Source organism: Lonchura striata, chromosome 4 (assembly GCF_050655825.1).
Source record: "Lonchura striata isolate lonStrDom1 chromosome 4, ASM5065582v1, whole genome shotgun sequence".
NCBI classification, from domain to species: domain Eukaryota; kingdom Metazoa; phylum Chordata; class Aves; order Passeriformes; family Estrildidae; genus Lonchura; species Lonchura striata.
The window spans coordinates 59,701,964-59,962,249 of record NC_140706.1 but is presented as its reverse complement, the minus strand read 5'-3'; the positions used below and the strand labels follow the sequence as shown (position 1 = coordinate 59,962,249).

At 40.6% G+C, this 260,286-nt stretch overlaps 3 protein-coding genes across 19 annotated transcripts; 1 reads left to right on the top strand and 2 right to left on the bottom strand.

The window, feature by feature from the left end:
• The first annotated feature begins 27,563 nt into the window (after positions 1-27,563).
• Positions 27,564-40,145, top strand: LOC144246228 (uncharacterized). Of its 4 annotated transcripts, none has more exons than XM_085579190.1 (5): positions 27,564-27,794; positions 30,126-30,290; positions 31,011-31,034; positions 31,651-31,730; positions 32,370-40,145. In XM_085579190.1, exons 1-5 carry the CDS (start codon positions 27,749-27,751, stop codon positions 32,481-32,483), a joined length of 429 nt encoding a protein of 142 aa, XP_085435316.1. In that variant the 5' UTR covers positions 27,564-27,748; the 3' UTR covers positions 32,484-40,145. The 4 variants fall into 4 exon arrangements, with proteins under 4 accessions (XP_085435316.1, XP_085435315.1, XP_085435317.1 ...); XM_085579189.1 differs by having other exon boundaries at positions 27,567-27,794; positions 31,008-31,034; XM_085579191.1 differs by having other exon boundaries at positions 27,582-27,794; positions 30,126-30,236.
• An 18,666-nt stretch (positions 40,146-58,811) lies between these two features.
• Positions 58,812-126,819, bottom strand: AFF1 (ALF transcription elongation factor 1). 2 transcript variants are annotated; one of them, XM_021549218.4, is made up of 21 exons: positions 126,639-126,819; positions 103,761-103,881; positions 102,245-103,240; positions 83,274-83,318; positions 82,166-82,252; positions 81,527-81,563; positions 81,113-81,164; positions 76,979-77,033; positions 76,807-76,850; positions 75,194-75,350; positions 73,031-73,909; positions 71,305-71,402; positions 69,257-69,494; positions 68,380-68,471; positions 67,729-67,792; positions 66,782-66,918; positions 66,476-66,547; positions 65,741-65,834; positions 65,591-65,634; positions 64,562-64,806; positions 58,812-61,977 (listed from the first exon to the last, which is right to left on the bottom strand). In XM_021549218.4, the coding sequence occupies exons 1-21, from the start codon at positions 126,653-126,655 to the stop codon at positions 61,856-61,858; spliced, it is 3,696 nt and encodes a 1,231-aa protein (XP_021404893.3). In that variant the 5' UTR covers positions 126,656-126,819; the 3' UTR covers positions 58,812-61,855. The 2 variants fall into 2 exon arrangements, with proteins under 2 accessions (XP_021404893.3, XP_021404894.3); XM_021549219.4 differs by having other exon boundaries at positions 76,813-76,850.
• Positions 126,820-141,418: 14,599 nt separating this feature from the next.
• On the bottom strand, positions 141,419-253,322 carry PTPN13 (protein tyrosine phosphatase non-receptor type 13). 13 transcript variants are annotated; one of them, XM_085578185.1, is made up of 48 exons: positions 253,206-253,322; positions 228,046-228,165; positions 220,268-220,437; positions 216,588-216,653; positions 213,726-213,911; positions 210,710-210,803; positions 198,882-199,445; positions 189,270-189,365; positions 187,534-187,633; positions 181,067-181,286; positions 180,056-180,130; positions 179,772-179,946; positions 179,408-179,561; positions 179,136-179,274; positions 177,153-177,305; positions 175,597-175,779; positions 174,462-174,624; positions 170,896-171,319; positions 170,631-170,728; positions 168,838-168,894; positions 167,370-167,462; positions 165,970-166,077; positions 165,139-165,270; positions 164,437-164,903; positions 163,315-163,458; positions 161,492-161,585; positions 160,637-160,722; positions 159,944-160,106; positions 158,837-159,051; positions 158,657-158,755; positions 156,682-157,040; positions 156,309-156,483; positions 154,875-155,033; positions 154,460-154,631; positions 154,157-154,367; positions 153,038-153,108; positions 152,349-152,410; positions 151,530-151,686; positions 151,028-151,204; positions 149,637-149,719; positions 148,399-148,454; positions 147,225-147,328; positions 145,988-146,136; positions 145,316-145,406; positions 144,311-144,648; positions 143,576-143,791; positions 142,759-142,821; positions 141,419-141,761 (listed from the first exon to the last, which is right to left on the bottom strand). In XM_085578185.1, exons 2-48 carry the CDS (start codon positions 228,158-228,160, stop codon positions 141,681-141,683), a joined length of 7,557 nt encoding a protein of 2,518 aa, XP_085434311.1. In that variant the 5' UTR covers positions 228,161-228,165; positions 253,206-253,322; the 3' UTR covers positions 141,419-141,680. The 13 variants fall into 13 exon arrangements, with proteins under 13 accessions (XP_085434311.1, XP_085434312.1, XP_085434306.1 ...); XM_085578186.1 differs by having other exon boundaries at positions 253,193-253,320; XM_085578180.1 differs by lacking the exon at positions 253,206-253,322 and adding an exon at positions 252,956-253,091 and having other exon boundaries at positions 151,530-151,678; positions 152,347-152,410.
• Between the last annotated feature and the right edge of the window lie 6,964 nt (positions 253,323-260,286).

Sequence of the window (260,286 nt, the reverse complement as noted above, 5' to 3'; positions counted from 1 at the left end):
CTGAAGTCTTCTGTAAGACTTTCCCCCCTGCCCTTAAGCAGTGCTGGTTTCAACCTGGATAGTATTTTGCCTGTTTGTAAATGTCTGTTGACACTTTCTCTTCCTTTTTTCACTTCCAAATGAAGAACCTTGGGTAACTGTGTCATCTCTCAGATTGCTCAGATTTTGTTTCCCACTGTGAATAACTTTTGTTACAAGAACATGCCACTCTAAGAGGTTTTTCTGCATATCAGAAAATGTTCTCAGAGCAGATTTCACTGAGTCCTTAGGAATGTCTGTAAGCACTTTTTAAACTAATCAAATGAAGTCCTTTTTCTTGTTCTGCTCCCTGGCAAAGGAAGGGACCACCCCTCAAGAAGTTGAAACTGTTTTTTATATTTGGTGCAATGAAATTAAGATTAGATTCCAGACAAAACTGTTTTACTCAACAGAAATAAAACTGTGATCACTATATACAGAGAAGTCTGTATTTGTAACTTGACTGGAAATCAGACTAAAGCGTTGAGTCTTCTTCAACTGGCACTTGAAATACTGTGTATAGCTGAAATCAAATAAGAAAATGAAAGTATTTTTAATATATTTTTGTGGTTTATTGTACCTCTATTGCTCACAGCACTCAGAATTTGGTTGCATTCCCTAATGCTATGGATACTGGAAAACCAGGGCTTTTGATATCTGTTTAAAAAACCGTGCTCCAGAGAATCTCCTTCTCCAAAACATGCAAGACCTTGTGGGAACTTGGTGGTCCATGGCAGCCTTTTCTAACTCTTGCAGGCTGCAGTGGCACTACCTCAGCTGTCGCTGTGCCCTTCCACAACAAGCACAGAACCCTGCCACTCTGAGCAGAAGGCACTGTGAGCAGTGTTTATGCCCTCCATTGGTCTCTGGGGTTTGATGCTGTTATAAAAAAAAAAATAAAGAAGATGCTCACTCTTCTTTCATGGGAAATAAGATGATGAAACTGTAAAAAATCCCACTGTAAATATGTAAATATCCTCACTCCAGAGATAAAAATGAGGAAGAAGTAGTTTCATTCATCCTATATTAACAAGTTCAACTAAGTTAACATATTGTTTTTTCCCTGACTGGCTTCCCGAGTGTATTTACCCTGTAAAATTCATGTCCTGAAAAATTATATGGGTGGTCAAGGAGAGCATCTTTGATAGAATTGTTCCTGTTTATGGATTATGGTAACCATAATATATTTCTCTTAAGCTAGACTTGGTAATTTCCTTTTTCTTCATATATTATTATTTCCTCTGAGATGTAAAGAAATTGCAAGCTTACTTTTCATATATTACAGTGCTCAAGTAAAATGCTTCACAACAAATCACAGCTTTAGAAAGTCTGCACATTTGTAATTTTGTCTCCCCAAATAAACTTCTCATGACTTTACATTTTTCTGCTCTTAAGAAAGTACTTTTTCCCATGGGGAGAATCAGCAGAGTGTGAATCTCAGAGTGAGATTCATGTTTTGTGGTTTCATTTTACTTTTGGGCAAGAGATTAAAACCTTCCTTGAGGACAGATTTTTTAAACTGCCATTTTCACAGAATCATGGTATTATTTAGGTTGGAAAAGACCTCCAAGATCATTGAGTCGAATCTTCAACTGAGCACCACAGCAGCAGCTAAACCACAGCAGTAAGTGCCATGTCTAGTCATTTCTTGAACACATCCGGGGATGATGACTCCACCACCTCCCTGGGCAGCCTGTTCCAGTGCGTAACCATCCTTTCAGTGAAAAAATTCTTTCTAATGTCCAACCTGAACCTTCCTTGACTCAGCTTGAGGCCATTTCCGCTTGTCCTGTTGCTGGTTGCCTGAAAGAAGAGACTGACCTCCACTTGACCACTACCTGCTTTCAGGTAGTTTTAGGGAATGATAATGGCTCTCCTGAGCCTCCTTTTCTCCAGACTCAACACCCCTAGCTGCCTTGGCTGCTCCTAATAGGTCTTTATCTCTAGACACTCCCTCAGCTCCATTGCCCTTCTGTGGACTCGCTCCAGAACCTCAATGACTTTCTTGAAGTAAGGGGCCCAGAACTCTTCTATTCTACTATTCAGGCTTTCAGGAAAGTTTCAGAAAAGCTGTGTAAAGGGGGTAAGACTTAAAAATACAAGTGATTTTTAATTCCTATTCATTGAAGATGGGACATGAACATAATTCTTGTTACATATAGGCACATAAGAATCAAAGCCAAACCTTGAAATCATGCTTAAGGCAGAGCAGTAAAGTGAACTCTGCATTATGTGTTATATCTAGGAGCAGAATTTGCTAGTAAAGAATTACTAAAGATTTCCTTCTAGAATGCTGTAACTGACATTTGTGACAAATGTCATTTTACAGATACAGGAATACATGCCCACACCAAGTGCCCACATACCTTTCCTTGACAGTGAGGAATTTATCAGGATCCCATTTCCATGCTTTCACTTGATCTTTTAAAACTAGACAAGGAAACATACAGAAACATGCCAAGGCATAGCCAGCTTCATGCTCTTCAAGAGGGATAATATGTTAGCAATATAATACAGAGAATCTCTGCCACATGAACCAGGAATTCAGAACACAAACCATCAGGCCCACAGGAGAGGTTTGTTTTATCTGAACTTAGAAGAAATGGGCCTATGGAAACAAACCAATCCAAATGATCAGCTGGAGAGATTCTTCAGCAAAAGACCAGAAACAGATGTTGATGCCTTTTCTCAGCAACTGCAGACCAGTCAGTTCAGTTTCCAGTTTTCTCCCTTTATGATAGAGCTTCAGGTTCTCATGCAGGTCAGGCAAGCCTGAAGTAATTTGACAACCCTTTGGCTTTGGGTTTTGTCCTTCCTGAAGATGCTGAGTTACCAGTCATCTTTATGTGGCATGAATTTACAGTACTTCCAGTAAATTATCTCATAAGGAAATATTTTCTTCCTCTGCAAAAAGAACCTTTCCCCACAGAGATTTGAGAATTGCATTCCATGGAGGGTAACCGTCTCTGGAACAAATGAGTCTTATGGAGGATCTTAATCTGTATGGCATATAATATATTACTTGGGTTTACAATGGAAGACTTTAACTTCCAGACTTCAAACCTCTCAGTTTCTATTACTGTGTTAATGCCCTGGCTTTTCACCTTTTAAAAATTTGGTTAAAACTTATTTCATTGAAAAGTGAAAATGAGTTTAGCAGGCTGGACTGACTCTGGTTTCTCTATTTCACCATGTAGCACAGTGAGCACAACTGGCAAGGCATCAGTGAAAAAAAAAATTTGGAGACTAGAGCAACCTCTTCCCTTCAGAAGATGTGCCAAAAACCACTCCTCAGTATTCAAAAGTGAGAAACAAAGGGAAGAGATACTTCATGCAATTTCAACTGCATGAAGAGCTGAAGTTTTACTAATGTCAGTTCATTGTCTCAATCCTCAGTTCTACAAGTGTATAATCCTTGTTGTGGAACACAGCTTCCAAACAACAAAATGGCTCTTCATAAAAAGCTCTTCAAAAATTGGTCACAATTCTGGTTCTTGATGTTTTGCATAGGAAAAGACTTTCTGTTTTAAAAACTGGTAGGGTAAAAAGACATTCCTTAAATCTTTTACTTGTTGTAATAACTAAGCTTTAGTTTAATGTGCTTCCAGTGAGTATTTTTAAAGCATTGGTGTCCAAAATAAATTTTAAGAAAGAAACTTTTTCCCTGAGAGATACTAGGAGCTCATTAAATTAGTAGGAAATACTGGCATTTTATTCAGTGGTCTGATTCACATGTACTTCTTATGATTCTAATCATAGAGAGAATGGCAGTGGAACAACAAAAATGTTTGTGTTATCATTGTCAGGTTTGAATATTAGCAGAGAAAGAAATGCAGATTTTTATTAGTGTACAAAAATCTACCAAATTCTCGAATTTGTGGTATAAAATGTATGTACCATGAAATACATGGAAAGAAGAATACATTTTCATGTGTAGGTCACTAAATACTCTGAAAAGGCAGGAAGGGACTTTTGGAAACTCCTCCTATGAGGCACAAATAGGGGTAGTTTTCAAAGATCATAGGTGACCATTGGGCATCCAGCAACAAGTCCAGTCCAATACTCAGTGAACTCTTCTGGGAATTTTATTGTAGTGAACATACTGTATTACATTAGCAGGATGCTGCACTGTTCTTTATTTCATCAAAGATGTGCAAAAGTTGCTGTAGTCTAGGAAGAAATATTTTTACTTGCTCTACTTTTGAGTCTGTGTGTGGGCCACTGAGGATCCAGAATTATTTTCAGGTTTTGGGCACATTGCTACAGGAGACATATCTGGTTTTCTGTCTTTATTTTGGTCAAAATCAGTACAGTATCTGTGACAGCTTGTTACGTCTTTAGAATCGTCTTGAAGAGGCAAATGATGAGAAATGTTTTCTGCAAAGTATTTCAGAGATAAATTTGGCCAAGTGATTTTTATTTTGTCTTTAAGGCTTCAAACAAATTAATATTATCAGCATCCTTTAGTTTTCTGTGTTCTCTTTTTAGTATAGAAACATGCTTACTATTTTGATAGAAGGAAAATAAAATTCTTTCAGCATCTTTGGTTTTATCTTCCTCTGTGGTCATTGCTCTGAGTTCAATGGTTTTACTGTCACTCTGTAAGTCTTAATTGCAGCAGATTTTGTCTGAAACAAATGCCTCATCTAGTGTATCGTATTTTGTGGAGTCCTTGATTACATATGCACAGCAAATCAAATATATATTAATGTCCAAGTATGATATTATCATATAAATGAAGGAGGAAGGCAACAATGAAAATCTAGAAATATTAGTTTCCTGTGGAAATGAACAGAAGTCCCCTAAGGCTTTAATTTTTGGAGAAATGCTCTGGAGAAGGCAAAGCTACCCAAGCATCTCTCTGTACAGTTGGATTCATCTGGAGTAGGTTGGAAATGACAGACAGACAGCCTGTAGCTGCATCCCCTGAGCCCTAGAGGAGCACAGAGACACAGACACAGAGAGCTCTGGCAGAACTACTTTGTCTGGTGGGCTAAAATCCAGCCTAGGAGGGAATGAAGAAACTCAACACTGAAAGGAAATTAAGGAAAAGCTGTTATTTCCCAGAACTCATCTGCAAATAGGTCTTCACCAAGTCCCAGCTAGGGACTCCCCCAGAAGAGTTTTGCCAGATGGCACAGGGAATGCAATGACTGACGTTTTTTCTCTCTCTGTTCCCATGTCCTCCCTCAGATATTCCTGGATATTCTGTTTCTGCTTTGCTATCCTCTCTGTCCTAATCACTGGGTCATCTGAGAAAGAGCTGAAAGAAGGGCTGAGATGTTATTTAGTGGGGAGCTTGTCATGGGAAATGTCCTCAGCAGGGAGCTGGTGTGCTTATTTAGGAAGAGTTCAAGATGGGAAGGAGTGTAGGAGAGCAGTAGCACAAGACTGGGATAAATAGCACTTCTCTGTGTCTACCACCAAGCAAATCTCTGGTTTGTCAAGAATTTTGTGCCCAAAGCCAATTTTAATAGAAATTAAAATAGGTATAATGGTTTTTCTAAAGAAATCCATCCTCCCCTGCTTATGACCACTGTTGTTTACTGGACATCTAAAATGAACTGGCTGATAGACTTGTCATCATCTTAGATTAGATTAGATTTCCTGTGCTAGTAGAAAAAAAAATAATGAAAAAATTTCTCAGGTGCTGTGTTTCTCTGCTTCTGTGCTTTTACTCAGCTCAAGTGTCACAAACATGGGTCTTACTCAGCAGATGAGGTTTGCCATTTTATATCTTAGAAATACATTTCTTGATGAAAACTTTTAATTTTGAACATTGCTATAATAGAGTAAACTACTTGATCACTGCAGACCTGACATTGGTCATCTTCAGAACTGAGAATGTCATTCTTATTTTCTGTTCCAATATACCTTATAGATCAGGATGGTTCTTTCCAAGGAGCTGTGGGTGCCCCATGCATGGAAGTGCTCAAAGCCAGGTTGGATGGGGCTCTGAGCATCCTGATCTAGTGAAAGGTGTCCCTGCCCATGGCAGGGAGGTTGGAACTGGAGGATCTTTAAGTTTCCTTTAAACCCAAGCCTTTCTATGATTCTGTGGTTGTATGATTTAAATCACCTATTTAAAGAGTTTAACAATATGAACAATTACCTTATCAGAAGTCACCAGCTGAGGAATATAAATTTATTCATACATTCGTGAAAAATATGTAATTCATGACATTTTGCTGTCATGACTTCTCTTCTGGAAATCCCAAGGGCTGTCTAGTGCCGGCACAAAAAGGTGGAGTTTTGGCTAGCTTTGAAGTAATGCAGTAATTTGTCTGACTATAAACTAGCTGTCATGTTCTGAGACTTATTTTCCAGTGCAAATAGTAAATGGAGATGATAAAAAAATCTGAATTTTTAATTTTATGAATAGAAGATGAATTATATGGGGGGAAAAAAATCTGCTTTCCATAATTCATTCAGGGAAAAAAAAAGTAATATTAAAAATGAATCAGTGGAAATTTTTGGGTAAGTATATTTCCCATTTAGTTGTTTACAATTAGTGATCATGATAATTTCTTAGAATTTTTGTGCTCAGCTTGTTTTAATTAGACTCGAAATGGAAAAAATATTTCATATAAGAATTCTGCCTTCCTGTCTGATTAACTAATACCACACAGTTTCAGAAAATATGAAAAATAGAGGCTGCAATGATACTGGTTTTATGTTTTCTCACAGACAGTGTAGTAGTGAGCCAGCAAATGAAATATTGCATGTCATGCCACTTGATAGGATATAATTCTGTTGTGGAGCTAAGTTTAAATTCATCTTGACAGATCCATTGCTCACACTGTCATAAACCAATCTATTTTTATTCTGTCATTGTGTGAACTAAAATAAAATGTTAAGTTTCAATCTGTGTGTGCTCTACCTCCCCATTAACTTACTGTCTCTAGAACAGTGACCTGCCTTTCAGTCTTTTCTAGCAGCCTATACTCTTATTTCTATATAAAATGTGGGAGTTTCTAGCAAAATAGGAGATTTTAGTAATTTTCCAATGTTATTGCTTATTGAGGCCTCAGAAGTTTCCCTACTAAAAGACTACAAAAAGCCTTGAAAGGTGCCTGCTCTGTGCCAACTGCATTTGCCTTGGCTCTTTCAAATGAGGAGCTGACATTTTCATTCCCATAGGAGGGAATGAGGAGGGGAGAGAGAAAACTTAGAAACCGATGATAATTCCCAACAAGCAATATTAATGCTGTCTGGGAGAGGGATGTCCAGGCTGGTCCTGCTGGCTCCTGCTGTGATGCTTCCTGCCAGAGCCAAGGAAGTCAATAACCAGCTGCCCAGGATTATCCAGTTGTGGCTGGTCAGTCAACATGGTCTGGCATGGAAGATGTGCTTGAGCTTTTGAACAGATAATTCTACTTTATCTTTTTTGGTTTTAACATTTTCCTCTCTCTCTCTCTTTTTTTTTTTTTTTTTTTTTTTTTTTTTATTTCCTGAATTTATTTCTTTGCCATGCATCTCCACATCCCCTCTTCCCACAGTTTTTGGGTTTTTTTCCATGAATGCTCAGCTGCTCCTTCCTGGGTATACTGAACAGTGCATTGGGCTGGTCACATTGCTGCTTGGGTTTTATTTCCTCTGAAATCTCTAGCCTTTTCACTACAAGCAAAATCCTTTGGGACAGAGATTGACTTTTTTATCCCTTGCCTTCAGTAGTTTCTATTCTCTTGCCCTTCAGTAGTTTCTATTCTGTTGTAAGTTGTGAGACAAAACTACTTGCACCTATTCAAAATTAGGATGGATGAAGGATCTGGAAGATGACATATGTGGCAGAACAAAGAGGAGAAAAGATGAGTAACTTGGCCACAGTCACACAGCAAAGTGCTGACAGAGAGAGGAATAGAAACCAGGAATGCTGGTTCTCAAGCCCATGTTCAAAACAGTAAACCATGCAATTTTTCCACAGTGTTATCTAGAAATTTCAAAGACAGAATGACATGCTGTTGTAAAACTGATAATAAAAGACTACCATCAGTGAAGCACTATTTATAAATGGGAGGGTGGGAAGGAGCTCTCTATGCTGAATGCCATAAACAAAGAGCACCAAGGGACTAAGGAGAATATTTTTATGTTGGTGTGCTGTGGTTAGCTTTATTTAAACACAAACATTGTTAATAAACATGGATTTATGTATTTTCTTTGATCAGTGAAGTCTGATATATTTTAAATATCCTGAATATCTCATTTCTGTGTGTCCAAAAAGAGAGGAAGAAAGACTTGGGAGCACATCTGTTTCAGTCTCATTTTTGTACAAGTTTATGCTGGTATTAAATAGACAGATTTTTCAAGGACAATGTGGAACTGCCTTTTCAAACAAAGGGGACCTAAGTTGCTCCAATTAAAATGTGTCTAAGGATGCTTTTTTATATTTACCTCTTTTTATTTGAATTTTTTACATTTATTTCATTTTATTTATCTCTTTCTCAAAAGAGATAAATAAACAGGTACAGAATGAATGTTTGGTTTTACAACTTGATTCAAATCCCATGTAAAAGGTCCCAGCATAAGTGTTAAATGAAAAAAATTCCACCTTGAAGCTATATTTGATATGTGCTAAAATCAAAGTGAATAACTGAAACAAAATTTTTCTCCTACAGTATGTCCTTCTCTCAGTTTATCCACAGAAGCAAAACACAGATGTATTTTATTTTAATAAGTCCCTTAACTTCCTTTTGTATATATTTTTAATGACTCCAGACCAGTGAATATTATATCCCAGGGATGTCGTTACTATTTATTCTCTGACTCTCACTCACAGACCTTTCATTCTTTTGCTTAGTATGCTGCAAATTGCCTGTTCATCTGTGTCCTTCACTGCCTGGATTACTTCATGGTGTTTACATAGCAAAGCAAACTATACAACATCCCAGGGGCCCAATGCTGCTGCCCCGGAATACCGGTGAGTCTAATTGACAACAGGATGTGCCTGTGCTTTATGGCAGGAGAGCCAAGACCTCATCACAGCCAGCCAAGCTGGAGCAATAAAACCCAGACTTCATATTCTCCCACTCCTTGGTTCTTGAGAAGCAGAAATCCCTGGTTAGCAATATGTCAGATTACCTTTAGCATGATTCGTATTGTATAATAATGCAAATTAGTATCAGCATTTATACGTGTTCATTTAAGTCACTGATCCCATTGAAACTATTTTCAACAAGTTTAAGGTTACTTATTAATTTCTAAGGTTTAATGAGAAGGTGTCACCTTATTTTGAAATATTGCATGCTGTGAGTGATTCAAAAGTGCTTTGAATGAAATCCTTGCTTAAGTCGAGTGTTTAAAGCAATTTATAGCTGAATTATTTTATACTGTTCTTGCCATTTCTCGTCCTCTCTGTGGAAGGTGGAGGAGTCTTGTTTGCCACTCTATTGTTAATGAGGGAATCAGAAGATAATGCAACACTAACTAAGCAGGCAAAAGCAGTTTAGCTCTTTCCTTGGAGTTCTATTTCAAGAAAAAATTTTCTCTACTTGGGAAGAATGATCCTCAGGAGCAGCATCTAAAAAGAATATCTAGTTTAAGCCTATGGCTTTTACCTAGCAACAAAAAGGAGCAGTAACAACTGGCTTTCTAGTTTGAGTCGCTTCTGCAGAGGAAGCAGCATTTTATTCCCCCATGAATAGAAAAGGATAAGGACCAGAGTGGGTGCACAGACATGCAGTAGATATCAGACTTCAGGAGACATCCAGAAAAATCTGCATTAGTTGTTTGGAGGAAACCCACACCATCCTTTAGAAGGCAGCATCACAGCCTGACACATAATCCTGCCTGACTGCACCAGGACTGTTTCATTCCCTCCAGTTCTTCCTTTTCTAGCTTTCTGTTCCCTCCCACCCATAAATTTACTCTTCTGCCCAAGAAAGCTGCAAAATTCTGAGATGTGAGATCTGTCTCCCAGAGGGAGGTCAATAATAAATTATAAAAAAGTGACCAAGCAAACCCAGTTCAGCATGCTGTATACCACATAGAGGGGGAACAGGGCAGCATGGAAATATCACTGACTCAATTGTGACAGATTGCTCTAACATGAACTCTGACCTTTTGTATGGAAGAAATCTCCTTTCAGCATTCACAGCTTGTTTCTTTGAAATGAAACAGTGAATTCCATGGACACTGACTGTGTACTCCAACAAAATTGCCATTCACATGTAGGTGATGCAACAATTGCTTGGAATAACCTCAAAATAGCAATATTAATATTAATCTTTCCTTTTAGTGTATTTAATATGAAAAAAAGGCATGAGAAAGTGATGATAGTGGCGTGTTGAATGTGCTCTGTATAAAATACTGCTTTTCTGCTGCTCCCCGGGAAGAACCTTCTCTGAAAGTCAAGTATTTAATCTCATCCTCTCTTTGCAGCACTCAAGGCCAAGCATGTGGTATAATGATAGCACTTTTGCTGTGGAGACTGCCATGATGGGCTGTATAAGACAAACATTTTTGAGGGCAGGAGCAAGTTAACCATGAAAGTAACTTGTGTGTGTTACTATTTACTGGCTATAATGGTGTTGTTAGGTGTAATGATAACACAGGTGGGTGAATTGCCCATAACCTGGGGCCATTTAGTCAAAGTGAGGCTAAAAACTTGCATTTTTCTATTTTGGCAGCAGTACTGACAGAACCCCCTGCTTCCTCCTTCTGCCCTCCAGCCTGGCAAATGACACCATAGCAGCATATATGAACTGTCCAGGGAGAGACAGAAGTAAGGAGAGCTGCTTCATAGCCTAAAGAACACAGCTACTGAATGCGTGACTAAATCCCATGCCTAAGTATTCTAGGTCAAATTTAGAGGCCGTGACAGTTGTGATGACAATCTTGGTATGAATTGTTTCATGGAAGATGTGTTGGATATGTGTTTCATCCGCTCCTTGTGGAAACAAAAAAGGCACAGTGAAATTGTGTAATGCTTCCCATCCTGTTTTTTGGCCTTTGCTGTTTCTTCTGGAGAGTATGAACTTCCAGTGCCTAGGAATGAGCAAGCCCATCTGTTCCACCCTGCTGCTTAATACCCAGTCTAGCTTAGTGAGCCTTGTTTCTAGCAGCTGGTGATTAAACTGTACCAGTCTGAGGTTTTGAGGGATGGTGTCATGATCTCATGCCACATGCATGTTGACATGTTCCTTTTGTCTCCTGATCATCTGTTCTCCTGTTAAGCTATGCCAGTGATGACAGAGGTGTACGTCCACGACGGAAAGGGAGCAATAAAAGTTGGAGTGCAGCAGTTTTTAAAATTTCAGTCCCTTCTGTTCATAGAAACAGAGCTTGTGTATCAAGGTAATGCATCACGCAGTGGCTGGCCAGAGAAATGTCCCATTGGGCTATGACTGAATGGAGAGACTATTGCAATAGTTTTATGTCTTTACTTCACAAAATGAAAAATACAAGTGTACTCTTCGTGCCCTCTTTATTTTGCTTGTTGAGAAAAGCATATTCTGTCAATCAAGAAAAAAGCTTCCAATTGTGTAGCCTGTTAGAATCATTTCATTAATAACATGTGTTTACTACTGGGAGAAGCAGGCTCAGTGTGCTAAGATTTTGTTTGTCAGTCAGTCATTGGAACCCCACTGTTAATCGCATACAATGGTTTGTGGTTATGCCACAATTTAACCCAGGTTTAAAAATACAAACTAGAGCCTTGGTGGTCTGCTGAGAGCAGTGAGTGGAGCAAAGGTATTGGTTGAACCTGCTTTGTGGGCTGCTGGCTTGGAGTACTGTACAAGCTAATCAAATTTATTAACTTGAGCCATGACCAGAATGCGCACACGGGTGAGTGTGGGTGGGTGCACCCAGGTTAGGCTACATTTTGGCTGCATTCTGCAGGGAGAAAGAATAGCAAGGCTTTGGCTTCCCTTCCACAAAGACAAATTGGAACCAGATATCAACTAGATTTTGAGATCTCTGGCAGTCTAATAACGAGAAGGTATTTCTTTTTGTTGTTCTGGGTTTTATTTATTAATGTAGGGAACGGCTTAGAAAAAAACTGAGGGAGTTTCAAAACTGAGTGCCAGTGGCATTTGATGCATGTGTGTATCATTGCTAAATTGCCCCCTGCATGCCACTTTAATGGCAATATGACAGGAACAATCTCTGACTACACAATAACAAGGTCTGAGTGCGATTGCCAGAAAAGGGAGAGGCATTTGGCTACTAAGAAAAAGAATACTGGAGAGGCAGTTGTGGATTTTTATATGAATCTTGACCTTCTGGCAGAGGTAGGAAGAGACAAAGTGACTAAACCATTTTTCTTAACTCCAGCTAGAACATGGGTATGTGAAAATTCCTTTTTGCCACAGCTCTGTAGAAAGTATCATTCATAAACTTCAGGACTTGTAATACTCTGAGAAGAATATATTCCTTTCCAGAGATAATTATATCCATTTCTTCACATTACCCTACAGCCCAAGACATTTTGTAGGAACCTCTTCCAGATTTAAACCAATGTAAGTGTTATTTTTAAATAGCAGTGTTAGGATAAATTCAGTTCCATACACTCTCATTCAAATAAAACAGCATTAGCTTCAACTCCTTTATTCTAAATAAAGATTGCATAGTTTCATTTATTCTCATCACTGAAATTATAACTGGAAAAATTACTATAATTTTGAAATGCTTAAGCGGATTCATTCATGAAGGCAGTGAAAAAATGTATACTTGTTATAAATTTATATAGATTTGGGGTTTTTTTCACATTTCTGATTAACATGCATTAACCCCTCACTGCTAAATTTTCTTACTAAGAAATTAAGTCAAATGGATTGAGATTTGCTGAATGTACTTATACTAGTAAGCTTGAAAATGTCCATAATATTCAGGTCAATACTGGGTTTAACTCTAACTAATAGTGAGTTGAAACCATCAATATTCTACAGAGAATCCTTCCCCTTTGCCCTCCTGCCCCATCTCTACCACTCACAATGTACTCCATAAGATCCTATTTTTCTGGTTCTATGGGAGCTAGAGGGGAGCTTTGGAACTACACAGCATCTGTGACTGCTTAAACTATGGCAAGGAAGCAGAAGACAAGTGCTAATAAGAGGTGAAGAGGTGAAGACTGAAACATCCTTATACCCAACCATAAATCTGCAACTCCTATAACTATTAAAGTCAGTGAGAATATTGTATGTGGTGGCCTTTGGGATAAGACGACCATAAACATCTTCTCCCTCCCAATTACATTGAATTATTGTTTTAAAAATCTGGCTCTTGGAGCTTATTTGCATTTGTCTGCATTACAGCTATCTGAATGTTGTTTCCACAGGTATTTATCTGATTTTTCTGTGTTTTGATGATGATGTTTCCACTTCAGTGGCAATATGCAGGTTTATTTCAGACTTTGAAGTATTTGTGAAGAAAAGTTTTTAGTAACACAGAGAAGAAACTTCTACAGGCTAACTTCTTTCAGAGATTTAATGCTACTTATTTGTTGCACACTAACTTTGGTGTTTAAATGATGGCCTAGCCATGGATGACTGAAACGTGGTAGTGGCAACTCCAAGTTAGAAGTCAATCAAACATTTGCATATTCTGAATGCACAGTGTAGTTTGCAAACAGACTGGCTTGGGCAACATCATAAGTGCAGGGTGATAAGAGGTGACATGCAGAGAAATTCTGTCGCCAGAGTTAGCAGTGGTGCTTAGATATCAGAAGCCTTTATTCATCTGTTCTCAAATAAAAGCCCCATAGTTGAAAACAGATGTCTTGCCAGTGAGCAATGTACAGGATCTCTGGTACCCATTCCACCAGGGTCACTCATTTTTTCCATAACATATGCTGACCATTCCTTTCCTTTTCTTGTAAACAGTATTAAACCAGGAGCGAGGCAGTGGCTTGTAAGCCACTGCAGCTAATATCAAATTTAGGAATTTTTGTATTTTAGACCCTGCGTGCCTCTGTCCAGTCATGGAACTCCCTTTTTAAGGATATAACTTGTGGGTTAGAGCATGTTCTAAGTGAAGAGAGGAGAGAGGTTGACAAAAAGAAAGAAAATAAGGATCATATAGGCTTTGCCAGACTTGGAAAAATGTGGGTATATGAATCACCACAACTTTTGACACTTGAGCTGTATCCATACTGCAGAGAAACACAGTCTTAACTTGGGCTGACTGGCTGAGCTGAACAAAACTGTGAAAATAACAAAACAACAACCAACAAAGACCAAACAAAGCAGGGCAATATTTCAACCAAATGAACAGCTCAAGTTCAGCCCTGATCACTTTATAGGCTCTAAGTTTTTGGCAGTGTGTCTTATGGTCCAAACTCTGAAGTCCATGAGTTTGCATTTGTCAGCAATTTAGGTTTTTCTTTTTTTATGATCACTTTAAAAAAATTCAAAATAATGCTTTGTGACTGCAAATGTCTTTAGTTTGCACATTGTTAACACTTTGGAAATCACACATTCTTGACAATGTGTACCTCTGAAAGATGCAAATGAGAGGCTGCTTAGCCTCAGTTAAGTTGTAGCTGCAGACAAGGTTAAAACATGTTCACTTGCATGGTAGAATGTGTGGTAGGTTGGTGCTCTGTGCATATTGTCGTACTCTGCACATGTAGAGCACACGGGCTCAACTGCACACATTTTTGTCCCCTCTCATTAGGTTTTATTCTAGTCTGCACAAATGTGTCCTTTAGAATGTTTGATAGCAAGGAAACAAGAATGTTTACTAGAAGATATGAAGTGGCTCTGTTGCAGATGATACTTCTGAGGGTGGGGGTTATATTTGAGAAGTTGAACACATCTCCACTGTCTGCCCTCACATGAAATTAATTCTCTTAAGTGTGCATTATATCTTGCCTTTTGATAGTGCTAAATGAAAAAACATAGAGTATGAGTAGAGAGAGACTGTGTTTCCTTCTTTTCACACTGCTGTTGCCCAGAAATCCAAGGAAGACAGGTCTCCACTCGGACATATGTGCATCTTTTAGAGAGGTAACACAGTTCTGACCATCCTTTCTCTCCTGAGAGGTGAAAAGAATTAAAAGTGGTGTAGGGCTCTGGCTATATAACAAGGAGAAGGTTCAAGTCATTGCTTTAGCACCATACTCTATGTGAGAAGTTGCCCAACAAATTTTGGCAAGGAAAAGTTGCCACTAAAGATTTAGCAGTTGTTCAAGTTGCCTTTTAGGCTTGTTTCTATCAACTGCTATAGCAAATACTCCAGAAGAATTGTAAGCTAACCTTGTATAGGTTTGTTTTTTTGTTTTTTTTTTTTTTTAATATACACACACCTACATATATATATAGAAAGCTAAATAGAGAAGTTTTGCATAAATTCCAGGCAGTTAGCAGCTGTCACACACTCTCATTCTAATGTGACTGTGAATAACATAAATGTTTCTAATCTTTCTAATATCATTTGCCAAACACAAAACAAACAACACATTTCAGGTTGCCATGTAAAAGAAAAGAGTGAAGTCCTTTGGCTGAAAGACATATCAAAGCAAATATATTTAGTTGGTTTTTAAATGAAATTTAGTTTGGGGGATGGCAAGTATAGTTCTCTGTGGTGTTACACTCAGTGTTAGTGTAAACAGGAGTTTTGGTTTTGGTTTCTTCCGCCTCCACCCCCCCCCCCCCCATCTAAATCTTTAGATTTGTCCGTTGTTTTGCATAGTGTATTAATTTTGTAATTAGCATTCCTAGGAAAAGAGCAGAATGTACAGAATTTGGATTCTATCACTATAAAAACTATGGGTCAAGAAAGTCATTCTCCCGAAGCTTAAAATTTCTGTTTATGTGGATAAGACAAAAAAAAAAAAAAAAAAACAAAAAAAAAAAACAAACCAAAACAAAACAAAAAGTTTGTCAGAACCAGTCTGATGCAAAAATGGTTACCAATGCTACAGGGACAGATTTTTTCACGTGGCACTAGTACAAAATATACATGTTCCATTTGAAACATCATTCAACTGAAAGTGGCCTAATTTCAGCATATCGAGAGCAGATAACGTGGTCTTTTTCTTTCACATTAGATGACATTTCCCATTCTGTGTTTTAAACTTTGAATTTTGGAGGTAGAGAGGAACACTGGCTAAAAATTCCCAATTCTTAAAAAAATTAACCCATATGGGGTTTACATTATTCATGTATTCTGCATTTCCCCAGAAACATTCTTCTCTAAGTAGCTGCATGCAGAGAGTGGGCAAAGGGGCTCTGAAGCTCAGCCAGGTGTGGAATGACAAAAAAATACAGTGTTGGTATTATTTGAGCCATTTTTGCTGTTTTGAATGTTCTGCAGTTGCAGACTCAGATCTACATCTGTCACAGAATTTAGCACTATATATATTTTTATGTCATTTTACTCATGCTAATTGGATGAAGAAGGAACTTGGAATACCAAGGGAGTGAGGGAATCTGCGACATCTGAGTTGGGTTAGCACAGCAACACATGGATGTACATAAGTGCCTGCCAGCTTTCATTTTCTGGTAATTTCAGCCTATTGTCAGCAACAGAACTTTCCTGACTCAGGATTTATGGCCATGCACCCTTGAAGGGCTCTCCCTCCAAATGCTGCTTTGAGCTCACCTCTAGGGTGGGCATCCTGAATGCCTGGGAAGGGCAGGTTGAAGCACTACTGAAGGACTTGTGCTTTGATTAAAGAGACCACTTACCTCTTTAACCTTTAAATTGCTAATGTGTCCCTGTTCTGTTTAACACAGAGAGAAAACACAAGGCATTTGCCACAGAGATATGGAACTTACCAGAACCTTGAGATGTAAGAAGTTCACTTTTATTGGAGATTTGTAAATGTTCTGTGGACAACACAATGACTAAGATATGTTAGAGTGCATGTCAGGGGGAAATTGCTTACATACCCTTCTGGTTTTGCCCTGACTACTTCTCCCTTCTGTCAAAACAACTTGCCATAGTTAGAAAGGTGGTTCCATGCTGGCCCTATAGCCAGGAGTTTGCACACACAGAGCAATGTTTGACTAATAATTCTAATTTATAAACCATCAACAATCTTAAAAACAGATTAGCCAGTGAGGACTTTTTGTGACAAATACCATGGCACTTTTCCATACCGAACCACATAAAAGGACTCTGGGTCAGAAAAATGCATTCATTTAGGATCAAGTCTAGCAAAAGTCCCACGATTGCCAATGGAACAAGAATAACATCCCTGTTGCCAGACTTTTCCTAGGCAGTGGGTGGCCATGGCTGTCCCTTCCCCCACCAACATAGTCTGTGCGTTACAAGTTGATTTCTGTTGAAGTCCAGCAGCTCCACAGTCCCAGGGTAGCTGGCTACCAGCCTGAGCTTGCATTCCTGCCTGGACTGCAGGGGCTCCGACAGAAAGGTAACCGTGATGGTTAACTTCACTCCTGGTATGGCACAGGCCTCGTGGAAAACCCTGACAGCTTTGGAATTGCACGCTGAGGTTCAAGAACAAAGCACACGGGGAACTCGGAACCGCCTGTGCCACCTCGCTGACACCGCTCTGCGCTCAGATCTCAAGATTAAGCAATTTCTTTGTGCCAGGATTTAGCCTGAGTTATGCAGCAAGCCAGAGATCTTGAGAAACGCGAGCAGCCACGTTCCTGTGAGCCAGCGTGGCAATGGGTGCAGCCTCTTCTCTTTGAGCACAGACCCAGGCCTGGGTGAGGGAAGCCACTTGAAGCTACAGAGAGATCCCCAAATGCCCAAGTGAACTACCTTGTCCTGCAAGGCCACCCCAAAGCAGGTAGAGCAAGGCTGTAAGGACTTGAGAAACACATTGATCTTGTCAAACTAATGAGGGTTTCAACTACTTAGAGAAGAGGATCAGGAAACTGATGCACTTGGTTCAGCTGTTGGGTTCACCAACCTGAACATATAATCTAGAGAATGCTGTTCTCCAGCTGAGCAGAGCTTTCTCACCACGAAGACATTTTTAGGGGTGAAAATCAAAGTGCAAAACAACAAAACAACTGAATAATTGAAATAGAAACATAATTTTGGAAGATGATGAAAGAAAATGGGAAGGGACCAAAGGGATAAAATATTATATTTGCCAGTTGCAATATTTATTTCCTTTAGTTACAGGACTCTATGGTGGGTGGATAAAGGTAAATGAGACTTGTTTATAGTAGATTTATGTAAATACAGGAGAGCTTTTCCAGGACCTACATATATCCACCAAATATGAAAACTGTAATAAATTATTACAGTAAAAATGTCAGAAGCTTCCCTGACATCAGCAAGAAAAATTCCTTGATTCCTCAAACCCAGCTACAAAGGTAGTCTCATGTGCTACTACCCACATCCACAAAGGCATGAGATGAGCTTAGCAGCATATCCTCAATATCAGCACCTCTGGATGATTTACATTAATGGGGAAATTGAAGGCCCACTCTCATGCCAACTTCTGTCTTTTATGTGAATATTCATGAAATACAGGCTGCAGTTCAGTGGTTGACTTTTCAGTCAAGCTAGTTCAGATTTTTGCCAAAAGGGTTGGTCCCACCTGTCCCTTCCTGTGTTTGCTGTCTCGTGCCAGCACTTCCCCAAATAGAGGGTACAGGCAACTGAGAACTGAGCCAGGTGAAAGCTACATCTCTGCAGAGCTGTATCTCATAATCCAGTATCTAAATTTCTTCACTGGTAGCAGCCTTTTCATGAGTGCACTAAGTGGAAAAAAACCCTTTTGTTTAGGTAAGTCCAGTTCAGAGTTACTGGGTAAATCCCGTGAGCAGTAAATCTGACATGTATTGATGCTGTGTTGCACAGATGGGCTGCACAAAAGAAGCCAAAAGCCATTGCCCACTGTGAATTCCCCGTGCAAGCCCAGTTCTCAGCTATTGCTGGTGCTTCGTTCTTCCAGTGTGTGTGAGGGATACCTCGGGCTGGGCACAGGCATGGCAGTACTGTAGGTGTGCCACCTCATGCTCTGCTGACACGCAGCTCACATTTGCTGTGGGCTTCTGAGAGAAGGGGGAGGAGGAGAGAAGGGGAAAACAATCCCATGAGCAGAAGCTGCAGGAGCTCACAAGCAAAGACCCTCCACAAAGTTCTGTGTCCCAGATCTGATGCCTGACTTACAAAGCTTCACAAAACCCCTTGATACTCCTCCCTGCTGAGCTGAGCTGTCTTCCCTGCTTACCTTTGATCATAAGTAGTGCATTAACTTATATATTGCAGTTTTCTGGGTTTGTGTCTTGCTCATACAAGAATCTATAAGATGTGGGCTAGACTCACATATGCTCTCACATTCCTTCCAGAAGGATGTAGAAAAATCAGAATGTAGCCAGTAGTCTCCATCTAGTTTGATTTTTCTTTTCTTTAGCACTATCTAGGAGTTGCTACATGCAGGGTATTATAGGCCAAAGATTATAACACTGCATTTAATTGCACCTTTCACACAGCTTGTAAACCAGATTTCCAATAGCTGTAATTTTAAGTTTCTCTCCTTGGATGCAGTGGAAAATATGACTTTCATGCTTTTCGGTATGTTTACAGCATCATAAATAACACGCGGATCTGAAGTGTTTTAAGTACATCAATATGCTGTTTTAAACAAAGTAGTGACAATATGTAGCATATAGTGTCTAGTTATTTTTATTTCTTTCAAGGCAAAGATTCCTCCTGCCTGCATAGTTTTAAACTTTGCATGGTTCAAGACTTCTTTATGTGCTGCACCTCAAAGTAAATGGAATTCAAAGTCAAATGAAACTTGGGTGAAGAAAGGAAGCATGCAAAAAACCTGTGTGTTATTGCTACTTACTTTAGGTTTTAGGATTTATAGAGTTCCAATAGACTTTTCACCAAAATTTCAATCTGTGATAGGTTTAATATCCAAAATATTTTTAAATCCTTTGACAAAACAATCCTTGGGTTGATATTTGATGCAGTAGTAGCATTCAATGAACCAAGAAGTCTTTCTGTTGGCAGAATTGTTTGATTATAATCAGTTTCCATAACTGCAGCAGTATGTTTATTACACATTATATGCTTATTGCACTGTACCAATACAACACTTTTATTAAATGATTAATACAAAAAAACCCTGCTTCTTATTTAGGATTATATTAGTATTGTGCATTATATAAATAACTGATAGAGTATATAAACTTGGTTGTTAAATTTAGATCAAATAGAAACATTTTAAGCAAATTTTTGTCTTTTAGAGGTTAAAATCAGGATGTATTTTCTATAAAGGAATGGCTGTGCTCAAGCATAGAGTTCTAAGCATTTCTAACCCTCTTCACATGCAAGAGGACTTTGGGGGTTTTTGGTCATGAGCGTCACTCATAGAAATGGAATGCCCTGAATGTATTAAAAGATGGTGTGGTCAAAAAATGCAACTGATGTTCTTGAACGTTCTGCTTCAGTGAACCCCTCACACGCCACACATGGAACCAGTAAAGGAGTACTGTTTCTTCCTTGAAATGGGCCATGCTATTTCGTTTGAAACAACATGTGTTTCTGCTGGGTGTTCTGTGGTTCTGTCTCAACAACATTACTCAGAGCTCAAATACAGCAGGTATCAGCCAAGGAACTCTCAATTATCGGAGGGATGCATAAATCATAATTTCAAGAAACACCCATCCCTTTCAAATAGATACACAGCTATACATCTGAGACATAACTTGCTTGAAAGAAATAGTTTTATCTCACTCTTCCAAAATTCGACTTGCCAAAGGACTTCCAGTAACAACTTAAATGAAAGTCTCAGGAGAGGGATTGAGGCCTCAGTACTACTGGGGACTATAAAAACCAATCCCTTTCCTCGTGTCTGTTCCACTGGTGACCTCTAGTGCCCAAGGACAAGAACAGGTATTCAGAGTTTCTCCAGAGCACTACTTTGAGAGAAAGGGTAATAAAGCAGTGACTTTTTTTCAGTGTTAAAAATTCTGACCTGGGCTTTCAGTTCACAGTATTTTAAGTGCAAAATTATAATATATGAACTTAGTGTATTAGGGGAAGCAAAATATTTATGCAATTATAAGACTAGAAAACTTCTTATTGTAAAAATGGATATTGTGCAAGATTATTCATATTTGGACCGTCTGTTTCAGACATTTGTCTTTTCTTCTGTGAAAAGGAACCAAACCTACATTGGAAATGTTCTTCAGCCAGCACATACTACTGGGCAGATGACCTTCAAGCATGAGGCCTAAATAGGTAACATTGTTATCAACTAACTGGAATTCAGCTGAGAAAATGGGATGCCTAAGTACCCACTCAAAGATCACAATAGTTCAGATCTTGATTTTTTAGTTATTATGGTATTTCTTTTAATATAGCACGCTCTGATATGAGACCAGGCTGTTTTCTATGGAAAGGCATACATTTAGGAAAATAGATCTTGGATATTTCCTTCACAAAAATATTGTTGAATGGAAACTGAACAGACAAGCAGCTCTGAACTTTACTGCTGTCCTGTCAGCTATGGAAGCGATGGGCAATTACAAAGGTCCAGGCATTCCATGTTTCTTGGGCAAAGTGCTTTGGTAGATCTGACTTCCATGGAGTCCATCTCTGCCTGTGACTCAGGCTTAAGGTAATGAGAAACTTTCTTTGGCTAATGTTAACTCAGTGATGTGCAAATAGCAGCCAGATCATGTTTAACAGAGTTAACAGAAGTAGATGAAACTGTGCTCTGAGAGAATACACTAGAGAGAAGTGCTAAAAAATTGTGTATGAAAGAGCTAATAACAGAATGTATTATTAATACTTTGCAGATATGTATTTTAATAGAAACAAGATAAAGCACAGAAATTATGTACAGCAAGGCTGGAATCTCAGACCTCTCCTTCCAAAACTGTCCCCTAACCAATAGCAGGAATCACAGAACCACAGAATATACTGAGTTGGAAGGGACCATCAAGTCCAACTCCTGGCCCTGCACAGAGCACCCCAAGACTCCCACCCTGTGCCTGAGAGCACTGTCCAAATGCTTCTTGAACTCTGCCAGGCTCGGTGCTGTGACCACTTCCCTGGGGAGCCTGTTCCAGTGCCCAAACACCCTCTGGGGGAAGAACCTTTTTCTAATGTCCAACTTAAACTTCCTCTGGGGAGTTTTGCTCTCACATCCTGCCCACCACTCCTAAGTATTTTGATATGCTGTAAATGAGTTTTAAAAGCCTCCCAGTAGTCTCCCAGTTAGTGGTAAAGGACATTGGGAGTGGGAAGTTGAGCCACTCTGGCAGTCAGGCTTGCACAGCCTTAGCTCAGACCAAGACCTCTCTGCAGCTACGCTCCCCAGACTCACATAGACTGGTTCCCTCACCCACCCCAGAGTCTCAGACATCTGGTTCCTTAAAGCAATTTAATCATGGTGCAACAACAAAATAACAGCTCAAGCTGGCACCTCCAAGGAGGGACCCCAAACAAAGGAATCCCTGGGATTTATATTCCTCAACATCATATTGATGAAGGAATTGTATCTCTGGGTGCTCTGAAATGTAATCTCTTACATGACAGATGGGCAGTTGCTCTCTTCTCTGATTATGTTGTAAAACAGAAGGATACTATGATGGATTCTAAATTGAAAGTCTTGGATGAATGAAGGCATTATCCTGCAGCTCTGTGCCAGGAGTCTGTATCACAGGGAGCTCAGCATTGTAGTGCCGTTGCTGCTGCAGAACAAACCTTTGCTGTGATGTGGTAGCACACAGCTCAGCCTGCAGGCTCCCTAGGTTACCTCTCTGACCTGCCTTCATCTCACTCATCACTGCATGGACATCTTCTGCAGACTTCTGATGTTTCCTCCAGACATCAAATGCCTAAAGCTCTTTGCTGTTTCAGTTGTTTATTGGGTCTGTCCTGAGAGGGCTAATGGCCTAGGGTCAAAGAATTCAGCCTTGTAGTTATTGAACAACTCTTGAGTAAAATCATGTGTATGGATGTGTAAGAGACAGAAGAGAGTGTGGGAATGGGAAGAAGAGGAGGTGTGTACAAAAGCTGGTCTTCCCTGTAACATAAACCATGAAAAATCTTCTTACACATAGAGAAATGTGAGTGCAATCTTAAAATCTGTATGTTGGGTGGCAAAGCCGATTACATGACTTCATTCCTGATGTCATTTGATGGCTGTGGGCCGTGAGCAAAAGCCACCTAGCTGCAACCTTTTAAGATTTCTGCAGCTTATATTAGAACTTAACAAGACAGTAAATTGCAATAGCTGACTGCATGCAAAGTAGAGAAAGCTTCAGAATGAGGAGACTTTGTATTTTAATAAAGGTATGGGAAACAGCTGACATTTTAATTCAAACATGAGCAGAATACTCTTAAGGTAAACAATTTTACCCTGTTATCACATTGGCTGTCCAGCAGCTGTCCTCTGGCCAGGATCTGTGAGGTGGTAGTGACCCAAAGTGCTGCACACACTGCCTGAGGAACACAAGCAGCATTAGTACTCAGGTAGTAAAAGTGTCCTGCTCATGTTTAAAAGAAAGCCAAAGCACTGCTGTGCTGGAGGCATCACTGCTCAAGCACCTACAGGTTCTGAGTACCTTTTTGACAACAGCAGCCTCTTCAGAGGATTCAGAGTAGGTCTTTCCTGCCTTTAAGATTGTTTTGGTGGCTGAATCATCATAGTCTGAGCTAGAAAGAGAGTAAAAATCATAAGATGACTCATTGTGCATGTAAGATCTACTACTTCTAGAACCATTCTATGTTTTCATCTGGGATCCAATTTTCTTTCAAGTGCAGTTTGACAAAAGAAAAAAATCAAGTTAAAAAGAGCAACTTTAGGTGGCATAGAAAATTGATCAGTCAGCATTTTCAACTAGCATAAAAACTTTTCTAAGTATGTTCAAACTGTATTTACTTCCATTAAAATGTATAGCTGTCCTCCTACTTGACCAGATATTTGGAGGTATTCAGTTATATCAATTAGCAAGGTAAGATAAACCTTTCAGATAAAATTTCCCGCTTTAAATTTTTAATCTTCATTAAAATTTGTAGTTTAAATCAGGATATAATTCCTGCTTTCCTCCTCTATGGCTCAGAGCAATACAGACCCAGTACTGGTCTCTGAGCACTGGGGTAAGCACACATGAGCAGAATCCTTTCAGGGGGTCTGTCATATTTTATTCCTCCAAATAATAAGGGTACGCCATAATTTGAAACAACTTTCAGGCCATCAGAAACTTTGTAAACTTGCTAAACTTTGGTTTTATTATTCTATCCCACTGATACAATTGGAGGAAAAAAAAAAAAAGTACAACCCTCCAATTGTGAATAGGTTAAATTTAAGAATATTGCACCCATCAGAAAAATGAAATGCTTTACTCTCTAAACATTTCTACTAAACATCTGGGAAATCTTAGCTTAAAAACAGTGCAGCAGGCACAATGGAAAATCCTTGAGAGTGATGACAGCTCTGATTTCACATGTATTTATAATCCTGCACTTCATTTATTTTCCTGGGATTTCAGAATTTGACAGAGACAGATATCTGAAAATAACTGACATGCAAGCTGTCAGCCTGTCCTTAAAATGTGTGGTCAATAGATCAAGAGAACTAAAACACAGGGGGCACAATGTTATTCTCTGTTACAAAACATAGAGAGGATGAAGCATTTTATAGTTCTTGAGTGAAATGCTCATATGGGAAAAAATAAATAGTTGACAGTCTCTCACTTCAGCAAGTTGTATGTGGTGCTGAAGGCAAACTACTACCTGCAGTCTGTGAAGGAAGGACTTTGCTACTGTAACACAAACATGGAAGCACAAAAAAGAGAGTTATTGCTACAGAGGGCAAGCTTTCCCCTGGTTTAGGGGTAAGATTTTCACCAGGAATGTGAAAGGTCATTCCTCAATAAATGGGATCACTTTGTGCAGTAACTTTGAGATAATTCAGTTCAACGTGCAGCTCAATCTCCTTTGCTCCTGTAGGCATTAGGGGTAATCCACAGTTTTGGCAGGAGAGACCTAAATGAAACTAGAGCTGCTTGAGACAGGAATTTTGTGTTATACGTGTCTGCAGCTCCCAGTACAAAGACGACAGTTTCTTCAAATTAAACAACATCCCATGCAGACTGCTGTGACAATGAGTTAATGTGAAAGGCCAATGTGTTACTTTTAATTCAAAAGGCAAAGATAATAAGATTAATTTTGAAATTCTTCAAACATAAGGTGGAAGACAGCAGTGATTGCTTGCTGTCCACAATACTGAAACTTCTTGTGTGGTGTCAGTAGTTCTGCCAAGGTAAGCAGGGAGAGGAATGAACTACTTACCTCCACTTCCTATATCTGCTAGGCGCTGCATAAATTTCAGAGAGAGAACCTACCAGTGAGTGGCTGCAGATCAGACTAGACAAAATTTCTTCCATATGTTACAACCACATTGCTCATTAGCCACAAAGATTCAAGAAATCTGCCCCATTCAGTTATCTCAGTTGTGGGTGATGGCTTTGTGTAACAAGAGGAGTGCACAAAAGGCAGCTAGGGCTGGGAAAACCTGCCAGAGAGGGATCCTGGCAGCTCTTTCCTTAGAGGGACAAGCCCTGCTTTCCCAAGGAAGATTCAGCAGGGATATTCCTGGAGTACCTCCTTGCCTAGAAAAAGAACTGTAAACGTGGGTGTGCATTTATATATGTATGAGGACCAAAAAACAAATGGTAGGCTACAGTGCATATGACTGAATCTGCAGGGGCAATGATTTTGAGTCACTTTAGAGTAAATATCTTGTTACAAAGACCTTTTGGCTTAGAATATATGTCACTTGCTACTTCATAAATAAATAGAATCTCTCTTGCAAGGAGATAATGAAACATAATAGAGCTTTAATGTAATTATTATTATTAATGATTAATTAATCTGTCATAGTTCTCTGTTCATACCACAGCTCCCGACCATGTACAATAGTGTAAGCATGAAAATGAGTGCATGTGACTGTCACATCCCACTCCTAAAAGGAAGGGAACACCCAACTTTCCCAGATGCCAGTGGTGGAAAAGGAACAACAAATTTCAGAGGGGCTGAAAATACTTATCAAGTATTATATTTGCTGTCACTTCAGAAACCCTGCAGTGCCTCTATTTAGATGTGTGAGGACAAGAATAGGACTGCAAATGAGAATATGGAGTTGAGAGAGATTGTAAAAGGGTTCCAGATATTTGGACACCTTCCCTGGGGAGAACCAGGCTGACAAAATCCGAAATTTTGCAGTTTCAGCAATCCTGTTTATAGGTGTCTTTCTAAATTTTCTCTTCTACTTCCACTTTTCTTTATAAATCACTGTTGTTTGTTGTACACCTATTGCTGCTGTGGCACTTTGTAAAATCAGAAGACTGGATTCACTCTGGCATTCTTGCTAGCAATGGCAATGACAGCAGATTTCAGAAATGCAGAATATGGCAACCAGGGCAGGGAATTACAGAGTATTCCATTGAGAATATGGGTTCTTCATAGTTGTCTCTCACATGAATTCTTTTTCTGTGTACACAGAGGATTCATCATGATACTAATTTCTTACTCCAGTGAAAATGTTTGTAAGAAGGCAGAGAAAAAACATACTTGTTACTGGAGATAGTCTTCAAACAAAGTCTGAGATGAAAATGTCTGTTACACAAGCAGTCTTTGGGAGAAAGCCTTTGAAAGGAAAAGGATGCATAATTAAAGTAGTTTCTTATGCTGGTTAGCAATGGACTTGGAAGACAGAAAATATTGTACTGGCATTTCTCACTGCAAAAGTCTGGTGTAGCCTGATAAATGTTATGAATAAAAGATAAGGGTGTGCACTGAAAAAAAGCTGTTAATGACACACGGCTGCAAGCATTATGCTGTCCTGTGGAATGGAGATATTTGCCCAAATGTTTGTTCTTCCTGTTTGCTTGTGACTCCTGGAAGTCCATCTGGTATCTTTTTCATGGGTCCAGGGAGACACAAGTACTACCTGTTGTACTGCTGAATATCTCAAAAGAAATCATCTCAGCAGAGAAAGAGGGTGACATTTTGACGGCAGGATGATATTTTGCCAAGAAAATTCCTTTTTCTTGACAAATTTACTTCTTTTAAATTCAAATTATCAGCAGTTAATTTGACATATTCTATGGCATACCCTCTGATGAAGTTCATATCTTTGTCAACCCATCTAGAGCATTATCAGTTTTGAGATGGACTTGGGAAGCAGCTATGGAAGGATTGTTTCTTTAAATGATCCTAAATATCTATCTATGTGAATAGTCATTACACTTTACAGGTTTGCAGTGCTTTTGCTTTGAATATCTAATTTTATGGTGTGCTAAATATTTGTAAATATGTCATGATCTGTGATCAGTGCCAAAGAAAATGCGTGGCTTTTGTGGGCATTTCACTTCCATGGGTCCAGCTTTTCCATCTGGATGTGTTTTCCATGCTTACCAAGAGCTTTGAGATCTACACAGTCTCTTTGCAGGTGTGACATACAAGAATATCCTCATCGAAACTGGGGTGTTTTAGGAAATGAGCAGTTCAGAACTTTGGCACATATGAATAGGACTTGCTGCTCACCTGTCGGTCTCGTAATTTCTGTGCTCGCTGCACACTTGGTGAAGTGTGAAAATTTGTTTCAGCAGATCCAAAACTGCTGGAGTCACAGAGCCCATTTGGCATCTCAGCCCTTGCAACAGCTGTTTCAGGAGCTGCTCTGACTCAGCCAGTAAGCAGCACAGCAGAATGATAAGCACTGCAGGGGCAGGCTTTTGAGGTCTGTGGCTTTTGGTGGCACTTCTTTGCTGTGAGGACAGCAACCCAGGGATTTTTCCCTGGTGCTTTTGCCCTCTTGCTGACACAAAAAGAAAAAATGAAGATGTTTAAGACAATACCTGTGTTCATTCTGTTGCTTACAGGTGAGTGAACATTTCTTTATATTTTTTCCTCAGCTAATATTTATTCTTCAATACTTGCAATTACTTTTGGAAAATATTCTTAAGTACATTCTGAATGTTCCTTCATATGGCTAGATCTGTAAGTATAATAATTGAAAGTGTTTTGTCTGTGCATTATTATATTGTACTACATGAATGATTAGTTATATCTCTATATTGTACTACATGAATGATTAGTTATATCTCTATCACTAAATTAATGCTTGAAAAGCATACAGTTATGTTGCCATGCAAATATCTGTGGCAATCCTAATAATAGAACCTCAAGAATAATTTAGGCTATATTTTAAAGAAATCCGCTGTAGGTACAGAAATACACATGTGCCAGTATAAGAGGTAAGACTTGTTGCAACATTAGTCATCTTAGGCTCATTAATGAATGACAAAAATAAATGTTAACATCAGTTATGATCAATATTCTAACAAACAAAATAAAACTAGAAAAATGACAACATCAACAGCTCATACCTTTTACTTGTCTGCGCTGGTTATAGGTACAGTGGCAGTATCTCAGTGATGCTGCAAGGAAACAAAAAAAAAATAATTCTTTCAGGCCTTTTAACAATAAGCATCAGGCTTTCCCACCTACTCCACAAAGACTTTATAAATTTTCTGAGTAGAAGTGAGAATGGCTGGGATCTCCCTCTGCAAGTTTCATGAATTTCCCAACTGCACCATTTACACTGCTCAGGACCCCTTGTATCAGTTCTGTCTAATGGAAACATTTATGTTTGATACTCAGAATTTGTGACTGAATGTTGTATTAGAGACCTTACATAATTTTAGTGTAATACTAGACAGTAATGAAAGGGATTTATGCTTGTCTGTTAGAATTTGTGACTAATTGTATCAGTTTCATAAATTTCCACCAGAACACTGTTTCCTTGTGAAAAAGAAAAAGAATAGGCTCCATCTGTTGGGAAGACATAAAGCACTTTCTTTTTTACACCTCTAAAGGCAGCAATAGAGGGAGAATTTAAGAAGGTGAAAAGAGGTGGAGGGGGTTGGATAATGGACCTTCTTATCACGAGGGCACACGTGTTCTGAAGCAAGCCTGGCTGAGAATTTCTGCTGTCCCTCTTCTAAGGAGCCCATGGAAATATGTGTATCATCTCTCTCTGCTGAGCTGTGCTCTGCTTGGCAGAGTCCTCGGAAAGCTTCAGAGTGACAAAGCAAGTTTCTCTCCTAAGCCTGGAGTAACTTCAATGCATTGCTAACAAGAGCTGCAGGTTCTCAGAGAGAGGCAGCGTCGGCCCAGAAGGACTGTTGGGTGCACGTGTTTGCTCTCTTCCAGAGAAGCTGTGGATGGATGTTATGTCTGGAGGGGATGCTATCATTCTAGGAAGGAATTTGTAGATAGCAAATCTCAGGGGAGACCAGAATTAAATGTTTGATGATGCTGATTTTTTTTTTTTAACTTGTGTGCCCAAGAATCTCACAGGGCAGAGTTTTGCCCCGCTGTAATGTTTCAGAGTCTATGTGGAATCTCCTGGAACTTCTGCTTCATTAGGAGAGGTTTTGTTTTGGTTTGTTTTTTATGTCACAACTGTGGCTGTGAAAAGCATCTCCTCAATGCTCCAATAACTTATAAAAGGGTATAGTTCTCCTCTCTTCCTGTCATTAACAAAAAGTTCAGGAAAAGTATCCTTCACCCCTCCCCAATTCTTTTTCATTAATTTGCAATTGAAGGGGAGAATAATATGAAAGAAGGGATGTTAATTATATTTGTTAATTAACGCAAGCAAATGAGTATCATCATCTCCATCAGTGTGGTTGCTTCCCATTTGAGAAGCATATAGGAAAAGAGGAAAAGTGAGAACGAGGATGAATATATCAATAAACATCCCAGTTGAGCTGAGCTGCTCTATCCTATCAACTGCCATAAAAGCAAATGAAAAGGGGCTTGGTAATTTTCACAGAGTGCCCAAATCTAGTAAAGGCTCTGCTACTGTTCTCTTATGGATTTCATTTTCTTACTCCAGAGCAAGGACATAATAGCTGAAAATAATATCTGTGATTTTTTTTTTTATGCTGAGTAAATGGCAGTGAGGGGAGTTTTTCCAAACTTTCTTTGAGAAATATCTTAACAATTTCAACTTAAATGTTTACACAAAGTAAAGGGATGGAGAGAAATGTTCCAAATGTAAAACAGCAAGCAAGATTGTCCAAGTTATGAGCATTTGAATCTTATAACTGTAATTATCAAACAACCTTATTAGTAAAGGATATGGCCTTCTCCAGCAATAATTTATTTAATTATTTAATAATTTATTGAAATGTTTTTAATTTTAGGATACCTTTGTAATGCTGAGGGTGAAGAGACAACAGATATTTCAACTTTAAAGGAACTTGATACACCAAGTCCTACAACAGCCCTTCCACCACGGGATGATTATGCTTCGGGTCTGTTTTTTAAATTGTTGCTTCCTTCAAATCCTGAGTCAGATCTTCCCTCAGGTGTGCACATCTGAGTCTTGGGAATACATTGTTCCCCTTTTGTGCTGTTGTTTTCCAGCCACTGACTGTCCTCAGAATTTCAAGCACAAACCAATTTAGCAGCAATATAACCCTGTGACTGATTTAAACAGGTTTCTGTTTCTGCAGAGGTGGAAGCTGAAGCACAAAGAGTATTTCAGACATCTCAAATAGCACAGCCTAAATAATCATCTGTAAAGGGGCAGGGAATGTATAATTTAATATAAAATGTCATTTTCCATGATCAGTGGAAAAGAACACTAATGAGGAAGATAACAGCAGAAAATATCCCCAGACCTGTGAAGTGTCTCGATTTTTTTCTGTGAGACCTCTCTGTGCAGCACCTGCCTCTGCGTGTGTCTCAAATGCCACGAAATTCCCCCTGGGCTTTTTCAAGCCCAGCTCTGCTCTTAACACCACAGCTACCGCTGCTTGACACTTCCTAGCTCAGGCTCAGAACACGGGTGTTTTCTTAAATCCTACTTTTGTGGGGCTTTGAGGGGTGGGGGTGGTGGTCTCCACAGCAGCTGCTGGGGTGGTGTTAGTAGCTGAAGTGCCAGGGATTTCACCTGCCCTCCCTCTTTCCTCCTCCTGTAGTCTCTCTGCTTCTTATACTGAGGTAGGAAAGCCAGCTTTAGCTTCATTACATGTGGCTGTGCAGTTTTCTCAAGTTTCTAACTTTTATTATTTCCCTTTTAGCAGAAAGAAGTCTGCCAACTTTAGTAGGTAAGTTGACAACTTCAACATATTGTACTTTTGCTTAAATAATTTTTTCTTTACCTAAGTTTTGAATTTTTAACTTCTTTTACTGCAGTTGGTTATAGAATACAAAAGCTATGTATGGACTTGTCATTAGCCTGAAAAACTCTGTTTTCATATAATAGTCTTGAAGACACTCCTTAATTGCAAGTCATGGTATTTCTCTGGGATTTGAGTAATGACAGTATCCCTCAACCAGAATAAATGATAGTTATTTGCTTTCTTATTACTATTAGTTTGGGCCTTTTTCTTTTAATAAAATCTGTAATACAAATATTAATTTTGTGATCAGCAGTAACTGTTTTTCACAAAAAAAAAAAAAAAAAAAAACCCTGGAGATTAATGATAGCACATATTTGCACTGCCAAAAAAAAAAAAAAATACTGTAATGATTTGTGACATGATTGGCTTATTTCTGTATAAACCCAGATCTGAATGAGATTTTTGTTTGTAGGAAAAATCAAGACTTATATTTTAGTGCCACATGTAACTAATTTATGCTGCATAATTACCCACCACAAATGTAGGTATTAATTTTTGCCTTATCTTAAAGTCATGGTTCCCTTTCTTTTTACTCTTCTAGTGGCAGGAGTCAGCATTGCCCTTGTGCTGCTCTGTATTCTTATAGTCACTATTTTTTGGTATGCATGGAAAAAATCACAAGTAAGTCCAATTTTTTTTTTTTTTGTGGGGGGTATTTGTTACTGTGTGCATAATATGTATATATTATAGAACATTAAATTTTAGATTTCCACTTGTCACTCAGATTTCTGATGTTCATTTGCACTGTAGTTGTTTTTCCACTGGGAGGGGATTTTTTGTCACCACTGGATGGCATTCTTAAAATTAGGCAGCTTATAATCAAAATTTAATTTATCTCAGCTGACCTCCCTTCCTGGGTAGGATCTACTCACATTTTTGTAGAAATGGTTTCTGGTTTGCAGGTTTTTTTCATAGAAGATCCTGCATCAGCGATGATAATTGAAATGTTCAAGTGAGTTTTATCTGTCTGAATTATTTTAGATCCTATAATTACTTATAATTTATGCTATAATAACGTATCTCAGTCTTATCTGTGATGAGTTAATATTGATAAAAACTAAAATACCAGGTAACTTTTAATAAGAATAAATGCAGTAACACTATAGAAACAGATACACAAAAATCTTCTGTTACTGAAACAATTTAATAATAAGGAAAAACATGAGGAGAACTAGTATTATATTGACATTACTGGTTTTCCATTTGTGTGGCTCAGGGCCACGCTGCAGCGGTGATGATGCATTTGTGTTTCTTTTGCAGGAAGGTTCGATGGAACTCAATCCTCTCCCCTACGGTGAGGCTGGAGTGTCCTTACGGAGCCTTTCGGTGCCCGAGAGCCAGCAGGAGTGGCCCTCTGAGAGAGCAGGGCAGTGACAGCACGAGAGCTGCTGCATCACCCTCTGCGAGGGAAGGAAAGCCCTCTCGACTGTAGATAGTTGAACAGCACTCTCAAAAGAGCTGTACCTGAAAAAAAAGTTACATTCTTGAAGTTATAAATGTCCTTCTTAGGGAAAATGCCACACTTAGACTATTTTCTAGTAAATTAAACCTGCACAGGAACATGACCACTGTTAAGATTAGCTGGAATGGCCACTGTTTATGCTTGTATACCTGTGAATTTCCTATTGGAAATGGCTCCTGGAAGGTTTTAGCTTCCAAAATCTGGCTTGGGCCACAACTAGTTTACCAGCATAAATGATGCTATTCCAATGCCTAGGAGTTTCCTAGGAATTGTTTTATTTGCTAGTCTAGATATTGTTATAATTTACAGTTTATTTTAAATTACACAGTTGATGCACCCACCCACTCCTAGTCAGGGATTATTCAAAGATGACCACTGCAAACCTTTGTTTGATCATTGTGCTACTCAGTAGAAGAAGTAGTGGAAGCATGACAGTGTCATCCAATAAAATTCAGGGGTTTGGGCTTAACTGATTCTTAAATTTCAAATCAATTTAATAATAATCAAGAGTCATTCTGCCCCTGTTTCTTCCCCTGACTGAGTAGCACTAATATGTGCCAGGTCCCTTCAGCAGCCAGCGAGTGCTGTGGGGCTCTGGCTGAGCAGGAGCTGGGAAATCTGAGGTCCAAAGGGCTACCCTGCAGTAACTTGGGACAGGCAAGAGGAGCAGAGAGGCAAGGGGTTTGTCTGAGCTGGCTCCATCAGAATATTCCTGTGTGAGCTTTGGCAAGTGACCCTTATTCCTGAGACTGAGCTCCTGTCCTGGAGTGCAAGACCAGTAGTATGTCCTTAGCTTGTATTTATCTTCACAGATAAATGTATTTGAAAGCATGCAGTGTGTAAGCCCCACAGCAATGAAGCTACCCTGAGAGCTATAAATAAGCAGGAAGGCACAGATTCTGTTTTTATGTGAATCTTCTCAAACTAGTATCAGTTTACCTAGTAATAGTGAAGAACTCTATGTCAGCTTCCAAATTCAGGTGCCAGCTGACGTTTTCTACAAATAAAGGCAATTTCTTCATGAAATTCAAGAGATTTTCAGATTACTTCTGTGAAATAAAATGTGAAGGAATATTTGGAAGCTCATCCCTTTTTCCATCAGCTTCATAGATAACAATATCCTTTTCATTTCTGTTCATTTACTCTGAGTTTAAGAATGAGGAAATTGTATGAATTTTATGTGTTGCAATATTATTTAGGGTGGGAAAGTTTGGCTAAATCTGCTTCCTGCACAGTGTTTTTTTTTTTTTTTTTAAATGTGCATCATCTGTTTTTATTTCATTTAATAGAAATTTTGTAAGTGCTTAAATGCTTTTTCAGCTATTCGATCAAGAGTGCCCTGAGCAATAAACAGCATTAGTTGAATACAGAGGAAATAAGAATAACAAATATTTGTAAGGAATAATTAATATAAACAATGTTTACAGTGCTTTTTAATTGATGTTTGCAAGCCTCTTTGTGAATAACTTTGCTTTTGAAAACACTTTCAGAGTGGTTGTATTTTTTTTTTCTGAGCTTTTACAGAACTTGTGTGCTTGAAATAATATTTAATATTTGTTATTTGGTGTTCATGTTGGTCATTGTACTTTTGAAGAGGTTTGTGATTGCTGAAAAATTTTCCTCTACCTTGGCTGGCCAGTCCCAGAAGAGTAGATGCTGAGTACTTAGGAGCTGAACTACCTGTGGGCTTCAAATTACTTGTGTCAAGGAAGCCTTAGCAGTACCTGGGCTGACAGAGGGGCTCACAAATTGGGGTTTTTTGGCCCACAGCCCTGCAGTTCCCTGCCTGCCCAGCAAGGGAGCAGCTCCTGGGAACGATGGAGCCGTGGAGGAGAGGGCAGCTTTCCCAGCTTTCTGGGAAACAGGGGAGATGGTATTGCAAAACTTGAGAGACACATGTTGTGGCTCTGATTTGGAAATGAGACCAGAAATAAATGAAAAGGGACAGCTCTGTGGAAATCAGGAAAGTCCTGATGAGCAGAAGCTGTGGGTGTGGAAGTCAGAGCAGCAGCAAATCCTCCCTGTGATTTGATTGTCCTTACACTCAACTGAAAGGTAAGCACGTTTTTAGTTTATTCACACTTCTTTTCCACTATAGGAAAGATGAATAGGAATTGCCTCGATTTGAAGGAAATGAATTTTATATAATTTAGAGATGAGTCTTTTTGAGTGCAAGAAGAGAAAAGCACACTACTCAAAGTGGTGTTGGAGCCTTGCTAACTGGGGATTACTTTTAAAAACAGGTTACCAAAATTACCCTTATTACCAGCACAGTGTGAAAAGTTGCACTGAATAGTCTCTGCAGGTCCCTTCAAGCTCTGAATCTCCAGTCTCCAACAGCTACCACAGCTAGGTAGTTGTGTTTGTAAAACAGCTTGTTTCATTTCTGAATAACTTGCAAAAAAGTTGTAAAGCCTGGCACACTGCAGCCAGCAGCACTAGGAACGGGTGCCTTAGCAAAAAAATAAACACAGGGCTAATGTGGGTGATCTTCCTCACTTTGCATTCAAACCTTTTCAAATTTACTGCCCTTCCAAGCAGTGCAGACTTGACCAGTACAACATGCTGAAGACATTATTTACACTGCTCAAGATCTCTTCTCCCTCCCTTTAAAAAACCTTACAGAGTTCCTCATTCTCCTTTTCATCTTTTTACTATGAGACCAGTGGACCATTCTCTTTTGCTTTCTCCTGTCATTCATAGTACAAAACCTCTGGCACAACTGTTTTGTCTTCCATTGATCTAAAGTTTAGCACTTTAAAAATGAGAAAGCACATCTGGTTTTAATAACTGGAGGCTAAAAATGGAAAGCTAACTGTACTTTCTGGGGTAAAAATGGCAAAATGGCAATTTTTACAATTTCTACAAAATTTTTAAAGCTGATATCTGCATTTACGGTGTGAAACACGAGTTTGAAGGGAAAAGGATGTGTCTGGCTAAAAATCATGGTCAGTATTTTACATAGTCAATGGTATTAGTTATGTACATCCCTGGATTTATACACATTAGCCATCTTGGTCAAAGAAAAAGATTTACTCTTGCTTACCCTAAGGTTCACCACAAGCTGCATTAACCTCTGTCTCATAAACAGAAGAAGAAACAGGAGAAAAATTTTCAATATTATTAAAGCCAGGCTGTAAAAACTTAGATATCTTTAACCCTTAAAACCTTTCTTATACAAAGTCATCCTTCAGGCCTTTAAAATTTTATTTGTATCCAATTGTTTTCTATGCCTCCTCTGCATATGCTAGAAACAAACCCAGCAGCAGCCAGCATGTTTTCCTGCCTGTAGAGGTCTAACTTATAAAAGAAACCAGAAAAGGGGAGCTATGATCCAGGGTGAGAAAGGGTGTTATTAACAATATGTGTCTTTATTTAGGCAGAGAGTAGGTGCAGCCACACCTGCCAGGCCATTTCACAGCACCTCAAACAAGAATGGGCAAGCACCTTGCAGTGAATTGTCAAAACTCTGTAGGACTGCTCCGTTCTTCAGCAGAGCATCCAATAGGCACACAGACCAACAGATGCAACACCTTTCTGTCTCACAAGCCTTCCTGCTAGTGAGCTTTGAGCCAGGCTGGAAGCAATGAGGCTGGACACAAACTGGATGCTTTTTGTTGACAGCACTTTTGATAGAAAGACATCAGTCCATTGGCAGGGAGTTTCCAACCAGCAGATTTCAAAGCACCAAGTCTTGCTGTCAGACACCACTTCATAATCATGTTTTAATAGTAGTCAAATAATTGACCATGGCTTTCTGTTCCCTCCTGTGTGTGCCCAAGCACAGTATGGACGTGTGGCAGATTAAGACATCTGTGCTGTCTGATTTGGGGACTCCAGTCCACATAAAGAGCGGGAGTGGGGTGTATTCTAATGTGTGCCAGTGATAAGGCTTGTGTGAAGTGCCCCTCCCTGGCAACACCCTCTTTTTCACTTCATGCTGGACCTAACTTTCTTTGGGGTTTGTTTGTTTTGTGTAAAAAGGATGTTTGAACAAGAAGCAGCAGAATTTCTTCTGCCATGTTTTTGCCATCACAAGTATACCAGACAAGGAGAACTTTTTACTGCAGTTAGTGAGAGATCATTTTGTGGAGCTGTAGTGTGGCCTTAATAAGTGGAATGCCTGCCTGATTTTAATGGAATTACTTTGTGCATATTTCAGGTATACCTGCCTCCATTTAAGCAAAATTGAAAAAGTCCTTCAGAAATTTCTATTTACTTAAAATTTTTTATCATACTAATTCTTATTTTTTGTAGCAAGCTCCAGCAAAAATTCTCAAAATGCAATAGGACAGACTGGACAGGTAAATATAAAGATGTATAAGTAATGTAGAAAAAATTGTGTTTCACATACTCTGGTTTCACATGCTCTGGTTCTTGAGCATATAGAATCATAGACTGGTTTTAGATGCAAGGAACCTTGAAGATCATATATTTCAAATCCCTTGCCATGAGTAGGGACAACTTTCACTAGGCTGGGTTGTTCACAGTCCAGTCCCACCTTATGCAAACATTTGGTTTTTTCATTATTAAAGACAGTAAAATCAATTCTGAAACAAAGTCCACCAAATGCAGAAGAATTGCTGCTGTTAGCAGAGAGTAAAAATATTCAGAGAAATCAAACCTGTTTAGCCAGTGAGTGACTGTGAGTGACTTTCAGTAACTACTAAGGAGGCTGTTGTTTTCTAGGGGGAAAACTCAATTTCTATGTTGTTTATTCCATCAGCTTTAATAGTTGGTAAAATTGTGATCTTTGCACAAGGAGCCCTTCTTCATCTAGCACAGGTTTTGTAATGTTCTGCAATACTAATGTCCATACAGACAGTTGTTAAGCAACTTTGTGACATTTTGAGAAGTTGGCCATTGTGATTTGTGCTTCTTGGGGCTCAAGCCCAGACCATTCAGGAGGTTTCAGAAGTGTTGCTGATCACTTTTAAACCAAATTAATTTTTGTTGGAACTGTGAGCCAAACTGTGCAAAATTTTCTTACACCAGTAATTTACTGAAGTCATCGAAACCACTCACAGGAGCAATTTACTGAGCTTCATTTCACATGCTCTGTGCTACAGAAACTGTGCTGCTATTCTCTTCTACCATGCCATTTCTTTATAAGAAAAACTCTAGATTCCGATCCCTTTTGTGGTAACAAAGCAATTCCTTTTGCAGTTTCATCAATTTGGGCATATTCTTTTAAGGGCTAGGATTCTACCAGTGCATGTTATTCTGAGCTTGCAAAGTGCCTTTTGACAGTAAAAAGTTGCTCTGGGATTCTAACAGAACCAATGAGCATAGACCTAGTGCCTGCAAGTTATGTCAGAAGGGGAGTGCTGTCTGGATAACAGAAGAGGGAAACAGTCTGGCATTCTTCAGTCCAGATCTGCAGTTTCAGCAGCAGATGGCTCGGATGCTGCAGGGTCTGGGTATATGAATAGGGACATTGTTATTCCTCCCTCAGCCTCATTACACCTAGGAAGTCTGTCTGTGCCCCATTGTCACCCCAGAACAAGCTTTGATCATGATGTATAATCCTAGCATTAAATTTAGTGCATTTTTAAATGGGATTATGGTGAGAATGATTAACAAGTTATGATAAACAAATCCCAAATTCTGATCTTACTGCAATTAGAAGAATTTATTTTTCACCTCTGCATTTTGAATCTTAGCATCTTGAGACATTCTAGCGATTCAGGAGGCTGGAATTTCTTTCTTAATTGTATATTGAATTCCAAGACCAGTCATAGGCCCTGGTGATAGAAAAATACTCTGTAATCATCAGAAAGAGTCTCATTAAAATAATGATGATACAAAACGTTCTTTAAAAGCAAAAAAAGGAAGTATCAACTTCTTGGAAGTGCATAGATTTGGTATTAGAGGAGGAGGTTACAGAACTATGGAATGTGCTGAATTAGAGGGGACTCATCAGGATTATTGAATCCAAATCCTGGCCCTGCACAGCACCATCCCCAAGAGTCACACCCTGTGCCTGAGAGCATTGTCCAAATGCTTCTTGAGCTCTGTCAGGCTTGGTGCTTCCGTGGGGAGCCTGTTCCAGTGTCCAACCATCCTGGGGGTGGAAAACCTTTTTCTGATCTGATGTCCCAATGCCCAGCTTTAATTTAGGAAGAGGACTGAAAGGAAAACAGGGAACATACACGACCAAAATTAGGGCATAGCATGTTTAGGGTTTTCAAAGAAGGTTAAAGATCTATTCCATTCAGGATTTGCCTTTGTTATACCATCAGGAAAGTTCTAGAGTTGGGGGGAGGGTAGGAGAAGCTACCTTTCACAAGGTAAGGTAAAATGCCTGCTACTTTTAGATTTTATTTAACCCCTCAAGTTTCTATTTCAAATATATTTTTAATACTTTTGTTTAAGAAGCTGAATCAATTTCTAGGATTTGTAGTGACTGAAATTTTTAAGGGTTTGCTTTCAGACATGTGTTTTCAGAAACACTCAGTATGGGTAAAAAGTAACAAATCAGGAAAAAGACGAAGACTGAGGGAATTGTTGCCATGACATAAAAGAGAAGGTGACACCAGCTGCAGTAAAACAGGACTGCAGAGTATTTGTATCTGCTGTATTTGATATGAGCCATCACAGAAAGCTAGCTTCCCCTAGAAATCCTAAATGGATTCTTTCTTTGCAGTAAGCTCCTGATCAGCTTGTGCTAGTGGAACTGAGATAAAGAGATTTTGTTCTACATGGTTTACATATTTACATGCTCTACATATTTTATACTAATCAAGCAAAAGAGAAATGTGACTCCTTGTTCACAGGAGTTATTTATCAGGAAAAATAAACATTCTAGAAATGTTGACAGGAATCACAGTATCTTTGGAATACTGGACATTATTTCACACATTTTACTAATTAAATAAAGCATTTTGATTAGTGCCAATAAAGGCCATGTTTTTTCCCTACTGTGCAGGTATTTGCTAGGAAGCCAACTGAGAAAATGAAGCAGATGTGCATGTGCTCATTACAAGTATGATTGGGACCAAAATTGGGTTGTGTGTTAGTGGGGAAAATAGCTGAAAATTTCACTTTGGGTGAAAGTTATTGAGAACACCTCTAGATTGTTTGGCACCTTTTGCCAAACTAAATGGCCTACTGGTTCTTCTCCTCAGTTTGTTTCCATACCAATGCCAGCTAAAGCCACCAGTTTCTCTCTGATGATGAATTAATGACAAACCTGCAGCTTGTGAGCCATGCTGAGCTGTCTGCTCTTCTCTTGTGAAATGGAAATGTACAATAATCCTGTCTTTGGTGCAGCTCTCATTTCATGGGCAAAGAAAGGGCATTCACTTTGAGAGTGCAGGAGGCGAGATGGAAGCATGAGTGGAGCCTAGCAGGAAGGTCTTGGAAAGAAGTAATGAATTCCATGACAATATTATAATCCCTTTCTCTGTTCTTCTGTAAAATATTTGCATTGGATTCAGGGATTCTGATAACTGAACAGATAATGTCTGATCCCAAACTTAATGGACACCATTAATGTTACAATTAATGAGTTCTGTTTATTGCTCTGTTCTGGGCCAAAAAAAAAAAAAAAAAAAAATAGAAGAAAAATAAAACTCACATGAGGGACTTCATCCTTATTCATCAAGGAATACTCTTTCTATCTTCTCCTACTAAAGCCGTTCATTCTCTGCCCACTGGTGCAAATGGGAGGAGAACATTAGGAAGCAGTCCAGGCTCCTCCAAGGCACTGTCTGGTGGCAGGATCTCTCTGAGAATGTATCTGCTTTTCACAGAACCCTCAGCTTCCTGTCTGCAGGATATATTAGGTAGGTTTTAATGACAACTCCAGACTAGTGAAGGCTGGTGCTCAGCATTTTGCAGCCACATAGGTTATGCCAAATCCAAAGAAACCACAAGTCTGGAGCTGAATGGCAGGTTTTAGAGGTAGATGTGGCTGGGCTGATTATTAACCAAAGGAAGTGGGTATAGCAGCAGACCTTTGAATACTAGTGTTAGGTTGGCTTTTACTACACAAAAAATTTTGTTTGGATTCACAGCTAAAAGTGTCATTGTTGTGCACACTCACTTCAGCTCAGAATGAGCTGTCAGTGGAAAATATGATCCTCTAAAAAAAATTCCCTTGTGCTTTTTTGCCGCACAGAATCCTGGAACCCTCAGAGGTGGTGCGGAGGCACGGAACAATGCGGGTTTTATGTAGTCACACAACATGCATGACCAAAATGTCTTCTGCATATAAATAATACAGATACAGATGCCCCCTTTGCGAAGATGTAAGAAATAAAGGAGTGCAGTTCTGATATGCTACAGCAAAATGCTGTATTTTCAATTTGGAATGAGAGCTGGGAGCATGTGACAAATAAATTAAGTGGAGAGATTAAGCAAGAGTATAAGGCTTTAGTGACAATGTCAGATGCCCTAGGGACATGAATGAAGCAAGAACAGAGATCAGGGATGGAAATAGTTTACATCAATTGAAGTAATATATCTAAGAAGTCCAGAAGATTATAAAAGCTAAAATAGCAAAAAGAGTATTGAAAGCCCAATGACTGGAAGAACAGATGGGAATTGAGATCTGAGGGCTGAAAACAGCCAAGATAATAAGCAACCAACAATGATGAAGTCTCTGAAGTGAGGGAAGACAATTGGAGGTGGTGTCTTGGAAGGCTGAAGGTATTGGATAAAAGGAAGTGGAAAGGAAATGCTGAGATTTAGAGAGTGAAATCAAGAAATTCAGTGTTTAACCTTGTGAAACCAAAGATGACTGCAAACCAGAGTCACAACTATTGATTGAGGTGTCAAAACGTGAGGAAGGACCAGAATGATTCAGAATAAGAGGTTGAGTACTGTAATCAACACTATCTTTATAATGGGAAAAAAACCCTGCAGCTTGAAGTAATCCTGAATTCAGAGTGTTTTGGCCCAAATGTTGATGATGAACGTTGATTCTTCTTTTAAAAAAATAGTATTTTGTATCTTCAGCAACTTTGCAAACACAGCTGTTGGGCACAGGCTTTAATTATATTTGTCGCTGTATTGGTACCAGTTTGATGGTTAGATTACCAATTGTTTTCTTTCACTTGAAGACCTTTTAGTTAGCAGAGAAGTCCAAATGAACTGGTATTTCCAGTTCAGACTGAAGTCACCTCAGTAAAACTGTGTCCTTTCAGGTGTTTCTTCACAAGATAGAACATTTTGCAGTCTCTGAATGTTACATAATGGGTAAACAAGGAAAGAGGAGTTTTGTCTGAAGGACTGGATGGTTCTAAATATGAGTTATTTTTCTCCTAGAAGCCCATCCTATGTTAATTCCTACACAGCAGCCCTGCTCTCTGATTGTGTGATCACATAAATGACCAAATGCAATGCAAGTTAAGGATACACACTATAGCCCTAAGGGAAAGGTTAGTAATGATTTTTGTTTCTTCTCTTCAGGAGAATTCTTGCTAGAACTTTGTATTTGGGGGGTTAAGGGGGGAGGTTTTGGTTGCTGTTGGCTTTTTGTGGGTTTTATTCACCGGAAGCCAGCTTCTGTTTCATCACTCATTTCTATGGTAGCCTAACAAAATCCCTCCCAATGAAAAAAGTCAACCTCTAGAATGTGCTCAAATTTTGGGAAGCAGTGTCTGAAACAATTCCAATATGCATGGGGCTTCAAAGGACTGATAAATTCTCTAAAAATTGGAAAATTACCTTTTAAGAGAGATTTGCATTTCACCTGCTGAGAATTCCATTACAGAAGCACCCAAAGAAAAATAGTCTTGAATACTATGACAGTGCATTTTCAACAGCAATTAAATGCTGCTGAAATGGTCTCTTCAGATGACAGTCAGGAAAATTAGCATCTCACTTCAGAAAACCAGTGAAACCAATGGACAGCCAGAAATTTCAGGAAAGTCTTATTTTATATTCCAGTGCATGAAATAGTTACTTACAGGGTATGTGATGGCAGTGGTGAGAATGACATCAAGGTGACATGCTGCTGAGGAAGAATTCAGAAAAACCTGATTAGATGTTTGGGCAAAACACTTTGTTTTTAGCAATTCTTCTAATCAGCCTGGTGTGAACTTCTGAGAAAATTTTCAGAGGCTTTCAGTGACTAAGAAGGATATATTTTTTGCTTGCAATAGGATGTATAAACTATTTCTTTATAAAAAGAAATAAATATCAAAATTATTCCTTGTTTTTTTCAGGGAAAATAGTCTTCCTCTTGACCCTACCCTCCTGCAGCTCTATAATAAGTAGCTCTTGTATCTAGTCTACCTCATCTGTGATGTCTAATTAATGGGGTGAGAACAAAAATGGGACTCTGTTTTGGGGGGCTTCTTCATCTGTGGTCAGATGCCAGTTTCTGCTTTAGTAAAATGAAAGAAGTACTCAGTGTTTCCACTGTTGTTCCAGTCAACTATTGGAATTGTTTCTAATTTGTTCTCTTCTTGGTTTTAGAAGGTGTGGTGAGTACAGCAGTTATTCATAATTGCTCTCCATTTCAGTGTTTGCCCACTAACACTCTGCCTGGAGATGAAGTTTTTCTTATTTCCAAAAGAACTGTAGGCCTCCTGCTAAGGACCCTGACTCCCTTTAGGGATGCTAAGTGAAAAACATTAATAGCAACTAGATAATACTGGGTTTATTTATAAGACTCTTTCCCTCAAAAACAACCCCCTTTGTGTGCTCTGAGACAGCGTCGCCTGTTCTTCTATACCAGTCCATAACCTTTGACAATGTCAGACAAGATTTCAGCATTCCCACTTCTGGTCTGGGAAAGGATAGTGGATAATAAGAGTAAACAAACAACATAAAAAGTTTTAAAATAATGGAAAATAATATCTGAATAAGTTGGGTTTGCTCCATCTTAACCAATTCTTAATTACATTTTATTAATTCAGGTTATTTCACTTGCTAATGTGAGAGATGTCTTGTTTTCTTCTGCTGCTTCCAGCATTTTAACATCACTTTGAGACTTTCTGGTTATACATTAGGGTAAGGAAGTACCTGATGACATGCAAAACCATGCTCTATATGTGCTCTGGAGGATGTCTCCTTTAGAAGATGCAGTGAGGATGAGACAATGCTACATAATTTCAGGTCATTTTTTTAGTTGTCAAGTTTTAGTGTTTTTTCTTAGGCCTATTGTTAGAGTTTTCATAGATTTCATTGGAAGATTACAGACTGGTGCAACAGCTTTTTGATCAAAAATTGTCTTTATTTGGTTGGAATGGAATCCAGGGCTTAAACAGGCTAAAGAAAAACTCAAATTCCAAGACAAGTTCAAAAAATCATGCAATTCTGCAGCTATCACACATTTAAGAGTTTGAAATGATAAAGACCACACAAATAGTTTCATGAAAGATCTTCAATCAAAGCTTAACATTTTTCCCTTTGGAGAACTGGAATTTCTTCATCTTAATGAAATCCTTGTCTATGGCACTGGTCTTTTTCATTTCCTCCCATAAAACAAAAAAATTACCTTTTTTTTTTCTAGCTGTAATCTACTCTGCAAACACAGACAATTGCACATGCTTATTGAACTCCTACCAAAGTTAAAAACCCATCTTCAAGCTGTTGTAACACTGGAATGTGAGGTGAATGCAAGAAGGGAAGACTTTATATCCAAGAAGGCTGCTTGCAACTGTGCTGGAGTTGTCCCGCAAAACAGGGAAAATTATATTTTATTAGCACAAAATATAAAGCCACTCCTTTCAATGTTTGCTTCCATCTGAACTGCTCTAACAGTTGTACAAAATAAAGTTTTGTACATACACCAAAAATTCACATGGGGGCATGGAGCAATTTGGGTTTTTTTTTTTCTATCTGACCTCAGTGATTAACAGGTGGACAACATCTGACTCTCCTATATTTAAAAAAATCTAGAAATGTTTAGTCTATTGGTGTAGAGGCTTAAGAAAAACATCCCCTCATTTTCAAAAATGCATGAAATTTTGATGCTTCTGCATATGTGTTGGTTTGGGGTTAGGCAGAGCAATTTAGCTTAGAGCTGCCAATTGAAACATGAAGTGTTCAGCAAAAAATGTGCATCTCTGGTCTGACATGGTTTTCAGAGAAGTGTCTGCAGTTTGTTTTGTTGTGGTATTTAGATCCATATTCAATGTCTTTCCTCAGCAAGTCCAATTTTTCTTTCACAGTTAAAACTGGCATCTGAGTTAACAATATACTGGTCTGGACAAGAGGCACTACAGGTTAACTTGGGCTGGAGACAGCTGGATCTGAAGAGATGATCATAGAAATGTGTAGGTAAAACCCCTGACCATGGGTAGGATACATATTTTCATTTAGTGAAAAGACCTGAATGTTTCTAAATGTTTTATAAATATTTGGGACTTCTGCTGTATTTTGCAAAACTGTTTGTAGAAATTCTCCACAACAGACACACCCAGATCACCAACCCTGTCTGCTGGACCCAGAGCCAGGAATCCTATGCTTTTCCTGCCCGTGCCCTAGTTTCTGATTAGTTTTAACTTTCTTTTTATTTTCCTTGTAAATCTCCCCAAACCTTTGTATCCTATGTCTTAACTCATTGATAGTTTAGGACATCCTGCCTCACAAAAACAATCCACCAAATGGGGTTAATTTAAAGTAGTTTCTTGATCCTCAGAACTACGGTTGCAACAACTAACACCCAAGTGTGCCCACTTAGCTTTGCTTAGCACGGGAGGAAATGCACCAAGCAGAGTGGCACTGGCTGCAGGGATGTTATTGGGTCCATCACTGCTGCCTCAGTGGGAATCCCTTTTCTCTGTTGTCTCCTTTGGTGTAGAATTGGAGGCTGCTGGTCCTGCCGAGGGTGAGGGGGAAAGCTCCCAGCAGGGCATGGCTGTGGGGAAGGGGTGAGGGCACCACAGAGCCTGGAGGGCTGCCAGGAAAAGGGATGGGGCAGCCAAAGTTGCCCATCAGCTTCAGACAGGGCAGTAGTGTGGTGATGTCCCCTGTGGCACAGAGCAGCAAGGCAGGAGTGGCGGAATGGGAAAGGAGAAGCCTGCAAATCTTTCATGGAAAAATACCCTGTTCTTTCCAGCTAGCTCAATGCCTTCCCTTCATTAACTTCATTAGGATAATTTGTTTCATCCCATGTGATTTTGAAGATGAAGTGCAATACCTGGACTCTAGCTCAGTAAATCTCAAACTTATCTCAGTTAGACTCATGGAAGAAAATAATTTCTATATAAAGCAGAATTTTATGTGCTAACATGAATATGGAAAGCTGGGGAAGGAAAATATGAGTTCTGATATTTGATCTCCTTGAAATCCTACAACTATAGCTGTGGTGTATTTCAAATAACTGCCTTTCTGAGGAAAAATAATGTCTTCTATTATTCAAACCCTTGCTACCTGATTTGAATTTATACTCTCTAAATATGCTCTGTGGCTGAATTACAAGGCTCATGTATATTAAACCTGGTGACTGTGGGAAGTAAGTAACAGTGATATACAAGGTAAAGAATGATCAAACCCAGGAGCTGATGTGACCAGTGGACTGTAATAGATGTAAGTAGTTTGAGTGCTTGTCATCTGTCCACATGATCCCTAATGCTGGCAGCCTGTGGAAAGTGATGCGTGGGAAACTAGTGCAAAGTGCTGATTTATTTTATGCTAATGGGGAGAAGTCCATATTGTTCAAATTAAATCCTAAAGCAGAAACAAATCATCCAGCCAAAGCCCATCCTATGGAGTTTCATTGAAACAGTTAGTGGTCTTTTTCATGACCTCAAAGTAAAAATTAAACAATGTTAGGGGCTGCTGTTTTCAAGTGCTTCTGGCTGCTGAAAGCAGCTGAGATTCTGCTACAGATGGCTATTTAAGTTAAAAGCCAAATGGGGGATCACAGCAATTAGTGTGCATTGGCTTCTAACTGCACCAAAGTGAATAATGTGGGAGAAGGGAGCCAGGACTCTGCCTCGGCCTATGCTTTTTCCCACCAGAGGCTGAGTACCAGCAGTTCTTCTCAATTAAAAAAAAAAAAAAAAAAAAATTAGAGAGTGGGGGGAATTCTTGCTGCTGCTTCACTTGAACAAAATAAAAGAGATTTGGAACAAAATAAAAGAGATTATGCAAAGATGGACTAAAGTGGGAGTGGGAGGAAAGAAAAAAATATTTCAAAGAGAAAAACAGCCCACTTCAGGGCTCTCCAACTGGATCTTTAGTACAATGTTTCTCCTACTTTTGTCATAAACTGCCTACCCAGAGGCTCACTGCAGGGTTGTTGCTCTCCCAGGCTTTTTTTTTTAATGTAGCGTGAGGCCTAGAAAAGTGTAATCGGACTTCAGCATTTTTATTTAAAAAGAACTGAAGGGAGAAGTGATTTATTATCTTGGAGATTTGGAATTTCCTGAGGAAAAAACAGAGGGTCAGAAGGATTTTTTTTTTTTTTTTTTGCTAATTTGTGCAAGAGATACAAAACTATATAATAGTATAAATAGTATAAGAATTTCACTAAATTTCTTACAAGATTCTTCTGTACTTTTACCCTCACTCCTGAACATCCCTGAATTCATTTTTCGTGAAGTTTCTAGCTGTCCATTGGAATGATTTGGAGCAGTGAGATGACGTTGGAAGATACTGATCAGAGAAATGATCTCAGATTTCAAGTCAGAAAATGTCTCTGGAGAATGGTGAAGAACAAAACTAGCATTTTTTCCTTCAGGTCTTTTTTCTTAGGGTGAATGGAAAACAATGGCAACATGTTTGCGTGTCATGGTCTTTGTTGAAGCAGACACTCAGCTTTTGCCTCTCCCTGATGGAGTGATATAAATGTGATTGCCTTATGCTCTTCCCTGGCTTGTCATCACCATCTTGGGACTAGTAATCTGTAAATTAGAATTTATTCTGTTGGTGCTGCAGTGAAGAGGCTTATTGGTGAAAAATTAAAAATGGGGATTGCTTTCTACACTGCTATTATAGCCTCCTTAAAAATGAGGAACGAGGAGCCTGCAGCTAATAAATCCAGAAGAGTGCTCCTAATTTTGTGTGAAGGGTGGCTAGGGGCCAGTGCTCAGTGATCTTTGAGTGGTCGTGGTGCTGGGGTAGATTCCTGAGGACTGGCAGCCAGGACTGATATATGACAAGTCAACCTTCACCAACCCCTCAGCCTTTTCCAGTGTAATGTCTGGCTTGGGGGAGGAGAGCAGAGCAGTGGGTGCTGTTTACCTCAATCATAGCAAGGCTCTTGCCTCTGCTCCCAAACCATCCTCATGGATGAGCTGCTGAAATACAGACTGAGAAAGGGGGTTGAGAACCAGCTGAGGCACCAGCCTCGGGAGGTTGGGATCAGCAGCTCCGGGTCCAGCTGGAAGCCAGGGGGGTACCCCAGGGCTCAGTTCTGGGGCTGTGTTTGTGCAGAATTGAAAAAGGAAATGTGTCCTGTCCCGTGATGGCATCTGACAACTCCATGAACCTACACAAGGGTGGTGCAAGGGGACAGAAACTGAATCAATGCCCAGGGCACAGCCAAGCTACCTCAGGATTAAACAACACAGATCATTTCAAGTCAAGGTTGCTGGGGTCACAGGGGGAAGCAACATTTGTGCAGCAGAAACTCTTAAGCTGATTGTAAACTGAGAGAATAGAATAAATGGATGCCAGCCAGCTGTGGGAGCTGGTGACAAAGACAAGAGGCTGTGGAGCTGACCCTTGACACTGGCAGTCACAGTTGCCTGGCACAAAACCTCCCCTATTGCTGCAGGAGAAAGACTGGGAACAACTACTGGTGCCAGCAGGGGTCTGGGGAGAAGCCAAGCCACATTTCCACCGGAATTTATTTACTCACAGATCAGAGGAGATACAAACCAGGGAGCTCAGCGTGGCAGTGGGCACCAGAGCTCAGGGGTTTGCACCACTTCATGCAGCAGAGGAGATTGGTTGGGACCATGGCTGCTTGTAGGGGCAAGTACAGCCTCGCAAACCAGCTTGTTGTAGTGCTTGGAACCAAGGGGCTCAGTCATTGCTCTCAGGACAGACAAAGGTGCAATCTCAGCCCACCTGTTTGTCCTCTAGATTGGAATGTCAATGAATGAAGGTCCAGTCATCTTCTCTAGTATGTTTTGGTAAACAATTACAGCACCTCGACCTAACCATTTCTTTGAATAATTCTGGGAAGTGCCTTAATTTAGGAAAATATATGCTTTTTTATATTAAAAATATCCCATATGACACAATGTTCACAGAACAGTGCAGTGAAGTGTTTGCCCAAGTTCTGCAAAAAGCAGTCCCTGAGGTGGATAGTTTTGAGACGAATTGTACACATAGATTTTGGACTGGAAATTATCCTCTATAGTGCAAAACACAGAAAGACACACAGACACATGCCCGAGCTCCCCACCCCTTCTTTTTCCTATGAAGTGTAAACTCCAGTGCTTGTTCAATATGTTAATAAATATACAGAGAATATGGGGTTAAATAAACCTTTCTGCAACTTGGTGTTTGAGAGTATTGAGCATCCTCTGTGTCAGCACTGAAGCTCTCTTTTAATGCAATTTGGGATTAAAATTCAGATGAGTGATACAAAAAAGAGAATTCAGTGATAAATTAAAATCAGCCTTAGAAACAACACCAGTTGTTTCTAAATGAGATTGAGGTGTTTGTGTATATACAAGCAGTGTGTTGCCCATGAGATGAGTTGTAGAGAGCTGCTTTGAGGGAATTTTTGATTTGAAATCCTGGTTTTATATATGTATATATATCACATAGACTATCAGAAATCTGCAGGAAGAATAATGAAATAATATTGACTTCCATTATGTCTGTTATAACTGCAGAAAGCAAATCTACAATGTGTTACACATTATGATCCAGTGGCTCTGTAGCACTTTTGAAAAATACTAAATACTGTGACAAGCACACTTCTCTCCCTCTCAGCATTTTTCATAGAGGTGCACAGAGAGAAATGAAAGAGAAAACAATTTCTATTTCTGCTCCTTGTTTTTCTCATTTGGAATGTGTTTGGAGAATTGTTTACCTGGAGTGAGTGCTTGATTGGATTCTGGTGAGGATTGTTTGAGCCTGATGGCCAATCCAATCCAATCCACCTGTGTCTGGACTAGAGCGAGAGAGTCAGTCACAAGTTGTGTTAGAGAAAGTAGTATGTAGTTTTAATCTCTTCCTTTTATATACTATATTAATGTATTTTAGCCATAGTTATGATAAAGAAATCATTCAATCTTCTGAATTGAGTCAGACATTGTCATTTCTTCCCATTGGGTTTGCCTGCATTTACAATAAAATACAACAAAGCAACATAAATTATAGATCCAATAATAACATATTTACACAGTCCTTTTTATTTTTGTAGTAGTACATAGAAAGGAGAGTAACAGCTGATAAACAATAGCTTTTAAATATATTTTCTTAAGATAAAAGCAACATTTATCTTAAGATAAATGAAATCACGGGATGACACATTCAGCAATGCACACCGAATCCCTTTATTAACCCTGAAGAAGGAAACCATCGCAGAAGGAAGTTAACACAGCGCACACTGGAGGGCAGTGTTGGCTGCCAGAATTACTGTCAATTCCTGTTAACCCAGAAGGGTTTATGCAGCCTGGGTTTTGGGAGGGCTGGGTGTCCCGTTAGGGGCTTCTCTGCTTTGGAAAGTCAAATATACAGGCATCTGCCTCACATGCTTAGATATCATGTGTAAAAATTTTTTTTTTTCCCTTTCAGGAGGAACTTTGGTGTGAGTATTGTCATTATCCATGGCAGTATCTGAAATATTTTTGTGAAATGTGGCAAAAGCCACTATCTTGTAGCTTCAGTCATGGACTTCAACCTATGTTTAACACAACTGAGGTATGGAAAAAATAGCTGCCAGATGCAAATTATTTGGAGGAGCACTTTGATACAGATGAAGAATGACAGAGATTGTAACAACACAGGCCCAGGTGAAATGGGTAACCCTTACTTGTTCTAGTTGAAACAAATTCCTCTGCTAAATGTCAAATGTCTGCAAAACAGCTGAAGGTAAATATCTTGGTATAGAACCTCATGTTTAAAGGGAAATGTCAGTGTTTAGAAGAGGAAATAAAAATTCAACAACATAAATGTCTTTATTAGAGAGAAATGTGCAGCTAAGAAGCAAATCAGTTTTTTAAGCAAACATCATTGTTACTAAAAAAAAAAAATAAACCAATAACCAAAGAAACCAAAATGGGACTAAACATCTTGTTCTGTGTCATTATCAGCTGATGACTGGTGGTTGATTTCCTCCTCCCTAGACATGTCACACATGAATTGTACTTCTCAGCCTGCAAGTCAGAGGCAGGTGAAAATCTCTGCTGAACATGTTGTACTTAGATATCTGTCAGAAGCTCTCTTGCCTACCTCTACCAACAAACAGAAATTGGCATTTCCAGGAAATGGGCCAGCATAGCTTTTGCAGTATTTTTATTACTTGTGTAAAGAGGTTGAGAAGGATATTCTCAGTAGCAATAACAATTTTTCCTTCAAACATTTTGCATCACAGTGATACAAGAATACACACATCTACATATCAACATGGCAGCCAGTGCTACTTACACTTTCCTATAGCTGTTGATGGTTCATTTTCACCCTTGGTAGAATTTTGTGAAGGTGTCAGTGCCAATATCAATTTCCCTTAGCAGCAGGATCCTCTGTAAATAGAATCAAGCAGAATCTGTCATAAATCTGGGGGGGTTGGGATTTTTTAGAAACAGTTTGTCAGATCATGACTTTTCTACCCCTTTCCAGTCAGAGTGTTTCGAGACCTGTCAAATAAGCCATGGAAAAATACAGTGAAGGCTTTCTAGGTAGCACTTCATATTCTATTAATACACAGGATTTTTGGTAGTAGTTATCATGATGAAGAGGCCTTTTTTAATAGCTTTTTTTAATATATAACAGAGCTCAAGAGATTACCTTTCATGTCTCCATATTCTTGTTGCTTTTGGTGGGCATTGTAGTGTAAGACCTTAAAGATCTGTGTCCATCAGGAATGGCCAGAGTGCACTGGTAGGTTATTCACTGGTTTAGATGGAGAATCTCTCTTCCCTAAATTTAGAAGTGGTGGTCTCTGTCCTCCATGTACTAAACTACATTTCAGGTGGCTGCTTATGCTCATTTGGAAATCCTTTCTATCACCTTCACACAGACCCTCATCCTAGCCTCAGACTGGACCTCTGATTTCTCTCCTCTCTGATCTTAATTCTTCAAATGCTTTTGCCAATGGAAAGCCCACATTGAATTGTGAATGAATTTCCTTACCAAAAAACTTGTGCTCACAACAGGACCTCACATGTGACTCTCCTTACCAAGTTCATCCTTATCTCAGCACCAGCTCTGCCCCCTTCCCTGGGGCAGAAGGGACAGGTTCTCTTGGTCATGGTGTAACCACAACTCTGCCAACATCTTGCTTATCTCTTTCCCAGGGCCACTGACTCAGGTATAATAGACCTTTGATCCTGGGGTCTGATCAGGAAATACAAACTTCTCTCACTAAATTAGTCCCAAAATAGGTCTGAATTCCTTTAAAACAGGTTAATTGTCTATCAAGTGCCTTAACCTTGTCCTTGTTTTAGTCTTGGCTTTAGTTTATCTGAGTAGATACCCATCCATCAGAAACAGGACTCGCCATTCCTAGTCTGCCACTCCCTCTTGTGTTCTTCCATGTAGGACCCAAATGCCTTTTTCTCATCAATGGACATTCTGGGCTTAGCTGCCTGTATATCCTGCTGCTTTGTGTTGATGCGCCTTTGAAAATAACAAAATATATTAAGGATTGTTAGAAGACTCTTTAGGGGAATTCTTCTCCATTTCTATACACTAAAACACTCACTTTAGATCCTAAGAGCAAGGAAATGTCATTCCAATGGAGTTAATTCAAATGGAGATCTAAGCTGAAAACGTTTTTAAGCTGTTTTACTCTGTTGTGTCTCAGTGGTCCATTTGGATAATTAGGTACAGCTTCCTGAAGGAAATCAGGTGCAGTCATTAATGGCAATCTGGGTGTCTGCTGATTTCCAGAACAGGTGTAAAACAGTAAGAATAAACTGAAGTTTTCAGTAAAGAGAGAACTTTGTTTTTAGATGAAATCAAGCTTTCTGGCTTGTATATACAGAAGTTGTTTCCATATTGAAAAAGCTCTCCGCTCCCTGTCCCTTTTGTATGAAACAATCTGTAGTTTGCTTTTATTACTGTGTACTTGATTCCTAAAGATAATACCTCCTTTATGGTCACTGCCTGTGCTACAAGTCAGAAAGAAGCCTTTACACTAAGCTAGTCCTGCAAAAATCTTTTTGATCCTTCTCAAGTCTGGCTGTAAACAATGAAAGAATCAAATACACACAGACTTCAAATGGTCCAGGACAACCTTCCTTTCCTTCATTATCTGGAGACAAGGCTTTCATTTTGTAGCCAAATAAGCATCAAAGGATCACAAACTTGGAAACAGCAAGTTATGGAGGATTATGTGACATGATTGCAATGAAGCCTTTTATTATTATTATTACGAGAGTCAGTGCAATACTCCTTTGGCAGCTCCCAGTTCAGCATTTGTAATAGACAGAGACACTAGTAAGTGAAACATTATGGGACTCATTAAGTGTAATTTTATAGGTTGTAACTAAAACCATTGACACTCAATAGAAATTTTTAATACAATGCCTTTTGTTGTACATTATATTGAAAAATGTATGTATATCCAAGCGAGTTTGTTTGGTCACGGTTATGTTTCTGTTAACAATGATTAAGGGCAAAATAACATTTCTTTTACCACATAGTTCAACAAATTAACTGCACAGAGAGACTGAATTCTAATCCAAGAACTAATTCCACGTAAGCAAGGAACAATTGCTAAATACTGCTGAGCCAGCCAACAGAGAATAAGTGTGTGCCAGAAAAGCAACAAATGAAGAAACCCTGCCCTGCACACTGCTGTATGAACCACTGGGAGCATCACGACTCTGGGTGTTCCTAATGGGGGGCCAGAAATCTTTCTTCTTTCCCGGTGGTCAGGGGAAGATACAGAGCACTGCCTTGTTGGTCTGTACAACTGAATGAAAATGCACTTTTTTCTCCTTTAGACAAACAGGAGAACACATGTTCTGCAGAGGCAAGAAGAGGAGGAAGAAAATCAGCATGCGAGTAGACAGAATCTTGATTTATGTAACTCCTTTTTGAATAACAGGAGCCCCTTAGGTTCAGTCAAGGCCTTGAAGTAATTTCTTATGCAAACCAACCTGAGCTCAAAGCCAATAGAAAACATTTCTTTTAAAAAGGCCTCTAGCTTTTTTTGTAGGATCATGACATTTGCAGGGACAGGTGAGTTGATGTGAGAATAGTTTAGTATCAACTCCTTTGGGGCTTATCTCTCCCAGCACAATGTGGCTGAGAACTGGAAAAAGCATCCTGGCATCTGCAGGGAGAACATTTCATTCCTCTCTAGAAATTTATATTTTAGCAAAGCACAATGCAGAACTGGGGAACCTCTATACACTCTATACAGTAGCCTGAGACCATTAGTGAGGATAACTTGGATTAAAACCTTCCTGTCCCTGTAAAACCAAGCAAAATCTAATCAGCAGGGCAGCTGAGCCTTTTCCCTATCACACTGCTTCTTATCTGTATGAGCTGTCATTTGTTGGACCTGAACTGACATGGTCTGTCTGCTTAAAGATGGCAAATGACAATTTCTGTAGTTCCTAAGCTTTTAAAACAAATAATGATCACAGCATCAAGTCCCATTGAAATGCTCAAGACTGCATCTCAAAAAAGAAAGAGGAAAGATTAGCACTGCACAGCAGAGCACTTGCAGAAACACTATTAATAAACCCCTGATGGCACCTGGAGGATGAAACAAAGTCAGCCTCCCCTCCTGACCATGAGCTGCTGCTGATAATCCACCTGCACTGTGCCCTGGTGAGCCAAGTTCTGTTTCACACACCTAGGCACAGATTGATCCAGAGATTCCCTAAAGCTGAGGAAGTGAACACCTGGCCTTTTTTTTTTTTTTACAGTTCTGCATTTACCCAAACTGATTTCTGTATCCCTTTGTTGGACTTATTTGATTCTTCTTCTTTCTGCCTTTCTTCATCAAGCCCCAGGCAAACAACTGCTCTAATGGAATATGGAAATGGCTTGGAAAAGTTAAACCTTAGGTACTCTCCTTCATGAGCTTCCCTTCCTTTCAATGCTGCTGTCACTAATATTGAAATTATTATGGGCAGAACTTGGTGTCTTTGGATACATTAAATTAATTAAATTATTTGAAGAGATATCTCAATGTACAGACACAGAAGACATTGGATCATTAAAACTGAAAGTAATAATAATAAATCAACAGCTTTGGCTTCACTTCTGCAATTTGGGTTTTTCCACAGAGGCTTTACCATCTTCCCCTGGAGTCACAGGCTGTGACAGCTCACCTTACCCAGGGTGAGCTCCCTGTCCCAGCAGCTCTACCTCACACCCCTGTGCAGACAAGGCTCCCCTCACTCAGCCCCTCCCAGCAGCTCCAGCCTTACCTGCAATTTCCCTGGAGAGAGGACTTCTCTTCTTCTGAGAGGACTCTCAGCTTACAGAGGCAATAGTAAGAATTGGGATTTGAAGCTGTTCCTGTTGATCTACAAGGGATGGAAGGGAGAGGAGACATCAGTGCCTGCCCTTTCTCTCTTTTCAGACAAGCAGAGAATTTCCTTGCCCAGACAGGCTTTCTGACAAGGAATATCACCAAACTCCTGTTCCCTGCCCAGCAGCTGAGAAGGAGCCATTCAGGTACCCAGGCCAGGCCGTGCAGCTGCTTTGTCCAAAAAGGCTCCAGGCTCAGGCATTAAGTGAAAAAAGGTGGCAAGAAATTCAGTCCTGTGACTTGTACACTTTGTGCAGTGATGGAAACGCAGGGAGGCTTTCTTTACCAGTCCACACAGGAGAACTCCTGGAGCAGGGCCTCTGCAACAAGAATTTCACATTAAATTATTAGTTCATGGGATGAGAAAAGAAAATTGACATTGGAGTGCTTTAGCAGCCCAACTCATCTCTATGATTCACAGATTCTTTACATTTCTTTCAAAGTACAGCTGATTCTTGAAAGAATTAATGTAAGAAAAGGCTTCTGCCCATCAGAAGGTGAATGAATGTGGTATTAAATCATCTCAGTCAAAGAGACACAATTAATCTTTAAAAAAAAAATCAAAACAACCCATCACTGATAAGGTACAAATCATCAATTCCAAGAATTCCTGATTTGGTGAACAAATCAAGGAGATGATTTGCTCACCTCAATGATAAAAAATAATCACCAGATGATTTTTTTCATGAGAGCAGATTCCTGCAGCTCTGTTCCTCTACCTCTCAGCTGCACAATCTTCTTTCACATTTGACTGCTATACTGCAATATTCTATATTGTTATCCTATATTGATATCTTGTCTATATCCTAATTTTTTCTGTGAAAAGAGGGAACCCCTTAAGTTCCTATTTAGGACAGTTCCCAATCACAACAGTAACAGCATGTTTTGCTACCTGCCCTCATCCAAGACACACGAGCTACTGCTCAGCCTCCTCCCAGTTTCCCAAACCTGAACTTCTTGTGTCACTGCATGAAAAATCTGAGATTTATTTTCATTTCACATTTTTTTAGTTTTATTATAGAATTTTCTATTTCCTCAGCTTTAAATGTACATTTGTGTTTTAAAGGATATAAGCTCTTGTGTCCCATTTTCCCATACTTACTGCTGGATTTATTAGGAGAACTAATTTGCCCTTTGGAGCACTTACTTAAAAAAATTTTTAAAAATTCCACATTTGTTTCTTTACAATTCTTGCAAACAAGTTTGCCACCAATCTTTGCACTCTTGTGGTTCATGGTCTGTCCCACTCACACAGTGCCAAGGAATCACTGGAGAGGAACAGGGATGCACCAGGATCATGTCTGAAGTGTGCTGTGTCAGCTACTAAATTGCAGTGTGGGATTTTCTGTTTTCCAGGGCAACTCTTGCCCTTACACAAAATAACAGCAGGGGGAAGTAATGCCTCTGTGTGGAGTGATTCTTCTCCACTGGGTACAGAAATACAATGAACTGTTTGCCTCTTGTTTAATAATCATCACAGAAAACCCACTGGCTCTCAAGAGACAGGTTTAGGGTGCTAAAATAAATGCTGTGCACATGATCTGCAGATTTCTCTTCCCCTTCTACCTCAGCCAGACTGTTTATTCAAATCTACTACCTTCACTCAGCTTACTATTCCACTTAGCACTGAATATAATCAAAATAAAAGGCTCATTTCTGCCAGCTGTGCGGGACAAAAATCTTAGAAAAGATTTTGTGCATTGACTGCAAGATTTACACCCCTAATGCCCCTCGAGTTCTGACCTGCCTGCCATGTCCTGGGCTGGAGCCCAGCTACCTTTTGCCCACAACCTCCCTGGTCCAAAAGATTCTAAGGCACTACATTGTCTAAGTAATTACTCCTTTACAGTTGTTAAAATGACAGTATTTTCTGTTTCTTTCAAATGAAAATTTAAACAAAGACTTTAATTTACCACAGCTATAGTTTTCAAGTGAAAAGGTACAGAAGGCATCTGGGAAAACCCCACATGGAACAAAAACAGATGCATTTTATTACTTGGAAACTGAAAAAAAAAAAAAAATCTGAACTATTTTTTTCCATTTACAAGTATTTCTTCATATGCAACTGGCCAGCAGTAAAATCAAGATTCCACTAAACAATCTACAGGCTTTGCAGATGCTTGAGATAGTGTAAAACACAGCCTTAATGCTGCAACATGAAGGGCTAGACCCAAAAACAATCTCAGCAATACTGAGCAGGAGAGGAGGAAAACCCACCAGGAACCCCACACCTTGACAAAAGACATGACAAAGCAGCAGTGAGCCACACTGCTACTGCAGAATGCACAAGTTCCAGGAAAACAAAGGTTATGGAAACACATTCAGAAAGGCTGATGATAGCCAAGGAACAATGATGTTTTTTTGTGATAGAGGTTGCTGAAACTGCAATTAATGTAAGGAAAGCACAGGCTGCCAAAGGGCTATTTTAGTGTTTGGAGAGCAGCACAGGGCTGAGAAAGTGCAATCGACTTTAACTCAGCTGTTTTGCCAAAAATGACATTTGTTTTTGAAAAGGATAAGCCAAGCCAAAGGCAGAACGCAAGCTCATCTATAATCAATAAAAAACTCTTAAAATAAATTAAACACAATTGCAAAATTAGGTTTGGGCAATAAAGACTTGATAATTAAAGAAACTACAACAAAGTACTAATGGAAAAATATTTTTGGCTGTGTTAGCCTGGGGAGCCACTGCCCTGGGCAGAAAGCCAAGCAGGGCAGCCAGCACTTGCTATGGCCCCACATCCTGCCTGGCTTTTGGATGCCCTCCCTGCTGGCATGTTCAACCCCAATTCCATCCCACCCCCAAAATGAACCCTCCCTGCTTTGCCCCAGCCCTGAACCAAGCACAATCCAAGAGTGCATTTCTATGCACAGCACCTGGAACTGCAGCATTTCCAGTGGGTATTAACCAGGTGTCAGAATCCTCTACAGTTTACACAGTGCATGACAAAACCACATCCATTATTAGCAAACATCCCGTGGGCAATGCCTGCTGCAGAACAGACCTGAATCACAAATTGTATCCCAAGAGAGCACAGGGAAGCCAAAACCATTCTTCCGAGGAACAGCTTGGAAAACAAAAAGTGGGAAAAGCCTCCAATGAGAAGTACAAGGCTGTGGCAGAGATCCCCTTGCACAACCAACGAGACACTGGTACCACAGGGCATGAAGTCCTGTGGGATTCCCCGAGGGAAATCCTCCTCACAGCCCTTCAGAAACCAATCCACAAACCAAGCCCTACAACACCTTCATGGCAAACACAGAGCAGGACCCTTCAGCCACCACTTCAGCCTCGTCTCCTGGTTTTCTAATTGACCTCGTTGGACTGCCTGAAACCAACCTGTGGGATGTCCCTGTCAGAGAGGGCTCAGAGCCAGGCTCTGCTGGCTTCAGCCTCCCCTGCATAGGACGTGGGAGGGCACGAGGAACATGTCACAAGTTGTGATGCTCCTGCCACTCTGAGCATCTACATTTGCACCAGTTTTGGTCATTAAGGAAAGGACAAGGGGTGATAAACAGGTGGAAAAAGAGAACAAGAGACTTCTGTACAGAAATTCATACCTAAACCTTATTCAGAAGGGAAACACTAAGGCCATTCAGAGAAAAGCTACACTAGAATTTCTCTGCAAGAAGCTGAGAACACAAGGACTCTTGAAACACCTCATAACAAACATTCATTTATTGTTTATTTCCCCCATATGAATCAACCATCTCAGAAATTCCATCACAGACAGGGGAAAAAAAGGTTATATACAAGAGGGACATACATCCCCAAAATAAAATGTACAGATTTATCATGGAAACCAAGAGGGAGGGGAGAGGACAAAACCAAAAACAAGAACATTGCAGTCAGACTTTGACTTTCAGTTACACAAGAGATCTCTAGCTCCATGTAAGTGGGGTTTTCAACTATTAAATAAATGGCATCTTAAAAATAGAATATTTGACAATTTCAACGCATGTATTATTATTTCTTTTAAATAAATATTGCCTGGAAATGATGCTGCTTTGCCACCATAGCTGCCTCTGTTCTTTCTGGGATTAAACAATCACCCCTGGTTTTCCTTGGATTAATGGTTTGCTTCTGAATGGCAAATGCAATTTCCTCCACTGCTACATTTTGATTTCTGCTTTTACTTAATTTTTGTTTGTTTTTTAAAGGCCTGAATAGGCCCAGGTGAAAATTATGAGCTTCCTTCCTAACCCTCTGCAGGCCTCTGACCTGGCTCAAGGTTGAAATAAGATGGCTTTTCATAAAATTTCCTATTATTTGAACAGTCTTTCTCTGTGTCCCAAAACTAAATCCAGCTTCCTACTGTGGAGCTTGGGAGTGATGCTCCCACAGATTGCTTTAGAACTGAGAGCCCCCAAAGAGTTCCCCACACCTGTGACACAAACTGCCTGTGATGTTCTTCCCCTCAAAGCCCAGGAGAGTTTGTCCTGGGAATGGGAGCAGTCCTCACACAACCACTTCTGCCCAGCAGCAAGGACCTCTCCTGGCAGCAGGGAGGGACGTGGATGCACACAGAAGGAAAGTACCAGGAGACCCCTGGCCCTGCTGCTCCTTATGCTATCCCCTAACACTCTGCTACGGTTCCTGCAGGCTCCCACAGTGGTTTCCAGGTTCAATAAAGCTTTCATCTTTCCTCCTCCTCCCCAGCTGGTGATCCTAGAAATAGCTTTGTCTGAAGACAAAGTCCAAAGTTGGCATCGATCCACCAGTCTGGGATCAAGTTCCAAAGTGCACATCAGCCTCCAGACTGGCTGCCCATCCCCACACTTCCTGAGAACAAAACAGTTAATGCTGAGCCCTTCTCTGACCCTGCTTACTCTGAGCAGTCACTGCTCCAGGGGACAGGAGTGCAAGCAAAGCTTGATAGGTAAAATGGGGACAGGGGGACATGGATCTTCCTTCCACTTGTTAGGACAGCGCATCCCTGAAATGCTCTGAGGCTTTTAACAAAGTGAATGTAAAAGGCCAATCCCTTCAAGGTGAAGAAAGGCACAGCCATGATCCTGGTGGTCCTGCACTGCCAGGGAAGGTGACAGGAGAGCTCCCCTCTGCTCAGGACCAGCACACTCCCATCACCTTCTCCCAGAACCAAGAAGAGCCCAGGCTTCCCCGTGACAGGGGCCACTTCTACAGAAACTACTTTTGGAAATGCAAACCTTTTGTTGCTATTTATTCACTGTCCATTTTCATGAGCCTTAAACCCATGAGCAGGTATTTTACAAAGGGGGATTTCTGCACATCTACAGACCTGTTCCTCCCTAATAGTGAACTTATGTGGAAAAGGGAGCTAATTCTTTCCCATAAACACAATTATTTTGGGATACTATCCTTCTCTTCTCCAGTCCCATGGGCCAATGAGAGAGAGGGTGAGGGATGTGAGAGGGGACCAGAGGGCTAAGGCACACTATTGAGTATGAGGACGGCAGGATGCTGCTGTCACACCACAAGGAATCTTTGGGTAGAGAAGGGTGTCATCTCACTGAATACACAAATGCCAGGGGTGCTGCCTTCACTGATACGAGAAAAACAATGTTGGGAAACAGCTCATTATTCCCTTTCTTGTTCCCTTGAGAGGTTTTTAAGTCACTGGGTCCATCCTATAACATGGCTGAGAGAACACATGAGTTGTCTCCCACATGAAGAAGACCCTACTTTGGTACAAATCCTGCTCTTAGATATTCACCAAGACCTTCAATGGTTTCAGGCAAATATCCAAATGCAAAATTTATCTTATGTTCCACATTCAGCCACTTAATCCCTCCTTAACCACAAGCAATTCCTTCCTATGGAAGTTCTAGAACAATGTCCAATCAATTACAGTGAACCAGTGCAGCTTTCCACCCCCACCCACCAAAATGACAAAACATCAGCCCCACAAAGAATCCTCATGGTGACATTTCTCAGCAAAGAGGCAGAGCTATTCCAAAAACACCACGTTGTTTTGCCACCCCAGCTGTGTTTGGCTTGCAAGGCTAGAGCTGAGCCAGCCCCTCAGTAACACAGCTGGAGTGCCCAGGGCATGGATGTGCATGACAGCACAGCAAGGAGGACCAAAGCAGTGATGACTTGAAAAGAAAACTTGCTGCACTGAAGGCAGTGGCTTCCTCAGTTTTGTCAGGTGGCTGGCAAAAGCAGGAGGGTGAGGTTGGGAAGCAGGCAGAGCAGATCCTTTTGGTGCTTTTCCTGTAACATAATGCTGTTCGGTGCTTGATAAGGTTGCTACTTGCTCTCTGAGGAACAAAGACACCAATGATTGCATCTGTGCTTGCAAAAGCAACTCCTCTGGCATGTTGTCTGGGCACACAACTGCTGCAGACTGTGGGATGTTGCATAACCACCTCTGGAGGCAGATTTCCTTCTTGTCAGCATCATGTGCAATTAATGTCCTGCTGGTTATTTGTAAAAGAAATGTTTATAGACCATCAATACATCAGGCCATTCAGACAATTCATTGCACTTCATCATTTTAAAGGAAGGTGCCATCCTCTGTCTCTTCTTTTTCAAGGTAGCAAAGTGCTACCCTAGAAAAACACAGTTCAAGCGTTTTCCAGTGTAGCCAGATAACTTCCAACTTTATTTAAAATACTTTCCCTTGCAGGTGCTCTGTATTGAACAATTAAAACAAAAATTATACTGTTTCTGAGGCTTCAAAAGTGCAAAAAAACTTCAAGGTATTTAACCACCTGGAGAACCAGTTAAGGCATATTTGCTTCCAGTCTCAGCCACTGTAATCCCTGTCTGATGTAGTGTACCAGGTCTGTCAGGCTACTGGTCAGTGCCAGAGTACTTGTCGCTCTGCTGAGTTCAGCAAAAAACTCTGAGGAAAAAAGGGAGAGAGAGAGAGAAAAGATTTGGTTGGTTTCATACACCAGGCACACCTGACAGGTGAGAAGTGAGAGCAGCAGCACACAGTCAGCTGGCCAGTCCTGTTAAACAGTGCTAGTGCAAACAGCTCAGCAGTGTCACAGGGCTGGGAAGGATGACAAGCACAGCAGGCAAGGCAGGCAACAGGAAAACATTTACACACACTGAGACATCTCCTCACATCCTGACTTTAAAGGACACAGAGACTCTGTGGTAGGGTAGCAAAAGTTTGGGTGTTTGCATTACAGTCCCTGCTTCAAGTTTCTCCTAAATTCTAAACAGGATAAATTTGAGTGTCTTCCTGAGCAGCACCCAGAAACACATACAGCTGTGGTCCCTTTCTTTCATCCATCCTCAAACCTTGGAGACGTCAGGATTTCTCTATTTGTGTAGTTTGCCAGGCTATATACAGCTCTGGTTTGGATTGCTTATAGCCAAGCATGTCAGGCAGATCTCACATTCCTCCCATCCCACCACCTCCAGGCATCCCACTCCTCCTCCTGCACAGGAGGAGGCTCTGGCAGCACACCTGACCCTGCTGTGAGGGGCTGGCAGGCTGTAAGCCCTGCTCTCTGCTGGAAATCATCTGTGCAGGTGACCAGGAGCTGTGGGAAATTCTCACACCTATTCCTTTGCAGCCACCTTTCCAAGATATTCCTGCAAGACCTGCCTCCCACTGACACAGGCCCAGTCCCTCACTCTTCAGCTCAAACATGATGCTAAATACCTTTTCAGAAACTGGTAATTTTCAGCTCTCCTTTTTGATACCCAAAGATTGAAGCTAGAGGTGGGAAAATTCTGCTTGGCTGTGCAAGGAGCTCTTCAAAAGCAGAGTGCACAACACTTCATTTCTAATACTTGCCAATGCAGAAGGAGAGAACACGTTCCCTCTGATTTTCCTGCTTTTGTTTACAGAATCCATGCCCTCATGGGGAACAGAAGGAACTGAAAGCCCCTGTCTGAGCAAACAGAAGATAACCTGATCTGTCACTGCATCATGTGAAAGGAAAGGGACTTCACATCCATGCCTGCAGCCTCAGCTTGTCCTTGCAGGGAGAGACCAGAGCATGAAGACAGCCTGTTACAGCCTTATGATCCAAAGTGCTGCTCTGAATTACAGCGAGGAGCTGGCACCTGTCAGGGGACCCTGCAGAAGGCACTTCAGCCCTGCACCAGTGACTTGGACAGCACTTACAGCTCTCTGCTTTCCAATAGCTTAGGACTTCCCTGCTTATAAGATCTTGATAGCTAAAGGCTGCTGCTTTCTTCCTCTTCTTATGCCCTATGAATTGCATAAAAGACTCAAGGATGTGGCCTTTTTGAATAATTTTGCATTTTCACTCTGTACCCCTTTGTATATTACACTGATTATCAGTAATCCAGTTCTGACATGCTTCCAACTGTCCTGAACAGTACACCACCAGCAAGCCTACATGAGTATTTACTAGTCTCCTGCACAGATCCACTCCCTACAGAGTATTTAGTACCCCAGTCATCATCCCCCTACTTCAGGAACCAGCCACACAGAGCACGTTTTGAATTTAGTCTTGACTGATGCAAGGCTGTGCTCAGGCCCTCCCACACATTTTCCTCCATGACTCACTCCTCTGGCTTATTAGCACCATCCACTGCTTCTATGGGACAGTCTTTTATCAGCCTTTTGAGGGCAGAATCGAAAATGCCACACATTAACTGCTTCTGCAAGCACAGATTTGCTCAAAGGTGACTTGGAAAGCCTTTTGATTTTCAGCAACTGCCTCATTAGTATGAGGATTTTTACAGCCTTCCAACAGTTCAGCCAAACACATTGTGCTTATTTTCTTTTGCAAGTTTGCCAACAGGTCATGGCAATGCATCTCTTCACCCACACTGGCTCACAAAACTTCGTGTTGTGTGGAAAATGACACTGCTGAGGCCATGTGGGATGACAAGGTCACAGGCTGGACTGCACCAACCCTGTGGCTTTTGTGTATTCATCACTGCTTGAACCAAAGGACAATACAACATTTTTAACAACAAAACTGTAAAATAAAATTTTGCAGTAATTCTAGGAATTGCTGCTGGCAAATACTGGGCACTTGCCCAGCAAGGACTCAAATTCAAGTGCTGCTCAGCTTCTCTGTTAGGCAGAGAAGCCAGCTTCACCACTTTCAAGACAAAATGACCTGGAAATTTGACAAAAACTAAAACACAAGGCTACAGGCCAAAATGATAGTTTTAAACAAAGCAAACTAACTCCGAAAAGCCCAGTGCCCCAAAGGGAAAGACAGAAAACACCCAAACCCCTTATGCTTCTTGTGTTGGCTGGTTTCCTGCACTTGACACCCTCATCCCTTAAGCTCTTGGACATTTGAGGATGCCAAGAAAACCTTTTAATGGGAACACTCATCAATATGTCACCATCAAGTATCTCTGCCAATATGCTCTGGCAGAGATATTCAACATATTTCATGCTTTGAACTTTAGGACTAGTGCTTGCTGCACTGAGTGTCAGGACTGAAGCAAATACACACAACCAAGAGACAGAAAAGACTTACCTTTATTCTTTCTGGCCAGTGCATCAGCCTTTTCCCAAATTTCATATGCATGGAGGATATAGGAAGTGATATTGACATAGGAGGAGGTGACACTGGAGATATGACAGGAGACAGTGACAGTAGAGCCAGTGCTGTTGCCAATGCTGCTGTGGCCAACACCATTGCTATCATTTGATCCCGGCTGAGAACTCACAGATCCAGCAGGAGAGGGTATTGGAGAAAGAGGAGAAGGCAAGCCTGTGCTTCTGCAGCAGAAAAGAAACACCATCATGAACATTCAGCTTCAGAGCTAAACATCTTTCCACAAGGCTGCCTCATGCCAGGAGCTATCCGGTGTCACCCAGGCCTGCAGCATGGAGTGGACTGCTGAAAAGTGAGATGTGTTCAGCTACAGCACAAGCAATTGTACTTTGAAGGCAAGGCCAAGTTTTTGAAAGTGATTTAGAAGGACTCTACTCAACAAGAGAAAATGTGGGACCAGACACCGAAAAGGGACACCCATCCATCTTCCAAACTCTACACCTCCTTGTGAAAGTCTTCACCAGATTACCCAAGTGTTTTCCCTAATGCCTTCCAAATCAGGCATACTGAAGCTCCCCTCCTGAGGAGGCTGGAGCTTTTGGCAGCTCCTTAGAGCAGCCAGGTCAGCCTACACACATTTATTTATAGGCCCAGGGCAGATAAATGTGGTCACCCGGCTGCATTCCAGACACAGCCTGGCTCATCACACCCCCACCACTTCAACCAACCTAATTTTAGTCACTGGTATGACAGGGCTTCCACCACTGCTCTCAAGAGACCATTTACTTCTCAATGAACTATCCTGTGCAAGATGGCCACAAAAAATGTAACTGGAATCAGCATCACTGTCAAAGTCCAAAAAACCTTCTCTTGGCCAAAAATTTTGGAAGACAAAAAAAAAAATCTTTCATTTCCTGTCTGTCACATGAAATGACCACAGAACACAGAAAAGCTCTTACTCATTGTTTTTGAAACACAGAATCATGACAACAAATTTTTAAATCTTACCTTGCAACACCTGGAGAAGGTGCTTGTATTACTCTGAAATTACTCTGCAGCAAGGAATAAAAGTCTAGTTAGTTTTGGATTGTTCAGCTGACATCAGTAACTACCACAGCCAGGCATCCAGCTGGCAGCTTAGTGATACCTGTGCCCTACCTTGAAGTGGTCATTCAGGAGCCTGGAATACCTCATTGCAGTGTCCTTTTTGTAACCAAACATTGCCATGTGCAGAATGGACTGGCAGCGCATGCTGTGGACAGAAACACACCAGAGTGTCAGTCTTCGTGCCCAGCCCTCATCAGCCGTGAGGGATGGAGGCAGACACAACTTAGTTCTACTGGAAGGTCAAGAAAGCTCAAAATTTCTCCTCCTTCTGATCATGATGAAAAAAGACTTTGTGGAAAAAAAAAATTTAAAAAAAAATTAAAAAAAAAATTAAAAAAAAAAAGGGAAAGAAAGGAAGGGCCTTCTCTGGTCTTTCATATAAACAGGTGCCCAGGCTCTCAAAGGTGCCAAAGGCTGAGTAAGTCCCCATCCAGAAGTGCCTCATCCATGTTCAGCTACAGTTTCACTTACACAGCTCAAACATGGGCAGCCAAATCACATTCTTTCACCTTAGGTGAAAGCCCTTATGTGCTCTCAAGTTACCAGAAGATCAAATTTTAAAGCCTGTGCCTTCTACATGTGGTCCCTTGTGATCTCCCAGCTTACTTTAGAGATATTTCAATTCATTCTGGTTTTCATATTGGGGTTTTTTTCTGTTCCTTTATATTGTTTATTTTCCTTGCATAACTCTAACTCCCATTTAACTCATTCCTTCCCCCCAGAAGCAATAGATCTTTCCCTCAGTTTCAAAGCAGTGCACAAAGGAACAGAAGCACAGTTACTCACCGTAACACAGCAAAGATTTTTCCGTGTGAAGAGACTGAGGAGTCTGCAAATGGTTTCAAAGTCATAACGAATCTAGGGAAACAAAATAAACAGGAACTTGTCAGCCACCAGAGCACTCTGAAGCCCCACAGTTAATGAAATAACAGTGCATGCCATTATCTTAAAAACAGTTGGAAAGTCAGGAAATCTGCCCTGAGTCCTTAGTCCTGGCACAAGGAACATTATAAGATCTTGAGCAGAGGACTGTGTGTCAAAATGCCCTCCTCTCCAAACATGCCAAACTGTCACACTCTGAAAGCCACTTACTTGATGAGAACTATGGTGTCACTGAATATGCTGTAAGCTGATTTTGGTTCCAGCACATCTGATTCCAAGGCAATCCCATATTCAATGAATAAAAGGGCAGCCTCCAGGTACTGAAAGGCCTTTCCAGTCTTGTCGGTCTATTGGGAAGAAAATTCTCACATTTTTACTAAGACAGAACACAATTCTCGCAAACATACTTCAATTTTCTTTTCTTTCTAGTTAGGCAGGATTTGAAGAAAGAAGATTTCAGTTTGGCCTCTGGGTGAAAACCAAAGGGTTCTCAACAGAACCCTTAATGTGATCACAGTCTTCAGCTTTGTGTGCTCCATTTCTCTCTCTTTGCTCAATGGTTTTCTTGAGTAATTTATTATCTTCATTTTTTTTATACTGTTGTCCGGTCTTGGAGATTTGCCTCACAGGGGGATTTCCCACTGCAGTATTCTCTCACTTCATTTTCACAGGTAAACAGAAGGTAGCCAATGGACATTATCTGAATGAGATAATTATCTGCCATAATTAGCAAAGCAATATGTTCACTTGTGCACACTGTTAAACTGCATAGAGCAGAGAAAATCAGATCTGCCAAGGCCACTTCCAAGTCTCGGTCACCAGAACCTCAATAACTGCCAGGATCCTGACTTTCCTGATTTTTTAAACTGTTTTAAAACAAGCTGTTCCATCTGTTCTCCAAGGATGCCTTTGTAACTCTTAGCAAAGCTAACCCTTTACAATGTCAGTTCTGAATCTCATTCTCTAGATGTGTTTGCTTCCAAGAGAAACAGCTGAACATCTGGTAAATAAAGACAGCCTCCCAACACATGACTGAACACACTCCATGTATGGAGTATGGAAGTCATGGTAGCCAGTGAACCTCATTCCCACACACACAGGTACCAGGGCTGAGTGCAGGAGCTGGTCAGCATTCCCAGCACAAGGTCAAGACTCACCATTGCATCAGCTTTGTGCTTCAGCCTCTGGGCCTGTTCAATGTAGTATTCCTTTGAATGTTGCCTGAATTGGGGACAGAGAGGAAAAACAAATGAAAAAGGGTAGGATAATTAACAGTTTTACTTTCTTATTTAGAGGATGCTATGGGTTGATTGATTTCTTTAAAAATATATGTTGGAATAATATTGAAAATTTACATTTAGAAATAAAAATCTGCCAGAGATTGGGCTTCTATGGGAACGAGTTAAATTTCCATTTCCATGGAAATACAGTAGTTACATCATCTGTCATTCCTCAAGTACAGACCCATAAATAAATGTTAATTGAAACAAAGTAAATTTGGCAGTTAACACACACTTATCTGAGACCAAAACTTGTATTCAAGTTACTTGCTTACAAGAGAGAAGGTCCCTAACTTCCAGAAAAGCTTCCCTCAAACCAAAACTGTTGTAAAACTGCTTTCTTGTAAGCCTTTACTTTGTGATGGGTAGGCATGAGAAGGCAGTACAGGGCAGATCTCACACATGTCTCCCCGTCTCTTTCCTCCCAAAAAACTGCTCATGAAAAAGCAGAAGCAAGGGTAACCTCATGGCCAGCTTTGCCTCATGCCTTCAGAAAGTAAAGATGAGGGGTGTCAAACAAAAACTTACTTTTCAAACTTGAGCAGAGGTCTCCTTGGCTTAGAGGTACCATTTGGCAAAGAAGGCACTGGGAAAGGCTTTGTGACATCACCTGCAAATCCCTGAAAAAGGACAGAGATAAAGCTGGTTAGAGATATACCTAAACCAATTCCAAAGCCCAGTTTTCCTAAATTTCATGTGAAAATGTTTATCTGTCCCCCAAGCCTAGTCTATCCTCCAGGCTCTCTTCCTCAGCAACCCCTGCTAGCTTCTCATGCCTACCACCATTCAAACTTCTCCCAAGCTCACAGAAATTCAGCAGCAGGTTTCCTTGCGCAATGACTAAGAGAGCAGTGAGGCTGCAAGCAGCACAGTTTTCATGTCCTCTGGCTAAGACAGAATGATAAGATCTAGTCACACTTATTTCCACCTTCACCACAATTCCTGATTCCCCATTACTATGTACAGGGAAGAGGAAAAAGTAAGCAGTTAGAGCCAGCTAATACAGTGTCCACAGTCTGGCTTAACACACACAGAGCAACATCCCAGACCACACACCTGAGCCTCCAGTAAACAGCCATGTAATCAAATTTTGTAACCCAGAAATGTAAAGAACCAGCTGCAAGGATCATGAACCATTTTGTAAACAAGCTATAAAAGCGTATACCTGGGTTGTAGTCAATGCCACAGGTTGCTCGTTTCCTTATCTTTAAGCAATCTCCTCTTTCTTTTTATAAGCACAGTTATTTTTACACCAGTACTGTATTAGCAGTTGCCTACAATCTGAAATGGTAATTAGCATAAACATGATTCTCATGCCTTAGGAATTTACAGAGTATGTTTCTGAAGAGAATCACACAGCACCCAGGTTGGAGGAAACATCCCACCAGTTATCCTGGATACCTACTTTGGTGCCCTTCGACAATTCTGTACGATTTCCCTCCACTTTCCTGTGCTTGGCAAACAAAGGATCCTTGTGGTTGCTCTTCTTGGCAGGGTTATCCATAGCAGGCAGCTCATCAGTCTCATTTCTGGGTCTCTTTTGGGTCATCTTGGCTGACTTTGGGGCAGGTTGTGCAGCAGACACGGCTGGCAGTGGTGGGAGCACATCTTTCTTCTGGGTTTCAGATGAAGCTTTTGATGCTCTGGAGATTGGAAGCAAATTCATCATTATGATGTACATACAATGTAGGGATTTTTTACAAACTTAGTTAAATCATGTGCCAATTCTGTTTAAACTCCTCCAGAAGTGTGAGATGACTTGTTAATACAAAGAATTCAACAAAAGTGAAACGAAACTTCAGGGGCTTCACTGTATTTTAGACAGCAAGCCTTCACCTACCATCAACATGCAAGCAAGCTTCTTTTCAAGTAGGAATAAGTCTCAGAACTTGTCCTTGGAGCAAACACTTGTAACCAAAACATCAGGACATTGCAAAAAAAGCATGCCTCCAATACAGCCCCTTTTCACTCAATGAGGGAGGTGATTACAGTGACTAAAATCCCTGGAATAAGTCACCCAACAAGACAGATGAACCGTAGCACTGCCTGCCTCTCTCCCTTTTGGTAGATGGTCTTTTCTGTGGTCAGAGATACTCACCCTGACACTTGATCCTGATCCTTGATAGCATTAGGCTGAGTTCCTCCTTTAAGACTTGCTATATCAACTAGACAACACTCACAAAGCTGAGAGAGGCTTAAAACGCTATGCTTTTAAATGGCAGAGATTATTACATTTCATAACATTGGATTTCTGATCATCTGAACTTAGGGTGAGCAGCCCTAAGTAGCAACAAATAGTTCTAAATTTTGTTTCACCACTGTTCATTTACAAATTTTTATACGGTCTCTCAAAGTTTCCAAGAAAACACTGAGCAGGGAATCCCAGCTCGTGGACTGCAACATCAGAAGAGGAAGAAATGAAGTTTAACCCAGTGAGGACAGGGAGGTGTGATGGTGCACATCCTGCCTCATTCTGTTGTGCATGGGACAATCCTCTCCCCTCTTTCACCACACACTTTTCCCATGGTTTGGTCCCTACTCACATTGCAACACATGCTCCCAAGTTTCTCCACCTTGGCACAGCTGATCACAGAGCACAGAACCATCACCCTCTCCTCAAAAATGCATCCTATCCTTCCACTCCAAAAGCCAGAACATGACTCAGGAACTCATTTTCACTGAAAAAAAGGGAGGAATAAGCCGCAGAACTAAAGCTCTTGCATTACTACCACAGTTCAAAAATCTCTGCATGCCACTAAATGGTGCCAATTCCTCAGAGCTTCCAGGGTGCGTCAGTGTTTTCTCTTCACCAAAGCAGTTTACTCCTATTGTCAGGACACAAATCTCAACACTACATCCCAATCCAAGCCAACACCTCAAATTCAAGCCACAAGCAAGCAGGAATTGAATGCAGCAGCCCATGACTGAGGCATGAGTCTCCCCTCTCAGGAACACTGCCCAGTTGGAAACAAGCTCTTGGAAGAGCTCACTGGAGCAAAGGGCTAGCCAGAATGCTGGCAGTGCTCTGGTATGCAAATTACAGGGGAAGCTCCAGCAGAGCTACTAGAAGCACTGCAAATGCTACACTGGGAAAAAGGAGGAATTCCTGGTCACAAAGGCCACCTGAAATTCCAGACAGTCAGGACTCAAAAGACACATTGGTTTTGTGTCCATTGCGTCACTCAGAAAAACAAGACAAAGACAACAGGATGACTTTAGTGGAGAAAGGAGATGCTCACTGCCCTTAGCCACCCACATCTACAGAGCTGCTTTCTGGACTGGTTGCTTCCAGGATGTAAAGGCAAATCTGCTGTAGATTAGGTTTCAGAAGGAACATTACATTAGAAGCAAACTCGTGACTTTAAGAACAGGAGATACAGTGCCTTGATCTTAGCTGCTTAGGAAAGACTTGGATTGATGCATCCTTCTGCCATTCCACCACTGCATACTCACTTCAATTTACTGGAGTCTTTGTTAGCTGAAGACTGCAGTGATTTGGGGTTTTTTTCTGATTTCATTTTCTTCCTATCAGTCTCCTCCTTCACTCCCCTCTAATAGGAAGGAAAAAAAAAAGGAAACATAAAATTACTCAGGTTTTCAAAGTTCACATAAAATATAGACCAACACAGCTAAGTTTGATTGAGTTTGGTTAAAAGAAGAAGAAAATATATCTTATTGGAACAAACAAATTGCAAACCCACAGCACAGAAGATACAGATTGCAAGCTCATTGACAAGTTACCTAAAATGACATTTTATCTAATTTTGCTTGGATAGATTAATTGCTTTGTAGTGGCAGGGGTGGAACTGCTAAACCTGTTGCTACTAACAGTAATCAAAAGCAAGGCACTTTCACATGAGATACTCCACAGAGGTACTGCAGATGTGCAGGGGGTTTGGTTTTTATCACCAAGATGCTGAATTAGGTGAAATTTTAAAGTACTGGCAATCTGGGGACTCCAGAGCTGGATGCAGCACTGCAGGTGGGGTCTCACCAGAGAGGAGTAGAGGGGCAGAATCCCCTTCCCCAGCCTCCTGACCACACATCTTTGGAAGCAGCCCAGGACATGTTTGGCTTTCTGGGCTGCAAGCACACACTGCTGGGTCGTGTCCAGCCTCTCATCCAGCAGAACGTCCAGGTCCTTCTCTGCCGGCCTGCTCCCAATGAGTTCTTCTCCCAGCCTGTACTCTGGGACACAGCCAGCCTTGTGCCACTCACAGGGGTGTTCTGTGACACGGAGTCTGTCTCTGGCAGGGTGCTCAGGACAAGGCTCCAGCACTGAGATCACATCCTTACACTGTGTTCCAGGTTCCCCAGTGCCACAGAAGCAGTGTCTGACAGCTGTACCTGACCCAGCTGGCTGCCGTGAGCCCTGAGTCCCTGAGGTACTGATGCTCTGACAGTGAGGCTCTGAGGGGGTTTCCCTGCAGTCAGGCACTCAGATTGCAAGAGAAGACATGTCTAACTCAAATAGCTCCTCTCCTGTGTCTCCTAGACAGATTGACTGCCTGTTTCCCTTTATCCCATTGCTCTGCAAGAGTAGGAATTTCTGAGGTTTCTCAAGTTTCTTCACCATTTCCCTGCTCTTCTCAATTCTCCCTCACAACTACAGGAAATTCATAAAATGGCAAAACTAAATGAAACACAAACCAAGGTTATTCACCCACCCATGCTAAGCCACCTGCTCTGTGAGGACCAAAAAGGGTCTCAGGGACGAAAATATCCAGAGGGAATACATTCCCCACAGGGTCTGCAGCCAGCTCTTTGTGCAGCTGACCCAGCTGGTTGGAGGTATATTCATAGTCCTCCCTGGGAGTCAGCTTTTCAAAGAACACTTGTGAGCAACAATCACCTCAGTTAAAGAAAGGGCTGTCTTGCAATTCAAGAGAAAGCCATTGTTACAACTGGTTTTATTGTCTGAGAAAACCAGGATTTCAAGAAAATGGAGCAAAAATATATTCCAAAATCCTAAAACATGTTAGACAGCTTACAGGGCTTTTAATTTGCTTAGGAGGGGATTTGTGACAAACAAGAAACATCTGCAGACTATTTTGCTTCACATTCCCCTTTATAGCAGGACAGTGGCTCTACTCCCAACCTGCAAAGTGGGAAGCCCACATAGGCTTTTCAAACATCACATTAGTCCTTCTACAAACCCACCTCCCACTCCACCTCTCACCTTCTTCTTCGCAATGGACGCCTCAGGAGTGTCTGTGGCTTTCCTCTTCAAGTCCTGCTTCCTCACACCAGGAAGGTCCTTGGTCTCTGCTTTCCTCTGGTGCCCATTTTTCCTGGGAGGCTGAGGGACTTTTTCCAGGTGACAGAGATCAATTTTCACCACAAGGTGCTCATGGGTCTGGGGATCCCTCACTGGTGAGAGCAACTTCTCCCTGAGAGGCAAGGGCAGTTTCTCCTTGTGCAAATCCTGATGCCTGTGGCTGCTGGTCCTGATGGGGGCTGTGCCCTGGCCCTGAGGAAGGGGACTGAGAGCATCCCGTGCCTGGGCATCTCCCATGAGCCTGGGCTCCAAGAAAGGTTTGGCATTGCCCTGGTGGGATCCCTTGTCCTTTTTTTTCTCAGAGGGCTCTTGAAGTCCTGGTTTCAGGTCTTTTTTATCATTGGATTTTGTCTTCACTGGTTTTTTGACTTTTGGCTTGTCCCTGAAAGACTGGTCTGTGACCTCCAAAGGACCAGGCTCACTCTCCACCTTCAGGCCCCTCTTGGGCCCCTCATGCACCAGGGGCTTGCTGGGCCTTTTGATCCCCATGGTCTGCCTGGGCAAGGGCTCCTCGGCGTGCGCAGGAGGCTTCTGGCAGCTGCGTTTGGTCGGAAGAGGAGCCTCCTGAGAAGCCCTGGCCACTTGGCTCTTGTGAGGAGGCTCCCTCAGCTCAGCGTGCTGCTGGGAGGAATTGCTGCTGATGCCCCTCTCCTGCTTCTTGCCCTCCTCACATCCATCTCCTCGGGCAGTGTCACTGGGGCTCTCTGTTGGCACTGCTGGTGGGTTCACCTTGGTCAGCCAGTTGTCGAGCTGCCACTTATTAGAAGTTGATGGCTCGGGCTGCAGACAAAAAGAGAAAGGGAGGATTCAAACCTGATACCTTTATGGGCTGTTTCCATCCTAGCACAGCTTACGAGGGCCAAGGGACTGTTGCCTAGAAGTCTCAAAGCGTTTGCTTTTGTATGTGAAGAATTGACTATAAACAATTAGGCCATGTGCACTAACTTACTCCAGAGCATCATGGATGAACAGTTGGCTGAATAAAAAAAGGACAAAAAGGTCAATGGCAAGTAGCTAGGACTTCATTAGTATTTACAGGACAAACCAAGCAGAATTTAGTAAAACAGGAGAAGTATAACATCTTCCTTCAAAGACACCATATTGGGCAAAGTCTAACTCAGCTGCTGGAGGGCAAAAAGTATTAAAGTGAGATGGAAAGACAGGCTGTCTCAAAGCTTGTTTTTGGCTTCTCCCTGTTCATGTACTTCTAAGGCAAAAAGAATGAGAGCTAGAGCTAAGAGGAGGAAAAATAAATTACAAGGGGCTTTGTAAGAGTACCTCAAAACTGCCAGTGGATTGTTTTGCATCAGTTGTGGTCTGCAGACACAGCCATGTACTTCCCAGCGGCCTGACACTGTTTTGCAAGCTAGAAGAACTGCTGGAAAGCATGGGACATGAGCACTTCTGCAGCAGATTTTTTTAAAAAATGCATGATCTCACAATTATGAAAGTTAAAGGCACCAAGTTCTGTTTGTCTGCTTTCCCTTATCAAAGCCTCAGCAATGCCAGTGCAGCAGTATCCAAGCCAAATTCAACAGCAGCAAGACTAAGCATTTCCAGCCCTTTCTGCAGGTCTGATCCCTTCAGTTGCAACCTGGAAGAAGCTGAATCTCTCACTCAGACACAGGAGCTGCAGGGAGGCAGCAGCTCCTCTTAAATTATCAGGAAACTGGTCTCACCCTGCCCATAAAGGCACCCAGACAGCCTGCACAGGCAGAGGTGGGCCCCACACAGCCCAGCTGTGCTTTCCCTCTGTGCCTTCTCTTCTCTCCCCAGTGAAGGCACTGATTCCTCCAGGAGAGCTAGACAACTGTGCCAAAGGATATGGGGGAACACTTCCAGGTTGGGCATCTGAAAGTCTAATTATGTTGGCAGTAAGGGAAACCAAGGTTGACAAACTGTACAATGGAAGCAAAGGGCAAGAAAAGTTGAGTGATGCAGCAAAGATGTCAAGAGGACACCTGACCAATGACAGTGTTTCAGGTCTCCTGCCCTGACTGCATTGAGACAACAGAGTGATGCAAGGGGCTGTGGGAGCAGCCTCTGCCTTTCCTTTGCATTCACCTCGGGTGCTGGTGCTCTCGCAGCGTCGTTCCCTTCGCTGTCACTCGAGTGGCTCTCTGTCTCCGAGTCTGAGGAGCTGTCTGAGTCACTGGTGCTCCCTGACTCCGAGCTGCTGGAATGTGCTGATGCCACACTCTTGGGCTGGGACTGTAAGGAACTGCAAGGCCACCATGAGATAAAATTAGAAAGCAGCATGGCTGAAGGTTACTTACTTATTATATTGATAGTTTTATTCAAAAATAAAACTGAAACCCCATGTTTTGGCACTGAGATGAGAGGGGAGAAGGCCAGAGAAATACATTGGCATACTCAAAAAATAAAGCACCAGAATACAAAATTGCTGGAAATAATAAAACCTTCAACTCCAACCCAGTCAAATATGTAGCAGGATGCTACACTGCTACAATGTGGAGCGCCACAATGTGGAGCTACAATGTGCTCCACTGCTACAATGTGGAGCTGCATTTTGCCAACCATAGTTTAGAAAGTACTGAAACTGTCCAGTGCTTTTCTGAAAAACCCAACTCTCAAAGTGAAGAACTTCCAATAAAAGTGAACAAGGCAAGAACATATATTTCAGGATGGTTTCTGTTTTTTCTGTTCTCCCTCTTAAATTTTCATTTCATCTGTGTTACTTGGTTATACTGCTGTAAGCACTTCATTATTAGCTATATCAGGCAGCAGCATCTCTTGCAACACCCTACTCTAACAAAAAGTGGTTTTCTGAACACTGACAATTGAGTGGATGGAATCAAGGAAGAGCTGTCCCTTTCATGCACAGTGTTTTTCTTTTTGAAATGGGCTTACAAAATTAAAATGCAGATATTTTAATTTTTTTATTTTTTTTTTTAAATTTTGGTTTCCCACATCACTATCAACTGTGAGAGCTGGAGGCAAGCTCCTTGCTGATCCAAGATTGATATCATGACAACACTCCTATTTTAAGAGTTTGCAGAGACACAGATTATGCCAAGTATTGGTGTGCTCCTCTGCAAGTCTGACTTTGTAGACAACTCTTGTGCTTGAAGAATACACATATCAAGCCAAAAAAATCTGTCAGTGCTCTCCTATAGGAAAAATTTCGAGCTTTTCCATCTTTCTTCCTCAAATGCTGGCATATGGCTTTTCAGTCTACCTTGAATATTGCCTCTGACTAACAATACATGGCAGGAACTGCTTACAATCAGCTTCCTTATCAAGAGAAGTTGAAACAGCCTCAGTGAGTCTTCCTAACCCTTTCCTGTTCCTTACCCACTTGGCTGTTTTGCGCTTCCTTCTGAGCTAAAACTGGACTCACATCTCACCCATTGCCACTACAGCTGAAAATCCCATTAGGTGCAGTGTGATCTACAGATACACTGCTGGAGGGAGGAGGAGAAGAGAAAGCAGTTGTGGAAATACAGTTCTGGTTCATAGGCAAGGTCCAGCATGCCTGGATAACTCATTTCCAATTGAAGCTTTCCAGAAAACCCCACACACCTAAAGCTGACTTTCAGGAGCAGCCAGAAACCAAAGCTATAAGAGAAACTAGGAACCCTTACCCTCCTACCCCACATATAAAAAGCAGTTTTGTTTTCTCCTTATGTGGTCTAGCTAGTAGTTTGGGAACAAACCTGTACCTTGGAGGAGCAAGTGAAGAAGGTGACTTTTCAACAACCTGTTTTGTTCACAAAGACAAAGAGGAGAGGGGGAGGAAAGGTTAGCTCAGAATTCAGAACAATGCAACAAGTGGTGATGTTTAAAGGGAAGTCTGTGTGCCTAGTGTATAAAACAGCGAAAACCGACTTGATCGTCACCACTCTCTTCACTATCACTGAGCTGCAGGTCGTCTTGGAGCATTCTGAAAGACAAGCAGAAGATAAATATCAGCCAAGGCAGACACATTTTGAAACAGCAGGCGCTGATAAAGATTTGGTTTGTACTTGCCGAAGCAAAACAACCTCCCCCATCCTTTCTGAACATCTGGCATGCTCAATCTACTAAACCCTGTCATTACCTGAAATGAATGGTTAAACTGTTTTACTTTTTTTTACTGGTACAGTAAGAGACTCTCATGCTATCAGCCTGCACTGGCTCCCCAAGGGACAGAAAGCATCAGGGGCTGTGCATGTTCACACACTCTGCTCTCAGGAACTGCAAATATTTCTTCTGTCCCAGGGGTTCTCGTTTTGCTGCTCAAGTCTCCTTCACACATGTGTAAGTCAAAGCCAAGGGCAAGCTATCTCCCATCTCTTCTCTACTCAATGAACTCCATGCTCCGGCACATTTCAGCAGTACTGTCAAGGAGTTCAGGTACTCACAGCAGTTTACAAGTGGGGAGGCACGAGCTCTGTTTCACTATTGCTAGAGAAGACAGCAGGCTGCCCACAAATATTTCCAAAAGCATCATTTAGTCCTGCGGCTGCAGGTGCTAACTACTGTTTGCAATTTTTAATTAAAATGCTGGAAGCAAAGGAGAGGGACCCAAAGCTCTCACAGATTCTTACTCCCCTCTCTGTCAATTGTGCAGGAATCCCAAAGGAGTTGAAAAATAGGCAGGTAAATTTGGCTATTCAAAAATGTGGCTATAGATATTCAAATCTTGAAACTAGCTGGCAATTGACTCCTCAACCCAGAGGATTATTCAAGTGTCCTTCCAAAAATGGAATCAAAAGCTCGAGAGCCGAGACAGAGATTTCAAACTATCAGGTCAAAACTCCACTTATTTCAACCTCATTTCAAACCAAGGGCTTTCTGTGAGAATTTTTTTTGTGGCCAAAAAAGAAAAATAGGACTCTGACCCCTCATGTCAACATGTTTTATAGTGAGAAAACAACTATAAATGAACCCCAGCGAAACACACCACCCTGGAAAAAGCGGAAGAAAGTAGAAAAAAGTTGGGACTTTCTTTGTTCAGGCATTTTGACTGCCATTCCCCTGTGATCTACCCTCCACTGCCTCACTTCCTCACACACCTTCTCGCTGGAAATCACCTCTTGCCTCTTCATTTAGAATAAACACCGAAGGGAAGCACTCTGAGACACCACCTTGGAAAAGGAGAGCTCCAAATTCCCTACAGAAGTCAAACAGCCCAAAGCCTGCAGCAATCCTACATGAGCCAGCTCTGCTTGTGGGCCAGAGCCCAGGCTTACTGCCAGACCAAGGAGGCACAGACATGAAAAAAGAACAGTGACAGTGCAGGCACTCTCCACACTTCTGGGCAGTTTGGCTAAGCATCTAATGGTATCTCAATGAATCCTTTTTTTCTTTCACAGCTCCTAAGGGGAAGGTGTCCTTCAAAGATGGTAGTTAAGAAACTTCCAGGGATGCTAAAACATGATGAAAGGCTTTAAGTTTGGTTTTGGGGCGTTGTTTGTTTTGTTGGTTTTGTTTTGTTCTGCTTTAAGAATTGTGGACTAAAGACTTATTTCATTTAGAGGTAAGAAGATAATGACAGAATCATAGAATAGTTTGGGTTGGAAGAGACTTTAGAGATCATTTTGTTTCAAACCCCTGCTGTGGACACCTGCAAAGATACTACCTAGATCTCTTTAAATCTGATTTGACTGTAATAAATAGGACTACCTTTTCCACCTGAGCTGCTGGTAAATAAAATACATCAGCATAAAAGAACACTGCAACTACTTATGTTCTATTTTGCATCAAGAAAGAATACTAAAACTTCAAGTCATACTTCTGCAAAGGTAGACAAAGCCAGTTTCCCCAAAACAAGGTTTTGACAAATAGTTAAATAGCCTAGTTAAAGAAAATAAATCTGCCTTAATAATTTTAATGCTCCAGTTAGCTCAGGAATGAATAGATGCCAAGGTTTCATTCACAGGACCTGTTCATTTGCAGCTTATATACACAACATTAATCTCCCTAAAGCTATTTAAAAAGAGTTCTTTTAGTGAGAGAAGCAGCACTAAAATTATTATCACTTGCCAAACAATCTCACTGAAAGCACAGGCTGGTCCCTCTCTGCTAGCCAGGTTAAAGATGCATCACCAAGAATAAGCTGGCATGTCCCCTTTTCAAAAGAGGGCTGCTTCCATTCCAGCACTGCCAGGTGCAAACTTCAAGGCTGCATTCAAGAATGAAATCCATCTGGGAAATCCCTGCACGCTCTGAAAAGCTGAATGCTTAATTTGGGCACACAGATGCCCTGGGATTTCATCTTCTAATTAACCAGCACAATCACTGTTTGTTTTCAGCCAGCTACACTTTGCAACACAAGCTACTCCAGGCAGCTGAATTTTCAGACAGTCACGTGCACTTTGAACAGCACAGAAAGCCAGGCCTGTTGTGCCAGAGAAAACAAACACAGAAAGGAAGGGATGCATCGCTCCAAGGGAAAGATGCAGAGGAAGTCCTTGGGCAAACTTCACTCTGACATAAACCCAGGCCCCCCTGTTCCCCCTGCTTCCACTGCCTTTGCAGATTGTGGGCTCACACATCCTTTGCAGATGAGCACTGGCTCTGAAGTGTCCAGAAAGGTCATTGAGCAGAGAGGGGATCATGGCTAAGGACAGAGCTCCATACCATGCCAAATTTACAATTCTGGCCCCATGGGGTAAGGAAGGAGTCTTTTCAAATTCTTGTCTGCAGGAAAAGCCTCTTCTCTCTCTGCTGTTTCAAAAACTGACCAAAGGGCTAAAGGTATTTTTACAAGCAGCTGTGAACTAAAATAATGATGATGGTCATAGGGTAGCTGGGGAGGAAGGCACAAGCTGGAGCAGTTGGAACTACTAGTTTTAGTAGTGCAGTGAAAATTTCCAGATGTCACTGAGAAGGAACAAACTGGGGTTGATGAAAGTGAAGCAAAATAAGGAAGAGATTAAGGGAGCAGCTGACTGCTCAGCAAGACACTATCCCACGCTCCCAGTGAGTGAGGGCTCCTCTGCATTATGCTGGAACAGTAGGAAACAGTAGGAAAAGGGATGTTTAACAGACCCTACAGAGCTTGAGTGAAAAATTCTACAATCTCAACCAAAATGGAGACATGATTTTGCTTTCAATTGTGACTAGTCCAAGTTTTCTTTGGTTTTTAATTAAATGATTTGTGATAAAGAAAAGGCAAACAAGTGGAATAAGCTTTGTAGTTTGTAGTTTGCAGCCTTCCATGGAAGAGGATATCTTGGAGTAACAAGATCTTTATGTATCATATGAACTGACAGACATTTAAATGTAATGGTTCAGCAAGTGCCTTGCACATGGACCCCTGAGACTTCCAGACATGGAAAGATTTCTGTTTGTTACTGAGGGCTCAGAACCTAACAATGCTGCATTTGGCCAAGTTAATCCTGAAATACTAATGTCAGCCTGCACAAAACTGTTTTCAAGCAACTTCTGTAATTAACCTAATTAACAGATAACCACTGTCACCTAAGAGGACAGCACCAAGTTATTTTATCTACTTTTTTTTTCTTTAAAATTTCAGCCCTGGTTTTTATAATTCTTTTAGGTGTAGCTTTACTAGCCCTCACAGGGTTCAAAACAATATCCAGGATCAATCAGATTCAGTTTGGACCTTTTGTAACTTATGTCAGTTGGGTGCATTATTGTAGGTTGAAGAGCACAAAACTGTGATATTAAATAGCCACAAATAAAAAGAATAAAATACCTTTAATCTGGTGCATTCATAGTTGGGATTTTTTTTCAGTTTTGCTTTGGTTTTAACACAGTCATTGTAATCATGACAAGGTTTAGTACACTTGGCATTGTTAGGTTAAGAGTTGGACTGAATGATCTTAAAGGTCTTTTCCATCATGAAACTACAATATTTCTGTTAGTGAAAAATCCCTGCATTGGAAGTTTTCTAAGAAAAATCAGACTGATAAAATCCTAACCTTCAGAACACTGAGTAACCCAAAATGTAGTTCTTTCCAGGTTCTTTAATTAACTGCACAGTAAAGATGCGAACAGGATCTGGTTACTTACGATGTTCTTGGCTGAGAACCTGGGAACGTTTCTGAAGGTGCTCCATACTGCGCTGGAAAGCAAAAATTAATAGGTTGGGTTTATTTGCCTTCTTTGTAGCCTATTTTACCCTGTGTTCTCTGAGCACCAGATTAGACTAATCACTTTCTTCTAGGATATAATTGTCATTCGGATTATTCATAATTCCAAATGGGGTTTCCTAATTAAATACTATTTGTCCTCTGATGAACAGCTGCCTTAATGTCTGGTAATGAATGTACACAATCTCTTATGCCATTTCTAAATTCATCATTGTTCAACAAAGCACAGGAAATCACGCCTCTTCATCAATGTCAGTCAATTTACATGATATTTTTAACACACAAAACTATTTGTCAATAAACACATTGTGTGTTTCTTTGGCTATCTACTTACTCTGATCCTTTGCTACAGATCCTTCAGGTTGCAATTCCTAGAAAAAAAGGACAAAGTGCAAATTGAGAATAAAATAAATGAGAATAAAATAAATGGCTCTCTCTTAAGAGCCACGTACTGATGATTTGTTTTCCATGTGTTACTTTACTGTAATAAACATTTCAACTATCTTGTCAAAGTGTCCAATAGTCTAAGCTGGCCATGTAGCTTAGCATGGACAGAAATGATAACATGCTACTGTCACCAAAAATCGGTTGTTAGCACATTCGGGGTATGTGCATTCTTGAAGAAATATTTTTTTAATTTTCTAAGGTCTGCTAAACACATCTGTTTAGCACAGTCAGCAAATATTTCTGTTGATAAAATGATAAAATATATTTTGTGCTTCAGCAGAGATATTTAAAATGTTTCTCAAAAATAGTTGTATTTGAAGACCACAATTACAACAAATGTCTAAATTGCTGGTGCACTTTTTATTCACCCCCATTTTGCTTTAACTTACCTGACTACTTCTGAAGCTAATACCTCCTAACAGCCCTTATTTATAGAACGGGGACAAAATCAGAGGGAAACACATCCAAGAGCCAGAAAGCTCTCTTCTAGTTCATCAAAAGTCCTGGCAGAAAGAGGGTGTCTTACCTTTGTTGGGAATGGAAATTTGGAAGGCTCTGCTTTAGTAGGTGTATTAAGAGCCGTCAGGGGAGGTGGCCAAGAGCGGGTCATTTCCTGGAAAGAGATTGAGAGGAGCAACTATCAGGAGTTTTGCTGATAGGCACAGAGATTCATTTGGATCTACCTCTTCATGCATTTGGACGTTTCCCCATGGTGGCTACAAAAATAGTAATATGCATTACTAACAGGCAAGAACACAGGATGTGCCTGGTGAGACACAAAAAGATGCCAGAGTTCTAGGAGTCCTTATGCTGCAACCCCCGAGGAGCCAGTGGGCACCTATGCACAGCTCCCCTCCAGGAAAACATTGCCCCAACAGCAGCTTCTGGAGAGCTATTGAGGCATCAGGATTTTTCAACCTCAAGCAACAGCAAGAGAAGTGAATTGCAGAAACCAAACTGTTCCCCCAGGACTTCAGCATCTCAGAATAGCATTTGACATTAAGGAACCCTCTCCTCAAGATCAGCACCACTGGCTTGGGAATCCCAGGGCATTTTCACACTGTGCAGAGGGAAGGGATAAGGGATTACATAAAGGACTCAGCCACAGCCACCTGGAGCCTACAGAGGCAGTTCTGACACAAGGTTACACCATCAGATGTGGCTTTGCTCTGCATGAGCAGACTGGAATTACAGTGAGGGAGCAGCAGCCCAGCAGCAGTGCCATGCACAGGCAGGTGGCAAGGACACAGGTGTGCTACTGCTCAGGGCCATGCTGCTGGGGCTGGCAGCACAGACGCGAGGCAGCTTATCTAGAACCTTTGGAGGAAGGGCACTTGGGAATGGCAAAGCCCTGACTTGATGTAGGAGTACCTCTGGCTGTGTCAGATGGCTTGTCAGTCTTGAACTGCACCAGAGTGTATTAGACTTATGTACTGATAGAAAGACAGATCTTACAACTCCAGCTGTATTCGAGGCTGACTCTTATCTTTACTTCTTCTCAGCATACCCCAAAACTAGTGACAGATACATCTGCTAAGTGAACATAAGCAGAGAGGTATTTTTTTCCCCAACCATTACATTAAAGCATGCAAAATCTAAGAAAAGACAGAGATCTATTATTTAAGAGTACCTACCCTCAAAATTTCTTCAATGGACTGCACATCAATGGGATTGGTTTGCTGTAACAAGAAAGAGGGAAGCAGCATGAGTTTGAGTTTTGTACCGACATGAGAAAGTCACGCACTCAGTGAACATTTGCTTACCAGCAGCTCAATAAATTTCATGGAAACCCATTAGTAATAAAATGCTAGTAAAGATTAAAATCCCCATCAGAAGGACAGTTAATAATGCACTTTTAAAACGTCTCATTTTCAAGTCCTGCACAGAGGTGACTGGAGATGCTGCTAGGACACTCTGCCTGGAATGAGGTAAAATAACTTGAGCAATGCTGCCAGTGGCAAATGGTATTTGCCAAGCTACTGGTGGTAAGTGAAAAAGGGGGGCATCACAGGACTTTTGGTGCTGAATAAAGCTGAAACCAGTTTGTCTCATCAATCCCAAAGTTAAACATCCTGACAGTGAGATAAAGATGTGGTAGACCTGGTAAAGTACCTGATAAAAGAGCAAACATTCTACTGATACTACCAATAATTTATCTAAAGTTGCTGAGCTGACACAGCTGGCCTGAAGAGATCTAACAGTCAATCACTTAATACTATAAATGTCCAGTCCCAAATTTTAATGGCAGGGTTTTCTAGCATATCCCTTCTCGAAGTGTATGTGTGCTTCCACACATTGATGTGCCCCAGCCATGGGGAACACCCCTTCCACAGATCAGCTTCTCATCTACTACAAGGGATGTGTTTTGAAAGTATGTGTCATTTACATGTCCTTTCCTAACTGGTATCATTAAAAGAGGCTGAAACAGAAAATAACCAAAGAGCTGAGTAGTTGTAACAAGCAAAATGCAAGCCAGGTCAGCTTCTTGACTATAAACAAGAAATTCTATGGAAGTGTTCAGTCATCAGAGTAATTGCTGAAAAGGAAAGGCCAGGAAGACTTTATTCCCATTCAAGGAAATGGACAGTGAGCTGCAGTGCCCAATCAGAAGGATCTTCCCCAGAAAAAAGTAAAGAGCAATGCAAGCAAACACTTCAATAAAGTCCAAAACTGTCATCTTTGGCCCTTTCACAGAAAGTCCACTCATCTGTTTCCCACAAGCTGCACTATTTACATTGGAAGGAGGAGATGAGGAATGCCTTTTCCTTGCAACCTCATTTGTCTGAGTCTACATAAAGCTCTCATTGAAGCAGTGCTCATTTGACAAAGCCTTTCTGAATTTCTTCAGAAAATCACACAGGGAGAGCTGCTTCTGACCTTACACACCCAAACAAATGAAAGCTGAGGCACGGCCAGATTAGTCACACAAATGAAAGCAAGGCCTGCAGATGTGTCCCACAGCAGACAGGAGGAGGGGACAGGGAGGGCAAACAGCAAAGAACTACCACATGGCAAGAGACTGGAATGCTTCGTAACTCATGGTGCCAAAAAAAGGCACCCCTTTTTCCTTTTTCTTCTCAGCAGGCTTAACCTGGTAGCTCAGCCTAATTTACTTCTTAATTCAGTAAGTGGTGAACAGCAGACACATTCACTTGCATCTTCCTATGCAAAATGCTTCAGAAACTCCCGAGATATCCCATGATAACACCACAGAAAAAAAATTTCCCAGGAAACCGGAAAGAAATGACAATCCTGCCTGGACAAAGTATTTCAAAACTCTGTCTATAATGGATTGATTGCAACAAACCAAAGTCAGTTTACTTCACCCATTTCAGAAACTTAAGTTTTATGAGGTGGTAAGTGATGACAAAAGTGGAATGCAATTCACCTGACAACAAGAGAATATCTGTAACAGCCAGTCTGGACCTCTCTTATCCTTGCCAAGCAACCCACATCCCCCTTCCTGGCATTCTTTCTGATGAGCCTAAAAAGACTTTGACATTGATACAGGTTTACATAGACTGTGTATTTATAGTTCAATTGTCAGGAGGACTTATCATAACCCCCAAAGGTTCAGTGACTGGTTCTTCACAGGTCCAGGGGCTCAGCAGAAACCCCTTTCTTCCTCATGGCACAAAATATAAAGAAAAACAAACACACGACACTGAACAAGCATCACACAAATCTGCATCAGCAGCATAAGGACCTCTGTTTTTGTTGCATTTTTTTAGGACACCATTATTAAATACATGGTGAAATGATTGCTCTAGAGATTACAATCACAGATTGTTTGGAACAAGTACAGGGTCAAAACCACACCAAAACTGGTCAGAGTCAGCTGACTGCACAGGGGTTCTGCTCTCAGGTAGGACTGTCACTGTCCCTGCACTCCAAACCTGTGGGGAACACCCCCTTTCCCTCCATCCCAACTCCAGTGACTGAGAACACCTCTTTTATAAAACTATGCAGTGCCTGATGGAGCCAGGCTTTTCTGCATCCTGAGTATTTTTCCCCCTTTTGTTTGTTGGTTTTGGTTTTTTTCCCTTCAAGTCACATCTTGGCTGTGTTTCAGCTTGTTAAACCACTAAACCACCATTAAACCACAATTACCACCCAGCAGCATGGAATGCCCTTATCAGCTTTAAGAGAGGAGTTTAGGGGAAAGGAGAAATACAGTGCTGCTGCAGGAAGAGCTAAAAAGCCATAAAGCCAAAGAAATCCCTGAAAGGAGCTCAGCTCTGCTGAGGACTGGGTGTGGCAGATCAAATATTCCACATTGCTGTCTATCTCTGCTAGCTCTTTTACAGCCTTTCCTGGGAGCACTGTAATGTGCAGACAGACAACTCCAGTTAAGCCTGGTGCATATTTGGTGTCTGACACCGACATCTGTACAATCCCCTTATGCCACACTCTTTCAGTTTGGGAATGACACAGGCACCTCCAAACATTGCTTGCAAAATATTTTGATGATCAAGGTCAAGTACAATCATGGGACATCCAGAATTTTTGGCTTGCTGGGTTTGGTTTAGTTTTTTTAGAGACTATGTTTCCACCCAAACTGATGCTGTGCTTCTGTAACAGCTAGTTCCCACAGCAATAACACTAATTTAATTACTAGTAATATTAATAAGAATACTGATTTTAAAGTAAAAAAAGGAAAACAGAACCTGAAGGCTTCATTACTACTTGGATCATAAACTGAAAAGGACTTCAGGCCAAAATGATTTCAAGCATCTACACAAATGTAAGAAGCCCTAGAAGTTACTTGAGGAATTAGTCTGTCTTTACTACAACAGGCATGCAGAAATGCACAGGTGCACATAACCAAAAAATATGAGAGGCAGCTCTTAATTTAGAAAACAATTTAAAATCTTCACAGGCACTCAATTCACACTGCATAGCAAATGTGTGATGAAACTCTCAGAGATGCTTCCATGTCCTCTCCTCACAAGCAATTCCAAAATACGCACGCTTTCATGAACGCATAGCTCTGCTCATGCCCCAAGCCTCACACTACCCTGCTAGAGAATGAATGAGGAAATCAGGATAATAAACTAAAACTCAAGCCCAAACTAAACTGCCTAAGGAACCACTAGGCACACAAAAGAGATGCCCCACTGGTGGTGATAATATGTGGGCCACAGATACTACAAAGAATAAGCAGTGGTTGTTTTGAGGGCTTTTTTTTTTTTTTTTTTGTAATGAAGATGAGGTCAGAGAGCTTCTAAGGTTATTTCTTTTTTAAAAGATATTCCATTAAAAATTACAGCACACATTTTCATCCCACTCTGTCACATGCGCCAAGTGGAGCTGAAGGACCGTATGGCTATCATGTGTGGAACAAGGGGGCTGAAGCTTTCTCCCTGGTCTTTAAATAGATTGCCTCGTCAGGAGGCTGTGGCAGAGTACTTTCAAGCAAGATGTCAAAAAAATCACCTCTCAGAGAGAGTTGGCCATGCATTATTTCAGAAGCCACCATGTGACACCGCTGAGATATGTGGACTCAAACAAGGCCGGGGGCAGTCAGAGCACACAGGGTGTGCAAGGACAAGGACAGGAGGTCTGGAGCAGATATTAACTGGAATGGATACAGGATGCCTCTCAGGCAAGCGTTAAGGTGTCGCAGACCTTTCTGTTCCTTCTCATCTAAGTAATTTCCACCCAACTGCTTATCCCTGCTATTTGCAAGCCTCTGCTGTCACAGCCTGTTTGGAGGTGCCCCCTGACATCCTGTGCACAAACAAACTCCATCTCCATCTTAAGTGAAACTGGTGCTGCAGGTACCCAGGCAATGTAGGAGAGGAGCAGCTACAGCACAAGTGCGTTGCCTGGTATCTCCTCCTAATTAAAACTGAAATGTGTGTGCGTACAGCTCAAGCATGCCAGCTATTGCTCTTTGCCTGATCTCAGACTGAGTTATTAGCACCAACAAAACCCAAGCAAGTGGTGCAGCAACAATGAGAAAAGCCAATTATGAGTTCCATGCCCTTCATTCTGCTGTCAGGTTTTCTTTGTTTCCTAATGAGAGCTTTGCCCCTGCAACTATCAGCAGAGAAGGTTGCCAACTCTCAAAACCCAAATAAACAAACCAATCACATTTTCAGCTGCTTCCCATTTAATACTATGCTTTAATATATTTGAATAGGAATCTCTAGTTTTAAATTTATTTTTTCATGTCAACTGCACAGTCATTGCTGCTTGAATGCAAAGACGACCACAAAACTGCATAGTTCACTGCGTGAAAGCTTAGTTTGAAAACAACAGGCAGGACAAAAATCAGACTGAAATCTACCATCCTGTCCTCTCTTCACCCATCTGTGCTCAGCCAGTCAGAGCAGGAGGAGATCTTGCATATTAGATACCTTCTCTCCTCTTCTCACACAAGTCACACTAGCGATAGCAAGCCAACTTACTCTCCAAAGCAACTTCCCACCACTGTATTTTTGTACAGTTAAAAATCCATCCTCTCTGTGCTATAGACAGATGCAAGATGGACACACACAGGGCATGTTTCCAAAATGACCCAGTCAACAAGAGGCAGGTATTATTTTAACAAAGGCCCTACTAATCCTGATGATGGACGCAATAATGTTCTGCCATGTATTGAAAGAGGCTGCCAAAGCTTGAAGCTCAAACCGTATTGCTGATTGACACAAATACATAAACATGAAAATTCATAAAGGCTTTCACACAACATCTTGAGGAACACCAGACACCAAGCAGATTCCCTGCCAAGGCTACTTAAGTGTTCCATATCACAGAACATAAGTCCTACAATTATTTTCATTTTACAAATCTGCAGCGCCTCTTATATTGTACCCAATATTTGCATAACTAGAAAATAATAATTTTAAAACCTTTACAAAGTGGATATTTTAGATTATGAGAAAAACACAAAGAAAACCTGTCATGCAATCAGTGTATGCCTTGCTACCAGATTTTTTTTTTTTTCTTAGAAAGCACATAAAATCCATTTAAAATGTGGTATTTTCCCATGTGCACTAACCTAGTCCATGGCTTTGTATTCCCTGAGCTATGGATCAGGGATATTTTAATTGCATGTAGCTAAATGGATTGGAAACAATAGAAAACAACTTGGTTTTGAAGCACATCCTGGTGAAATTTAGTAACCACAACAGCTCCCTGAGGCATAAAACCACACTTTCATTTCCAGCCCAAGGGTTCCATCAGCACCCAACTCTTCTAACAAAACACAACTTCCTCAGCTCTGGCATCAATGGCCACTTGGGGTGAACCTGGGAAAACATCACTGTTGCAGCTGCTGAAACAAAAGAAAGAAAAAAAAAAACAACCCTGGAAACTACTGGAGAAGTGACTACACAGGGGAAACAGGCATGAAAAGCTAACAAAGCCATAAAATTGTGCCAAGTTAGAAAAATGCAGGCAGGTAGTCAACACAAGATTTTCTTCTGATTTTTTTCATGTTAAGAAATTGTAAGGATTTGGGGTTTTGCTTGTTTCCTTTATAAAGTTAATGTAAAAAGTGTTAGTGCTTTTAAAAGGAAGAAGGTGGTGCTTGAGCTAAAGCTTACAAGTGCAAGTCTTTGCACTGTTGCCTGTGAGCTTTGGATTAAGTCAATAACAAATCAGGCTAAAGTGTGTGCAAACACTTCAAAGGAAACTGTATTTTAAGGATGAGACCATTCCTTCCTTGACTTCACACTTCCCTCATATGCAACTGTGGGAATACTTGCACATATTTAGGTTTTTCTTGGTGCTATTTTTCTATTAAGCTCAAAAACATTTCAGAAATATACAACAAAAACAGACTTTCATTACTGTAATGAAACCTTTATAGACATCATTTGTTTAAAATCTCAAATCATACAGAGCTCAGTATGTCCTTAATGACCAACTTCATAAACTAGGGCTACAGATTTTAAAGGCCATTTTATTACAAGGAATATTGTCTGAGCTTTCATTACTACTGTAAAATAAATAGAGGTACTATTTGGCAGCAGAGTCCCTTTAATAGCAGCCTGAGCTGTTCCAGGAAATTCAGGAAGCTGCTGTCACAGAACGACAAATCCATGAGAAGGGAAGGCAATTTTCTCAGCAGGTTCCCCAAGACTAGGATTAATTTTCACAGGAGAAATTACTGCAAGACACATTGCTTTTGGCACAGAAGAAGAAAACTCACTCCATTTTAAAAGAAACATGACAACCAAAACAACAACAACAAAAAAAAAAACCCAAACATAAGGTAGAATACAAAAGGATGAAAAGACAAAATTAAACACAAATAAAACTGAAATAGCTGACATTTTATAAAAACCTTATATCAGATTCTCTTTGTGGAAAGCAGTAACAAGGTAGAACACACTGCAGCAGCTGTAAGAAATACATGTTTGGGGATGCACTTGTTTGAGTTTTGTGCCAGTTTCAGGTAGCCAGATGGGTGCGTTAAGCTAAAAGAGAAACACATCCTGGGTCTCCCCTCTCACCACTCTAGTTCTTCAACCTAATGGAATGAGACTGGAATAATTCCAGCAAATCAAAGCAAAGCTTAAGTAGACCTGCTTGACATTGCTTCCAGTGTTAGATTTCACTTCTGTAGTTCATGAAAAACAAAACCCATTTATGCTTTTTGCTGTACGTGCAGTAAAACAATATTAAGGCACCACAGAAATTTACAGAAGGAGTCTGTCTTATCCAGCCAGATAGTGTCTTTGAAATTACAGGATAAATGCATTTGTTTTCTCATTTGTGTTTATGCTGCTTGTTTGACATAACAAAACTTCATTGTAGATGACAAATCCAATCTACCAGTCTCAGAATCCACAGGAGCCTTCTAAAATAATTTCTCTGGGTGCTATTTCAGGTCCTCTGTGGGCACCAGGGTTTCACCAACAGTTTGCCTCTAGCCAAGTTCCCTGTGGACAGTTCCACAAGTACACTTAACTCATTTGAGTCTACTCCTCTCTTTTCCAAGGGAACACCAAAGTTATTCCACTAAAAAAAATGCTACCTTCTCTTCTGCTTCTGCCCATACCTCAACTCAGCAGCCCAGCTCCAAGTGAAGACAGCAGCTCCAGCCTCTGACTGCTTTCACCATAGGTTTGAAACCAAATCAAACTGTTCCCATGAGTTTTCTTCAGCTGACACTGAATGATCCCGGCAATTTAAGCATTTTACATCAAAATATTCAACAAACAATGGTTGCACTGTCCTGCTCCTGCGTGGATGCCTGCAGGAAATAAAACATTCTTTAAAGATTTTACACGCTTTTCTAACCCTGAGATGGATTCTTTTGCTCAATCTAAAAATAAATACACGGGCCTCCTTGTGTTCAAACGGAGTAAGCAAAACAAATTACTGTTTTGTCTTTCTTTGACTGAAGTAGGCAAGGGGGTTGTGTCCTGAGGGAACAGAATGTTGATATGTTTTAATGAAGGATTCATTACAAATCCTGAGCTGCTGATAAAAATTTGTGCATCTCTTATTATTAGCTCCATCTAATAATAATATAACTGAAATCCAAACAAAGTAAGCCTGGAAGTTAAGTGCAGCATCACCTGTACATTGCCATGCAGACCAGGACTCCAGCCAAGGCTGATTATCTCTCTGGTAAATTGCCCTGCATAAAGAACCTCCACACAAGAGCACCTCTCCACTGCAATGAACAACATCTGTATAGTACCTCTCAAAAATCTAGTTCTGACCCCTTGATTCCACAAAACTTTCTTACCCACTGTCTTCTTAAGGTCTCTCTAGTAAATAATTTTGAATACTGCTTACTGTGAATCTGTAAGCATTGTGTCCATAAAAGGCTGAGGTTGTGTCCCCCTGTTCCCTGCAGAATGAATACACAATTTTCTTTCAATGTAAGCATTTGAGTAAGAGCAGCAGACCACTGTTTCAGGTATTTTCTCATTTCCAGTACCACCTCATTGCAATTTATGCTCATAGATATACTTTAACAATATTTTGAGTAGCCTTACTCTAGCCTACTCCAGAAAAAGGCTGGCCACTGCAGCTGAAACAACAAAAGATAAGAAAATAATAAATATGCTTGTTAAGACCATCAAGAAAACTGGGGCTTTTGGTGGTGAGAGGCATCCTGTGGTTCTGAGGATCATTTCAGATAATTAACTGCTGCTATCTCTCAGAAATGCTTTCCATTTCCAAAGACCACTTTCCCCTTGGAAAACAAGCAGAGTTAGATTTATGACGGCAGTGGTGGCACTTGGTGCACCTCCTCTTCAAGACTCAGTAAACATGGCTTGAAGATGCAGGTTCTCACAGCTGTTTGAAAGAACCCTCAGCACCTCCCTCCATTACCAACACTGCCAATAAAAGTTTGGGAAATGAAACAAATTGAAGAGGCAGGCTGGAGCCTGGAGCAACATCACCAGTCCCACACCAGCATGCAGCACATCCCTGTGCTGCTGCTTGGGATGGACCACACAGCCTGGAGGGGAGCTAAAAGGCATCAGTCATCAGGACCTGTGCATCAAAGGAGAAGGCAAGTGGGAGGGACATGAATAAAGGGATGCTTGTTAGTACATCTAAGAATAGTATTCCCAAAGGAAAAAAGAGAAGAAAACACATGTGTTGAAAAGATAGGAATTGTATTTCTCTCCCTAAGTTCTTAACTCAGAAAGAGCCTACATGCTGTTTTTAAACTTTAATGGAAATGGAAGAATTATCTTTAAATGTTTCCAAACCAAGGAACTTAACTTGCAGGGAAAAAAAACAAACCAGGATATCCTTTTGCTTTCAAAGGCAAATATCACTATTGTTTTCTAACTGAAGTAAATTAAAAATAAAACCTATTTCTAGATTTTATGTTTTGTGGTTGGAACAGCAAGGTGCCTTATTATTATCACCATTATCATGTCTACACAGATGAAAGTTATCCTCCTCGAGATAAATATTGGACAGGTCTCTTGGAAGCTCCCTGTCTTGCTAAGGACAATGGGAAACCAAAGCAAGTCCTGTCCACCAGTTATCTGGTCACTCTTCAATTTTGTATGCTGAACAGAGTGACCAGGTAATTTAAAGTAGCCTAACTTGAAAGCAGATTAACTTATACTTTCAGCTGTAAAAGCAGCAGAGGTTGACATGGTCTTCTCCCAGGAGATGTTTCTTATTACTCAGCTGAGCACACACAGACACTTTTCATCCTATCCCCAGCAAACAGCTTGAGCTTTGCCAGGTGGGAACAGAGGCCAGGGCTGGACAGAGCCTTCTAGAACCTTCTTTGCTTATGCTGTGTCTAGAACAACCAGTCCACAATATTTTAAGTCTGTATATAGAAGACACTTGCCTTTGTCATGATTCAAAATGCAAGGTTCCTTAAAAGACATTTTTATCATTCCCTAAACTCTGCATTAAAGGCTGCAGACGGTGTTCCTCAAGTCACAGAAATTCTTTATGGCCAGGCTTACACACTGCAGAGCTGTCACACACAATTTTTACCTTCAGCCAAGCGAAGCAGGAGGTGCTGAGCTAATGTACCTGGCTGGCACTTGGGAAGTGATCCTTGTCACTCAGGTGCAATAGGAAGGCTACAGGCCATGAGCCTCCCTGGCTCAAAAAGCTATCAGGAAACAAAGCAATGCTGAGAGGATGGGAGAGAATCAGTTCACTGTTTCTTTCCTTGTTTGTATAATCTGGAGGGAAGAAATGGGGTTTTTGCTTATTTAACATACTGTCTGAATAGCTTGGAATTAAAATCCAAACAAGGAGAGATGTACAAGAAGTACCAAGACACCAATCAACCTTTGCCTAAGGAAAAGCATTCTCCATCTTTTCCTGATGCATCCTAGGGACAGCAAACTGAAGAAGACTACAGACATTTCCAGATTTTCTGTGTCACTGTTTTACTGCCCATAATTTCCTCTACAAATAATTGCTCAAATGATGCCAATGTTTGTTTGGTTCCCACAAACCAATGGCAAAATACTCCAATAATTTAAAATACCTCAGGGATGGGAGCAGGCAGGTTCATAATTCATAGCCATGATGAATAGGGGTTACCACCTTTGTGTACCATGACTTTTTTATGTCCTCTCTGGCAATGTCTCTACATTGTAATAGTTTCACATGCAATCCTTTGACTCCTGAAAGCCCTACACGTACACCACAGAAGGCTCTGAGGAAATGTCTAAGGGAAGGGTAGGACATACCCAAGGGGTTACTGCTACCATAGCAAACAGAAAAATAAATACCACACTGCTTCTCTTCTTGCTTTCATTAGGGAAAAATGTGCAATATTATTGTGGCAACAATTATACTGTATTGGCAAAGAGGGGCAGGAATGAAGCTGACCTGCACCAAGGAGGCAAGGGATGTCCTCTGCACTGGTAAAGCACAGATGGCATTCCTTCAGCACACCCAGCCAAGGATTAGCAAAGCACAAATGCAAAGAGACAAGCAATGTGACAGCCCAAGAGCACCTTCAGTAAAATGCCTGCTTCAAATGAAAACATTCAGGCTGAATATACCACACCTTTCACCCATAGAGAACAGATGGTGTCCAGCCAAGTCTGAATTACAGCTTGGTCTGAACAGCAGTGAGCTGACAGGTTGATGAAAGAAACCAAAATATTCCTTGTACGAGGAGGAATAGGTTGAATCTAACATAATTTTGTCTTCTGTTACACTAATTCACCGTTTCTTCCTAAATCTTTAGCATTCTTCATAAGCTATTGCTATTCAAAACACAACATGCATAAGTCATGTTTTAAAAAACTACTGTTCTTAAACAAAGTTTAAAAAATGTAAGCTTTAAAAGAAATAGATACTACCGTGTTAATAAGGAATCATTCCAGACATTGTTTATTTTACAACAAGCTTGTAAATGTGCAATCACTCTGTCAGTGTGCCTGTTCTACAGACACAGAAACATAGTTGCAAACACATACAGCAGTTAACCTTAAAAATCACAGGGAAGTGCTCACTCACTCCTCCCCTTCGGGGTGCTTTCAATTCAATAGTGTATTAAAACAAATACTTGAATTTAGGCTCTAATTCAAGACAAAGTCTCTTAAAATTATGCTAATACAGAAACTGAATTCTCTCATCTCCCAGGAAAACAACAAGAAATGAATATTGCTAGGCTGTTGCTATTCTTTCTAACATTGAGCCGTGAAAAAGATCTGAAAACTTAAAGTAGGGTCTTTGGAGTTTTTTCATTGTTTTTTTTATTAATTGATCAATTGTTTCTTTTCACTTTGTGAAGTTTAGTAAGGCAGCCAAGATAACATTACTGACTGTGGAATAACTGAAACTACATGGTAATCTCTTGAATACCAGAAGTTACTGTTTGTCTTCAAAGGAAAGTGCACATTTGACCAAGTCACCTAAACTAGAGTTTCTGTAAGTAATGGGAGTTTAGGTCAAGTTTCATAACTAGTTAAAAATTAGTCCACAAGCCAAGTACTATTGAGCTCAATTTCCTTAGCAGCCAAAGCAAACACCACCCTTATTCCTTCCTCCTTTGATTCCAGAAAAGCTCCATCTGAAGAATAGGCAGAAAGGCCAAAGTGGTTTAATTCAGTATCCTGGAAGAGGGACTCATGGAAGGCTGTAGTGTCTTTTATTAGATGAAAGAGGCTGTGGGGAAGGGAGGGAACAGAGGACACTTCCCAGAATCCAGCTTTTTGGGTATGAAACAAGCACAAAGTGATGTCAGCTGCAGTTTGTCTCCCTGTGGTTGGGTACATGCAAAGGAAGGTGGGCTGATGGCAGAGCCTCTCTGGCAAAGCACCCAGACTTTTTGCTTGGAGTACAATGGACTGCCAAGATACCCCTGACTGCATGCAAAAAGAGCAGCTCATTATCTATTTATGAACCATTAGATTAATTGAACAAATTGGCAAAAAATGTGACACTGCTAAAGCAGTTTGGAGGAGAAATTGGTGTGTTGAAAAGCAGGAGATCAAAAAATTAGGAGTATCACCTTTTCCAACAGGGAATTAAAATATTCTACTGGCTTAAAACAATACAGCACTATTTTATTGTCTAAGTAATAAATGCTCATCATTATGTAGATAAAAACTGGCATCTAAAGGTTGGGAGGGAGAAGGATGTTAAAGATAATTTAGACAGCAACATTGTTAGTCATCAGACAAAATGAAAAATGAGACCTGAAACTTCAAAGCATAGAATAGCAACACAAGAAAACAAATAAGAGAGGCATAACTCATATAAAAACAGACTACACTGAATCATGTGCCAGAGCAGGAACACTACTACCTGCTGACTTCATTTCAAAAATTACCATATTGCTGTAGTCAAGCTTTGGTGAGCTCTGGCTATCTCATGCCCTACCCAGGGCCAGCAGGAAGACTTTCTCCATGCAGTATGTACCAGCTCATACAAACAGCAGAGGAACTCCTCTCCCCTTGATGCTGGTGCTCACTGAAAGCCATAGAGCTGACCAATACCTCAGTGAGGCACCTGCCTGCTGCAGCACCCACATGGGCCAAGAGCACTGTGATCAGTGCCCAAGAAGCAAAAGCAGTACCACCAGACTTGTCATAACCCACATCCCTGTGCTGATCCATATTCCTATGCAGCATCCTTAAGCTGCAAAATGCCACTTCCACTAAGGCTCACTGGTAGCCAGTAAAAAAAAAAAAATCCCATGAAGTAAGAAATGCAACAAAAAGCACATGCTAAACATTTCCCTACACTTAAACAAAGCAAAGAATCAGATTAAAGTCCAGGAGGTGCTCAAAGTAGCATTAGGAGAGTGCGAATGTGATGATCAATGTAGGAAAATAAATCTTGTGTTTCATTCCTGAAAACATATCTCTTGAACAAGACACCACGAGTCTATGGCCAAAATAACTCAGAGGCTTGAAATAGGCAGATTCACTCTCTGAAGAAACATCTCCAGTGGCATTTGTGACCACCAAAGCAAAGACCTCCAGGCTGGCACTTACCTATGAAGTACTGCTTGGCCACGGAGAAGCACAACCACACAGAGGTGTTTTAAGACTTGCCTCATTAATAAGCTTTTTCATCCTTCAGTAACTAGAGAAGTACAATTCCATTTACATGAGGCAGCCTGCAATTATCACAAGACTCACTGAAAACACCCCCTCTCCCTGCCAGCCCCTCCTTCAGCAACCTGCTCCCTGTCAGAATGAAAGGCAGACCCAGACACGGTCTCCACTGAACTTCATGGGGCTGGGTGCCCGCCTGGGTTTCACCTGGTCCCGCTGAAGCCAGCTGCTGACCCCACCCTGGCGCCGGCCGTGTGCTGCACTTACCTCTCTGAACATGTCTTACTGCCTTCCCACATGGCAGGGCAGATTTCCTGTTTTCATACATTGCCTTGTCAGCCCTAATCAGTGTCAATAGGTTATGGTGTCTTTTGTGCTGGCGGCATCAGCCCTGACAGGAAAGAACTTTTAATCTCTTCCCTCACACCAAGCCATGAGAAGCTGCAGGCACTCCCAGACATAACTCCCTTGGCTCCTCTCCGAAAAATTCTCTCAAGCACTCGGTTGCTTAGCAATATTTGCCTTCCCCCTGTACGGTTCAAATTGGCAACATCTGTCCCTTTGGCACTTTCCACTTGTGCAAGAAACAGTGTGGAGAGTTTCAGAAATCTAGAGAGATGTTGTTGGAGGACGATTCACCTGAGCCATCAGAGCTGATTTGGCATTTTATTGCTGGTTTATTTCCAGCCTGGATAGAAAATGTGGCTTCTTCCAAAGGAGATGCACACAAGGGAAAATCCTCTTTCGCATCCTGTGGGACTGACCTATTAAATCAAATACAAGTAGCTTTTTCTGTTTACATAACTACACCCTCATGCTCTGGCTTGGTTTAGCTGAAAAAAACCCCAAACAAAGCACAGCACCGATATATAATTCTTTCCTGTCAAACAGGATTGACTGTGACTTCTCCTAAGATATTGTATGCTCATCAAGTGAAAAAAAACCAAGAGAAGCCAAAATGTGTTTATGCATTTAAAAATGCAAAAGCTGTGTGCAATCCTGACCTCATAATCACTAGTCAAACCCCCAAGCTGACTGTGGTCCATGCAACCATCCCAAGGGGCAGTGATTAAAGTCATTGCCTCTGGATGTACCTGCAACAAGAAGTTAAAATAATGTAAGAGCATAAAAAGTACCAACTGCTTTTACTTCTGAGAGCCAAAAGGGAATATGGAGAAGACCCAAGTGAAAGGATTTGCCTTTGGGTACTTGGTATGACAAGGAGCAGCAGAGAATCCCCCCAGTAAACCTTGCTCTGGCTGCAATTCATTTCTGCTCACACCACAATGCCCAAGGGTTGCGAGAAAGGCCTTGGATAGCACAGCTCCAGATATTTACATGCAAGTTGTTAGGGAAGCTTACCTAAAATGAGATAGCTCAGTTTCAGCTCTTATGGTGAGGTTGAGGTTTACTTTTTTTTGCTTTTAAAACTTTTCTTATCCAAAACGTCAGAAAAAGTAACAATTCTCACTCATGTTTGATCTGCTTCTTTAGCAGTCACACACCAGCAACAAGATAAATAGACACAATGCCTGTGGGGACACATGGAAGCCCTTCTCCAGTCACCTAAGGCACTTCTGATTATAAGAAGGGCAGCAGAGGAGATGCAGAAGTAACACCTTGTTACCTCTTTTAGTGCAAAGCAAGAAAAAAAATAGTTAAAAAAGAAATACAAGAGGTAAGGGGGAAAAAAAACCCTAAACAAAACAACCTCCCTTCTATTCACTAAATGAGAAATACATAAAAGTTTGGTAGAAAGATGACAATAGCTTAATGCTGACTACTGTGTATTCATTACATAAGGGCAACAGTGCTACATTTGTCTTTAATAATTTTAATTTTGAAAGGATGCAGAATTAAAACAATGTATTTATTTCTACTCCACAGGGTTCACCTGTCTGACAGCTTCTGCCAGTAGAAAAACTCAGGTGCCATGAAGAGAAGTCCAGTGGAAAAATTATCTACCTAGAACAGACTTTTTGTATTTGCCATCCAAACATCTTCATAGGTATTTAGTAATTGCTATTTAACAACCATATTTACTTGGTGAACATTGATAAATTTTTACTGAGGAAAACACAGCTCAATTACAGCAATTTGAACACAAGGATAATACAGTGTTACCAAAAATACTTAAGATATCTGGGCTGCTTCATTGCTGCTTAAGAGTTCTAAATTGGCTGCTTCCCTATTTGCTTCCCAGTTCACAAGCAGGAGAATCTGATGAGGCCTCATTACACGAGGTAGAAGGAGCTATGCCCTAACCTCCAAAATTTTTGGGAAAATAAAGCCAAATCTTCAATGAGCATCAAAGGCCGAACATTCCTCCATACACTGTGCCCTTAATAATGCTTGAGGATTTATAAACATTCTCCCTCAAAAGAGTCTGACTGCTTCTTCCCCTGCTGTCAAACTGATTCCCTTTCACACATCACAGTCTGTGTCAATGGAGGCAATACAAGGGTCTTTGTTGGTGCTGCAGCTCTCCTAGAGACATGGAGAGAGAGAATGACTTTAAAAGCATCTTTGTTTAGGTGCTGGAGAAGAGGAAAAACCTGGCACATGAAGAGAAGGGATACATCCAAGCTTCTTCATGTGTCCTATATTTTTAAGCCCTCTCTCAACAAATTTGGAAAGATGCCTTAAAGGGACAGTGATGACATTTGAAAGTGAAGGCTTTGATTTGGGAAAGAGGGGAAAGAGTTGTTCAGTGTCTCTGTGAATGCAAAGTGAGTCACTGCACTGTTATCCACTGTGGATTCATTCAACTCTGTGTAGGGAACGCTGGGCTCCAGGAAGGCTTAGATGAATGGAGACGAGAGATCTCTGAAGGCTGCTCTTAGGATATCAGGTTTATTAGGGATGGTGAAAGGTCTTGCTTGGAGCTGCCAGACGCAGCACGTGGAAAGGCCTGAGGGGATGGGCGAGGGGAGAGACAAGGGGTAGAGAGGATGCTCTAGGAGAGGGTGGAAGTTCTAAGAAGGGGGGAAGATTCAAGAAAGGGGAAGTTCCAAGAGGGCATCTGGCCCCTCAGAGACCCCTTATCAGGGGGCTTCAAGGTGGGCTGGAACAAGACTTGGGCCAATGGGGTTACAGACACCTGATGCTTCAGGGGAGGGTTACAGGTGCAGGGTGAACCATATATTTTGGGGGTTGAGATGGAACAGTCCATTTGACTTTTGGACTTATCTGTAGGTAAGGGCATTGTCCAGCCAGTAGGGGGGATTGTTTTCATCCTGGCTGTACTATCATAAATCTTTTGCCAGGCAATTATATTTATCCATCCTTTCCAACAACTCCTCAGTGAAACTGTGTTGTCTATTTGGCCTGTAAGGCTGAACTTTTTAGTGTTCCCAAGAGCAGAACCTGTCAATAATGAATTCACAGCTGCAGGTGAAACCCGCCTTAGAAATTCAATTAACCAGAACACATGTTGAGGAAACTGCTTTCCTAAGTCATGTCAAGGGAGATCACAGGAAAAACTGTATTTGGCATGTGGCTGTTCAGTAAACTGGGGCCAAACAGTTCAGGGAAGAGGAGGAAAGAACAGCAAAGTTTCTGCTAGTCTAGACCTATTCACTGTCAGGGTCACTGCAGGGCAGGATCCTTTCCACAGCTCCTGTTTCACCAAGAACTAAAGAGGGGTTTGACCTTCCAACCAACAGACCCCCAAGCAGCCTCTCTTGTACAGGACATCCATGGGCCATATATCCAGGGGTGCCACCACACTGTTTCTTCCTCCTCTCCCTCCAGGCTTCAGCCCTGGAGGGCTCTATCATCAAATAGATGTTCATCACTGAGACCAAACAGAAGTAAGCAAATGTGACAATGACAAGACTGAAAACAGCAGAAATCAAAGTAATGTATTTTTCACTAGAGCTTACAGAGCCGTTATCCAAAATGCCAGTATTCCTCCCTGCCTACACACAGAAAACAATCAGGGCCACAGCCTAAAGATCCCTACTGCAAAGCAGTAGTAGTTCAGCATATTCAAGAAATGGCTCCTTTATCAGCTTCAAAATGGACTAAGCATATAATTAAAACCAGGGTCCTGGCTTCTGCCAGGATTTTTTATTATCTTCAATTTTTTTAATCAATTGTTTTTATTGTTCAATTATTTTTGTTATCAACTTTTTTTTTTAAATTATCTTCAATTCCCTTTTTACTGTGTTCTTACTTTGCCACAGATGAAACAGAAGGAGCATGAGCAATGGTACTCCTGCAATGGTACTGGCAACTGTAGGATTTTCATTGGCATTTGGACTCAGACTTACGTGCTCAACAGAAAGGGAGAAAAAGGTCTCATTCAGCACACAGCATCATAGCTAATGCTTCCCTATCAAAATTCATATTAAACCAGAGTTACATGAGATGACAAAAGAAGCATGGGGATGGGAAAAGAGATAAGACAATAATGCAGATGAGACAATAAGATAATGTAGAAGGTGATGCCCTGCACCGCTTTCTTTATCTCCCAGGAGGAAAATCCGGTTAAGCAAATAAGGTAATGTGGACCTCAGTGAACTTCCTGTTTGGAGGTGCGATGTGCAATGCCAAACCTACTCAGTAGCAAATAAAGTCTCTGAACATAAAAGTATTTTTCACAACTTCTCAGCAATGTCATTTTGACAGTTTCCTTTCATTTCCCACAAGATACTGCCTACAGTCATTTGCAGCTGATCCACACTCTTTTCCATGAAAAACAGACTGCATCCATACTCTTCATTACAGAAGCACCAAAATACAATCTGAAATAATCTCCATAGCTCTCTTTGCCCAGCTGCCTTAGGACCACGGGATCCTACATCCCACAGGGCATAGCAATAAAATCAGGGCTGAAGGATGAGCCCAGTAAATCTGCAAAAATGTACCAGGTGACCAAGTGCCTTTGAGCTCACAAGAGGCCAAGACACGAGGCAGGAGAGTCAAGAGTGATGGTCTCTTGGCACAGCTGAAACGGGGCTTCAAAGAGCACAGGAAAAGGAGCTGCATTTGCTGAATAACACATGTACAGTGCTGTTCCTCCTCTCCCACTGCTTTACCTGCTTTCTGCCTCCATCCCACATTGCAAATCAGAGAGGTGGCCTTGGGTCAGCAAAAACAGATGGAGTACAACAAGGAAACTTGCATTATCAAGTCATATTTTCCTGTGGGTCTACAGCAAGATTTTACAAACTTACAGAGGAGAATCCTGTGGTATTCACAGTCAAAAAGCCCAGGTGATCACAGAATCCACTGCACTGCTGGCTGCCCAGTATTCAGTGAGGATTTGGGGCCTCCACCCGCCACCACTCAGCATCAACACTCGATCTTCTCATCATATCATTTCCCCCCTTCTTTTCAACAAGCCTTAGAGGAAAATAAAAATTATGGGCACAGAGGCAGGTCTGAACCATAAAACCTGCTGCAGCCTCACTGAGAAAACAACAGAAAAATCACAGGAAGTGTCACATTTTCACCATTCAAACATGTATCTCACACCCAGGTCAACCTCAAAATGCACCTTCCAAACTGGGCAACACACACACAGTCATCACTGCTTCTGGCAGTCACTACTGTTTGATGACCTGTTCTCCCATAGCCAAACTTACCCTGCTCCAACAGATATCCCCAAAAATTCCACTCACCTCTATGGGCTCAGAAGAGGTTTCGAATTTGGATAGTTCTGCTTTGGCTTTCGCCTTCAAATCTGAGAGATCTTCATCAGTCTCTTTCTTGGGCTCAGAAGGGGTTTCCAACTTGGATAGTTCAGCTTTAACTTTTGCCTTCAAATCTGAGACATCTTCACTGGGTCCTTCATGGTACTCCTCCAGGAGAGGTTTAAGCTCCAGGGATTCAAATGATGCCTGATCTTGGCCATCCATGGGTCTGACATAGGCAGTTGGTTTCTGCTGCATTGCACTGGCTTTTGATGCCAGAGAAGGGGGAAAAGTCTGAGAGGAAGGCTGAGTGGTGCTGGTCAAGGTAATGGCTAGGCTGTCCCGACTTTCCTTCTCCTGAGATCCTGTCACTAAGTCCTGTAATGATTTGGTTTGATTGTAGGTTGACCCATGACTTTTGCTGCTGTTCTGTGACCTGGAATTGATATGCTGGCTGGAATGTAGAGGTGACAGGGGTGCCACAGGAGAAGACAAACATGGCAGGAACGGGGAAAGCGCCAGAGGGGAGGCCTGCAGGCCATGAGCACGACCTTCCCCACTCCCAGCCTTGCCATTGTGGCTGCGGGGAAAACCTGCCTGAGAGTCCCAGCCACCCCGGCCGTGTTCCTGACCGTGGCTCCGAGTGCTAGGCAAGCTGCGGCCCTTGCTGTGCAAACCTGAGGCTGGTTCGGTTCCTGACTGTGCCTTTTGGTAGTGACTGGAGTGGCTTGGAGGACGAGGGGGTACAACCATGGGTCCCACGGGTGGACGGCGGGTCAGGTGCTGGAATGAAGATGGCAATGTATGGATGGCCTTCTCAGGGAAGTATGGGCGATCAGGCTGTCCAGGAGGAAACTGAGGGGCAACGCTCTTTGGAATCCCTATAAGGTTTTGACAAGATTTGTTGCTCATGAACTCCTTGACCTCTTCATAATTGCCCAGCATGTTCTGAATTCGGTTTGACAACTCATCTCCTTTATTAGTCTGCAACAGAAGAACAAAGAGGTGGACATTTCAAAAGCCCCCCAAGAGATCCAGCTCAGGAAGAGGCATTCTTCAGGATCTTAACTTAATCACCACACATCACCATGAGTGAAATTAGGCAAGGTCATCTTGATTCTGCAAATCTCTCCAAAGCAGATGGGACTGCTTAAGCCACTATCAGCTATTCCAAGCCAAGCTTGGTGCACCTGCAGCCTTCCAGGAGTGCTAACATCAGATTCATTTGTTATACCCACAGCTGCAGGCAGACAGCTGCAAGCTACTCCTGAGCACTATCGCTCAAACTACAGGAGGCTGGCCTGAAGACCATACTGCTCTTGCACAACCACCAGAGATTCAACCACATACTCTGAGGAACTGAAATTAAAACAGATGGGAAGATGCTGTGTTTGTATTTATCATGCTTAAGTCTGCTACACCCTATGCAAAGCCACAGCTCTTCTCTTCCACCCCCATCCTCTTTCCTCTCTCTTTCCCTACCACTCCCCCCCTGTACCATTACCTTGTAGGGTTCTGCAAAGAGGGGAGTTTTCTCAGAGAACTGTTTTTTGTCTTCCAGAACCTCCTGACTCCGTCTCTCTTTCTCTCGAATCCGCAGCAAGTTTCTGTCCTCATTGCACAAGCTTTAGGAAGGAGAGAAAAGAAGGATGATTAACACGGTACACCAGTGTTATCGATAAGTATCTACTTTGTACAGAAACCCTGGTTTTGGACAATGGCATCATGGCATCCAGAATGAAAGTAACTTTGAATTCCATGGGATGGTTACAACTGACAAATCAGTTACATCAAGAATTTGCTGCACAATACAGTATTGTGGTACACAAGGTATATGCATCCTTCTCAGTGATTTCTACTCCTGATACCATCCTTCCAGAACAGTAGGAAGGAAAAAGCTATCCATCCATTTCATTGTGAAACAAATTGAGGAGCAGTCAGTGGGAGTGACAAGCACACCAGCTGGCAAATCCATTTGCAACAATAACTGTGAAAAACTAACATTCTTGTTCTTCAGACTTCCACCCCAATTCTTCACCCAGGAGTAAAAGAGAATCCATTATTTTGAAGGTGTTGTCTCTTTCAAAGAATGAACTTTGCCTACTTGGCAAAAAAACAAGGCAATGCTACTTGGCTTGAAAGCTGCTCACCAGGAAACCCATGTAGCTGCATTTAAAACAATCACACAAACAAATTTAGAAAGGTCTCAGAAACTCAGAAAACACCAGGTCAAATCCCCCTGTTCCTCCTCAACCACATCTACATGCACTCAACTCCACCACCCCCACACCAAAGCACCAATAACCCTGAGTCACATGCACTGCAGAAATATTTCACAGAAAGCCAGATCCTTTAAACTACACCTTGCCTGTGAAATTCTACTGTAAAACAAGGGAATCTCTTGCTCTAATCTTTATAGAAACTGGGGAAGAAAAAGCATGCAGGCATCTCTCTCCTGTCCTATTTCTACTCTACTGCACAGTCTACTGTATACATACAATTCCTATATGCCTCTTCATACTCGCAAATTCTCAAGCGTCTACTTTGCAAGGGAAGAACCTTGTCCTCCCCACCAGTGATGTCTTCCCAAATACTATACCAACAGCCACCTACTGCAAATTTAATCACCCCTAGAGGAGAGGCAGAGGACTGGCTTTGCCGTAGTAGTTAACCAAGAGGTCTGACTGCTGCAGAGGGGGTTTCCTGACTCAGTGGGAGCTCTGGAAAATGACGCTGACAGATGGCAAAATTCTATATATGGAACTGCAGTAAGGATGTACTTGTACCACTAAGGCAGAAAAACATATCCAGGGGTTAGACTGTGCACGTTTAGCATAGTTTCCAACTTTGCTACTGCCAAACTGTTTCCAAATACAGCAAAACAGAAGTGTCCAGTAATAGCTATGTACCCTACTCTTGCAAACAATTTTAAACATTCATAAAAGAAAGCAGGAATCGCAGAGCACTGCTTCAGTAAATACATACAATCCTTCTATAATAAAATGTATAATAGAACCATTTCCGCTGTGCATCTGATGTAATTTTCCACGTCAGCAATTTTCTGTCTATAAGCAGTTAGTTGGGCAGTTGCACCATGTAAGCCAGAAAACCTTTGTGCAGTCAGGTGTGGGAAACATCAATTGCAAAACATAAAAACTTAGGAAAAATGATAAGGAAAATTAGAAGCAATATTGGCTAGATCTACTATTTAAAATTGTAGGCTTGCAAATTATTTTTTTAAGTGAATGTGTTTCACAAAAAGGCGGGCCACATATTATGACCCCGAAAATTGCTTTTTATTAAAACACTGTGCTTACATCCATGTGGATTACGGATGTCCTTCTATTTCTAGGCTGGCAAACACCCAAACTCAGAGTAACCAAGTTGTTTTGCTCAGAGGTTCTGAACACATTCAAACAAAAGGAAAACCCTAAACCACTTGAGTCTCTCACAACAATAATATTTATGATGAGAAGCAGCTATGTTTCCTATACGTACCCTGACACCGAATGTAAAATAACTTAACGTGCTGCTTGCTGCAAAGGCAGCAGCTGTAATACCTCTAAAGGCCTTTTCTTTCCCTGAACCTTCCTTGACCCCAAGCTCTCTTCCCAGCAATAAATTCTTCTAAAGAGTGTGGAGGGGGGGGGGCAGAGGGGAAGGGCAGGGACACTGCCTATTTGCCATAGTGCCAATTCCTGAAGGTTTAAGAGGAGACAAAGGTGCCTGCTTGGAAATCTCCCAGCGGATGCGGGTGCTCACACACGCATGGGAGTACCGGGCACTGCTAAATCTTCAATACCCTCACGGGGTGCAGTGGCCCGGGCTGCTGGCCATACACAGCCACTGGCCCTGCAGCCAGGCCAGGGGTCATGCCCCTCCCCTTTGCTGCTGAGGATCACCATTCACCCTGTCTGAAGGGGGTCAATGTAATTTTCATTCCGAGTTTTCCTGCAACTTCATTGAACAGAAGGAGCTAGAGTTTAAAAAGCAGAAGGATAAGGCGAAAAAACACTAAGTAGCTACTTGTTTAATAATGCAGTTGAGAACAGCAACCTTCCCTTCTCTAAGCTGCAGAGAAGATCTTAAACTGCCTGAAGACAAGAGCTAAAACCCCTTCAAATTCTATTTTATCATATAGGTGTCATGAAAACCTTTTGAAAACCTGGGCTATGCTCTAACTCCGGCAGCAGCTCCCTAAGGTCAAGTGTCAGGAAACCAGGCAGAAAGTCTCTGAGAACCACGGTCAGCTCAGGCCCTGCATGGCCCCGTGCCAAGAGGAGAGGAGGTCTCCATGTCCTGCCAGGCGCCAGCAAGGAAACCCATGCGGAGACGCCGTCTGCCAGGCTCCAGCAAGATGCCCCTCGCGCGCACGCAGCTCCAACCCCACTACTGCCACAGCTGCAGGGAGAGCCCCAGCTCCTGCTATGGATATTCTCAGTTCAGTCAGAGAGGAAAAGAGAGGTTTTCTAACCAGGCTGGGCCTGGGAGAGAGCTGGAAAGGAATGTAAATAATTCTCTATCTCTCTTGTTCACATTGTTTATAGGCAGGTTCTGCCACCGTGCGTCATTCAGAGCGCACCAATGGTGTAAGATGTTTTTACTTTAAGGCCAATGAAATTGGTCTGCATGGTGTTCCCTATAAAAGAGCAGTGCATTTGAAATAAATCAACTAGCTTCTTGTCTTCTGAATTGGAGTCTCTTTGTTCCCATCCTGCCTCAACGGTGACATCTGCTCTCCAGGAACCTCTTCAGACTCACAGCTTTGATACTCAGATTTTCCTAGAAAAACCTCAAAACAACCCCCAAGCTCTTCCTTACTGGTTTGCAGAAATGCTTTGGGAAATTGGACCTCGAGGCTTGCCACTAGCACACCAAGCAAATGGGAGCCTGGGAGTTGAGGGATACATGCACAAATCACCCTCACCCCACAAAAAACCTCAAATAGTGCTTTGATACAGACTGAAACAGTAAAATTCTGCTAAGCTCAAAGCAGCCCTAGGTGAAGACACTGCACTGGCTCCCATAATAAGAGATTTAGTTCAGGAAGTTCAGCAAAGCACACACCCTGACCCACAGCATCATCCAGACCTGGGTCTGTAATAGAAGCCATAAAATACCAACGTGCTCTGAAGCTGCTCTCAGTGACATGCCAACCCTTACTACATAGGTTCAAATGCTGATATGTGACAATCCAGACCATGACAACATTTTCAAAAAATACACTGGTGCAGGAAGAAATTCTGCCTCTTCTGTCCCATGTGTTCTCCAAGTGAAAATTAAATTAAAATTAAAATCTGCTTTAATTGTTATAAGATCTAGTGCTGGCTCCCAGAAGGAATTATCCAGAAGCAAGGAAGGGAGGCAGAAAAAGGCTAAAAAGCAAACACTCAGAAAACATTCACTTCCCTCTTAACATGCAGAACCTCTTCCTCTGAAACACTGAGACACAACATTTCATTTTAGTACAACTGCAGGAAAACACAAGTTTATTGAAGCTGTTTTGCCATTGAAATTGATTCTTTTTTCAATGTGAGAAACTGCTGATCATGATTGAGAAATGTATTTTTGCTTAAGGTAAAGACACATCATCCCCAAAAACAATTAAACAGAGATCACAAGGATGCAGCCTTGCTGCAGCACCCTGGCTCAGTTCCTATTAAAATTTCCACAGAAGAATTGCCACAGTTTATAGGGCCAAGCTCACATCTGCCAAGATTAAATATGCAGTTTCATTCATCAGCTTGAAAAGTGGATAAAGGCATGGCACAGAAAGCTCCTGAGCATCACAGCTGTGCTCAGCTCTCACACTGGTATCACCTACGCAGCCTGACAGTGACTGCAACACAAGCAGATGGAAGGACAACACTACAGCTAATAAAAAAAGCATCAAAAACTCCCTGTCCCAACCTTTGCTTCCTTTCCATTATGGAGACATCAACAAGTTGTGACTTGCTGAATCTTTTAAGTTCTGTTTTCACATCAAACACTATTTTCCAGAAAATACACAGTTTGAACATACATAAGTGGTAAGAGAAAAACATAGGGTAGAAGCACAACAGATGGTACAGTTAGTCAATAATTTTCTGCATCATCATCATCAATCAGCTTTGGTACATTCTTCCCAAAAATACATATCTTCACACTGAAGTGATAGGAATTTGAATTAGCTTTTCAAGATTTTGAAAGGAGCTTCCTCTAGCTCCTTCAACTCATCACATCTATCCAGCCCTGTTTACTGACTATGTGACGGGGCATCAGACCCACTGAGCAAGAGATCAAGGCCTCACAACCCACCTGTTTATCTACAATAACTGTAAGAAACCTCCTGTCAAATATTTTTGGGAAAAAAATAAACGTTCCAAGAAAATGCAGCACTGCTGCAACCTTTCCTTCAAAGCATATGGAAAAATGATCCTGAATACACCTCTTTTTATGATTTAAACACAGAGCCCTCTAGGTTACACCAAAAAAAAATTGAAGCAGAGAAGTCTGGGATGTTGTAACGGGCAGAAGGGAACTGCCCCTTCGTTTAAGTAGAAGCTAAGTTGGCCTTTGCCAGAAAAAAAAACCAGTTCTACTTTTGTAACATTAATCATCTTCTCACTCACCCTCTCCTGTGGTAATCTTTGGGTTCAAATTCTTACTTATTTGTTTCCTCCCACTGCTGCCAAGTTTAAAATTATATTCATTACTCAGCCATTAAAAGGCTTTTGCTTCCTTTCAGCATCAATAGGCCTTTGATCATCAAGCAGTTCCCAGGAGTAAGCCTGATCTTTTCCTAAGAACTGAGCCCCTGCAGCGCCCAGTGACTTTTGCAGGAACTGGGAACTCTCAGATGTTCTTCAAACATGACAGATCCTTCATGAGCCTAAACCCCAGTGCAAATGGCTATGCACTTAAAAACACACCCCAAGATGTATCAGCCTGTGGTCCACAAATCACTTAAGTCTCAAAAGAGGAAAAAGCTGATTTGTCAAAAGACACAAATAACAACAGTAACAACCTTTTTTGTGCCTACTCAAGAAAGGCAAACAAGTGAAAAGTTTATTACTTGGACTTTCCCCCACACCCTGAAATGTTTAAAATCTATTATTTAGTCATAAAATACCACATACAACAGTAATTTAGGAAATCTGAAAAAAGGTGACAATTATAGAGCACATAACTATAGTGCCATAGCCGAAGACCTGAACAAACCAAGAGGCAGCATCTGCACTTGTGATGCTGCAGAAATGAAGTCTCTAAAGTAACGCAGGCTTTCAGCCTCTCCCCATGTAGGTGACGTTAATAGAACAGTCAGAAAAGGTGTTAATTATAAGTTAGACGGGGAACACGAAAGCTGTCATTCTCCATTTAAATGCAAATAGACTAGAAGGGCTTTTAAGAAGGTGTGATTGTGTGAAGTGTAATTACAAGGAAAGCAGACAAGGAGTTGATGAATTTAAGGCTTTGTTTGTTCTGGATGTGGCAGGCAAAGCAGGAAATGTGAAAAATTTAAATCACCGGGTATGTGCAATGAAAAATCCTGACCACTTCGCCTCTGCAAGGCGTTCTGTACGCGGCAGTCTCAGGCACACATCGCAGGCTTTCCTCAAGCCACGTGAGTGGTCTGACTGCCGTTCAGCCCTTGAAGGCATGCGTGTCTTTGTGGGTAGTGAGTAAAGATCTGCAGCTCAAGTGCAATTTCAGTGACGGCTATGCAAGAAAGAATCCAAGCTGCTGGAGCCTTGGCTGCAGCTGATGGAGCAGCTCTAGAAGTGCAGCCTCACATGGGACCGGAGTTCAGGACCAGTTCCCCGGATTTTAAGAACTATGTCATAGCTGCACACCAGGCAGCCTTGATTGCGGTGACCCAACCGTGACAAGACTGAACTTCCATGTGAGCAGCATGAGGAGCCCATCCATGTCTCTTGTCACTTCATCAGCAAGGATCAAAAAGTTACCTTTGTCAGGATACAGAGAAGACAGTTGCCCAAATCGGTTTATTTTGCAGAGGTGGCAGTGAAAAATAAATTATTCTAAACTTCATTCTCTGTATCAAAATGGGAAGCTTCAGTTTGCCTCTAACTCATCTACACTACTCTTGCACAGCTGAGCAAACATTTTCACACAGCCCCAAGTGCCTCCTCGCACAGAGAGCTCTCAGACCCAGGGCCAATCTGGTCAGCCTCAGCTGGTACACCCAGATCCCTGTGACAGCGTGCTACATCCTGGCTTTGTCTGAGGATCCGCTTCCATGGAGAATCGACATTCCCTGCTGAGCAGATCCTGCTCCAGCCGAGAGGGGACTCTGACTCACCCACGATTTTCTCAGAAGTGACCTTTTCCCATTTTTGTGAATTTAAAAGTCAGCTGCAGTCACGGAGTCTCTCACCCACAAAACGCAACCTGGCATTATTCCCGACTTGCCACAGAGCAAGCACAGGGATGCTGGCACAGCAGGGTCACCAGCCCTGTGCCCCAGCCACTGTTGCAGCAACAGCTCCAGCGGCACCTTCCCTGCCTCTGCACCTTCAGCAGCGCCTGGAGCTTGCTGCGAGCTGGACTTTTCCCCTTAATGAAAACGGAGGTAAAGCACTAAGCACTCAGCAACTGCCGTGAACTGAGCGTGTAGACTTGAGCTCACACGCGGCCACGTCACAGCAGCACAGCAGCAATTTGGATTAAGTCAGTGTTCAGGTAGTAGGGAGGCAGCAAGAAACATTAAGGTGAGTAGACCCATAAGAGACTCAGCTTGACACGTTCTGCTCTCCACCAGGATTAACAGCACCTGGAACACCTCTCACTACTTGGGAATGGACTGCCCTGCAGCATTACTCCCTCCCACAGTGTTTCTTCCTCTTGATTATCTACACGTCACTCACAATAAAAAACATCATGCATTCCTCCTGATTGTTTAAATCAGCCTGAGACATGTAAACAAATTTAACTCATTGTCTTACAAACCCCAGCTCAGGAAAATTATGTGACTGGAGTAAAATCAATGGAAGAGAGCCAACTCTTAAGTTTTGTTAAGCCTGGCCAGATCCTCCAGCACTCTGCACTCCAGTGCCTGGCTTCAGCAGTTATCTCTAAGCCAAATCTTTCTGGCAGGGCTCTTTAAATGAGCTGCATGAGGACAGGAGCAGGGTAACCACCACGCAGTGAACAGCAATCCTTTCAGAGCATGTACATATGTGCACAACTGTCCAGCATGGGGACAAGGTGTTCCCCAGAGGAAACACAGAGGCAGGATGGTGATATTTTATTAATTCACCCACCACTAGCAAACTATCAGTGTCCCTAACACCAACAAGGCATACTTGAATAGTCAGCAGCGGTTATCAGCTGCTGCCCAAGCAGTCTGAAGTCTTTCTTCAGTGAAGTGGTGCATGAAATCTCCCACTGTACCCATCTGCCTCTGAATTCCTCATCTCAATGGCAGAAATCCAGCACCTGCGATGAACTGTTGTAGGCTTGCCTGGGAAAATGCATAGGGTACAACCTACATTCTACCTTATATAAAATCTATCCTACCTGCTCATTTACTTTTGCCTTGAAATACCTTTTTTGCTGTTCTTCATGATCAGTAAAATCAATAGGTTTAGAGGCAGGAAGTGAACTGTGTGTTTGCAGTAGTAATGCACAAAAAGCAGAATGTAAAAATGTTTTAGGGCATACTTTCAAGAAATAGAAGCATGATTTCAGTGTCCTTTACTGGCAAACTATGAGAGATTAGATAAAAGGACTGTTGTAAACTAGTACTATTTGAAAAGGAACCAAATTATTAAGGGATCAAGAAAAAGCATTTTTTACCTTTAATATTAACTTCCCAAACCTATTTTAATTCATTTTTTCACACAATTGCAACATTTTGGTTCACATTCCTACCTTAGTGGTTATAAGAAATTAAGCCATGCTTGCTTAGACCTACTGTTTCTTCCCACCTGATATCCAAGTATTCCTCATGTAGCACAGAAGTACTCAGTCAAGTAAAGCCCAATTGTCCCCCCAACCCAGTTACAGTTTCTCCAGCATCTTCATAAAACTGATAAGCCTTTGAAAGAACTCTCAGTTAAAAAGCCTTAAGATAAAAAGCAAGTTACAGCAATACTAAAAAGGAAAAATAATAATCCAGGTGATATCAGCTGTTAAATTTCAGAAAATTAATGTTTAATTTTCCATGTGAAATAATTTTGTAAGTTAAATCAAAGGTTCAAATCTTACGGTCTATTTTACTACCTTAGCTCTTTGAAAGGATACTGAAATGATTATTGCATGTGCAGGAAGTCAAATGCAGTAAATTTCTGGTTTAGGACTACATTAAAATTATTAAAGTGGACATGCCTTTTGTTCATTGATTTTACAGAATTTCCTAAATGCCACTAAAAAATCCCCAACATTATTGTTTTCCACCATAGGAAAAAAAGAACTTCAACAAGATACTCAGTTTGTAGAAGAAAACACAAATTGTTTAGTGAGCAGCTACTTCATGACTGCATTTTAAATCCCTTCTCATACAAAATTTCTCCTCGCCATCCCTGCACATCTGGCTAAGTGAATATGTCACTGATTTTTCCCCAGGAGCCTGCTATCAGCTGACCTTGTCCATGCTCTGACAAGCAGCTCCTATTCCATCAGTCACTCTGCCATGTGGTCCACAGGTGCCACAACATACACACATTGCCACATTCTCACTTCACACAGCTCAGCTTAGCTTGGCTCCCTTCAGCCATGCCCAAACCCCCTTTCTTAAAGACCTGACTTCATCCAGCTTGTTGTAAATGCTGTCAGACAGCTTGAAAGGGCTGGCAGTGAGATCTCTGCAGAGCCCAAGAGCTTTTCACCTCAGATTTCCTACACAGTCTGAAGGATCCTCCTCTCTTCCCTCTGTGACCATCCCAGCTGAGGGCCAACACAGGCTCCTGGAGCTGACAGCTCAATGCAGCTCAAAGCCCAGCGTGTAAAATGTAACATCAGCCTGAGAATCTGCTCCTTTCCCGACTGCAAACCTGAAGCTGTTCAAAGAATTAACTCCACATCAAATGCTATCAGTGGTTTAATTTGCTGTGAGGCATATCAAAAGCAAAACCTGCAAATATAAGCATTTGAAACTGTCTCAGAAATACGGATATGTGCAACCCTGCCTCCTGAATCTTTAATTCCCTGCAACCTATTAAACATAAGAGCAACTTCATAATATTTCTTGTGAAACATTCTTACTGTAAATCCTTCCAAAACAACTGAGTAAATCAAATCTAACATGCCAAGAACAGGATAGTACTGTAACTAAATTGAGATTAAGTAAAAAAGTTAAAAAATATGAAAGAGATTAATTCTTTCATACTTCCATAGGAATTAGCAGCAAACACATCATGCATGAAAGAAAGGCTTCCTATCCTTTTGAGTTTTTCACTTACATAACAGCATGTACCAAGTAACAGGTTGGACCAGTCTTATCTGCATAGCAAGGACTACGTAGAAGCATAACGAGATTAGCAATGTTTGTTGAAAAGATCTGTTTATATGCTGAAAAGACTATTTGAAAACCTTTCCTGCATTCTCAGCCAGATTCTAATTATTCCAGGAGTATTTTCTAATTTTTTTCAACTACACACAGAAGGGCCTGCTAACTTTCCTATAGTTTGTATCTGGTTTTCCATTTTATTAAGAGGTGCACACACTCTGTAGCCGACTACCTCTCTGTGCTGGAGTTTCAAACTGCAATCGAATCATCAGCTTGAACAAAGCATCTCATTGTCATTCTGAAAGAGCTTGGCAAGTGTTCAATCTAAGCAAGAGCAATAATCCATGACAGGGTGCATTAGGCAGGTACTGATGCATGCCTAATGCATGCTGCAAAGCATATACGCCTCCAAAATACACTCTGAAGTATCTTATCTTTTTCCTGCTTTTTAAGAATGTTTACCTAAACTGTTACTTTTAGCAACTACAAAAAGCTATCCCTTTAAAGAATAATCATAAACTGGATACAAATACTTTCCCACTTCAATTCTGTACACAATTATTCAACATCTTTCTGATTTTCCAACTAAAACCCAAAAAACCAAAACAATAACAATTTAAAACAACCCAAACCAAAACAAACACAAGCCACATTTTCACCACATCATCTGCACCTCTGCTTAAAAAGCATCTATTTTTCACTTGGTACTGGAAGCAGGCTGAGAACCGGCAAGTGCTCAGCTCCACCATCATTAGGCACATTTGCGCGCAGGCAGTGGGAACATCACCCTCTGGCTCACACCAAAAGCAACAGCTCCCGTTCCCACGGGACAGCAGCACGGCTTTGGCAGTGCTGAGGCCACTGCAAACACTGGAACCCTCGGAGCTGCCTGCTGCAAGCCTGGTGCTGGGTCTGCCTCGGCGTGCGCCTGGCAGAGCCCAGCAGGCATTGGGCACGTCCCAGACGTGCCAAGAAAGGCTTCAGCAGAAGGTGAAGTCAGGCATCCTTGCTAAGGCAGCACCGGGAATCCAGGAACTACATCTTGGGAAAGAGTGCTGCTGGGAACCGGCAAGGCCGATTCCAAAGCACCTACCTCGCCTCCCTGAGCAGCACCTGAGTGCTCCTAGAGAATATGCTCCCTGCTAACCATGCCCTGTTCTGGAGAGCACACAGCTGTACACCAAATCAACAGCCAGCTCAATACCCAGCTAATAGCTGTTTCACCTGCTGCTGCCTAACCTAGGTGAGATATCTGAAGGATGGACACAGTTTCTCTAAGGACTGATGTATCTTCAAAGGCTTGCAGCAATTCCCAAAAATTATGTCGGTGTGCCTCTGAGCACATCTCCTTGGCTGCTTAAAGACACGAGGTATTTTTTGTGAACCATGTAACACAGCAAACCCCATGATTTTTGCAGGGAGGCAGAGGGACAATGTGTTTTCTAGCTGAAATAGCAAACTACCACACACCAGGAGTTATCTGCCAATAATTGGGCAATGTGCTGATTAATACTTTTTCTGGGTTGCCTAAGGACACTGCATGCATGAGTATCTCGTCACTATTAATTAATCACTCTTTGTGCTTTTATCCTGGTAGAATTTACATGTTGCACACAGTGAATACCCTGAATGAGGCAACTTTTACCTCCAAAAGCACTTACTATTGTCAGTTTATTTGCCTTGCTTAGCCCAATGTTCAGATTGGCAATAAATCATCATTCTTAGCAGCTGAAGTGTTTAGTGTCTTTCATTAAATATTCTTTCCTCTTCGCTCTTCCCCCTGGAAGTACAGTAATCATGTGCTGAATTGTCATTTACAGCACTGCAATTAGGAGATTATTCCATTAGGCTTTGTATTTCTATCAGGTTTTATGTTTCCATTAAAAGCACTTTGTTAAACAACTGAGCAAACAACTTCATGCAACAGCAGGAGCCTCATGAGCTGATGCCTGTCAGGCAGAGCCCAGTGAAGCAGCCCAGGATGGACAGGAGGTGCTCATGGGTCCACAGAGACCCCCCTCTTAGGCAGGATCTCAAAACCAGGAACAGGACAGGCAGCACAACTGCAGATGGGCCAGTGTGGCATAAGCAGTGAGGGAGTGACTGCTACCAAGAGATCGGGTGGAACTGGGGAAGAGTCCCTGGCCAGACACCTGTGAATGGGGGCATTCCTCTGTAAACACAGCCTCATATCTTGTGCCTCTAAGAGCAGAGCTAAAAATGTCAAGGAAGTTCTACTTGTATAAAAACTGACCACCTCTTCAAGGAGCAAAACCTGACAGCCAAAGGAAGTCGCATCTGCCCAGGCAACGACTGTGGTGATTTCACACCAGGCTTGTGACCGAGGCTGGAAAATCACACCAAAGTGCCGCAGAAATACAAGCAAGGAGTTTCACCAGGCACATCCAGCATTCTGTCCATTCACTCAGTGGTGACTCAGGGCACCTTCCAGGGAATACATCACTTTCTGTGATAACTCCCTTCCAAGCCTCTGCCCTTAAGAGTATTTTCATGGCAACAGCCAATGAGTTCCTGTACTCAACACCATGGTGGCAACAGACTTAGAAGGAGAATGAATCAGCACTGCCTCTCCCCGGGGTTCCTCATCCCTGCCCTCCCACGCACGTTCCCAACAACAGTCACTCCTTGCCCTCAGGATGAGGCAGGAGGTCTGTGCTCTGCTCACCGAGGGACAGAGCAGATGCCCTACAGGAACCACTGCACCGAGCTCCTGGAGAAGGTTTTACATGTTCACATGCAGGCTGCTGGACTTTTCCTCACCCCGACTGTCTGCCCAGAGCTACACTGTGCCAAGCACACAAAGCCCCTTGAACAACCTGTGTCCAAGCAGACAGCTTCCCACATCATCACAGGCATGCGCTGACTCAGGATTGCTTCATCTCTCTGCACTCTCTCACTGGCCCCAGAATTCATTAATAAAACATCCACAAACAGAATTAATAACATCCGCAACAGCAGCTAACACCTCACATAACCCAGGTAACATCTAGCCAAGCCATCTGTAGAAAGCTAGGTATTTTCAAGAAAATGCAAATTGATCATAGTAATTTGGAACCACAGGATAATATTCTCCACACATACTTTTTAACACATTCAGTAACTTTTCCATCTTGCCCAATTTCTTGGTTACCACAGTGACTAAACATAGGTTGCACAAGAGTAAAATTCTGCAAAGCAAAACTTGCCGTATTTCTGGAAGCCACTTGAAAAAAGGGAGTAAGGAAAGTGTCTCACTATTTATGCATTTTTCTATTCTTCTTGAAACTTCCATTAATCCTCAGAACAGCTCTTAGAATCCTTCCCAACTAGCAAATTGTGCTTTAACTTCCCATTTTTTCACTCAACAGCCCTGCTTAGAAACGTGGTGCTTGTAGTAATGCATACAACGGAGAAAGAACACAGGAAACTGTAAGGTTAATATCCCTCTGTTTTTTAAATCTCTTTTTCTGTCACTCCTCAATTTCAAGCCATGAATCAGGAATACATTTTGAGCACTTGCTTATACACATCAAAACCCATTCTCTGTGTAAAAGTTCCAGGTCAAGAATTATTTTTGAGCACAAGCTCAAACAGAGCTCTTTACCAGGAACACCCTTTTGAAGTGGATTTGAAAACTTAAAAGCCAAAGGAAGCCAGAAAATTAGATACTGGCATAAATTCCTCTTTCCACTAAAGTACAATATTGTCTTTTAATACACAGTTGAAGCTTCTCAAAAGATATGGAAAGGATAGACCAGCTGGAACCTGGTGTACAAGCTGAAGGCTACAATTTGGCCCCAAATGAGGACAGCACAGAAAAACCCAGAGGAGCCAATAAAATTTGGAGCAGCAGCTGTAACAACACCTTGTGTGTTCGCCCTGCTGAGCCCTGGCATGTCAATTCTCACCACTGCCTCAGCTTTCAGCACACCCTTGGCCAGCTGAATTCACACAAACCATTTCAATCCTCCTCTGGTTTCCTACTTTCCATTGACACTTTGCTGTGTGTAAGCAGGATCCTAGATCTGTATCTAGTGTCTGTGCCTGCACCTCCCTTGCACTCCCATCTTATTTGCACTCACCCACGTGAAATAGAAGAGGAAGGGGTGAAAGAATAGTTCAAGGGCCTTCTAAGAAAACTGCATGGCTTAATTAAAGACCTTTTAAATGCATCTTATTAACCACAGCAACTGCTACTGGTTGTTCAGACCTCCCCCTCTCTAGGGGAAAGAAAGAAATATTGAACAAGTAAAACCAAACCATTATTCACTTGGCAGATTACTGTACACAAACAGCCTTTCAAGCTGTTACATTAAAGTAAACACAGCTTATATCAATATCATCTGTACTTTTCCGTCATTAGGCTGCAAGGGAGGAGATGGCCCATTTTCAAGGAAGCAATTTTTACAAAAGGAAACCATTAACTTGATATTTAATCGATGAACAAAGGAACAGGGAAGTGAAGACAATTATCCAGAAGATGGGGTTGGGACACAGAAGAGAGTTTTCTTCACAGTACCTTCTTTTATGGGCATTTCTGTCAGGCTTTTTCATAGGGACAGGGAGAATATTTTCAAACATTATTCCAGTGTTTCCTCCTGCTGTGGTTGAAAATAGGACCACTGTATTTGGCCAATATTCAGCCTAAAGGACAGAATGTCAACTAAATGTTCATTAGATTTCAAAATTAACCCAGACAGCATCTGGATTTATAAGCACTACAGGATGGGAGGTTGTGTGCGGTGTATGGTTATAGTTTTCTTCGATTTGGGGTGTTTGCTTAATACACAGTTTCTCAGTTTTCACAATAAATTCTCTCACAATTGGTTCAAATACACATTCAAATAACATCAACACACACCAGTACAGTTGCCAGACCAGATACCAAGAAGGTTTTGTTTGCAATTACCAGATTGTGCAATAATTACAAGCTGCTTTCATTTATTCAAGAATTACAGAAAGGAGGTTCTAGCTGTGAACACTATATCAGCTGTCTATATTACAAGAGGAAGAAACAGCAATAGGTTCCCTGCACATAAATTCTGTCTGTTCCTCCAAAGATGCAAGAAAAAGGGATGTGTAATGAGAGAAACCTATTTACTGTCGATCAGCTCATCCAGTTTACTTAACTGACTTGGAAAGAAAACACCCTTTCCAAATCATTAAGAACCAGACTGATTCACATGTTTAAGTAATGGAAGAGCCAGCTTGGGAGCCAAGTTTTAATGTTATCAATTTCTGCAGACTGGCAATTTCATCCATCTGTTTTACTCTGTGGTAGTCCTACTTGTGCAGAGCTGCACTGTCAGTGCACCATGGCACCAAACAACAGCAATACTCACCAGTGACATGCTCAGGTAGGTACAGAAGCTCCACTTTGGGGCTGACTCACTTGGAACCAAAACCAAGGCTGAAGTCATCCCACCTGACCACTAAGAGCTTGGATTTGGTTTGGAAGGAAGAGGGAACAAGAGCAAAAAGTTAAAAGCATCTTCAGAGGGAAATTCTAGACAAAAGCAGCTAATGTTTTTACTTCTTCTATCCTTGGCTAAACTCTTCATTTTTATTACAAATAAATAGAGAGCTGCAAGGCAAGGCTTTGTGCCACTTAATTCACTAAATGACCAAGCCTTTTTTCATATGTAAATCAGTGAGTTACTGAATTTTCCCAGCCAATTTAGGAAGTTATTTAGGTCTATTGTGTTCTCAATTCCTCATCGTACAAGTCAACTTCTGCAATGGTTGAAGTACCCCAGGTCTCTGAATAACAGATCTCACTATTACTGTGTTTCTAAAAGCAGACTAGACCTTCTCAAAGAACAGCACATGATTTTACCTATTTTTCTCTCTCCCCAATATGTGTAGTTACAGAGAATTTTCTTATGCTCTACGACTAATAGTTTTTTTACCCCTATAGTGCATTACACAGAACCAGGCATTCCCTCTACAGAGGACCACAAACCCAGCTAAGCAAAGAGAGCCTATTTAGTTTGCTGTTAGTCCATGTGAAATGGATAGGGGTTTGCAAACAGATAAAGATCACCTACAGTGTTCCAAAACCTCGGCAAAGTGATCACATTCCCTTTAAATGTTAAGGCACTTGTTCCTCTTGCTTCCAGAATGAAAGTTACAGAATATCATGTGTTAAATCAGAAACCCAAAAATCAAACCAAAGACCAATTAAAAGTTAACTGCTGGATAAAGCTGACCACTCTGCTGCAAGAGAGCTGCAGGGAAGGGAAAGAAGGGAGACACAGTGGTCCAAAAGAGCTCTTTGGCCAACAGTTTGTACCCACCATCCCATAGCCAATCCTCCCAGAAGCCATGTGCCAGAAAAAGCAGCCTTCTTCACCAGTATCACGGAGCTCACACTTGGGCCAACACAGTTATCTCACCTCTGCAGTGCATTTGTTGCCTTTTAGCTGTGCCAGCACTTTTCACAGTAAAAAAGGCCTGCAGTGACAGACAGGCATGGCAGCTTCCAGGCAGTGGCAATTCTAAGGGAGTCTTCTAAAACTCCAAGCAAAGCTCCCTGCTCTGCAGCACAGAGGGACAGACCAGGCTCTCTTTCTGTTAGCACATGTTATTTTGGTAAAGCTATGAAGAAATAGGTCTCTAGACTGACAGCCTGTTCTCAGCAGAGCCACAGGTTTACTGACATCATGAAAACAACTTTTCCTAGAACAGCTTGTTCTGCCGAGGACTGTGGGGACAGGGAAAAGAGAAGCATGTCACCAAAGCACTTCTAAACCGCCAGTATATTCCCTGCCTGCAGTTTAGGATGATTTTTCCAAAATAGCCTACGGGGGGGAGAGGAGTATTGAGAAATAGCTGCATACCAGTTGTGAGGGAGACTTTCTGAGCTGTGCTTGAAAAGATAATTATGCCAGTAATATCTTTTTAAGCAAAACCTTACAAACTGCAGAAGGAAAAAAAAACCCAAAAGCAATTTATCACGTCTCCAATTCTCCAGAGATGTAAATATCCCTTTCCTGCTCCACATTTGAATAATTCCTTTCCATTTCAGATGCAAACAGATACCTGTATTTCAAAATGCAGTGAGCACAGCTCAGGCACATGCACTGGAGCTTCTCACACATCTCACATGCACACACCACCTGCTAAACACCGTGCCATGAAGGATCTCATCATACCCCGCTGAATACATCACTTGCTGCTTACAGCTTATACACTATATGGCATTCTAAGAAGTAAACATGTATAGAATAAAAATACTACCATAAGCTCGAGAGTTTCCTCTTTTGTTACTTTTTAAAATACTTCTTACTCATGTTTTGGTTGAACTGGTGATAGAGGTGTTTTTGTTGTTTGTTATTATTTGATGAGTTTTTGTGGTTGGTTTTAGTTGCTCCTTTTTTTTTTATTTGCAAGTACAAAAATGAAACCACAGTTCTTGCAGTTCTAAAAATGAGTTTTACTGCTGTCTCTGAGGTTAACCATTAACAATTTGCTTGTTGAACTTTCTCTAAAACTTACAGCAGGGACATGATTTTCTTTTAAGCTGATAGTAACATTGCAAAAAGAACAGTAAAGGAAAACTTTAGGTTGTTACTACAATAAACACTCAGAACAACTGAAAATGACAATTCTACAAACAATACCTAAGCCTAAACTAATCCAGAAGACAAACATCTCCCTGAAACATTTGTGACGAAGGTTGCCTAATCAGGTGTGCCTAGATACCCCAGCTTGACAATTCTGAAGCATTAACAGGAACAGAGCAACTTCTAAAATGCAGTTTTGTGCCTACACACCTGGTCTTTCTCCCTATTTGCCACCTCCTCTTTCCTATACAAGAATAAGGCAGCAAAAGAAATGCACTTTTTAAAAAACCATGCAGTTCAATAAGGTGATCAACAACTTCTGCACCTAGCAGCAAAAGATCTGAGCTGGGGGCAGGCTCTGCATACATCAGCCACCACAGCTGAGAGGGAAGATGGGCTACAAGAATTCTACCTCCCACCACTTTCCACAGCTGCTTGATTCTGTACTGATCTAGAATTTAACTTCTCTTTCCCGAATTGTCCATGAATAGGCAGCTGTGGAAAATCTTCTCCTAGCACACGCAGCAGCTCTTGTCATTCCCCACAAAAGCATTCTGCTGGGGAGGCAGCTCTATCTTAGTCTACTATGGTAACACCTCATTTGGAAGTGATAATTGCCCCAGCCAGTCCCACACTCTTTTTTATCATGGACACAGATGAACTGTGGCAGCCACAATTGTAAAACATAAAATAGCCATTACATTTTCCACTATAACATACCACAGAGAAAAAAATTCTCCAGGATGTGTTCAAGACTGAACAGAAAAAGTACTTTCTCTTTTTTTTTTGAGGCTCACGCATCTCTACAGTAGCACTTGTCATATCAGGTAAGCAAACCAGCCTCTGTACTCCCAACCACCCAGCACCAAACCCAGGCCCTAGGATGACACCCTGCACTCTGTGGAGAACTCTTCCTCACTTTACCGCTCTCCACCTCATGGAAAATAACGTCATTGTAGCATTCCCACATAACTTTAAGGAGACACCTTTTCTATTATATTTTAAAGGCATTTAAAAGCTTCATGCAATGTTCATTATGGTTCCTCTTAAGAAAAGTTCTGAGGAGAATTTATGCGCCTCATTAAAATCTTGTTTCCTGCTCTTCATGCTGCATCTTGCAGTTCTACTAGCAAATTGTTTTCTCATAAAAAGCTGTGAGAAGAGGCCTCTCTTTGTAACACAGATTCAGACACAGGAAAATTATATGACCTAAGGAAACATTCCCTTGTATACCAGCTCAAGTATGCCATGACAAATGTACTTCTAAGTTTTCAATGACCTCTTGCAAATTGGAATACCCACTGCTAAAAAAAAACAAACCAACCAGAAAAATCCACTTCACTGTGAACATCTCTGTTCTGTGTGCAAGCATTTCAGCTGCATGTCTGCCTCAGAGCAACTCCATGCTCAGAAAGTCCAGACAATAAGGAACTGCAACCTGAAAATCCCCAGCAGCCCACAAAACATGCCATAGATCATCCACACATCTGGTTCTGGAGAAAACAAGTTTGTATTTCTAGGCAGTGCTAGCAGCAAGCAAAACCAACAGGACTTCATGGGATGTTTTAGCTTTCAATAGGCAAGTAAACTCCAAGAAGATATTGTTTCAGCCCTTCTTGACCTCCATCAGCTGACTGGAACCCAGCATCACCAATACAGGCATTTGCCTGTATCAACAGGACCCATGAAACAAACAAGTTATGAAAAGTGTCTTTACACCTGGCCTGAAAGCTATGAAATGACACAGAATGAACTAAAACTGCATCATTCCACGTAGTTTCTCCTCAGGGAAAAGCCTCACCATACTCCCTTCAGAATTTACTGTGTTTTAAATATAGATAAAGCTACATTTTATTTCTGCAAAGCATCACCTTTTTTTCTACCAGAATGAGCAGTACAGTCTCCTCTCAAGACTCTTCTGGGTTTAGCTGGTACAACTTGGCTTTAGGGGGTGAAAAAAGAGGATTTCCCAGGCTGCTGTCCATCATTACCCTTCCCTGCAGGGCTGACTCAGGAGAAAGAGCAGTATGAGCCCAGGAGGGATAACAGTACAACACTCAGGTTTCATGTTGCTCTTTGTACTGTATTCACCTATGTACAAAGATTTGGAAAATGCATTTGTTCTGCATACCAGAAATGATGCTAACCACAACCACACTGAAAAGCAAGTTATAAGACAACCCAAAATTCTTAGCATCCAACAAAGTATTTTGCTTATCCTCCTACTGTAAATAACTGACAGCATCTACAGACAATTCAAAATTACCTCAAGCAGCCTGAGAAAAGCAGCCTACATCTTAAAAAAAAAAAAAAAAAAGGCAGATATTCATCTAAAGATCCTCAGCTTGCAATTGCTGCAGCAAAGCAGATATTTTAATGAAGAAAGAAGCAGAAATTAGATGGGCTCTGTCAGTCTGTTCCACACTCCTCCCAAAGGTCCTGCCGTATTCCCAGAGCAGCTGAATGGCACATGATGAACATCACACCACAGTCGACAAGAAACTAAATTTGTCCTTATTCAGATCAGTTCTGCTTCTGCTCACAAGTTCCTGAATATACCATAAAAACCTGACACAAGCCCTGTTGTCTGGGGACACCACAGGCATCAGATCATCTGTGCACTCCTGAAGCAAGCACATAGAAAGCTACAGCTGCAAACCTACAGCTCAGCGAGCAGCTTCAAAAACCCCCACAACCCCACATTATACACAAAGAAACACAAACTGGAGGATGGCTTCTCCACCTAATAGCTCCAGATGTAAGCTACTTCCAGCAGCTAATGAGAGAAACTGATCATTCTCAAACAGCTGAAACTAAACAATGCCCAACTCGCCCTGCAAGCATTTCTCAAGATCACGATTTTAAAGAATGCTGTGGCACATCAGTCCCTCAGTTATCACCACTGCAGTTTTTAAAATGCTAAGGAGCAGCAACAGGTAGGTTTGATCACCTTGTTTTCCCTACCCTTCCACCCTTCAAAACTGTGAAGCCCAAATGCCAGGTGAGCTGCTGAGGATCACAGTACTGAAGCTGAAGAAAGGATGCTGGATTTTCTTGTTTCCAAACAAGCATCCTCCCCTATGTCACATCATTTTCACTAGCTAAAGTAAACGGCATGTGAGAAATAGAAAACGTGAGCAGATGGAGGAATGCCTGAAGGCCTTGTACAGAGTGATACACAAACCACTACTGAGCTCGGTATCACACCGCCTCATCAGTAATTTACTGAGCTTGCAAAAAAATTGCCTGTATTTTTTGCAAAGCACAAATAAACACAGAAAGCTCACCCATTTCTTTTGTCAGCTACTTTGCAGAGTAAACTCTCTGACATGTTTTGGCAAAACGAATTCTGGAGACATGTGGCTTCTCAGTCCCATACAGTAGAGTTCTAATTATTTATTATGAATATTAATTCATTCTTTACTATTGAATAAAAGTTTCTACACATCCACAAAGCATTTTTTTTTTTTAATGGGATAGATACCCCTGAAGATCTATGCCACTGAAACAGAAACATCACAGGCTTTCTGGCAAATGCAACTTCTCTCCTACAGACTAATTTCTGCTGCTCACATGCACTCCTACTCTCTTTAAATGTCTTAAAACAAGCAATAATCAGAGATCTTAACACTTATCTTCAGGCATACAGAGTAACCTCTGTACTCGCTGTGCTGAAATGCTCTGACACATGGTTTTACAGCTTGACCACCTCACAGCATCCAAAGCAAAAAGCATCCAATAGCAAAAGCCAACAAGATGGAGATGGAAGGAGGGTACAGAACGTCAGGTGCGTGTCTTGTGCCCATGTCTGCGTCAAATGGCAGGTGCAGGGCATGGTCCTTCCACCTGCTCTGCAGAATTCAGCCCCATGGCCCCAGCCCTTGGACCATTTTCCTCCCTTCAGTCTGAGCCATTCAGCGTGTAACACCTGAGTCTCTGCGCCGTTCACCTTATGGGTGAGGAATGTGGCTCACTGGCCCTAGTGCCACTCTGCCCTTTCTTTCAGCTGGCTGAAGCTGTGGGCTACTGCTGGGACCCAGCTCCTATGTAGCCTCCTGCCACCCAGCAGAATGGTTGTGCGACCTCTGAGACATCAGGCATGTCCCTGGCCTTGGAGCCAAGCCAAGCTTCAGGGCCAGCCAGCATCCCTAGGATTTATGCTGCATCCAGCATGCGGTCCTATTACAGCAACGCTGATAATGCAGGCCAGTAAATCATGCAAAGGGATGATACAAAGGAAAAAAAAAGATGCTAGAAACTCAATCTTTACCTTTTTGTTAAGTACTCTTTATGTAAAATACTCCCAGTATTGGGAGATTAGGCCATGGGAGCTGGAGAAGAGCTCAGCTGTTAACAAAGCAATCAATCTTCCCCTGCTTCTTCCCCAAACCGCAGGGCTCTGTCCTTCTCCAGTTTGTAATTTAAAGCCAGCTCTTGGCTTCAAACCTGCAGAAAAGCACCACTGTGAAAATGCACCGTGCGTGCCAAACTTATGTGTAGGATACACCACCATTTTCATTTTTATTCCTGCCTACACGAAAGGGGAGCAGGGTGGCTGCTTGGTGTGGGGCTAAAGAGCAAGAAAGAATTTCTCTCTTTGGCATTTCTGAAATGCCCATTAAGGCATCGTAAACGCTAAAAGGCATTTAACAGGTACCTTAAATAGCACTGCTCCATCAAGTACTACTGCTTAAGAAAAGCTGCCTCCCCCAAGCTGAGTGTGAAATTTACTTTAGGCAGGACACTCCCCAACTCCCCCGAGAGCAGGCAAAATGCTGCTTCTTTAAAACCACAGCTGAAAAGTATTTACCCAAGATCGCTGTTTTCTCTTGAATTTTGCTCACTGACAGCAACTAAGTAACTCGTTTCCGTACTCTTCTCTGTAATGTAACCATCTTCTATGCTCTCAGCTATCCAGCAGACACAACCTGCTTCCCCTGCAACCCGGCCGAGCAGAGCCATTCGCCGCCTCTAAAACCCGTGCTGTAAGCTATGACAGAGCTCACAGGCGAACAGAAACAAACAAGCGCCAGACAAGGCTGGAGGGGAGAAGGGAATCAATTTCAAAGAGCTCTTAAACAGACAAGTCCACGAGGGAGAAGGAAGTCACTTTCAGGGAGCTTTGGGTCTTGTTGGACTGGGAGAGATTTGACGGGGAGAAATTAAGACTTTGTTTTTCGTGCTGGAAGAAAGTTTACGCTGGGAAGAGGGAGCAGGCAGAGCGATGAACAAAACACAAGTAGAAAACCTATCGGGGGCTCGGGGCAAAACCCCACAGCCAAACTGAGCCTGAGCCGGAGGCAGGGCATCACAAACCCAGCTCTAAGCGAGATGCACGGGGCGCGACCAAAGTTATTTAGTGCCGTACCTCGACTGGGCAGCCATCGCGGGGTTATCCTGCCAAACGTCCTCTGTCCATGAGCTCCGTCCGCAGCTGTCCAGGCTCTACCCCGCTGCCCAAGCCGCCGTCCCATGTGCCGGCCGCCTCCCCGCCGGTGCCGCCGCGCCGCGGCTCCCCCCGCCCGGGCGGCCGGCGCAGGGCTGGGGCTCGCTCATTTTGATCGACATCCGGGCGCCCGGCCCTCCCCCGGCCGCCGGCAGGGAGGGGGGCCCGCCCGGCCCGGGGGACGGCCCCGCTCCCACCGCAGCCGGCGGGGCCGGGTGCCGCCGTCCGCCCGGGCCGCGGCCCCGCTCGGTGTCCCCGCGGTGCCGGGGGCGGCGGGAGCGGCGGCGGAGCGGGCCCCGCGCCCGCCCCGCGCCCGCCTCCCCCTGCCCGGCGCTGTGGTACGGCCCGGCCTCGGCACGGGCGGGCGGCGGGAGGGCCGGCCCGGCCCGCGCCGCTCCTGAGGCGCTGCCCGCGGCCGGCGGGGCGAGACGCAGCGGGGCTGCTCCGGCAGCCGGCCCCGCTCCGGCAGCCGGCCCCGCTCCGGCCGCCGGCCCCGCTCCGGCAGCCGGCCCCGCTCCGGCCGCCGGCCCCGCTCCGGCCGCCGGCCCCGCTCCGGCCGCCGGCCCCGCTCCGGCCGCCGGCCCCGCTCCGGCCGCCGGCCCCGCTCCGGCCGCCGGCCCCGCTCCGGCAGCCGGCCCCGCTCCGGCCGCCGGCCCCGCTCCGGCCGCCGGCCCCGCTCCGGCAGCCGGCCCCGCTCCGGCAGCCGGCCCCGCGGCTGCTCCTGCGGCGTCTGCTTCAGCTGTCTGCTCTTCTGTTTGCGGTTTCTTTACGGGGTTTTTTGTTTGGGTTTGTTTTTTTTTTAAATTATTATTCCTATCATTATTTGTATGGGTTTTATCTTTGCTTTTAGAAAGACAGAATAAAACGGCAGGCACGAGTTTTTCAGCATTTCGGGCGTTTCAAATCCTCGGTAAGGGACGCGCAGCCCAGCGGCAGACGCGCCTCGCAGGTGCCCGCACAGATGCGGCAAAGGAAGCGCTGAGCGCACCGCTGAAGCCGGAGCTGGAGCTGCAGGCTCTGAACCTTTGGGAAGGGTGAAGCTGGTTATGCAACTTCTGCTGGGCTCTGGTCCTGGCCGCGGTTTGCAGATGCGCTCGGAAAGCAGCAATACCTGTCCTTTGCTCTGTGTGTTTCTTGGCACAGTTATAGAAACAAACTACTACTCCCAACTGCTCCTAACTAAGAATTAACCAAGCATTCAGCAGGCAAAAAAACATTCTTCCAAGATCCCTTCAACTTTTCTCTGTGACTGTGTATGGCTAAGGTTTCTACCAACACTGCAACATTATGTTCCTCCTACTTTTCTGGTTTAAAGCACAGCTTGTGTCAAAGTACTTGGCAGATACCAGGAAGAGGGTTTGTACTTGATTGTTTTCCTATTCCAGACAACTTTTATGAGAATCTCAAGTCTGAGCCATCTCCTTGAAGAGTAAATAAAATTCGTATCAGCTCTTTCAGGCAGAACAAAATAAAACAGAAAAAAAAAAAAAATCTCTAGATTTGCCAGAACAGCTGAGCTTTCTCCAGGAAGAAAAAATTGTTTGCTTTCACCCAAAGTTTCTAGCAGTTTTCTACCTGCCTCCTTCAAAAGCACTTGTACATCTGACAAATCAGTGTTTCTCCAAAGAAAGCTTTCTGTCAGAGTATGACCTGTCACTTGTTGACTCCTCCCTCATGTTTATTTCCAAAATCAGCTTTTCTCACCTGGTTCTATTCACTGATCAGGGGATGCAAGTGTCCTCTTTTTTTTACATTGTTTTTGTAAGATGTATTAGAAATGAAGGAAAATGTCTCCCTTAAGTAAAATTCAAACAAAACAAGTCAATAAAATAAGTTCTTTTTACTCTTCAGCTCATCATAAGCTCAGAAATGCACCATTGAGCTCTCTGTCTTAAAAACCTATCAGGAAAGCTTTCCTACAGGTGATCATCATTCCAAATGGTATTTAGATACCATATTATATATATATATATATATATATATAAAGTATATATATAATATATATATATATAATATAATATAATATTTGAAAATCTATTAATCTCTGCCTATGCACTGGATGAGAATAGAGTTCTCCAGTGATGAAGCTGGTGATTTAAACACTTCACAGATATGCAAATCCAACCAAAAAAAACCCCCAAAAAACAAATAAAGGTATGCAGACAGCCTGGATGCCATTGTTACTTAATTCTGAGCTCCTGAAAAGGCCAGACTACCAACCTCAGGCATGAGTGGTAAAGCACAGGCTGTGAGTACATTATGTTTCTTTTAAATCCCCTCTCACCTTCCTATAGACTTATCTGTATCTGGACGTGTTGACAAGAAGGATATTTCAACAGAAAAAAAAAAAAACAAAACAAAACAAAACAAAAATCCACCCCTAAAAAAATTACCCAGGAGCTTCAAGCATGAAGCAACATAATTTCCAGGTAAGGTGCAGATACTGATACATTGCTACAAAAATTACCTACAGCATCTAGAGCAGGGCCTGTAGAAGGAAGATGGGTTTCTCTTTGATCACCACTAACAGTGCTGGCCATACCCAGGTGTTGGCTCAGGAAGGGGAATGCAGCATCCCTTAACTCCAGAAAAAAAATAGAACATGGCATTATCCTAATAAAGGAATGATAATTCATTAAAATTGTGGGACAAATGCCAGAAGCTTGTGGCATTGTGAAATAATTAATCAAGCATGGAATACCAATGAAGAAGGAGCACGTACCAAGCAATAGTAAAATCACTAGGATACAGACATGGTCAGTAAGCTTTCCTGAAATACATTTGCCATAGAATAAAACATGTTATTTGTTTATACATAGAAATAGGTCAAATTCATGCCCTTACCACGCTGTGCAAAACACCTCATTGCACTGCACTGCATCAGGTTTTTAAACAGACACACCCCTCTACCTTCACTCTTCAAGAGTCACTGCTGTCCTTTAATTACCGTGTGCTCTCCCAGCTCTGTTGACAAGAAATCCATCTTACCGCTGCCATTTATTGCCACTGATGAGTCCTTCACATTTGGAGGTGAAAAGGGTCCAGTGGATATTGTGTTTCCCGGCCTGAGGAAGCCGTGGGTGGCCTTTCATTTGCAAAGGGCACTTCTGCACCGGGTCAGGAGGCAAGGACTGTGCTCCATAAAGGCTCTGCTGCCCCAGCCCGGTAGAACAATCCCTGACCCCTGAGCCCCTCCGGCTGTCAGCGCCCTCCTGCCTTGCATCTCCCTGCTGCCCCTGCAGAGAGCCAGAGGCTGCACGCCTGCAGAGTTGCTTGTGTTCTGGCAATCCCAAACCCTACACAAACCTACCAATGGCTTGATTCTCTTGTGTCTTTCCCCATCGGTAGGCAAGGAGCAAGCCGCACTAGAAATGTGTGTGTTGGTGCTGTAAAGCAAGGGCTACAACCGTAATGCACAGGGTTTCAAGAGTTCCACGTATTTGGAGGAGTTTGTTAATCTCATCCTCAAACTCCTGCCTCCAAAGTTGAGTTGGAAAGTGAGCAAAACTCAGAAACCCATCCAAGCAAGCACACACAAAAACTTGTTCAACAAGGTGAATGGAGCTGTGAGAAATGACGAGTCTGAAGAAGGCTGAGGCAGCAAAACTCTCTGCTAACCCTGATTCAGCGAAGCACTTCCCTGTAGACTTGTTTTATTGGGCCTCCTTAACCTTAGCACTTTCCAGATCCAAAGCTGACTGCCAGGAGCATATCCTCACCGGGCAAATCCTGGAAAGCATTTGCACTTCACTGGGTCTAACCCACACTGTCTAGCTACAGTGAGGTTAGAGGAGCTGTAGGGCAAAGGAAATAAACAGCTGAGTACACTGAAAAAAGGGGTAGGGAAGAATACAACCAAAAGGATATGCTGACTTTAAGAAAGAAGACTAACTTGGGTACATTCTGTTATGCAAGTAATTGCTCTCCAGATGTTAGGAATCAAAGTTTTCTGAGAAGAGAGGAAAACAACCCTTCATTTTTCAATATCTAAATTGAAGAAAACAGATTTTAAAAAGAAGCCACCTTCTCGCAGGCACCAGACTGTACTAGAGGCCACACCCTACTAGCTTTTGGCAGCCAACAGGAGTAATTTCCATCATCTTGGCATTACTCACTTATCACTCAGAATGCCTTAAAATGTTCCATAACGCCTATGAACTTTCACAAGTTAAGGTTCATTCCTTGCAGATGTATTGACAAAAAAAGAAAAGAAGTTAGATGTACTTTGGAGAGTGATAGCAGGTGGTATAAGTGTAGAGCACACTGGCAGCTGTTAAGATCTAAACAAGAAATGGAAACTGCATAAAAATTATCCTTGGGAGGATTGGGCAGGGATAGAATAATAAATTTTGCAAGTTATATGTGTGTAAAACTCTCATTACCCAAACTTCCAAAGAATTGTTCCGGCAAGCACTGTACCCTAAGCACTATGTCTGCATGAGGGTCCCACTGAGACCCAGTGTTGAGCACTGATAATTTCTCAGCAGAATCAAGTTGGAAAAAGGCATACATTTTTTGGTAAAAGACAGCATGTTAGATTTAAACCTCCTTACACTCAGTGATTATACTTCTTGCATTGACGGGGGGATTATTTAGTTTAAACCATCTGGACATTTGTCACAGCACCTGGGAAACCAAGATTTCAACAAATTAATTCCTAGTTATTGCCACTGTTCTGCATGTCTGTAAATTCCATTATGAAGGCTCAATTTAGCTGAAGGGTCAGCTTTTCTAGAAGAGAAAAAGCAGATATTTAATGTCTCTTTTACAAAAGAGCAGCATTGTACATTATACATGGCATTCAAGCTTTGCTTCAAAGTTAAAAAGGCCAATCCAAAATGCTTTCTTGGAGTCAACATTAGGAAAAGGGGAAAGTTAAACAAGCAAACATTAAAAATCTTCCGTTTCCAAAGCAGCAAGTCATTCCAGTAATTGCTACAGTGAACAAAAAATTATATCCAAACATTTATTTCCTCCTTCGATATGTGCCTGTGGGTGCACACTCTGCATTTAGGTTTGTGTGTGTTACATCAGAAATCTCCATTTTAAATTAACTGTCCAAAACAATTTTGTACTCGCCCCAACACTTTGACAGAGATTTTCAGAGCTGTGTGAATCCCTAGATTCTCCCTAGCATTCTAAATCATTATTCAGTTGTTATTATTATGTTCTGTGAAATAGGACACAACAGGAGGGATAGATGGAACCTAAAGAGCAGATTGCTTACCTGAGGCAGCAAATCATTTGAATTTCTGATGTGTACTAGGTTGACAGCTTTTCCCCCACACAATTCCCAATACTGTTAGGCTGAGGCACAATCTCTGCATCAAACACACAGTTCAGGAAGCTGAGTTCAGGAAAAGGTTTCAAATGCTGAGAATTCTCCTATAAACACTTCTTTTGGTTTCAGAGAGATGTCTTAGAGCCACACACACTCATTGGTAGATCATAATGAATGTTTGCATGATTTTGCCTTAACCATCAAGAAATAACACAACAGATTTAGTAATTGCCTGTCTAGATCTGCAAGGCAGTGGGAGCTGCCATGTGATGTTGGCCCTCACGGCAAGTTTTTCAAAGGGCCAGCAGCTGCCAAAGCCAGCATCTCTGCTGAGCTCTTCAGCATTCCTCACAGGGAATTCAGCTGCAGCTGGATGAGGGACACTGGCTCAAGATCTTCAGGGACATGCTACGCAGAGAGCCTGGAATGTCAACTGGCAGTCGCTGACAGTGCTCCTAAACATACCAGCCAAACATGTGGATCATATGTAGCTAAGAAAGGGAGAGCCAAGAGATCCATTTTTCCCTTCTCCCCACAGTGATGCTGCATTTGAGGTCAGCTCCTAAAGAGAACTTCAGGCTTGGCCAAGAGCATGACAGAGGAGGCTACTGCTACTGGCTCCAGGAGGTTTTGCTTAACTTTAAGAATAAATGTGCTGTTAGGGCCCTCACTTTAGACAACCAAATAGGCTTCTGATGAATGCCAACATTCATTAAAAGGGGGGAAGAGAAAAAACAAACATTAAAAAGACAGCTATAGATTAAAAGGTCGCACTGGATAAAACTTCAAAGCAAAGTTCAGGAAGAAAGGAGGGAAAGAGAAGGGGGAGGATCTTGTAGCAATTAAGCTCCTCCTGTCACTGTAGAGGCAGTTCCACCTTGCAGGGTCCTCAGACACAGCTAAGTTTCAGCCACTACACAATTTGCACCATTTTAGCTCATCACAGTAAAAAAAATAAATAAATAAAATTCCCCTCCCTTACTTTGGTCCATGCAAAGGGGGTGGACTCACTCCTACAGTGCAGTTCATTCACAATGTCCACCACCTATTTCTCACCATCCTGGCTGCCCCAAACTTGCCTTTGGTTCACAGAAGAGCAGAATTGATGGCATCAACATCATTGTCATCAAGTCTGGCCTGGCCCATGTGTGTGCTATGCAGTCATGTTCTAAAAAGATTTTGGAAGAAGCAAATCCTGCCTGGAAACATGTTAAAGAAGCCTTGCTTAATTAAGTGCAAGACCTCAGCAGAAGCAAAGTCTCCATCAAGAAGAAATAGGGCAGAAAATGTTTACACTTCAATTTGTGACATTCATTTGCAGCATGTCACACTCCCGAGGGAGCAAAATGACTTCTGGCAGGGGTCCAGGCTGCAGGAGCTTTATGTGAAACCTTGTGAACCAACCCACTTAGAGTAACTGATATGAAACAGGAGCACAGGTGCTTTGATGATTAGATGAAGCAGCTGAGCTCTAGGCCATGGTTTTAACACCAGGTGAGGGACCATCAGACAATGTTCTGCAAGCCACAGAAGGAGGGGTTTCCTCAGCTGAAGCACAGACCTCACTCTGTAACAACATGGGCAGATGGAAATGCACGCACACGTGACTGAACAGAGTGTGGGGAAAGCCTGCTCTGCTGCCAACTCATCTTAACACAGCTAGAAAGCATGTGAGCAGCCAGCAGTAAAATCTAGATTTCACTAAACAATCTACAAGTGTTTTCAACCACACTGATGCCCCACGGATTTGTGGTCGCATGGGCATTATTAAGCGGACATATTTCCCCAAGTTACAAAAGCTTTTGCCACCAAGTTATGTTTCAGTTCCTGGGAGAGTTACTGAAGAAATCCTCCTGAGGCTATCACATGAAAAATTAAGCAGGGGACAGGGAAAAGCCAGGATGGATTCACCAAGGGCAAGTGGTGCTTGACAGAGCGGATCACCTTCTATGGCAAAGGAACTGCTCAGTCCAAGTGGGGCAGGCGGTGGACATTGTTTACCTGGATTTCTGCAGGGATTTCCATTTGGTTTCCCACAGCCTCCTCCTGGACAAACAGACACATTATGGTCTAGACAAGTGGTCCTTGCAGTGGGTGGGGAACTGGCTGGCAGGAAGCACCCAGGGGGTGCCACTAAACAGCTCCTCTTCAGGCTGGTGACCTGTCACAAGTGGGGTCCAGCAAGGATCAATACTGGGCCCAAAGCTGTTTAATATCCTCACAGTGATCTGTGTGATGGGACCCTGGTGAGCTTTGCCAAATGGGGAAACAGGCACTTGAGAAGTAAGATTCACCCTGCAGGAAGACCTGGACAGGCTGGAAGAGTGGGTACTATGGGTAACTTGGGCTAACATGAACTCTATGAAGTTCAACAAGGACAAGTGTAAGGTCACAGAACCTGCCTGAAAGACCAAGGTAAGAACTAGACAGAGGATGTTTTTAAAAAAATATTTCACTTTGACTAGACCCTTCATAAGGGCTTTGTTAGAATTACGATTGCTCGGCACAATTCCCTTTTGGATTCCTCTCCTGGATGAGCTGATTTATATACAGTGAGAGAGGCAACTTTATGTTCCAGAGGAAGAGGAACATTTTGAAATGCCCTTTGTGGAAGTCATGTCTTTCCATTCACCTCTTTCAGCTAGATGGAGCTCCTATGAGCTCAAAGGTGAATTTTTACAAAAACTGGAATGTAACATCATCTACCTCTCCATATACATGATATGAAACATTTCTCATGACAGGTGCTGATTTGTGTTCTTACCTAGGGCCAAGAACACTGGCAAACCTCAAAAAATTAAGTGAATTGAGACAACTGGACAACATGACACAGTCAGACTGCACTATAAATTGTGCAAGGGAAGGCAGGAGGTCTTGAATGATAAGTTACCTACATGTTTCCCTTGGTTGCACTTGCTTTCTGCCCAGTTCCATAACCTTGGAGGGCAGAAGAAGGTTATTGTATCTCCAGGAGCCTCTGATATAATGCCCAAATTCATAAAACAAGTTATGAAAACTGCATTATCCCCATGTACTATAAACCATCACTGGTCACTGAAGAGACATGTAAATAATGTCTCTCAAGAGAGCAAATAAAAAGAGAAAGAAAAAAGATAAAGTGATTTGGGGGTGAAGAAGGTAAGTGTTCTTGAGGTAAATAAGGCAACCCTCCCTAGTAGCACACCCATGTGGCTGGACACACAAATCCCACTTAGGCAAATATTTCTGTCGAATCCTGAGCTGAGAAAATGCTGATTTCCAAAGCAATCATCAACATGCGAGGGCTGCACATCACCAGACAAGGAGTTTATACCCAAAGTCTCAGCACCAAAAGGCCTGAGACAAGTATCCTGAACTGCTGGGAGCACAAAGCAGTCATGGTAAGGACTTATCACAGCAGACAGAATTGCTGAATGCTTACAGCAATACAGGGATTTGAAACAAACAAAACAAAATTTAAGCTCTGCTGGGAAAAAAAAATGCAGCTGTGCATGAAAAAGCAGGTTACAAAAAGAATAATTATCATATGAATGGACAACCTTGCAGGGCTCACATAACTCCTGCATAAATCTAACCTTGCTTGCTAGTGCTTTATGATTCCCTGAGAAAAGCAAAGCAGGTAGCTGTGCTTCAGGGAATTATTTCACTATGGGACTGGGTAGCATAAGCAGATTGTGCTGGTGGGAAGACTGGCAGTGCTCTAGGAACACTACCATTGAGGAAATGCCTCCTGATAACCTGTTATCTGTAGCATCATCATGATTATCTTTTCATAGAAGAACTGGGAATGTGGCCTTTGTGCCATTATATGAAAAGCCAGCTTTAGAAGGAGCCAGGCAGTGTCACCTCTGCCTCAGAGCATTCAGCACCTGTTAAAGACATTGAAGGGGAAAATGGTCTTGACCATTTAATTTAGTGTAAATGAACATTTTTTCCTGGATGCATCAAGATGACCTGTGGGATGAGTAGGCTCCTCTGCACGGTTGGGGTGTAGGGAGGCAGAGATCTCTGAAGCTTGCTCTTGGGGGAAGAGGTTTATTGGAGAATTCAGGGATGCCCGAGCCTCGTGCTCTCAGGCGTAGCACGTGGCTGGGCTTAGGAGGATGGGGGAGGGGAGAGAGAAACGGAGGGTTTAGGAGAGGGGAAGCCCCAGGCAGGGAGGGAGTCCTAGAGGGGAGGAGGGAGGAAGTCCAAGAGAGGGAGGAAGTCCAAGAGGCCACATGGCCGCTCTGAGCCCCCTTTTCAGGGGCTCCCAGGTGGGCTGGGACAAGGCATGGGCCAATGGGGTTACAGACTCTGTTTTAGGGGCAGGTACAGAGGTGCGGGATGAGCCACAATCTTTTGGGGGGTGGGATGGAACAGTCCATTTCACTCCAGGATTCATCCAAGGGCAGAAGTGACATTCGGCTAGCTAAGATAACAATCATATCTATCTATCCTCTGCAACAATGACCCAGACCAGTTATTTTATTTACCAGGTCACCGTTCTTTGAGACATTACTATTCCTTGTTAGAAGAACAAACTTTAAAAAAGCCTTTAAAAAGTCACATACTAGGACTGTCCTGAACACTGCAGAATCTCAAGACAGGTTTGAACACAGGAAACCCACAACTGTGGGGACCATGCCTTATGGGATATCTTCATTCTCTATCCAGCAGTAGGCTACACGCCGGAGATACAAGGAAGTGCAAGGAAAGTTCTGCTGCACTCCCCAGCACATTACCACTCAAGGCCAGGGTATTTTTAAACCCACAAATGTTTGACAAGTGAAAATTTATTTCCTTGACAAGTGCTAAAGGAGCTGTGGAGAAAGTGACCCCATTCTACACTGCATGGCCAAGAACTCTCTTGCTTTATTTTCCAACCCTGTCCAGCTTCCAAAAGGCTACTGCAGGCTTGCTCAGCACATCAAATTTGGCTTACCCACCTCAAGGAGACAGAGAGTTGTTACACACCAAATGCTCAGCACACTCCAATTTCAGTGGGCTTGGTCTGAAAGTTCAGCAATGTTAGAGGTGGAACCAAAATCAAGTTCCTTTACTGAAGATTTTTGAGTTCCACCTCTGACAAGGCTTCAAGGAAAGGGGGTTTTAATTTTTTAATCCCAGTGTATCTGTTTTTGAGGACAACAGAAATATCCAATCTGTCTTTAAAGAAAGCTGAGAAGGCAAAACAGACCATACAAAGCTCCTTGTTACTGAATACCAAGCTACATCTGTGACCAAGTTAACTTGTTTAGAGATAAAAATTTGTTTGGGAATCTGGCTATTGTACTGAAGATACAGTCAGAGCCCTACCAGAGAAAATTTTTGACTGTGGAGGTCATCACAGTACAAGGGAGATGAAATTTATTTCCTAGAACCCACCTGAGGAAATTAGCAATTAAATCTGCTCCAAGTCCAATGATTTATCCTTCAAGTCACGTTCTCATAGCCAGCAAGATCTTTCCAGCACTTCAAAACAAAACCAACCACCCTTTTCCTAACATCTCATTAAGAAGCAAAGTTTCCCGCAGAGCCCACTGGGCTGACCAACACAAAAGACTAAGAATTAAGCCCAAGAAGTGATGCTCAAATTGAGGTCTGATTGTGAGCCACAGGATGTGGTGTTCTGCCTTTTTTGTTTGTTTGCTTCCCCAAAGTAGTAGCAGAAATTCAGTCACCATGTCCACAGCAATACAAGATTTTCTTTCCATGAAATTCTTTCCATGAATTTTATCAGAAGCTGACATGAACTGGATGGACCAAGATGTGTATGTGCAAGAGAACTTATATAGGCCAAAATTTCAGACACAAATGGTCATTTTCATCCTCACTCATTCATGGGAGAGGCTGGTGTGAAACATCCCACACCACAAATTCTCCAATGCCCAGAATTTGTGACAGATTCACCACTGTCAAATATAACACCTCCATCAGTCAACACTCCACTGGACAGGTCACTTGAAATAGAATGGGAACTCCAGAAGGAATTTTCCAAAAGACAGAATCTGGAAGTTTAGTTCACCTCCAATTCCAACCAGTGGCTGTGCTCCAGTTTGCAGCAAACACTACTCAGAAACATGTGCCATGGGAGCTTGTTATCTCACCATATATGTGTAAGTCTACTCTTCTTTGTCTTTTCAGTATATCCAATAAAGCATTTATTTGTATCAACCACTTTTTGTCAGCATTTTCTTTCCCAGTGTTGAGTTGGCCTTTTCTTCTCTGCTGGCTCATTCATTCATTTATTTGCCACTTTGCCCAGCCAGGAGAATGTAATTCTCTGAATTAATATTTGGTGAATGAATGCTCTTAATATTCACAGCCCTTACTGCATGGCCTGCTTGAAGCTGCTTAAATGCTGAGTAACATTTCCCTGACTTTACCCCTGAGATCAACTGCACTGAGAAGGCAGCACAGGACAGATTTTCCACTTCCAGCTGTGCCAATATCTACAAGCCACTTGATTTTTGCCCAAGTCATTGCCCTAATGACTTGTCTATCAGTGGATATCACAAATTCAACCTTCCCCCCAGATGATGTTTTTTTTTCCCACACAGGTAGTTTTAGAAGGACTTCTGTTATAAGGAAAGAAGTTGCTCAGAAGCATTCAAGAAACAACATTTTCCAAGGAGCAACTGGAACAGAACTCAAAACAGTTTCCAGCAACTGGAATCCCTCCTTTGTTGCCCTTCTCTTGCAGGCAAAGACCAGCAAGGAAAACTAAGATATGATAAACTACTAATGGCACAGGGCTGCTTATGTGGCAAAGCATTTGTGCTTTTGTCAGCTCATTCTGGCTGGAAAAACAAAAGGATCCTTTTTCTCTTGGGTTAACACAGAGGGTCAGTTCTTTAATTAGAACTATAATGGATTATATGTCGGTTTTCCCCCTAGTCTGGTACGCTTCCTCCTAAAAATCAGATACCTATATAAAGGAAAACCCCTTTCAGCTGGAGCATGTCCTGGATGCTTACTCAGCAAGGCATCCTAGTTCTAAATAAAAAAGCCTCTCAAGATTTTTTGCCCCTGCAAAAAGTCAGCATAGTAAGAAAGCACACAGCAATATTCCTTTCAAGGAACTAGGCTGCTTAAGAATTTTACTTCTCATTTCTTCAAAGGGGGCATAAGGACTTTAAGTAATCTAATCCTTTGAAGAATAAAATGAGCATATTTCAACTAGATTTTCCACAGAAACCAAGTTTAAGCTATTCTACTGCATAAGCACATCCATATTTTAGTAATGAGTTATGAGCTGTGAGGTCTGTTTCAACCAAAGTGACCACACCAGGTGCCACAGAGGACAAGTTCTACCTGCTCACCAGAAAACAGAAAACTTTCCAGTTTCCTCATCAAGAGTCAGACTAGAGAGCATTCAATCTTGATTCAATATTCTATTCCTCAGCGCTGAGACAAAAATCCAAGGAAATTCAAAGCACTTCTCAAAACAGGTCAATGCCATCTTCCACCATACATGCATAATTTCTCAGCAACACCTGAATACTTTGCATGTGTGCATGTTTCTTTTTTTTTTCTTTGTGCAGATCTCTGCTTTTTTTGTTTGTCTGTGTGTGTGTGTTTGTCCTTTTTCTGAGGAAGGCGAGGTTTGGCAAGTTAATTATCCTCTGCTTTTTTGTGTGCCCACCAATCAAAGGAAATTTGGTATAACACCATACCACAGATCATCATCATATTCATGATGACAAGCAGCAAAATCTGGGCTCTTTCACTCATTTGTGTTTCCCAAAAGCTACAATCTGATGCAAGCTGTTTGTGCTGGACTTGGCTCCATGCAGCACGCTACACAAAATCTGTTCCTGTTTCTACATTGTTTGGCATGTACCTGAAAACATTTAAAAGAAGAATTTAACTGCCTTAACTGTGCTGTCTGGTTACCATAACACTTTCTTTTGTTTCTAAAACCCACACATGTCCAAACCCTCTGAACTCACTATTTAGTTAAAGCAGCTGCAGTGTATTAACTAGCTGTGTTTACTTATTTTGCCTGTATGTAACTGTTGTCTTGAAAAATCTTTTTTCTTCAATTTATAACTCCTTCATATAGATATACTGCCAACATGGCTAATAAATTTACCTCTGGTTCTATCTACACAGAATTCATTTTCCTTCCTCAAACTAAGGTGCTCTGTAAAATGCACAGCTTTGCTGTTATGCTGGAGGGAATAAAATACACAGTATTGCTGAAAAGTGAAAAAGGCTCTTTTCCTTTTTTAAGTCGTGCTCTTGCAATGCAGTGGTCACCTCAGTTTTGGGACACTGGAACACTGTGGGCTACTATTTTAAAGAGTCAAAGGCTTGAATAATAACCAGCCTCTGAATTTATTTCAACCACTTCAATGCAGAATGCTGATATATTAGCACTCTTACACCCTTCCTGACAGCACAAAAGCTTCAGTTCTGTCAAGGATTGCTGGGACAGAAATATTGCCCAAGCCCTCAAATGACCACTCGAGGCTGATGGCATTTATTCACCATCCAAGGCTCCCACAGAGCTTAAAATGAAAAATTTCTATCAGAACAGTTGTGATTGTTTACAGTGTCACTAAACCACTGAGCTACTTAGAATCTGATATCTTGCTTCCAACCTCAAGCTTGGTTGCCCTAGGCAGAGTAGATTACACTGTTGTCAGAACACTGCTGTAGCAGTGCAAACACACCCTCTAAAAAAGTGATATGGTCTCAATGCCCAGATGTGCTGAAAAACAAGGAGGGAGGGAAAAGAAACTTTTCACCATAGTGTGGAAACTCTCCAGAAAGTAGCCCACAGTTCTGCCAGATTTTTCAAACAGATACTGCAGAACAGAAGGACACTGGAAACTTAAAATATGCACAGCCTTTATGTCTTAGAGGCAGCAACTGCAAGGAATGATGCCAAGGAAGGCCAAGAAAAATCAGTTACAAGGACACAAAAATACCCAGACCCACTGATCAGTGTACATTAGGTATATTTTTATTTACAGAGTAGAGATGTCTAATCAATTATAAGGTTAGACACCAAATAATTCAGATCTTTTTTTTGTGTAAAAGTATATAAATATATACATAAAATTCTATTAAGTAAACATTATTAACTGTGATACAGTTAACATTCACTACTATCCTTATGCTAACAGGCATCTCTTAAAGCTTTAATGCTGATTTCAAGATACCCTCTATAAAATAGCTCTAATTGTACTAGAAGGGCAAAAATTCTGTGCCATGGACAAGCTTTCAAAAGAGACTAGTAAAAAGTCTTTGTAATAAAGTTTACAAGATAAAAATACTGCTTCATCCCTCCCACTTCCCCACCCTGAAAGAAACAAATACCCTAAAGCAGTCGCAGAACTGCAGGAAGTAGTATAGAATTATTTTTTTTTCTTATTCTTTACTTTTATTTTTAAATTAAAATATTTTTATTTCTGTATTTTATGACATTAAGGAAGCTACAAAAAATGCAGCTTTATTAAATATTGTTATACAAAAATCTCACATGTGCATCCATGGGGCTGAAGGTAACAGTGGTATTGTATGAGCTATCCGTTTCCCTTAAAACTATATACGTTATTTGGAATGATGGAAAGACTTCATAGAAAAGGCATTGGACAGCAACTGAAGAAAGGGATTAGAAAACTATTGGCAAGACAAATAAAATGCTCCAAAGCCTCTCAACCTCCTTATTTTAAATGCACTTCTTCAGTGTTTTATTTGTCTCTCTGTTTTTCTTCATCCTGGAGTTGGTTCAGGACATAAAGGACAACTTGATAGCAGAAAATGTACTGATCCTGTAAGGAAAAGGAAATTACAGAACATGTGAAAAATGCCTGCACACCAAAGTGCTCTCACTTGCACTTCACAGTTGTACAGCACTTCCAATACTAATTATACTATTAAATAAAACCACTATCACCAAATCCTAAGGAAAAAAAAAGACCCCAAACAACAAAAAAACCCAAACAAACAAAAAATGCCACAGTGGAAAAATATGCAACCTCAACTTAAAAAAAAATATAGATACTCCTCTGCCACTAAGGTATATTTTATATGGGACATTTATTTTTCTTTCACACCAAAACCACCTAAAGGAGACTAGGCACTTTACATAAGCAGAAATGAAGACAGCAAGTGTATTTCAAGGACTTGCATCAATGCCAACTAATACTGTTGGCTGTCCCAGAGGACAGTGAAACTTCTTACCTTAATCTGAGTGATAGAGGTGTGGGGGCTGATAGATGTTTTGGGGTGTGAGGTAGGGATAGGCTGATAGTTTACTGGTTTGATTTCAGGGTTTTTTTTTAACTATGACTTCACAATTCTTTTCCATTCAAAGAAAAAAGTGCAGGTTTTAACAAGACCTTGTGACAACCATCTCTAAAGTTAATTAGCTCTAGATCCAGATTATTCCTAAAAGATTGAACTTCTGGCTGAATATATTACCAAAAGAGATCTCAAGACATATCATTTATTCACAGCAGCTATAGTTAGGCTTTCTCTTCAGTTTATAATGCAACTTTAAACCGAAAAAGCTTAGCTGACCCCCTCTATAAACACATGCTTTTGAAGATGAAAACTCACAATTTTTTTTTAAACACAGATCAAAACAACACAGCATGTTAAAAATGGCTTGTGTTTATAAATGCTAGATACATCCTGCTACTCATCTGATTTAATTCTTGTGACACACGTGTCACATTACAGTGCACAAAGACAATTGCTGTGTGCATCATGAAGCTCTCTGGCACTTCAGACGGTTCAGTGAAGGCCTGGGGAATCCACACTCACCTCTGTCTGAACCATTCCATGTCTCTGCAGACGCATGGTGCGCACCAGGTCCGAGATGTCGAACTACCAAAACAAACAGCAAGTTAAGCATTCAAAAAAGACAGACATGCAGAACAAAGGAACATCCCCAGCATCAAAACTGGGAATGGAATTAGGTACAGTAATGAAACAAATAATTCACTACAGCCTATGTTTATCTGGTAGGTAACCAGCATGTGCTGTCTCTGGGCAATCTGGATGTGGCCCTACATCAGACACTCCCCCCTTTTCTTGTGCTCTTTTTGTACACAGGCCTTCTTGCTTACTCCAAGCTAAGTGTACAGAAAAGAAAGTTTCAGACATTCAGAGGGTGCTTAGAAACTCCACTGAGCTAAGCATGATATAGTTCATCTTCTTTAGAAATTCACCACAGTTTTGCTACCCCAGGCTGCTGACGGACATAAACATAAGGAAGCTAGCACCCTCCTGTGGATTGCCCTAGAAAGCAATCCTTGATTGTGTTGGAAAAGTTAATTTACACTCCCCTTCCACCAATTGCCAAAGCCATCATGGCAACACCATTTTTCCCATGCCATGTGCTAGAAATCCAGAAGGTAAAAGATGACCTTGCAATATACTTCAAGTGGCCTGGCTGCTGAGGTTCCCCGAGCTAACACAAGAGCCACTGGATATTAGAGCTCTCCCCACCTGCAATTGCCAGCAAAGAAACATAGTACTGCCAACGGCATGGCACACTCTTTAAAAGATTGCATGGATTCAGTGGAACACCTTTCCTGCAGGTCAGGAGCACCACTGGGCCCATCCCATGGATACTCACATCGAGGTCTCTGCTGATGAGCCCCAGGACCACGTCTATGCAGATGAGGGTGCCCGACCTCCCGATGCCTGCACTGCAGTGGGTGATGACGGGTCCTGCCTTGTGAACGTGCCGCATGTAAGAGATGAAGGTGAGCAGATCGTCTGGCTGCGAGGGGGTGTCATGGTCAGGCCAGGCAATGAAGTTCAGGTGGGAAATGTGCCGCACTTCACCTGTCTGAGGTTCAAAAACAACACTACCGTTTGGCTTGTGGCAAGAATAAAAAGAAAGAAACTGAGTTCCCAAAGAAAAGTCTCAGAACAGAGGGATATGCCCAGTGAAGGTGCTTTGTAATTCAATACAAGAGCTAAACTGGAAATAACTAGTAAGCAATTTAAATGTGTAAGGTTCACTGTGCAGACTGAGCTGATCACACAGAGGAGTCAACCAGCCAGGCTGCATTATTAGTGAATTCATATCCCTACATATATTTCTGTGGCCAATGGGAGCCAAAATTTAGAGTCTCATTACTGTAATGAAATCATAGCCTGGCCCAAAAGCTTTCTCCTATAAAGGTCACAAAGCAGTACAAGCTGCCATGAAGAACAGCTGCCCAGTAATGCTCACTAGGCAAAGAGGAGAAGCTCTGGGTTGCATCTTGGTGTAGACAACAGAAGTGAAAGCAGTAAAGCCAGAAGTATAAATACGGCAACACTCAGAAAAAAACTCTAAGTGTGCAGAATTAGATTCACTCACCTGAATCTCTTCGAGCTCCAGCACTCTGATGATGAAGCCCTTCAGCTGCTGAAGTCTCACAAGAGCCAGGCGTAGTCTGTCATTGATCATGGTGGTTTTATTAAGCACATCTGGCCAGTAACGCTGACACTTTATCTTTTCTCCCTCGACCTCCTGAGTCATCATGGCAATCACAGTACAGTTTTGTTCCCAAACCATTTGCCAGAAATCTGCTACAGTAGTAGGAAGAGGTCCTTGGCATGCAATGTAAACGAACTCCTCATTCCCCACGGGCATGCGAATGAAGCTGGCATTGATGTATCCACCTTCAACCCCGAGAGGGACTCTGGTGGTGTCATCTGTCATCCCCACACAACAGAAAGACCTCATGTTAGGTGTGCACGTCATCAGACCTTCAAGCAATACAGCTGCTGAGCCTTACACACTCACACAGCACTTATCTCCACTCATCCTTCCACAGCTTGCTTTAGGAGAAATAAATCACTTAAATACATAATTTAGGATGCCAATCAGTACTTTTAATAAAGAAAAAGATGTCTGCAGGAGAAATATAAAACAGCAGACAGGTGGGATAAGTGACTTGAACTCTGAAAAACAGAGGTTGAGCTTTTCTCACATAGAACTAACCTCTGTCAGTTCTTACTTCTCAACACCTAACAAGCAGAATTTTATGGCAGGAAATTTACTGACCATAGTACACATTTCTATTTTTCCAATTCTGCATGGGTAAAACTGAAAAAGTCTTGTCTGGTTGCACATGTATACGTGATTTAAGACATGCAACCTGCTAAAACAACTGAAAAGTCTGTGAACATCCATCCCTACCTACCACAGCACAGTAGTATATTGTTCACTGATCAAACTGCATTATAAATGCTTGATTTACTTTCATCCTTACTAGGATTAGAAATCAAACCATCCCCATCAACCATCTTATCCAATCCATCTGACCATACAGGTGGTGACAGAATGTCAACTGTGAATTTCAAATGAGTTAGGACTTACAAGGAAGTATGTTTTTATATCTGTTCTTTCTCCTGTTCTCCTTCGCTTGTCCAACCAAACACTGATCCAGAGGTTTTAACTCCTGAAGGTTCTGTAAAGAGGCAATTACATGTCCATTAGGAAACACTGATTGGTAATAATAGTAAGAGTGGTTATGTTATCAAGTCATAAACAGAATAATTAAAAATCAAATCCTAATGTGAATATGCAAAATAATGCAGTCACAGGAAGGAATCTTCTACACAGCCAAGAAAATGAAATTAACAAAAAAAACCCAAACTAAACCCTACACACTATCAGTAAATATTTTATCTCATTCTCTCAAAAAAGAGATCATGTAGCATGGCTGACTTAAGACACTGAAAAAACTGGTTTCACATTCAGCAGCTGGACTTCACAGCCTTTGTCTATGCCTGTTTACATTATTCACATGGTAATTTACCAGAAGGAAGAATGATGTAAAAAACACTTATGCACTTATGTACTGAATTCAAACTGATCTCATCTCTCAGTAGCTTGTGGGAGAAGGGAGAGAAGTCTTTGGTGTCAAGTCTTTTCATCTCTTTTGAGCTTCCAATTAAAGAGCTGTGGTATTCAAGGCAGGGATGATCCAGCCATTCTATTTTTGTTTCATACTGGAAAAAGGACTTTAAAGGACAAATAGTTACTCACTTCAATCTCTTTAGAAGGGACTCCCTGTTCCAGCAATCCACGCAACATCCTGATCACTGACTTCAATTTGGCTCCTGAATATTTGCCTCCAGGGAGCACATTCACCGTAGGGAGTGCAGAGATCTCTTCATTTGTCACTAGGGGTAAATCTAGCAGAAGATATAAATAACTAGCTAAAATCAGGGAAACATAAACTGTAGCCCACAGTTGGATTTGTATGTTGCTGTTCACCACTGCACTGCCTGTTTTCTCTTGAATGCCTCCCTACACAGAGAGAACACACAGCTCTCCTCTTAGTTGGCAAAAGCAAATTAACTAGCAAAACCAGTAAGACAAAACCAGCTCTGATGAATCCAGTAGCTAAAGGAAGTATTTTCCTGAACTTCCAATAAATACATTGAAACCAACTTCAAGTACGTTTTAAATTTAAGTTCTTCACACAATAACCTACAAAAATGTATGGACACACACAGGGATAATTTAGAACTCTCCACGTTACAGCCTGTGACTTGTTTTTAGCACTAATACTCAACATGTATACAGCACATCTTACAGTTATCACTTGGAAGGACATTGTTTTTTTCCAATACAGCTTGCTTCCCATCAGGCCTTCAGTACTTCTCTGAAGCACAAAAAAATCATAAACCGAGAATTTCTCTGGTATTACAATTAGAAGTGTCCTAAATCTACTGACTTAGTCTGAAGTATCCTTTTTTCTTTAAATGAATGCAAAGGACTGCTGTATATGAACTTCAGGAACTAACATTTCTAATGCTAGCTCAAAAAAAGTGAAGACTAAATTCTGCCAAATACATCAAACTGTACAGATGCCACTCTGCCACACTGAGCAGCACAGGAAGAGCAAAGACAAAAGTAGTGCCTAATCTGAGCATGGGGTAGCTGGTTTGTGAAACACATGACACATCAGTCTAATCACAGTCAAACACATATTTATTGTTACAGCTTTTGTGAGACTGATACTGAGGAAGGAAGTATCTCAGCTGGTCTCAACTTTCTACAACTACAGACACAACATTGCCAATACTTGTTCCTATTAACACTCACACACTTACTACACAAAAATGTAGAGATCCTTCCCAGTGCATTGCTGAGCTATTAGAATCCCCCTTATACCTGCCATGACACCCTCAAAACATATCCAGGATGTCTCAAAATTCACTTCTGTTTATATAATGTGACCCTGAAGTTTTCCACTGATTATGTAAAATGCCCTTGCCTTTATTCACACGCTCCTGGCTGACTGATTCAATCGGCAGCTCATCGCTTCCCCACGTGATCTCCTCCTCATCTGCCTGGCTCAAGGAAGGCTGTGGAGGGGATCTGTAAGAGGACAAGGTATGGAAGTAAGAAATAACACCTAGAACCAACACTTTTGTAATCTTGTTAAAAAAAACCAAACAAACCCCATCAGAAAGTAATTTATAGCTACAATTATTTCTGGACTGGACCCTTATACCAATGATCTAAAAATCCTAACTTTTGTGCCCCTTCCTTTTTTTTTTTTTTTTACATCCTAATATACAAATCTAGTAACAACTACCACGGCAATTATTTTTCAAAGGCTAAGCAATTAAATATCATCCAACAGCATATTTGTACCACTCATACAATTCACTACATCTGAGTATCTGTTTTCAATTGCAAGTTTTCTAGCTTTGTTGAAGATATTGATGAATGTATAAAGTATTTTAGGTCATCACATCGCTGTTTGCTCCAAGTCTCAACCCCAAACTTCCCACAAGCTTAACAACATAAAACCATATACATATTCACTGAAATTTCATTTGGACTAAAATTATTTCACCAAGAAAAACAACCTTGGGAGTATCTAAAGTTCAAAGTGGTTCACAGGGACAGCAAGTTAGTAACTTGGTCAGTCATGTGCTTCATGCTCTGTGGAAACAATAGCAAGCCCCAGGCATCCAAATGGGAGCTGATGGAGCAGAGGAACTCTACACTTGAGTTGCAGTGGTCTAAAACCAGATGTAACACCAATGAAGCCTGTATAGATTTGAAATGAAGACAGTATTCATTGAATGTTTTCTTCACAGCCAAGTACCAAGTTGTTAGCACAATGCAAATTATGTTACTTGGAGACACCTGGACACAGTCCAATTACTTGCTACAACCATGTATGAAAGGAACAAATAAAAGCAGGGTGCAGTAAACCACATAAAGCTGACTAATATTCAGGAAAATTACAACTTTTAAAGTAAAGAATAGACCAAGAGAACAATTCAACAAGACATTGCACAGATATTTTATTGGGTTTGTTTCAGGGGTGGTTTCTTTGGTTTTTTTGTTGTTTTTCTCTCATTCCAACATATTACACTTCAGACTTCCACACTTCACAGGTTTGCTTTCAAGCAACACTAGAAAAGAAATCTTACCTTTCTGGCACAGCTTTTACTTCACAATAGTCTTCACAACCATTTACATGTGTAGCCTAGAAGAAGTATTTCAAAACAAATTAAGAGACACAGTTGCAACGTTCACAAACTGGAAATTTTAAACAATTAACAATTACAGGGACTATTTCTGAAGGGTACTAAGTTCAAAGCAGCACATAATGGAAGACTTTCCTCTTTTAGACATCTCATTAACCCAAAATAACAGAGGACGAGAACACTGAGCACTTGGAAAGATACTCTACTGTAACAAGGCCAAAAAGCTATATTAAAATCACTCCTGACTCACAGCAGCAGTAGAGTCACCTAAGATTTCCCCAGTTGGCTTTTTTGTTTCTAATACTTAGAAACCCTTTCTAGCTAAGATTGATAGTGAAAACTTCTGCCTCAGAACTGTCAAGCCACAGTTCCTATACTGTGGATATGTAACATACCTCTAAATGACACATACTCCTATTCACACCTTCCTCAGCAGACAGTGAAGACTCAGCATAGCGGAGGGCATTTCCATCCTTCTTTCAAGAAAAACTCTACAAATTCATTTATACTTTTTAGGCCAACTTGCTTTTCCACTGCCATACTGGGACAATTTTACTCGTGGCTCTCCCTAGAGCACATTGACACAGAGCCAGATTCCTGATTTGATTTTCAGCTCTACTAACTGGACAGAGGCTACAAGAGCCAGGATGTGATGGAGAGACAGAGTTCTGCTGATTTGAAACAAGAGACAAAACCCAGGCATCCAGTGACTGATGTAAACCAGGACACAATAACATAGAGTAAACCACATATAGAAGTTATTCAAGCCAATGAACTTATTCTAGCAAAATGCAGCAAGAAATTTTAAACCCACATTTTGGACAGTAAGGTTTACACAGCATTTGTTTTCACTGTGACTGCTTCCCTTCTTTGAGCAGGAATCACTGAAATCTTTTAGATTAAAAAGCTGAAGTAGCATTAACAAAGTAGTTTATTACCACTCTTTTTGAAGAAAAAGTTAATGAACTTCATATGATAGTGTAAAATAACTTTAGGCTTTGTTCTCTTACATAGGTAATTCATGATAGTCATATGCTATTTAAAAATAAATTTTTGCACACCACTTAAAGCTACTACCTACAGTGATGTTCTCATTTAAAGGACATGTAATGTTATTTCCACCAATTCTATGCCAATAAGAAAAAATATTGAAAGTACTTGCCAGTTTCTTGCCATCCTACCTCTGAAAAATCTTCAGGTAAAGATGACCCATCACAGTCTGTATCCTCAGACTTATCTTCTGTCACCCTTCCATTCATCTCTACTGAACAGGAAAATCAGGGGATACAGCATAAACACACCAGAAAATGCCTAGGAGCCACCCTCTCACAGATGTGAATCCTGTTCCACCTGTCTGGCACTAGACAGGGAATAAAGTGCCAGACTAACCAAGAAACACTTTTTGAGGCCCTCTGCTACCAGAGTACTGGAAAAGAGTTCTTACTATATAGGATAAACAGACTTTAGGTTTCTTTCTCTTACAACTTGAACAGCTGCCATGTTGTGTGAGGTTGTTTGCACAGAATATCTGCGTCACAGCATAACTGATGGACAGGCTGCAGCTAATAAGTTATCACATTCCCCATGCCAGTGTTTTTTCTGCAATTAAGTTAGATTTAGAACAGCAGTAGGTCCAAACCAGGACTCTACTCACTCTTTGCATTAACAAAATGTAATCAGGACATTCCATATAAAATCTGACTTGCATCTGTCTGCTATGGAAGCATACCCTGCCATACCCTATGGATTCAATTCATCTTCAGTCACAAAGGACAGCCTACAAGAAACTGGAAGTATTTGAACTCCAGTGATATTCCTCAGCTGAGATCGTGGCACAGCCAGAACCTCAGTGATCTCCGACTTCTAATGCAATGACCAATGACAATAATCCAATGACCTTGTAGTCATGACATGAAATAATTACAATTTTGGAAGATGTATCTAGAGTTTTAGAAGGAATCTCTACAGAAACAGCAAGCATCTTGCTTGAATTTTTGGAGAATGCATACATAGTGTGACACCACAAAGGAATTACAAATCCTACTCCTCACTACATTTGAGCTAATAACTAGTAAAACTGAGGAGATGGAGTGAAGCAAGAGAAAGGTGTGTACGGTCAGAAGGAGGTACTGGAAAGAAGCCAACCTTTCTAAAAGAAACAAAGCAGGTTGGTAAATTGTTTGGTTTTGAGAGACCTCAACACATTTCCAAGTTGTGCAATCTGAAGTCAATAAAATGCTGAAATGCTTCAGCATGCCAACATGACTGCAGCTGCAGGACCAAGTACCCAAACAATAAGAATTTCATTCAAGAGACAACTCTAGAATAGGAATAATTTTCCCAGATTACTTAAAACTCAGATTTTTCAAACCTTTCAAACCTCACCTATCACATTGCATTTCAAATTCATGGTAATCAGCAACTATTTGTTGGTATTCAACTTGGGAAACTTCCAGTTCAGATATCAAATCAATGTTAATCAACTCCCCCTGCTGACAAACCTATTGTTTACTTGGCATCTTGTTTCAGTGTTTTGCTGTCAGTGATGCTCTTTTCTAATGGTGCACGTTACCTGGCAGGTGATTTTCTGATGCAGCCTTCTTGGGATGTAGAAGACTTTGAGCCTCTGAAATTGCATTATTCTGATTTAAGAGGTTCTGGGCTTCCTCGTCTACAACATCCAACAGATACTGGACAACTTCATTGTGGTCATCCTCATCATAATACTCATCATCTGGAGCCTCTGTTCCTGAAGACAAACAGTGCAAAATGACAAGTTTTCCCAGTACAAAATGGTTTGCAAGAACTAACTTAAAGGGGCAGACACAAGGCATTATTTCTAGCTGTTACCTTGGCCTTCCTTTATTTCTCTGTAACATAAATCCAATTTCTATAAATCTATTTTCAACATCAGCTAACTCCTATAATACAAAGCATGAGACTTGAAAATGATCTTTTAAAAGTGACTGCCAGTCTAACATTTAATTATTTCAGCGTATTCAGCCATGCCATGATTCTCTTGTGCTGGTACAATAACGAGAGAATAATGCAGTCCCAATCTCACATCCTCTTACCTGATTTGTCAATGTGTTTAGGAAAATCTGACATCTGATTGGTAAATCCAAGGGAAGGTGCATCTTCTGCTCCTGAGAGGTTCATTAGTGCTTTTGTGTGATGGACATTATTTTCTGTATTTCCCTCAGAAGGTCCCAGGATGCCATTGCCATTGACCTGAGAAAGTAAAGAACAGTACAAATTAACTCTTAAATAGCCTGGCAGCTTGTTGAAACAACAAACAATCCTAAAAAGTTTTCACCTCTCCTCAGCAACAAATAAAACCTCTATTCATATCATCTGCAATATCTGGGTGATGGGTGGGACGTTTCACATGACAAGAGCAAATAAAAAAAAAATAAAGCAACTAAGGAAAAAACACACATGCTGATGAAGCAGCAGCTTCTACAAGAGAACACATGGTAGCATTTAACATTATTTTAATCCCTATAAAATGTATGCAAGCTTCAGTACTTTTGGTCCCATAACACAGCATTTCTAAGGAAGAACTAATGGGAAAAAAGAAAGAAAATCACCTAGCAAATATAATATGAAAGCATCTGCAGAAACTGTGGGCTGAATAGAGTATTTTGGATAATAGCCTTACATCCTTCTCATAAGACAATTTGTCTTTCTACAAAGCAGTGCCAAAGAAAGAGCAGCTCAATTAAAAAACCTTGCATATTTATTATGATCACTGCTTATTCATGTCATTTGATAGTAGTGGGTTTGTATACTTGATCACAAGATTGTTTCATTCATTTATTTAGTTTTTAAAGTGTTTGATGTAGATTCTTTTCTCTAGTTAATAGTAACAGGCACAAAAAAGGAGCATTTACCTTGGGCCCATAAGCATCAGTTGACTTCTCTGCTTTATCACAGGGATCACCACAGGAACAACCTAAACAAAAATGGGGAAAAAACAACAACTTTTTCTCTGAAATTAAATTAGCCTCGTTGATTATTTTTCTAAAAGAAGCAAGGTATTTAAAACTATGTTATGACATGAGTAGCCTGGTTTCTGTGCATTGCAAAACTTCTATCTGAATGACTACACTTCATAAAATGGCTTTATGAATGTTTTATTTAATGGGATTAGAAAGCATGCATGCTAATACAAGTAACCAGCTCAAAACAAAGAGAAATGTTGATAAATAGTTTAACAACTTACAGTGGAAACGTGCATCTTTGAGAAAAGCACTGATTTCCTTTTTCCTCAAAATGTACACGAAACAACCCCAAAAACACGATTGGACTATTTTTTAAAATATAATATTATCTGATGTCTGGGTCCTTCTTCAAAGGAACCCTTCTGCTCTATATTAGAGAAAATTTCTAAACTAGACAAAAAATGACATCATAAGACACTATTGCTGAATCTCTTTTCATGAAGCTTTTAGAGGAAAGATCAAGTAAGCTCCTGTTGGAGCTGGTCACAAGCAGCTGGACTAAGATAGTATCTCATGATCCATATCAGTTATTTTATTTTTATTTTTTCACTTGCTGTGAGTAAGCACACAAATCTTACCATTAGCTTTCACTGGCCATGGACTTGAGTCCTCAGGGCTTTTGGATTTTGGGAACACTGCATGACCATCTCTGTGAAAAGAAATATTGACAGAAATATTTATTTTAAAAAATAGGTAAATCACAGTAATGATCAGCTATTGAAGTAAACAGTACTACTGGTAACAAAACTGCTAACCATTCCCAACCAACTTGGTGTCATTTGCAAACTGAATGGGGACACATTAAATTCCTTCTTTCAAATCAGCAATAAGGAAATGAAACTGCTCTGGCCCCAATACTGAGCTTTAGGGAAACCCCTCTAGCACCATTCATCATCACTCCCTCACTCCAGCCAGTTTTTAACCCAGTGAAGAGCATCTCTCCAAGCCATGGGCTGCCAGCTTCTCCAGGAGAATGCTGTGGGAGACAGTATCAGAGATTTCACTCAATCCAGTAGACACATCCACTGCCTTTCCCTTATCCACCAGATGGGGAACCCAGTCATGAAAGTAGATCAGCTGGGCCAGGCAGGACCTGGTTTTCCTGAACCCCTGGCTGGGCCTGATCCCCTTGTCCTATACATGCTGTATGGTCACACTCGAGGTGATCTGCTCCATAACCTTCCCTACACCAAGGTCAGGCTGACAGGCCTGATCCTCCTCCCAGCCTCTCTTGCAGATGGATGTCACAATGGTCAACCTGCAGTCCCCTGGGACCTCTCCACTGAGCCAAGACTGATAACAAATGATGCAGAGCGGCTTGGTGAGTTCCCCTGCCAGCTCCCTGCATATCCTTGGATGAATCCCATCCATCCTCACAGACTGTGAGTGTCCAAGTGCCACAGGAGGTCACTGACTAATTCCTCCTGGATTGCAAGGGGTCTGTTTGAACACGTGTGTTCACAGCTGGACACAGCCTTGTGCTCCCAAGAAGCACAAAGCACAAGTACCACGTACCCTTGTGCTCCTCTGAAGCACAAAAGCTGTGAATTTACAGACCCTTTCTGTGGAGTCAGTCTGCAGTAACATGTGGTGAATTTCCTGTCATACCAGGGATGGGTTTTACTCATATACTCATAAATACACTCATACAATCATGCAACAAAAAGTACAGGGAAGCCTTTGCTTCCAGAACACACCTGGTCACTTTGAGCACCACTGTTGGAAGGCATGTTTCCAGCATTCTTTTGGCTTCTTTCAGAGTCATTCCTTGTGTGCTTACTCCATTAATGTAATGGATAATATCTAGTACATGGAGACTCTCCTCTCTGGCAGCAACCGATTTGGGGAGAATGTCACTAATATACACAACTTGATAAACGCTGTCATGGCCTCCTGATAATGACAAACCTTTGCAGGAAAAGAGGGGGAGAACAATAAAAATACAATAAAAATTCTTTGTATTTTTCTTTAGGGCAAAAAGGAGATTAATTCCATGTTACCTAGCTCCTCCTTATGGCACATCAGTGTAATGTCAGGCAGCAAATGAGGCAACACTGGCATCTTTGGTAACTCCAGAACTCGCCCTAGCACTAATGTGACAGTCCTTGGGGCAGCTCGCAGAAAGTTGACTGCATCAGTATGGCTCATGTTAGTGACATCAATGTCATTAACCTGCAACAACAAAAGCAACACAGGTGTCCTTGTTAGGTACCAAGTAAGACAGCACTACTCAGGAGGCATTTGTTGCTGCTCTCAAGTGTTCTCTGAGAGGCATTGAATCATGCCTCTCAGAAGGTGCATCTTTGTCCTTTAACCACATTTGACTTGGCCGACAACACAGTTCACTTTTTTTTTTTGGACTCGAGGTTGTCCTTTTCGTGCAACCCCTGCACAAGAAAAGATGAATTCTCTCACTTTTATGAGACGGTCTCCAGGCCGTAGTCTCCCATCGCTTTTGGCAGGATCCTGAACGATGTCATGAACGTAGCAGCCAACACTGTCATTACCTTTGGTCACTGTAAAACCCAGACTGCCCTTTTCTGACTTTGTCAGAGTCACTTGGAGCTCCACTTCCTAGGGGGACAAAACAGCACTTTACAAACAGGCAGACAGAAGAAATAAACACATTTTACTGAATTTAAGACAGCTGAAAGCAGACAACTGATTTACCTACTGATTTAAGTGTGACACAAGCCTGGAACAAGACATATTTCTCATCAGGCTCAGCTTAGTTGCTTCAAATAAGCATCTCTAATTAATTCAGACAGAACCAAAAAAATGTTTTGCATGGAAATAACATGGGGCTAAAAGTCTATGAATTGAACAAAATTTTGAAGGCACACATCAAAATTCACACCTTATTTTATCCAGCTGCTACATGTAAGAAAGGCTCTATATTTTTTAAATATCTCAACACATCCATAATTATTCCAAAGTAAGCAAACATATTTTCCTACAGTGAGACAAAATACCATAGAGCTTATCTTGAAACTGAACACATGCATGTGTTTTGTCCATTTTAATTTGCATTAATTTTGATTTGAAAGATAGGGTTCTGTCTCATTTGCATTAAAAAAAAATCACAGAGCACTGGGAAGGATGAAGAAAAACTTCTGAACAGGGGATTAAGAAAAATAGAGTTTCTTGTCAAGAGTTTTGGTACTTATAACATGGAAGACCCTCACAACTGGGACATATCAAGATGTTTCAATTGTTTTCAATCTTTGAACAGATTATGTGAGGATATGGAAGTCCCTTCTGATACACAAGACATTTCTGTGGTGTCAAGCTTTCTTAGAAGACCTCAAAAATAGGCTCCATCTTGCAGCAGAACAGAAAATCTTTGGGATTCATATTTACAAATGCAGCAAAAGAACAGGGTCCCTTGATGCCTCAGTTTATTCTCTGACCTCTGAACAACCACCTAAAACTAAAAGAGCAGAGGCAAGGTATCTGCCATTTAAGCTTCCTCTGAGTACATGGTTGAGAGGTAGGTAAACATTTAATGCCAAGGTTTCCAGGATGAAATGACCCATGAAATGGACATAATGGACATATACACATCCACCTATGTACACATGGATGCCTCCACATACAGAGGGAAATGTATCAACTCTTCAAGAACCCACAGAGGAAATACCTGCAGACATTGATATGAGCAGCTGCCGTTGATTACAAATGGCAATGTAGCTGCCATTTATTAGTCACACGCTCAGATTAGTGCAAGTATAACCTACAACTATCCCATTTGTAAATTAATGTGCCTAATTTCTGTCCACTCTCAAAATCACAACTAAAACAACCACAGCAGGACATTCATGCTCCTGAAATACAGAAATAGCATATTACTGGCTCATATTCTTCAGCATTTTTTTCCAGCTGGGTGAGTAATGAATCTATTTCTCCCAGGTGTGAAGTCAGCTCAGAGACAGAAGTAGCATAACAGTCATTTATTAACATGGATGTGGTAACATCAGGTACAGTTCTACAGGTTGGGATCACTGGCAAATCCAAAGGCAGATCACTACAGATAAAGCAGAAAAAAAAAGAAAAAGCGGAATAAGTACAATGTGGCTGTCATTCATAAATTAATATATGAACCAAGGTTGATTTTATGCAGCTCTATAAAGTAAACCAAAAGAAGTATTTCTATGAATAGGTCCAATGATTTACTTCTATAAACATTTCTGCAGGATGATGAGGTTGATTATCAACAGCATACCTGTCCTCCAGCTCTGCCTTGCCGGGAGCCTCCTGATCAGGATAGAGGATGGTGCGAACAGCGTCCTTCTGACCAGGGTGTGCCTCGTACTGACTCTGTGCCCGTGCCTCAGCTTCCCCTGAGCTCTGGTACAGCACAGAACTCCAGCCAAGGCCCAGCTGGGCTGCTGACTCCACATCCTCATCACCACTTCTGCTGCTGTCACTGTAGCTGTCTCTTCTGGAGGGAGATTTTAGCCTTTTCTTGCTCAGATCAGTAGTTTCATTTTCATCTGAGCTGTCACCTTGTTCTCTGTTTGATGGACCAGAAACTTCTCTGCTGACCTCTGGAAAAACTTGTTGGGGAGAATGGATGGGGGTCTACAAAAGCAAAATCATTTAATTAATAATAATTCAGTACTGGTGACAAAAGACAGTTTCAAAGACTTCATAAAATTACCAAAAAATAAGGAGTTGGTGGCTACTGACTGAACTGGTGATACACATCATAGCACAGTTTCAAAAATTCAATGTAACTTGGCCAAGACAAAGTGTGCAAAACTCTGAAACTTACACTGCTAAAATCCTTTAAATTCATCTAAGGAATACAAAAATACTTTAGCTTCAGGAAGTGTACTGACAGAGGCTTTTAAACTACATCCAGCAGTTTTCTATGCAACCTCCATGAAATCCCTTCCAACTAGAAGCTGAGGCTCACAGAGCTACTGAAGTCAAACCAACCTCACAGAGGAGGGAAACAGAGAAGCTGTCAACCAAAAAGCAACAGTAACAGACTACAAAAACTAAAATAATTTATGCCCAATGGTGACTGTTAACCAAGTTATTAACCACCATCAGACTGAATAACAATTTTGTCAATTGTCACATATTCCCAAGAATTATGATGGCCAGCAGACAGGAAAGATTTAAAAGCTTCATTTATGCTTTCATGGACAGACTCTTGTGTACATGAATGCATCAGTCTGTGAAATTTAAAGAAAAATGTTGGCTTTCCTCTTCTTTTAATATGTTCACTGTTTTATTAAAATTCCTGTTAAAGTTTGATAAAGGTCTATTAAAGTTCCTGTTATTCCACGTTACAAACAGGTCTATTATAGGAATAGTTATTTGTATAATTAGTTTGCTCAGTTGCTTATCCCTCACTCCAATCCTAAGTTCACTTAAATTTGTATTTGTATATTTAAACTTCTCTCATCAGACTTGAATGATTTTATTGTTTGAAAATAATGTTAAAGTAACACAGAGTCACAGAATCAGAGTATCCTGAGATGGAAGAGACCAAAAGGATCATCCATGCCCAATTCCTGGCCCTGCACAGGACAGCCTCAGGAATCACACCTTGTGTCAGAGACCCTTGTCCAAACACTTCTTGAACTCTTGCAGGCTTAGTGCTGTGAAGAATTCCCTGGGGAACTTAAATTGAAGACCTGTCGCCATCGATTTTACACTTTCCTGTATTATGGAAAGCCTAATTTTCAGGCAATTTGTCATCTACACTCTCTTTTCCTGAAACACATTTCATTTCCACTTCTTCAAAATGGCCTTTTGTTCTTTCAATTTATTTACTGGAGCATTTTGAAAATATTCTTTTGGACACCTCTAATTTCCAGGAGGTAAATATGACAATATTTTCCCTGTTTTTACATACATCAACACCACATTGGTGTTTTGCAGAATATCCTTTTCTATCTGATACCAATTTCAAATCATTGGGCTGCAAAGAAATCTCTGCTCCAGAAACACTGTGTAAAACAAATTTCTTATGCCTTAGGTCAGAAAATGGAGAAAAAAAGCTTTTGAAGCTATACATTCCTTTAACATTCACACAAAACAGTGCACTCCTAAGGGTTTAATTCCAAGAACCACATTTCTGTGAGCACTCTCCCCATTATTCCATCTGCATTTAACTAACACACCCACCAGGTCAAATAGATGAACCTTAAATAGCAACTAATGTTAAAAATCAGACACCTCACCAGCAATGAAGGATCGATCTCCGGTAGTATTCCAGATGGTGGCCGGCAGAGGAGAAGAGAGACCTCTGGAGACGTTCCCCTCAGAGCAGAGATGACTTCCTATTGCCACAGAGGGATTCAGTGTCAGATTCAGACTTGCAGGACTCCCACGCTATGAGTTTCACTACTGTAGGTACAAACCTGCTGGGACAGACCCTTCAGCGATGCCCCGTTCACTTTGAGAATGACGTCCCCGATCTCTATCTGCCCACTCTCTGCAGCTGGCTGCCCAGGGAAGAGCTTCTTTACCCTCACAATAGTTGATCCCAGCTGCTCTGGGGTCAGGTTATCCTCACGGCAGAAACTGAACCCGAGGCCTGAGCTGTTCTTCAAGAGTTTTACCTCAAATGTGTTCTCTGTAAAACAAACATTAACTTATTATTTCCTATAGCACATGGCCATGGAAAGTGTCTGGTGCTCATATTCCCGACTTGACAATGTGCAATCTCCCCCTCACATGGCTCTTTCACTGAGTTGAACAGAAGTGTTACCCAAAAGATCCCTCTAGGTTAAAGAGGACAAAAAGCTGATCATGACTTTTCAGTCAGCTTTCTTGGCCTGACAACATCAATATGCAGGAGGCAGAGTGTCTGCAAAGGACATTCCCTAGGAGGTCAATTAAGGAACATTTTAAAGCACAGAGTGGCACAACTTTTCCAGCCTCTGATCAGGTATTAGTGAGAGCAGCAACTGCAGCTCCTGGCAGATAGGATAGAGACCATGCAAGAAGACTCAAAGGTATCTGCAGGGATTCTGCCATCTGAGTAGCCTTCCCTTCACTTGCAAAAGTCAGCAGCAAGAGAAGCTGAATTATGTCAATCTCTAGTCAGGGACACAAATCTTTCTCTCTTCTAGCTCTTGATGTCTTCTCTCTTCTAAGACAGGAGTTTCAGGACCCACAGAAGCACTCATTTACATATAAATATCTACATTCCCCTTGGCACCCCTTAGCAGCACCAGATCCAGAAGCACCCCCTTTACTCCAACGTTGCTACAGCCTTGGCATCTGGTGAAACTGGGAAACAACATGAAGCAGTGAGAGAGAAAACAGTTAATAGTAGTTAACTGAGTCACTAAAGACGTGAAAGGAAGTCTTAAAAAGAAACACAACAGCACAAAAAGAGACTGCATTATGTGCAAGGGCTTGGTACAGATTCTTAGCCACTCCATTCCCATCCTAACAAGTGAAGAAAATATGAAACTACAGAATGCTTTGACAGTTAAGACAATTGTTCTGTGTGACCTGACCTGCAGTGACAAAGCTGTAATCTTTGGCATTTGAAGATTCTGTTGCTGGCTTCTCCTGTGGCTCACACTGCCCCACCTGACTTGGGAGCGTGCACTGTGGTGTCACTGGAGCATGAGCCTTGGCCCCTGAGAGCTGACCTTTTTCCAACAGCAGGTGCACCACCTAAAGAGATGAAACATTCTCCAGTTAACTGGCAACAGAGATAGCACAGTCTAGAGTATGTGTTTCCTTCTAACCTCTCAGGGTCCAAACTTTTACAGCAGCAAGTGTTATAGACTCCCCTCCCCATATATGTCCTCCAATTATTCCTTAAGCGTTGTTAAATGACAACCTCTAAAATACACTAATGGACTTGCAAAATATTTGCCAATAGAGTAAGAAAGGGTTTTCTTTCTATAAAGTTGTGAGGGTGTTAAGAGGTATCAAAGACAGTGCCACTTGCATATTTGTACAGGGAATCAAGTTAGAAACATTTTATAATGTGAACACAAATAGTAGTTCTCAGCAGCTCTGAATGTGGACACTCACTGGCTATTTTCAGGTGTGCCAGGGAAGCCAAGGTGTCCAAGAAACAAAATCTAAAGTAACCACAACAACACTGGGGAGAATTCCAGTCCTGAGGCTCCTTCACCTCTATTCACTGATAGAGAACTGGTTTACCACAGACAGGAGTAGAACCAGCAGCCACTCACCTGGCCTGTGTTCCTCAGTGTTTCAACAGCTTGCTTATGGGTAGCTCCTTCCAAACTAATCCCATTGACAGAGAGCACACGGTCACCTACATTAATAATTTAAGAAAAAGTAGGCAGAGCATCACCTATAAAACATCTATGATGCACAGAAACTTTCAAGTCTGAGCTAAAAAGGACAGTTATTTAAGGAAATTCTCCCTCCCTTCCATGTTCTGAGTCAAGAAGAGAACTTTGTAAATAAACTATATGGTTCAAATCAAAGGTATTTTCCAATGTAATGATTCTGTGGGATTATCCCATGTCAAAATTAGCATTAACGATCAGAGTGAAAGCCTGCCAGAAAGTTCAGACTCTTTATTTAAAACAAATCTTAGTCCACAGTGGGAATGCTCACTTTTGTGAAGAATGTGGCCTGGCTTACTAACAAGAAGAGCCATAACAATTACAGCATTTTCTGTATTGAGTTGCCAGGCGTGCCAAGCAAGACGGCCACCAATAACACAAAGCTCTCTCTCTCTGTGCTTGGAACAGAGAAACATTCTCCATTAACACAGGCTGCTTTAGAGAACAAAAATCCCAACATTTTTTCCCTTCACGGCCTCTACATCACCGGTTCTGCAGTTTTTCTACATTAGTTTTTTAATCTTTAACCTGCAGAATTAGCTATCAAGGCAATATTTAAAATGACAACTGCAACAGCTTGGAAAAACTGCTCTTCCCAGTGAAAAAGGGTGCAAGGACAGGAGGAAAACAGAGTGCTAGTTTCCAGGCCACAGGATATTGTCACGTCCCCCACAGACAGTCCTCTGCTCTTTTTCACATTAAGAGTCCCCACTGAAAGAATGGAAATCCTACCTTTTTCTATTCTGCCATCTGCTTCAGCTGCTCCCTTGGGAATAATCGCTTTCACATAAATACCACCATGCCTTATGCTAGTATTTACACCACCCTAAACAGAAAACAAAAATAGGATTGTTAGTCTTTTTGCAGTTAGAATACTTAGTCATTAAACACATTGTCACACATGGAAAACTGTTCTTAGGAAGCATTTTGGCTACTGGCATGTAGAAAAAAAAGAGAAACTACCAAAACAAAAATGTTACATCAAGCATGTTCTGTGCAGTCATGCAATTTGCTACGAATGAAGTTGGGGTGGGAAGATTGTACAAAACACAATGCATTGCAATGCAAATGCACAAAACACAAATAAACGTCCTTCAGCAGAAACGTGTCTGCATTTTGTTGGACTTTACATGCTTGCATGCACACCAAAGCTCAGAAATGTGCAAGAGCACAGCATGCCAAAGCAGGAGATGCACAACCATGCAGTGTCCTACTCCAACACAACTTCTCTGATGTAACAGGAAATTAAGGCGCGCTGCTTTCTCTCAGTTCAGACAAGTTTGAAGGTCTAAGCTGCTCAAGCTGAACTGACATTGTTTTTGGAGGGCCTTGGCCTTTCTCCTGATTGCAGCAGGGGTAGGACTAGATGATCTTTAATTGTCCCTTCCATCCTAAACCATTGTGTGATTCTGGTCACTGTGCTCCACAAACTTGGAGGGAAGAGGAAGACCAACAGTGTGTTAATGTTCACTCCCAAAGCACCCAGTATTATAAGTGAAAACTTAACCCACAGGTGACTGCACACCTCTCCTCACCACCACTGCACAGCAGAACAATGAAGGGGTGAATGGAGGCTGAAAAAGCAAAGGGCAGTGAAGACACGACCTGGCCACCCCTCAAGGGAAATCTCTGCATTGGCTAGCATCTTCTAACATCTCCACAAAGCCAGTGCATGCACACAGCAGGTCTGGTGCTACTCAATAACCAACACCTGCTCAAACTGTTCCTCCAACTGTCTCAGGCAGTGGGACTTGACTTTGAATAGACTGGGATGCCAAAATAACTAATTTCCCTCTGCTCCTCTTACAATCCTAGCCGTAAATATGGAAACAGCGCTAGACTTGCAAACCATTCCTCCACTGAAAATAGCTGAATATTAAAACACATTAAAATGTATATTTTAATACAGGAACAGATGCAGTGAAAAATATATGTAAATTATTCTCTTCTTCCCTGAAGTGCCAACAGGCCCTAAACATAAAACAACTTCAAAATCCTATAGCCCGAAGAGAAATCAGTCTTAAAAAATTTATTTTTGCCTCATACTGCAAGAAAGCAGTGTCAGCCAGGTCTCATTTGGGTTTATGTAGTTTTTTGCTTTCTGCCTTTTCTCCAGCAGAGGGAGAACACTGAACATAGTGAATGTGACTGAGCATGCACAGATGTTCTTAAATAACACTTTTGCTTCCACTGCCTGCCTTGTCAGTCTGGGAGGGTCTCACTTCTTTCCTTGCAAATTTGCCACAAGATTAGGTAGCAAGGGACAAAGACCATCTTGCCTTTTGTACTCACAAAGCAGCATCTGTGATAAGAGTCTACTAGGACTTTGGGGCTCCGCCATAAAACAAAAAACAATAATTACTTAAAGGGCAGATGACGAGAAAATTAATATAAATTAATAGTATTACTTTTCAGCTTTGGTAAGATTAATCACATATCAATAAATCTATAAATTAAAGTGATTCCAAGTGATTCCAGAAAATATTTTGCTTCCTTGTAATTTAACAATTTAATGGGTTGCTGGGAGTAGAGAAAAAGAGAAAACATCTAAAAACCTTGTCAAACAGTACCGTGACACTTATTCCCAAGCCGTTATCTTTTTTTGCTAGTTCAACCTCAAAGATATCTCCAGGTTTAAGAAGCGTTGTAGAAACTTTTTTAGAATTCACTTTGTTTGCTGTATTCGATGAGGAAGAATCCTTTATTTACAAAAAAAAAAAAAAAAAGAGAAGAGAAAAAGAAACAAACAAAACAAAAAGAGACAATGATTTGCCTTTAGAACAGATGCTTACAGCTAAGACCCTAAAGGGTGGGGTTTTGAGTCAGACACAGCCAGAAGGAGTCCACCTGGCAAAGTATCAATTAGTAAGACTCAAAGCTCACTGTTTAACTCTTCCATTCCTGCCATTGAACAGGTTTAGCACAGAAATATGCTTGGCCTTTGGCAGCCAAGTCTTTACTGCCCAAGTGAGCAGGTTACAGGACACTGAAACTGCAGTACTTCAGCATTACAGCAGCCTAGAGTTTGTTGGATTAATTAGCAGGAGCTGTCACAATTCAATTGAATAACCTCCATCAGCTGAACAGAGGAATCACTGCAAGTTGGAAATAATTTATAGTACTTGTGATTGTGCCCTTTTGGAAAGGTGAAGCAGCAAGCTGTGTCTGCTCAAGAGCATGACTCACTGATGGATTTTAATGCATAACAGCAGTTTTTCAAGGATTAGATCAATCCCAGAAGACAATGAATTCTGCTGCTACCCGCTCCAGATGTATGACTCCTACTTTCCTCTAGCAAAAACTTCATTTATCTGCCAAGTAAATAAACTTACCTCTAGGGGTGGTCACTAGATTATGAACATATTGGACAAACACACAGAATTTAAAGGTGGTTTTCTACAGCCTCAGGAAGTGCACTGTAGGTTCATCCCAAAGCACAGTCTGCCTCTAGTAAGGCATGTCTTGTGACATTGGAAAGCTGGAAAGTTGTTCCAAGTTACGGAAGTGATTTTTCTCCATTTATTTTGAACAAAACCACCATGTTATTAGAAATCAGCTACTAGCATTAGCTGCAGGCAAGGCCAGGCTGCTCTTCCCTCACATCCTGACACCCAGAGACAGCTATTTCAATACCGCTATCACACTGATGGGAAATATTCATATGAAATCCACTATGCCTTTTTAGCTGGCTGCTGCTCCTGGCTGCCGGAGTAAGTTGCTTCATCCATGTCGGAATCCCCTCGGTCAGAATATTCCACGGGCTCTGCCACCCCGGGCCTTTTCACTTTTGTTCGAGTACTGTCCGATGAGGATCTTCTCTTCTCGATGGCCTTCGAGGCCCCGGCCTGGGACTCGCCGCAGTGCTGAGCATCCTGCTGGGCTCTCCCACTCGCACGCTTGCCGAAGAAGCTGGCGGCCTGGCTCTGGGACAGGCTGGCGCTCTCGGTCCTGGAGTCCTGGGAGCTCACGCTTCCGTCCCGCTTGCCTCCCGACAATCCGGAGAGGCTCCCCAAAGCGGGCCTCTGGTGACCACGGCACCGGCTGTGCTCTTCTGAAGAGGACTCTGCCTCGTTGTCCTGCACGGAGGACGGCCTCCTCAAGTAACCCCTGGCTCCATTGCTGATAGGAGCAGTGCTAGACAATGCTGCAAACCAGGAGACAAGACAGCCATCAGCAGCTGGCAGCACCTCATCTGCAGCACGACGCGCTTTTCTCAGCTTACAGCCCAGGAAGGTTTCACCCGGCTGGATATTCCGCAGGGAGCTCTCTGCTCACACTGTACCCCACCAATGGCTACCCTCACACACCTCTTCATCCTGTCTCTGGACGCAATTCCAAGCTAGCTGGGGCTGCTCACACGGGAGACTGCAGATCCCTACCTTTGGACAGCTTGTCCTTGGGCTGGGAGATGACAAGCGTCACGTCCTCAGGAGCGTTCTCCAGGATTTCCAACGCTGCGTGCTGGCTGACACCTTCCAAACTCGTGCTGTTTATGGATATGAGGCGGTGCCCTGCACAGAAGGCGTTGTTCAGATACAGGCTAACACCTACATTTTTACATTTCAGTGACAACGCAGAGTATGGGTCTGACAACTTCTACACAATGCATAGTTTAAAGATTACTAAACTTCAAGTGATGCTGGAAGAGGGAACTCTAATAATGAAAAAAAAAAAAAGTCAAACCCCAAACCAGACCACAAAAACTCGTTATATTTCCTCTTTTTAAACCTGCCAAATCTTAACATGTTCTGATTTCTACCTTCTCTTTTGCTGTAAAAAATAAAAAGAGAGAAAGCAGAAATCAGAAAATAAATGAGCAATATGCAGTTCAGTTCAAGACATGGACTAGGATGATAAGGAAAAAAAATACATTTTTCTCCTCCTCCCCCACTACAGTTATGGTTATGGCATATATTTAAATTTCACTTAGTAAAAAATCAATGTAGGGATACTGAGTTTTTAAAACTTTAAATTACAATGCATCTGCAAGACAGACAATGGAAGATGAGGCTCTTATCTTTATACGTAACTTCAATTTTCTGCTACTTCAGACTTCATAATTATTACATTGATTTGTATGATTGTTGTTTTTGCATAGTTTAAGCAAGAAGTATCACCAGTTTTCAGAAACCATCTGGAATGTAACTGAAGGTCATCATTGTAAGGAACTGTGATACCCAGATCCACAGATGAAATTTTATGCTGTTCACCTGGTTTTAGAGTCCCTTCCAAATCAGCTGGTCCTCCAGGAATAACTGAATGAATAAAAATTCCCAGATCAAGTTTCCCTGTCTTCTCTCCACCGACTATTTGAAAGCCTATGAAAAAAAGGGCCAAAGCAGGCAAAAATGTCAGTGATCACCATGTAACTTAACACAAGTCCATTATTTTAGAACAAATACTTAGTCATTCTAATAAGTGTAAAGTAGAAAAACCCAGACACCTCAAATTTAAATCTGCATAGAAACAAACAACAAAGCTTTTTGATTAAGCTTTATTGTATCTTGTTTTAAGCAATTGATTTAGACTTTGCCTGTTTGTCTGTTCAGGACACTCCAGCAAAGGCTACAGAAGATAACTCTGGCAAGAGAAACACAGAAACAGGTGACATGAAATGTACATTTGCTGAGCAGACAAGATTTGTTTTCTATCATATAAACATTTTTGGTTTTCTCCATTGTTTGATGTTCCACATAGAAGTTTGACCTTGGTCTTAAGACCTGAGTTTTCAATGTCCCTGCTTTATTTTGAGGCTTGTAATTTATTTCTGTTCATTCTACCAGGTAAACCTGGGATAAATGTTCAAGAGGGGGAAAAAAAAAAAAGAAAAAGATATCTGTCTTCTCTACTCCAGCAAAAACAGCAAACTACCATAAATTGCATGGGGAAAAAAAGAGGAGAAATAGTACACTTCTGAGTACTTTTTTCCTTTTTGCTCAACGTGTACATTACTGTGCAGTGTAAAAACTATGTATTACTGTATTGTAGGCTTTTTTCCCCCTCTCAAATTTACATTACACTCTGATTTTGAATGACACTTTAGAGAATCTTCCTAAAGCACAACACTGACAACAAATTTTTCGTTACCCATAAAGGGAAAAATTATGTGGATTTATGCAAAAAACTCAGTAGTAGAAGAAGGAATGTAATACAAATATCTCATCTGCCAGGCTCCTCAAACATCAAATCAGTGTTCCATCTGATACTACAGGAATAAGGAAAACACTCCACAATTTGCACATAATGTTTTTATTGTGTCTTTTTTTTTAAAGAAGCGTTCATTTAAAGCATTTGTCACAGCTCAAATCTGTGAGGTTCCACAGCAAAAAAAATGCTATACTGAGCACAGAGATAAAAGGTCTTTATAAGGTCAATTTCTAGGATGACTAGTTCACAATATTAATATAATCCTACATTTAAAGTATGGAAAAATTGAAAAACAGATTCACTTAACATCACAGAAAGTGCATTTTAAATGCCCTCAAAATCCAGCTACTGCCACCATTGCTTTGCTTAGTTCTACAATAAACGCTTAAATACAGGCCAGAAAACTTTATTTTGTTTTTGGCTTCTAGAAATACACATCAACAGCAATTTTAAAGCCACTTACCTAAGCCAAACTTTTTATCCTTTTTCAAGTTCACCAGAGTGATCTCTCTCTCTGGTGTGGCCACTCTGTTCTGTGTTGTTTGAAGAGAGTCAACTGTAAAGTCAACATTTCATGATCAGACACTACCTCAACACTTCACTTCAGATTTACTTGGAAGTTCTTTTTCATTAAAACATATTACTTCTCCGATAAATTGAAAAGCTGTTTTGATCTAGTGGGTCCAACTTTCATCTTCTAAGCCATGGCCAAAGACAGAAAAAACCCTCCACAACCCTTCTAACCCACTTCCATCTTCAGCAGTTAAAAATCTTTTACCCCTCCTAAGAAAAGCAGCTAGCACAGTCTCATGAAGAGACAACATAAATGAGTCCTAGAATCTTCAACTTAATTTGTCTCAATTCAGGAAGATATTTAGATCTGTGTTTATATGCTCTGCTCATAGATAGGGAGGATGCAAACACATCGGTAAAATTGAAACTGAGGGTCATTATATGAAATTACTGGAAGGTTACCCAGTGAGTTCTCTTAATGGTGTCTCTTCATTAAAAAACAACCAAAATTAGAAACACCTAATAAAACATTAGAAACATCCACTAATTCTCTTGCTTCAATTTTCTTCCTCATTTGCAACTCCACAGGCTGCTGATTTCACCTCTTCTAAAATTTGAGCATCTTCACAATAGAACTCTGACTCCTGAGGCTTCCCATCAGGCTGAAGCAGACCCAGGCATTTAAGAGACCCAAGGAGAATAATTTGGTGAAGAAAAAAACCCACTAACAAACACCAACCAAAAAATCCCACCCCACAAGCAAACAAAACAAAATACAAACAAATAAACAAGCTAAGTCTCCTGAAACTTCAGGAAACACCAACATACTGCAAGTCTGAACTCATGGACTTGCTTCCTAGAGGAGACATTCATTTGGTCCAGGAGTGCCTGGGATACTTTTGCCTTAAGTGGAAGAGGCAATCCACAGCTGCAGAAACCTAATGAGCTCCACACACTGGTACAAGCACAGAATAAGTGATGCAGGAGAGTGCAGCAGATTGCACATCACCCAGACAAGCAGTATTTTCTCCCTCAAAACCACATCAAGCCTCAAGAGTGAAAGAACTAAAAAGAAAACACAGAACCAGTAACCTCCTAAGGGAAATGAGCTTTCAAGAGCACGATTCTGGTAGGTAAGAGCACCCTTCAAGTTCCAAACTAAACAAATACTATTCATATTTGAAAAATATTACACACAGGTGTTAAACATCCTCCAAGAAGCAATCCAAAATAAATACTAGGAAAGGAAATACTAGGAAATAAATAAATACTAGGAAATCAAATCCAAAATAAATACTAGGAAAGGTCTTGTCCAGCTAACTGGCAAAGGCACTTAAGAATACCAAAGGCACAGATAGGTGGAACAGTGAAGCATTTGTAAGTGACAAACTGACTAAAGTAATTATTTATCAACTTACCACTCTCTTTTAATGCTGCGGATGACAGATGATTTTCTGAAGTATTCATGCTAACACCTGTGACATGCATGGAAGTTATAAAATTTTTTTTAAATATAAAAGCTGCCAAAAATTATTTCAGTCTTTACACCGTTCACATGAGCGCATTCACAATATCAAGCTACTTCTTTTAAAAACAAATAAACATAAAACTAGCTTTGTATTAGTAAATCCAAATTACTCATGTACTCTAGTTGTAGTTTAAGGTTCAGATAGATGGTAGCTCATGCAAAGGCAATGAATTAAGGAAGGACAGAGGTTTGGCCTTTATGACCATTGTTAACTTCAGATAAAAGTAATGGATCTTGAGCAATGAAGACAATTTTCTAACAATATTGGATATTGAATATGCTGAACCTAATAAACCAATACAACAGGACTCTTTTAAGATTTTGTAATGGAACAAATAAGCTGCTGCAGTAATAAGCAATTTGAACTACTTCTATTTAAAATTGTTTGCATATAGAATAATGTTTTCTTTGAAATTATTACAACCAAGCAAATGTGGCCCTACTTTAAAGATGATAAAATAATAAATGTACCAATATATGAAAGTACATGAGGGAATATAATTCTTAAGAAAGCGGCCCTGGCCTTCTCCAAACCTATGAACCCCAAAGTATCATCTGATATGTTTCACCATGCAAAGAACCTACATCTCTCAGCACAGGCAGTGTGACTCAGCAGCACTTTCTGACATGTGGCCGAGACTCTCACCAGAGCTGCTGCCCAGAAGTTGGCTGTAACCAGTCGCTACAGAACCTGCATGCCTCAACTTACTCCTCCTGAGAGCAGTTTTGCTCTCAGCACTGAAAATGCATCATTCCCAAGTGAGTCCTGGTTCCAAGTGCAGGGGGGCATACATGGGATGTCACACACTGCTTTGTTTGCCTTTTTTTCAGTTTGTTTATAATGACCCCAGCCCCAGAAACTTAACCATCTTCCACTTTTTCTGATGTCCTGTAACTACAGGAAAGCCAACCAGCAGCTAAAGCTGCAAATATTTTAGTCATTGTAGTTTCTATTGTTTTAATAGGGAACCTTCTAGAACCAGAAACTGGTAACACACAAATATTAAACATTCACATTTAATAATCCAATGTTAGTTTAAGTCTATTTAGCTGCTCTGAATGTTTAGGGTTTTTTTTAATGTGAACTCTCTCTTTTAGTTAATAGTAAGACTACTTATGTGCCCTCCAATCCTTGCCAAGAAAATGGAGTAAGTGCATCTGGCTTACCTCACTACAAAAGTGTTTTTGTAAAACACCAAGTGTAGTGCAAAAAAATATTTAATTTATAATATCTGGAAAAAAACAAAAAAGAAAATAAAAACTCCAAAGTGTGGAGCTACTACTTAGCGGCACTGGTCCATATCCAGCTGATACCAGTCACTTCCAAAAAACCACTCCCTACATCTTTTCACAGAAAACACTGAAAAAGTTCAGCCTTCACAAACAGATTGTGAAGACTAGCAAATTATTAAAAGATCCATACAACCAAATGGCACCCTGAAGTAATAACCTGAAAGCTGTTTTCTGCTACAGCTTTTACTTTACACCCCTGTGCATAGACTGGTGCTGACCAAAGGAGGATTCACTGCAATAACAGACTGGATTGCTTTAACATGTGATATTCTGCTCGCTCTTTCAAATCAAAATATTACCATCAGTTAATAAATATATCAAAGCATTACACCCAAAGCGATTTTAGAAGTTTGTTAGTAAATACAGTAATATTATTTTTTGCATGCTGACCTACAACATAGGCTTGACCGGTATCTTCAATGGATGATGAGTCTGATTCATTTTTCTTTCTTTCAGGGCTTCTACTTAAACCTGCATGAGATTTTGAACTTAAAGGGGAGAAGGAGAGAAGGGGAACCAGACAGAGGGAAGAGGAAGTTGGGAGAGGGAAGGATCAATGTAATAAAATAATGGCATGAATAATAAATCAAAACTGATGCAAAATGTACATTGATTGTACACAAAGATACTGCAGGGTGGTCAGAGAGGCTCTTACTTGCCCGGCTTTAATGCTCCCGTTGCTGATCCAGGATCAAATTTTGGCATTTGCTGAAAGACCCTTCCCATTATATCTTCTATTTTTTTGGGGGAAGAGTTCAAAGCAGTAATAACATTTTTCTTCGAGGGATAAACAGAGATGTGACTCTGACTCAGATCATGAAACGACTTGCTCATAACTCTGGGTCTTTCCTCCCATGGACTCTTCTCATTCTTGTCCCTTGCAGAGCCAGGTAGTGGCTGGAAGAGTGAGAGCTCAGAGCAGGACAGTCTCTTCAGGATCTCTGCTTGGACAGACAGGGGTCGGACAGCGAGTCTGTTCAGGGTGCTGCTGGCCAGGCTGCCAGTGCTGATGGCTCGGCCCATGTTGAAGCCTTTGACAGAGTCTGCATGAAGGTTCAGGCTCCTAAATGAAGCCCTCTCTGTGGAAATTAAAAAAAAAAAACAACAAAACCCAAACAAAGTTATTCAATAGAGCTAGTGTGACCACCTTGTGCAAAGCATGCTTTTTAAACAACCAACTCACACAAAATGTATTTTCTCAATATGCTTAGCAGAGATATATAAACACCCACCATGGAGTTTGCTCAGGAAGCAAAGTTTGGAGTTCATGACACTAAACTAACCCTAAGTCCAAAACCACTGAATGTTTATCCTCTTATTAGCATGAAGACTCATATTCCCTGTCAGGCTGCTGTCCCTTATACACAGGCAAATAATCTCCTTCTGCAAAACAAATAATATCCTTAAGCCAAGTGAACCTAGAAGACTACACTTCCTTTAATCTGCTCATAAAAGTCTTTTTCAGAATTTGAACAAATAGGCTCCCCCATCTCCACACTATCAGATGCTACCAGATTTCCATGCATCCATTGCTTTGTTTTCTTTGCATGAGCTCCTCCACATTTACAGTACAGCTGCAAGGCCACGAGGGCTTGGCAGCATCTCTGCCCACTTACAGAGCACCAGTCCACTCAGGTGAACCTAAAGACCTTCCCTGTCACAAATATCCTAGCATGAAACAGAAAGTGTTGACTGGGGTTTGCCAGACTTTTTGACTCACTAGCAAGGATTCCCTTAAGCAGCAGCAAGAAACAGGACTTGGGCTTTAATTAAATTACTGCCAGCTGAGTCGTGGGAACCATCTGGGTGTTTGCTCTTAGCTGAAAGCAAATTCATGATAACACATCTTAGCCTAAACCCCTCTTAATTCAGAGCAAAGCTCCTTTCTATTACCCTAACTGCCTCCTAAGGCTAGCAGTTAAGTTCCTCTGTCTTGGCTCTCACACAGGAACTTCATCAGCTGTGGCAACTTGTTGGCTGGTTAGAGACTTTAAAGGAAATCAGTGAAATTTATGAAGGGTCCAGGCCTGATGTCTTGGAGTCAGCTCACAGGGAAGTCTCAGGAAAAGCAATCCTCAACTGCATATATTTTCCTGATTAAGGGTTAACCAGTGGGGTTTTTTTTAACCCTATATACACATGTAGGAGACAAGCTGCTTTAGGAAGCTGCACTGTAAATCAAAGGGAACATTATACTTTTTTGGTACACTTCACCCATTAGGTTTAATGGTAAATACTGTGGCATTTAGAAAAGAGGCTATTTGACAAATAGCCTCAGTCCTGCCATTCCAAAAGACTTCACTACCTCCAATACCTCAGGCAGGAATTAGCTGCTACAGTAACTCAAGCTTCCTCTGGAACAGGCATAGAGATGGTGAAGATTTAGTTGTGGAAGGTATGTCTTTCTGTCCTTTCATCAGGTGAATAAGTATACAACTACCACTTCTTTATCCACACCAAACGCCTCTTCTAGCCACAGCCACCAGACTAGATAAGCTACAGAAAAATGATTTTGCCCAATCAGACCAGAAATCGACAAATCCTAATTTCCTGACTCTGACAGAAGCCATCAATTTCCTGTGTTGCCATCATGGGAAAGAGTCCCCTAAAAAAATGTGCTGAGATGTCTTCTCTTGACATTGTATTTACCCTCTGAGAACAACAAACAGAATTTCTATGGATTTCAGATACTTTCATACCATTAACTATATTACATAGGCATTAGGCTTTTTAAACCTTCAGCCATAACTGAAAATTCTCATGTGCTCAAAACTCGTCATCTGTAAGGCTGACTGAAGCCTCATTTATTTTTTTTTGGTTTTCCACATGCCCCTTCTGGAATCCAGAATGCCCTTTTCTTTACTGTTATACTTGTCCTTTTCTTTCCTATTTTGCTGAGTGCTCCCAACTACCAGCTTTTACTGGCACATTATAGGTTTGATTTAGATTTAGCAAAGTTATGACAACAGCAAATTTTTTGTTTTAATTGTTTTTACTTTCAAAAATCAGTGTGTTGGAGTTAGCCATAATCCTGATTTGTTTGCTTCTGATTACAAGTGATTGGTGGAATCTGGGACTTCTGATTTCCAAGTGATCTGCACTGTACAGAAGCAAACTATTGTTTTTCAGTCTCCCACAGCACAACACATACTCCATCTCTTAAGAGCAACCAAGTTTGCCTAGCCAAGAAAGCCTTCCCTGTATTGCTTTTCTCTGCAATTCAGGATAAGCAAACTCTAAATCAGAGAATGGTAAAAAAGGCTTTAAGTCATTTGGTCCTATTTCTTTGCCTGAAGTTGGCTGAGCCCAACAGAAGAAAGGCTGGATAGTTGCCACATGCCTTTTCCCATTCTCACTCCTCCTCTTTTCTTTTCTAAATTAGAATCCTTATATCCAAAGTGATATCCAGCAATGTGGTCAAAGTTCATCCCAGCTACACTGGTGGAAGTCCGGATTAACAGCAACAGAAATGCAGACAGATAACAGGGAACAAAGAGAATGTGAGCAAATAGACTGACCAAAACAGCACTTCCAGACCACACTGAAGGCCAGCCAGCCAAGCTCCAAACAGTGAAGAAACTCATACAGAGGGGTTTTTTCACTGATTACATTATCCAATTAATATTTTCTATCTAAAAAGAATGCCTTTACATTTTCTGTTATGCACACAAATTATGAAGGAAATGGGAATTATGAAGGAAACAGATTAGCATCTGTGCTATTCCTTACCAGGTCCACCCAACATTAGGAGGAATAAAGACAGCTGTACCCACACTTAGATAGAGAACATCATGGAATGTCCCCTCTTTTACTTGCACTCCTATGATCACACCATGAATTCCATGATATCAAACTAATCCCTTTCACATTAAGCAAAAGATAAAAGTCCCATTATTGAAATACCTTCAAGATATTTCTGAAATAAAGGCAAAAGCCTTTATTTAATTAAAGAGGGACTATTAGTGACCTGTTTTTAGATTCCTCTTAGTTTAGAGGAGCTGCTGTGTGCCAGCTTTTCTGTGCTCTCCCAACTCTTCCCACCCCTTAAACAAAATCTAAACAAGCTTAGCTAGTAGAGTTTCTTCATTGTATAAACTCTCCAAATGTAGATCTACAAACACACAGCACTCAGCACAATTCCTGAAGCTCTAGTTCAGTTTTCCTCCTTACAAAATACATATAGATTGCTAATACAAACTAACACAGCATCACAGTCCTTACCAATGTCCTGAGTGTCTTGATTGCTCTGTCTTGTTCTCATCTGTAGCTGGAACTTATGCTGGGAAGAGCAGAGATGCAAAAGGTACTGGCAAGTCTTACTATTGTCAGTCTGAAAGGAATGCTTGATGCCATCTGATGTGTTCTGCAAAGTTATTTTCTTCTTCTACACAATGGAGAAAAAAAAAAAAGTCGAAGACAAATTATTTCTTTTAGCCTACAAAGAATTCTGTGTTTGCTTGTGCACAGTTACAGCATTCAGACTTTTCTGAAGCAAAATGCACTGATGAGAGAGATTTCTATTAAAACGGGAGTCAAACGTAATGTGAGATTTATAAAGTAGCTCTTTAAAGGTACTCCTGGGCTAGATGAGAAGGTGCTTTATTATTATTTAATCTGCCTCTGTTACTGTTAGTGCTGAGTAATGACAACCAGAACTATTACATTTTGCAGGATAGGTTTTCAAACGCCCCAAGGAAGTCACAAGGGATGCTGCCATTTAAGAGAAAAATCACTAAATGCTGATTCAATTCCCAAATCTCTCATTTAATGTTCCAGGTCTTGAACTTGTATTTTCAGTAATTTTTAAACTTGAATTTATCCATTCTAGTTAAAACCATCTCACAGATTAAACAGGCTGTAGCTTTTCAATAAGGTATCAGGCAGAATTAGAACTGCTGTTTTCAGTACATATATAAAGGTAAGCATTTGAAGCTCAATGCCTCATTAAAAACTGACACATGATCACCAGATTATGGTGTACCCACTCAAGTTGGCTGGTGTTGTCCAGATCAAGTATCAGCCTATTATCTTTTATCATTTAACTTAATTACTCTTGGAAATATAACTTAAAAGCAACATAGGTGCATCTCCTAATTATACTGAGTACTGGCATTTGCTTGTACCCAGTCCTCTAATGCAAGATTCTCAGTCTGGTGCTCCTTTACTATGCTTGTCCATGCAAGTTAAGGAAAAAATAAAACCTTTAAAACATGAAAACTCCTATTTCAATCCCACAATCCAACAGCCACACAAAACACAGTCAAGAATATGCTGTAAAACAGCAGTTTAATTTGTAAAAATAGACAACAAAAACCTCACAGTAAATGGAGACAGAGAGGAAAAGAGACCAACTTACACTAAAGGATATTTTCTTTGTCTCTCTCCATGGGAAGCGCAGTACAGGTGTACGGGCACCATTGTGAACTTCAAAAATGACAACTCCTTTGCAGCACACTCCCAGAAGGATTCCTGTTTGGGATCTCTTCTCAGGCAGCACATGATGAAGGTGAACCCCATATTCTGTGAGTCTCTGACACAACTGCACAGATCAATGCAACAAGACTTCTATGAGTATGAATTCACAGCCATTACAAGTTTCCATACCAGTATATGAATATTATATATCTCTCTATAAATGTTTTCACATGTGCATATAAATGTATAGATTGTAGCAGAACAATCCTCTCTGCCTGGTGGTTCCACTTACTTATAGTTTACAGCTCTTATTACAGACACACATCATCTGAGGATTTTAAGACTTGGTGGTACCTTTTGGCTGGCCAGACTACAGCAGATGAACCCAATGTTTATTAAAATCAAAAAGGGAAAACACAGACAGAGAACACATGTAAGTAAATCAAACTTACACAAAGCAGTTGTTAGCAATAAACTGTAACTAGACAGACGCTCTCGTTTTTCACACATTTTATAAAAGCAGAATTAAATTAACACTGTAATTCTGTGATCATATTAAGGTACCACATGCAGTTTCACTCACTTTGCACTCCCAGTTATTCACCCCTGTTGTCTCTTCAGTACTGGTTGTCTCTTCAGTACTGGTTGTAAGGGGCTGATGGAATAACTCAAACAAGGAAATCTAGCTGCTCCCCCACCACACCCCCAGCCAGGCTAGGTTTTAGCTAGGATCATGTCCCCTACTTTGTTCTCTGTGGTTAAGTTACAAGAACACGTCTGTAAAAGGAGCAACAGACTTGGAATGGACAAAGTCAGCTGAGTGCCTCTTCCATCACATACTCAGAGATGGTGGAACTGCAGTGTGGCTGTAAAATTACAGTGAAATGGTTATCTGGTGTTTCAACAACAATCCTTCACTCCCTGAACTAATTTTGATCAAGGGAGAATCTGATTATTATCCCATGAGGAAACACTATAATTAGATTTCTCAATGGGTCCTTTTAGAATAATCCAAATATATTCATGGATAATGGCTTTCCTATCATCTTACATAGAACCTGCACAAAAAAAATTCTCCTTGGCAGTGATTCTGGCTTGCTTCATACCAAGCATCACACAAAGTAACAATTTTTTTTTTGTAATTTATGAGCTTTTTTCCCCTCTACAGAAAGCTCAAAAGACATGGGGAATACAGGGTGTACTGCCTCATAAACAGTGCTTCCTTTAGAGCAAACATAACTTGGTCAGTAGTTGCTTTTAGCTGGGTTCAGCTAACACTACTGATTGGAAAAAAGTAAGAGAATGTCCCATCTGTTACAATTTCTTTTAGCTTGTTACAACGCGTCTTTTGGACAAAATCGTTTCAGCTTTCTTCCTTTCAGTGTTATTTAGAGCCTCAGTTGTTTTACTGTGCTTTCACTTGAAGTCCATGCACCCATATTCCAACAAGGGAATTTTTAAGCCACAGATGAAGGAAGCCAACTGCTGCTCACTTACCTTCAGAAATTCTAACTCTGTCTCTTTTTCAGAGGCACCCACGTAAGTGCTGTGCAGTTTTGGCAGCTCTTCCTTGATGTAGGACAGATCCAGTTTCTCCAGCACTCTTGCTGGGACATAGTGTTCTAGTCTGAAATAGGACAAGCCGTGCACCTGCAACACAAAACCTTGTTGTGGCGGCACCTCCACATACTTCCATACCCTACGAGCACAACTGAAGCACAAACATCCATTTCTACAAACAACTGTACATTACGACTCAGAGAATCATAAGATTTTGAGTAAGGGGAGGGAACCACAATCTCCATCTTGACCTAAAGCTTAATTCAAATCAGTATCTCCATATTCAAGCCTGACTCTACTTCCACTGAAAAAAACCAAAGGCTTTAACGCCCAGATCTTGCACTGAATTCTGCAACTAACTGTGTTAGACTTTAGGAATACCTGGTCACAGTGAAACCTGCCAAGAGCATTTCAGCTGAGCTTCCAGTCTGGGGCAGAGCTGCAGAGCACGTGTCGTGGTTTGACACGGAAAAAGAATTTTTTCGGAAGGAAGAGGTCAATCCAGTCAGGGTCAGGTTTGGATACTGACACTTGGTGTGACCAATTGAAGGTGGACACGCCTCTGAGAACACAGAGGGGTTAAAAGCAGATTTCCCAGGAGAACTCGCTCTCTTTGGTTCCAGTCAGCAGAGACTGCAAACCTCCCCTGCCCAGCCCGGGCTGGGTGAGGGAGGGGAAAAGCCATGTGGCCTGGGGAGGTAGGCCAGGGGATGAAGGATCGGGAACCGAGCTGGGCCAGTTCCTGCGGACAGAAGGGTGGAGAACGTCTGAGATGTCTTTGTTCCCCCCACCCCCAACCTAGAGGGAAAAGAGATAGAGAGCCTGCAGACACCTGGGAGTTTGCTGGCAGAGGAGAAGAAGGAGGTGGGGGAAGATGCCCAGTGTGGGAGATGGGAGACGGAGTCCTGGGCTGAGATTTCAGCTGTCCGGGGAGTCCAGGGCTTTTAACCCTTTTCTGTGAAATGAAGGCTTTGTGAAATATTACTCCTCCTCAACTTGAAGGAAAGAGAGACAGCCTGGAACCTCAGATGTTAGGGAAAGAAGGTTGTGGGGAGATGATGGAGTGGCTTTTGGCTGGATTCTTCTTGTTAGCCATAGACTGAACCAGTCCTTCCTCCAAGAGAGACTGCATTTTAGGGGGATGCAATGGTGAGCTAAGAGACTCCTTCAGCAACTACCAGTTCAGGAATGAACAGAGGTCAGCGGAGGAGGGTGTGATGATGCCCTCCGTCTTCAGAGAAGAAGAGAAGGCGATCTCTGTTCTTGGACCTCTAGCCCCAGGGGAGATGGGGGAGACTGTAGTCCCAAAATGAGACACTGGACTGTTGTTCCTGTTGGCCCTTGGCAAAGCATCCTTAAAGGAGCCCTATAAGCAGTCTCTGTCCATGCACGGCAGTGAGAGCACTGTGACAGGGAGAGGAGAGTGTCACACTGGCCCGGTGTGTTTGGGCGGTGCCACGTGTGACATGGAAACACAAGAGGTGGCATCTGTGTTTCCTGGGGGTCTATGGTGCAAGGGAGACTCCTCTCTCCCCTGATGGAGTCAGTATTGATTATGTGGAAGGGTGAAGACTGGATTAAGGGTCCAAATGTGTCTCGCTGTGATTTGTTGGAATTGGGTGGTGGGAGGAGGAATGTTTTGAAAGGTTTTCATTTTGAATTTTGTGTGTGTGGTTTTTTTTTTTCCTTTTTTCTTTTATAGTAGTAGTAGTGTAATTAAGTTTTTCCCTTGTTATTAAGCTTAGCCCTGCTTTGCTCTGTTATCGATCGCATTTCACAGCATTCAATTGATAGGTTGTATTTTCATGGGGGCACTGGCATAGTGCCAGTGTCAAACCATGACAACGTGTGGTTGTCCAGTCTTCAATGAAGCAGCAAGATCACAGCTCAACAAGATCAAAGGTGGAATTGATGATGTACCTCTGCCTGGTAATCTCCATACTCAGCCTGGAGAGCTAGGGATGCTAATAATAAGGCTGTCTCATCATCACAGTGCATCCTGTCTTCCAGGATGTCCTTCCTCAACTGCAGGTAGTACTGGTGACATGTCAGCGTGTGCCTAGAACAGGAATATAAAACAAAACCATGAAAAAACCCCACACACCACCTCTGGGACTCCAGTACTGATTAATACTCAATTTCTGTCCATAATTTAGGGTCTTAAGGGGCTATAAAAGATTTCATACACTCACTGTATGAGACTGACATCATCCACAAAAAACTTTATGCGAAAAAACAGAGTGAAGTTGACAGGAGGCTTGTTCTTCTTCTTTGGTTCTTCTTTCCATCCTTCTGGAGCTACTTTACTTAGCTTTATGTCAGGATCCACGAAGAAAAACTCATTGTCTGCCACAAACATTAAAGAGAAGCATGAGGGTAAAAGCATGAAAACCAGGTATTTGCACCAGATGGAGGATAGAAACCAGATTTATAACTCTGAAATTGAGCATTGAACAGCAAAGTTTTCCACTGACTAACAATGACTTAATAAGCACAATAGCTCTTAAAGGGAATACTGAATAAAGGCAGAAGAAATAATCTAGCAGTTATTCTTACCTTTTAAAGTAGCCAATCCAAAGAAGTGATGCTCCACCAAGCCAATATGGGCAACAACCATATCAAAGACATCTTTACATATTGTTTTGGTATCACAGGTCAGCTCCAACTTCTGCCCACTCAGAAGCATCACATTTACTTTTCGCCTGGTGTCATCACTCTTGCCTTTCTTAGTCTGCATTTTGTGAAATGAAATCTCTCAACATTCAAACTTGTGATAAAAACACATTTGTTGGTTTAACATACTTCCCCTGCCACAGATGGCTGAACAGCCCCTTTCTTACCAAGATAGACTTTGGTAGATCCAAGGAGATGAATGGCTCAATCGTCATTTTCACAAACTCTGGGCCAAAGAAATTCTGCAAATCACAAAAGAGTATGAATGAACCCTGTATTGCTGGAACAACAGGCTGGGGCACAGTTAATTCCTGCCCTGCAAATGCAAAAAAGGCATCAAAGGCTAAAATTTAGCAATTATCTGCTACCTACTCTTTACTATATGCAAAACATCTTCACAAAAACCTCTTAAGGCTTGGGGGACAGGGAGGGGATTACATGGTTAGTTAAAGCCTACATGAACTAACTCATCTTAATGTGATGGATCTTAATACAGGAGTTATTACTCTGCATTAGGGCAGCAAATTCCTGAGTCTTGTTTCAAGTTTTCTCATCCTTACTCAGGAAAAAAAGTAAAATATCCACTTCATGGAAAGTAGCAGCAGAGGGCATCAAGCCATCATCTATTCCACACATCAGACACTGACACTTTGTTTACCCATATACCTCTGTCCCCCTCTTTGTGTGTAATTCCCTATTTCAACCACATACCAAGACAGATGGGAATGCAAAGGGGATTCAGGTGAAATTATGAGCAAATGAATGCTGTCTCTCTTTGCTTTCCCAACTTGTTCATTTAATAACCTCTGATGCTGGTGAGGCACATCCACATTCCACAAAGAGAAATGAAAATGAAGTGGCTGAAAACACCAAAGAATAGAGGAGAAAACCTATGCCTTACCTTTGTTAGGATGCTATACTTTTTAATTGATGCAATTGTTGAGCCTTGCTGTGTGTTTTGGCATCTCTTGATGCCACTTTAGGCTCTGTAGCCACTAATGCCACAAAATCTCAGAAGATTTACCCTGTGAAAGTAGGCCAACACCACACACCTGGTATTTAATCTCCTGATGACTGTTTATTACAGGACCCAGTTTATTGATCCCACATACGAGTTTCAGTCAAGACACTGCTCTGTTTCAATGAAAGCAAGAGTTCACCTGAGCTCAGGGCATTACCCTCAGTTTCCTTTGTGTCATGGCTGTTTCCAGGGCTATTTCCCTCAGTGGGTCTCTGGTGATGTCAAGCATGGAAGATCTAATTGCATCCCCAGGGTAGAGGTTAGGCCGGGACTGCCTCAGAGCCATCCTGGCTTGCAGTTGCATCATTTCTTCTTCCTGCCTCTTCAGCATCACCTCTTGACTTATTAGTTTGCCTTCAAATGGTGCTTCAAGCTGCCTGTAGGACAGTCAGAGGGGATGGCAGGTTAGCAGGTATGCCCAAGACATTCTGCTGCTTTAAGCACATCCCCAAGTGGAAAAGCAGAGCACAAACACCAGCCATTAAATACCACATTAATTCGGCAGCCAGGAGGTTACCTCTGTGCAGCAATCCATCATTGTAGAAAATAAGAAAACACACCAGGTTTCTGCAGCTGCCTGCAGAACTGCCTCATTTATTCATATGAAAAGAAAGGCTCAGCTGCTGTCTGAAAAAATACTCAACACTACAAACCCAGTAAATCAGTGCAAAATTAGAAGATGCACAAGAAGAGACATATTAATGCTTTGCAAATATTTTAATTTTTGTGTTTATGTGGGGACTGTGAAAAAGGCACAATCAAAAACATATCATTAAAGAAAAAACTGAAATAATAGTGTACTTTCTCTAAGTAAATATTACTTCAATACTTTCTGCTCACATGAGCCTTATATTTATTCTTTGATTTCTCCTGAGAAGTAATACAGCTTGAAATATTTACATAAAAATGTTTATGCCATAAAATCCTATATACTAAAGTATTCTAAATATCATACACTAATGTTTCCATAATCTTATTTTGCTGAAAATAGTTCCTTTTTGTTTTTTTTTAATTCCCAAGAATGGCTCAGCTGATATACAGTCACCCCAGTGACTAAATTAGAGTCTAAATTTATAATCTGAAGGAAAAAATGAGAAAAAAAAAACAAAAACATGTCAGAATTTCAAAAAAACACAGCAACATATCTACAATTTCTTTTCTGTAAGTATTGATCCCAAACATCCTATCAGTCTCATTCTTCACATAAGGAAAGAAATTCACATCCTGTTTGGGCAAACAAAAGCCATTTTTAATTTGAAAAATAAAATTGCTGGCTAGAAAATGTGAACAACTGAGAAACCAAAAAAATCAAAAAACAGTAACCAACTTCCACTCCCCTTCTCTCTGTCCATGCTTACAGAAAAACACCTTCAAACCCTGAACTAAACAAAAACCCATTGAGCCTTCTGAAGAAATCCTAAACCAAGAATAAGCAATGTTCTCCCTTGTAAACTTAATTATACAGAGGCAATTCTTAAACAAAAATGGACAGGGGAAACTAAGGTGCCTTTCACAAAAAAAGTCCATTATTTAGCAATTCTAAACTGAGTGTTAAGCATACCACCCAAACTGAGTAATGAAAAACATGAAAAAGCAAAGTAAATGTTTAGAAGCCTGTGTACCATTGCAGTCAGGTTTAGAAATACACACAAATCAAGAGTAATCCTGCACTGAGACAGGGCCCTTTGTAGTAAGGAAACATACAGACTTCTTAAAAATACATTACATTGATATACTTCCTATATACATTTATATACTTCCTAGGAGAATCTAAAGATATATATGGTAAGTGACAAATATATTAAAAATGAAGAGAAAAATGCACCTGTCCAAGACAGTACACTTGCCTATGCTAAACTGTGGATGTGATTTCAAATTTGATTTTCATCTTTTTGCAACATTACTAACTAATACCAGTACTTTTAATACTAAAGTGTCATTGCTTAGCATACAAAACCAGCCTTAAAATAAGAAGAGTTAAATATAAGGGAACAATGCTAAAGTTCCTAAAAGGACATTTCAGGGAAGACACAAAGTAGTTATGGCACAAATGTGTTAATGCAAGCCCATTGTCCTTTTTCCTGTGCAGGGCTTTCACAGCATTTTTTTCCCTTCTCCCTTCTCTGTTTTTTTTCTACATAAGACTGAATCTCAAATGATAAATAAATGAGAAAAGGCCTCACACCTGTCAACACATGTGCACATGCTTAGCTTTTCTTCATAAGGAAACTTGTTAGGATCAACATATATGGGAATATTGACAAAACCCTAAGTTAAATACACCCTCAAGCACCCTTCAGATCAAGGTCTGAGGATGGCCTCTGAAATAAAACAAAACCAAACACTTTCTGAACATAAATATCTATGAATTATCAAAGACATTTGACAAAGACATGTTACAACTAGCTCTATCTAAAAACTTGCTACTGTGAAAACACTTACTGCAGAAAAATAACTTGTCTTTTTAAAAACATACAGCCCCGTGCAACAGCAGCAATGAGAAGTTTTTATCACTAGGTTGGTTTTACCATCTCTGTTGACATGTATTAATTCCTCTAAAAATTGGGGTGGGTGTGGGGTGTCCCTGAAGGAAGCTCAAAAACCTAAGGGTTTACAGATTTTCCCGTCTAAGTATATAAGTGCTATCACCAAATATAAATCTGCATGTTTCAGCATCCTGGGGCAGTAAAATGAATTCTGGCTTGGTCAGACTGCCAGTTTTCATGGGGAGGGAGCAAGATGATTCAGTCTTTAGGTTTCAAGACAAGGAATGCATCTCTCCTACAGAAAAGGAAATACTGTTGAAATGAGGAGAGCTCATTCGTGAAGTTCTGAATATGCAAGTGTTATTACTGGAAGAAAAAAAAAAGTCTAAATTACATTCCTAACAGATAGCATCACAGAAGTGTGTTTTGTGTGGTGCTTCATCAGTCAAGTACTTGGCTGCTACTCTGTATTTTCATCAGTGTCTGACTGCAAACCAGCACCTCACAGCTGCTTATTAACCTGCAGATGGTAGGGGAGCACGAACCTGGAAGGCTGACGCTTGGAAAAAAAGGGAAGTGAATTAATTCTCTCTTCACCTGGTGTACTTACCAAGAAATTAGCAGGTATTGGATCAGAGAAGGAAGTTGGAAGAAGGGAAGCAGGTAAGCATTCCCTAATGATTAGTGCAGTGGGAAGGTCAGGAATAGACTGAGAAAGATGGATGCCTTTTGGTAAGGCAGGAGGGATATGAAAATGAAATCAACTGGAAGGAAAGGGCAACAGAAGGAAGAGATCCATGTCAGCTGCTGCTCCTAGAGAGAAAAAGGAAGAAATAGTAAAGGAAGAAAAAAGAAAACAGAAGTAAAAAAGGAAAAATCCCAAGGAATATAAGAAGCAGAGAGGAAACAAAACACAAGCCATTGACACAAGGAATGCATGCCAAGAAGCTTAAAGGATAACAACAGTCACAGACCACAAAAGGGTAATACTGAATGTCTACGGCTCCTGCTAATTTAACATCAGGCCAGCCCACCCAAACAGCACTAGCTGCACCTTCTGATAACTATGAACAGCTTTGCTACTTCTTTTAAAAGAAACCTCCCTCAAATCCAAATCCTCCTATTTCATTTACAACTCAATTTTATCAGACTAATTCTGTGGATAACTAAAGAGACTGACTCTAAGAATATGCCACAGGAGCAGTAAAATTAATATGTACTAAAGTACAGATGATATCTCTGTAAGAGAGACACTGAAACATGCTCCCAGTGCTGTTGGAATTTAAGCAATGGATTAAGTTGCATATACTTCCCCAAACTGTGGAATCAAATGGCCAGCCAAAGCATGTAAACTCTGAGATCCTGCTCCTTGGAACCACTTGTTATCACCAGTTTTACTTTGAGACCTGAGGTTTCTGAATCTATAAAAGCCATGGTGTGTTGCAACACAGGACATTTTAGGGAAGCAACACGCAATGTCCTGGATAAAAATACTATGTTATTTTCTTAGAAATCCCCCATTTAACTAACTACCATCTTGGATTGAATTCCTTTTACATGTGTTAGTACTGGAATCTTTTAGGAGCTGCTGAAGTAAGATGGAGAGAGCACATTGTTTTCTATTCAGCTCACATTAGTAAAGGAGGTATAATATAAGTATTAGTACAGAACTGAATTCTGCTTGTGGCTGCTGTTCTGTTTCTCAGTAGGTCTGCAAAAAAAGATAGCAAAACTAGCTGGCAGCCTTATTTCTTCATCTTGGATGTACATACTGTCTGGTAGTTAGATTAAGAAAAAAACCCCAAACATCTTCACCTATAAAAATGGGTGAACAATTGTGAAAACCTGTGCTACCTACCTACCATATTTTTGTGCAAGTGCAATGCTATCAGAGTGGAAGTCAGGGATACAGGAGATTAAAAAAAAATACTGTGTAGTTACATACATGTAAAATTCATCCCATTGCTAAGTCTATGCTGTGCTTGAAAAACATTTTCCTTTTAGATTTCACACATATACAAATTACATCCATTAAATTACATCCATTACAGTCTTAACAGAGTAATATAAAATAATGTGAAACAAACCATGAGAAACTATGTGCTGCTTTACCTCAGCATTTTCACTTGCATAATAGGCCTGATTCATTTACAACAATGAGTCACTTACAATGTGACTCATTTGCATACCACATACTACTTTCTGTTTCTGAAATACTTTGTAAATAGAAAGAGAAGTTCTCTATCAGCATCCACAAATTACTGCTGGCCTATTTGGAAGCATAACTACGGTGCTGAATGGGCAATTCCCCGGGTTCCAGGCAAAGCAGAAGGAAGGTTGACTTAGCAGTTTTCACCAAAAAAAAAAAACAAACCAAAAACAGGTAAATAAGTTAAGAAAGCTATATATTGTTTCTGTACATACAATGGCAATAATCTGATTTGCCACTTTAGTGTGGTGCTAAAACAGCATGAAACACAAAGTAAAAATGTACAGTTCTTTATCAGGGTTATATGGAATATAAACCAGTAACCTTTAGAAGTCTGCCATAAGAGCACATACATTATGTGAAAACAGGGTGGATTCCCACAACTGCTTGGACACTGCTAACACATACAGCATTATACAGATAGCATACTCCTGACAACAAAACTGTGTGCACTCAGTTAAGCTGCACCCAAATACTTCTTCCCTGCCAGAAATGCCTATATATAGGTTTTTAGATGACTTGGCATTTCTCAGGCAAAGTGCAGGTAGTGACGAAACCAAATAATCAATGAGGTAACCAAAAGCTGTATGACCTCCAAGGAAATTCTTCTCATGCTCACCTGCCCTGCCATGCAGCTCATTTGAGACCCTGCCTTACCCAGACCCACTTCTGGCTCACAATACAGTTCAAGAAGCAGACACTCATTTATTTTCATCTCCATGTTCAAGGCATGGCTCTAAGCCCTATTTGCTTTAAGTGAACATGGAGGACACATTCACCAGCAGTGTCACATCACCCAACACAGGCCCAATCTTCACACATTTCCAAGTTTCTTTAATAGGACAGAGCAGGATTCCCCTCCAACATATGCCAAAACCATACAATCATCCTAGAATATTGAGCATAGCAGCAAAGTTGCTTCTGATCTACAGCACACAAAGCAAAAAGCTGCCAAGGGAAGGCTTTGTTGCTGATGTGATGAGGGAAGAGGGCAAGAAGGTGTTATGCCTTTGTTTTTTACCCCTTGCTACAAAAATCATCTGCATCATTTTGATAAGACATTCCAAAGTGATTAGGTATCAGGCAGGGACCAGATGAAACTGTTAAATCCAAAAGGTCAATGTCAATAAAAATTTTCAAACCTTTACAGTTGGAACCATTCTAAAAACGTAACAGATCTGGCAAGATATGCTTCTCCTGTATTAAAAAGATGCTGTCTCAAAGGTGATGTTCAAAGTTTTGAAGAACCTACTATTTAAAGCTGTATTGATGAATGGCATTTGGAAAAATGAAACACAGGTGCTATATTTGAATACACTACCCAGCAAAGTCATTTTCAAAAAGCATTAACTGTTACTGAATTGGCTTGCTTAATAAGTACTGGGGTATTAAAAAAAAAAATAATCCAAATACAAAAATATGAACTAAAGATTTTGCCAAAACAACCAAGCCAAATGTACCAAATGTATGGCTTTTGATTTATTTCAAGGAAATAAGCATGCTTCCATTTCCTTATTAAATTAAAACAAAAACAAGCAAACAAAAAAAACAACACAGATAAATTTGTGTTAATATCAGTAATTTCAAAACATTTATTCTGGAAAAGTATGATTAAAAAACAATTAAATATTCCCAAGCAGAACATAGCCTCTGACCTTCTGACAATTATAATAACCTGAGTTCAACCCAGTCTCCATTAAACATGGGAACTGAACGTGGACACCCAACTTAGCTCTACGTTACAGTGCATCATGAGACTTTTACTTCAGAATTCAATATATAATTCTGAAATGCTATTTTCATTCAAGTATTACATGCCTTTTTTTTAAATCTTAACCAGAAGCAGGGATGGGAGTGACAAACTTCAACTGCAGATGTAGAATACATCCTTTGATAAAGAAAAAGCCATATTGTTTTCAAGGGGTTTACCTTGTTCTCTGAGAATTAGCTTGACTTGATGTGGAGATATCATCAGCACCTGATAACACACCACTGGCATCATCTCTCTTGAAAGCTTCATTTCTTCTCACTAGCAAACCAAAAGACAAATTAATACCTGACTGGGCAACAAAGCACAGAGAGTAGTCCCATCTAAACCCCAAGGATTTATCAGCCACATGAGATTACTCAGAAGGAATCAAATTTATGTGTTCTGCACAATGGCACTACAGTATCAAACAAATTAACATTAAGAAGTTGATTTCAGTTTTCAGAGCTATCTTACAGTTTTACCCCAACAAAAATAGCTGATAGTCCTTTGAAGAAGAATACTAAGGCCTAAAAGAACTCACAATAAACTCCACAGAATTGCATAGACCCCTTCCCAAGGTCACATATCTTTTTTGTCAGCCATGAGTTGAGACAAACATGGCAGAGACATCATACAAAACTACTCCAGACCAGAAAGAGAGCTGCTAGTTAACTATGCATCCAGTACCCAAAAAATGGAGCTAAAGAAAGCAGCATCTGAACTTCTAATCATTATCCCTGAAATCTGACTCCTCATTATAATTTACCGATTTTTTTTCCTTTTGGCAATACATTAACCTGCGATTCTCTTTGTAAAATTACAGCTTTTGCTGGGAGATCTTCCTGTAGCAGCACCTGAAATGCTACACTTCGAGCTTGATTTTGCACAGTACTTCACTTCCCCCTCTCACTGTACCCTCAGCAAACAGAGCTGGCAGGAGAACTCTTGCAGAACACACTAAAGCCACATTGATTTAGAAATAGGTTTTTTAACAGTCATTTCACTGAGCCCAGATATACTACTACTAGAAGGCAGCTCTATCTTGCCTGTACAACTTAGGAGTTGTTGTCTTTGGACTGGGACACATAAACAGTCTATTCCAAATTGCAAGCAAGCAAAGGGAAATTACAGGAGCCTCAATATTCGTTACTGCTCCTCAGGCTTCTGGCTCAGTAAGCACAAGGACAGACAATGACAAAGAAGGCTGAGATAGCAATGAGTACATGGAGGCTGGGCTGGAATTCTGTGCATACAGAATACATACAGTGCAGCTATACTCCAGCTTCCTAATTATTGTTTTGTTTCCTAATTTTCACCAAATGATTTGTCTCCATTTTTTATAATGATTCTGGCAAGATGATTCTTCCTGCCATGCATCAGCAAAAAATCCTTCATATTATCTCCTGCTTTTTCAAGCAATTGATTTAATAGAAACTACTTAAATTTATCTTCCTAACAGCCTGCACTATGTAGGAATTTAGAATTACACTGAAATCCTTGGCATATAAATTATAAACCACAACCTTCATAGTAAAACCCACTGATAAAATTATACCATGGAGGCCCCATACAAGGCTTTTGTAATTCACTGCTACTGTGCACTAGCATCATTTTCTTTGCAGCATGTTATTTAAAAAAGAACACTTCTAGTAAAAAGTTAACTGCTTCCAGCTTTTCCTACCAAGTTCCATCCCAGAATGCTAAATGTCAAACTCATTTCTGAGCAGACTGCAGGTTATGCTGATCTGTACATGATGTTGTAATTTCATCATCTTAGAACTTTGTATCAGGACAATTATCAAGACTCCTACTAAAGGCTTTTGATGTCTGGTTTTCATCTCAACATTTTTTCTTTAGGTTTTTTTACTCCTTTGGGTTTTTGGTTCGTTGGTTGGTTTTTAAACATAGGTCTTACCTTGCCTGAAATCTGGTTCTGAAGAAATAACAGATGGACTTTCACTCGAAGTACTATAAACATCGCTGTGATAAGATTTGTACCTTCTCAAAGGCTCTGAAAGTTTAAACCAAGGTATCAGAAGTAAAAACCAACAGTCATAATGTAAAAATCAAACACAAACATTTTAAATTTAAAAAAAAATATTTTCAAATAATTTTAAAATGCCTGTGGCTATGGAGTCTAAAAGCAAATACCCAGGGGATGCTGGGCAGTGCCATTCTGTTCCTGTGGCCTGAGGGTTCTGTGGTCAGCATGGCTGCTCTTGATTATCCCAATACAGCCACCTTCTCTTAGCTTCCCTCAACATCACTTCCCAAGTTAAAACTGGCATTAAAAAAACTCCATTGAGACCCAAGACAAAAACAGATCCCTCCTGCAGGTGCAAATGTTTGGTGTGCACCTCTTTCATGTAAAAAGAAATCACTGGAATTCAGTCCCTGGTTCCTTTATGATGTGAAAAGAAAAATATCCAGAGAGATAAAGCAAGCACTGGAAAATTATAATTCAGCTCATCTTTGACATCCACAAAATATGATTAACAATCAATTAGTAAGCCCTTAGAGAATATTTAATTAACCAGAACAGCTAAACTGATGTGATGAGAAATCAATACAGCAGTCTCAGTTCCTACTCTCAGGGGATTACATAAATAACATACTGGAGCAAAGGACTCCACAGAAGGGGATATGTACTTGACATTTGCAACCATCTCCCAGAACTTTCCTAAGCACAAGCCAACAACCACACACAGAATGTGCATAAAATCAGAACACACACACACACAAACACAAAGAGTGTCTACATCTTGGGAATACCAATGCTTCACTGTCAAAGTGAGACAAAAACCTCAGGTGTCCTTATTTGCAGAAGGCTGTTTCTGGTCTGATGATAGTTAATGTTTTTGAAAACAAAAGCAGTGAATAGAAAAAATACATGTAACTGCTGTGAAAACAAGTGCCAGTCATTACAGCAAGCAATATTCAATCCAAGAATACAAAATGGGGAACACATGAGAAGATATTTCTGGAGGCTGCAGCACAGAAATCAGAAGTTTTAACTTTCCACGTCCAGAAAAAAAATATGTGTGGAAAAATTCTGAGGGAACAATAAACCTGCTGACATAATAACTTCTATTAGGCCAGATGACAGGTTAGTCAACAACACCACTCAAAGAATTCCTACAGAAGTAGAAAAAATTCCAAATAGGAAAAAAGCATGAAAAGAAGTAAGATAATGCAGTACTCCAAGAACTTAAGACTAGTTGATGTTCATTTTGGACTGTTTCCAAAGCCTTCTTCTTTAAAAGCCAGTATTTCCCCCATTTTTACCCAGCTCACTTGGGCAGTGTAGGGAATTTTTAAGAAAATTGGGAAAGGTGAGCAAAGCTGCAAATCAACTCATTAAACCAACACGTCTCACCAGCCCATTCCAGTTGCATATTTAGCAGGATAAAACCCAATTTATCTAAAGAACATTTTACACTACTCTCACAAAGGAGCAGTATGGACCTACAGCAAGATGAAAGAATCCACCGGGGCTGTGTGGGAGCAGTGAGGTTGCTTCAATCTTTCACAATGGCTACTTTCAACATTGTGGATTTTACAACAAAGAAATCTGCTCCCAGTCTAGCAATTGCTTGCCTACCATGGGAAATAAAACCCAAATTCAGTGGGTAGCTTTTGGAGATGTGTTTTCAAAATGATCCTAGCCCTTAAGTGAGAAATCAATCCACACACAACACTGGAGCTACAGTACTGAAATGTTTAACTAAAACCAGACCTCTTCTTTCCCAGTAGTTTTATTAGCTGTAGGTTTTTCAAAGTCTGCTGAACTGACTTTGAAACAAGATGATGGAGAGGGAACAATAAAATATGATGTGAGATTTTAAACAGCCTTATTTTTTTCCACTTAGTCAGCAGCCAGGGCTTCTCAAATTGCACACAAATTATGGCTCCATTCTGGTTCTTTGAGACATTAAATTTTGAAAAAGCCAAACCCGTGGTAAAACAGAAATATTCAGTTAAACCACGAGACAAGTGTTTGTAGGTGGTGGCATGCTATGGGACTCTGCAGGGTGTTTGATTTCTCCTGACTCATCCTGTTAGCAGGAGCTGGTGCCATGCTGTAGGCCAAGTCCTTGAACCAAGAAACCAAAAGCAAGATTTCCACACACTGGTTATCTCAATGTTGTCACAGACCCCCACATAAGGGCCAACAAGGCTCAAACCCATTCACAAGTAGGGCTGGAAACAGGACCACACTCCTGTCTTGCCACATCCTTCTCCCTAATCAAGACCACACAACTCAACCCAAGAACACAAGCAAATGTCTTCCTCTCATCTGCTGGAAGCATTCAACAACCTTTCCATGCTGGGCTGTCAGGAAAGTATCAAGGCAATTAAGAAGCTACATACTGAAATTTCATGTAAATCCTGGATTTATATCCATTTTGCTCAGTTTAGAGAAAACACATACAGAGGTGGAACTGTTTGCTGCTGGGGCATCTTCCTTCCAGCTCTCTGCTGGCCTACACAAACATCTGTGTACACATCCCCCCAGAACTGCTCCTGCCTCTTACCCCAGTGCCTTCCTTCCTGGGGCACAGACAGAATTTGCACTGCAGACCTGCTAATACTCAGTTAAAATGTAAATATTGAGAATATTCTATCTATAATGCTCGCATAGTCATCCAAATAATTTATGCTCTCTCCTCCAGCAATTCCTCCTCAATTCTCATGTATCATATTAGGATTTAACTTCAAAGAAGGCACTTGGATCATGTCCAAGTTTCTAATGGAAACTTCTAAGTTTCCATTAAGCTTCTAATTAAGAATTGGCTTCCTAAGGTCACAAAGTCCCAGTTCTGGGATCAAATTAAAGTTTAGCTTTTCATACAGAAGTTTCTAGTCTGTCTGGCTGGGAAGGAGCTGAAAAATGACAACAAAAGCTAAAGACTATAATAAAACAACTATCTTCCATATTTACAATTTTCCCTGGAAATTCTGAATGGCCTTGGCTTGTTGTCTTAGTTTCCTGGGGGTTTTTTTTGCCTTTTTTTTTTTTTTTTTTAATTTTGGTGACGTAAGAGAGAACTTCAGAACTGATTTAACTTCTATAAACACAAAGCACATTGTAGCAAAAATAATTGTATCACTTACCCTCAACATTTTACTGTTTAGACTACAGTCTTTGCCAGAACACTTTGAATGATTTCATACCTTAATAAAAAAAAACCCCATGAGTTTAAGCATGTTTTAAGAGTTTGTAACTAAAATGAATATATAAAATTTGTACTAAAAAGCAAAATAAGCATGTGGTAGCTCCATGATGCAAAGGTAGATGATGCATTCATTACAAGTTGGACAGTCTGTGCTGCTTAGTGGTGCTTTTTCAAGTTCCCTATCAAAACCAGCAGAGCACAACCTCCCAGGCACCTCACACAGCACAAAATAACAACACACGCTATTTATGCAGGGCGAGAGCTGCAAGCCCAGACAAGTCACTTACAGAGAGCCTCACCTCAGCCAACTTCAACAGAAATCAGAGAACCACATGCAGCTTGGAATTTCATTATCCTGAACACGAGTCACATCAGATACACAGGTTTTCAAATACACCTCATTACAGAATTATTTCTGGCGGCACAGAGAAGGCGGCAGAATTGAACCAACAGGGAGAGAGCTCTGCTTGCCCTTTGAAGTTTCCTGGTGGGTGTCTGCTACAGGACTGGTACTATAATGCCCCTTAAAACACATGAACTGCCCTTCAGGAGAAGCTGGGACTCACTTCTTTCCCATGAGTTAAATCAATAGATTAGTTTCATGTTTACTTTTCCTTTTCCTCTTTTCAGCTAAGAAAACTTGAACTATCTGATGCAAGCCAGCACAGGTTTAACAGGAAGGGCATCGAGATGCAGTTCAAATTCCTGGTGGGGATCCACATCCAACAACTGACAAAGGAAATGATCCCACTCAGATTTCCAGGGGAGCAGGCTCAGTTTAACTTGCAATATTTCCACCACTCACATTCTGCATGAAAAAGCCGTATTGCACATGTAATCCAAGTCGCCAGCTATCCAGACAACCCCCTAGGGAGCCCCATCTGATGTAGAGGACCTGGCAGGATCTAATCTGCCTTAGATTAGATGTAATCTAATGCAGAAAAATATAGCCTTGGAAAACTGCAAAGAACACACATCTCTAGTGCTAGGCTGGAAAGGAAAACAGAGAGATTAACAATAACAACACCAGGGTCTGGTAGGAACTCAAGACTCCTGTATTTAAAAGACACTCTTGTTTTCTGGATCTGGACCATGCCATCTGGGATAAGGTATGTAAACTAACACAGGCCTGGACTGAGAGTTTGTCTAAAAAAGTTGTTTGCCCGTTTTAATTTAAATGCTTTATCCAACTGAGAATGTCATGTATTGACCAAAAATTGACAATCTCAGGTTGTGTGAGCTGCTGAAAGCTCGAGAGAGGAGATAAAACAGATGGCACTCTATTGTGCAATTATGCAATTGTAAGAGCTGTTTTACTGCCTAATGTTAAGCTGTGAAACTCAGCACAAAGTAGTAGTTGCTGATGTCATAGTACTTGTATTTTACATATATCTCACAAATATCTTCTTCCATGAAAAGCCAGCATCTCTTGTCTCTGTAAAATCAACAGGTGGAGTTCTCTAACCAAAATAGCATCAGCCCATTACCTTACCTCTCAGATTTGTTAAAATTATTTCTGAATATTGTTCTACTGGACAGACCAATCACATGAGAATCTATTTTGTCACAAATGAATTTAAATCCCACTGCAGCACCAGAGAGGCATGTACAAATTGCCCCTTCCTTTGCTTACACATGCAAACAGATGTGCCATTGTGCATGGCACACAGTGAACTCAGAAACCCAGAACACAGAATTCAAGAGAAAAAGGAAGTATGTGCACTTCAATGAATTCACAGTGCTAAGTTTGTAAAGCAACTATTCATTTTTTTCCCCCTAAATTCAATCTCCCATTTAACCTACTTCTCCAGAAGCTCCCAAATTCAAAATTCTGGGGCTTAATCTGCTGGGATAAATTTGCTACCAACAGCTGCCTGATTACCTGCAGAAATTTTCCCTTATTCAAAAATGCACCTTCAAACTAGAAAAGCATCTAAAATCCAGGCATTTAAAGTATCCCTAACTGTAACCTTTAACTGCAACCTTCCCAGCTAAACACAGGCTGTAAATTTCATGAATGGGGTCCAAATGATTCTTCAAGGCAGCTAATGAGTATGGTATAATGAGATAAATACATGGAAGAAGACTTAGGAGGAAAAGACTCTTGTCTAGAAATACAGACTATTAGTGCTGGCTTTATGAAGCAAGAGCAATAATTGGACAAAACCCATAAAATCTGAGGACTTAATAATCTGAGTTTCCTGTTGGGAAAAAAATAAAGGTGGAAAGAGAAAGGAATAAACACAATTTGTGGGTCTGGAATTCACATGGTTTCTGACTGCAAAAACATTCAACAAAGGTTTGAGAATATTCCCAAACCACCCCCATTTCCCCACCCCTGGATTCAGCATTCCAGAGCTTCAGCAAGATCAACTTTTTCAGTATCCTCCCATCTTTTTTTGCCTTGTCTGCTATTTCAACCCACAGCCAGCTATATTACTACTCTCATAACTGGTTTTGTCCTCCTGTATTCCACAAGGACATGGGCAAGCTTTATGCTCCCTCATGCATCTCACTTACAACATCCTCATAAACAATACTGAATTTAAAAAGAAAATTTAAAATGATACTCATTCACTCAAGTAACACATAAACCCTTTCATTTTGAATTATGCATTCACTCAAAACAGTGGGGGGAGGAGCTGCCTAAGCAAAAGGAGAGGGAGGGTCAGACAAGGCTACCATTACCATGTCACAGCCTTGTACCTTGTTACTGAGCCATTTGAAGGCAGGCCTGGGATAGGAAAACTTGAGTGTGTGTACACTTCACAAGTGTCAGGAGATACAATCAGTTTGGTGGGAGAGAAGGCAAAAAGCCTGGAGCACAGGAGAACACTCATGAGCTGCAATGCAAGCTTGCAAAATGTAAAATAATATTATTTTCTCTGTGAAAGAAATGGGACACTATCAGCAGGTGCCAGGCAGCAATTTCTAAGTTTCAAAAGAACACCAAAACCAAAACTTGCTATGTTGGTACAGATAAGATGTTTGAGTTTAACACCCAACAACTTTTTAACTCTAATCAATTCTAAGGTCAAACACCTCCATAACAAAACAAGAATGAAGAAAAGGGCAAAGATGAAGAACTTACTGTCTTGATAAAATTAACACACATTTTTGGAGTCTCTTATTAGTGATCAGAATTGGCTATACCATAAGTCAAATAGCAGACTCTTGCCCTTGCTGGCTAAATGGCACCTAATCATAAACAATCATCTTCAGGATAGAAGAGATAAACAACCTCAGCCCTGAAACTGTACAGATTAACATAAACCAGCAAGTTCAAGAGCAAGGCAGTCACAAGGACACAGCCCTTAGAAGCCTTTTGAAGCTAAATCTGAGATTTCTAACAGTATATTATAGTGCACTTTAGATGGTCTGCAGCTCACTACAAAGTACTACAGCACAGCTGTAATTAAGGCTCTGTCATTCTTTCCACTATAAACTCTGCTTTTCATGAGTTTATAATTTAGATTGTAAAAATCTGTTCTGAGTGAAAGCTTGGCAAACCAGATCTTGTGCATAAGAACATTTTCTTTTTCCAAGGCAGTCAGTTCCTTAAGGTTTTATGAATAACAGAAAAGTTTTCCAGCTTAACCCAAAGTCAGTTAAAGAAAAATAAGACATATGTCATTTCAATTCCTTTGTAGTTTGAGGAGGGAAGTTTTATCTTGCCAAGTTCAACTTACAGAGAGTCCAGTGTCACTTCACAATTCAAAAATGGAAAAACAATGTATACAGCCAAAAGCAAAGGTTTAATACAATTTACACAGGCTTAGCTGTAACCTAGACCTGTGCTCAGCTGAACTGAAAATATCCCCAGACCTACCAAAGAGAAGGCAGATCGTGTCTCCTCTGCTACCCAACCATAACCCTGTTTCCTGTGACTCCTTGCCTATTCCTCCCTGCTCCAAACTGAACTGAACCCTTATTCCAAACTGCATGAACTTCTGAAGTATGTTATTCTCCTTCTCTATTTTTCACTCATACCTCTCAGCTGCACTGGTCAGAAGAGTAATTCCATACACACTTGACACTTGAAAGTGTTGGAGGATATGGAAATATCTGTCTACCCAGTATGTACTTCAAAATGACATACAACAGTAATGCACAAAAAAACTCAGGACTGTATTTTTTATTTCTTTGACAGATGGAACTGGCAATAGACTTTTTGCAAAAGATCTCAAGGAACATGTCTGGTGTAAAAAAATGTAAGATGAGGAACAATAAAACACGTGGAATAAAAAAAGGAAAAGGGAATGAAGTCTTAACAGACTAACAGACTTTATGTATTAAGACTTTTGTGAATCTGCTCATTAAGGCAGAATAGATACTTCCAGTGAGGCTTCTCAAGCCCTATAAGACATAACAGCAACTAACTCCTATGTGAAAAAGCACTCATCATCCATCTTACTAGAATACTCCTTTATAACTGGCTCATTAAAAATCCATATTCACAACTAGTTTCTGGTTCAAAACATTTTCTTTAAGTAGTTAACTGACAAAAGAAATTGAACAATTGAGAGCCTAAAATATAACAGTAGAACACACACTCCCACCTTCAAGAACGAAACACGCCTTCCTTGAAAATAGAAAACTCCGAAACCCAGCAACCTGTTGAGAAAGTGTCTTTACTTTTTTCCTAGCAAGTAATTCAGAAGGATGGGCAGTGAGTCATTAGCTATTGCCTCAGTCTTCCCTGTACATGTTTGTCACTGCCTCTGTGACTATTGAGGCCCAGTCCCCAGTTTTTACTTTGGCTGCACTTTCACCCATTCCCCTTACAAATCGAGTAGTTTCACACATCTGACCTATCTCAGTTTGCAAGGCAGGGGCATGTTTTGTTTTCTGCCATCTCCCAATCTGCCTGAATAAGAATGATAAACCCATTGCTCATCAATGGGTTTGGCCATGCTTTTGGTTTTGCTCTTATGCAACACCAACCTGCACAAAGCAGCACTCCTGAACAACAAGGCCCTTGAGCTTTCCCAATGCTGGGAGTGGCCTCCTCTTAAACCCTGTCAGCTGCCTATCTCCAGCAATCCCAGCTGACTCACATACTTGAGATGGACCCAGTTGATTTCAGACTCTTAAACCAAAAGCCAACCAAACTTCCCTGTACCTCATCAGACATCCTGCTAGATAACAACAGATAATAAACTTTTATAGAGATAAACAATGGTAACTCCACAGTGCTGCTTTCATCTATGTCCATTTCTTCACATGATAACGTGACCCTCATCCTCTCATCAGAAGATGCTGATCTGAGATCTGATAGCACAAGAGAACTCCAGCTCTACTGAAATCACAGCAGCTTTTTAACTTGCCTATGCCATTTCAGTAACACTTCTCCTTTCTGGAACATAAGGTTCACATGCACAGGAAAGGTTCCAGCTTTCCATGCTAATTGCAATACAAACATGTCCCAAGATGGCTACAAAGGGCATGAGCTGGCATTTTCAGAAATGCAACCTTGACAAAAGGCTTTATCATCTCTCCTTAATATGAAGGCGTTTACACCCCTGGCAGAAGAAGGAAGTCAAGGTAGGGTGTGTTTGCACAGTTACTTCTATCACACCACAGGCAGGCTAACTCACAGTCTGAGTGCACCTGAGTAAATGCCTGAGCTCTGTACATACAGCTCTTGTACCGTGCACCTTGGATGATCAAGTGATGCTGTCTGGCCCAGCACAAGCAGGATCCAGCTCTGCTCTCAGTTTCTATCCAGCTGTCTCAAACTTACAGCCCCTGAAAATCACCCCACAAAACCAAAGAAAACAAAACATGCAGTTCCACTTACAGTGCTTTGCATCAAGGTTATTTTATAACTTTCCCCACAACAATTACAAAGACTTGTTTTTCCCCCATGCATTTTCTTAATGAACTGATGGAACTTGTGTGAAGTATTCCTACTGAAGATCGGAACACAAGGCCAAAATAAATTTCATATTTACAGGCTTAAGTCCAGAGCTATATATCACAAAAACAGAGATCTGGAGATGAAATTCTGCCTTTCCTCAGGAGCATAAATCCATCTCTAATAGCTGGAGATGAGACTCTTCCTTCTAGAAAAATGCTTGACAATTGGCTGTTACAAGCTTTTTTTTCCCTAATTGTAATTGATGAGCTTGATATTGGTTAAAGATCAACTATTCTGCGTGAGCAATCTGGACAACCACATTTGTCTTCGTTGGCAACAGATGCTCTAACAACTTCATTTTATGTAAAAAAAAGATGAAGCAAAGACCTCAGCTGTTTCAAGAGCTGCTACAAGGGAACTCAAATTTATCCTAATGAGAAATCTTTGTTTGATGACTGGAATACTGAGAAAATCAAAAAGCTTCACTAACCTTCTACATTCATAGCTTCCCTCAGAAGCTGCAACTTCTTCTGTCTCTCTCTTATCCTGTCAAAGGCACTTGATATTGCTGCAGAAGTTGATGTCTCAGGCATGTGGTGTGTTTGGTCCAGTTTTTGTGGTCCGAAGACATCCAGTGCTATGCTCCCATCAGAATATCTTGCTTCCTTGTTCCTGGCAGCAGTAGAAGTCCGTACTGTAAATGTTTCACACTGATGGCTGTGCCTGTGAGGGCCTCCAGCATGGTCCCTCTCAGCTGCCTTGTCAGTAGTGCAAAGCAAATCTGTGGAAGAAGCCCATATTTTCCGTTTGGGAGGGACATCTGTGTGAAGGTGACCTTTTTTCTCAAGCTCACTGGTTTTACACCTATGAGGACAGAAAACATCTTCCTGACCCGAACTGTAATCTGCAGAAATGCCCTGGAAAAATTCTTCCTCGTCTCGTGTTCCTCTAATGGACAGAAATCCCATAGATTTGCTAAGTCCTTTGTTAAGGGTGGTCTGTCGAGAGAAGTGAGCTCTGTGTCCATCAGGTGCATCAACCGTCAATGCTTTTCCTGGAATAAGGAGACATTTCATACATGTCATTTTCTACCTAATACACAGGAGTCCAACACAAATCAGTTAAAGTATATGATGAACACAGGCTTGGGCATTTGTTTTACCACATAAAGCATTGAGAAGACTGCTCCAAGGGCTCCCTCAGTCAACAACGACAAAAATACAACTACTTCATATATGATGACCATTTTATTTATTTCTAAAAAGCTCAAGAAAAAAAATAAGGCCTACTATAATTCTGTATTAACAGTAAAAACTCCCAAAGTATCACATACTTGCTGAAAGTTTTCTCATTAGTTTCATTTTCAAAATAGCCTGGACTATCACCAGAAATACTACTTACTAATCAATCTGAAATCAGCCATTCCTCTCACACCCAAATACACCGCCTACAGGTTTTAATAACAAGTCCAGGTTTGTTCTACAGATTTACAGATGCCCTGCAATAGAGTCAGCGGTAAGAAAAGAATGATTGTGTACTTAGGAACTATAAAAATCCTGGATCTTCCTCCAATGACTAATTTTGGTGACTATAGTCTCTCCTGGTAAAGAATACTCGGAAACAAAACCAACAAAGCTTCCAAAGTTAAAATTATTCTCTGAGTCTGCACCCTTTGAGTTTCACTAATACTAAGTATCTGCCAATACTTAGGAAGTTTCTCTTCTCCGTCTCCCTTCTCATGAAATTACTTCCAGAAGAAAAGAAACTGCCAGAGGTCAAACCATGAATGAAATATGCGGTCTCTGAAGAATATCATATCATGGTGACCATGTAGTTTTGACCCAGGTGGAGTCAGCATGGCATGTGACTGATGCCTCCCTTAGAGTTAGCTCCATCTTTATAGTGATATTCCCATGTACATTCTTTAAGAAGGAGCAGCCTTGAAGATTTCACTGCAAAAGCAAGCAGTCATGAGTTCAAAGTAATCACTGTGCTGTATGTACTACGCTTAAAGAATGTTACACAGTCCTGCCTGCATCAATTGAAATTAAATGCCCCACTTGCACAGCAGGCTCCTGATGATCTTTATCTAGAGTGTTATCCTTCCAAACAGAATTTCACAGAATGATTTAGGGATGTTCTGAAATGTAGTCACTAATGCTTTAAAAACTTAAAAAGGCTTTTAAAGGTGTAAACACCTTTCAACTCTGATATTTTTCTTCAAGAAGGGCTGTGCTTTTAGTTTGTAGTTTTTATTTCTGTGATATTTAACTAACAATCAAAACCAGCAAGACTGAAGCCAACTGCAACCAAATAGCCCCTTGCTTCCTACCACCATGCAAATACATGATAAAATATTAGGGCTTGGATTGTCCAGAAGGTGTCTTGTAAGACATCACACAAAATTCCCACATGATCGAGCCAAGAAAATAAAAAATACTTTTGTCAGTGAGAACAAACTAATCTTCTAAAAGCATCTGATGCCTCATTTCGTATTTTACAAAGATAGCTTTAATATTAAACTAAACATAATTATCTTTGTGGTCAAGTAAATATTGCATTATTACCTTATTCTCAGACTATACATCATCCTAAGGCTGGTGAACTTAATATTCACACACAAAAAAGCCTTTTAAAAATAATGCTCATTGTGAAGTTCCCACTATCCATCTAAAGGGATGATATCCACTCTGCAAACACACACTGCACATTCATGTACATGCACCAAGGACAAACATTCCTGAACAGGATTTTACCTCAGTCATTTGCGAGACAAAAAACGAAACGCTGCAGTTGGCTTTTTAAGATGGCCAACAGAAATGCAAATCAAAAGGAGCTCTGAGAATCTTCCCCAATAATGAGAGTTCCAGGATAATTTTAGGCCAGAAAAAAATAAAACAACCTCGTCTACACACTGTAAAAAAACCCCAAACACCCACTTCTTTAACACTGAGAGCATTTACATGCAGGGTCCTTACTGAACAAAGCAGAAAAATACCCAAGAGAAGCAGACAGCTGCAAGTCCCATACTCTGCCACAGCTATGCACGCAGGATTACTTGGTATGGCATCGCTCGTGACTCAGAAGAACATTCCTGCTTCAAAAGATCATTTAGATCTCTGCACACCAATCTCGTTGCAGGATCACATGCAATGAAAAAAGAGCCACAAGGTACTTTTAGCATCTGTGGGTATCCCTCAACACAGCACTCCAGAGACACAACCCTCTCTTGCTGTGTGCTGGTGAGAACTGCAGGGAAAGAGAGTGTCAGTCTAAGAGAGGGCTGGCGGCAAGGGGCATCCTCCTCACCAAAGCTGTGCTTCCCATGACCTTGGATATACCAGAAAGTATTTCCTGTTTGCACAGAAGCACTGAAGACACAAGCTCCTTTGCCTCAGCACACAAGAGATGCTCTCTACTCCCCACTGGGCCTCCCCTAATAGCAAGGAAAGTGAAGGCCACGAGCACTGTCTCATGGGCAGGACTGGGGAAGTACTCACAGCTGCAGCTTTGCCACCGGCCAGCCAACTGCACGATGAGACAGGAGATGAGCTGTCCTGTCAGGAATCAGTGCGGGAGGTGCTCCACTCCCACACTGCTCTTCCACTCTACAGCCTAACTCAGATCCACATGGACTTCAGCAGTCAGCAAGAGATTTTTACGTAGTACCAAAATGAACTACAGCTGGCTTCAGTATTCAGGCTTGAGACTGCAAAATTCTCTTGAAAGTCTTTCATCTGTCCTTTATTACTCTTACCATTCCCACTTCTGCTTTTCATCAGCCTTGCCAATTCTTCCCACCTCTGCAAAACCCACCCCTCTCTACCTGACATTATTTCAATGAGCTCTGCCCAAACTGACTGACAGTGCCAACATGAGCTGGTTAAAAATCATCCTGAGAGAAGTGGAAACAATGAGAATTTGGGGCAAGGAGTGCACAGCCTCGGTATCTTGAGAGGACAAACTAAAACAAAGCAGCAATAGAGAACTTTCAGACCTGCACTTTATCCCAGCTAAAACTGCATGCTGCTTTTAGCATCAGAGTGCAGAGGCCAAGGATCAAGGACAAGACTTCTCAATACAGAAGTAACTCAAGTGCAGATACTCGTAATAAAATTGGATTAGCAACCAGCAATCAGTCCAAGCCAATTATTTCTGTTTTTAATAACATAAATCTCTCCTCATTCCTGCTTCCTTTTTTGAAGTACTATTACAGACTTTGTAAGTCACACGATCAACTGTTAAGGTATTTTCACTTTTTTAATCCTGGACTTCCTCCACTACCTCAGCATTACTTGGATCAAGAGTCTTAAATGACTGCAGGAAGTCTCTTTCAGCACAAGGCTCATGTATCCAGCTTCCAGAAAACAATACACCTCCAAACAGAACAAACTGGAATAATATTCCTTCTTAAACACATGGATTTTCTGTTGAATGTCATGCTCAAGTCCAAATTCATTAAGTCAACATGTGGTTTATTCTTCAGCTTTCCCCCCCTCAGCTTTTATAATGAAATGTGTGAAAAAATAAAGGAAAGCACCACCAGCAAAAATCTATATATAAGGAATAAATACCTAACTAATGATCAAAAGAAACCTGCATAAGGGAACGTGTATGTCTTTATAATGCAAGACTCATGCTACAACCTTGCTCTTTAAATAAAATGTTTGTATTTGTAATGGAAGCTCTGGAGACCTATCCCAAGTATCTTGGCTCAACTGAAGACATTAATTACACCACCTGAGACCACACAGAGCTACTCCAGGCTTCAGTTACCCAGGTGTGTAACAGGACAGAGCAGTGCCTCCCTGTTTGTCAGTGAGGGTGACAGAACAAGCTGTTAGCAATTAAGATACTGCAGAATGTAAACAGCTTCAAAAGGAATACTTTCCCCTTCCCCAGTTACTTCTCTGTTGCACTAAACTCTCCTCCTTGCTAATCTGAAGTGTGTATGGGTTCTTGATTCCTCATATCGCCCTTGGGTGTTTATCCTCCACTTGATGTTACATTAGTGCAATTATTTATAATTACTGTAAATAATTCAAATGCAATTACAGTAACTGTGAGATTCCAGTGTATAATATATAGTGAGGGAATATATAAAATAAAAATAGCAATTAATCACCAGGAGTTCATTATTAAATTCCCTTGTGGTGCTAAAATGAAACTCTAGTTTTCCATACACATCTTCAATTGCCAGATGTTACACTGGCTAAATAAACAGATCTGCTTCCTTCTTTTCATTTTCAGCTATGAATGCAACTACACCCTCTTTTACACCAGTGTCACTCACAGACCATCTTTCACTCAGACTGACAGTTATCTGGTTGATTTTCCTCTGAGCAAGAGCTGTTGTCTAACTAAATCCAGTCTATCTGTGATTACTTGTGTACCACCTTGATCACACAGGCAATTATTCCAATATTAAGTGCAAACATCATCACATACTGTGATGCCTAAACTCAACTCAATTTTCTTTAAAGTCTTCATGCCTGCCCCTTCCTTTTGTTTGCAGAAAACAGAACACCTTTTCAACTCTACTATGGATTTTGATTTGTGGATGTATGTAGATGCACACATATGGGACCAGGGGTGTTTCGGAAGAGAGAGGGGCTGGGGGGAAGCAGGGGAAAACTGCCCACGTGTGCATGAGAACACACACCATCACTGCCAGATTGGGAGGTCTCAGGAGAGGAAATTATTATACATGGTTTAAAAAACGTCTCCCACGCCATCTTTGTGCAGAAAACAAAGCAGTAGAAAAAAAAAAAATTCTTTCTCCCCAGACAATGTGGTTAGTTTCTAAAATATGAGTGGGTAGCTGATGGAGGAGTTGGGTTTGCAATCCCTTTGGGGCAGGCTAAAAGCCAAACATAAGACAACAGAGCCAGATGTGGCCTGTAGGTTGACTGTTAGAAATGGCACCCCCTCTTTCCTTTTCTAAATTTTTGAGAAAAATCCAAGTTTCAGATGGAAATACTCCTAAACAATGTATTCCCTGTGAAGGAAGAATTGAACTGGACACAAGGACTGTTAAAGGCACTTTATGTAATGGCCAAATTATAAATCCTGTTTAACAATTTGCATTCTGCTTTGGACTGACAGCTTTTCTATCAAAAAATACCAAACAACTCCAAAAACTAGGCATCTTGTTCAGAACAGCAGTAGTGAGCCTTGCCAAGCAGCACTTCATATTTCATAAATCCAACATTTTACTTCTTCCCCTCCTAGGCACCTCTGCAAGAAAAGGCAACCATAGCTCTTTCCTACTCAGCTTTATGGGTCAGGTTTTTTTTTTTTGGTACATTTCAGCCAAGTAGGCGAAAGATCTACCTAGCTACTCCCTTCCTGGATCTTTGTGTACCCCAGGAGAAGCTCAGTTATACAGCTGCTTTTCTGCACAGAGACAGAATTTGGCATCTCTAGTTTGGTTTCCTCACTGATCTTTGTGTCCGCTCTTGTTTTATCTTCAGAGTTCCAAGTTTGTCCTCAGCACTGCTCTGGAAGTATTTCCAATAGCACCAGGCTGGAATCTCCCTACACCAGGAGAAACTATACCTAAATTTAAAGATTTCCACCAATGCCAACCACCAGTATTACTAGATGAAAACAGAAACACTTATTGGAAGAAAACAGGCATGGCTTTTGGAGTGAAAAAGAATATATTTTTTTTTCTTTCAACAAGAAATCTTCATCTGGCTTTCATTTGGTTTTGCAGAACTCTGGAAGTTATTCTCCACCTACTGAGTTCTTTTTTTCTGGAACTGAGGAGCCAGGGGAAATAAAAAGAAAAAAGTTTAAAAAGTATATTTAGCTGATTAACAGATGACAGACTTTCAAGCAAATGGAAATAAGTTTGTGCTGCAGTTTTTGATAATTTAAGTCTGTGTGTTTGCATTTATCAAGTTAATTGTTTAAGCTACTTCAGTTCACACATGGAGGTAATCACCATAAACCATTTCTTTATAGACCAAAAGTTGTGTTTTCACCCGGATCAGGAACAAAAATATAATGCACAGTCAACTTCCCTGGGTCAAGAGAAAAAAGGGTACATTTTCATTTATTTGAGTTTTTTGTTGCTATTATGGAAAGTGGTAATTAATCAGTAGACTATTGTTAAAATTATAAGCAGCTGCACTTAGCCTTGGCATTTTTCATTCAGTTTACAACACCTACTATTTTTGTTACACCTGATAGTGCATTCAGTCTAATTAAACAGGGAGTTGACCAACATCCACAATTTTCATCACTATTTCCAAATATTTCCTATTGTGTACAGTTAAAGTTAATCTAAATGATCTTTTAAATTAATTTCAAGCCTTCATTTATGTGGCATTTTTGGCAGAGGAAAAGGTCAGAATACAACTGTAATATTATAATATATGAGTTGGACTTGTGGTAGTCTACCACATTGTAAAAGTCAATGTTAGTTGCATCTCTTAGAAGATGAAATATCCCTGGCAAAGGTCTGTCCTTAGTGGTCAGGGATCATCAACTTAAACTGGAACTTTGCAAATAAACACACAAGGTGCAGGATTTCAGGTATTAGAGGGCTGGGAAGCAGATTTCCAGGTAAGTACAAGTTAGGGAGATTTCAACAGAGCATTTAATAGCCTACATATCCTTTTCAAAGATAAATTGTGGCAAAGAGAAGCAGAGTAAATTAATTCCTGCTTTACATTTGGAAGAGTTTGACAGTTATTTAATCTTTTGTCACACCAAAAGAACTTTATGAAGCCAATTAAGTAACTTTCACATATAATTCTTAATGTAAGGACTCTTTTGAGGTCTAAGGTGTTTTTAAGTACAAAAATTAAGTAACTCATTGGTTCAGATGACTCATGACAGGTCTTACTGCTTTTATTTCTGCTGGCTAAGTCAGTTCCTAAACACTGTGTTCCAAATATGATTTGACTAAAACCAAACATTCTGTAATATTAATTTACAATAAATTACCTCTGCAGCCAACCCTGCTGTAAAACTCATTCACAGATAGCCACAGAAAGTGAGTCATGAAAGAGACAACAAAAATTTAACTGGGGAGAATATTAACACAAAGCTGTTTATTAATTTAATAATTATCTTGAAGACATGAAGATGGAAATGAATAGCTTAAAATATCGAATCTGGTTACATAAGGTGAGCAAAATATTTGATTTAAACATGTGAGGTGAAGAAGTTTCAAAACATTTATCCTAAGTCAATAATAAAGTCCTGGCAATTATAATTGTGGATTAACATGTTACGGAAAACGGATCCAAATAATAATGAAATTCAAATAAAGGAAAAATCGTCTCATTTTACAGAGACTGAAAATATCTAAGGTCTTAGTTGGCTACTCTCCAAGCAGAAGCACAACTCTCTGAACCATCTCTTGTATTCATGAACTTATGATGAATAAGTTCATGATCTTGAACTCATGAACTTAGCATGACTTATCAGCACAATTTATTTTAATTTACATGCTCCAAGTAACTTTCCAATACTCTAAAGTTCACAATAAATTCCATACCCGTTATGCTGCTTTTTTTTCCATATGATAGCTATTCTATTCATTATGAATTCTAAGATCTTCACAATAACTCAACAGAACTTCACCTCAGTGAACATCAGACAAGTCCTCTCTCCTTTCCAGCAAAGATTTCTGCTCACTGGCAGAGAAAAAGCTCAGAATACAAGAGTATACTTTACTTATAATACACTAGGGAAGCAACTAGTAAAGTTATACACATTCTTATGTGCACTCACCTCGCCTCCTCCAATCATCCCAGTGCTAAACTTGACCCAAAGTATGTTCTCAGAGGCAGTTAAACCCGAGAAAAGGGTAAAATATTACTCACAGAACTTTTAACTCAGAAAAATGCACTCAAAATCATAATCATCTCTTAGTAGGTTACTGACCTTCTAAATGTTTGCCAATTTGTAACTGTAGGTGGCATTTATTTCAGCTACACACATTGGCAGAACAGCACAGTGACAAATCAAGGAAAAAGGACTTTGTGCCTTCCTGAGTTGGTTTTGTTGGCTTTTTTTTTATTTAATCATAATATCTTTCTTAAACCTTCATCTGGCCTTCTATTTGGGCTCCTCAGTCTATGAGATTACCAACCAAGCTGTGCTGGCAGGGCAGCTGATCTGTGCTGTTATTGACTGAATTTGCACCAGCAAACCAGTGCAGCATTGTGGAAAAAGAAATAACAAGCACTGAATCGCCCTGAATCAAATACAAGCTGTAAGTCATTAATATCAAACACCCATCTCACTGGCTCCTCACTAACTTCCAAATACATGACTCAGTGTATTTAACATGAGTGTAAAAGCAGAACAGAAAACAGCCAGAACTGGTTTGGTTATTTGAGGGGGTCTGTTCTCTCTATTACAATTCCCTCAGGTCTCAGCAAAAAGGAGATCAAACAATGTATCAAATATCAAAATAAAGAAAAGATGGTGCTATTAATGCTAGGAAATACTAGGAAACTGACTGATAACAGAAGCAAAATTGGGAAAGGTTTAGGAGAAGCTATGAAGGTAGTAAAGCTCCTAAGGAAAAGGAGAAAAATTAGCTCCACAGGTAAATAATGTGATCCAGAGAAACTGGAAATGTTTGAGTGGACAGATCAGGCAACACATAAAACAAAGGAATGAGTGATTTCCATTTTTTTAAAATGAAAATAGAGACTCAAATATCAGAAAACATGAAAAATATTTTGTTTCTAGAGATGAGGGGAAGACAGAACCATAATGTCAAATTATCATAATATCACTTATCAAATATCATTTACAAGGTAAGTGAAAAGCAGTTTTGCTCATTGACAGTTCATCTTGAAAAGAATAGAAAAAAATCAAGTATTCAAGAGCATCTCATTAATAACTCGTACCTTTCAGACCAGCCTTGGAATTATGCAGACAATATTATGTTTGCACTGGAAGAGTGAAGCATAAACATTTATTCCCTGGGCTGCCACACATTATCTGTAACATGCAAGCACTTTCAATGAGCTTCACAGGAACAGCTGTTAAGGGACGAAGACTATTCAGCCAACTCTGTAATCTGGAGGTTATCATGTCCTCTCATTTCATAAATATTATTTGAGTAAAGATTCTATTAAATTAGAACTCTTCTGATAGTATGAATTTCCCTAAAAAGAGACTTTTAGAAAGTAATGTTGACTGAGGTTGCTTAAAACTCTGTTATACTTACTGATTGATAGCAGCTGAGCCAAGTGGACTCAGTCTCCAAAAAAAAAGAGGAAAAAACATTCTGCCCATGAAATTTTTTTCAGGTTAGAGAATACAGCAAAAAAACCCAGCAATTGGATCATCTACTCTACTTCCTCTGAGTTAAAGACAGAGTCCTCAGAGGAAGTTTCAGACATTACATCTTATTCACCCTGGTGCTGACCCAGAAAGCCATGAAGATATTGGCTGGAGCTAATACAGCAACCTCCAAAATTTAGCAGAACCTAAAACAAAAGGTTTTTTGTGAAGATATAATGAAGACACTGGGGAAAAGCATTACTTCAGGAGAAAGAAAAATCTGCTAAAAAGTTTAAACAAAGTTGTGGGTAGGAAAGCAAATGTACAGACAAACAAAACTCCTCACACCACAAACATTTAAAAAGAGTTAAAATTTTTCTAAGAAAATGAAAAACAAAACCGCAAAAAACTGGTCAGTTGTATTAGAGAATAGAAAACTAGAAACAGCAAAGAAAAGAATAATCACAGTTTGCTAATGCAGTGGGAACAGACTTTAAAGGCAAACCTCTATGTCTCCAAAATTTTACAAATTTTTTTTATCATTATCAAAACACAGTTAATTATGGTTATAGAATAAAGAGCAGAATAGGTGATGAGAAGAGGGTAGAGGAAACTAAAAACTTGAGGTAGTAAGGCATTATGCTTAAATAAAGGTCTTGAAAAAAATGCAGAATAGGATAATACTAGCAAAAGAACAAAGGTGTATAAAGAATCTGTTTATTGGACAACACTGGAGACTGGGAAGAATAAACTAATTAACAACCCAAAAAATAAGGTTCTGGTTCAAACCTTAAAATTAGTGTGAACCAGGGAAAGAATTTATTTTAAGAAAGCTCTTAAGAAAATCAGAAAAGGCAGACATTACATGGTTTATGAATCCAGTCAACTAGATTGATCCGGTCCCAAACCACCCTGTATTTCTAAAAGGTCTCCCTATTGCTACAGAAATACTCTGGAAAAAAAGAACCAGTAAGAAAACAAAGCCCCTGAGAAAGCAGTCAGAACAGTGAATTTGTGCCAGAAAATGAAGAAACAGCTTGTACCAGAAACTGTTCCTAAACACATAGTGCAGTAAGGGAAGGGCTGACAACCACTGCCATAAGTGTTTTATATCAAACAGTAGCCTCATCTTAAAAAAAAAAAAAAAAAAAAAAAGGAAAGCCAGACTTGTGTCTAACATCTGCAGTTCATATTGTCACTGACAACTTCATGGGTTATTTCAGTTCCTGCTTTTCACTGCATTGTTGCTTGACACAAAACCGAAGAACAGAGGAGCAACTCGAGCACATCATCATCAACATATCTTTATTGCAATGACTTAGACTGGTCCAAGCTGATGCCTTATAAAATGTTGCTGCTCAGCTCCACAATTCTTCCATAAAAATTAGAGACCAGCCTTTTGGAAGAATATATTCTCTTGTCTGAAAAGCCTAGCACAGAGCTGATGCTGCTGACCCTGCCAATGACCTTAAACAACAACATCTATGATCTTAAAAAAATCACAGCAAAAATCAGCATTCAACCTACATCACTTTATCCTTTTTCCTCCACAGTGGCAACAGCAACCATCTGTCTCCTCCCTGGTCTTCATATCTACCTCACACTATCAAAGCATGGCAGAACTCTGATGGTACATATATAATTTCTCTTCAGAAAGAAAAAAAGGCAGCAAAAGAGCTTTGTGTGCAGGGAAAAGAGTCCAGGGCTCCCCAGGATGCAGGAAGAGATATTTTGTGCAATTAGAGCTATGATGAGAAAGCAGAGTTCACAGGAAAGAGGGAAAAAGGAAAAGCTGCCTCCTATTCCTCTAGCTGACCAAACTGCTGCTGAAAACCCCCTTTCTCCAGAAACAAAACATTTGGCTGAAAACCTTTAAAATGCTCCTACCATAAGGCTGAACTGAAAAAAGACAAATATTTTCTTCAAACCATCACCAACATTTAGCTAGACACTGAACCATCAGAGTTGTGTGAATGTAAGCAAGTCCTCCTCTATTTGATTTCTTTGCTTGCAAAATCTCCCCAGACCTGGCCTTCCAAAGGGCTGCAATGAAGCACTTACCTGTGGGAAGCCCTTTTCCCCTCAGCCTCTCCCGAATAGCCTGGCTCCTGTCTGGCTGCAACTTTCTATCTCCATTACAAGACAGCTGATCCATCTGCAAAAAAAGGCAGTAACATAAAGTCAAAATGTTGGAAGAGCTCATACTTCTATGAAACAAGCATTGTTTTTATGTAAATACATGTAAATATTAGTCAGTGTCAAACAGTTAAGTGCAGAATGGGAGTTCAAACTTCTAAATAAAGAACCGATTCATCAGTGAGAATACCCCCTCGAATTATCCATATTTGAACAGTGTGCACTTTATTTAACTACACAGTCCACCTTTTTTCTGTCAAGAATAAATTAAGTTCACAAGGATGCAACTTAAACACATTCCACCCATACTGCAAACTGAAGGGAGAGCAGCACTCAAAAGCCATCTTCCATGATTACAACAGGACTAGAACTTGCTAGTTCTACTGATGAGTTTTCTGCATAACAGGAAGAACTGTCTTGTACCCCCACAGGACTTAGTGCACATGTCAAATCACATGCACCCATTTGTGAGCAGCCTCTTCAGCCCCTCAGGCACATTCCTTTCACAAGTCAGCCTTAACTACTCCCACTAACTTTTCACTTAACCTTATTTTTTTAAAATCACTACTTCCCTAGGAAGAACTTTCACATGTACAATCATTCAAAGAAGAGTTTATTTGCTACACCAAAACATTCTTAGAAAGATCTTTTCATATAGTGGGAGTGTAACCTGGACAGCAGGAGGGAAGGAGAAATCAAGCAGACTTCACAGTTAAAATATAACTCAGTTAACATGAAACAGACTGAATCAGCCTGGGGCTATATTGCCCTTTACAAAGCATATTAACATGGCAAATGAAAACATTCAAATGAGACCTTTCAGCTGTGCTCCAGATACCACCAAATGACCAGTTACAGAGATAAAACCCCTTGAGCCTTTGAGGAGGCCCATCAAAATTAGAGCAGGTGAACCTTGGAATAAAAGTTGTACTCTGCCTCTGAAAAAACAAAATTTATGCATTTTTCTTGTTAACTAAAAAAATTCCAGCACACATACAGATCACTGAACACTAAAACCAGCAGGGCTGGCTGGCTGAGGTGCACAAAAACCCAGCAGCACAGCTATGCTGTCATTGCTCTGTTAACTCTTGGGTCTGTTCAGCTAGGTTTTTTTCTTGCCTCCTTGCAAAGTCAGTGCAGTGACACGTTCAGAATTAAAAAGGTCACTGGCAGAGGAAATAAGCAAAGCTTCAACACTGGATAACTGCTAGTCCCACTCCTTCATTAACAACATGGACAGGAGATTGGGAGCACACTAGTTGGATTCAGCTCTCCACTGGATTTCAGCTGTCACTGTCTTTGGCAGGCTGGTCTAGATCAGTCCTGCACACTAACCCCAGACTCCCTGAAAGCCTGCTGACAAGAACAAGAGGAGGGAAAGCAGAAAACTTGCTGAAATGGCCATCAACAACTTGGAGAATAATGACTCACTTTCCAGAGGGGCTGTTTCTATAGCTTGTGGCCCGATTTAAAAGTTGGGTCTTTATTTTAACAGTGCCTGTAGCCTTTTATTTCACTGAACCACAGACTAGTTCCACTTGGCAACTACACAACACTTCAGACACTACAGTGAGGAGCACTGGACTTACAGACATACCTCACAGATTAGACAATGCTTTGTGGAGCTCAGGCTCAGCACTATTTCTGGAGGCCTGGCATAATCAGTTGCTGTCAAATATTAGACAAATGCAGGGACCTCTCACTTTCTGCAACCATTTCCAAACCAGATATATGAAGAAACTATCTAACAAATAGATAATATCTTTTTATTAAAAAAAAAAAAAAAGGAAGCATGAGCAAATTAAATATTTTTCATGCAATTTCAGTGTTGTCTCTCTAGACAGCAATTTTTAATTTACATGGACCTGCTGCAGAGAGTCCAGAGAAAGGACACCAAGTTGATTAGAGGGGTGGAGCACCTCTCCTATGAGGCAAGGCTGAGAGAATTGGAGTTGTTCAGGCTGGAGAAGAAAAGGCTTGGGATGACCTAATCGTGACCTTCCAGTACATGAAGGGAGTCTACAAGAAAGACAGAAAGGAACTATTTACAAGGGCATGTAGTGACAGGACAAAGGAAAATAGCTTCAAAACTGAGAGAAGATTTAGATTAGCTATTAGGAAGATCTTTACTGTGAGGGCAGTGAGGCACTGGCAGAGAAGCTGTGGATGGCCTTTCCCTGGAAGTGTTCAAGGCCAGGCTGGTTGGAGCTCTGAGCAGCCTGGTCTGCAAAAGGTATCCCTGACCATGGCAGGGAGGTTGGATGTAGCTTTAAGGTCTCTTTTAACCCAAACCATTCTATGATTCTATGCTTCCTTTATTTAGTTAAAATTATTTAACTATTCTGAAGTTATGCTGTAATGGTTTAAGTGGAGAGAGAAGTTGCCCATCAGGAATAGTAACTTTGCACGATGAGTTCATGTACTTTCTTTCATTTCTAAAAACAGTTGCGTCATTATTAGACAATAAAATCCTCCACAATTCTCATATTCAAGAGCTGAGCAGAAGTGCAAGAAAACTGGCACACTGCCTGAAGAGTCCTCCTTTCTGTTAATAAGCAACTCTCCAAAAGTCAAGCATAATTTCAACTTAAAGTAAACTCATAGCAATCATTTCTGAAGCATTTCAAGTAACAACAAGTCTAAGCCTTGCCCTACAGTTCATCACCTTGTTCTCCCATTTCTCCCTACTTTTTTTTCAGTGCAGACAGTTCATGAAATGACCTCCTCAGAAACCCATGAATGCATGTTCCAGGAGGAACTGTCAACTGCACAAACTGCTACATGGGGACAGAAGCTATTCTCTCCTCTCAACACTCACCCGTGTCAAAATTGCAACACACCAAAACAAGAGGAAGAAAGACTGCAGAGTGACTTTGAATTAGCACTTTTGCTCTCTTCCTGCTCACCTCTATTGCTTCCTCAAACGCTGACACAGACTTACCCCAGACAGGCTTCCCAGAACCAGTCTGACCAACTGCTTCACATAGGAGAAAGAAGGGGCACAGTTGCTGTTCCTTATGTGGGCACTGCAGGCATCCAGAACAGTCCGCACAGACACACGGGCGTAAACGACATCTTCACACATGCCAAGGAGGATGCTGTTGAGATGGTCTCCAAGCTTGATAGGCTAGTGACAAACAAGGACAGAGGAGATGGGAGAATCAGTTTTAATAGTGGCTTGGGGAATGTTCAGAAACAAAAGACACTCAACAATGTACATTAACTATTCATGAGACTTAGTGCCTACATTATCTGAGTGCCTACTCAGATAATGTAGTGCTACTTTATTATTATCCGAGTGCTAGTTTGAAAGTCATCATGTAGGAGGTGAAAAAATAGTGGCTGTAGAACAGGAAAGAAGCACTCAGCCTATGGATTCAACCCTACAATGACCTGGCCTAAACAAGCTGCCTGATCTGTAAGGTCTGGACACCAATGACTTTCTCAAACATTTAATGAGTAAGTGAAAATAAAGCAAAAGGGAAAAGGTTCAGAGGAAGTTTTAATCTTTAATTTTGACCATTCTGCCACTCACAGGTATAAAATTCAAACCTCATCACAGTAATTTTGTACAACCCTCTGTGCTCACTTTCTGCAGTTCCTCACCTCAGCAATATTTTGCAGCACATGTGTTAGCATTCCCAAATTCAGTGATATCACCAAACAGTACCAACAAAAAGTAAGGAATAAAATAACCAAGCCACTGGTTAACAAAGCAGAGCTTCATAACTGCAAGATAACACCCATACAGCCTAAAAAAAAAATAAATCGAGATGTCTTCCTGCTCTCCTGTTCAGTGAATGCAGCACATTGTGCATGGAATATCCCTCCCCAGGGAATGTAGCAGTCAGTGATAACATTTGTTGTCAGGTGCCTCTGGCACTTGGGACCTGAGCTTTCTGATCTGCACCTCTCCCAAAGTGGGTGGTTACCCACAAAGTACAAAACAAACGCTGTCAAGCTTTTTGCATCACAGAGTGCTTCAAACAATTGCAATCTTTCAATCTTCCCTGTGTGAGCACTCTTAAGGTGAACCATAAAAAAGACACTCTGGACCACCCTGATTTAATTAATATAGACCTTTCCCATCTATCTGTTTATCACTTCTAACTAATAATAAAAATCATGTATGTGAATAAGATATGAATCTCATGTTTAGCCACACTCCCAGCAGAGAAGCAGCTCATTAATGAACACAGGCAGACAAATACAGAAAAGGTATTAAAAAAAAGGTAGAATTGCACATGCAAATTAATGCACTAAAGTAATGCCATGCACAAGACTGTTCTTTCGCTCCACAGGACAGAGGATCCACATGACAATGTCCCAAAGGCAAATTCCTTCCAGGCATACTCTCACCACATTGTCTTTGGGGAAATACTGTTTTGTTAGCAGGTAGAGCATGACTTCCCACTACATTACTGAGAAACCATTGCCACACTCTTGACACCAAAGAAAGAAACAAAGAAAACAGGGAGTAAAATTTATGCCTACATTTCCTCTCAACACCTATCTTCTTTAAGTCACCTACTTTAAGGCACTCTCCTACTACTGTTGAATACTGCTCCTTTCATCTCCTACAAGACAGGAGAGCAAAGAAAAAGAAAAGCCCTAGTATCTAAGAAAACTCTAGGGATTTTGGGACAGGCACAGTAGGCATTATGAACAGGTACCCCTAAATAGTCAAGACTTTCAATGTTTTTAACCGTACTTAGTTGTATTCAGGCAGCTACTTCCAAGTAAGGACAACTGAAATCCCAACTACCACTGTGTTAAAAGAAAATATTAGGAACTGAATGTCTGAAGTGCTAAAGTCTTTAAAAACTTTCTTCCTTAGTCTGGTATGTGACATCTACTAGTAGGAACAAACCTAAATCTGAACAACAAACTGCTTCTCCCACAGCTGCAAGTCCATCATGAAATGCTTTTTCAGAAGTATTTAATCTTATTTTCACTATTCTATATAATTACTTCTTAAAGTTTTATTGGGGGCAGAGAAGAAGCACTGAGGAAGATAATGAATCATATTTATCTTCAGTCAGTTTTGGCAGGACAGTCTAAGAGTTTTGCTGGGTGTGCAAAATAACCACATTGAACAATAACACTCAGCTCTAAGCAGTCTGCAACTGTGTCTTCATTGACTGACAAATCAATAGAAAGAGTCTACTCCCTGTTCCAAACAATTCAAACCCTTTCTCAGCCATTATGAAAGGTAAGTATCTGCATGTGCCAAGTCCAGATTCACAGAAGCTATGGCAGAATGGAGAATAAGTTTATTATGTGTAAAGCAACCATGTTACTTACAAATTTTTTTTTATATAAGCCTAAACCAAAACAAATTATTTTCTCCTTTGTCAGCAGCTTAAACTACTGTCTTTCAGCCTATGGCATTATGGGCTAGACCAGCCCATATGTATCTTCATGTAAACTAACATAAATGTGCCATCAGCACCTGCTCCCTGCAAGACAACACCACACTTGACAAGAAAAAGCTCCAAGTATGGGAAAGAAAACGTTGTACTGTGCAGTGACTGGAACAGACTGCCCAGAGAAGCTGTGGGGTCTCTCTCACTGAACCATCTGGATGCAATCCTGTGCCGTGTGCTCTGGGATGACCCTGCTTGGGCCACGAGGTTGGACCCACTGTGGTCCTTTCCAACCTGACCCATTGTGTAAAATTCTGGGAAAGGCATCTCAGTCCTCAATGTCTCAGCATGACACCCTGCCTCGCAAACTCAAATCCAGAGTCAAACAACATCAAGTCTGAAGTTGCAATATTAAACAAAACCAAATCTAAACTTACCTGACTTTGAGGAACTTCGTGGTCAGCTCCCCAGAAGAGTGCCATACCAAGAGAATAGATATGGACCTGCCATAAGACACAAGATATCTGTCAACTCGTTGAACAAGGCTGGAAATGCAAAGCGGACTTAAAGCTATTTAAGCTCAGCCGTCTTTCACATCCTACCTCTCCTTTACATGAGGTTCAGAGAAGCAAACCCTAGTGCTACAGAACATACAGCATCCAACCAGTGCCCCCTTCTCTGCTCAATTTTAAGCTTTCATCTCACACTGAAGTCAGAAACTCATTAAATCCATACAATCAGCCTAGTGTGGGGTGAAGATTGCATGGTTGTGTCCAAGGATCCTTAAAACCTGTGTCTGAAGGCAAGGCACAACTCAAGCAGAGGATTATCCTAATGAGATCACAAAAACTGAGATCAAAGGAAAAAGAAGGAATGAACAAAAGAATATAAACATTGAAAGCAGTACCTTAACCTATAACTGATATTTTAATGTATAAATACATGAACCATTACACATATAATTAACAATTAATATATCTTCAACATAATACACCCATCAGTACAGGGAATAAAACCTTTAAATACTGCAGAATTAAGACCACAAGCACATGCTGGCTCTGTAGGTGACTGTCAAAACAAAACAGGTGAGTGTAGAAAGAAAGGTCGGTTTTTCTAAACTGTGCAATATACACTAGTCATGGCTCTTTATACCATGTTATTAGCAGTATTTATGGTACTTAAAGCAACAAATATATTGAATAATTCTGAAGGCAATGAACAACAATTACAAGGAAAAGCAATTAGAAGAAATAAATTAAAAGCTCACATAAGTCAGCCTCTTCACCAACTAAAAGCAAAACATTTTACTTAAATTCTAGAGATATAATTTGACAAAAATCTTAACACATTAGGACAGTAGTCAGAAAAATGCATCAAGGGTTCCAAGTCAATACCACTGCCCTATCCGATCAGAAACATTCTTTTTCAAATACTGAGAAAATTGCTCTCTGTCTGGTTTATTATTCATTACCCTTTCAACTGAAAAGCTACAAAGTTCTTCCTTACATATCAAGATATACCACAGCTACACAAAAATAGGTGAATATGCTTTCATGGCAATAATGAATGCAAAAAAAAACTTTTCAAAAAAATCCAACAAAATGCAAAAGACACAAAAGCAATCCAGAAAAAGCCCCAACCAAACAAAAATTAAGTTCCCCAACTCTCAGTCCCCCAATAAATCAAGATCAGCAATTAAAAGACTGTTATAAAATTAGTTAATTCTAATTAGAGACACTGACATAGTCCTAAGTCTGTCAGTGTTCAAGAAAAATTAGGACAACGGTCAGATACATTTCTGGGTTACCCTTTTGGAATCTGGAGTTGGACTTGATGATCCCTTTCAATTCAGGGTATTCCATCATTCTATGTTCCTGAGCTTCAACATACCCAAATATATTTCCAGAAATTGTATGTGCAATCAGACCTCTTAACTAAAACTTGCTAATCTACTAATCTATCTGAAAACAGGTTTCAAAATAAGAGCATTTATTCAAAAATTCTAATTAATGTTTGTACTATACTTAAAATATGTTCCAGATCAACATGAAATTAATTCCTCAAATCAATCTCAATTCTAATTTTGAGTGGTTTGGTGACTCTATTTCAAATAAGTTTGCAGTTACCTCAGACATATTTTGGATTCAAATTGACTGTGTGTCTTGGAATCAAAGGAGTATTCATTTATTGACTGTAATTTATTTTTAGTATATCTCTTTGAATACACCGTAATTTGTATTAGCAAGTACAATCATAAATGAAAAGACAAAGGTAACCTTGTCACTGTCTTAAAGAAAGGTCTTTAAAAAGCCTTAAAAACAAGGTGTTTTTCTGCCTTCAGCAGCTTTTAGTAGAACAATCAAAAAGGAAAACACCAACTATTTCCAGTAAATTAATTCAGTGAACTACTGAGCCAATTGTGACAGAAGAAAAAAAATTGTTTAAATGTGTCAAAAATTACCACAGTCAGCAAAGCAAGATCTGATTCTGTAATCTAAGAAATGCAAAGTCAACATATTCCTTACAAAGAACCAGTGTACCACCTGAAACAGAGTTTAATAGGAATGCAAAGGGAAGCAATCAAAAAAAAGAGGGATGTACATATAAGCTATTTATCAGCCTTACCAACTTCACCTAATAAAGCCATAAAAGGACACCAGGTTTTATACAAAGCTATGTTTCAGGGGGCTTCCTTCTTCCACATAAGCAGCTAAGTGGATCACCTTCCATCCAGCAAGCAAGGTGATGCTGACACCAGGGAAGAAATTCACACAGCCCCAATCAGTAAGGATTAGTCAGCCCTGCAATGTACAGAGTGCCAGTCATTGGTCATTGCCCATTGACACGCTCTGTGTTGGCATTTATAGGCCACAGAGGTCCCTCTGAATGCTTCCTTCCTAAAGATTAAGAAACATCACAGCATGGCTTTTCATAGTAACAGTCCTCCATTTATTCCAAAAAGAAAAAAAGTAGCATACTGAATACTGGCACAGAACAAAGGATGCAATCAGCTCTGATCAAGTTCACAAGCTTGTCACTTCAGAACTATTTTTTCTGCCATTTTTAAATGCCAGTTTTGTACACTAACTTCAGAGTTGGCACTAGAAGCAATGCTACTGTCTTCAAAAGTGTTGTCCCTCTTGAAAGCAAATAAACAATTCCAACAGTATGACTACAGGATTTGGCAGCTGCATCCCACATAACTGAACCTGAGTCTTCATTGATGTCAGTGTTATTTTTACTTCTGAATCAAAACTTTCAGCCTAGGTTTCTAATTGTTTATAGCTTTGCTATAGAAAAACTCTAAACATATTTTATTATACCATTAATTTTAACAATATGCAGGACAAGAAGGATGTCTAAAGGGCTTGGGAGTAACTGTGGATTTTCATTAGGTGTTTGGTGACACAGCCCTGAAGAAAACTGACTGTATACAAAAAGCTGCTAAGAAAATATTCAACACAAACACATGTTTTAGTAGTCTTTGTGCATACAACAGCCATTGATGCCAATACCACTTTGCTCTGAAGTAAGAGCTGTTTCTTCCTGAAGGAACACTGCCAAACGTCATAATTGTTCCCAGATTACAACACTGTCTGTGGCTAGCTTCTCTCTAAGGATTATTGATCCAGGGAAGCCAAGGAGATAGAAATAGCTCAGCTTCCTTTTCACTCCCACAGCTAAATATCTTTGGCTAAGCCAAGGGAATGGTTTTCTGAGGAAAGTGTTACCATTCACAATGAATTTGTGTCAAGAAGACAGCTGAGAAGGTAATCATTTTGACTGTATTTGTCAGTGACCTGGAGGAGACCTTACCTGTCTGAACATTTACCCTTGTGAGAGAGTTAAAAAGGAGAAGTGGAAATTCTGTGCAGCCATTGCCCAAGTATGTATGTGGCCAGGGCTTGTACAGACTCTCCCTCACAACTGCATAAAACTATAACCACTACTCCACTTTAACCAGAAAAAACAAAGTAGGATGATCCCTCCCCCCACCAACAAAAGAAATTACATGAATCACAAACCATGGGGAGACAAAAAGGACAGTTTAAAGCTATTTTGTGATGGGATCAACAGCAAAACAGCAGAGCTGTCTGCCAAGGAAGAGGCACTGTACCTTTTCAACATCTGACAGGGATGACAGTGAGTGGTTCTGCAGAACCTCTGGTGCTGTGAACGCTCGCAGGTCTTGTTGGGACACATTTTCATCAGTAAATGACACACTGCCAGATGGAAGCAACAGGAGAGACCACGGAGAAATGATGAATCCCAGAGCAGTAGGATCAGCTGGAATTGAAAAGGAAAGAAAAAAAACAAAAGCCACTCTGAAAATGAAGCAATGTTGTTTGATGCCCTTGCTGGATGTTAGTTTATTATCAGCCTACATACTATTAGTGGAATAGATTCGTGCTTCCTTTTCCACCTGTGGTGTTTCACAACCACCACAACAACCTCAATTTTAATCACACTGGGGAGTAACACCTATCTTTTATGACCGTTCTTCGCTTATTATTCATACCAGCAAGCTCAGGAAGAGCCTGCTAAAATACTCACAATTACCTCTCCTGAAGTTATTTCATTTATGTTACAGTTGACATATAAAATGTTCCCTTTCTGCAGTGCACATATCATTAAGGCTAATTCCCACAACAGGAATGTAGTTTGCTCCTATCCTAACATAGCACTACAGCAGTAGCAATGCTTGGAAGAGAGCAGACCAAGGAAAGGAAAGGAAAATACTCATTAGAGTGGCTAATAGAAGGGGACAAAACAAAAGAGTTTTGGGGCACAGAAGTCCTTTTCAGTCTGAAGTGAAAAAATACTACAAATACCTGAAAATTTCAAAACTGAAGCACTGAAATTGCAGAACCAAAAGTAAACAAGATATGCAATTTACCAGCTAGGTTTTTGATTTCTGATGATACTGCTGTCAAACAAACTTAAAAAAAAAAAAAAAGACCATTTCCTTACATCAAAAAATTTTTCCTACACCTCGAACATTAATCAACTCAGTTTCACTGAAGGAGGCATAAAGTAAGTTAAGTAAAACGAATGTAAAACTAAGTAAACTAAAAGTTTATTTAAACCAAGTAAAACTAAAAGTTAGCTTTTATTTTTTTCATAGGCAAAAAGGCAATAGTTCTGCCTTCTGCTACGCAATATATCAAAGACCTGAGGAAACACAATTTAAATGATATGTCCTTTTCCATTGACATAGTAAGCAAAACCAGCAGAATAATGATTTCCTCCATTAGCACCACCACTAACATTTTCCATTCTCCAGCTCAGGATATTCCTACAGTGCTGGTTCCTAGACTGATGAACTATCTTGTAATCTAGAATATTTCTAATCACCTAGGAAATGTATTAAATTACTGCTTGCAGGTATCAGGTGTAAAAAGATCTCCCAAGTAAGTCCTTCAATTTTCTAACCCCACTTCCTCTGAAACAAACAGAACAAGTGCTGGTTGCTGTTGTGGCAGCAAGTTCAGATGTTAAAAAGAAAGAAACATTAAGATGGACAGGCCATTCCTATTATATGTAACAAGAAAATACCACATTATGTAGCAAAGCTTCTAACATTTTCAGGAAAACTACCTTAGTAGGCCTTTGTCTTTCAAAAATTATCTGTAGGTAACTAATGGATTTTGCACCACTTCTATGTGTATTCACCACTGATATAAAAACCCTAAACAACCAACATCTTATGATATTTTAAGATGTTTAGTCCCAACTCAGGAACCTTAAGAAATGTAGAGGCTTTAATCTTAACATTTTGTATAACAAATACTTGAAATACATAAAAACTCTTCATGTTCTGAAACATACTAAGACAAAAATATTATTTAGTTTTAAGAATAATTAAAGCCTCCCAATTAGTCTGAAGTCTTCCCAGTATTAATTTCAACAAACTTTAGAGCACTTGTCCCCTGTAGATGTGGAGTCTGAATTTATTGATCCACCCCTACACAAAAATCTTCATGACCTCAAGCAATGTAAAATTAATGTCATAAATAGTAAATTTAGAAAAAGGACTGATTTTGCCAGGCTCATTTTACTGGCATTTTCTCAGCTTCCTCCTTCAGTAGTTTATAACTAATGTAGCAGATCCTAGGTGCCTACATCACAACTCCAGGGAATCTCATCTGTTGTTATGAGGGATGAGGATAAAACAATTAATTCTCCAGTTTCTTCCTTAAGGCATGCATCATAAACCCAAATAACTACCTCAAAGCTTCAACCAGGTAGATATACCTAAGGAAATACTTTTTAGTAACACTAATGTGTTTGCACCATGCATAAAATATAGCAAAGGTGCAATGCATCAAACAGCCAGCAACTATAGGAAAACCAAAGAAACTATTTTCCAGTGATAATAGTGATAATATTCATGTCGTCTTCTGTTTAGGCTTTCAGAATAATTTACAAGAGCAGTAAGGGTAACATACTCCTGAAAATATCAAGGAAAATGACAAAAAAAAAAAAAAAAGAGTTTCAACACCCTTTTTTAAAGGCACTGGAATTCAGGATATGGCTCCTGGTCAGTTTTCTATCCATTGGGCTTTCAACTCTGCTAGAGCTGCCAGCCTTCTGAGTTAATTCCAGAACTATGCAACTCAGTAACAAAACACTTGTGAGAGCACAGCATTTCAAGCAGTGCCAAGACAGAGATAAATAGCATGGTCTTACTTAAAATGAGAGAATGAACTGGCTTCAAACAGAATAAAAACAGAAATAATCTTCAGCTACAGAGCTAAAGATTGCCAAACAAATGAGAGAGGAAACAACATCCTTTATGTGCTTTAACAGCATACAAATAGCCTAAGATAAAAAAGACCCACCACATTCTAAGAAACACGAAGACTAATATTTGAAATGGATCTATGTTACATTATTGATGGCAGGTAATTTTGAATTCCCAAGCTACAGTCAAGTCAGTCCTTCAGGATCTTTTCCCCCCACTTCTCTCTTAGGCCACAGCCATTAGCACAGAACACACAGACACACACAAATCTCTGAAAAGCACAGAACAACCAAAAAATATACACGAGGTTTTCAACACACATCTTTGCTTCCCTCCACAGCCCTCACTGAGACAAGTAATCTGAAAATTTGTGTGCTCAGGCCAGGCTGGAGGCAGACAGACCACTGAATTCCCTGCAGCCTGGCCAGGATTATGGCAGCACATGGGACCACATCTGCTGGAAACCCTCTCCTCCCTGGGCTGGTGCAGGCTGCCCCTGCACGCCTGCTGTGCAGGGCAGGCAGCACTGCAGCGTCTCTGCTCCCTTTCCCTTTGGCACAAAGGGATAGGAGAGCTCTGATGGGATACTGAACCCCTTGGAGAACTGAAATGTCCTCTTTCCTGAGGATATTGGAGCAAGAGACAGGGTGAACAATTAGTTTCTAAGACCAATTTCTGTTCCTGAGCTGTCCCACAATCAGATACCACACTACACTTCACTGTTGTGCTGACTACATCCAGCAGAGCTCTGCAAAGCTGCAAGTAGTCACTGAGCCTCTCCTGTGAGTAGGTTGGGTGGAGGAAGGCATGAGGAATAGAAACTAAAAAATTTTTAAAACCCCAATAAAATTACAAAAGCCCAGTCTCTCTCCTCCTCAGCAACCAAAAGATCAAATGTCACCAGATGATGAAAAAAGAAAAATCATTCCCCAAGAGTTACTGGCAAAGGGAAAAAGCAATCATTTATCACCTGCCAACAAGGACAAGCTAGGAAATGAGGATTTGGGGTTTTACCCCTGCTTATTGCATTTTTCTTCTTGACAACAAACCAATCCATTTCCTGCTCCATCCCAACTAGGTCTGTCATTACTTTGGACTCACCACTAGCCCCCACCAACACATTTCACACTTTGCCTTCCTTCTTTTCATTACATTTACTCAAGCAAAGCAACTACAGTAGTTTGACTGTCAACAAGATTTACAGGTCCCTGAAAACCATAATCTTCCTTCTTTACATCCACTTTCAGATGATATAACTTTTCTTTACATAACTCATTTCCCATATGCAAATTTGCAAGACATTCAATTGCAAAGATTTTTTTTCTTTGCTCAACCTGTCTTTTTAATATCAGACACTTTCCCCCTTCTCTTCCACCTTCCTTTAGATATATGTCTCCAAACTTAAGATCCAATTATTTTCAGAACCCTCAATGCACACTTTGAGGTGTGGCCTAAGTGATATATGAAGGCTTTCCCACTTTCCAGTTTAGATAAATCTTTTCCAGTTAAAGCTAGCAAATTAGAGGGACGCCTGTTTTATAATTCTCTGCAGCAGTGAGCACAGCGTTCTCCTTATGCTTATACACTCATATTTGAGATTACTTCAAAGACTTGTTTCTTCGACCTCATGGAGTTCTGAGTGCAAGATACAGCACGTCTGAAACAGCTGATACACCCTTTCAACAACAAAATAGTTATTGCAGATAATTAAACAGATGTAAGAGAAGGGCAGGTCTGGTATCGGCCTTTTCAAATCTCCAGATTAATCTCAACATCACCAGTGCAACTGATGTCAGATCTGCAACTGAGTCCTAGATTGCCTTTCTCCTTCATTTAACAGCTTATAACATGCTGACAAGACAGATACCAGAGCTGGTCTTCTAAGTTGGTGATTCGTAACTGGGCACTTCAATCTAAGCTTTCATTTTTTATATTGATAGGAATAAATGTGTGAAGCATTTTTAAGGAGTTCAACATCTGTTAGAACCCTAAATACAAACAGGGATAAAAACATGCACATTTCTGTATCTGTTGCTAAATAAGGTGTGATGTGATATGCAATTAACCATGAAGACAATGGCTTTTCATCCTGTGCTTCTTTTATTCAGTGCTTTGATGGATAAGAGATAGACTCACTAAAAGACATGCACAACTTCTATATATTGAGAAGTCCTCAAATCTGTAACAGAAGATTGTTCTGGACATTTTTTCTAATTTCTAGAAACCAGCTTAAGTAAGAAATTAATTGAACAACAGAACTGAGTGACAGCAAGATTCCCAACTTGAAACAAACCACCAAAACTCTACCAGGATCACATACATGAATAATTACTTGGGCTGGTAATTCCTTTAAGTGTGGTTCCTGGACTGGCCTGGGGAAGCTGCCAACAGATGGCAATTCAAGAGTTGGCTATTCCACAGCATTTTTTATCCCCCTCATTTCAAACCAGCTGGTGCACAGACCATTTAACAATATGCCTAATTTAATTTTTTTTGAAGAAAAAATTTACAAAACATTCAGTAAAGCTTATATTTTGTTACAGAACAGCATGTTCAGGGACTCCAGGACTCAGAACAGGGAGGAAGAGCACTTTTGAGAGCTGGTCAAAGCTGAACATGCTGTCATCTTGCAGAAGCTAAAAGCTTGCCCTATCTCCTTTAGCCCAGAAGTGATCAGTCAATTCTGAAGAATTTGGGAAACTCACCCTCTGTCATAAAATACCTCTTCCACACCAAATACATGGAATAAATGGGCCTGAAATTTGACCTAGGAAAACAAGATTTCTTTAGAATCCCCTGTTTGCTACAAGTCCTCCACAAATAAAGTGCAAAATTGAGTCAGACAAGCCTAGAGTAACCTCCACATTTTCTATTCCTGCATGTCAACACCACCTTCATAAGCCAGCACAGAAACTGATATTCAAGATGACAAAAGTTTCTAGATTGCTTCCTGAGTGAAGACAACCTTCATTAAAGACTATCTGGTTATCCAACTTGCTGGGAGGAATTAGATTATCTTTATCAACCTTAGCTACATAGAAAAGCTCTTTCATTTGAGTGTCTCTTGAAGTGCTTTTTACCAAAGGCTATATCCCAGATTAATTAATAGCTAGCAACTGAAAAGAGTTTGCTGAACTAGCAGAAAAACAACTCAATAAAACAGCTCCATCTCCAAAAAAGAGACAGATTCTTCTGGCACTGATTTTATCTGAATTTGTGTTTTGGTCTTCATGGATAGGAAGTAAGATCAGAAGCTCCTGCCACCTTAGCCAGTCTTGGCTGGCAAACACTCCCTTGCTTTAAAAACACATATCAGAAGTCCTGGGGCAGATTTCTGTTTTGTGCTCTCATCTTCCAGTACTTGTTTTTCTGAAAGAAGGCTGCCTGTGTTCTCACTGTCGATGCCTGCATGCATCTTCATAGAGATTATGGAACTTTTCTGCACTACTCTCAGGACAAAAAGGACGAGCTCTTATTTTCAGCAGAGACTCCCTTGTTGAAAAAAAAATTTAGACCTAGGATAAAGGTTTAACTGGAAAACTAGTAGTGAAACCACTACTATGTGCTCATACAACTGTGATCCTGCAGGTGGATTAGGAAATGGAGCTCCATGTGTCAATTCCTGTAAAGTTTACAAGAGTAAACCTCTAACCATTCAAGATCCCTCTTAAGTCAAGGTCTTAATCTGCCCTCTTAAAAGAAATAATTCTCTTGACTGTCTCCAAAAGACAACAAATAGTGAAAGAGAGGAAAGCAGATGCCAGCTTTCCTTTTCTTGCAATATGAGAAGCAGCAGGACAGGTCAAACTGCAATAATAAACTCAACATTCCTAATAGGGGAAGCTCTTGACTACACATGGGCTGTGAGAACACTGGCAAAGGGTAAATTTGAATGGGCTGTCAAAACTACCTATAATTCACCTGGCAAAAAATGTTGGAGAAGTTGGTGAAATTAATATTTGTAAAGCTAAGTCAAGTGTGATCAGAAATTTGGCACCATGTAGCAGTTTCTGCCTACATCTGTCTTCTCTGGAGCCTGTGAAGTGTCCAGCAGAGACCACTCTCAGAGGCTGTGCAACAGGTAAGACAGAGCCAGTGTCTGACTCAATAGATTGCCTAAACCAAATCTTGAATAAACCAGCCCAAAACAACCTAAATGTTGAATCTTGATAAAATTCTAAATCAAATACTTGCAAAAAATACAAAATATTTTGCCCCAAATAAGAAAATTTGCCCCTTGCATAGTAATGTGGCAAAACAATGACTATTTTCCAAGTGTGAGCCTTTGACTGGTCTTTAATAAAACTGAATAAGCTTACATATGTATGCTTAGATACAAGGGGATGACCCTCCCCATACAGGTGCTGAAATACTAGGATGTATCATGGGAGCATATACTTTATCTTGGAACATGTTAAAGATGTTATTGAAGTTCAATATATGGGTTAGCATAAATTGCTATTTAAAAAATCAATAAAGGGAGGGAAGAGCCTTAAGGATTTGCAGATTTTAAAGAAAAAAAAAGGAAAACATAAGGAAGGGGAAAGTTCCATATTCAGACCTAGTGCTAAAATGTGCATTATTACCAGTATTGTAGATCCTGAGCTTGGAGCTTACTGAGGTGGGAGGGGGAGAGAGAAGAAATACTTCTACTCCTTCAAAATACAAGTCAACAGCACATTCCTTCAGTAGCTATGTAGGTGCTGCCACTTGCATTTTGGGGAATCATACCTAGCCCTCTGGTGAAGTTTTCTGTTTTTCACCTTTGAGACAAAATCTCTTCAGAGCACACCGGATACACATTACTGTATCCACTCCCATGTCCCCTTCAGTACCAAAGTGTTCCAGTGGTCTCAGACTTATCACTTTTTTTCCCCATGTTCCTGTCTCACTTCAATGGGTCTACAATAACAGAAGTTATCACCACAAGAAATGGGATGTGCCACAGGCTCTGGCAGAACATGAAGTGAAGGCTGAAAGCAACCTTTGGGCTGTGGTAAAGAGAGGGACTCACCCAGAGACAACCTAGGAGCAAGGTATTGTTTGGGTTTAGAGTCTGGGAAGAACAAGGCAGTTTACTTATATGGCACATTAATATAACCAAGATGTTTCCAGTTAGACTGTATTTATCAGACTTAAAAAATGCTTACCTTTTCTGAATAGTTCCTGAAGGCTTTCTGCACTTTGATTCAAAATAGCCCATATTTCCTCTTCTTGCAATGGTCCCCCCCGAACCTCCAGAGCCTCTGCTAGTGACACATGCATGTTACCTGGGAAATAAACAGGCTGATGTAAGACTAAATAACATCTTTTCTTCTCTGTGCATGTAGCATTCAAGTAGTAATCACCTATGTTCAACCCTCAGTCACTAACATTCTCCAGCATTAGCAGAATCCATCAAATATAAATGATACAAAATGTTCCCTATTGCGATAAAGAATTTTGAGCACCTAACTCAGGTTAAGAAAATAATGATCCATATTAATATCACAGGCTTTACACCCATAAATTCAACAAGCTGGCACTAATCCACATGCTATGGGCAAGAGCATGTTTATATTGCTCTGTTTCGTTCATATTGCTCAGTTTATAAAGATTACATATCGTAGTTACAGGTTTATTAAAATAAATCATCTATTAACATGATTTTGACAGGTTTAAGGGAAGCTGCTGTTAGGAAAGGAAGCTCTTCCACCTTTCACAGAGTTGTTGATAGCATCTCATGACCATATTATGAGGAGCACTGGCAGCAAATATACACACAAGCAAAATAGCTATGGAACCGATAGGAACTTGATATACACACAAGCAAAGTAGCAATGGAACAGCTTCTCCTTGCAGTTAAAAATAAATAAAACTGTTAGCAGCACTCTACTTATTACAACCCCAGAAAACAAATAAAGATTTCTTTCCCTAGATAAATGAGGTTATGTTTCATTATTTTTTGAAAGAGCTAAACCATTTTCACCACACTACAATATAATATTCTGTTGTCCAAAACCATCTGAAAACTGAAGACTGCATCCCTAAATATTCTGGCAAAGCAAAACTTCATCCATTTGATAAGCTCAGGAGCAAATAGACCATGTCTGCTTAATTACTCCAGCTTTCTATGGAATGTTCTCATACTGAGCAATCATGTCAATTTGTATTTCTGATTAGTATGCAGTTGCAGTGGCTTCTCTCTGTGCTTCTCTCCAAAGCCTAGAGAACAAAATCTTGAGGCAGTGAGCTGTAGTAAGAGCCTAAGGTGTACTGTCAGTCATCACTGGTAAGTTTGTTATGTGTCTCAAAGGCTCCAAAGTTGCTGCTGGAAGTGGAAAATACAGTTCCACAAGCAATGTTTATGGTCTGGAGACCAGCAACTGATATCAACAGTTTGAGATTACTCAATGGTACTGCTGGAAGCTCCTCCCCCTTCCTGTAAATCAGCTACCCAGAGCTTCCCCATCACACCACACAATCCTGGCTCAGGTGTAGGATACTAACCTAACAAATTTAAAGAAAAACAGGCTTACAGGCTATATTTAGTTTTCCAACTGTCTAGGCAGCTGTATGCCTTTCATGTGTTTTAAACTACAGATAACCAGGCTTATACATATATATTGGCAACATAAAGGGCTGAATATCCTGCAGTTTCTAACTGAAAACATGGGGTTTGACAATACTTGCTAAAATAATAGCTTTTTCACCTAGAACTCCATTCTACTACTGAAAAATTATATATTGCTGGCTGCTTTTCAGCACAGCTTATTGTTCCTTATTTCACAACTTGCCAATTTGTAGCATTCAATTACTGTGCATATTTACCAAGCCAGATATATTTTCAACAATTAATGTTCAAAAGTTATCATCAAAAGACAGTGAAAGGGAAAGCAGACTCAGATGCATTTAAAAGAAAGATGAAACCCGAATTCCCAAAGAGAAAAATAAATAAACCATGAAAAATGGCAAGGGACCAATGCAGACTTGCAATAAATGGATGGAAAACCAGAGAAAATTGTGTTTCCAGTCAGCATGAGATTCCCATACACCGGGCACAGAGTGAGTGTCTGGTCTCACTGTTCCCGGAAATTCTGTGATTTCATGCCACAGTCTCACATTTCAGTAGGTACATCTGGAGTCAAGCTATCTGGATTATTCAGATTAAAACTTCTCATCTTCTCCTAGGGACTAAAAGTACATGAACTCCAAATGAAAACTTTCTGTGATAAATATTCTAAAGGAAAATGCCAAGCATAAAAACAACAATTGCTCTCCCCCATCCCAAATCCTTCTCTGCCAATCCCCATACTGCAAAATGCTGCATCCTTTCAGCTGTGACTAAATAGTGTGGACTGCTCTGTAGCAGATATAAGCCAATTCCCTATTTAACAACACAACAGAGACCATAAGCATGTCTGCTCAAACTCCCAAACATATTACATCAACAGTAAAAGAATCCTACAGCAAACAATTTCTTGATCATGGTACGACGTAGCATGAGTATACACATCCAGCCCTCTGGTGTAGCAGTGCATTTTACAGATAGCAGGTGCTTGACAAATAAAAATCAAACACAAAACACAACAAAATCAAACTATATCAAACTGATTTTGAAAGCACAAACAAAATCTATCACAAAACCAGTCATTACAAGCACAGCCACATGCAAAATGCCACAAGCTGGGATTTGAGTGGGATTCTCTTTGAAGCAGATCTGTTTCACTAACTTTTTGGTAACTTTCTCTGTGATTTTTCTTCCTCAAAATTATCTCTAAATTGCAGTGCTTGTCTGCCTCATTTAATCATGCATGCTGGTTATGAGGATTAAAAAACCTCCCACAAAATGATTCTGTAGCACCAAGGAGCTGACTGAGGGAAGCTGAGGAAAAGCTGTTGGCAGGAAAGTGCAATGCCAGGTTTCTCCACCTGCCATCAACCAGGCACCGATTTGGAGCTGACAGTGGAAGTGCCTGGCTCAATACATGTCTCCCCCACCAGTTTGTCTTGGATATTTTTCACAAGAAAATATTTGTAGGAATGCTGACATTTGCAATGCACAACTCCTCCAAATTTGCTTTCTCCTTAGATTCTGGGAGCCCTCAAGAGTGTGTGGTCCTTTCTGAATACAGAAACCTAAATGCTCAATTAAAACAACAGCTTCTGGTTCTATGCAATACCCAAACATTATGATAAATTGCAATATAAGGACTATATTGAGTAATTTTTCTAGGAGAAAAACATTTAAGGTTTTTGTAGAACAGCACATCAAAACCATGCTCCTGGCAGTCCCTGTGTTTTTCAGAGTTCCAGGCTGACCAGCAAAGAAACCTAGATGCACTGGTAAAGTTCTCTATGGACTCCTAGTTAGTTCATGCCAAGCCACTTTTTTGCAACAAGTCCTCTCCATGTCTCCTCTTTATCCAAGGAAAGCAAGATCTGGAATCCTGTGCCTTTTTCCTTTCACTCCCTGCAATAGGGATGGACAGACTAAAGAACATGGAAAGGTGCACCTTCCAAGGACAAGCTCACTTCCCCTTTTCTTGGGACAGAATTATGATGGCATCTTAATATAAGGTCACACAGAGATGGGATCAGAGCAGGCAAGTCTCAGGGTTAGCTGGCATGAACTCCACAGGAACTGCTAGAGCATGGAGTACTCATAGTCCCAAAATTCACACGAGATCACAGCCACAGGACAGCCAAACAGGGAGATTCCCACAGCAGAGAGCACAACACAACGTAGGAAGGCAATGGACAAATAAAAAAAACAGTTAGCACTGGAGGTGCATGGACATGAACCTGACAGACTGCTTGTTTTGTGGCAGAATTTACTCCCAGACCACACAGGAATACTCTTTCCACAGGAAGGGAGCTGCATCCTATGGAGGCAACTTTTATGCTCCAGGACAAGAGAGTAAATTCAGGTGTAAATCATTTGTAGTAACAAGCTCTGGGTGCAAATTTCTTGGCACCATTCTCAGCCCTAAGCAGGGAGCACAGTCACAGGGAAAAATGTTGCCTAAGCCAGAGGCCTCTCCCATATTTCAGACACTTTTTGAAAAGAGCCTGTCTGCCTCATGAGGACCAGCTGCCAGATCCTCCCTCTAGAATACAGCTCACACTCCCTGGTGAGTGGGATGGGGCTCTGGCTCCTGCCTGAAAACAAGCTCAGTGACCACTTGGCTTTAGAAAGTCTCATTTTAAAGCCCCAGTAACCCATGTTAAAAGCACACCACGTATGGAGCATCCAGACAGTGCCAAGCCCATGAGGCAGCCTTCCACCTGCTCTGGCCCAAGGAAGACAGAGCACAACAGGAGCAGCTCCTCACACCAAGTAATTCAGTCAAAATGACTATTTGCAAGGTATATACTTTTTCCCCTACCATTTACAAAGTCTTTTTAATGGCTTATGTATGCAGAAGTTAAATGCTTAGAATTCTCATTTCCCCCAAACTCCATTTCTCCTCATATGTTTTAAATTTTAAATTTCAAATTGAAGGTCTCCAACAGCAACAGAAGAATTTGGAAAATTTTAAAGGCCTATTCTTTCCAAATTTTATTGAAATTTTACTAGCCAAACTATTAAGAAGCTTTTGCCATAACAGTGATCATTAAAGACTGTAATACAGCAATTTTTGTAAAAAAATTCCTAGGAACAAACTAAAAGGCAAAAGGCTAAATTGCTTCAGCTTAACTGATGCTTGACAACTTGTCATTTTGGTTTTAGTAACATATCCCTTGCTTTTTTCCTTACCTTGTGTATCAACATTTTTCCCCAATGCTGTAACTTCACAACAAAAACTTTTAGTCAAAAGCTGTGTTTTGACATCAGCTAACTGAAATGCCTGCACTACCTCACACTTGATATTTCATAGGAATATGATGCCAAGAATCATCAAAGCAGCTGCTCTGGCATACACTCTGCAAATGTTTCTCGATGGGGAAGAAACAGTGAAAAAGATCTAGAATACCAAACAGTGTTAGAATTTCTCAATAATCACATAAAATACTCTGATATTAATTTTTATCCTTTAACAAAATCTAAAACAAAGAAGAGAGAGCAAGAAGGCTCTATATACATACAAAATACTTTCTGTGGAGAAAAAACCCACTTTATTTGTCCCATGTAAAACACTGACGGCTGACCTTAACTGTCCTGAATATGAGCAATATTGCCCCCTTGTTCCACAGGGACACTTGGGCAAAAGGTGGCAGGTTCTGAGGAGACTTTTCTCTTAGCAGATGAGCCAAGAGCCCCTTCTTGGAGGGGGCTTCTTCCTCTGGAGATACAAATGCCTGGAGGCAGAAGTACATTTAACAAGGCAATTCTATCCAAAAGAACCTCTTAAAATTCACCTTTCTTATGCTATGATTAGCTGCCTGAAAATAAAACACTGACACTTTTATTCAGCACTCACTGAACACAAAGTGCTTTCTAAAAGCACTCGACAGGCACAAGTCTCAGTGACACTGAACTGGGGCTAGACCTGGACAGTTTCCAAAGTCTGGTCTCTCCCATTTAAGACCTGAGCACCTTAAGCCATTACCATGCCCTGTAATTTCAGAATCCTGGCATCTATCCTATTTATTTACATTGGCCTGCATCTTACACCTCCAACCAAGATCTGGACTACATACACCAATTAGTTTATCCCCAATAATACTGTTGCTGAAACTGGGCTGAAATGCAGAACCCTGGAGCCAAGTTAGAAAGCTTGCACTTCAGTAGTCTATGGAACCTTATTTTCAAATCCATACATAAAGTGTGGGTTTCCTATTGCTGCAGGTCCAATTTGCATAACTATCCAGAAAATAAGGTGTTATTTGCAAATAGTCAAGCATGCAAGGAAATCAAATACACAAACTAATCAAGTCAACTGTGCTTAAAGAGGTTTTTTTTCCTTTTAGAGTCCTGCTCTCGAGTTAATTACTGCACATTATTCTCAATTATTGTCTTGAAGGACAAGAAAACAAACCCTTGTGTCTCATCCACTTTTTTCATTTCTCCTATACAAAGAGTGGGGACACAGCCCCACAAGATCCAACTACCATTTCCCCCTTCTTTTTTCAAGTATTTAAAGAGCTGCCAAAAATCAGGTGAACCAAAATTTTGGTGAAAAAAATCCCACAGTCTCATGGTGCCTTTCATTTAACCTGTGACCTGATAATAATGTTACATTAGCACTATTCCTGCTCGTTCATTTTAGAGTGGTCAGCAGAGATTAGTATTACCACCCAAGTATTTCTCCCCTCTTCCTGTTATGGAATAGATCAGCTTCTTCCACTCACATATTTTCTTTCCATGTTCTCCTCTTTCTTTCTTCCCCACAGCAGACAGGATGAAATGCCAGCAAAACAAAAATCTCATGCTCCTGGGCAAATCCTCAATCTATAGCAAGAAAAATTCTTTGAAACTACATTTCCTCTTCAAACTGATAGCTTGCTGCTTGAGATCAGACCACCTAAGGAACAGAAACTAGCTCAGATTTGTGAGAAAACACAATATGGAAACACTCCCAGAAGTATAAATCTTGGCCTTTTATCTGAGCATACACAGATTAACACATGAAATGTTAGCATTTCTCCTCCCAAAGCCTTAAATCACTATTATATTCTCAGATCTGGAAGACAGAGAATGTGACATACTGAGAATCTTGGCTCACACCTCCAGGACAAACAGTGTTTATTTTACTCAAAAAGTGCTTGCTTTCTTTCCTGGAAGGTGGAAAGAAATCAGCTTTTGGCATTGGCCTGAACACACAATGGAAGACACGCCAGGGTTAGTGTTGACTCCCTCCTTTGCTCTTCTGTCTCCATCACCAGAACCAGATAAACTTGTTTATCTGAAGCTTCATGTCAGGCAAACTAGTAAAGCCAGTCCAAATTGCATATAATGATCATGAAAGTCATGTTTTCTAGGCAACTGCAGAATGCTTTTTTATACATGAGGGTAGCTGATGTTTCACATTTGATATTAAAATTTTATTCAGAAGAGCATATAATTATCACTACAAAGTAAGCTTAATCCACATAAATCGTAGCATAATTCTTGTATCCCTCTCTTTGTTTAATTGTCAGTGTAAGATTCTTGGGCAACTCCCTTATTTTGCTGTTGATCTGCTCCACCTCGGAGAGGGCACGTCTTCTTGATGCATTTCTCATACTTGCAACTTTCATTTTAATTGCTAAGTAGGAGCAGAAGACCTGTGACTAAGGCAAGCTTTAGGGAAAAAAAAAAAAAAAAAAAACATTTCATTTGGCTATAGTGACACTTTTTAAACAGCACATGAGGCAGTAACACCCTCATTCACACATTACAAGTTAAACCCTTCTAATGACCTGAAATAACCAGAAGCATCTTAGTAAAGGATGGAGTGATGATGTGCTGTCTATCAGACAAAAGGCAATAAGAATGGCACCTCCAGCTTTAGTCCAGCAGTTATCCCATTGTTGCATTTGGAGAGCCAGGCATTCCTCACATACTGTGAAAAGGTCATGACTGAAGTCTGTCCTTACTCAGCTCTCAGCACAGCTGAAGAGGGAATGAAAGCTTTTGTCAGGGGAGCAGAAATAGTAGCAGGCACCTGATTTAAATGTCATGGAGGCACTGGAAAGCATTATTCTAAGTCCATAAGTACTGCTTCCCATCATCTGTAACATTCTAAAGCCATCTGTAAATAAAACACTGGGTCTCTGGCGAGCAAGAGAAGGAAGCAGTGATAATTACTTAGTACAGTAACTGCTTTTTCATTCAGTACATTATTTTATAACTATATTATTCATAATCAGTTTCCAGTGTTTGAGAAGAGTAATGCTCAAATATTTAACACCAAGATATAAATTGCCACAGACTAGAAATTTGGTAATTATACCAGTAAGTTTCACTAATGGATCAACTTACTTTAGAGTAGATTTTTAAAAGCTTAAGGCCTCTCCATGGTAATGAAGTGATAACTTTTACTACATCAGACAAATTCTCTAGTTCCAAAGGGCTGTAATTCTGTCAGAATCCTTTCAGTCCCAGTAACAGAGAATGTTATCTTTCTTGAAAAATGCCTCTTCTTGGTAAGACAGTCCCCTTGCAGTAATGTAATAATCAGTGTCACAAAGGCAGCACAACTGGATCAGCAAAAAATGAAGCCAAGTGACCAAGAGTTCTCTATTTTCTCAGATGTGGCACTTGAAAGTCCTTCAGATAGGTACAAAAATAATAAGTTAATGTGCTACAATACTGGGGGGGGAGCACCCACCAACTTTAGTCATAAAGAAAAGTGATAGGTTTGCAGTATATTTGTAAATAATGTAGAAGTCAACATACTCTTAAGAAATGTAAAGACAGACCTTTACCATATGTTCTTTCAAAACCTGACTAATTCTATATATTCACATCCAATCCTTCCGCAAATGGCTATTTAGGCTCTTAAGGTGAGTAAACTGCAAGGTTCACTTGGGTTTTCAGGTTTCTTCCTTTTGCAGGAGAAAGGTGGATCTGAGCAAAATATCTTTTTGTTTAAAAAAAAATATTTTAAAAAATCTCTTATATTTCACTATCAGACATTTTGGAAAAAGAAATTAGCATAAAAGATATACCACTATGGGCATACCAAAGCAGTTTTTCCATAGTTAAAAATTATCTCATGTATGGTACTAGTAAAGAAGGCAATGGATTCAGAAATAAGGCTTGTGTTCTTCATTTGAAAGCAGCATTCTTACACACTCAGGAGAAGAAAGAGCTGCTGACTTGTGTGCTCAACCAGAAAAAAAACCCTGGTATTCAGAGGACAGTTCATACTAACAGCTACCTCATGTCCTGCCTGGAAAGGAAATAATATTCAATAATGCAGATAAAACTGGCTGAATAACAGAATGAAGTTTGAATGACATCTACCTGTATCTGATTCCTCCAGCAGTGCTTTACCTCAGGTGTATACAGGTAAAGAAGCTGCACTGCTAAAACACCAGGATTTTTTTTTGAGCACACATTCAATTTGAGAACTGACAAACCCCCCACTTACCATATTGGATCACACCACTCACCATATTTCTACTAAACAGCACTTGCCCGTTTGTGTGGGTTTTGTTATGAAAAAAAAAAAAAAAAAAAAATCCAACCAATTTAAAAGTTACTACCCAGCCAGCATCCTCTGCAGCTACTTGGTTCTTACAAATATTTCAGTATTTGTAATGGCTCCCTTACCTGATGCCCTAAGCTGAACTACATCCTCACACACGTTTTTCTTGCCTGTAACTTGGTGAAAATAGTTGATGAGTCCAAATAATTACTGATGTAGAAAGATCATCTGGAGGGTCTATTATGCACCAAGTCTTCAGTCTTTGATGCTCAAAAAAGTAATATTTCCAGCTCCTGGAAAATTTAGATTTCCTTAAGCAATTACATAGGGTCTACAACACTGCAGAAGCCAAGAAGTTGCAGCAGAAAAAAAAAAAAAAAAAAAAAAAAAGTGTGTTGCCTTCTCAGACAGTTATGATTTCTTAGGTTCATTTCTAGGGGGGTAAAAAAAAGAGATATGGCATAAGGAACAGAACATTACAAGGTCTGCAGATAGATAACACCATGGATATCTTATCTGTGAACTCACCTGTCTGGGAGTAAAGCTATTATTCACACAAGTGATGACTAATTATTATTGTGAAAGTCTGAATTTCTAGCCTGAAAAACAGGCAAGATGGAACAGAGGCCTACATTTCAGCTGTCAAAAACTGTACGTACAAGAAAATCTGTGTCTCTAGGACCAAAGCATAAGCTGAGAGATTCTTGCTCTGCTTTCTTTCCTGTAAAGTTGAAATAAATGCTAATTCAAGCACAGTAGCAAATATCAAGACTTACTCAAAGAGTACTGCATTTTCTTAACTGTTCTGTAAAAGAAAAAAAGTAATTTTCCTCTCAGAGAGCCTCTCTATTCAGACATGCTAGTACAAGATGTGAGATTTACACGCAATTTAAAATACAATTGTGTGTAATACAATTTAAAATATAATTAAATACAATTTAAAATGCCTGTGATATATTATCCTCCTATTAGGTGTGAAAACCTTTACAAAGATTTAAGCACGAGGAATCAGTGACTAATCTTATAAAGCAACTTCATACACTTCCAATTGAGAAGCATAACTGACAATACCCTGGTGCCTCATCAGGAAATATGAACGCTCCAAGGGAATGGCAGAGATGTGAACAGGCAGCTGGCTGGATTTGACTTGTCCATGCTGTCTCAAATGAAGGAATGATGATCCTAAGGAAATGAGAAACACTGGCAAATGCCACTACATACCTGGCTCGCTGCACTTTATGTCTGTCAGCCTTCAGGAAGGATGTGCTTTTGACAGTGAGCACTCATGTTGAGAAAAAGCGTGTGCATGTGTTACCCACTATCTATATAAAATGTGTGGGTGCATGCATATAGACCAAATATTTCACTTTTGTATTAAGTTTATGCTGAAGGACAAGAGAAAAACCCTGAAGGACAAAGAGGGTTATAAATGGGTAGGAACACTGATCTATTTTGAGAAGTCGACATGAACTACCTGAAAACCTTGTTAGAGGGTCCCTAAAGCCTATTAAAGGTTTTGACCAAGGCAGATTTAAGTAAGATCCTGTAAGCATTTGGAAAAACAGATTTGATACCAGCAGATGGGCTGCAACTCTAGTAAGAGACCTCCATCTGTCCAGAAACTGGCTCTTCACTCTACACACTTGGTATTGCAAGTGCAGCAATTAAGACCAGTATGTCTTACAGGGTAGAACCATTTCCTGCAAAGAACTTCAAAAGCATCCATCATCTTTAAAAACGTCTATCCTCATAAGAGACTTCACAGCACTTCATTTTTGCCATAAGCAACTAATTTCCCAGAAAAAAAATAATCTAGTCAACTGCTGTTTCTTGAAAGCACTTAATAGCTGTTCAAGTGATAGGAAAGATATTTCCCTTTCCTTTCTGTGATGCTGAGCTGAAGAGCAGACTGTTGGAAATTGTCCTTGAACAGGAAACATCTCAGTTTTTCCCCCAGTAACTGAGAATCTGTTTGTGTAATATAATTCAGGTGACCTACCAATAAGGTCCAACACAGCCTACATGAAACAGCATTCGATTAAAGCATAATACAGAAGATAGCAGACCTCTGAGTTAAATGCACACTCAGAGAAGAATAGATGGAGATCTCTTCTTCTGCCTAACACCTGCTTGTCCCACAGAAACTGTTTCCACATCACAAGGTGATCATTTGCTCTCTCAGACTGCAGATCCATCCTTTCTCCACTTCCTTCCATACTGAAGCACGCAGAAATGAATTTAAGACTAAAGCTGTGCTTAGTCTTTGCATATACCCTCCCAACCAGTAACCAATTTACAGGGCACTTAGATATATGAGTGTGAGCAGAAAATATGCTGGATACTCTTCCATGCTGGGAAACAGACCCACTACCCAGAAAATGGAAGACAAGCTTTACATGAAGGATACTATTCCCTATGGGCTCATTATAGGAGTGCCCTAAATTCTGAATTTCCTGCTGCTGGTGATTTCATATTTGAGTATTTCCCAAGTTCTTTGACTTCTCAAATACTGAAAGAAAATGGATTTTAAAGGCAGATTTTCTTTATCCAACCATCCATAGCTGATCCATTTCCTGCAACTGATAGAGATGATACATCAAACCTAACCTATAAAACTGCTACATCAAAATTTACCTACTTGTCACCCACCCAACTATTTAGGTGTGGTATACACCAAGGACTGAGAACAGTATGGCCTGTGTGACAACTGTTTAGCAGCTGTTTGGAGACAGCCATCAGTTCAACGATTCCACACAAACATGAAGATTTTTGGTCACGGAAACTTGCTTTTTAAATGAGCTCTTTATGGAGGCCAAAAGCTTCCTGGGCAGCTTATACTGTCTAGTTTAAATCCTGCAATTAGGAGGCTTTAGCTCTAGATTAATTAGTAGACAAAGCCACTTGAAGACTTGGAATGCCTATGGTTAGGAAATCATGATCTTCCATCAAAACATGAGTTGACACAGCACATATGGCTTTGTGCCAAAATCATATGAGTTAATCAGAACCTGACCAGTTAACTTGAGTCCCTCAGCCTGCCACTCTGCTCCCCACACTTCAGAAAAATACGTAATTATATACTGCATGATTCAGTATGTGTTTATAACTGAACAATTGTTAAACTGACTATACTGCCCCTTGAACAAATTTCTAACACACACCCAATTTATGATTCATCTTAAATTCAGTGGTTACACATGATTTATTCAGTCCTACAGCCACGATATTCTCCATGGCTTAACTGCCCTCAAAGGTGGTGTGATTATTATGTCCTTTTCCTGTTAGGTGGGAAAACTTGGCATTTCTCTTTAACAAGAGATTCACTTACTTGTTAGTTCTGCCCAGCTTCAAATGCTTACCAAGTTTATGGTTTCTGAACCAAGAAAGTGCATGGGATTTGGAGTGTAGAGAAAGATCCCCACCACAAAGAACATAAGCCTCAGTATCATTTGACAGCAGCATGAAAAACTTGCAAGAGTGACTTCTACAACTCCTCAGCAGACCTTCCACACACAACAGACTGCCTGATCTATAGCAAAGACAAATAGATAGCCAGTGATGGAACAGATTTGATTTAGCTTCACTCACCAGAATGGACAAAGAACTCCATCTGATCACTATCTGCACTCCATAATGTTTTGGTACTTGGACAGATTACAGGACAGAACAAGCTACAGAAGATGGCATTGCCAAAAGACAGAAGAAACAAGACAGCAGCACCTTCTCCTATGACATAATGCCAAGCTTACTATCAGCAAAAAGCCCAGAGTTTTGGGAAGTTTGCTTCATCTGGATGATAAATATTCATATTAGAAGGACAAAAATCCATATTACACCCTTGGGCTGCATAACAAAGGCAAACTAGCAAAAATTTTTCCTCTACAGGCCTAGAAACAGAAGGAACTGATTCACAGCATCATCCTTCTTTCCTTTTCTTTGAAGAACATTCCTACGAATAGCAATGGAAAGTTAGTCAGATTGAAGACATATACAGGTACTGCCCATGCACAAATAATATTTGCTGTATTGGAACAGAACCAAGCAGAGAGTCACATTGATCTCTGAAGCCACTGCCCAAAGAGGGATTAAGTGAGAGGAGAAGAGAAGGATAACATAACAACAATCTCCAAATCTTTTATTCATACAACTGACCCGAAGGGAACTAGACCAGTTAAAGAAAGTATCAAATCTTGCTGCCTTCACAATCAATTTGATGATACTGTGTACCACAGCTTAACTCAGTAACTGTTACTGCATGGAGACCCAAGAAAACAGTAACTGCAACCACCTAAAATAAACAGAAAAACCTGACACTAAAAAAAAAAATTCTCCCTTCAAACCATTAGAGCTCAAGTCTTATATAATCTAGTCTGCATACAATATACAAACATTCATCCTTTCCATGAATTTCCAGAATTTTGGCAACAATCCAAATTTTCTTCCAGTCCTACATTTAGTAATTTAATTTTATTCTTGCAAGCTTCAAAAAATGGGCATTATTTAAAACTTATTATTTACATTTTCAGTATACAAATGGCATTAAGTCCTAGGAAAAAAATTCAGCTTTTACAAAAAAAATTTCACAAATGTGTGAAAAAAACACGGGCTGAACCTTTTCAACTCCCATTTCTAGCTTTTATTGCTAGTAAATACTTTGGAGATGATTCATTGATACATCACACAGAACATTCATAAATGTACCACTTAAAAAACACCACTTAGAGAATAATCTGAAACAGATTTCAAAACTTTCAAATGTTTTACCAATAGTTTCAAAACATCCTCCCATAAACTTTGCTTACAAAATACTGAATTTGAATGAAAGTTTATCAAACTGGACCAGTTGTACTGGTTTATCTTAAGTTGCATACACATTTAACTTGAGAAAAACTAGTAGCAGCAATCAATGAGAAGCATCAAGTGTTCACCACTTATACAAATACCCAACTTGGTATTAGCATAAAGAGGAAAGGAGGAAATAAAAAAAGGAGGGGTGGAACAAAATTTTGCAGTCTTGAGATGAAAATCTTGGAGACAGGAAAATGTGTTATCGCAGTCTGCAGTGGGAAGTTATCCATAGATTCCTCACTGTGCACAAAGGTTGGAAACAAGACTTCATCAGAGCTGAGAGAGAAGAACAGAGTGTCCCTGCACTAAAGCACACACAGGCTGTTTTAGCAAGGAATAAATACCCAGCTTACAGACAAAGGACCAGTCAGGAACATTAGAAACTTCAACACAAGAAAAATAAATTAAGATATCATTATAGATGTGAAGCCTTGCTGGCAAAATTAAGGGATTCAGTGGACCATTACTAATCAATTCCAGAAGAAATGTCCTTTTTCCTCCAAAAATTGCTTTACCACTTGGTTTTACACAACTGACCTCTTTATCATCCATGCACCTCGACACTGAAAATATTAACCCAATTATTCAGGGAGAAATAAATGTATAGAAACACTCACAGCCTGCATTTTAAAAGGTATAGATTAAAATGTTGAGCTTTGGCAAAAAATTTAACTGAAGACAGCTGGCATTAAACAAAATTTTGCTTCCTATCATGCTGATGAGTGACTTTTCCCATTTTCTAGGGATCTTTTACAAAAATTACTTGCATAGAGGTTGCTGTAAGGCTTCATCCGTGATTTTACACCATCAGTCTACAAACAGGTAATAAAAAAAAACGATTTCTCCCACTGGCAGATGGGAGTGGGGAAAAAAGGAAGGTGAAGGAAACCCAAACTTTCCCAACTCAGAAGTCATGCACAATTTACAGCTGCTTTTTTATACCCAGGTGCGTGCTGGTGACTAAGTAGAGCTTTTTTCACGCAGCAAAATCTGAATTCCACAAATTCTTTGCAAATAGCTGGAAGAACTTTATACTTTGAGGTTCCAAAACTATTGTAAAAAGCAATTGCTCTTTTTAGATGTGTATTACTTCTTGGCACAAACTCTGTGTTGTTTGTTGCTAGTTATTTTCTAACTGGCATTTATAGCCTACCACTGAAAATACATCATAAGTTTTGATATGAATGTTGTCTACATAATATATATATATATAAACCTATTAAAGTCTAGACAGGCAATAGTTTCTCTTCTATTTCTCCAAAACCACTGAACAGGGAAGCAGAACAAATGGATTTTGCATCAGCAGCAGACTTCCCAACCAGCAGCTCACATTACATTGAAAAGTTAAATTCTGTGATCTTCAGCTCTTTAATATTCTCAGACAATGGGTGGGACAGAATGGGTGATAATTAATGTGTATGTGTGTCTATCAAAGAGTTTAGTTAAGGTCAAGTACAAAACTATTTTCTAAAACATTGCAAACTATATTCTGCACCGTGCAAGCACCAGGGAAATTTCCACATATCACATTACATTCAATTTACTGATTCTATTCTGCTCACTAACACTGAGTAGTTGAAGACACAAATTCCTTCAGTGTCTGATAATATCACAAAACTAAGGGATTTGTATTGAAAAATACTCTTTTCAATTATTCTGTGCAAGGCCAAAGAGCACACACAGCACACATGGTAGTATCAAGAGAGCACAAGAATTTGAGGTTGAGGGAAGCAAGAACAAAAAGAATGCCTATTATACAGCATGCCCTTCCCTTCTTGAGTAATACATTTCTCATCTGTAAAAGGAATCCAATTATTTATGTCTCCAGAAGTTGATTTTTGTTGTATATTTCATGTGATGCCATGTTTTAAATGACAGCTTACTTACATATTTTACCATTTTACCTAGTAGTATATTTTCACTTTCCTGTTCAACAACTAAAACTACACCTAAACTGTGATATCACCAAAGTGTTCCCATCTTTTTCTCCTCTCTTCCTGAGCAGCTATCTTTACTCTAGAGTCACGTGCATGAAAATGAATTCCCCTGATAACTTGACCACTTGACCATCCATCATTTAATCCCTCCTTAAGCAATCTGAACGAAAGGGAATATAGATTCCAAGAGAGAAAGGATGAAAAAAACAGGAAGGAATTGCAGCTGGAATCAGACAGCTGTTCTTCTCTGAATATCAAGTCAAGCCCATGTGGACATACATGAACTTCAGAGGCAGATCACAAAAGATTTCTTATTAAGCTTTTGGACTTTTTTTTTTTTTTTAAGGGTTTAAAGAAGTTCTCAGTTTGGAAGAGCTTCCCATTTCTGTGGTTTCAGAAACTTCAGCAATGTTTAATACAAGAAGTACAAAACTGGATCAGGCCAGCTCTCCCATCCCCTTTCCTGGCAATCACAGTTTATTGAGTTCCTGCACTCAAGCTGCACAGGCAAATCTAACAGCCACTAATGGTCCCTGTTCTGTTAACTTCTCTAATCCCCTTCTGAGAACATTTACACTTTCCCTCCACATGACTTTTTGTTCCAGTAACACAGCTGCAATTAAGCGGTTCACAAACAGTATTTTCTTCTGTTTGCTGTAAGACAGCAACTTACTTCTCAAATTTCAGTAGAAAAGAACATGCTAAAGGTCTTGAAGGACCCAGTCAGGCCTCAAAGTTGCCAGTAAATGTTTGCAGCTATCAAAAAGAATAGAAAATGGTTTCTTCCAACAAAAGCAATAAATCTTCCAGCATACTAAATATTTTCTCTTCTTCAAGCATTGCATGAATATAAAATTTCGAAATTATTTTGTGAAAAAATAACAACAACCCAGCTTAGTTTTCTTCCTTTACACACCATAATCCTCAAATACAGAGAGAATAGAACTTGATCAGAGACCAAGGAAAAACAGAAAAATTATTCTTACCAAAACTGTTTGCCAATAGACTGAAAAAACTAATGTGATACAGTAGTACCAGAAAACCTATAAAAACAAGAGTCATTTTAAAAAAAGGACAATTTTTATAATGCATTACATTTCTGAAACACCCAAGTCTTTTGCCAATCATGGTGAGCACACACATTTTAAATTGATATAAAGGAGCTTTACACAGCTATTTCAGTAATTCAGTTCTATGTGTTAGCCCATGTGCTTAAAGCTCCAGGCTGATTTGGCTGTTCCACACATGCGATAACCTAACTGCAAAGCCACTCAATAAATGAGTCTATATTTTTGATGAAACAAACTTTCAGCACTGCCAGCTAGCAAATCTTTTATAATCAGATAATCTTTAAATTCTTTATTAAGGTCATTCAAGGGATTCAATGACAAGACACACTGAAAAAAGAATCTGTTCAAAATTTAAGGTTCTTTACTATTAGCTTGATTGCTAAGCATTGTTAGATTATAGCATCAGAAGGAACCTCTTTCAGGAAAACTAAATCTAAAATTTGGGGTTCCTGAAAAACCTCATAGCATATATTTCTTGCAAATTGTATTAAATAGATCACTGTAACAAGACTTCCCAGACAAACTTCTGATTTTCAGAGTCTGAACAACACTACAAATAAAAAGGGGTGAGAGGATAAATAGTTCTAAAATACCTACAATAAACCAAGAAAACAAAAAAACCCAAAAAACAAAAAAACAACAACAAAAAAACCAAACCAACCCCCCCCCCCCAAAAAAAAACAAACCCACAAGATAGAAATCAGATTATTATTAACCCTTGAAGACCTTAAACATAACCACTAAACTGGGAACACCAAAAGTACTTGCAGCTATGAATGCCTGAAAACCCATCCCGATCCTTACGAGGAAGAAACCTCAGCTCACAGAAGCCTCCACCACCAGCACATGAGATAAGGACATTATTGCAAAGCCCATAAATCTGAACTAGAGGGAACTGAAGGTGTCCCAGTACATCTTGAATGAGTCCAAGCCTTTCTTTCTCCCCCCACTCTTTTGCTCCACCTTCCTTTTGTTCCAGACTGTGTGCTCGTCCAAAAGATAATGGTTTTCTAGCAGTTTTCACAAGCTAGACCTTCTAGGTCAAAATTTTCCAGGTGCTGTACAGGTATTCTTGCTACCTTGTAAAATAATTTCATCCTTTTCCATTTGACAGTCAGCGCTGCTCTTCTTGTACAGAGCACTGTTAATTTATGGACATACAGACTTATATTGCATTGTCTCCTGCGATGTTATGTATCAATAAGGATGTCAATAGCATTTGCACTCCATTTTCATCCCACTCAAATTTCCAGTGAAGTTAGTAGGGAAAGCCTCATCATTCTTCAGGGTGTATCAATTCAGACACGAAGCATTAAGTGTCAAAGTTATTTTAATGGAAAAATATCATCAAAATTTAAGTTTTCCCTAGACTGCAACATTTTCTTTTCTAATATTTCAGTGGATTCATTAGCTGTGCTATTATTTTTTGTTGCCACTTTCTGTACAGGTTTTTAACACTAATTAATAAGCTGAATTTTTGTGCAAATGTTTCTGAAGCTCTGCCCCTAATGGTTAAGAGGAAAGCCATTCAGGTGCAAGGCACTGGTCTAAGAACACAAAAGATGATTGAAGATACATGAAAATTCTAAAATACAGAGTCTGTGAAGGCTGGACAGAATCTCTTTCCTCCTAGAAACCTACCCAAGGTAAATCCTTTAGCAAAAAGTGCACAGGGAGTTTATTAACAAGTAAATCTCTGCATAATGCATGCATACGCTCAGAATGCAGGCAGTACTCTTCTTTTCCTAAATATCAAATTTATGTGAAGAAGTCCAATTTCAAGACTTACAGAAGATGAAAGCAAACTGGCTTCAGAAGAACAAACCAGAAAATGCACCTCAATCAATGAAAAATAGTTAAAACACACTAAGGCACTTGAAAGACATACCATAACAAATCCTCCGAAGAAGAAACCAGTACTTATCACCTGTTGAAGCGTCCCATTTAAGGAAGTTACACACAGTCTTTAATTAGGCTGCTGGAAGGATAGCTCCACATAAACTTAACCACACAATTGTCCAGTCAGTGACACATACTACAGAGATGTCTCTCCAAGCAACACGTGTGCTGTTCCTCACTGACATTAAAAAGCAAAGCATAAAAGCAACACTTGGACCATCCTATTAACCATTTGCTTGCCTGGGATTCAAACTCCCAAGTTAATCCATTGAAGGAAAATGGAACTTTTGCATTAACTTGAAAAAAGAGAGCTATTATTCCAGTGGTCATAATCCTAAGCACTAGGAGGGGATTTCTGATTTTACAGTAAAGGTACGAAAAGGCAAACCTTCTGCTCCATTTCCCTTCTCTATCTTTTCTCTGTTGAAAAACTAAATTCAGTGAAGAGAGATATGGGTAAAATCAGTAATAACAATGCTGGCCCTTGATGAATTGTGGTGAGAGAAGAAAACTCAGCAAGATGTTTTACAGCACTGATACCCTGATAAGCGAACTAGGTAGAAAAGTTAGACTATCAATGCATGACGTGGTTAAATATCCACATGCTTCATTTTTTTATATTGCTTAAGGCAATATCCAAGTCCAAATCTATCACCATTTAAACCAGGCATGACTTTGCCAGGAAGCATAACTATTTCTAGCAACTGAAGTTCCAGACTTTAATTTAGCTCTGTCTTTAGTCCGTTTCATTTTTTAAAATAACAATATATAGAAGTGGTTAGAAGAAAAAGTCAACAGTCCCAACAAGAAAGATAGAACACATTTCAACACTAAATAAGGTTGCTTACAAGTTTGAAATTTGGTAGTTAATATTTCAACAACAGTGTTCTACAAGGTAAAACCAACAAGGTTTTATGAGTCAAGTCCCATTACCTTTCCCTGGTGACCCTAAGAAAGCCCTGGAACCATGTGCGTCACAGGTTTATCGGGGTGGGTTTTTATTCCCTCCATGTATAGTCATTCATGGAAAAAACACAGTGCAATATGCCCATGCTATTGAGGTGCTGAAGAAATTAATATTAAAAGGGAAAAATCCTTATCTGAAGCATAAAATTAATCACTGGGAACCAATTCCCCTGTGCAAAAAGGAGCTGCAAATGAGAGTGTCTATACCCCTAGAGATTATGAGATAAACTCTGTTCTGTCTGTACTCGGCAATAACTTGGAAAACCTTTGCACTCAGTTCCTTGGGTTTTTTTCTCTAACCTTCTAAAAGGTTTTCTAAACTTTTTCTTTCTAAACCTTCTTTATCAGGTTTTGAGGGCCTGCTAACTACATGATTACAACACTGGCTGTGACATGAATAAAAGTAAAGACAGACAGACTATAGAATGGACATGAGACTCAGAGAAGCTTCCCTCTCCAAGCATGCAATTTTACCTCAAAAATTTACATTAACAAATCTTTATGCCTTCCAATGCTAATCCTGAAACAGCATTTAAGTCAACAAAAAATGCAACAAGGATCTCCTGGAGTGTGCCTGAAAGATTACTGTCATCAGCTGCACCTGTATACATATACAGATGTAGCCAAAAAAATTTTAACAGCTGCTGTCAAACTGGATGTGAAACACACAAGAACCTGGTATTTCCACTGATTTTTCCAGCTTTCTCTATGATCAAAAGCACATCAAAAAATCAGGAACTTTTATGCTCTAACAGCCTTCTTCTCCCCTCAACAAACAAAATTGGCTTTCAAGGAAAAGTCTGATAGGAAAAAGCTTAAGTTCTTTTACTTGAGAAATAAACAGGAGTGTTTCCTAACAAGCTTAGCATCAATTTCAAGCTTACAGCACAAATATGTCACCTGCAACAGTGTTATTCAAGAAAAATCACCCATAAAGACTTCCAGCTCCAGATCTACTTTTCTAAATAAACCAGACTTCAGATAGACCATTTCCAGTGTACCTCTCTGCACATGCCTGAAGCCAAGTACCCACACTAGATAGAAATATTCAGAGAAGATGTCAACACCACATGAAAGCCATTTTCAGATTCACTTTCAAAAATTCAGCTAGCTCTAGAGAATGTTCCCGCCCATATTTCTCCCACAGACACAGACAAATGCTCTTTATGAAGACAACCTCCAAAAAACACACACACACACAAAAACTTAGCCAGAGTTGGATAAAGAAACCATGATACCCCAGAGACCCATGTCCTTCTGCTGACAAGGCAGAAGCACACATAAATTAAGTCTCAAAGTCTGCTAAAAAAGCATGATGTTTTTGACAGCATCAGATTAGTTCATTAAGAGGTTTGTGTTCAGTTCAAACTTATGCACTTAAATGTTCATCATTTTTAGGTCAGTCAGTCCTTCTCCCCAAGCTTTAATTTAAGCTGCAAAGCAGGAGATAAAGCTTTTGTCTCTTTTCCAAGTGCCCCATCTCACCTAATTTAATGACCAATTCTTTGAAACAGGAACCAGGAGCTAACACAGCACCTAGTCCTAAATCTGACATTAATTACCTTACCACCTGCAAATCCTTAATAATACTCAACATCCCGCAAAACTACAGTATTCCCTAAAAACACCAGCAATCAAAAATCAGCAGCTTTAATACCAGGTCTCCTTTAACTCTTGACATAATACTTGCAGACATTTCTGTGGCATATTAAATTTACACACAGAAGATAAAGGACAGATGACACCCTGAGAACAAAGCCTTCCCACATCACTTCTACAGTGTCACAACTGGAGCAGATCTCTAGCCTAACCAATTGGATTTCAAATTCACAGGGCATATCATTGTCCCAAGGCAACCTACTCAATTAGTTGCCTTTTATGAGAGCATTTTGATAGATAATGATGCACAAAGAATATGCCTGGTTCCTCACCAGGTATTTAAGTGGCATAGGAGAAAGAGAAGCCCAGATGAAATAAAAATGGCACCAAAGAGTCGCCTTGTGCCCTTCCCATCTGTAAATGCCAGCTTCCTTCTCTGTACTTCAGGAGGAGGTGGGGCTGGGAAACACTTCTTTCAGAAGTTCCACCCTTCTTTACAGATGCACAGATTTCATTAATAGTTAACTGGCGACATACAACATTAACTTAGCCTGGTATGCACAGCTTTCCATCCACGCTTGTCCCATGGTAAGCAACAGCTTGGGGCAACTGCTTACAAATATTTTCTACACCGTGACACCCTACACCAAGACTTGCTTTTCAATCTTTCAGTCTCACTGAGTAGCTCACTTTGAAACAGTAAAATTCCAGCCAATTTTTTTCTGTAAGCAGAGGAAAAAAAAGTGACAGACTGCTGAGCTGATAACCAACACTCCTTCAAAAAATGCAATACTTAATGTTAATGCAGGTTTAAGAAACTACTTGCAAAATCACTTTTGAGTTTCACCATTGGTGGACTAAAGGTTCTACGCATGTCACACAAGTAAACAAGAAAGCTCTTCCAAAGAAAATCATTCACCTTGAAGAGCTGACCTTACTCTTTTTCAGGTTAATAAGTCTTCACAGGTGCTCTGGAACAACCACTACATAGGCTCTTGAGTGCAAGGTCTCCTTCACTGTGAAGATCTTTGAACAAGAGAATGTCAATATTAACAAGGCCCTCTGGGCCATAATGTCGTGTATTTCAACATATAAGTATTTGAAGCCATTTAAGTATGGCAGCATTCAGCGACCTCAGTGATAAAGAAGAGCTTTGTGAAACCGACAGGCGCTTCAACAATAAACTCCATTTAAGAGTCTGCCCAGTCTCATTTTATCTAATTACTTGCCTCCCTTGCAGGAATAGCATGCTATTAAGGTTTGCTGATTAAGATTTGAAGGCACTTTGAAGATTTATTGTACCATGCAACCACTAATTATTATTGTTCACACCTGCATTTGGTTGGGAGAAAAATAGCTATGTGCCAAATAATTTCTGTTCCAGATGTAAAAATAAAAATATTTGACCTGCTGTGCTCTTTAAGAAGTGAACAGCTAAAAGACTGCATTTTTACTTTCAGGCCTTCTCTGTGATAGTCAGTCTGTACAAACCATGTGGCTGAAAAAATCCCAACATAAATGAAAAAAAAAAGCAGAGACACTACAATTTCCTGCCACCAGAACAGGTAACATTTAAACCCTGGTAGCTTCCCACTCCCAGGAATGCAATCTCCTCCCCTTCCTAGGAGTCTTCACTGCTTCCCTTCAAGGCACTGAAAATGACAATTCTTCGCACAAGTTAAAATGCTGTGCACAAGTTATCACTGGTCATGATGACCAGTCACAGTGGTTATTTACCACTCATCCACACAGTCCGTTTTTACTTTCAAAGGCCTCTGAAGCTGTAAATAGACTATTGGGTCACATCTTTTCACCAGGCTCTTTTATCCTGGTGAAAATGCACACAGCGGACTCACGCTTTAACATTCTGCCCAATCTTTTCACACAGGTACTTCCTCACTCTTCATCCACTCAAACACCCTTGAGCCTGTAGAGCTCACAGCCATCAATTCCACTCAACAACAGTCATGGAAATAAGAGGAATTTTTTTTTAAATTAAGCAGTTAGAACAACACCCTGTGAAACAACCTGTCTCCTTTTACATCTGGTATATTCAAAAATCTTTACTTTGACTGTACCTTCAACTTAAAAAAAAAACCAACAAACAACCACACTGATTAGGAAAAAATCAATACAAAAACCCTGATCTAAATAATAGATCCTGATCTAATAATTTTTATCACATACAGCAAAAGAAATAAAAAAGTCCCATTATGGAAGGAATACGTTATATGCCTTTCCACTCACCAAACAGGGTTGTTAGTTTAAAAATGAGTAATAAGGTATCTTTAAAAGATAATAAAGTATCTTTTTTTCTCTTTCTTGCTGTCATTCTCTTCTTTCCTTAAATTACTGCTTAAATTCTAGAACTGTTAATGGAAAGACACACTTGTTGGCAGGTAAAAAAAGACACTCTGAGTGAAACACATCTGCTGCATGTGAAAGCAGAACAGATATGTCCAATTGATAGCACCAGGAGTGGTAGCAAAGTCTGTTGTAACTGCACTACCAAAAGATCCTCTGACTAGATTTACTCTTTCCTCATCCGTAGTTCTTGCACAAGATCCACACTGTTTGTTTTCTCATTTGTACCTCTATCGTGGCTGATTCTAACTTTTGCAGATACGTTTTTAGATCCTATTTCTGGCCATCCAAAGACAGACTCGCACAGGCAGCGTTCAGAGGCCTGATGCTCCAATGTGAACAGTGACAGCAGTCCTGCTCTGCAGTGGGCACTCAACGTCATCACCTCACCGACCTGAGCCCACACTAATGACCTGGGAGTCATGACACCTCGGAATATATATATTCCAGCTTTCTCACATGAGGTTCAAGCCTCGGGAAAATGCCTGTGCATTCTGACCCAGTTTCGCTGCACAGTTTCACAAAACACGTCCTCTTCCCTGAAAAGGTTTCGGGAACTGATCATGGTTACTGCCCCAGCTAGTTCCACATGCAAAGACTTTCATATTCCCCTCTCCAAACTCACACCTTAATAAGATGGCTAGACACAGATTACCTGCAACCAACCTTACAGTTTCCATGTCCTATATTTACTTGTGATTCTACCTACAAAACCAAACCGGTTCCCAAACGTTTCCCCAGTAAACAGGAGGGGTACGGAACAGCTCCTGGCGGTTCCCTATGAAGTCACTGCCTTTGTTGTTTTAAACATGCAATTTAAAGAGAATGACACAATCTAGAATATGAGAGAGATTATCCTGCGGTCTGCGGAGGTGTCGATTGCTAGGAGATAAAAAGCCAATGAAACCTACGCTATTTCTCATCACCGGCCAACAGATTTATCCTTCATTTCTACTCTTCCAAAAACGTTAATGAGGAAAAAGTTTCCTCTCTGTTAACAAGTCCGAGGGCTGCGGGGGCCGCTTTGTTTGGCTGGCGCAGACAAACCCGAACCCTTCCCGGCCGGCAGAGCGTGGTCCTGCAGCTGCCGAGCGCCCAGCCCGACTCCACGGGACGCGGGCTGCAAATCCCGGCGGGAACACCAACATCCCCCGCCGCTGCGCGCGGCCTTTCTTCACCTCTCTCCCACCCCGCCGCGATCCGAGAACCAAAGAAGGCGCTCACACGCCCACCGGCGGCCATCCCTCCGGCAGAACCCCATCCCTCCGGGAAAGCCCCGCTCGGCGGAGGCCGCCGCCGGGATGGCCGCCGCGCACCTACCGCGCTCGCAGGGCGGCGACGGAGCCGAGCCGCGCGGAGCTGCGCCCGGAGCGGCCGCGCAGGGCTGCGCTGGGAGCGCGGAGCAGCATCTCCGCCCCGCCGCCGCCGGACCCGGCGCGGAGAGGGCGGGAGCGGCGGCGCTCCCCGCCCCGCGGCTCCCTCCTTCCCTCCGCATTCCCTCCCTGCCTCCCGCCGTGCCCGGCCGGCCCGCAGCCGCCCCAGCCGGTGCCCCGGTACCTGCGGTACGCACCGCGGCCGCCTGGCCCCGCCGGCCCGGCGCTCCCGCTGCCCGCTCCGCTCCGCCGGTCGCTGCCCCTCGGGGCCGCCAGCAGCGCGGGGAGGCGGGCGGCACCGCCCTCCGCCCCCGAGCCGCGCCTGCCTGCCCGCCCTCCCTCTCTCTCGCTCCCTTCCCTCTCCCTTCTCTCTCTCCCTCCCGCCCCCGGGGCGGCGGGGAAGATGCTGACACACGCCCGGCCCCGCCCGCTCCCTCCGCGCCCCAGCGGCCCCGGCCCCTTCCCGCCCGCAGGCTCCGGCCGCAGCTCCACAGCGGCTTGGCTCGGGACTTGGCTCTCCTGGGGGCAAACTTCAGCCCTGCTCTTGGCCCCAAGGCGCTTTTTTGGTTTTGTTTTCTTTTTTTTTTTTTCCTCGGGGATGATCTGGCTGCTCCTAGACCTTGGCTCTTCAGCTGAAAAGTCTTGGTCCGTAAATTTGAGCAAAGCCTTAATGGCAAAGCTTTCAAACACAGCCGATTGTTTATAGCTTTCGTGAGGGAAAGGGCCACTTAATGAGGTGAAAAGTTGGGGGGGTTGTATATGTAATTTTTTTTAATTAAGGAGTGTTTTTCCACTTCGAATGCAAAATCCACTGTGGGAACCCACTGCCCACTTATGCAGTGCGGTTGGAGCTTCCCCGGTGAGTTCCTCTGGAGTTTTTGTAGTAGCTCCATCCTTTGTGGAGCCAAGCTGCAGAACAAAATTGTCACGAAATAGCACTTTTAGTCACAAAGAATAATGCCACCAGAGATGTGCCCCCAAATTTGGGCTGTGCGAAAATGAACTTTCAGAATGATAGTCTGGACGAGTTATTCTGTTTGGAAAAAAAAAAAAAAATTAAAAATTGTGAAAACAATTGCTTTAGAGTAAACAAAAGTGTTTGACTGTAACTGTTTCCTAGCAAAATACCAATTGCTTTGTATTAACTAAAGTATTAAGGACTCAGCATAAAAGTCAGTCTGCCATAACTAATAGTGTCAGGGACTCTGTGTAACTCATAACAAAAATAAAGCTGAGTAGTAAAACTAATTTACATAGGAAGAGGCTACAGCTATCTGAGAGGCTGTTAGTTATGTAATTTAAATATAATTTTCTTGTAATACAAGTTCTTTAAGTTGATAACTATCTACTTACATTTTAAGGTGAACTGACTATATTGGTATTCACATTTCCAAAAGGAGTTCATTTTGGTCCCTGTACATTTGTACAGTCTATGGCACCTCCTCTTTCTAGAGGTCAGTGTCTCACTGAAAGAGAAATTTTAATAGGTGTTTATGATCTGTAATAGATTTTATCTTAAAACTCGGCTTTCACACTTCAGATCAATTCATAGTGGACCTAAGCCATGCTGCTATATATTCTGTCTTCACTTGAAGGTAGGCCACAGAAAGAATTCTTTGTAGGAATATGATTTTTTGTAAAGCTGCATTTTTAACTCAAGGAAACAGAATGACAGAAGCAGGACTTGGGGGTGTGTTAAAACCCAACCTACATAATCAGGCAATATTGTATACTTGTACTAGAATACGCCTCTGAATATAGAAGTCTCTTCCCCAGAGAGTCATCTCTCTTAAAAGACTAAATTTGAGTGTCATTTACTTTCCTCAAAAGAAGATCTATTTCCTTGTTCTTCATTCTCCTAATGAGCATCTGTTTGGGACAACATTTTCCTTGGCCTTGTCAAATGTATGTGAATGCCTTAACAATTATCTCATTAGACTATTTGATTATATTCTTAATTAAACATCTTCAACAAGGAAACTTGGAGCTTAGGATCAATGAAAAATATAATTACCATCTTCACCTACTGTGCATTTTACAGGGATGCAAATGTATGGGAAACATTGCCATAACTTTAGAAACTTCTTACATCACCGACTAGAAGAAAGACATGGCATGTTGTGCACAAAGACTGATGCCTTGGAATGCCTCCACTGTGGGAAAATGAAATGGCTTTTGTCAGTGCAGTGCTTCTGGATTTGTTGTGAACACAACACATTCACTGCAAAGATTGACATTCCAGCACCTAAGAGATTCCTGAGTGTGACTTTTTCCTTAGCAGCTCCGAGGAAGTTTCCATGCTAACCAGAGTTGCAAACATTACATTTTCCTCTGAAGAGATTGTCTGGCAAATAAATGTCCTCCAATTACTTCACCATCAACATCTTGCATCATTTACTTATAGCTTACGTTTAATGTAGTGCAACTTTACTTGAGATTGAAGAAAAAAAGGAGCCAATTCACAATATCTACTGTTCATGTTCATGTTGAAACTTCCTTAATAAAAAGTTGGGTCTCTATGCCTAAACTGGGAGATTCAAGAGCATCTCCAAGTTCCTGGTTTGGGATTCATGTCTGGCCACACCTCAACTGTGTATTAGGACAAAACCTGTACATAAACTGGACAGAATCATCCCTTAAGCTCAACCAAAAATTGTGTGGCCTGCTGCAGTGTACATGTAAAGGTCAGTTTAGAGGGAGACAAAGTCTGACATTTCATACTCTGCAACTAATGAAAGTCATTAAAAAAACAAAGATAAAAGGAAAAAAGCCCAACATAGGTGCATCTGACACATTTGGCCCACAAAGTACCTTCTGTTTGTCTGTATTTGGTGTTGTATTTACATTATCTTAAAGATCCTAAGAAAATTACATGAGTGGCTGAGAAAGAAAGAGCAAAAGCAAATAGCTACCACAAAGATTAAATCTCTGGGAAATATTAAGACAGTAAAGTGACTGCCTGGGATTTTCAAAAGCGACAATTAATTTTGGGTGTTTCCCTGTTTTGGTGCACAAATGGGGACCTCATTTTCAAAAAGTACAGAACAAGTGGTGTCTAAACTTTGGCAGCTAGTGCCAGTGAAGTCTGCAGTACTCCTGTTGGCCCTATATCAGTACTGTTGCAAAAAAAGAAGCCTGAGATATATTTGGGATTATTGGTATCTTGTTTAAAAAAAAAAAATAAGAAGTTTACTAGGGAAGTTCTTACATCAAGACTTACAGGATAATCTTCAAGAAAATCTAATTTACAGGAGCCAATTAGCTCCAGATACTTAAAACCAGACTGGTTGAAATAGTAGTAAATATACAGTAGAGAACAATCTTGCCCAGACAGAAACTACTTGTTCAAACTGGTCCTCTCTGCATTTAACTTTGGAGTCTAACTTAATGAAGGTTTTGTTTAGGAATATTACAGTGAAGAGTTAAATCAGAGCAGCGGAAGAGAGACATTAAAATGTCTAGGGAGAGTAGGAGAAAAGGACTTGTTTTCATCTGAGATCTGAAATGAGATGAAGGGTCACCAAGGCTGAGGAATACACAAAGGCTGTCCCAGACCGCAGCCTGTTTGGAAGAAAAGGCTCTCACATCAACAGCAGCTAGATTGTATGGAGGGACAGACCAAAGTCTAGACAAGTTGCCAGAGGCACAGGGGGGCACAGAGAAAAAAGATTTTTTTTTTTCCAAAATTGTATTGTTTCTATTATTTCCATAATTCTATAATTGATGACTCTCTGCTGACCATATTGTAAAGGCCAGGCATTGTAAATTTTGACTATTCTGTTGTCGCCCTACAGCATCTGCAAGCATTGTGTTTATCTTCAACCTATTCATTCCTCTTGCTGCAATGCAACTTGGCATCATCCTGTGTGCAAGTGATAGCACAACTTCTGCTGAGCAAGGCGAGAGCTGCATAGTTCCCTCAAACAGAGCAGGAGTGACTTGTACAAATAACAGCTTTGTATTCGGCCATGATCTTCAGTACTCACAGGTCAACAAGAAATACTGCTTATCTAGTGGTGAATTCTGTGATTTGGGGGCCATCTGTTATTTTTTTGGGTTTGGTTTCATGCAAGGAAAGTTGCACAATGATAGTTTCAGTAGGTGGCTGTCTGCAGGCAAACAATCCAACACGTACTTCCAGCATTTACAGTGTGTGCATGGCTTTATTACACTTCCTGAGCTGCTAGAATGCTTCAGGCTGCACACGTGAATTTTTTCTGCTTGATTAAATCCCACTTTGTTAAGGTGACAGAAATGACTGGGAACTAAGTTGTTCATATTAATCTTTAAGAATTGCATGATTTTGCTATTTTTGACTAGCAAATATGTGCATATTCAGATGGGTGATCTTAAAGCTAACTGGAAGGGATGGGAACTGAATATAGTAATTGCAGTGCTTTCCTTTAAAAGGTAGTAAACCCAGTAAAACTTAGCAAACCAAATTAACATAACTCAACCCTCTTTTTCCTAAATTTTACCACTGATTGTTGACATTTTAAGATTTTTTTTCAGTTTCTGTCATGAATAGCATTCACTCAGGGACACAGGTTGTAGAAACAGTGTAATGAACTCTTGAGTCAGGAAAATTGTGCTCAATATTTTCTTCATGATTTTTAAGTGTTCCCAGTGCTATCTTTACAGAGGCAATACCAGGGTCCTTGCATTTCCTAGTAGCAAAGGTACATATACAAATGTCTGACATTACAGGTGATAAAATATTTCAGTAAAGGTAAAAATATCTATGGATGAAGAGATAATAATAAGATTGACTGATGCAAACATTTTGTTGAGTCATTAAATGCTTTGGAAAACCAGCAAAAAAAAGTTTGAAGATAGACTCTAGGAGAACTTAGTGACAGAAACATAGAATTAAAGAAGTAGAATCCCTGTATAAACTACTAAGGAAGCTACCAAAGAGTCAGAAGAAACTATAAGTAAGAAAATATATCTGATAACATGGGAATATTTTACTCACTGTAACGCTGCTTGAATTTATTTTCATATTCATAAAAATCTCTTCTGCCTGTCTGTAAATCACTTAAGGGTATCATTCTCTACAGGAGTTCCACCAGAATTGTTGCAGGGTAATTCCCTTGAAATCTGTGGAATTAGTCCAGTTTGCATTGAAGCTACAGTGACATTTGCCTGTAAGTGACAATTACTGTGACACCTACTTCTCTTTGTAGTAATTGTAATTACTACAAAATCATAATTGTAATTTATATTGTAATTTATATTTCTATTCACATTTGCCGTAAAAAGCTGTGAACTAATTTAACCAAAAAGCTGTCTTGTGTCTTATGCAATAATAAGAATTATTTTAGTATACTTCTTTAATGCTATTGTACAAAACTGTGCTTTTAAAAATTATGTGCTGGGATAGCTGAAGATAAGTTTGGTTTGACTAGATAAAATGCTATTTTGTCATACTGAAGGGACTGAGTTCCACCCTAGAAGTTAACGTTTTCAAAAAGTTGCACCCACTGAAGTGGATTGCTTTTAATTTTATTGGAATAATAAGTGATAATAAGTATGTGGTTTTGCATTTGGGCAAACATTTTTTTCAGGATTTTACCTTTCTTTCTTAATTGCTTTCATGGTAATTTTACTTTTTTTTTTTTTTTTTTAAGTCATTATCAATTAGCTTTGCTCTCATGGATTTTAAATAAAATGTCTTTTTAAAAGAAAGAGATACTTTTGAAGATAGCTACTCCCACAGAGTCAGTGGCATCCCTTCATCCTGATAAATTTTATCTCCAGGAATATATAGGGCAGCCACTCTAGCTGAATTCCGTGAGAATTGCATGTGAACAGCTTGTGAAAGTTTCACACTTTGGTGATTTAAAAAATTATATTTATTGATAGAATTATGTAATAATTTTTGGACAATTATTTCCAACTTCCATTTAGTTGTGTCACACTGCTTCTCTTAATAGTGTTTTACTGCTTTGTTGACTGGAAAGTATTTTTGAAGTGTGAAGCAGATGGAGCAGTGTGAGGAACAGTCTTCCTCATGCTGCGTTTGTACTATGTATTGCCACAACTTGAAACATAAACAGATTTTCTAAAAGTTATTAGCCCCAAAGAGAAATTTCTTTAGTATCTCCTGGCCATAAATTACTTTTGGAGCAAGCAAAGACAGGAAACAATTTGTAACAGAAACACACCCTTGGAAAAGTTTCTCACTTCTCAGAGACAGGTCATCCTTTAATCCCTGTGAAGGAAACACTTGACAGTTGGGGTGAAGTGTTAATGAATTGTTTAATTTTCAATTCTGCCTTTATAATCCTAATTATATATTTTTATGTATGCCTGATAGTATTTTGGCATCTCTAACTCCTGCCTCTTGAAGATTTCAAAGCAGGTGGCTATACAGGATTTGCTAAATCTCACTCACAAGGGTAAAATTATCCATATTTCAAAGAAGGAAAAGCTGAGGCATGGCTTGATATATTCAGAGTTATGCAGGAAACTTGGGACAAAGTACTGACTTGGTGTAAAGCTTTGACTCCCAGTCCCACATTCTTCCTCCAGATGAGCTGGTAGTCAGAAGGAATCAGACCATTGCTCTTCTGGAAGGTTTTCCTCTGGCTACATATAGCAGTTGTTAATAATCTATTTTCACTTTACTACCTTCCATAGTGAATCCTGTATTTTTTTTTTAATATAAAACCTGCCCTTTTCTCCCTGCAACTGTGGAGATTGTTTGGTAGAAGACTATCTTATTTAAATTTCAAAGGGCTTCTTTGTAAAATACTTCCTTATGGTGGAACTACTACTTTATGCTTTTAAATAAAATCTTTACTCAGCATGTTTAAAAATTACAGGGATTGCACACAAGGAGCATTTCAGGCTACATTTGCAGGCAACTTTAATGTGTACAAATGCAGTCAGAGCATAAGAATGTTGTGATCTTTTGAGTAACCTCCACTGTTCTGAAGTTGCCACTCTTTGGCTCGACACTACCTAAGTGCATGAGCCACCTAAAAACCAAAGAAACTGTATCTCATTCTTTTTGTTTGGCAGCTAGTTGTAAAAATACAATTATTTTGTATTTTTAAGAACCCAAGCATAAAATGTACCACATATCCTTACTTATAACATGATTAATTACAGTCCAGCTACTTTACACTCAGGGAATGAATCTCATTATGTCAATTACAATCAGGCATCATCAGATCCATAAAACTTCAGTTGAATCCATTAACAGGAGAAATGCAGGGTGAACTGAAGCAACAGCATGTGATACCTGTCTCCTCATAGTATTAATAAACACAA

What these genes read in the sequence shown, in the direction of transcription:
- LOC144246228 (XM_085579189.1), top strand. Translation starts at nt 27,749, where the DNA reads ATGAAGATGTTTAAGACAATACCTGTGTTCATTCTGTTGCTTACAG. An exon ending in TGAGTCAGATCTTCCCTCAG is followed by an intron (nt 30,291 to 31,007) that starts GTGTGCACATCT and finishes TTTCCCTTTTAG; the next exon opens with CAGAAAGAAGTCTGCCAACT. An exon ending in AAGTCTGCCAACTTTAGTAG is followed by an intron (nt 31,035 to 31,650) that starts GTAAGTTGACAA and finishes TTACTCTTCTAG; the next exon opens with TGGCAGGAGTCAGCATTGCC.
- AFF1 (XM_021549218.4), bottom strand. An exon ending in AAAGACTCCAGTAAATTGAA is followed by an intron (nt 69,495 to 71,304) that starts GTGAGTATGCAG and finishes TCCAATCTCCAG; the next exon opens with AGCATCAAAAGCTTCATCTG. An exon ending in ACTGGCCAGAAAGAATAAAG is followed by an intron (nt 61,978 to 64,561) that starts GTAAGTCTTTTC and finishes TTTTTTCCTCAG; the next exon opens with AGTTTTTTGCTGAACTCAGC.
- PTPN13 (XM_085578184.1), bottom strand. Translation starts at nt 234,248, where the DNA reads ATGAGATTTTTGTTTTGCTGGCATTTCATCCTGTCTGCTGTGGGGAAG. An exon ending in ATCTACCAAAGTCTATCTTG is followed by an intron (nt 179,947 to 180,055) that starts GTAAGAAAGGGG and finishes CACAAAATGCAG; the next exon opens with ACTAAGAAAGGCAAGAGTGA. An exon ending in TGGATTGGCTACTTTAAAAG is followed by an intron (nt 179,562 to 179,771) that starts GTAAGAATAACT and finishes TGTTTGTGGCAG; the next exon opens with ACAATGAGTTTTTCTTCGTG.